General features: G+C 50.8%; 5 protein-coding genes across 10 annotated transcripts; 1 reads left to right on the top strand and 4 right to left on the bottom strand.

Annotated features, from left to right (window-relative positions):
* Nucleotides 1-22,461: 22,461 nt before the first annotated feature.
* On the bottom strand, nt 22,462-154,134 carry LOC146009803 (uncharacterized). Of its 3 annotated transcripts, none has more exons than XM_083150277.1 (7): nt 154,008-154,134; nt 144,888-145,044; nt 143,628-143,819; nt 142,050-142,128; nt 138,204-138,301; nt 40,600-41,254; nt 22,479-25,150 (listed from the first exon to the last, which is right to left on the bottom strand). In XM_083150277.1, the coding sequence occupies exons 1-7, from the start codon at nt 154,055-154,057 to the stop codon at nt 23,430-23,432; spliced, it is 2,952 nt and encodes a 983-aa protein (XP_083006403.1). In that variant the 5' UTR covers nt 154,058-154,134; the 3' UTR covers nt 22,479-23,429. The 3 variants fall into 3 exon arrangements, with proteins under 3 accessions (XP_083006405.1, XP_083006403.1, XP_083006404.1); XM_083150278.1 differs by lacking the exon at nt 154,008-154,134 and adding an exon at nt 145,638-146,697; XM_083150279.1 differs by lacking the exons at nt 138,204-138,301; nt 142,050-142,128; nt 143,628-143,819; nt 144,888-145,044; nt 154,008-154,134 and adding exons at nt 41,339-41,436; nt 56,090-56,168; nt 58,641-58,720 and having other exon boundaries at nt 22,462-25,150.
* On the bottom strand, nt 78,591-128,452 carry LOC146007345 (uncharacterized). The gene is made up of 9 exons (XM_083145693.1): nt 128,426-128,452; nt 128,203-128,369; nt 127,801-127,911; nt 122,532-122,614; nt 121,682-121,809; nt 94,364-94,442; nt 88,958-89,055; nt 87,245-88,859; nt 78,591-81,055 (listed from the first exon to the last, which is right to left on the bottom strand). Exons 1-9 carry the CDS (start codon nt 128,450-128,452, stop codon nt 79,734-79,736), a joined length of 3,630 nt encoding a protein of 1,209 aa, XP_083001819.1. The 3' UTR covers nt 78,591-79,733.
* LOC146009792 (uncharacterized) lies at nt 146,928-151,316 on the bottom strand. Its single transcript, XM_083150252.1, has 2 exons — nt 151,214-151,316; nt 146,928-148,687 (listed from the first exon to the last, which is right to left on the bottom strand). Exons 1-2 carry the CDS (start codon nt 151,314-151,316, stop codon nt 147,003-147,005), a joined length of 1,788 nt encoding a protein of 595 aa, XP_083006378.1. The 3' UTR covers nt 146,928-147,002.
* LOC146009841 (uncharacterized) lies at nt 153,502-169,601 on the bottom strand. Of its 3 annotated transcripts, none has more exons than XM_083150377.1 (5): nt 169,331-169,601; nt 167,358-167,503; nt 166,382-166,573; nt 165,460-165,550; nt 153,502-154,862 (listed from the first exon to the last, which is right to left on the bottom strand). In XM_083150377.1, the coding sequence occupies exons 2-5, from the start codon at nt 167,433-167,435 to the stop codon at nt 153,916-153,918; spliced, it is 1,308 nt and encodes a 435-aa protein (XP_083006503.1). In that variant the 5' UTR covers nt 167,436-167,503; nt 169,331-169,601; the 3' UTR covers nt 153,502-153,915. The 3 variants fall into 3 exon arrangements, with proteins under 3 accessions (XP_083006503.1, XP_083006501.1, XP_083006502.1); XM_083150375.1 differs by having other exon boundaries at nt 153,502-154,865; nt 169,331-169,598; XM_083150376.1 differs by lacking the exon at nt 169,331-169,601 and adding an exon at nt 167,855-167,930 and having other exon boundaries at nt 153,502-154,865.
* LOC146009822 (uncharacterized) lies at nt 169,416-190,575 on the top strand. 2 transcript variants are annotated; one of them, XM_083150333.1, is made up of 5 exons: nt 169,416-169,907; nt 171,640-171,718; nt 177,641-177,738; nt 177,845-178,433; nt 188,766-190,575. In XM_083150333.1, exons 2-5 carry the CDS (start codon nt 171,685-171,687, stop codon nt 190,064-190,066), a joined length of 2,022 nt encoding a protein of 673 aa, XP_083006459.1. In that variant the 5' UTR covers nt 169,416-169,907; nt 171,640-171,684; the 3' UTR covers nt 190,067-190,575. The 2 variants fall into 2 exon arrangements, with proteins under 2 accessions (XP_083006459.1, XP_083006457.1); XM_083150331.1 differs by having other exon boundaries at nt 169,416-170,276.
* Nucleotides 190,576-241,360: the final 50,785 nt, after the last annotated feature.

The raw sequence follows: 241,360 nt of genomic DNA, 5'->3' as shown, positions 1-241,360 counted from the left end.
TACTGTACAGGGGGAGTAGAATGTAGCATCCTACTATACAGGGGGAGCAGTATGTGGTGTCCTAATATACAGGGGGAGCGGCATTTTGTGTCTTATTATACATGGGGTGCAGCATGTGGCGTCCTACTATACAGGGGGAGTAACATTTGGTGTACTATTATATGGGGGGAGCAGCGTGTGGTGTCATACTATACAGGGGGAGAGGAATGTAGTGTCCTACTATACAGGAGGAGCACCATGTAGTGTCCTACTATACAGGAGGAGCACCATGTGGTGTCCTACTATACAGGGGGAGCAGCATGTAGTGTCCTATACAGGGGGAGCAGCCTGTGGTGTTCTACTATACAGGGGGAGCAGCATGTGTTGTCCTACTATACAGGGGGAGCATCCTGTGTTATCCTACTATACCGGGGGAGCAGCATGTAGTGTCCTACTATACAGGGGGAGCAGCATGTGTTGTCCTACTATACAGGGTGAGAAGCCTGTGGTGTCATACTATACAAGGGGAGCAGCATGTGGTGACCAATTATACAGAGGGAGCGTCATGTAGTGTCCTACTATACAGAGGGAGCGGCATGTAGCGTCCTACTGTACTGAGGGAGCAGCATATTGTGTCCTATTATACAGGGATAGCAGCATGTAGTGTCCTACTATAAAGGGGGAGCAGATTGTGGTGTCCAATTATACAGGGGGAGTGGTATGTGGTGTCCTACTATACAAAGGGAGCAGCATGTGGTGTCCTACTATACAAAGGGAGCAGCATGTAGTGTCCCACTGTACGGGGGTATCAGCATGTAGTGTCCTACTATACAGGGGAGAAGCATATAGTGTACTATTGCACCGGGGGAGCAGCATGTAATGTCCTAGTATACTGGGGGAGCAGCCTATGTTGTCTCCTACTATACAGCGGGAGGAGCCCGTGGTGTCCTGTTATTATTATTATACAGAGGGAGCAGTATGTGTTGTCAATTTATTATTATTATACAGGGGGAGCAGAATCTGGTGTCTGGTTATTATTATACAGGGGGAGCAGCCTGTAGTGTATGGTTCTTATTTTACAGGGTGAGTGGCCTGTGGTGTCCTGTTATTATTATACAGGGGGAGTGACCTCTGGTGTCCTATTATTATTATTATTATACAGGGGAGCAGCATGTGGTGTCCTGTTTTATTCTACCCTTTACCTGGCTAGCCTTTCCTCCTAGCCCAATGTAACCACCCCTAACCTGGCTAGCCTTTCCTCATAGCCCAATGTAACCATCCCTAACCTGGCTAGCCTTTCCTCATAGCCCAATGTAACCACACCTAACCTGGCTAGCCTTTCCTCATAGCCCAACGTAACCATTCCTAACCTGGCTAGCCTTTCCTCATAGCCCAATGTAACCATCCCTAACCTGGCTAGCCTTTCCTCATAGCCCAACGTAACCATCCACAACCTAGCTAGCCTTTCCTCATTGCCCAATGTAACCACACCTAACCTGGCTAGCCTTTCCTCATTGCCCAATGTAACCATCCCTAACCTGGCTATTCTTTCCTCATAGCCCAATGTAACCATCCCTAACCTGGCTAGCCTTTCCTCATAGCCCGATGTAACCATCCTTAACCTGGCTAGCCTTTCCTCATATCCCAATGTAACCATCCCTAACCTGGCTAGCCTATCCTCATAGCCCAATGTAACCACCCCTAACCTGGCTAGCCTTTCCTCATAGCCCAATGTAACCACCCCTAACCTGGCTAGCCTTACCTCAAATCCCAATGTAACCACCCCTAACCTGGCTAGCCTTTCCTCAAATCCCAATGTAACCACCCCTAACCTGGCTAGCCTTTCCTCAAATCCCAATGTAACCACACCTAACCTGGCTAGCTTTTCCTCAAATCCCAATGTAACCATGCCTAACCTGGCTAGCCTATCCTCATAGCCCAATGTAACCACACCAAACCTGGCTAGCCCAATGTAATCATACCTAACCTGGCTAGCCTTTCCTCATAGCCCAATGTAACCATCCCTAACCTGGCTAACCTTTCCTCAAATCCCAATGTAACCACCCCTAACCTGGCTAGCCTTTCCTCATAGCCCAATGTAACCACCCCTAACCTGGCTAGCCTTTCCTCATAGCCCAATGTAACCATCCCTAACCTGGCAAGCCTTTCCTCATAGCCCAATGTAACCATCTCTAACCTGGCAAGCCATTCCTCATATCCCAATGTAACCATCCCAAACCTGGCTAGCCTTTCCTCATAGCCCAATGTAACCACCCCTAACCTGGCTAACTTTCCTCATATCCCAATGTAACCACACCTAACCTGGCTAGCCTTTCCTCATAGCCCAATGTAACCATACCTAACCTGGCTAGCCTTTCCTCATAGCCCAATGTAACCATCCCTAACCTGGCTAGCCTTTTCTCATAGCCCAATGTAACCATCCATAACCTGGCTAGCCTATCCTCATAGACCAATGTAACCACCCCTAACCTGGCTAGCCTTTCCTCATGTCCCAATGTAACCACACCTAACCTGGATAGCCTTTCCTCATGGCCCAATGTGACCACACCTAACCTGGCTAGCCTTTCCTCATATCCCAATGTAACCACCCCTAACCTGGCTAGCCTTTCCTCATAGCCCCTATGTAACCATCCCTAACCTGGCTAGCCTTTCCTCATAGCCCAATGTAACCATCCCTAACCTGGCTAGCCTTTCCTCATAGCCCAATGTAACCATCCCTAACCTGGCTAGCCTTTCCTCATAGCCCAATGTAACCATCCCTAACCTGGCTAGCCTTTTCACATAGCCCAATGTAACCACCCCTAACCTGCCTAGCCTTTCCACATAGCCCAATGTAACCACCCCTAACCTGGCTAGCCTTTCCTCATAGCCCAATGTAACCATCCCTAACCTGGCTAGCCTTTCCTCATAGCCCAATGTAACCACCCCTAACCTGGCTAGCCTTTCCTATTAGCCCAGTGTAACCATACCTAACCTGGCTAGCCTATCCTCATAGCACAATGTAACCATCCCTAACCTGGCTAGCCTTTCCTCATATCCCAATGTTACCATCCCTAACCTGGCTAGCCTTTCCTCATAGCCCAATGTTACCATCCCTAACCTGGCTAGCCTTTCCTCATATCCCAATGTAACCATCCCTAACCTGGCTAGCCTTTCCTCATAGCCCAATGTTACCATCCCTAACCTGGCTAGCCTTTCCCCATAGCCCAATGTAACCACCCCTAACCTGGCTAGCCTTTCCTTATAGCCCAATGTTACCATCCCTAACCTGGCTAGCCATTCCTCATAACCCAATGTTACCATCCCTAACCTGGCTAGCCTTTCCTCATAGCCCAATGTTACCATCCCTAACCTGGCTAGCCTTTCCCCATAGCCCAATGTAACCACCCCTAACCTGGCTAGCCTTTCCTCATATCCCAATGTTACCATCCCTAACCTGGCTAGCCTTTCCTCATTGCCCAATGTTACCATCCCTAACCTGGCTAGCCTTTCCCCATAGCCCAATGTAACCACCCCTAACCTGGCTAGCCTTTCCTCATAGCCCAATGTTACCATCCCTAACCTGGCTAGCCTTTCCTCATAGCCCAATGTAACCATCCCTAACCTGGCTAGCCTTTCCTCATAGCCCAATGTAACCATCCCTAACCTGGCTAGCCTTTCCTCATAGCCCAATGTAACCATCCCTGACCTGGCTAGCCTTTCCTCATAGCCCAATGTAACCATACCTCACCTGTCTAGCCTTTCCTCATAGCCCAATGTAACCATACCTAACCTGGCTAGCCTTTCCTCATAGCCCAATGTAACCATCCCTAACCTGGCTAGCCTTTCCTCATAGCCCAATGTAACCATCCCTGACCTGGCTAGCCTTTCCTCATAGCCCAATGTAACCATACCTAACCTGTCTAGCTTTTCCTCATAGCCCAATGTAACCATACCTAACCTGGCTAGCCTTTCCTCATAGCCCAATGTAACCATCCCTAACCTGGCATCGCGATCATCATTTACGTCATTTAACTACGTAGTTTTTGTATTTTAGCCTTATGAATGAATCAGACATTGATTTATGGCGAGCGTGATGCATTACATACAAACCATTGTGATGTCCCTAAAGCTTCCATATTATGTATTTTTATAAATGTTGGAATATTACAGTCCCCATACTATTGTTGGATGCTGTTTGAATCACTGTCACAGACACAACCTTGCTGGGCCCATATAAATACCAAGGAATGCACAGATCCAGAGATATCTAATACTATGATAAATAAAGATTTAACGACGAACAGAGACAAAGGACCATGAACGAACTGGTTAGTGACCAGTCATGCCCATAGACTGACATCTATAGCCCACTTAAGAAGAAACCAATGAGAAGACACCTGGATTTCCTGACTGTAACCAAAAAACATCAAGATTGCTCCCCCAGCCCCCTGCCTTTAAAATAAGTTACACAAAGGCCACGAACACACGTGATCTACTCAGAACACATTGCCCGGGATCCTGGGGGAGCGCGTGCCGTCTTATCTCTGCGTCTGTGACGGTAATTGATAGTCTTATATGTGTTTTTGTTGCATTGTGATAGCTGTACCTGCGGTTGTTTGATTATATATATATATATATATATATATATATATATATATATATATATATATGGGGTAGAAATGTAGGTGGACCCTCGGCGCAAAAAAGGCTCTTTAAACTCCAGCGATGAAATAGGAATCAGCCGATTAATGAATAGTTCAAGCTGACCACACTATATCCATAAATCGGATGCAGCCTCCTCCAGGACTCCCAGGACTCACAGGAGAAACATGAAAAATCTGTTAAAATAAAGCACAGGAGGGGCGCTCCATAGTGTATCACACAAAGTTTTGGTACTTGTGTATTATCTGGGCGCCCGATTTATTCATTGTATTACATCGCATCGCATGCAATATAGTGGCATACAATTCATGCCATGCGATTTTTCATTGTAAAGACCCGATTTTTAATTATATAGTCACCCATGGGTGATTTCATACCCCCACTATCCAACTACGCACGGAGTTGATGTTATATAGTGTGGCGAGCGCAGTGAGCCACCGAGCCCGAAGCATGGCGAGCGGACGCAGAATACATGTAAAGTAATCCGCATCCCCTCGCTGCGCTCGCCACACTATATAAAATCAACTCCATGCGTAGTGGGATAGTGGGGGTATAAAATCACCCATGGGTGACTATACAATTAGAAATCGGGTCTTTACAATGAAATATCGCATCACATCGCATGCCTTAAGTAGTGGCATGAGATGAAAATATCGGGCACTCAGATAATACACAAGTACCAAAGTTTTTAATAAAAGGAAGTATAAAACACATCCAGGTGAGGCAAACAATGTACCCGTACCAAATATATATCTGCTGTGAGCTGGGTACCACAAGTTTCAAATTTAAATAGCCAGGCAACCTCCTACCGCTGGTCTGGGGCACTGCTGGAAACCACGATCTCCCGCTGAGACAGACAGCGTGTCGGGACAACCACGCAGGAACAGACGCAGTGGCGGAGCTGGACAAGGTGAGAGATGCCGTCACAAGCCCCCCCCCCACGAGGATGACTCGTGACTAGTGAGGAGGTCAGTATGGATGAGGATGTGACTAGTGAGGAGGTCAGTATGGATGAGGATGTGATTAGTGAGGAGATCAGTGTGGATGAGGATGTGACTAGTGAGGAGGTCAGTATGGATGAGGATGGTGACTAGTGAGGAGGTCAGTGTGGATGAGGATGTGACTAGTGAGGAGATCAGTGTGGATGAGGATGTGACTAGTGAGGAGGTCAGTATGGATGAGGATGGTGACTAGTGAGGAGGTCAGTGTGGATGAGGATGTGACTAGTGAGGAGGTCAGTATGGATGAGGATGTGACTAGTGAGGAGGTCAGTATGGATGAGGATGGTGACTAGTGAGGAGGTCAGTATGGATGAGGATGGTGACTAGTGAGGAGGTCAGTGTGGATGAGGATGTGACTAGTGAGGAGGTCAGTATGGATGAGGATGTGACTAGTGAGGAGGTCAGTATGGATGAGGATGGTGACTAGAGAGGAGGTCAGTATGGATGAGGATGTGACTAGTGAGGAGGTCATTATGGATGAGGATGGTGACTAGTGAGGAGGTCAGTGTGGATGAGGATGTGACTAGTGAGGAGGTCAGTGTGGATGAGGATGTGACTAGTGAGGAGGTCAGTATGGATGAGGATGGTGACTAGTGAGGAGGTCAGTGTGGATGAGGATGTGACTAGTGAGGAGGTCAGTGTGGATGAGGATGTGACTAGTGAGGAGGTCAGTATGGATGAGGATGGTGACTAGTGAGGAGGTCAGTGTGGATGAGGATGTGACTAGTGAGGAGGTCAGTATGGATGAGGATGGTGACTAGTGAGGAGGTCAGTGTGGATGATGATGTGACTAGTGAGGAGGTCAGTATGGATGAGGATGGTGACTAGTGAGGAGGTCAGTGTGGATGAGGATGTGACTAGTGAGGAGGTCAGTATGGATGAGGATGTGACTAGTGAGGAGGTCAGTATGGATGATGATGGTGACTAGTGAGGAGGTCAGTATGGATGAGGATGTTACTAGTGAGGAGGTCAGTGTGGATGAGGATGGTGACTAGTGAGGAGGTTAGTGTGGATGAGGATGGTGACTAGTGAGGAGGTCAGTATGGATGAGGATGTGACTAGTGAGGAGGTCAGTGTGGATGAGGATGATGACTAGCGAGGAGGTCAGTATGGATGAGGATGTGACTAGTGAGGAGGTCAGTGTGGATGGGGATGGTGACTAGTGAGGAGGTCAGTGTGGATGATGATGTGACTAGTGAGGAGGTCAGTATGGATGAGGATGGTGACTAGCGAGGAGGTCAGTATGGATGAGGATGTGACTAGTGAGGAGGTCAGTATGGATGAGGATGGTGACTAGTGAGGAGGTCAGTGTGGATGATGATGTGACTAGTGAGGAGGTCAGTATGGATGAGGATGGTGACTAGTGAGGAGGTCAGTGTGGATGAGGATGTGACTAGTGAGGAGGTCAGTATGGATGAGGATGTGACTAGTGAGGAGGTCAGTATGGATGATGATGGTGACTAGTGAGGAGGTCAGTATGGATGAGGATGTTACTAGTGAGGAGGTCAGTGTGGATGAGGATGGTGACTAGTGAGGAGGTTAGTGTGGATGAGGATGGTGACTAGTGAGGAGGTCAGTATGGATGAGGATGTGACTAGTGAGGAGGTCAGTGTGGATGAGGATGATGACTAGCGAGGAGGTCAGTATGGATGAGGATGTGACTAGTGAGGAGGTCAGTGTGGATGGGGATGGTGACTAGTGAGGAGGTCAGTGTGGATGAGGATGGTGACTAGTGAGGAGGTCAGTATGGATGAGGATGGTGTCTAGTGAGGAGGTCAGTATGGATGAGGATGTGACTAGTGAGGAGGTCAGTATGGATGAAGATGTGACTAGTGAGGAGGTCAGTATGGATGAGGATGTGACTAGTGAGGAGGTCAGTATGGATGAGGATGATGACTAGTGAGGAGGTCAGTGTGGATGAGGATGTGACTAGTGAGGAGGTCAGTATGGATGAGAATGATGACTAGTGAGGAGGTCAGTGTGGATGAGGATGTGACTAGTGAGGAGGTCAGTATGGATGAGGATGGTGACTAGTGAGGAGGTCAGTATGGATGGGAATGATGACTAGTGAGGAGGTCAGTATGGATGAGGATGATGACTAGTGAGGAGGTCAGTGTGGATGAGGATGTGACTAGTGAGGAGGTCAGTGTGGATGAGGATGTGACTAGTGAGGAGGTCAGTGTGGATGAGGATGTGACTAGTGAGGAGGTCAGTATGGATGAGAATGATGAATAGTGAGGAGGTCAGTGTGGATGAGGATGTGACTAGTGATGAGGTCAGTATGGATGAGGATAGTGACTAGTGAGGAGGTCAGTGTGGATGAGGATGATGACTAGTGAGGAGGTCAGTATGGATGAGGATAGTGACTAGTGAGGAGGTCAGTGTGGATGAGGATGTGACTAGTGAGGAGGTCAGTATGGATGAGGATGTGACTAGTGAGGAGGTCAGTGTGGATGAGGATGGTGACTAGTGAGGAGGTCAGTATGGATGAGAATGATGACTAGTGAGGAGGTCAGTGTGGATGAGGATGATGACCAGTGAGGAGGTCAGTATGGATGAGGATGGTGACTAGTGAGGAGGTCAGTGTGGATGAGGATGTGACTAGTGAGGAGGTCAGTATGGATGAGGATGTGACTAGTGAGGAGGTCAGTATGGATGAGGATGGTGACTAGTGAGGAGGTCAGTATGGATGAGAATGATGACTAGTGAGGAGGTCAGTGTGGATGAGGATGTGACTAGTGAGGAGGTCAGTATGGATGAGGATGGTGACTAGTGAGGAGGTCAGTATGGATGAGGATGTGACTAGTGAGGAGGTCAGTATGGATGAGGATGTGACTAGTGAGGAGGTCAGTATGGATGAGGATGTGACTAGTGAGGAGTTCAGTATGGATGAGGATGTGACTAGTGAGGAGGTCAGTATGGATGAGGATGTGACTAGTGAGGAGGTCAGTATGGATGAGGATGTGACTAGTGAGGAGGTCAGTATGGATGAGGATGTGACTAGTGAGGAGGTCAGTATGGATGAGGATGGTGACTAGTTAGGAGGTCAGTGTGGATGAGAATGATGACTAGTGAGGAGGTCAGTGTGGATGAGGATGGTGACTAGTGAGGAGGTCAGTATGGATGAGGATGTGACTAGTGAGGAGGTCAGTGTGGATGAGGATGTGACTAGTGAGGAGGTCAGTATGGATGAGAATGATGACTAGTGAGGAGGTCAGTGTGGATGAGGATGTGACTAGTGAGGAGGTCAGTGTGGATGAGGATGTGACTAGTGAGGAGGTCAGTATGGATGAGGATGGTGACTAGTGAGGAGGTCAGTATGGATGAGAATGATGACTAGTGAGGAGGTCAGTATGGATGAGGATGTGACTAGTGAGGAGGTCAGTATGGATGAGGATGGTGACTAGTGAGGAGGTCAGTGTGGATGAGGATGTGACTAGTGAGGAGGTCAGTGTGGATGAGGATGTGACTAGTGAGGAGGTCAGTGTGGATGAGGATGTGACTAGTGAGGAGGTCAGTGTGGATGAGGATGTGACTAGTGAGGAGGTCAGTGTGGATGAGGATGTGACTAGTGAGGAGGTCAGTGTGGATGAGGATGTCACTAGTGAGGAGGTCAGTATGGGTGAGGATGGTGACTAGTGAGGAGGTCAGTATGGATGGGAATGATGACTAGTGAGGAGGTCAGTATGGATGAGGATGATGACTAGTGAGGAGGTCAGTGTGGATGAGGATGTGACTAGTGAGGAGGTCAGTGTGGATGAGGATGTGACTAGTGAGGAGGTCAGTATGGATGAGGATGGTGACTAGTGAGGAGGTCAGTATGGATGAGGATGATGACTAGTGAGGAGGTCAGTATGGATGAGAATGATGACTAGTGAGGTGGTCAGTATGGATGAGGATGTGACTAGTGAGGAGGTCAGTATGGATGAGGATGGTGACTAGTTAGGAGGTCAGTGTGGATGAGAATGATGACTAGTGAGGAGGTCAGTATGGATAAGGATGTGACTAGTGAGGAGGTCAGTGTGGATGAGGATGTGACTAGTGAGGAGGTCAGTGTGGATGAGAATGATGACTAGTGAGGAGGTCAGTATGGATGAGGATGTGACTAGTGAGGAGGTCAGTGTGGATGAGGATGTGACTAGTGAGGAGGTCAGTGTGGATGAGGATGTGACTAGTGAGGAGGTCAGTATGGATGAGGATGTGACTAGTGAGGAGGTCAGTATGGATGAGGATGTGACTAGTGAGGAGGTCAGTGTGGATGAGGATGTGACTAGTGAGGAGGTCAGTGTGGATGAGGATGTGACTAGTGAGGAGGTCAGTGTGGATGAGAATGATGACTAGTGAGGAGGTCAGTATGGATGAGGATGTGACTAGTGAGGAGGTCAGTGTGGATGAGGATGTGACTAGTGAGGAGGTCAGTGTGGATGAGGATGTGACTAGTGAGGAGGTCAGTATGGATGAGGATGGTGACTAGTGAGGAGGTCAGTATGGATGAGGATGTGACTAGTGAGGTGGTCAGTGTGGATGAGGATGTGACTAGTGAGGAGGTCAGTATGGATGAGGATGATGACTAGTGAGGAGGTCAGTATGGATGAGGATGTGACTAGTGAGGAGGTCAGTATGGATGAGAATGATGACTAGTGAGGAGGTCAGTGTGGATGAGGATGTGACTAGTGAGGAGGTCAGTATGAATGAGGATGGTGACTAGTGAGGAGGTCAGTATGGATGAGGATGTGACTAGTGAGGAGGTCAGTATGGATGAGGATGTGACTAGTGAGGAGGTCAGTATGGATGAGGATGTGACTAGTGAGGAGGTCAGTATGGATGAGGATGGTGACTAGTGAGGAGGTCAGTATGGATGAGGATGTGACTAGTGAGGAGGTCAGTATGGATGAGGATGGTGACTAGTTAGGAGGTCAGTGTGGATGAGAATGATGACTAGTGAGGAGGTCAGTGTGGATGAGGATGTGACTAGTGAGGAGGTCAGTATGGATGAGGATGGTGACTAGTGAGGAGGTCAGTATGGATGAGAATGATGACTAGTGAGGAGGTCAGTATGGATGAGGATGTGACTAGTGAGGAGGTCAGTATGGATGAGGATGGTGACTAGTGAGGAGGTCAGTGTGGATGAGGATGTGACTAGTGAGGAGGTCAGTGTGGATGAGGATGTGACTAGTGAGGAGGTCAGTGTGGATGAGGATGTGACTAGTGAGGAGGTCCGTGTGGATGAGGATGTGACTAGTGAGGAGGTCAGTGTGGATGAGGATGTGACTAGTGAGGAGGTCAGTGTGGATGAGGATGTGACTAGTGAGGAGGTCAGTGTGGATGAGGATGGTGACTAGTGAGGAGGTCAGTATGGATGGGAATGATGACTAGTGAGGAGGTCAGTATGGATGAGGATGATGACTAGTGAGGAGGTCAGTGTGGATGAGGATGTGACTAGTGAGGAGGTCAGTGTGGATGAGGATGTGACTAGTGAGGAGGTCAGTATGGATGAGGATGGTGACTAGTGAGGAGGTCAGTATGGATGAGGATGGTGACTAGTGAGGAGGTCAGTATGGATGAGAATGATGACTAGTGAGGTGGTCAGTATGGATGAGGATGTGACTAGTGAGGAGGTCAGTATGGATGAGGATGGTGACTAGTTAGGAGGTCAGTGTGGATGAGAATGATGACTAGTGAGGAGGTCAGTATGGATGAGGATGTGACTAGTGAGGAGGTCAGTGTGGATGAGGATGTGACTAGTGAGGAGGTCAGTGTGGATGAGAATGATGACTAGTGAGGAGGTCAGTATGGATGAGGATGTGACTAGTGAGGAGGTCAGTGTGGATGAGGATGTGACTAGTGAGGAGGTCAGTGTGGATGAGGATGTGACTAGTGAGGAGGTCAGTATGGATGAGGATGTGACTAGTGAGGAGGTCAGTGTGGATGAGGAAGGTGACAAGTGAGGAGGTCAGTATGGATGAGGATGATGACTAGTGAGGAGGTCAGTATGGATGAGGATGTGACTAGTGAGGTGGTCAGTGTGGATGAGGATGTGACTAGTGAGGAGGTCAGTATGGATGAGGATGATGACTAGTGAGGAGGTCAGTATGGATGAGGATGTGACTAGTGAGGAGGTCAGTATGGATGAGAATGATGACTAGTGAGGAGGTCAGTGTGGATGAGAATGATGACTAGTGAGGAGGTCAGTATGGATGAGGATGTGACTAGTGAGGAGGTCAGTGTGGATGAGGTTGGTGACTAGTGAGGAGGTCAGTGTGGATGAGAATGATGACTAGTGAGGAGGTCAGTGTGGATGAGAATGATGACTAGTGAGGAGGTCAGTATGGATGAGGATGTGACTAGTGAGGAGGTCAGTATGGATGAGGATGTGACTAGTGAGGAGGTCAGTATGGATGAGGATGTGACTAGTGAGGAGGTCAGTGTGGATGAGGATGTGACTAGTGAGGAGGTCAGTATGGATGAGGATGATGACTAGTGAGGAGGTCAGTGTGGATGAGGATGTGACTAGTGAGGAGGTCAGTATGGATGAGGATGATGACTAGTGAGGAGGTCAGTGTGGATGAGGATGTGACTAGTGAGGAGGTCAGTGTGGATGAGGATGTGACTAGTGAGGAGGTCAGTATGGATGAGAATGATGACTAGTGAGGAGGTCAGTGTGGATGAGGATGTGACTAGTGAGGAGGTCAGTGTGGATGAGGATGTGACTAGTGAGGAGGTCAGTGTGGATGAGGATGTGACTAGTGAGGAGGTCAGTATGGATGAGGATGATGACTAGTGAGGAGGTCAGTGTGGATGAGGATGTGACTAGTGAGGAGGTCAGTATGGATGAGGAGGATGACTAGTGAGGAGGTCAGTGTGGATGAGGATGATGACTAGTGAGGAGGTCAGTGTGGATGAGGATGTGACTAGTGAGGAGGTCAGTATGGATGAGGATGATGACTAGTGAGGAGGTCAGTGTGGATGAGGATGGTGACTAGTGAGGAGGTCAGTATGGATGAGAATGATGACTAGTGAGGAGGTCAGTATGGATGAGGATGTGACTAGTGAGGAGGTCAGTATGGATGAAGATGTGACTAGTGAGGAGGTCAGTATGGATGAGGATGATGACTAGTGAGGAGGTCAGTATGGATGAGGATGATGACTAGTGAGGAGGTCGGTGTGGATGAGGATGTGACTAGTGAGGTGGTCAGTGTGGATGAGGATGGTGACTAGTGAGGAGGTCAGTGTGGATGAGGATGATGACTAGTGAGGAGGTCAGTGTGGATGAGGATGTGACTAGTGAGGAGGTCAGTATGGATGAGGATGGTGACTAGTGAGGAGGTTAGTATGGATGAGGATGTGACTAGTGAGGAGGTCAGTGTGGATGAGGATGATGACTAGTGAGGAGGTCAGTGTGGATGAGGATGTGACTAGTGAGGAGGTCAGTATGGATGAGGAGGATGACTAGTGAGGAGGTCAGTGTGGATGAGGATGTGACTAGTGAGGAGGTCAGTATGGATGAGGATGATGACTAGTGAGGAGGTCAGTGTGGATGAGGATGTGACTAGTGAGGAGGTCAGTGTGGATGAGGATGTGACTAGTGAGGAGGTCAGTATGGATGAGAATGATGACTAGTGAGGAGGTCAGTGTGGATGAGGATGTGACTAGTGAGGAGGTCAGTATGGATGAGGATGTGACTAGTGAGGAGGTCAGTGTGGATGAGGATGTGACTAGTGAGGAGGTCAGTGTGGATGAGGATGTGACTAGTGAGGAGGTCAGTATGGATGAGGATGATGACTAGTGAGGAGGTCAGTGTGGATGAGGATGTGACTAGTGAGGAGGTCAGTATGGATGAGGAGGATGACTAGTGAGGAGGTCAGTGTGGATGAGGATGATGACTAGTGAGGAGGTCAGTGTGGATGAGGATGTGACTAGTGAGGAGGTCAGTATGGATGAGGATGATGACTAGTGAGGAGGTCAGTGTGGATGAGGATGGTGACTAGTGAGGAGGTCAGTATGGATGAGAATGATGACTAGTGAGGAGGTCAGTATGGATGAGGATGTGACTAGAGAGGAGGTCAGTATGGATGAAGATGTGACTAGTGAGGAGGTCAGTATGGATGAGGATGATGACTAGTGAGGAGGTCAGTATGGATGAGGATGATGACTAGTGAGGAGGTCGGTGTGGATGAGGATGTGACTAGTGAGGTGGTCAGTGTGGATGAGGATGGTGACTAGTGAGGAGGTCAGTGTGGATGAGGATGATGACTAGTGAGGAGGTCAGTGTGGATGAGGATGTGACTAGTGAGGAGGTCAGTATGGATGAGAATGTGACTAGTGAGGTGGTCAGTGTGGATGAGGATGTGACTAGTGAGGAGGTCAGTGTGGATGAGGATGTGACTAGTGAGGAGGTCAGTATGGATGAGGATGATGACTAGTGAGGAGGTCAGTATGGATGAGAATGATGACTAGTGAGGAGGTCAGTATGGATGAGGATGATGACTAGTGAGGAGGTCAGTATGGATGAGAATGATGACTAGTGAGGAGGTCAGTATGGATGAGGATGTGACTAGTGAGGAGGTCAGTATGGATGAGGATGATGACTAGTGAGGAGGTCAGTGTGGATGAGGATGTGACTAGTGAGGAGGTCAGTATGGATGAGAATGTGACTAGTGAGGTGGTCAGTGTGGATGAGGATGTGACTAGTGAGGAGGTCAGTATGGATGAGAATGTGACTAGTGAGGTGGTCAGTGTGGATGAGGATGTGACTAGTGAGGAGGTCAGTGTGGATGAGGATGTGACTAGTGAGGTGGTCAGTATGGATGAGAATGATGACTAGTGAGGAGGTCAGTATGGATGAGGATGTGACTAGTGAGGAGGTCAGTGTGGATGAGGATGTGACTAGTGAGGTGGTCAGTATGGATGAGAATGATGACTAGTGAGGAGGTCAGTATGGATGAGGATGTGACTAGTGAGGAGGTCAGTGTGGATGAGGATGTGACTAGTGAGGTGGTCAGTATGGATGAGAATGATGACTAGTGAGGAGGTCAGTATGGATGAGGATGTGACTAGTGAGGAGGTCAGTATGGATGAGGATGGTGACTAGTGAGGAGGTCAGTATGGATGAGGATGTGACTAGTGAGGAGGTCAGTGTGGATGAGGATGTGACTAGTGAGGAGGTCAGTATGGATGAGGATGTGACTAGTGAGGAGGTCAGTGTGGATGAGGATGTGACTAGTGAGGTGGTCAGTATGGATGAGAATGATGACTAGTGAGGAGGTCAGTATGGATGAGGATGTGACTAGTGAGGAGGTCAGTATGGATGAGGATGGTGACTAGTGAGGAGGTCAGTATGGATGAGGATGTGACTAGTGAGGAGGTCAGTGTGGATGAGGATGTGACTAGTGAGGAGGTCAGTATGGATGAGGAGGATGACTAGTGAGGAGGTCAGTATGGATGAGGATGTGACTAGTGAGGAGGTCAGTATGGATGAGGAGGATGACTAGTGAGGAGGTCAGTATGGATGAGGATGTGACTAGTGAGGAGGTCAGTATGGATGAGGAGGATGACTAGTGAGGAGGTCAGTATGGTTGAGGATGTGACTAGTGAGGAGGTCAGTATGGATGAGGATGTGACTAGTGAGGAGGTCAGTGTGGATGAGGATGTGACTAGTGAGGAGGTCAGTATGGATGAGGATGATGACTTGCGAGGAGGTCAGTGTGGATAAGGATGTGACTAGCGAGGAGGTCAGTATGGATGAGAATGATGACTAGCGAGGAGGTCAGTGTGGATGAGGATGTGACTAGTGAGGAGGTCAGTATGGATGAGTAGGATGACTAGTGAGGAGGTCAGTGTGGATGAGGATGATGACTAGTGAGGAGGTCAGTGTGGATGAGGATGTGACTAGTGAGGAGGTCAGTATGGATGAGGAGGATGACTAGTGAGGAGGTCAGTGTGGATGAGAATGATGACTAGTGAGGAGGTCAGTGTGGATGAGGATGTGACTAGTGAGGAGGTCAGTATGGATGAGGAGGATGACTAGTGAGGAGGTCAGTGTGGATGAGGATGTGACTAGTGAGGAGGTCAGTATGGATGAGAATGATGACTAGTGAGGAGGTCAGTGTGGATGAGAATGATGACTAGTGAGGAGGTCAGTGTGGATGAGGATGTGACTAGTGAGGAGGTCAGTATGGATGAGAATGATGACTAGTGAGGAGGTCAGTGTGGATGAGAATGATGACTAGTGAGGAGGTCAGTGTGGATGAGGATGTGACTAGTGAGGAGGTCAGTATGGATGAGGAGGATGACTAGTGAGGAGGTCAGTGTGGATGAGGATGATGACTAGTGAGGAGGTCAGTGTGGATGAGGATGTGACTAGTGAGGAGGTCAGTATGGATGAGGAGGATGACTAGTGAGGAGGTCAGTATGGATGAGGATGATGACTTGCGAGGAGGTCAGTGTGGATGAGGATGTGACTAGTGAGGAGATCAGTATGGATGAGGAGGATGACTAGTGAGGAGGTCAGTGTGGATGAGGATGATGACTAGTGAGGAGGTCAGTGTGGATGAGGATGTGACTAGTGAGGAGGTCAGTATGGATGAGGAGGATGACTAGTGAGGAGGTCAGTGTGGATGAGAATGATGACTAGTGAGGAGGTCAGTGTGGATGAGGATGTGACTAGTGAGGAGGTCAGTATGGATGAGGAGGATGACTAGTGAGGAGGTCAGTGTGGATGAGGATGTGACTAGTGAGGAGGTCAGTATGGATGAGAATGATGACTAGTGAGGAGGTCAGTGTGGATGAGAATGATGACTAGTGAGGAGGTCAGTGTGGATGAGGATGTGACTAGTGAGGAGGTCAGTATGGATGAGAATGATGACTAGTGAGGAGGTCAGTGTGGATGAGAATGATGACTAGTGAGGAGGTCAGTGTGGATGAGGATGTGACTAGTGAGGAGGTCAGTATGGATGAGGAGGATGACTAGTGAGGAGGTCAGTGTGGATGAGGATGATGACTAGTGAGGAGGTCAGTGTGGATGAGGATGTGACTAGTGAGGAGGTCAGTATGGATGAGGATGTGACTAGTGAGGAGGTCAGTATGGATGAGGATGATGACTAGTGAGGAGGTCAGTGTGGATGAGAATGATGACTAGTGAGGAGGTCAGTGTGGATGAGGATGTGACTAGTGAGGAGGTCAGTGTGGATGAGGATGGTGACTAGTGAGGAGGTCAGTATGGATGAGAATGATGACTAGTGAGGAGGTCAGTATGAATGAGGATGATGACTAGTGAGGAGGTCAGTGTGGATGAGGATGGTGACTAGTGAGGAGGTCAGTGTGGATGAGGATGTGACTAGTGAGGAGGTCAGTATGGATGAGAATGATGACTAGTGAGGAGGTCAGTGTGGATGAGAATGATGACTAGTGAGGAGGTCAGTGTGGATGAGGATGTGACTAGTGAGGAGGTCAGTATGGATGAGGATGGTGACAAGTGAGGAGGTCAGTTTGGATGAGGATGTGACTAGTGAGGTGGTCAGTATGGATGAGGATGTGACTAGTGAGGAGGTCAGTATGGATGAGGATGATGACTAGTGAGGTGGTCAGTATGGATGAGGATGTGACTAGTGAGGAGGTCAGTATGGATGAGGATGTGACTATTGAGGAGGTCAGTGTGGATGAGGATGTGACTAGTGAGGAGGTCAGTATGGATGAGGATGTGACTAGTGAGGAGGTCAGTTTGGATGAGGATGTGACTAGTGAGGTGGTCAGTATGGATGAGGATGTGACTAGTGAGGAGGTCAGTATGGATGAGGATGATGACTAGTGAGGTGGTCAGTATGGATGAGGATGTGACTAGTGAGGAGGTCAGTGTGGATGAGGATGTGACTATTGAGGAGGTCAGTGTGGATGAGGATGTGACTAGTGAGGAGGTCAGTATGGATGAGGATGGTGACAAGTGAGGAGGTCAGTGTGGATGAGGATGATGACTAGTGAGGAGGTCAGTATGGATGAGGATGGTGACTAGTGAGGAGGTCAGTGTGGATGAGGATGTGACTAGTGAGGAGGTCAGTGTGGATGAGGATGTGACTAGTGAGGAGGTCAGTATGGATGAGGATGTGACTAGTGAGGAGGTCAGTTTGGATGAGGATGTGACTAGTGAGGTGGTCAGTATGGATGAGGATGTGACTAGTGAGGAGGTCAGTATGGATGAGGATGATGACTAGTGAGGTGGTCAGTATGGATGAGGATGTGACTAGTGAGGAGGTCAGTGTGGATGAGGATGTGACTATTGAGGAGGTCAGTGTGGATGAGGATGTGACTAGTGAGGAGGTCAGTATGGATGAGGATGGTGACAAGTGAGGAGGTCAGTGTGGATGAGGATGATGACTAGTGAGGAGGTCAGTGTGGATGAGGAGGTGACTAGTGAGGAGGTCAGTGTGGATGAGGATGGTGACTAGTGAGGAGGTCAGTGTGGATGAGGAGGTGACTAGTGAGGAGGTCAGTGTGGATGAGGATGGTGACTAGTGAGGAGGTCAGTATGGATGAGGATGTGACTAGTGATGAGGTCAGTGTGGATGAGGATGTGACTAGTGAGGTGGTCAGTATGGATGAGAATGATGACTAGTGAGGAGGTCAGTGTGGATGAGGATGTGACTAGTGAGGAGGTCAGTATGGATGAGGATGATGACTGCTATCTTAGGGGGAGAGCTCAGCTGCAAATTGTATTTGTAGTGCAGAGCTCCCTCCCTGCAGTCATTCATGTGACTTGTATGTCTGCAACCTTGAGGACTAGGATGTGTAATGGGCATTACGGAGTGGCATAATGGGTAATAGGCGTAATGGTGTGTGGTATAATGTGTAATGGGCATAAAGATGTGTGTGGTGTAATGAGCATTATGGTTTGCGGCATAATGGAGCCATTCCCCTATTGTCATGTAGCCACTGTTTTATATGACCACGCCCCATCGTGACTTAACCACACCCACTTTTGGCGCACCCCTTTGGAGCGCACTAATACTGCCTGGCACAAATCATTTCTACTTTCCCCACTGCGTACAGGATTTCCTTTAGAGGCCACAACTATGTTTTATTAGGCCATACACTCTTTTCTGGAAACCTGCCCCCTTTATTAATTGTGCTGCCCCCCTGTCATTTTTTCCTGGATCCGTCCCTGGCTCAGATAAAATCCTGATAAAAAGAAAAATGACACAAATCTCTGTTAAAGTGTATAATGGTTACCGAGACATAAGTGTGATTGTATTGTTACAAGTTGTAGTATTGTACGCTGTGGGTCTGAGCTTCTGCCACGTGGCATTGAGCTCGAGCACACAGACGCAGAAAGGTTTCAGACGCAACAGCGCCACCGACTTACACACTGTGTGCTTGACAAATTACCTGTGCAAGTAAACATGTGGGAGTGATTGAGCGGACATGTGACAGCGCCATTACACGTGAGATCGTGGTCACATATTCCCATTGTGTCACATCCGCACGTGTGGCTGCGTGGTTACACTACAGAATTACGTGTGTGACGCACGAGGGTCTACGTGGGCTGTAACTTCTGCTGTACACGTGGTGCTGTCGTGCGGACGTGTCGATAGGTGTGACGTGGGGTACGTACTGGTGCACATCTACGTGAGCACGTGCATCTGTGTGAACACATCATGTCTCATACGCACATGCGTGTTTGAGCACGTGCATCTCATGCATACATGCGCAGAAACCTCTCACACGCAGCGATTGTGACACATGTAACCCTAATACTCATGAACGATTAAGTCCATTTACCTCTATAGTGTCAATGTTGGAAGCTAGTATGTTTTAGTGCTGATTACTCATTGACAGTATATTTGAAATTAATACAATCACAATTTATAAAATGTTGTACCTGTTCAAGCAATTCAAACACATTGGTTTTCAATTATAAATGTAATTAAGGGAATTTATATTGGTATGGCGCTCAGTAACTAAACTACCATTCTTGGAAAGGTGTTCTGTTGATTGATTGCATTATGTGAGTGCCGGTCAAAGATTCGCCTCAGAGAGACATTGACCGAAGCTCAACTGAAAGGCATCGGTTTCAGCCAACCAGAGATTCGTGCAGAGGGGCACTGGTTGTGGAAGTCCACGCATGGTGGATGGGGTCCCAAAATCAAAGATTCGCCTCAGAGAGACATTGACCGAAGCTCAACTGAAAGGCATCGGTTTCAGCCAACCAGAGATTCGTGCAGAGAGGCAATGGTTGTGGAAGTCCACGCATGGTGGATGGGGTCCCAAAATCAAAGATTCGCCTCAGAGAGGCATTGATTCCTAGGGTGTATGATAATACGCCGGGTGAGTGACGATCTATAGCTGGAATATGTTGATCCACATAGTTCTTATCAGTCAGATTGCAGAGTACAGAGAGAAGTAGGGTGAGATTTAATAGGATGAGAGATTCAGAAAGGGAGAGATTTGGTAAGAAATCTCCAGTTTTTTTAAAGCGGCAATCATTTACACTTCATACTCAAACTGGTTTTGCAGTGTAAATGATTGCCCCTTTAAAAAAATGGAGATTTCTCACCAATTCTCTCACTTTCTGCTTCTCTCATCCTATTAAATCTCACCCTAAAGGTGCCCATACACGTTACAATTATTGTATACAATATTGTATACAATATCGCATCTCATCCGATCTCGGTTTTGCGATAACATCAGATGAGATGAGATCTAGTACAAAAAGTATGTGCTGCACATACTTTTTGTACTAGATCTCATCTCATCTGATGTCATCGCAAAACCGAGATCGGATGAGATGCGATATTGTATACAATATTGTATGCAATAATTGTAACGTGTATGGGCACCTTTAGTTTCTCTGCGCTGGGGCGATTTGGTCGGTACAACTGTTGAGCACCTCCGCTATTATATAGCTAATGATACGCCGCACAGAGGCATTGTTTGGCTAAGATTACGCTGGTGGGGCCCGGGAGTGTTAGACAGGTATGGAGGAAGAGTTTTTGGGGAGACATATTAGTCCTCACCAGTTCCACTGACAGGAGACAGCGACCTTGCTGCAGGGGGGCTGTGCTACTTAGAGACCATAAGTACCCAGAGACAACTGAATTTAAGACAAAATACAGCCATGGGAAACAAAAGGTCCCGAAAAGAGGCTGACGCAGTGTTGAAGAAGAAAAACAACGTGAACAGCTGCTTCCAAATTCAACGTTTTATAGTGGCAGAAACCACATTACAATAAAGTGACATTCAGCATTCACTTACACGTAATTTGTCATGAGCTCACTCAGTGATGCTGCCGCTGCCGCCACCGCACTCACATTATTTAACAATGACTTTATTTTGCACATTGCAGAACCCCACTTCACCCGTGCCATGAACCAATCAGAGACTTGTGCACGTAGACAGTTCTTCTTATCGGGTACCATCTGTAACATCTCACGCGAGTGGTGGGGTCCAAGTCAGCCAGTCCTTCAGTAACTGTGTGATGACTCAGCGAATGCAGTGTACAAGTTCTTTGTTATCAGCTTTCTAGTCACAAACAAGCATTTCTTTTATATTGCCCTAAGCATCAAAATGATATTAAACAGGGCAATATGCTGGAAATTACTTCATTTCCTTAACAGCAGTACGGGATCAGGTGGGCGACAAGCCCAAATGATCAGCTGGGTACATTATGGAGAGTAAGTACAGTATATACACAGTTGTGTATATCAATGAACGGGAGGTAGGATTTCCCAGTGTTGGTGGTTTTCATCCTGAAGTCCTACACACAGTAAGAGGAAATTTGCTAAATTTCATTAAACAAAAGGAGATTAAAACAGAACAACGGTTTACATTTGTGGCAAAGAGAAGGGAAACACATGTTGATTTGTAGTTGTACTCTAGGACTCTGGGGAGCACCGCCAACAAGGACATTGTTGAGGACATGATAGGTCCAAATATTACAAACTGATGTTGGTAATTGATGAATTACTTATAAAATATATAGTCGGTGCTAGTCCCCATTTACTACTTTTTTGATTTTGCATTTCTACAAGAGACGCGTTTAGGCGGGGTATTATAGTTCAAGCGGTCGCCCGCGTGGACGCACAGGGGTCCAATTGTTTGGGCATAGGGTTTTAAGTGCATGTGCAGCTGCTGTGTGCAAGAGCCGACAGAGGTCTGGGCGCAGGGGTGTGGGGCGTGGCCTGGGCAATCTGTATATGGGAATGCCCAGTGATTCATGGGCTTTCCCATGCACATTGTCCGGTGACGTGGGTGCAGACGGCGGGCAGCTAGAGATTTCAATAGGATTACCTCCAAATGTATGGAATGTTCCAGCCCCCTCTCGCTCCTCCCGTACTCGGCATGGTCTGACTTGGTTTAGTACCCAATTGCATTTATTGGATGTCTGGAGGTCGCGTTACCCCACAGACAGGGAATATACTTGCTTGTCTGCTGCCCATAACACTCTCTCCAGAACGGATTCCCTATTATTCTCAGAATCCCTATTTCCTAGGGTTACTGCCACAGACATAGAACCCATGAGTTTGTCAGACCATGCCCTGGTATGGGGTACACTCGCTTCCCAGCAAGATAGAGGCAGTGGAGGTTCGACATGCCTCTGATGATCCCCAACTCTTCTGTCTGTTATCAGAGGTTCAATAATCTCTTCTGAAGCCCAAACTATGAAGTCCTATACTGCCACATACCCCTCGGCTCAGCATCATCTCACTGATGCTTTCCAAATCCTCCCCTGCTCCTCAATATAAATTGTCGTACTCCCTTAACAAACAACATTTTTTTTAAATATATGTTTTTATTGAGATCAAAAGAAAATTGAAATATGGTACAAATGAATTGGCAAGTAGTATCCAAGTAGGTACAGAAATGTCAAATTGTAGCAATGCAGTGACAAGTAGAATAACAATCATCATTACAGACATAAATACGAGAAATACCAAACAACATTTAGAAGAGATTTTACAATTAATTGGGGATCGTTACACCTTACCCCAGATACCACAGGATTATATTACAGCAATTTGCACCTCAATAACTCCCATGGAAGTTCAATTAGCTATTAAATCGCTCAAAGCCCCAGGACCTGATGGGTTCTCAGGAGAGTTTTACGCAATTGTCTCCACCTCTATTACCCCCCCTCCCCTATATCGTAGTGGGAACTCTTGTGCTCCCCGACTCTTCCTCTACTATTACCTACACAACATAAAACCTATTTCTACTAGGAATATTACCGACTAGCTCTCCCCCCCCCTCCCTTACCTCTACCCCTGTGTAATGTCTGCTTGTCATTCATTATTTTGTACCTAGGTTTCCCCTGGTTATTTATGATCTGTTTTATATAGTTTTTTCTTCCCTTTATTGTATTGGGTGTGTGTTGGACAGGTTTTATTGATGTCCTCTATAATGGAAAGAATGTTTATGTCTGCAGTACTGTCCCAGTCTTACTGTCCCCCTCACCTATTCCATCGCTATGTGCTAGATGGTTTGGGGAATTTTTGTCACATGTCATATTTACTATACTAAAAATGTAATCAAATATATTTGAGCGTCACCAGAAATCACTTTCTAGAAATCATATATATGATATATATTTTTTGAAAGACAAATCTGTCCCTTGGCCAATACTAATTTATAAATATAAGCTGTGCACTGCAGGAGATCAAATACAGGTTGGACTTGATGGACTAATGTTTGTGTTCAACCTCAGCAACTATGTTACCTGTGTGACTTCCCAGAGCTCTAACAAGTTCTGAATTACATGTAAAACATTTCCCACAATGAGAAAATGGAAATATCCTCTCACCTGTGACTTATCTGATGTCTAACCAGATTTAATTTGTGTTTAAAACATTTCCCGCACTCAGAGCACAGAAATGGCCTCTCACTTGTGTGACTTTTGTGATGTCTACTCATTTGTGATTTCTGCGTAAAACATTTCCCACACTCAGAGCATAGAAATGGCCTCTCACCTGTGTGAATTCTCTGATGTCTAACAAGGTCTCGTTTGAATGTAAAACATTTGCCACACTCAGAGCATGGAAATGGCCTCTCACCTGCGTGAATTCTCTGATGTCTAACAAGCTCTGGTTTGTATGTAAAACATTTCCCACAATCCGAGCATGAAAATGGTTCCTCAACTGTGTGACTTCTTTGATGTTTAACAAGGTCTGATTTCCGTGTAAAACATTTCTCGCACTCAGAGCATGGAAATGGTTTTTCACCTGTGTGTATTCTCTGATGTATAACAAGTTCTGATGTGTGTCTAAAACATTTCTCACACTCAGAGCATGGAAATGGTTTCTCACCTGTATGAATTGTCTGATGCTTATCAAGATCGGATTTGCGTTTAAAACATTTCTCGCATTCAGAGCAGGGAAATGGTCTCTCACCTGTATGAATTCTCTGATGACTAACAAGTCCTGATTTGTGTGTAAATGATTTCTCGCATTCGGAGCATGGAAATGGCCTCTCACCTGTATGAATTCTCTGATGACTAAGAAGTTTTGATTTGTTTGTAAAACATTTTCCACACTCAGAGCACAGAATTCGACTCTCATCTGTGTGACTTCTCTGATGTGTAACAAGTTCTGATTTGTATGTAAAATATTGCTCACACTCAGAGCATGGAAATAGCCTCTCCCTTGTATGAATTCGCTGATGTCTAACAAATTCCGATTTGTGTGCAAAACATTTCCCACACTCAGAGCATGAAAATGGTTTCTCACCTGTGTGACTTATCTGATGTCTAACAAGGTCTGATTTCCGTGTAAAACATTTCCCGCACTCAGAGCATGGAAATGGTTTCTCACCTGTATGACGTCTCTGATGTATAACAAGTTCTGATTTGCAACTAAAACATTTTCCACATTCAGAGCATGGAAATGGCCTCGCACCTGTGTGACTTCTCTGATGTGAATAAAGATGTGATTTGCGTTTAAAACATTTCCCACAATCAGAGCAGTGAAATGGCCTAGCACCTGTGTGACTTCTCTGATGTATATAAAGATATGACTTGCATTTAAAAGATTTCCCACACTCAGAACATGGAAATGGCCTCTCACCTGTGTGATTTCTCTGATGTGTAACAAGATTTGATTTCTCTGTAAAACATTTCCCACACACAGAGCATTGATACGGTCTCGCACCTGTGTGACGTCTCTGATGTGTAACAAGATATGATTTCTGTGTAAAACATTTCCCGCATTCAGAGCATTGATACGGCCTCTCATCTATGTAATGTCTCTGATGTGTAACCACATGTAGGTTAGATATTACACATTTCCCACCCTCACAGCAGGGACACTGTGTATCACATGTATGAGCTGCAGGCTGTGTATTAGAAGAACGGGAGTCACAGTTAGAGGGATCAGATGGTATATCAGCGCTGTCAGGTACTGGGTGTATATATAGAGTAATGGGGATGTCTCCTGGAGAGTCCTGTGTGATGTCATCTTCTAGTTTAGTATCTGCAGCCAAGATGCGATCTCCCTCCAGGGCATCTCTGCTTGTGTCTCCCCCTGCTGGAGATAATATAACTATTATTATACAGTGTACACACATAACTCCGCACTACAGAGAGTATACAGCAATTCCCATCAGTCCCTGCTTGTGTCTCCCCCTGCTGGAGATAATATAACTATTATTAATATACAGTCGAAAGCCAAAAAAAGCTTGAAAAAGCCTTTTTGAATAGGCGAAACACGTGTCGAACTGGCAGAACTAGGGTAATGTCATAATGTAATACAGATAATATGATAATGCAGTAGATGTGTTTAGGGATACAGATGAGTTTACGGTTGATCCAGGCAGAAACCCCTGTAGAGAGACAGTGGAGCAATAGCACAAACACGGTGATAGCTGATGCTACATAAAACACTGACACTCCAATTGAGGAATTAACTCACTGTAAATTGGCAGTAATAAGAAAACACAGTTAACAAATTTTGTGAGGTGATTACCAAAATCTATAAAGTGTGGAAAAGTTAAGTTGAAGTGAAATTATGCTAAAATGTACAATTACAGATGTAATAAGCCCGTGATTTGAATAAAGGGTACTTGTTTCCTAGCACGGCCACAATCTTCTTGGTCGTGTGCCTTAACTTTAAGGCACACGATGCCCACGATGGACCCGATTTTCTTTCAAATCAGGTCCATTTTACCGGCAAATGGAAAATCGGGTCCATCGCGTCGGTCGTGTGCCTTTAATAAGGCACACGACGCGACCGACGCGATGGACCCGATTCTCCATAGGCTTCAATGTTAAAAATATTTTAACATTGAAGCCTATGGAGAAATCGCGTCCATCGGGTCCATCGCGTCGTGTGCCTTAACATGGCACACGACGCGACCGACGCGATGGACCCGATTTCTCCATAGGCTTCAATGTTAAAATATTTTTAACATTGAAATCGCGTCGGTCGTGTCGGTCTTGTGCCATTATAATGGCACAAGATAAGATGGACTTGATTAAGTCCATCTTCACATAGTAATCAATGGGAAAGGGGCCAATATGGGCCATTTCTCATTGTATATGGCCCCGTCATGCCCCCACATTGTAAACGCCACCCCACTATTGACGCCAACCCGAAGCGTGGCGAGCGCAGCGAGCCCGCGAGGGGCGGCGGTGCGCGTCCTCCGACCTTTTCATACCCCTACTATCCACGTCGGCGTGGAGTTGAGAATAGAATAGTGTGGCGAGCGCAGCGAGCCACCGAGCCCGAAGCGTGGCGAGCCCCGCGAGGGGACGTGGATACCTTCACAGGTATCCGCGTCCCCTCGCAGGCTTCACAGGTATCCGCGTCCACTCGCCACTTCTCAACTCCACGCCGACGTGGATAGTAGGGGTATGAAAAGGTCGGAGGACGCGCACCGCCACCGCTCGCCACGCTTCGGGTTAGCGTCAATCGTGGGGTGGCGTTACCAATGAGGGGCCATTTCAACCATCAGGGGTGCTGAAATTGGGGTCTGGGGGCTATTTTACATTGAATCCTATGTAAAATCGGGTCCCAGGGACCATTTTACATTGGATCCAATGTAAAAATCGGATCGCATCGGTCGCATCGCATGCGACCGACGCGATTTTTCCGACACGACCATCCCGATGCTAATTGGTGTGGCCGTGCTAGGAAACAAGTACCGAATAAAGATATCTTAGTCCTCACAATCACACATCCATTAAGCAATATATACATTGTTTCAAAGTTTCAGTTACATTAATTTGAGAGATACAATTGTAACAACATGTGATGAGATAAGCCTGGGCTCTGTGCCAAAAACAGAGACAATATCTAGAAGAGTAATATAGCAACAAATGTTTAAATAGATATACCAGTGCTTATCCCACATAAATACGTATACCCCTTTTACACCAAAAAACGAAGGATCGCACCTGGATTTTTGATCTCTGCTTCAAGCCGAGTGCGACATGGCGTTTGCTCAATTTACACCGCCAGCAGCCGGCGCTTGGAGATTATGTCATCTCCAAGCGCCGGGACATGTACCGCTGCGCTGGGGGCAAGCCCAGCACTAAGGTAATCTGCTGGGCTACCCCCAGCCCCCGTGCACCCCCCCCCAGCCCCTGTCCGGGAGGTGAATGGATGCCGGATGACCCGGCGTACCCATTTACACCGCCCTCCACCCAGGTCAGGACCTAGGTAGAAGTCCTGTGTAAAGGGACACAGCGTGTCCCATTTACACTGCCGCTGACCCAGGTCTGACCCGCCGAAGACCCAGATTTTTGCGGCGGTGTAAAAGGGGTATAAGTCACATCTACTGCGACAGAACAATATCTCTGCATTTTAATACTATTTGTACTTTTTTCTGTACTTCAGCACATTACGTGTAGTCTGTGTCATAATTGTATGTGATTTTAACCTTTCATTTCACAGTGTCTAAATATGTTTTTCTGTCCCCAAGTTTCATTAAATAAAAGACAAAAAAAAAGGGACATTATTATGTTAGTGAATAAAATAATAATTTTTGGTACTTGTGTAGTTTTACGGCGCCACCGCGCGCACAGTCTGTCTCAGAAACTTTGCAGCTTGCCAGACTCTGTTTAATTGTGCGCGTGCCGCTCTAGCTGTTCTCAGCGCAGCGTGTGGCTGCTTTACATATGTAATCTACGTTATCAGCATAGCGCTGGGCAGCAGCTGACAGGTCACTGTGGTACTTGTAGTTCCACAGTGAAAGACAGTCCTGCACACCGCTGACAACGGGGGCATGTAAACTGGACACCCCGGCACACTGCTAACGTACGGGGCTTCTAAACTAGACACCCCGGCACGCGCTATCGGGGACATCTAAATTTAGACGTTAAATCGTCTGAATCTAGACTCCCTGCAAACCGCTAAGAAAGGGTACATCTAAATTTAGTTGGGTCTAGGGGTACACCATTAAACCTGTTCACAATGACACTAGTCGACGCAACAGCTGTCGACCTTGTAAATTCCACTATCCACGCCAACCCGAACCGTGGCGAGCGCAGCGAGCCCCGCGAGGATAGTGGAATTTACAAGGTCGACAGCTGTTGCGTCGACTAGGGTCATTGTGAACAGGTTTAATGGTGTACCCCTTAGATGCCCCCTTCTTAGCGGCTTGCAGGGAGTCTGCATTCAGACGCTTTAGCGCCTAAATTTTAGCGTCTACATGGGGGACACCCCCTTTGATAGCGGTGTGCTGGGGTGTCCAGTTTACATGCCCCCGTTGTCAGCGGTGTGCAGGACTGCCTATTTCACTGTGGAACTACAAGTACCACAGTGACCTGTCAGTACCTGGGCAGCGCGCTGCTGCTGCCCAGCGCTATGCTGATAACGTAGCTTACATATGGAAAGCAGCCACGCGCTGTGCTGAGAACAGCTAGAGCGGCACGCGCACAGTTAAACACAGAATCTGGCAAGCTGCCAAGTTTCTGAGACAGACTGTGCGCGCGGTGGCGCCGTGAAACTACACAATACCTAATTTTTTTTGCTTAATAAAAGCTGTGCATCCAATCATACACCCCCTTCTTTCTCTTTTTCCACGCATATGTTTCCTTGTCTGTATCAACTGGTTATAGTCATATCCCCCCTTTCTATGAACTTTTGGACCATCTTGTCCACCTGTACCAAGAGGTCCCTACAAACTCTGAACATCCGTAACATCTGTGGGAATACGGTAAACCTTGAACAACGGACGGGACAGTAACATTTCTATCTATTGGCTTTATAAAGAGCGAAGTGTTCAGGTTCCCATCATCTAGAACAGGCATGTCCAACCTGCGGCCCTCATGTCCCATCATGCCGTGGCACAGTTTTACTATTAGGGAATGGTAACATGCTGGGTCCTGGATCCCCACAGTGAACATTGCTCTCACCAAGAAGTCAGTAAGTATCAGATTATTCGTTTTTTTTTGTTTCCACTTAATGAATTGTTAAGTGTAGGTCACTTGCAGATTTCAATGTATATGTTCTAGTAAATCTATATTGTAGAATAATATTTGGATTATAGGATTATTTTAAACAAACTTACTTTAGGATTTCCACGGACCATTCTGGGAACTTCAGATTTGGACCCTTTTCGTTTTCGATCAGTCACATTTCTGACAACTAAGTGTAGGTGTCAAACGTACTATTTGTATCTATTTCTATGTAAGATCTAAACATTATGGCTTCCACCTGGACATTAGTCCTTGATAGTGTCTCCACCGCCTCCATTCCTATTTCGTCACCAGCGTTATATCCCCCACTTTTCAAATTGCTTTTTTAATTACTCTATGAACATATAATTTACCACAGGCATATTACAATTTACAGTGTTCCCAATTTGTTATCGCCCCCGATGAAGTCATGATAATGACGGAACGCGTTGGGCCTTGTGCGCTTAAGTGCTGATCTTTAACATCGGAAAGAAATCACACTTTGTTGTTTTATTGAAATATTTGACATTGTTATTCAAATGGTGTGCCCATTGGGCAATTGTATTAAACTAGGTGATTCATCGCGCCCTACGGGCGCTCTTCACACCGTCGTAAGGGGCTGCGCCCCCTTCATTTGTGAACATTTGTATATGAGAAAGATGGTTAGAATTGTATGACAGATGCCTGTATTGCAACTTGAGTTATAGGTGAAATGTGTTACATAGAGAGCATATGATGTGGAAGGGGGTGTGTATTGTTTTGTTTAATTAAAAAGCGGTTACAGAGTAAGATGTACACTGATAGTGTGGAGGGTACAGTGACATTTGTGGGTGTGGGGGGGGGGGCTGTGTGTGCATGTTGTTTAGGTGTGTGTGTGTGCAATAGTATAGTAGGGTATTTCTGAGTCAGCGGCTCCCCACTGGCAGAGGTCACGACACAGGAAAACAGGAGGCTGGGTAGTGATAGGGGTGTGTGGGCATAAGGGGGACTAAAGAGGAGGGTGGGAGATACTGTGCAGCTTCTGCCAGTGGGTGAGGGTCCAGCGTGGCAGTACAGAGTACAGGATGGTGGCCCTTAGTCAGTGTCTCCTCCTACTGGGTGGGAGTTCGGGTGCATGAGAGCAGGAGGCTGGGCTATGAGGCATGATAGGGGCATGTGGGCAAAACAGCATCAGCGACTCCCCAGTGGTGGAAGTTACGGTTCAGGAGAGCAGGAAGCTGGGTAGTGATAGGGGTGTGTGAGTATACGGGGGACTAAAGAGGGGCTTAGGGGTGCCGTGAATTGCGGGAGGGGGAGCGGGGGGTGCCGTGAATCAAGGGAGGGAGGGGGCGCAGGTGTCGGCGAATCGCGGGAGAGGGCGGGGATCCGCAAAGCGTGGGAGGGGGTGTGAATTGCGCGAGGGGGGTTTGCGAATCGCGGGAGGGGGGGTGCGCGGGGGGGTCCGTGAATTGCGGGAGGGGGGGGCACGGGGCGCGATGAATCACCTAGTTGGTTATATATTCTTGTAGAAGGATGGTAGGATGTTGCTGTCATTCAGAATGCATTTACATAAACAGTAATAGTAGCAGTAAAAGGTCTGACTTAAAACACCTACAGTAAAACAGAACAGGTGTTATATATTATACAAAGAATTGATTGATGATGTGTAGGTTGACGTGCACATAGTTCATAGTTGTCACTGGAAAAAAATTGCTACAAGAAAAAATCAACACAGAAAGTTCAACACATGTAAATGTTGACATAAGTGTGGCACTTCATCGGTGTCCATGTCGACACATGAGAATGAATATGAAAACATTCAAAAAAAGAAAAATAAATCTTCAAAAACTCATGTCAACCTTTTTCATTGTCGAACATAGCCGTGCCAGTGTTTTGCATGTGCCATTTAATCCTGGGGTTGCCGTGAATCACGCGCGGGGGGGGGAGGTGAGGGGTGTCCGCGAATCACGGGAGGAGGGGTCGTGGGTGGGTGCCGCGAATCGTGGGATGGGGGGGCGCGGGGGGTTGCAGTGAATCACGGGAGGGTGGGTCGCGGGGGGTTGCCGCAATGACAGGAGGGGGGGTCAGGGGTGGATCGCGGTGGGGGGGTCGTGGGGGGCACGTGAACCGTGGGAGGGGGGCCCGGCGCGAATCGTGGGAGGGGGCGTCGCGGGGTGCCGCGAATTGCAGGAGGGGGGGGGTGTCACGGGGTGGGGCCGCGAATCGCGGGAGTCACTGGGGGTGCCGCGAATTGCAGGGCGTGTGCTGCAAATCACGGGAGGGGGGTTGCGGGGGGTGCCGCGAATCGCCACAAGAAAAAATCAACACAGAAAGGTCAACACATGTAAATGTTGACATAAGTGTGGCACTTCATTGGTGTCCATGTCGACACATGAGAATGAATATGAGAACATTGAAAAAGTGAAAAATAAATCTTGTCAACCTTTTTCATTGTCGACCATAGCCATGTCAGTGTTTTGCATGTGCCATTTAATCGTGGGGATGCCGTGAAGGGGGGGGGGGGAGGGAGGGAGGTGCATACCCAACATGACCCTCTCCAGGAGGGACACATTGCTCTGTTTCTGGACTTTCTTCTTAATTTATGGATTACCATCACCTGTGCTTAAACACCTTTCTTATCAATTACCCTGTTTAAAACAGGTGATGACAATCATATATTAAGATGGAAGTCCACAAACAGAGCATTCTGTCCCTCCTGGAGAGGGTCATGTTGGGAGGTATGGAGGTGTGGGGGGCTCACCTGGTGTGTCTGGTGAGTAGCTGTGTCTTTGCTGTGTAACATGGAGAGGCAGAGGGTGTCTGGCACTGTCTGTGGGCTCACTGGGCTGGTTCTCTGTCATGTGAGTCAGTCATGTGAGTCAGAGGCTCCACCCAGCGTTATAGCTCCAGACACTTTGAGTGACAGATGTAGCCAAATATATGAGATATATCACATTTATAAAATCTATCTATTCATTTATAGTGCCCTATGAACCTTTTCTTTCCATACCTAAACCCCCGGTCCCATCTAACAGGGGATCTCAGAGGTGCTGCTCTAAGGTTTTAGTGTGCGCAGATTCGGGTATCCGATATATACACTGCTAAAATAAATAAAGGGAACACTAACATAACACATCCTAGATCTGAATGAATGAAATATTCTTATTAAATACTTTGTTCTTTACATAGATGAATGTGCTGACAACAAAATGGAAATCAAATTTATTAACCCATGGAGGTCTGGGGTCACACTCAAAATTAAAGTGGAAATACACACTACAGGCTGATCCAACTTTGATGTAATGTCCTTAAAACAAGTCAGAATGAGGCTCAGCAGTGTGTGTGGCCTCCACGTGCCTGTATGACCTCCCTACAACACTCGGGCATGCTCCTGATGAGGTGGTGGATGGTCTCCTGAGGGATCTCCTCCCAGACCTGGACTAAAGCAACTCCTGGACAGTCTGTGGTGCAACGTGGCGTTGGTGGATGGAGCGAGACATGATGGCCCAGATGTGATCAGTTATATTCAGGTCTGGGGAACGGGCGGCCAGTCCATAGCATCAATGCCTTCGTCTTGCAGGAACTGCTGACACACTCCAGCCACATGAGGTCTGGCATTGTCTTGTATTAGGAGGAACCCAGGGCCAACCGCACCAGCATATGGTCTCACAAGGGGTCTGAGGATCTCATCTCGGTACCTAATGGCAGTCAGGTTACCTCTGGCGAGCACATGGAGGGTTGTGCGGCCCCCCAAAGAAATGCCACCCCACACCATTACGGACCCACTGCCAAACCGGTCATGCTGGAGGATGTTGCAGGCAGCAGAACGTTCTCCTTGGCGTCTCCAGACTCTGTCACGTCTGTCACATGTGCTCAGTGTGAACCTGCTTTCATGTGTGAAGAGCACAGGGCGCCAGTGGTGAATTTGCCAATCTTGGTGTTCTCTGGCAAATTCCAAACGTCCTGTACGGTGTTGGGCTGTAAGCACAACCCCCACCTGTGGACATTGGGCCATCATACCACCCTCATGGAGTCTGTTTCTGACCGTTTGAGTAGACACATGGTGGAGGTCATTTTGCAGGGCTCTGGCAGTGCTCCCCCTGTTCCTCCTTGCACAAAGGTGGAGGTAGTGGTCCTGCTGCTGGGCTGTTGCCCTCCTCCATATCTCCTGATGTACGGGCCTGTCTCCTGGTAGTGCCTCCATGCTCTGGACACTACACTGACAGACACAGCAAACCTTCTTGCCACAGCTCGCATTGATGTGCCATCCTGGATGAGCTGCACTACCTGAGCCACTTGTGTGGGTTGTAGACTCCGTCTCATGCTTCCACTAGAGTGACAGCACCGCCAGCTTTCCCAAGTGACCAAAACATCAGCCAGAAAGCATAGCAGCTGAGAAGTGGTCTGTGGTCACCACCTGCAGAACATCTCCTTTATTGGGGGGGTCTCGCTAATTACCTATAATTTCCACCTGTTGTCTATTCCATTTGCACAATAGCATGCAAAATTGATTGTCAATCAGTGTTGCTTCCTAAGTGGACAGTGTGATGTCGCAGAAGTGTGGTTGACCTGGAGTTACGTGGTGTTGTTTAAGTGTTCCCTTTATTTTTTTGAGCAGAGGAAGAGAGGCATTACCGGAATAAGAGACACGGATAGAGAATACCACCAGAGGAAGAGAGGCATTGCCGGAATTAGAGGCACAAATAGAGCATACCACCAGAGGAAGAGAGGCATTGCCGGAATAAGAGGCACAAATAGAGCATACCACCAGAGGAAGAGAGGCATTGCAGGAATAAGAGACACGGATAGAGCATACCACCAGAGGAAGAGAGGCATTGCCGGAATAAGAGGCACAAATAGAGCATACCACCAGAGGAAGAGAGGCATTGCCGGAATAAGAGGCACAAATAGAGCATACCACCAGAGGAAGAGAGGCATTGCAGGAATAAGAGACACGAATAGAGCATACCACCAGAGGAAGAGAGGCATTGCCGGAATAAGAGACACGGATAGAACCTGTCACCAGAGGAAGAGAGGCATTGCCAGAATAAGAGACACGTATAGAGCATACCACCAGAGGAAGAGAGGCATTGCCGGAATAAAACTACAGACATCTATTATCCCTTTCTAGAAATATTGTATATGTATACATTTACATTTATTAGAAGTCAATCATTATACACCAGAGTGCGGGGAGGAGACTGGTCAGATCTCTGGGCTGGTAACACAGTGACATGATGTGAGGGGGAGAGCAGGAGTATAATAGGGGCTGATGGCTCCTGATGTATGAGGTACACCAGAGAGTGCGGGGAGGAGACTGGTCAGATCTCTGGGCTGGTAACACACAGTGACATGATGTGAGGGGAGGAGTATAATAGGGGCTGATGGCTGCTGATGTATGAGATACACCAGAGAGTGCGGGTAGGAGACTGGTCAGATCTCTGGGCTGGTAACACACAGCGACATGATGTGAGGGGGAGAGCAGGAGTATAATAGGGGCTGATGGCTGCTGATGTATGAGATACACCAGAGAATGCGGGGAGGAGACCGGTCAGATCTCTGGGCTGGTAACACACAGTGACATGATGTGAGGGGGAGAGCAGGAGTATAATAGGGGCTGATGGCTCCTGATGTATGAGATACACCAGAGAGTGCGGGGAGGAGACTGGTCAGATCTCTGGGCTGGTAACACAGTGACACGATGTGAGGGGGAGAGCAGGAGTATAATAGGGGCTGATGGCTCCTGATGTATGAGATACACCAGAGAGTGCGGGGAGGAGACTGGTCAGATCTCTGGGCTGGTAACACACAGTGACATGATGTAAGGGGGAGAGCAGGAGTATAATAGGGGCTGATGGCTGCTGATGTGTGAGATACACCAGAGAGTGCGGGCAGGAGACTGGTCAGATCTCTGGGCTGGTAACACACAGTGACATGATGTGAGGGGGAGAGCAGGAGTATAATAGGGGCTGATGGCTCCTGATGTATGAGATACACCAGAGAGTGCGGGGAGGAGACTGGTCAGATCTCTGGGCTGGTAACACAGTGACACGATGTGAGGGGGAGAGCAGGAGTATTATAGGGGCTGATGGCTCCTGATGTATGAGATACACCAGAGAGTGCGGGGAGGAGACTGGTCAGATATCTGGGCTGGAAACACACAGTGACATGATGTGAGGGAGAGAGCAGGAGTATAATAGGGGCTGATGGCTCCTGATGTATGAGATACACCAGAGAGTGCGGGGAGGAAACTGGTCAGATCTCTGGGCTGGTAACACAGAGTGACATGATGTGAGGGGGAGAGCAGGAGTATAATAGGGGCTGATGGCTCCTGATGTATGAGATACACCAGAGAGAGCGAGGAGGAGACTGGTCAGATCTCTGGGCTGGTAACACACAGTGACATGATGTGAGGGGGAGAGCAGGAGTATAATAGGTGCTGATGGCTCCTGATGTATGAGATACACCAGGGAGTGCAGGGAGGAGACTGGTCAGATCTCTGGGCTGGTAACACACAGTGACATGATGTGAGGGGGAGAGCAGGAGTATAATAGGGGCTGATGGCTCCTGATGTATGAGATACACCAGAGAGTGCGGGGAGGAGACTGGTCAGAGCTCTGGGCAGGTAACACACAGTGACATGATGTGAGGGGGAGAGCAGGAGTATAATAGGGGCTGATGGCTCCTGATGTATGAGATACACCAGAGAGTGCGGGGAGGGGACTGGTCAGATCTCTGGGCTGGTAACACACTGTGACATGATGTGAGGGAAGAGCAGGAGTATAATAGGGGCTGATGGCACCTGATGTATGAGATACACCAGAGAGTGCGGGGAGGAGACTGGTCAGATCTCTGGGCTGGTAACACACAGTAACATGATGTGAGGGGGAGAGCAGGAGTATAATAGGGGCTGATGGCTCCTGATGTATGAGATACACCAGAGAGTGTGGGGAGGAGACTGGTCAGATCTCTGGGCTGGTAACACACAGTGACATGATGTGAGGGGGGAGAGCAGGAGTATAATAGGGGCTGATGGCTCCTGATGTATGAGATACACCAGAGAGTGCGGGGAGGAGACTGGTCAGATCTCTGGGCTGGTAACACACAGTGACATGATGTGAGGGGAGATCAGGAGTATAATAGGGGCTGATGGCTCCTGATGTAGGAGATATACCAGAGAGTGCGGGGAGGAGACTGGTCAGATCTCTGGGCTGGTAACACACAGTGACATGATGTGAGAGGGAAAGCAGGAGTATAATAGGGGCTGATGGTTCCTGATGTAGGAGATACACCAGAGAGTGCAGGGAGGAGACTGGTCAGATCTCTGGGCTGGTAACACACAGTGACATGATGTGAGGGGGAGAGCAGGAGTATAATAGGGGCTGATGGCTCCTGATGTATGAGATACACCAGAGAGTGCGGGGAGGAGACTGGTCAGATCTCTGGGCTGGTAACACACAGTGACATGATGTGAGGAGGGAGAGCAGGAGTATAATAGGGGCTGATGGCTCCTGATGTATGAGATACACCAGAGAGTGCGGGGAGGAGACTGGTCAGATCTCTGGGCTGGTAACACACAGTGACATGATGTGAAGGGGAGAGCAGGAGTATAATAGGGGCTGATGGCTGCTGATGTATGAGATACACCAGAGAGTGCAGGGAGGAGACTGGTCAGATCTCTGCGCTGGTAACACACAGTGACATGATGTGAGGGGGAGAGCAGGAGTATAATAGGGGCTGATGGCACCTGATGTATGAGATACACCAGAGAGTGCGGGGAGGAGACTGGTCAGATCTCTGGGCTGGTAACACACAGTGACATGATGTGAGGGGGAGAGCAGGAGTATAATAGGGGCTGATGGCTCCTGATGTATGAGATACACCAGAGAGTGCGGGGAGGAGACCGGTCAGATCTCTGGGCTGGTAACACAGTGACATGATGTGAGGGGGAGAGCAGGAGTATAATAGGGGCTGATGGCTCCTGATGTATGAGATACACCAGAGAGTGCGGGGAGGAGACTGGTCAGATCTCTGGGCTGGTAACACACAGTGAGACATGATGTGAGGGGGAGAGCAGGAGTATAATAGGGGCTGATGGCTCCTGATGTATGAGGTACACCAGAGAGTGCGGGGAGGAGACTGGTCAGATCTCTGGGCTGGTAACACACAGTGACATGATGTGAGGGGGAGAGCAGGAGTATAATAGGGGCTGATGGCTCCTGATGTATGAGATACACCAGAGAGTGCGGGGAGGAGACTGGTCAGATCTCTGGGCTGGTAACACACAGTGACATGATGTGAGGGGGAGAGCAGGAGTATACTAGTGGCTGATGGCTCCTGTTGTAGGAGATACACCAGAGAGTGTGGGAAAAAAACTGGTGAGATCTCTGGGCTGGTAACACACAGTGACATGATGTGAGGGGGAGAGCAGGAGTATAATAGGGGCTGATGGCTCCTGTTGTAGGAGATACACCAGAGAGTGTGGGAAGGAGACTGGTGAGATCTCTGGGCTGGTAACACACAGTGACATGATGTGAGGGGAGAGCAGGAGTATAATAGGGGCTGATGGCTCCTGATGTATAAGATACACCAGAGAGTGTGGGGAGGAGACTGGTCAGATTTCTGGGCTGGTAACACACAGTGACATGATGTGAGGGGGAGAGCAGGAGTATAATAGGGGCTGATGGCTCCTGATGTATGAGATACACCAGAGAGTGCGGGGAGGAGACTGGTCAGAGCTCTGGGCTGGTAACACACAGTGACATGATGTGAGGGGGAGAGCAGGAGTATAATAGGGGCTGATGGCTCCTGATGTATGAGATACACCAGAGAGTGTGGGGAGGAAACTGGTCAGATCTCTGGGCTGGTAACACACAGTGACATGATGTGAGGGGAGAGCAGGAGTATAATAGGGGCTGATGGCTCCTGATGTATGAGATACACCAGAGAGTGCGGGGAGGAGACTGGTCAGATCTCTGGGTTGGTAACACACAGTGACATGATGTGAGGGAGAGAGCAGGAGTATAATAGGGGCTGAAGGCTCCTGATGTATGAGATACACCAGAGAGTGCGGGGAGGAGACTGGTCAGATCTCTGGGCTGGTAACACACAGTGACATGATGTGAGGGAGAGAGCAGGAGTATAATAGGGGCTGATGGCTCCTGATGTATGAGATACACCAGAGAGTGCGGGGAGGAGACAGGTCAGATCTCTGGGCTGGTAACACACAGTGACATGATGTGAGGGAGAGAGCAGGAGTATAATAGGGGCTGATGGCTCCTGATGTATGAGATACACCAGAGAGTGCGGGGAGGAGACTGGTCAGATCTCTGGGCTGGTAACACACAGTGACATGATGTGAGGGGGAGAGCAGGAGTATAATAGGGGCTGATGGCTCCTGATGTATGAGATACACCAGAGAGTGTGGGGAGGAGACTGGTCAGATCTCTGGGCTGGTAACACACAGTGACATGATGTGAGGGAGAGAGCAGGAGTATAATAGGGGCTGATGGCTCCTGATGTATGAGATACACCAGAGAGTGCGGGGAGGAGACAGGTCACATCTCTAGGATGGTAACACACAGTGACATGATGTGAGGGGGAGAGCAGGAGTATAATAGGGGCTGATGGATCCTGATGTACGAGATACACCAGAGAGTGCGGGGAGGAGACTGGTCAGAGCTCTGGGCTGGTAACACACAGTGACATGATGTGAGGGGGAGAGCAGGAGTATAATAGGGGCTGATGGCTCCTGATGTATGAGATACACCAGAGAGTGTGGGGAGGAAACTGGTCAGATCTCTGGGCTGGTAACACACAGTGACATGATGTGAGGGGAGAGCAGGAGTATAATAGGGGCTGATGGCTCCTGATGTATGAGATACACCAGAGAGTGCGGGGAGGAGACTGGTCAGATCTCTGGGTTGGTAACACACAGTGACATGATGTGAGGGAGAGAGCAGGAGTATAATAGGGGCTGATGGCACCTGATGTATGAGATACACCAGAGAGTGCGGGGAGGAGACTGGTCAGATTTCTGGGCTGGTAACACACAGTGACATGATGTGAGGGGGAGAGCAGGAGTATAATAGGGGCTGACGGCTCCTGATGTATGAGATACACCAGAGAGTGCGGGGAGGAGACTGGTCAGATCTCTGGGCTGGTAACACACAGTAACATGATGTGAGGGGAGAGCAGGAGTATAATGGGGCTGATGGCTCCTGATGTATGAGATACACCAGAGAGTGCGGGGAGGAGACTGGTCAGATCTCTGGGCTGGTAACACACAGTGACATGATGTGAGGGGGAGAGCAGGAGTATAATAGGGGCTGACGGCTCCTGATGTATGAGATACACCAGAGAGTGCGGGGAGGAGACTGGTCAGATCTCTGGGCTGGTAACACACAGTGACATGATGTGAGGGGGAGAGCAGGAGTATAATAGGGGCTGATGGCTGCTGATGTATGAGATACACCAGAGAGTGCGGGGAGGAGACTGGTCAGATCTCTGGGCTGGTAACACACAGTGACATGATGTGAGAGGAGAGCAGGAGTATAATAGGGGCTGGTGGCTGCTGATGTATGAGGTACACCAGAGAGTGCGGGGAGGAGACTGGTCAGATCTCTGGGCTGGTAACACACAGTGACATGATGTGAGGGGGAGAGCAGGAGTATAATAGGGGCTGATGGCACCTGATGTATGAGATACACCAGAGAGTGCGGGGAGGAGACTGGTCAGATTTCTGGGCTGGTAACACACAGTGACATGATGTGAGGGGGAGAGCAGGAGTATAATGGGGCTGATGGCTCCTGATGTATGAGATACACCAGAGAGTGCGGGGAGGAGACTGGTCAGATCTCTGGGCTGGTAACACAGAGTGACATGATGTGAGGGGGAGGGCAGGAGTATAATAGGGGCTGATGGCTGCTGATGTATGAGATACACCAGAGAGTGCGGGGAGGAGACTGGTCAGATCTCTGGGCTGGTAACACACAGTGACATGATGTGAGGGGGAGAGCAGGAGTATAATAGGGGCTGATGTCTCCTGATGTATGAGATACACCAGAGAGTGCGGGGAGGAGACTGGTCAGATCTCTGGGCTGGTAACACACAGTAACATGATGTGAGGGGAGAGCAGGAGTATAATAGGGGCTGATGGCTCCTGATGTATGAGATACACCAGAGAGTGCGGGGAGGAGACTGGTCAGATCTCTGGGCTGGTAACACACAGTGACATGATGTGAGGGAGAGAGCAGGAGTATAATAGGGGCTGATGGCTCCTGATGTATGATATACACCAGAGAGTGCAGGGAGGAGACTGGTCAGATCTCTGGGCTGGTAACACACAGTGACATGATGTGAGGGGGAGGGCAGGAGTATAATAGGGGCTGATGGCTCCTGATGTATGAGATACACCAGAGAGTGTGGGGAGGAGACTGGTCAGATCTCTGGGCTGGTAGCATACAGTGACATGATGTGAGGGGGAGAACAGGAGTATAATAGGGGCTGATGGCTTTAATTAGTTTAACAGAGCAAGGTGTTGAATCAGACATTGCTTGGAGGATATGTGACACTTTTTAATAAACATTTATTACTCACCTGTTTTAAAATCTGTAGGTATTTCCTCCTCCTTAAACTGCTGATCACCCCTCACATACGTCCCTACTTCTCCCTCTGTATCTTCTACTTTAATAATTGTCAAATACGTGTCTTCTGCCTTCATATCATTCACATACGCGTCTTCTTCTCTCTTCATATCAGCCACATACATCTCTTCTTCTCCCTCTGTATCTTCTGCCTTCATATCAGTCACATACGTCTCTTCTTCTCCCTCTGTATCTTCTGCCTTCATATCAGTCACATACGTCTCTTCTTCTCCCTCTGTACCTTCTGCCTTTATATCAGTCACATACGTCTCTTCTCCTCCCTCTGTATCTTCTGCCTTCATATCAGTCACATACGTCTCTTCTTCTCCCTCTGTATCTTCTGCCTTCATATCAGTCACATACGTCTCTTCTTCTCCCTCTGTATCTTCTGCCTTCATATCAGTCACATACGTCTCTTCTACTCCCTCTGTACCTTCTGCCTTCATATCAGTCACATACGTCTCTTCTTCTCCCTCTGTACCTTCTGCCTTCATATCAGTCACATACGTCTCTTCTCCTCCCTCTGTATCATCTGTCTTCATATCAGTCACATACGTCTCTTCTTCTCCCTCTGTATCTTCTGCCTTCATATTAGAAAGGTGCTCACCCTAAATTACACAGTATAATATCAGTGTATCAGACACCCAGCTTCTGTACATATCACATAGTGACAGACCCTAAATCCCACCTACCTGATCCTCCTGTGGGGTCCTGTGATTCTCCTCTGTACAATCCTGGGAATACAGAGGACGGGGACATCTCTCTGGGGTACTCCTGTTACTGGGCCCATCTGTAGGAGACACACAGTGACTGAGGACATTGTATATATGTGATTATCCTGGGAATACAGAGGACGGGGTCATCTCTCTGGGGTATCTCTGTTACTGGGCCCATCTGTAGGACACACAGTGACTGAGGACATGGTATATATGTGATTATCCTGGGAATACAGAGGACGGGGACATCTCTCTGGGGTATTCCTGTTACTGGGCCCATCTGTAGGAGACACGCAGTGACTGAGGACATGGTATATATGTGATTATCCTGGGAATACAGAGGACGGGGACATCTCTCTGGGGTATTCCTGTTACTGGGCCCATCTGTAGGAGACACACAGTGACTGAGGACATGGTATATATGTGATTATCCTGGGAATACAGAGGACGGGGACATCTCTCTGGGGTATCTCTGTTACTGGGCCCATCTGTAGGAGACACGCAGTGACTGAGGACATGGTATATATGTGATTATCCTGGGAATACAGAGGACGGGGACATCTCTCTGGGGTATCTCTGTTACTGGGCCCATCTGTAGGAGACACGCAGTGACTGAGGACATGGTATATATGTGATTATCCTGGGAATACAGAGGACGGGGACATCTCTCTGGGGTATCTCTGTTACTGGGCCCATCTGTAGGAGACACACAGTGACTGAGGACATGGTATATATGTGATTATCCTGGGAATACAGAGGACGGGGACATCTCTCTGGGGTATTCCTGTTACTGGGCCCATCTGTAGGAGACACGCAGTGACTGAGGACATTGTATATATGTGATTATCCTGGGAATACAGAGGATGTGGACATCTCTCTGGGGTATTCCTGTTACTGGGCCCATCTGTAGGAGACACGCAGTGACTGAGGACATTGTATATATGTGATTATCCTGGGAATACAGAGGACGGGGTCATCTCTCTGGGGTATCTCTGTTACTGGGCCCATCTGTAGGACACACAGTGACTGAGGACATGGTATATATGTGATTTTCCTGGGAATACAGAGGACGGGGACATCTCTCTGGGGTATCTCTGTTACTGGGCCCATCTGTAGGAGACACGCAGTGACTGAGGACATGGTATATATGTGATTATCCTGGGAATACAGAGGACAGGGACATCTCTCTGGGGTATCTCTGTTACTGGGCCCATCTGTAGGAGACACGCAGTGACTGAGGACATTGTATATATGTGATTATCCTGGGAATACAGAGGACGGGGTCATCTCTCTGGGGTATCTCTGTTACTGGGCCCATCTGTAGGACACACAGTGACTGAGGACATGGTATATATGTGATTATCCTGGTAATACAGAGGACGGGGACATCTCTCTGGGGTATTCCTGTTACTGGTCCCATCTGTAGGAGACACACAGTGACTGAGGACATTGTATATATGTGATTATCCTGGGAATACAGAGGACGGGGACATCTCTCTGGGGTATTCCTGTTACTGGTCCCATCTGTAGGAGACACACAGTGACTGAGGACATTGTATATATGTGATTATCCTGGGAATACAGAGGACGGGGACATCTCTCTGGGGTATCTCTGTTACTGGGCCCATCTGTAGGAGACACGCAGTGACTGAGGACATTGTATATATGTGATTATCCTGGGAATACAGAGGACGGGGACATCTCTCTGGGGTATTCCTGTTACTAGGCCCATCTGTAGGAGACACGCAGTGACTGAGGACATGGTATATATGTTATTATCCTGGGAATACAGAGGACGGGGACATCTCTCTGGGGTATTCCTGTTACTGGGCCCATCTGTAGGAGACACACAGTGACTGAGGACATTGTATATATGTGATTATCCTGGGAATACAGAGGACGGGGACATCTCTCTGGGGTATTCCTGTTACTGGGCCCATCTGTAGGAGACACGCAGTGACTGAGGACATTGTATATATGTGATTATCCTGGGAATACAGAGGACGGGGACATCTCTCTGGGGTATTCCTGTTACTGGGCCCATCTGTAGGAGACACACAGTGACTGAGGACATGGTATATATGTGATTATCCTGGGAATACAGAGGACATCTCTATGGGGTATTCCTGTTACTGGGCCCATCTGTAGGAGACACGCAGTGACTGAGGACATGGTATATATGTGATTATCCTGGGAATACAGAGGACGGGGACATATCTCTGGGGTATTCCTGTTACTGGGCCCATCTGTAGGAGACACGCAGTGACCGAGGACATGGTATATATGTGATTATCCTGGGAATACAGAGGACGAGGACATCTCTCTGGGGTATTCCTGTTACTGGGCCCATCTGAAGGAGACACACAGTGACTGAGGACATGGTGTATATGTGATTATCCTGGGAATACAGAGGACGGGGACATCTCTCTGGGGTATTCCTGTTACTGGTCCCATCTGTAGGAGACACGCAGTGACTGAGGACATTGTATATATGTGATTATCCTGGGAATACAGAGGACGGGGACATCTCTCTGGGGTATTCCTGTTACTGGGCCCATCTGTAGGAGACACACAGTGACTGAGGACATGGTATATATGTGATTATCCTGGGAATACAGAGGACGGGGACATCTCTCTGGGGTATTCCTGTTACTGGGCCCATCTGTAGGAGACACGCAGTGACTGAGGACATTGTATATATGTGATTATCCTGGGAATACAGAGGACGGGGACATCTCTCTGGGGTATTCCTGTTACTGGGCCCATCTGTAGGAGACACGCAGTGACTGAGTACATAGTATATATGTGATTATCCTGGGAATACAGAGGACGGGGACATCTCTCTGGGGTATTCCTGTTACTGGGCCCATCTGTAGGAGACACACAGTGACTGAGGACATTGTATATATGTGATTATCCTGGGAATACAGAGGACGGGGACATCTCTCTGGGGTATTCCTGTTACTGGGCCCATCTGTAGGAGACACACAGTGACTGAGGACATGGTATATATGTGATTATCCTGGGAATACAGAGGACGGGGACATCACTCTTGGGTATTTCTGTTACTGGCCCATCTGCAGAAGACACGCAGTGACTGAGGACATGGTATATATGTGATTATCCTGGGAATACAGAGGACGGGGACATCTCTCTGGGGTATCTCTGTTACTGGGCCCATCTGTAGGAGACACACAGTGACTGAGTACATTGTATATATGTGATTATCCTGGGAATACAGAGGACGGGGACATCTCTCTGGGGTATTCCTGTTACTGGGCCCATCTGTAGGAGACACACAGTGACTGAGTACATGGTATATATGTGATTATCCTGGGAATACAGAGGACGGGGACATCTCTCTGGGGTATTCCTGTTACTGGTCCCATCTGTAGGAGAGACGCAGTGACTGAGGACATGGTATATATGTGATTATCCTGGGAATACAGAGGACGGGGACATCTCTCTGGGGTATTCCTGTTACTGGGCCCATCTGTAGGAGACACACAGTGACTGAGGACATGGTATATATGTGATTATCCTGGGAATACAGAGGACATCTCTATGGGGTATTCCTGTTACTGGGCCCATCTGTAGGAGACACGCAGTGACTGAGGACATGGTATATATGTGATTATCCTGGGAATACAGAGGACGGGGACATATCTCTGGGGTATTCCTGTTACTGGGCCCATCTGTAGGAGACACGCAGTGACTGAGGACATGGTATATATGTGATTATCCTGGGAATACAGAGGATGAGGACATCTCTCTGGGGTATTCCTGTTACTGGGCCCATCTGTAGGAGACACACAGTGACTGAGGACATGGTATATATGTGATTATCCTGGGAATACAGAGGACGGGGACATCTCTCTGGGGTATTCCTGTTACTGGTCCCATCTGTAGGAGACACACAGTGACTGAGGACATGGTATATATGTGATTAGCCTGGGAATACAGAGGACGGGGACATCTCTCTGGGGTATTTCTGTTACTGGGCCCATCTGTAGGAGACACGCAGTGACTGAGGACATTGTATATATGTGATTATCCTGGGAATACAGAGGACGGGGACATCTCTCTGGGGTATCCCTGTTACTGGGACCATCTGTAGGAGACACGCAGTGACTGAGGACATGGTATATATGTGATTATCCTGGGAATACAGAGGACGGGGACATCTCTCTGGGGTATCTCTGTTACTGGGCCCATCTGTAGGAGACACGCAGTGACTGAGGACATTGTATATATGTGATTATCCTGGGAATACAGAGGACGGGGACATCTCTCTGGGGTATTCCTGTTACTGGTCCCATCTGTAGGAGACACGCAGTGACTGAGGACATTGTATATATGTGATTATCCTGGGAATACAGAGGACGGGGACATCTCTCTGGGGTATTCCTGTTACTGGGCCCATCTGTAGGAGACACGCAGTGACTGAGTACATGGTATATATGTGATTATCCTGGGAATACAGAGGACGGGGACATCTCTCTGAGGTATTCCTGTTACTGGGCCCATCTCTAGGAGACACGCAGTGACTGAGGACATTGTATATATGTGATTATCCTGGGAATACAGAGGACGGGGACATCTCTCTGGGGTATTCCTGTTACTGGCCCCATCTGTAGGAGACACGCAGTGACTGAGGACATGTTATATATGTGATTATCCTGGGAATACAGAGGACGGGGACATCTCTCTGGGGTATCTCTGTTACTGGGCCCATCTGTAGGAGACGCACAGTGACTGAGGACATGGTATATATGTGATTATCCTGGGAATACAGAGGACGGGGACATCTCTCTGGGGTATTCCTGTTACTGGCCCATCTGTAGGAGACACACAGTGACTGAGGACATGGTATATATGTGATTATCCTGGGAATACAGAGGACGGGGACATCTCTCTGGGGTATTCCTGTTACTGGGCCCATCTGTAGGAGACACGCAGTGACTGAGGACATGGTATATATGTGATTATCCTGGGAATACAGAGGACGGGGACATCTCTCTGGGGTATTCCTGTTACTGGGCCCATCTGTAGGAGACACGCAGTGACTGAGGACATTGTATATATGTGATTATCCTGGGAATACAGAGGACGGGGACATCTCTCTGGGGTATTCCTGTTACTGGGCCCATCTGTAGGAGACACACAGTGACTGAGGACATGGTATATATGTGATTATCCTGGGAATACAGAGGATGGGGACATCTCTCTGGGGTATTCCGGTTACTGGCCCCATCTGTAGCAGACACACAGTGACTGAGGACATTGTATATATGTGATTATCCTGGGAATACAGAGGACGGGGACATCTCTCTGGGGTATTCCTGTTACTGGGCCCATCTGTAGGAGACACACAGTGACTGAGGACATGGTATATATGTGATTATCCTGGGAATACAGAGGATGGGGACATCTCTCTGGGGTATTCCGGTTACTGGCCCCATCTGTAGCAGACACACAGTGACTGAGGACATTGTATATATGTGATTATCCTGGGAATACAGGGGACAGGGACATCTCTCTGGGGTATTCCTGTTACTGGGCCCATCTGTAGGAGACACACAGTGACTGAGGACATGGTATATATGTGATTATCCTGGGAATACAGAGGACGGGGACATCTCTCTGGGGTATTCCTGTTACTGGGCCCATCTGTAGCAGACACACAGTGACTGAGGACATTGTATATATGTGATTATCCTGGGAATACAGAGGACGAGGACATCTCTCTGGGGTATTCCTGTTACTGGGCCCATCTGTAGGAGACACACAGTGACTGAGGACATGGTATATATGTGATTATCCTGGGAATACAGAGGACGGGGACATCTCTCTGGGGTATTCCTGTTACTGGTCCCATCTGTAGGAGACACGCAGTGACTGAGGACATGGTATATATGTGATCATCCTGGGAATACAGAGGACGGGGACATCTCTCTGGGGTATCCCTGTTACTGGGCCCATCTGTAGGAGACACACAGTGACTGAGGACATTGTATATATGTGATTATCCTGGGAATACAGAGGACGGGGACATCTCTCTGGGGTATTCCTGTTACTGGGCCCATCTGTAGGAGACACACAGTGACTGAGGACATAGTATATATGTGATTATCCTGGGAATACAGAGGACGGGGACATCTCTCTGGGGTATTCCTGTTACTGGGCCCATCTGTAGGAGACACACAGTGACTGAGGACATGGTATATATGTGATTATCCTGGGAATACAGAGGACGGGGACATCTCTCTGGGGTATTCCTGTTACTGGCCCCATCTGTAGGAGACACGCAGTGACTGAGTACATGGTATATATGTGATTATCCTGGGAATACAGAGGACAGGGACATCTCTTTGGGGTATTCCTGTTACTGGCCCATCTGTAGGAGACACGCAGTGACTGAGTACATGGTATATATGTGATTATCCTGGGAATACAGAGGACAGGGACATCTCTTTGGGGTATTCCTGTTACTGGCCCATCTGTAGGAGACACGCAGTGACTGAGGACATTGTATATATGTGATTATCCTGGGAATACAGAGTACGGGGACATCTCTCTGGGGTATCCCTGTTACTGGGCCCATCTGTAGGAGACACACAGTGACTGAGGACATTGTATATATGTGATTATCCTGGGAATACAGAGGACGGGGACATCTCTCTGGGGTATTCCTGTTACTGGGACCATCTGTAGGAGACACGCAGTGACTGAGGACATGGTATATATGTGATTATCCTGGGAATACAGAGGACGGGGACATCTCTCTGGGGTATTCCTGTTACTGGGCCCATCTGTAGGAGACACGCAGTGACTGAGGACATTGTATATATGTGATTATCCTGGGAATACAGAGGACGGGGACATCTCTCTGGGGTATTCCTGTTACTGGGCCCATCTGTAGGAGACACACAGGGACTGAGGATATGGTATATATGTGATTATCCTGGGAATACAGAGGTCAGGGACATCTCTCTGGGGTATTCCTGTTACTGGCCCCATCTGTAGGAGACACGCAGTGACTGAGGACATTGTATATATGTGATTATCCTGGGAATACAGAGGACGGGGACATCTCTCTGGGGTATTCCTGTTACTGGGCCCATCTGTAGGAGACACGCAGTGACTGAGTACATGGTATATATGTGATTATCCTGGGAATACAGAGGACGGGGACATCTCTGTGGGGTATTCCTGTTACTGGCCCATCTGTAGGAGACACGCAGTGACTGAGTACATGGTATATATGTGATTATCCTGGGAATACAGAGGACGGGGACATCTCTCTGGGGTATTCATGTTACTGGGTCCATCTGTAGGAGACACACAGTGACTGAGGACATGGTATATATGTGATTATCCTGGGAATACAGAGGACGGGGACATCTCTCTGGGGTATTCATGTTACTGGGTCCATCTGTAGGAGACACACAGTGACTGAGGACATGGTATATATGTGATTATCCTGGGAATACAGAGGACGGGGACATCTCTCTGGGGTATCTCTGTTACTGGGCCCATCTGTAGGAGACACGCAGTGACTGAGTACATGGTATATATGTGATTATCCTGGGAATACAGAGGACAGGGACATCTCTTTGGGGTATTCCTGTTACTGGCCCATCTGTAGGAGACACGCAGTGACTGAGTACATGGTATATATGTGATTATCCTGGGAATACAGAGGACAGGGACATCTCTTTGGGGTATTCCTGTTACTGGCCCATCTGTAGGAGACACGCAGTGACTGAGGACATTGTATATATGTGATTATCCTGGGAATACAGAGTACGGGGACATCTCTCTGGGGTATTCCTGTTACTGGGCCCATCTGTAGGAGACACGCAGTGACTGAGGACATGGTATATATGTGATTATCCTGGGAATACAGAGGACGGGGACATCTCTCTGGGGTATTCCTGTTACTGGGACCATCTGTAGGAGACACGCAGTGACTGAGGACATGGTATATATGTGATTATCCTGGGAATACAGAGGACGGGGACATCTCTCTGGGGTATTCCTGTTACTGGGCCCATCTGTAGGAGACACGCAGTGACTGAGGACATTGTATATATGTGATTATCCTGGGAATACAGAGGACGGGGACATCTCTCTGGGGTATTCCTGTTACTGGGCCCATCTGTAGGAGACACACAGGGACTGAGGATATGGTATATATGTGATTATCCTGGGAATACAGAGGTCAGGGACATCTCTCTGGGGTATTCCTGTTACTGGCCCCATCTGTAGGAGACACGCAGTGACTGAGGACATTGTATATATGTGATTATCCTGGGAATACAGAGGACGGGGACATCTCTCTGGGGTATTCCTGTTACTGGGCCCATCTGTAGGAGACACGCAGTGACTGAGTACATGGTATATATGTGATTATCCTGGGAATACAGAGGACGGGGACATCTCTGTGGGGTATTCCTGTTACTGGCCCATCTGTAGGAGACACGCAGTGACTGAGTACATGGTATATATGTGATTATCCTGGGAATACAGAGGACGGGGACATCTCTCTGGGGTATTCATGTTACTGGGTCCATCTGTAGGAGACACACAGTGACTGAGGACATGGTATATATGTGATTATCCTGGGAATACAGAGGACGGGGACATCTCTCTGGGGTATCTCTGTTACTGGGCCCATCTGTAGGAGACACACAGTGACTGAGGACATGGTATATATGTGATTATCCTGGGAATACAGAGGACGGGGACATCTCTCTGGGGTATTCCTGTTACTGGGCCCATCTGTAGGAGACACACAGTGACTGAGGACATTGTATATATGTGATTATCCTGGGAATACAGAGGACGGGGACATCTCTCTGGGGTATTCCTGTTACTGGGCCCATCTGTAGGAGACACGCAGTGACTGAGGACATGGTATATATGTGATTATCCTGGGAATACAGAGGACGGGGACATCTCTCTGGGGTATTCCTGTTACTGGGCCCATCTGTAGAAGACACGCAGTGACTGAGGACATTGTATATATGTGATTATCCTGGGAATACAGAGGACGGGGACATCTCTCTGGGGTATTCCTGTTACTGGCCCCATCTGTAGGAGACACGCAGTGACTGAGGACATGTTATATATGTGATTATCCTGGGAATACAGAGGACGGGGACATCTCTCTGGGGTATCTCTGTTACTGGGCCCATCTGTAGGAGACGCACAGTGACTGAGGACATGGTATATATGTGATTATCCTGGGAATACAGAGGACGGGGACATCTCTCTGGGGTATTCCTGTTACTGGCCCATCTGTAGGAGACACACAGTGACTGAGGACATGGTATATATGTGATTATCCTGGGAATACAGAGGACGGGGACATCTCTCTGGGGTATCTCTGTTACTGGGCCCATCTGTAGGAGACACACAGTGACTGAGGACATGGTATATATGTGATTATCCTGGGAATACAGAGGACGGGGACATCTCTCTGGGGTATTCCTGTTACTGGGCCCATCTGTAGGAGACACACAGTGACTGAGGACATTGTATATATGTGATTATCCTGGGAATACAGAGGACGGGGACATCTCTCTGGGGTATTCCTGTTACTGGGCCCATCTGTAGGAGACACGCAGTGACTGAGGACATGGTATATACTGTATGTGATTATCCTGGGAATACAGAGGACGGGGACATCTCTCTGGGGTATTCCTGTTACTGGGCCCATCTGTAGGAGACACGCAGTGACTGAGGACATGGTATATATGTGATTATCCTGGGAATACAGAGGACGGGGACATCTCTCTGGGGTATTCCTGTTACTGGGCCCATCTGTAGGAGACACACAGTGACTGAGGACATTGTATATATGTGATTATCCTGGGAATACAGAGGACGGGGACATCTCTCTGGGGTATTCCTGTTACTGGGCCCATCTGTAGGAGACACGCAGTGACTGAGGACATGGTATATATGTGATTATCCTGGGAATACAGAGGACGGGGACATCTCTCTGGGGTATTCCTGTTACTGGGCCCATCTGTAGGAGACACAAACTGACTGAGGACATGGTATATATGTGATTATCCTGGGAATACAGAGGACGGGGACATCTCTCTGGGGTATTCCTGTTACTGGGCCCATCTGTAGGAGACACACAGTGACTGAGTACATGGTATATATGTGATTATCCTGGGAATACAGAGGACGGGGACATCTCTCTGGGGTATTCCTGTTACTGGGCCCATCTGTAGGAGACACACAGTGACTGAGGACATTGTATATATATGTAATTATCCTGGGAATACAGAGGACGGGGACATCTCTCTGGGGTATCCCTGTTACTGGGCCCATCTGTAGGAGACACACAGTGACTGAGGACATGGTATATATGTGATTATCCTGGGAATACAGAGGACGGGGACATCTCTCTGGGGTATTCCTGTTACTGGGCCCATCTGTAGGAGACACTCAGTGACTGAGGACATTGTATATATGCGATTATCCTGGGAATACAGAGGACGGGGACATCTCTCTGGGGTATTCCTGTTACTGGGCCCATCTGTAGGAGACACGCAGTGACTGAGGACATTGTATATATGTGATTATCCTGGGAATAATGAGGACGGGGACATCTCTCTGGGGTATTCCTGTTACTGGGCCCATCTGTAGGAGACACACAGTGACTGAGTACATGGTATATATGTGATTATCCTGGGAATACAGAGGATGGGGACATCTCTCTGGGGTATCTCTGTTACTGGGCCCATCTGTAGGAGACAAGCAGTGACTGAGTATATTGTATATATGTGATTATCCTGGGAATACAGAGGACGGGGACATCTCTCTGGGGTATCTCTGTTACTGGCCCATCTGTAGGAGACACACGCAGTGACTGAGGACATTGTATATATGTGATTATCCTGGGAATACAGAGGACGGGGACATCTCTCTGGGGTATTCCTGTTACTGGGCCCATCTGTAGGAGACACACAGTGACTGAGGACATTGTATATATGTGATTATCCTGGGAATACAGAGGACGGGGACATCTCTCTGGGGTATTCCTGTTACTGGGCCCATCTGTAGGAGACACACAGTGACTGAGGACATTGTATATATGTGATTATCCTGGGAATACAGAGGACGGGGACATCTCTCTGGGGTATTCCTGTTACTGGGGCCCATCTGTAGGAGACACGCAGTGACTGAGGACATTGTATATATGTGATTATCCTGGGAATACAGAGGATGGGGACATTTCTCTGGGGTATTCCTGTTACTGGGCCCATCTGTAGGAGACACACAGTGACTGAGGACATTGTATATATGTGATTATCCTGGGAATACAGAGGACGGGGACATCTCTCTGGGGTATTCCTGTTACTGGCCCATCTGTAGGAGACACACAGTGACTGAGGACATTGTATATATGTGATTATCCTGGGAATACAGAGGACGGGGACATCTCTCTGGGGTATTCCTGTTACTGGGCCCATCTGTAGGAGACACGCAGTGACTGAGGACATTGTATATATGTGATTATCCTGGGAATACAGAGGACGGGGACATCTCTCTGGGGTATTCCTGTTACTGGGCCCATCTGTAGGAGACACGCAGTGACTGAGGACATTGTATATATGTGATTATCCTGGGAATACAGAGGACGGGGACATCTCTCTGGGGTATTCCTGTTACTGGGCCCATCTGTAGGAGACACGCAGTGACTGAGGACATTGTATATATGTGATTATCCTGGGAATACAGAGGACGGGGACATCTCTCTGGGGTATTCCTGTTACTGGGCCCATCTGTAGGAGACACACAGTGACTGAGTACATTGTATATATGTGATTATCCTGGGAATACAGAGGACGGGGACATCTCTCTGGGGTATTCCTGTTACTGGCCCATCTGTAGGAGACACGCAGTGACTGGGGACATGGTATATATGTGATTATCCTGGGAATACAGAGGACGGGGACATCTCTCTGGGGTATTCCTGTTACTGGCCCCATCTGTAGGAGACACACAGTGACTGAGGACATTGTATATATGTGATTATCCTGGGAATACAGAGGACGGGGACATCTCTCTGGGGTATTCCTGTTACTGGGCCCATCTGTAGGAGACACACAGTGACTGAGGACATTGTATATATGTGATTATCCTGGGAATACAGAGGACGGGGACATCTCTCTGGGGTATTCCTGTTACTGGGCCCATCTGTAGGAGACACGCAGTGACTGAGGACATTGTATATATGTGATTATCCTGGGAATACAGAGGACGGGGACATCTCTCTGGGGTATTCCTGTTACTGGCCCCATCTGTAGGAGACACACAGTGACTGAGGACATTGTATATATGTGATTATCCTGGGAATACAGAGGACGGGGACATCTCTCTGGGGTATTCCTGTTACTGGGCCCATCTGTAGGAGACACACAGTGACTGAGGACATGGTATATATGTGATTATCCTGGGAATACAGAGGACGGGGACATCTCTCTGGGGTATTCCTGTTACTGGGCCCATCTGTAGGAGACACACAGTGACTGAGGACATTGTATATATGTGATTATCCTGGGAATACAGAGGACGGGGACATCTCTCTGGGGTATTCCTGTTACTGGGCCCATCTGTAGGAGACACGCAGTGACTGAGGACATGTATATATGTGATTATCCTGGGAATACAGAGGACGGGGACATCTCTCTGGGGTATTCCTGTTACTGGGCCCATCTGTAGGAGACACGCAGTGACTGAGGACATAGTATATATGTGATTATCCTGGGAATACAGAGGACGGGGACATCTCTCTGGGGTATTCCTGTTACTGGGCCCATCTGTAGGAGACACGCAGTGACTGAGGACATTGTATATATGTGATTATCCTGGGAATACAGAGGACGGGGACATCTCTCTGGGGTATTCCTGTTACTGGGCCCATCTGTAGGAGACACACAGTGACTGAGGACATTGTATATATGTGATTATCCTGGGAATACAGAGGACGGGGACATCTCTCTGGGGTATTCCTGTTACTGGGCCCATCTGTAGGAGACACGCAGTGACTGAGGACATTGTATATATGTGATTATCCTGGGAATACAGAGGACGGGGACATCTCTCTGGGGTATTCCTGTTACTGGGCCCATCTGTAGGAGACACACAGTGACTGAGGACATGGTATATATGTGATTATCCTGGGAATACAGAGGACGTGGACATCTCTCTGGGGTATTCCTGTTACTGGGCCCATCTGTAGGAGACACGCAGTGACTGAGGACATTGTATATATGTGATTATCCTGGGAATACAGAGGACGGGGACATCTCTCTGGGGTATTCCTGTTACTGGCCCATCTGTAGGAGACACGCAGTGACTGAGGACATTGTATATATGTGATTATCCTGGGAATACAGAGGACGGGGACATCTCTCTGGGGTATTCCTGTTACTGGGCCGATCTGTAGAAGACACACAGTGACTGAGTACATTGTATATATGTGATTATCCTGGGAATACAGAGGACGGGGACATCTCTCTGGGGTATTCCTGTTACTGGGCCCATCTGTAGGAGACACGCAGTGACTGAGGACATTGTATATATGTGATTATCCTGGGAATACAGAGGACGGGGACATCTCTCTGGGGTATTCCTGTTACTGGCCCCATCTGTAGGAGACACACAGTGACTGAGGACATGGTATATATGTGATTATCCTGGGAATACAGAGGACGGGGACATCTCTCTGGGGTATCTCTGTTACTGGCCCCATCTGTAGGAGACACACAGTGACTGAGGACATTGTATATATGTGATTATCCTGGGAATACAGAGGACGGGGACATCTCTCTGGGGTATTCCTGTTACTGGGCCCATCTGTAGGAGACACACAGTGACTGAGGACATTGTATATATGTGATTATCCTGGGAATACAGAGGACGGGGACATCTCTCTGGGGTATTCCTGTTACTGGGCCCATCTGTAGGAGACACACAGTGACTGAGGACATTGTATATATGTGATTATCCTGGGAATACAGAGGACGGGGACATCTCTCTGGGGTATTCCTGTTACTGGGCCCATCTGTAGGAGACACGCAGTGACTGAGGACATGGTATATATGTGATTATCCTGGGAATACAGAGGACGGGGACATCTCTCTGGGGTATCTCTGTTACTGGCCCCATCTGTAGGAGACACACAGTGACTGAGGACATTGTATATATGTGATTATCCTGGGAATACAGAGGACGGGGACATCTCTCTGGGGTATTCCTGTTACTGGGCCCATCTGTAGGAGACACACAGTGACTGAGGACATTGTATATATGTGATTATCCTGGGAATACAGAGGACGGGGACATCTCTCTGGGGTATTCCTGTTACTGGGCCCATCTGTAGGAGACACACAGTGACTGAGTACATTGTATATATGTGATTATCCTGGGAATACAGAGGACGGGGACATCTCTCTGGGGTATTCCTGTTACTGGCCCCATCTGTAGGAGACACGCAGTGACTGAGGACATTGTATATATGTGATTATCCTGGGAATACAGAGGACGGGGACATCTCTCTGGGGTATTCCTGTTACTGGCCCCATCTGTAGGAGACACACAGTGACTGAGGACATTGTATATATGTGATTATCAGATGCTGGGTGTATATAGGGGACCCCCATACCAGCTCTCCCCTGTACAATAAATGTCTCCTCTTACCCAGTGATGTGAGGGGCCGGTGATTCTCCATCATCACGTCCTTGTACAGACCCCTGTGTTCCTCTATATACTCCCCGTCCTGCAGGGAGAGATAGACAGTGACACCCTGACACCTTATAGGCACCTGACACACACAATAATACAGTCATCACCCAGACATAATATAGAAGAATCTAACAGATTATCCGGACTCTCTCTTAATGATATATTATACAATGTGAATAAGAAGAGGTAATAACTACTACCACGGTGTATACAGACGGGATTGGTTTGAAATCCCAACCGCCGAAATCCCGACAAGGGGGAAGGGGGGAGGGGGGAGACATGGATCGCCTCCCCCCCCCCATTGTGGGCTCGCTGCGCTCGGCACACTAATTTATTCTCTGGGATTTCGGCAGTCGGGATTCCAACTGCATACCATACAGACCACAGGACAGAACGCTGGAGGTATACGGGGCACAGGCCAAGTGTAGTGTAGTAAAATAATAGAAATCTCCAAAACATTGCTAAATATTAGTTATAAAAGCAAAAGGCAGAAATAACACAGCACTATATGATGTCACCATATGTTGGAGCTCTGCACCTAATTCTACCACTTGGTAGTAACTAACCCCTCCCCGAATAACACAGCACTATATGATGTCACCATATGTGGGAGCTCTGCACCTAATTCTACCACTTGGTAGTGACTAAGCCCCTCCCTTAATAACACAGCACTATATGATGTCACCATATGTGGGAGATCTGCGCCTAATTCTACCACTTGGTAGTGACTAAGCCCCTCCCCTAATAACACAGCACTCTATGATGTCACCATATGTGGGAGCTCTGCACCTAATTCTACCACTTGGTAGTGACTAAGCCCCTCCCCTAATAACACAGCACTATATGATGTCACTATATGTGGGAGCACTGCACCTAATTCTACCACTTGGTAGTGACTAAGCCCCTCCCCTAATAACACAGCACTATATGATGTCACCATATGTGGGAGCTCCGCGCCTAATTCTACTACTTGGTAGTGACTAAACCCCTCCCCTAACCATGATGTCACCATACGTGCCCACACGAAGGTGTGAATCCCCTCGCCTAGTCCCTGGTGGGGGGCAGGACACACAGGCCTAACAACCACAAGCTACAAAGCCAGATGAAGGGAGCGATGTAATCAGCCCCTGGACAGGTAATAGGAGACCCCGTTACATTCATAATCACCTGTGTCCAGCATTGGAAGGGTTAATAATTCCTGAGGGGGGGGGGGATGCCCTGACATGTAAGTTGGGGCATTGAGAGGGGAGAGATGTGAATGAGAGTCAGCGCTGGGAGTTGTGGACTGGTGTGTCCTGCCCATCTGATGGTAACCTGAGGGGTAACATGGTGAGGATCTGATAACGTGACTAATACTGACGGCCTGTCTGTATATACTGTATATAGACTGTAATTACTGATGTTACCTGTATAACCTGTGTGTAATATAAAGGTAATACTTTTGTACCTTTGCTATTGTGTATTCCAGTGCGATCTTTGGAACTCGGAAAGTAACCAGGGGCTATGCAGGAGGCATAACTCTCCCCCTGTATAGTAGGACACCACAGGCTGCTCCTCCTGTATAATAGAACACCACACAATGCTCTCCCTGTATAGTAGGACACCAGAGGCTACTCCCCCTGTATAGTAGGACATCACAGGCTGCTCCTCCTGTATAGTAGGACACCGCAGGGCACACCCTATGTATAGTAGGACACCACATGCTGTTCTTTCTGTATAGGAGGACACTACATGCTGCTCACTTGTAAAGTAGTACACCGTAGGCCGCTGCCCCTGTACAGTAGGCCAACACAGGCCGCTCCCCATGTATAGTAAGACACCACAGGCCGCTCCCCCTGTATAGTAAGACACCACAGGCCGCTCCCCCTGTATGTATAGTAAGACACCACAGGCCGCTCCCCCTGTATAGTAAGACACCACAGGCCGCTCCCCCTGTATAGTAAGACACCACAGGCCGCTCCCCCTGTATAGTAAGACACCACAGGCCGCTCCCCCTGCATAGTAAGACACCACAGGCCGCTCCCCCTGCATCGTAAGACACCACAGGCCGCTCCCCCTGTATAGTAGGACACCACATGCCGCTCCCCCTGTATAGTAGGACACCACATGCCGCTCCCCCTGTATAGTAGGACACCACATGCCGCTCCCCCTGTATAGTAGGACACTACATGCCGCTCCCCTGTATAGTAGGACACTACATGCTGCTCCCCCTGTATAGTAGGACACTACATGCTGCCCCCCTGTATAGTAGGACACTACATGCGCTCCCCCTGTATAGTAGCACACTACATGCTGCTCCCCCTGTATAGTAGGACACTACAGGCTGCTCCCCCTGTATAGTAGGACACTACAGGCCGCTCCCCCTGTATAGTAGGACATTACATGCCGCTCCCCTGTACAGTAGGACACTACATGCTGCTCCCCCTGTATAGTAGGACACTATATGCTGCTCCCCCTGTATAGTAGGACACTACATGCGCTCCCCCTTTACAATTGGCGCCATTACCTGCTGTTGCCGGACAGATACTCGGTAGGTACAGCTGGGGAGCGGGACAAGAGAAGATTCAGTAGCCGTTCCCGAGCTAATTAAATCTCTAATCCCCCCGTTTTCCGGTCTGTGCGTTCCACGCTACTTCCGTCTTGTGCGGTCCACGACAATTCCCGGCTGTGCGTTCCACCATACTTCCGGGTGTGCGGTCCACCCTACATCCGATTTGTGCGTTCCACGCCACTTCCCGGCTGTGCGTTCCACCATGTTTCCGGGATATGCGGTCCACTTTAATTGTGGGCTGGACGTTTCAGCATACTTGTGTGTTTCAGGTGGAGCAGCATGTGGTGTTCTACTGTACAAGTTGAGCAGCCTGTTGTGTCCTACTATACAGATGGAGCGGCCTTTGGCGTCCTACTATACAGGGGGAGCAGCATGTGGTGTTATACTTTACAGGGGGAGTGGCATGTGGTTTCCTGTTATACATGGGGAGTGGCATGTAGTGTCCTACTATACGCGGGTGTAGCATGTTGCGTCCTACTGGACAGGGGGAGCAGCATGTGGTGTCCTATTATACAGGAGGAGGAGCATGTAGTGTCTTACTATACAAGGGAGCAGAATTTAGTGTCCTAATATACAGGGGGAGCAGCAAGTGTTGTCCTACTTTACAGGATTAGCGGCCTGTGGTGTCATACTATACAGGGGGAGTGGCATGTAGTGTCCTACCATACAAGGGGAGCAGCATGTCATGCCCTACGGTACAGGAGGAGCAGCATGTGGTGTCCTTTTATACAGGGTGCACGGCATGTAGTGTCCTACTATACAGGGGGAGCAACATGTAGTGTCCTAATATACAGGGGGAGCAGCCTGTGGTGTCATACGATACAGGGGGAGCAGCATGTAGCATCCTACCATACAGGGGTAGCAGTATGTGGTGTCCTATTATACAGAGGGAGCAGCATGTAATGTCCTACTTCAAAGGGGGAGCAGCATGTGTTGTCCTGCTATACAGGGGGAGCGGCCTGTGGTGTCCTGCTATACAGGAGGAGTGACCTGTGGTGTCCCACTGTACAGGGGGAGCTGCATGTAGTACCCTACAGTACAGGGGGAGCAGCATGTAGTGTCCTACTATATGCGGGTGCAGCATGTTGCGTCCTACTGTACAGGGGGAGCAGCATGTGGTGTCCTATTATACAGGAGGAGGAGCATGTAGTGTCTTACTATACAAGGGAGCAGAATTTAGTGTCCTACTGTACAGGGGGAGCAGCATGTGTTGTCCTACTTTACAGAGGGAGCGGCCTGTGGTGTCATATTATACAGGAGGAGCGGCATGTAGTGTCCTACTAAACAGGGGGAGCAGCATGTGGTATCTTACTATACAGGGGTAGCAGCATGTCATGCCATACTGTACAGGAGGAGCAGCATGTGGTGTTCTTTTATACAGGGTGCGCGGCATGTAGTGTCCAACTATACAGGGGGAGCAGCATGTAGTGTCCAACTATACAGGGGGAGCAGCATGTAGTGTCATACTATACAGGGGGAGCAGCATGTAGCATCCTACCATACAGGGGGAGCAGCATGTGGTGTCCTATTATACAGGGAGAGTGGTATGTGGTGTCCTAATATACAGAGGGAGCAGCATGTAATGTCCTACTTCAAAGGGGGAGCAGCATGTGTTGTCCTGCTATACAGGGGGAGCGGCCTGTGGTGTCCTGCTATACAGGGGGAGCGACCTGTGGTGTCCTACTGTACAGGGGGAGCTGCATGTAGTGTTCTACTGTATAGGGGTGCAGCATGTAGTACCCTACAGTACAGGGGGATCAGCATGTAGTGTCCTATTGTACAGGGGAATAGCATGTAGTGTACTATTGTACAGGGGGAGTAGCATGTAGTACCCTACAGTACAGGGGGAGTAGCATGTAGTGTCCTATATTGTACAGGGGAGCAGCATGTAGTGTACTACTGTACATGGGGAGCAGCATGTAGTGTCATAATATACCTGGGGAGCAGCCTATGTTGTATCCTACTATAGGATCCTAGAATAGGAACCCCCTTGGTGTGCACACAGGCCCGCTCACCCGCAATACCCAGGAGGCCCACCAAAATTAATACTGGTGGCAGCCTGTCAGCAGTGTTGAAGAAGGGGGACGTCTTCAGACAAACCCATGTACTAATTCCACTCTGACCACACGGTATACAAAGCTGGGCAGCAGCCGCCTGTCACCCAAGGGCCCCCAGAGCCATCTATCATTTCTCTGAGATCCCAAGCGGAGGTGCTCCCCCACAATCCCCATAAAGCCCACTACATGGTTAGTGGCAGCTGACCAGAGGATTCGGGGGACCTTCCCTGTTCTGACCAGATCTCACTACCTGTCTGTCAGGGGTATATAAAGTAGGTTTGGGAACACCTCACAGTACCCTTACAGGGATCTTCAGACCATTGTCTCTCCATCCCCTCAGTCCGGCTGAATATATACTATTGATCTGCTGCGTAATGGAATGTGATATGATAAATGCCTTTACCAGACATTGTGTGCTGTTAGTAGGAGAGCACCATAACCTGCAGGTAGAGAGGTATTATCTATACGCACCATTGTTTGTGGCTTCCATAGCTGTATCAGGACAGGGAATCTTGCATGTATACGTCCTCCGTGGCGGAAACAGGATCATATGTTACTAGAGAGATCCCTAAGAACACATATGACCTAATGTACTTTCCTACTATTAAGTGACCAATGTTGCAGAATCCAATGTAACAAGACTGAGAAACCTAGAACCCAAGAGATACATTACTCTGGTTGAATTGTCTTTTGGGAGGAACGCTGTGAAATCATTTGTCTGTCAACCTATCGGATTGATACTAGCCGACATAAACTCCTCCCACAGCAATTAATAGAGGATTGACGGCATTGTGCGATTTAGAAACGTATACTGCTTTCTCTTTTACGTCATATTCATGTATGTGTGTCCAAGTCTAGTTTTATGTTTGTCTAGTCACATTTTATAGTGTATCAATTAAAAGTTACATTTTAGCAAATTCATTCCAATCAGGGGAATCACGGGAACTCTACTCAGGGCCCCAATCTCTCCCCAAACCATTGTGTACTAGAATAGCAACCACTAGTTGTCATAGAACTACAGGTATTGCAGACACCAACTGTTACATAAGAGGGTACAATCTGCATAATCTGCCATCTAAAGGGACAAGTGTGATAGTGGGAACCTCGTCACATAACTACTCAACATAATTACCGAATTTATATACGTATAGATTACCACGCGGAATCTTTGTAAAAGAGTGCCCCAAAAAACAGAGTCTTTTCGTCTTCTTCTCTGCAACTATAGCCACTCTCTTGGCTGCACCTCCACGTCCTAATTTCACAGAGGGAACACGATCCCCCTCCATATATAACTGTTATTGTGGAACCATAACACTATTATATTTAATTGTTTCTTGCAATACATACCTGTGCACCGGTCGCCATCCCCCCTCCCCTTCCCTTTACAAGTGGAGTGACCTGTGGTGTCTGATTGTTATTATACATGGGGAGCAGCCTGTGGTGTCTGATTGTTATTATACAGGGGGAGCAGCCTGTGGTGTCCGGTTGTTATTATACAGGGGGAGCAGCCTGTGGTGTCCGGTTGTTATTATACAGGGAGAGCAGCCTGTGGTGTCCAGTTGTTATTATACAGGGGGCGTGACCGGTGGTGTCTGATTGTTATTATACAGGGGGAGCAGCCTGTGGTGTCTGATTGTTATTATACAGGGGGAGCAGCCTGTGGTGTCCGGTTGTTATTATACAGGGAGAGCAGCCTGTGGTGTCTGATTGTTATTATACAGGGGGAGCAGCCTGTGGTGTCCGGTTGTTATTATACAGGGAGAGCAGCCTGTGGTGTCTGATTGTTATTATACAGGGGGAGCAGCCTGTGGTGTCCGGTTGTTATTATACAGGGAGAGCAGCCTGTGGTGTCCAGTTGTTATTATACAGGGGGAGCAGCCAGTGGTGTTCTGTTATTATTATACAGGGGGAGCAGCCTGTGGTGTCCTGTTATTGTTATACAGGGGGAGCAGCCTGTGGTGTCCAGTTGTTATTATACAGGGGGGGTGACCTGTGGTGTCCGGTTGTTATTATACAGGGGGCGTGACCTGTGGTGTCTGATTGTTATTATACAGGGGGCGTGACCTGTGGTGTCTGATTGTTATTATACAGGGGGAGCAGCCTGTGGTGTCCGGTTGTTATTATACAGGGGGAGCAGCCTGTGGTGTCCTGTTATTATTATACAGGGGGAGCAGCCTGTGGTGTCCTGTTATTGTTATACAGGGGGAGCAGCCTGTGGTGTCCGGTTGTTATTATACACGGGGGGGGGGGGTGACCTGTGGTATCCGGTTGTTATTATACAGGGGAAGCAGCCTGTGGTGTCCGGTTGTTATTATACAGGGAGAGCAGCCTGTGGTGTCTGGTTGTTATTATACAGGGGGAGCAGCCTGTGGTGTCCGGTTGTTATTATACAGGGAGAGCAGCCTGTGGTGTACGGTTGTTATTATACAGGGAGAGCAGCCTGTGGTGTCCGGTTGTTATTATACAGGGGAGCAGCCTGTGGTGTCCTGCTATTATTATACAGGGGGAGCAGCCTGTGGTGTCCTGTTATTATTATACAGGGGGAGCAGCCTGTGGTGTCCGGTTGTTATTATACAGGGGGAGCAGCCTGTGGTGTCCGGTTGTTATTATACAGGGGAGCAGCCTGTGGTGTCCTGTTATTATTATACAGGGGGAGCAGCCTGTGGTGTCTGATTGTTATTATACAGGGGGAGCAGCCTGTGGTGTCTGGTTGTTATTATACAGGGGGAGCAGCCTGTGGTGTCCTGTTATTATTATACAGGGGGAGCAGCCTGTGGTGTCCTGTTATACAGGGGGAGCAGCCTGTGGTGTCTGATTGTTATTATACAGGGGGAGCAGCCTGTGGTGTCTGGTTGTTATTATACAGGGGGAGCAGCCTGTGGTGTCCTGTTATTATTATACAGGGGGAGCAGCCTGTGGTGTCTGATTGTTATTATATAGGGGAGCAGCCTGTGGTGTCTGGTTGTTATTATACAGGGGGAGCAGCCTGTGGTGTCTGGTTGTTATTATACAGGGGGAGCAGCCTGTGGTGTCTTGTTGTTATTATACAGGGGGAGCAGCCTGTGGTGTCCTGTTATACAGGGGGAGCAGCCTGTGGTGTCTGATTGTTATTATACAGGGGGAGCAGCCTGTGGTGTCTGGTTGTTATTATACAGGGGGAGCAGCCTGTGGTGTCCTGTTATTATTATACAGGGGGAGCAGCCTGTGGTGTCTGGTTGTTATTATACAGGGGGAGCAGCCTGTGGTGTCCTGTTGTTATTATACAGGGGGAGCAGCCTGTGGTGTCCGGTTGTTATTATACAGGGGGAGCAGCCTGTGGTGTCCGGTTGTTATTATACAGGGAGAGCAGCCTGTGGTGTCCGGTTGTTATTATACAGGGGGAGCAGCCTGTGGTGTCCTGTTGTTATTATACAGGGGGAGCAGCCTGTGGTGTCCTGTTATACAGGGAGAGCAGCCTGTGGTGTCTGATTGTTATTATACAGGGGGAGCAGCCTGTGGTGTCTGGTTGTTATTATACAGGTTGGAGCAGCCTGTGGTGTCCTGTTGTTATTATACAGGGGGAGCAGCCTGTGGTGTCCGGTTGTTATTATACAGGGAGAGCAGCCTGTGGTGTCCGGTTGTTATTATACAGGGGAGCAGCCTGTGGTGTCCGGTTGTTATTATACAGGGGGAGCAGCCTGTGGTGTCCGGTTGTTATTATACAGGGGAGCAGCCTGTGGTGTCCTGTTATTATTATACAGGGGGAGCAGCCTGTGGTGTCTGATTGTTATTATACAGGGGGAGCAGCCTGTGGTGTCTGGTTGTTATTATACAGGGGGAGCAGCCTGTGGTGTCCTGTTATTATTATACAGGGGGAGCAGCCTGTGGTGTCCTGTTATACAGGGGGAGCAGCCTGTGGTGTCCTGTTGTTATTATACAGGGGGAGCAGCCTGTGGTGTCCGGTTGTTATTATACAGGGGGAGCAGCCTGTGGTGTCCTGTTATTATTATACAGGGGGAGCAGCCTGTGGTGTCTGATTGTTATTATACAGGGGAGCAGCCTGTGGTGTCTGGTAGTTATTATACAGGGAGAGCAGCCTGTGGTGTCTGGTTGTTATTATACAGGGGGAGCAGCCTGTGGTGTCCTGTTGTTATTATACAGGGGGAGCAGCCTGTGGTGTCCTGTTATACAGGGGGAGCAGCCTGTGGTGTCTGATTGTTATTATACAGGGGGAGCAGCCTGTGGTGTCTGGTTGTTATTATACAGGGGGAGCAGCCTGTGGTGTCCTGTTATTATTATACAGGGGGAGCAGCCTGTGGTGTCTGGTTGTTATTATACAGGGGGAGCAGCCTGTGGTGTCCTGTTGTTATTATACAGGGGGAGCAGCCTGTGGTGTCCGGTTGTTATTATACAGGGGGAGCAGCCTGTGGTGTCCGGTTGTTATTATACAGGGAGAGCAGCCTGTGGTGTCCGGTTGTTATTATACAGGGGGAGCAGCCTGTGGTGTCCTGTTATTATTATACAGGGGGAGCAGCCTGTGGTGTCTGGTTGTTATTATACAGGGGGAGCAGCCTGTGGTGTCCTGTTGTTATTATACAGGGGGAGCAGCCTGTGGTGTCCGGTTGTTATTATACAGGGGGAGCAGCCTGTGGTGTCCGGTTGTTTTTATACAGGGAGAGCAGCCTGTGGTGTCCGGTTGTTATTATACAGGGGAGCAGCCTGTGGTGTCCGGTTGTTATTATACAGGGGGAGCAGCCTGTGGTGTCCGGTTGTTATTATACAGGGGGAGCAGCCTGTGGTGTCCGGTTGTTATTATACAGGGGGAGCAGCCTGTGGTGTCCTGTTATCATTATACAGGGGGAGCAGCCTGTGGTGTCCGGTTGTTATTATACAGGGGGAGCAGCCTGTGGTGTCCTGTTATCATTATACAGGGGGAGCAGCCTGTGGTGTCCGGTTGTTATTATACAGGGGGAGCAGCCTGTGGTATCCTGTTATTATTATTATACAGGGGAGCAGCCTGTGGTGTCCGGTTGTTATTATACAGGGGGAGCAGCCTGTGGTGTCCGGTTGTTATTATACAGGGGGTGACCTGTCACTTAGTAAAGGAGGCTGTGCAGGAAGGACCGCTGTCTAGTACCAGGCAGCGGCGGTCAGAGTGGCAGTGTCGGACGCGGGGGAATAATGGATGCAGCTGCAGCAGGTATGCATCCATTCCTGCCGGGGACTGGTCAACTCCGGGTGGTAGCCTAGCAACAGGCAGCCAATCACAAGGCTGCCTGTTGCTGCTCTGAGACGCCGAGCAGATAGGAAGTGATTCTGCTCCAAGGCTGAGCATGCGGGCGGGCGGCGGAGCGACAGCACCAGGACCAGGCAGCCAGACTCGAGGTAAGTACAATTAAGGGGGGGCTGGGGGCCGCATCGCTAAGCACACATTCTAAAAACGGGGGCTGCACCGGACAATCATTTTTCAATATGGGGGTGGGGGGACCTCTGAAAATATCAGGAGGCACGGAAAAATAGTCATATATTAATAAATAAGACCAATCCCTGTATAATACTGTGAATATATATATATATATATATATATATATATATATATATATATATATAGTTTTGTTATGGGGAAGGGGAGTTCATAGTTTTTATGGTATATTTTTATACTTCTTATACTTAAAATTTAAATTAAACAAAATAAAAATAAATACGGTGCATTTTTGGGTGTTTGTAAGGGGGGGGAGGTTCCGGGCCTGATGAGGGCAAACTTTCCTCCAGTGTTTTCTGATAACCTGCTGCATTCATCTTGCCATCAATTCTGACCAAGTTCCCAGTGACTTTGTAGCTCACACATGCCCAAAACATCAGGGACCCACCTCCGTGTATCACAGTAGGAATGGTGTACCTCATCATAGGCCTTGTAGACTCCTCTCCAAATGGTTGAGGCCAAAAAGTTCAATTTTGATCTCATCACTCCAAATGACTGTTCCAGAAGTTCTGAGGCTTGTCTCGTGCTGTTTGGAGTATTGTAAGTGGGATGTTTTGTGGCATTAATGGCTTTCTTCTGGATTATGCAGCACATTGTTCTTCAATTGCCTCCTTATTGTGCATCTTGGAACAACCGCACCACTTCTTTCAGAGTCCTGTATTCCAGCTGAAGTTATTTGTGGACTTCAGCTAGTATGTTGAATTTACTAAATTGACCCATTCTAAGAAATCAGGACCTTTTTGGGCCATCCAGTGATGTGTATGACCACCATAGCCATTGCCGATACATACCCCCGAAACCTCCTCCCCACTTCAGACTCCCAGAATAATATTAAGCCCAGTCAATGCAAGCTGAGGCACCCATATACTCCTATAAGATGCCAGAAGGTTCCACCCCATCACATTTAGGACGCCCTACTAGTCCTGACGCTGCCAATTTCTGCAATTTCTCCGGAGTGAATGTGTTCTGTGAAGTACGTTGAAGTGAACCTGCTGGGAACGAATAGAATTGGTTGTGTGTTTTGGTGCTGCCGAAGCTACGCTTCAATTATCATCATCTACATCCGCAATTTCCAAAGCCCCCTTTTTTGTGTGGGCAGAGTAGCCCTTCTTCCCTGGGCCGGTGCAAACCCTGTGAGCACCGCAGGCAACCTAAGCCGCACCAGGCGGTGTGAAGAGAGGAACCCAGGGAGAGGACAGAGGAGCTGCGCGCGGCTATACCTCCCTAGTGTGAGTCAGCCGCATCACATGCAGTGTCCCTGACAGTCTGCAGCAGCCTGAGCTACGCTGTCTCGGATTGATCGACCAGCAGGGGGGTTTTTCAGGTATTGAGGTAACTCCAGTGCTGCCTCCGCATCAGCCCGCCTCCGCCACCTCGTGCTGTTCCCTGCTGCCAGACCGGCTCTGCCCCGGCACGCAACCACCTCAGTGACCCCCCACTGTGCAACGTCCGCGGCGGGGGAGCGGCAAACTTTATCATAAAAAAAAGAAGTTAGAAACGTCGGCAATCGTGTGTGTGAGTGGGGGGGGGGGGGTGTGTCATTAGGAGGTGCCTGTGCACCCCCGCCACCCCCCGTGCGCACGCCTATGGCCACCATATAATACATTTTAGTTTGGGAGTGCTAGTCCACCCCTTTTCCTATCTCTCCATAGGGTGGCTATGTTTACTCTAGAACGTTATTATACCAAATGAATGAGGAAATAATGCTATTTAATTTGCTAAAGTGCTCATCATATATATATATATATATATATATATATACGGCAGACTCTCACCCAAAAACCTTGTTACAGCAATGGATAAGAAAAGAGGCGGCACTCCAACGGGTTTGAAATAAGGTGCTGATATATTAAGCAATGGTTACAGCATATTAATCAGTGCAAATGACAACGTTTCAAGACCTGTGCGGTCTTTTCTTCAGGTCAGGCATACTGTGCAAAGTGCAAACAAACAGTTTCTTACCTCTCTTGAGACACATACTATTTTTTTAACTGTGGAACTACAAGTGCCAGCGGGCCCTTTAATGCCCAGCAGGCTGGGACTTGTGGTTCTCCAAGTCCCAGCTTGCTGGGGAGGCTTGCTTGCACTTGTAGTGCCACAGTAAAAAACAATAGATTATTCTATTTTTTACACTTGAATCAGCCCAATGCCCACCGCCCAGGGGCATCGGGGACAGTACCAGGCTTCAGCCTGGTCAGGTAAGTCCTGGAAGGGGGGGACCCCTTCATTGGGGGGGTCCCCACTCCCCCAGGGCCCCTGGCCAGGCTGACCGGTCAGGGGGTTAATGTTTTGGCCGCGGGACCTTATATCATAAGTGTCCCCCGGCTGTGACATTACCCTGCTGGCTGGTTGTGCCTGGGACTGGTTCTTGAAATACGGGGGACCCCTAGTCATTTTGTCCCCCGTATTTTGGGAACCAGCCCCGGACCTGGAGCCTGGGGCTGGTTGTTAAAAATCGGGGAACCCCTATTTGTCGGGTTCCCTGATTTTTAATTACCGGCCCCGGCTCCTTCAGCCTGGTGCTGGTTACAGCTGTTGGGGGGACCCCACGCCGATTTTTTTATTTATTTATTTAATTTTTCTATTTTTTTTTACACTGAAGCCTGCACGGATCTGACTGATATGATGGATCTGACTGATCCGTGCAGGCTTAAAGCAAATACGACAGGGAAAGCAAGGTGTATTTAGGTGTATTTTCCTGTCGTATTTGCGTGGGTGTTTTACACCACTTAGCAGCCGTATTATCAATACGGCTGCTTAGTACATCAGGAACCACCATTCTTTTGAATGGTGATTTCTGTCGTATTCTATCGATGGTGTAGATATTCGTATTTGTAAATACAAATACGAATGTTCCATCTTTAGGAATACGAATTGTTGTATTTTTGGGATTGTAAATCCCGAAAATACAAATTCGTAAAAAAAAGGTGTATTTCTCCCTACGAATACACCTTTTTTCTACGAATCCATTTTGGTAAATGTCCCCCTCCATGTCAACAACCTAACCATAATTATCCAAATTCATTTGGTGTCCCCTTAGATTGAATAATACTTGAGATAGGCTAGAAAAGACATATGTACCATATGCTCACATACACACACATACCCCCCCCCCCACCCTGTATAACCTATACCCCTAGGCATCCCGGAACCCCCCCCCCCCCACCCTGTATAACCTATACCCCTAGGCATCCCGGAATCCCCCCCCACCCCACCCTGTATAACCTATACCCCTAGGCATCCCGGAATCCCCCCCCCCACCCTGTATAACCTATACCCCTAGGCATCCCGGAACCCCCCCCACCCCACCCTGTATAACCTATACCCCTAGGCATCCCGGAATCCCCCCCCCTTAGAGGCGATTAATTAATGGCCACTAAACATGTGACCAGCTCTCCCGTGCCTTATCTGAATATTTACTCATGTTGTTTACCCTTTAGGTCCCCTTCCCCCCTCCCCCCGTCCTCACCGCTCCCACCTATATATCTGAACCGTAGATCTCCAGTTTTACAGAAAAGCAGTAATGCGGAGACAAAGCATGTCACATTGCAGCGCTTCAGGTTTATGCTCAGAATTACATAGCGGGATATGCGCCATCCAGCCAGTAGCAACCTCTCCTGGAGAAATAAAGAATTTGGTAGCACCGTCCACCTGGATCCTCAGTTTAGAGGAACAGAGCATTGAATATTTCAGGTCGAGCTCTCTGAGCCGTGATTTTATTTCTCTACATTCTGCTCTGTCCTTCTGGAGGACACTCGGAAAGGCAGATATTGTTTTGCCCCAAGTCCACTTTGGCCCGTGCTAATTGTAGAATGCAGTCCCGATCTTTAAAGTGGAGGATCATGACAATCATGGTGCGCGGGGCCCCCCTGGAGGCAAGGGTCGAGCCGGGACCCGATGAGCCCTCTCCACAGTGAACTGGGCCGAGAATACCTCCTTTCCAAACGTTTGTATAAGCCAATCTTCTATCAAATTTTCTGGGGTATCACCCTCCACCCGTTCATCAAAGCCCACAAAACACGGAGTCTCCTCTCCATGTCGGACATTTTGTGACGCATCTCCGTCAATTGTCCAGATATTAACTTAACTTGAGATTGTAATGGGGCCAATACATCCTCAATCACAGACACCCGGTTTCCCACCCCTGTGACTCTTTCCCGGGTTTTCTTAATAGCATTATGTCTGACTGGACCTTATTAATTTGTTCCAATAGATGTGACTCACATTTATTAACAGCACCCAGCGCCTGTTGTAGTGTTCCTTCCACCGGTCGCGGGTCACTGGAACCCTTTAAGGGGGTTGTTTGCGGGGTAATAGAGTGTGAGCTGTGTCTGTGCCAGGCTTCCAGGCAGTGTCTCAGTTGCTTCCAGCTGTCTTTTCAGCCGTGCTGCTGTCTCGGTATTAACACCGGGGGGAGCCGGAAAGTATCAGCGGATGAAGCCGCAGTACTCCAGCGACAGACCCACAGTACAGCCGGGCTTCTGAGGGGGGCCAGCGAGACCCAGGCAGGCGCACACTGCTTCAGCGTACCCACCAGACAGCAAGACACAGGCAGACGCTCTGCGGCTTCAGCGTCCCTGCAACAGGACCGGGTACATTGTGCACGGGAGAGCCAGGACTTCCTCCCTTGCATGCTGCCATGGCCACACCCCCCTCCACTTCTTAATTACAGTAGGAACACTGCTAATTGACATTCTCAATTGCTTGGATATCTTTTTATATCCCTTCCCTGATTTATACAGTTTAATGACCTTTTCCCGCAGATCTTTTGACAATTCTTTTGCTTTCCCCATGACTGAGAATCCAGACTCATCAGTGCGGCACTGGATGAAAGATGCAAGGGTCTTTCAGGAGTCCAGAAACTCGCTGACCTTTTATACACACACACTGATTACAAGCAAACAGATCACAGGTGAGTGTGGTGACCTTTAGTAGCCATTCAAACCCGTTTGTGTCAACTTGTCTGCATGTTATGAGGCCAAATCTCCGGGGTATGTAAACTTTTGATCAGGGTCATTTGGGTAGTTTCTGCTGTCATTATGATATAAAAACAGTAAACACAGTTGTGTGACAATAAATAGCGTCACCCAACCACTAACCATGAGTGACAGAAAAGTATTCATATTCTCTGACACATGGCCAGAAGATCACACATTCTGCTGCTAGGGTGTGTAAACTTATGAGCACAACTGTATATACTCTATAGTGTTATAGGTACTTGTTTCCTAGCACGGCCACAACGATCATGATCGTGGGCATCGTAAGGGAAAATCGGGGGCATCGCGGCCATCGCATGCCCACGATTTCCCCATAGGGAACAATGTTAAATGCCTCAATTTAGCCGCGATGCCCCCGATTTCCCATACGAAACAATGGTAAATGGGCCAGAAACCCCCAAAAACACCCCTGAACAGTGAATTGTCCCCCCAAAAGTATTTTACGCCACCCCACGATCAACGCAAACCCGAAGCGTGGCGAGCGAAGCGAGCCCGCGAGGGGCGGCGGTACGCGTCCTCCGACCTTTTCATACCCCCACTATCCACGTCGGCGTGGAGTTGAGAATAGAATAGTGTGGCGAGCGCAGCGAGCCACCGAGCCCGAAGCGTGGCGAGCGCAGCGAGCCCCGCGAGGGGACGTGGATACCTGTGAAGCCCGCGAAGGGACGCGTTTACCTGTGAAGGTATCCGCGTCCCCTCGCGGGGCTCGCTGCGCTCGCCACGCTTCGGGCTTGGTGGCTCGCTGCGCTCGCCACACTATTCTATTCTCAACTCCACGCCGACGTGGATAGTGGGGGTATGAAAAGGTCGGAGGACGCGTACCGCCGACCCTCGCGGGCTCGCTGTGCTCGCCACGCTTCGTGTTTGCGTTGATCGTGGGGTGGCGTAAAATACTTTTGGGAGGACATTTCACTGTTCAGGGGTGTTTTGGGGGGTTTCTGGCCCATTTACCATTGTTCCCTATGATGATTTGGTTAAATTGAGGCATTTAACATTGTTTCCTATGGGAAATCGGGGGCATCGCGGGTACATTGAGCCATTTAACATTGTTTCCTATGGGGAAATCGTGGGCATCGCGTCTGCACCATTTAAGCCTTTTTTAGCCGCATACGACGCGACCGACACGATTTTGACTGTTTTCAATGCATTTCAATGGGAAAATCGGGGGCATCGCGTCGGTCGCGTCGTATACCACTAAAAATGACAGACGATGCCATGTGTGACAATAAATAGCGTCACCCAACCACTAACCATGAGTAACCATGAGGGGACGTGGATACCTGTGAAGCCCGCGAAGGGACGCGTTTACCTGTGAAGGTATCCGCGTCCCCTCGCGGGGCTCGCTGCGCTCGCCACACTATTCTATTCTCAACTCCACGCCGACGTGGATAGTGGGGGTATGAAAAGGTCGGAGGACGCGTACCGCCGACCCTCGCGGGCTCGCTGTGCTCGCCACGCTTCGTGTTTGCGTTGATCGTGGGGTGGCGTAAAATACTTTTGGGAGGACATTTCACTGGTCAGGGGTGTTTTGGGGGGTTTCTGGCCCATTTACCATTGTTCCCTATGATGATTTGGTTAAATTGAGGCATTTAACATTGTTTCCTATGGGAAATCGGGGGCATCGCGGGTACATTGAGCCATTTAACATTGTTTCCTATGGGGAAATCGTGGGCATCGCGTCTGAACCATTTAAGCCTTTTTTAGCCGCATACGACGCGACCGACACGATTTTGACTGTTTTCAATGCATTTCAATGGGAAAATCGGGGGCATCGCGTCGGTCGCGTCGTATACCACTAAAAATGACAGACGATGCCCGCGATTGTGGCCGTGCTAGGAAACAAGTACCGTGTTATATACTGTATTAGGGTATGTAAACTTATAAGCACAACTGTATATACTCTATAGTGTTATATACTGTATACACTGTATTAGGGTTAGGGTGTGTAACCATATGAGCACACCTGTATATACTCTATAGTGTTATATACTGTATTAGGGTTAGGGTGTGTAACCATATGAGCACACCTGTATATACTCTATAGTGTTATATACTGTATACACTGTATTAGGGTTAGGGTATGTAAACTTATGAGCACAACTGTATATACTCTATAGTGTTATATACTGTATACACTGTATTAGGGTTAGGGTATGTAAACTTATGAGCACACCTGTATATGTGTCTTCGAGTCTTTGGTTACTCTAGTTGCGTATCACTGTTGTTCTGTGATTGCGCCCAGGGAGTGGCGATTATTGGTTTGATTATCGGTTACATTTCAGGAATTTTGGGCTTTCTCGGTCAAAAAACCTTTTTAATAATTGTCATATTCTGCAAATAAGATTTGTTTGTTTTTTATATAACTTGTAATATCGCTACTGTTATTTCCACTCGCTATTTCATGGTTGTCTGGGACCTGCCAAGCTCTCCATATTGTATCTCTAGATATATGTGCTTTTATTTCCAGATTTATCATTTTATGTGTGTTACTGCATGGAGGACCCCACTTAAGGCAGCCCCCAATGTGTTTTGTTGCCATGGTTTTTAGGAAACAAACACTGCAGCCCTAATACCTGGGCTAATTCAGTTAGTTCTGTTGTTTCTTTCCCTTTCCCTTTGTGTCCTTTTTCTCCACGCTCCCTTCTCTTATTTCCCTCCCCTTTTTCGGAGTCATGTCTGATGCACATTCTACAGAATATCATGTTTACTGCCTCGCTATGGATAACACTGTTCAACACTGTAGAACATTTTTAAATTAAAAAAAAAATGACAATTAATTTAAACATATAAACCAGACTGTTTGAGTTGCCAAAAATATTTGGACTGCAAAAGGTTAAGTTCCCCTAATAAGAGACGGTTGGCCTTCGAGACCTTCCATAAGGAGAGAGCACTTCAGGAAACTGATTTTCCATCCAAAGTCCCCCCCCCCCCCCCCCCCATCCTGCATAATGCCCGCGTTACCCTACAAGTTATTTTGCAAATGGTCCATTTAAAAGACACGGATTGGCAATTCTCTTTCATATCTTGCTCCATTTTGAATTAGCGTCTCACATTTCTGATAAAGATGGCCGCTACTTCATTTTAGTTGGGAAGTTAAAAAATAGAGATATAACAATTGTGTATTTGTATGCTCCTAATTCCCGCCAAGTTATCTTTCTGTGAAAACTATTTGAAACTATCCATAAGGTCCAGAAAAGTCATCTAGTTGTTACAAGAGAGTTTAATATAGTCAAAGATCGTAAACTGAATAAAACATTATCACCCAAATTCTCTGCAATTTCACTACAGCACCTTCTAGCGGAACTTGATCTTCCTGATGTTTCTTAAATACAGTTATTATTGCTGCAGGTGGCGTTAGCTTGTTGCACAAGGTACTAGCCACGGCGTATGAGGCCTACCCTTTGCGCTACGCAGCAGGTGTTGGCCAGATACAGCAGCCATCTTGTTTCACTAGGACTTGCAGAAATTGGCTGAAGATGCAGAACAGTGATGGAAAAGCGATTTCTAGTACAGAATTATTTTGGTTTTATAGGTTTAAGAATGCAATGTTGAGAGTACAGAGGACAAGGACAGACTGCGAGTCTGCACATTGTCATCAACACAAGATAACAGGGGTACACATGCGTAGACCCCAAAGCCTTCAGGCCTAGGGGGGGTTACGATATTTCTGCCTAGCAACAGGACCTGGATGATGGGTGAATTGACAGCATCATTAATACAAGGCAGTCCCGCCCAATCAACTCTTGACAAATATGAATAAAGGAATAACTTATAAATATTAGGTAGAAAGAGGGGGTGGGCACGGCATTGAGGAAGCAGGGCAAGAGGACACGTGATTGGGGCTGGGGGTGCAGGTAATTATCATTAAGGTGTTGGCTGATTCTGTCCCGTCATCTGCACTTAAGTTAGTTTTTTTATTAAGGTATTAGTCAATTATGAAGGGTATATTATATTTGAACATGTCTGTGTCGGCAAGTCATAGTGCCTGGATATTGAGTTAGGACTGGCCCCCGGCCCCACCTCCCCCGTTATTACATAGTTACACAGTAGTGAAGGCCAAATAAAGATGTGCGTCCATCGAGTACAGCCTTGGTTACTGTATATGATCCATTTGCTGCATCCCTTATTATACCTTGATTCATTTAAAGACAGATTATGATTATTGCTTGTACCCCTGGATGTTTTTACCCAATAGATGTTTGTCCAACCGTATTTTTTATTTATTGTGTCTGCCGACACCCCCTCTCCATCTGCCGACACCCCTTCATCTGCCGACACCACTTCTCCATCTGCCGACACCACCTCTCCATCTGCCGACACCACTTCTCCATCTGCCGACACCATCTCTCCATCTGCCGACACCACATCTCCATCTGCCGACACCCCTTCTCCATCTGCCAACATCCCCTCTCCATCTGCCGACACCACTCCTCCATCTGCCGACACCACTCCTCCATCTGCCGACACCACTCCTCCATCTGCCGACACCACCTCTCCATCTGCCGACACCACTCCTCCATCTGCCGACACCATCTCTCCATCTGCCGAGACCACCTCTCCATCTGCCGACACCATCTCTCCATCTGCCGAGACCACCTCTCCATCTGCCGACACCACCTCTCCATCTGCCGACACCACTTCTCCATCTGCCGACACCATCTCTCCATCTGCCGAGACCACCTCTCCATCTGCCGACACCCCTTCTCCATCTGCCGACACCACTTCTCCATCTGCCTACACCACCTCTCCATCTGCCTACACCACCTCTCCATCTGCCGACACCACCTCTGCATCTGCCGACACCACCACTCCATCTGCCTACACCACTTCTCCATCTGCCGACACCACCTCTCCATCTGCCTACACCACTTCTCCATCTGCCGACACCACCTCTCCATCTGCCGACACCACCTCTCCATCTGCCGACACCACTTCTCCATCTGCCGACACCACTTCTCCATCTGCCGACACCACCTCTCCATCTGCCTACACCACCTCTCCATCTGCCGACACCACTTCTCCATCTGCCGACACCACTTCTCCATCTGCCGACACCACTTCTCCATCTGCCGACACCACCTCTCCATCTGCCAACATCGCCTCTCCCTACACCACCTCTCCATCTGCCGACACCACCTCTGCATCTGCCGACACCACCACTCCATCTGCCTACACCACTTCTCCATCTGCCGACACCACCTCTCCATCTGCCGACACCACCTCTCCATCTGCCTACACCACTTCTCCATCTGCCGACACCACCTCTCCATCTGCCGACACCACTTCTCCATCTGCCGACACCACCTCTCCATCTGCCGACACCACTTCTCCATCTGCCGACACCACCACTCCATCTGCCTACACCACCACTCCATCTGCCTACACCACTTCTCCATCTGCCGACACCACTTCTCCATCTGCCGACACCACTTCTCCATCTGCCTACACCACCTCTCCCTACACCACCTCTCCATCTGCCGACACCACCTCTCCATCTGCCGACACCACTTCTCCATCTGCCGACACCACCTCTCCATCTGCCGACACCACCTCTCCATCTGCCGACACCACTTCTCCATCTGCCTACACCACCTCTCCATCTGCCTACACCACCTCTCCATCTGCCGACACCACTTCTCCATCTGCCGACACCACTTCTCCATCTGCCGACACCACCTCTCCATCTGCCGACACCACTTCTCCATCTGCCGACACCACTTCTTCATCTGCCGACACCATCTCTCCATCTGCCTACACCACTTCTCCATCTGCCGACACCACCTCTCCATCTGCCGACACCATCTTTTCAGGGAGAGCGTTCCACAATTTGGCTGTCCTAACCATAAAAATAAAATCATAATTCTATGATGCCCTTTATACAGTGCGGGGCCCAGAATTGTACTCCGTACTCGAGGTGAGGTCTAACCAATGATTTGTACAGAGGTATAATTACTTTTGAGTCCCTAGTTTCCATTCCCCTCTTAATACATGCTAGTTTTGTTGGCCTTTTTTGTTGCTATATTATATTGAGCACTACACCCCAGTTTGTTGTCTATTTGGACTCCTAGATCCTTTTCGAGTACTGAATTACCCAATTCATCCCCGCATAGGTTATAACTAGCGCACTGGTTATGTCTCCCAAGGTGCATGACCTTGCATTTGTCCACAGTGAACCTCATCTTCCACTTTTTTGCCCACTCATCTAGTTTATTAAGATCGCTCTGAAGCGGAGACATCCTCGGGTGATCTAATAACTCTACAAAATCTAGGAAGCCGCGTCTACAGCATCGCCACTGTCTAGGTTGTTGACTTCCTCATAAAAGCCTGGTCCATTTGTTTGGCACGAGCGATTTTTCAGTAACCGTGTTGGCTAATACAGATTATACCATGGAGCTGTAAGTGTTTGTGGATCCCATCCCTTAATATTCCCTGGAATAGTTTACCCACTATTGATGTTAAGCTCACAGGCCTGTAGTTAGCTGGGTCGTCCCTTTCTCCTCTTTTGAATATTGGTACTACATCTGCTATTTGTTGGTTTTCATTTTGCTGATCTTTTTTATCTCATCTGTTGTAAATATTAAGTTCTAGCTGGCTCGTCCCATGTGTGGTACCTGTGGGTTCCTCTGTCTGCTCCTCCCTAGTAATCACTGATGAGAAAAATGTGTTTAATCGTCCTGCTATTTCCAATTAAAATAATTGTTTAAAATAACCATACACACAGGGGCAGTGACACAAACACATGGGGGGCAGTGACACATACACACAGGGGCAGTGACACAAACAGGGACAGTGACACACAAACACACACAGTGGCTGTGACACACACACACACGTGCACCAGGTCTGTGACACACACAGGCAGTGACACACAAATGCGGGCAGTGACACACAAACAAACACACAGGGGCTGTGACACACACATGGGGCAATGACACAGAAACACAGGGGCAGTGACATACAAACACACATAGGGCAGGGAAACACACACACACAGGGGCTGTGACACACATGGGCAGTGACACACAAGGGAACAGTGACATGCACACTGGGGCAGTGACACACAAACACACACATGGGCTGTGACACACAAACAGGGGCTGTGACACATACACACATAGGCCGTGACACACACATGGGGGCAGTGACACACACACACGGGGGCAGTGACACACACACGGTGCAGTGACACACAAATTGTATCTGCCTTGCAGAGAAGTGCGCCATTCATCTGAGGCCACACCCCCTGACATCGATAGAAGTGGTATAATAATTCAGATAAAGGGGTCCCCCTAATGTACGTGTGCAATCACTCCTGGTGCTGTAGTTCCTGTCTAATATGTACAGTTATAGCGCCACCTTCTGGGGAATTTATGGAATAAACAGTACTGCTCAGATTATGGATGCGATTCGGCAAAATAACAAGAAAACACAAAAACTCAAGAATATAAATCAAACAGAAGCTCAAATATTCATATAATGGAAACAAGAAATGAAGAGAAACACGGTGCTTAAATGAATGTGTTCTTTAGGGTAAAATACCTAGAAATGATAAAGTATGACCTGGGTATATTTGTGTGAACAATAACAACATGTGACTTCAATCATTTCCTTAAATCAGAAACATTCTTCTCACCTGTGTGTTTAGCAAGAACTGATTGATATGTTAACCTGTGTGACGTCTCTGATTTGTAACAAGATCTGTTCTAAGTGTAAAACATTTCCCACATTTAGAACATAAAAATGGGGTCTCACCTGTTTGAATTCTCTGATGTATAACAAGGTTTAATTTCCGTGTAGAACATTTCCCACACTCAGAGCAAGGAAACAGTTTCTCGCCTGTGTGTATTCCCTGATGTGTAACAAGATTTGATTTCCGTGTAGAAGATTTCCCACACTCAGTACATGGAAACGACCTCTTGATTGAGTGAATTATTTTATGTGTAACAAGATCTGATCTCAGTATAAAACATTTCCCACACTCAAGAGCATGGAAACGGGTTATCTCCTGTGTGTATTCTCTGATGTATAACAAGGTAAAATTTCTGAGTAAAACATTTCACACACTCAAAGCAAGGAAATGAGTTCTCACCTGTTTCACTTCTCTAATGTGTAAATAGATCTGCTTTATTAGCAAAACATTTCCTAGATTCAAAGCAAGGACATGGTTTCTCACCTGTGTGAGTTCTCTTATGTGTAACAAGACTTGATTTCCATGTAAAAGATTTCCCACACTGTGTGAGTTCTCTGATGTACTAAAATATTATATTTGAATGTAAAACATTTCCCGGTACTTATGTAATATCTGGGCTCCCGTTTTTCTTATGAGACCGCGTCCCCTCGCGGGGCTCGCTGCGCTCACCACGCTTCGGGCACGGTGGCTCGCTGCGCTCGCCACACTATATAAAATCAACTCCATGCGTAGTTGGATAGTGGGGGTATGAAAAAATGGGGTGCATTTAACATGGGAGCCCAGATAATACATAAGTACCAATTTCTGTATAAAACATTTCCCACACTCAGAACATGTAAATGGCTACTCAGCAGTGTGACCTATCTGATGTCTAATTAGAACTGATTTTTGTATAAAACATTTCCCACACTCAGAACATTGATATGGCCTCTCACCTGTGTGACGTCTCTGATGTACGACAAGATTAGATTTACATGTAAAACATTTCCCACACTCAGAGCATGGAAATGGTTTCTCACCTGTGTGATATCTCATATGTTTAAGAAGAACTGAATTCTGTTTAAAACATTTGTAACACTCAGAACATTGATATGGGCTTTCACCTGTGTGACTTCTCTGATGTCTAACAAGATCTGATTTCTGTGTAAAACATTTCCCACACTCAGAACATGGAAATAATTTCTCACCTGTGTGAACTCTCTGATGTCTAACAAGGTCTGATTTCTGTGAAAAACATTTCCGACACTCAGAACATGGAAAAAGTTTCTTACCTGTGTGACTTTTCTCATGTATAACAAGATTTGATTTCTGTATAAAACATTTCCCACACTCAGAACATGTAAATGGTTTCTCACCTGTGTGACTTTTCTCATGTATAACAAGACTTGATTTCCGTGTAAAACATTTCTCACACTCAGAACATGGAAATAGCTTCTCACCTGTGTGACTTTTCTCATGTATAACAAGATTTGATTTCCGTGTAAAACATTTCCCACATTCAGAACATGGAAATAGTTTCTCACCTGTGTGACTTTTCTCATGTATAACAAGACTTGATTTCCGTGTAAAACATTTCTCACACGCAGAGCATGGAAACGGCTTGTCACCTGTGTGACTTTTCTCATGTATAACAAGATTTGATTTCCGAGTAAAACATTTCCCACACTTAGAACAAGGAAATGGCTTCTCACCTGTGTGAATTTTCTCATGTGTACGAAGATTTGATTTCCGTGTAAAACATTGCCCACACACAGAACATGAAAATAGACTCTCACCTGTGTGATATTTCTGATGTGTAACGAGATCTGTTTTACATGTAAAACATTTCCCACACTCAGAACATGGATATGGCCTCTCCCCTGTGTGACATCTCTGATGTATAAATAACACTGACCTATGCACAAAACCTTTACCACAATCAAAACAGGTAAAGACTGAATCCCCTGTGTGAGCAGTACTATCTGTAGCAATACTAGAGTTATTGGGAGAACATTTCCCATGATTTGCGGGATCAGATGGTATATCAGCGCTGTCAGGTACAGGATGTATATGTACAGTAACGGGGATGTCTCCTGGAGAGTCCTGTGTGATGTCATCTTGTATATAACTATCTGGGGACAATATGAGATCTCCCTCCGAGGTCTTCCTGCCGGTGCCTCCATCTGCTGGAAATACATGTATGACAATAGGGTGTTGTTACCACCAGGAACACATTATACAATTAGTGAGATCAAGAGGTTCAGTTGTTGCATTTACATTCCCCAACTACAACTGATTACACGTGGATGTCATGTGACATCGCTACTGCTTTATATACAGAGGGGCAACAACTTATATGTCCTTGGTGTCCCAAATATGGTGCCCACAAGCTGATGGCGATTCAACCACGCTGCAAACATCCCTTCTATGAGAGCAGGAGTATAATAGGGGCTGATGGCTGCTGATGTATGAGATACACCAGAGAGTGCGGGGAGGAGACTGGTCAGATCTCTGGGCTGGTAACACACAGTGACATGATGTGAGGGGGGAGAGCAGGAGTATAATAGGGGCTGATGGCTCCTGATGTATGAGATACACCAGAGAGTGTGGGGAGGAGACTGGTCAGATCTCTGGGCTGGTAACACACAGTGACATGATGTGAGGGGGAGAGCAGGAGTATAATAGGGGCTGATGGCACCTGATGTATGAGATACACCAGAGAGTGCGGGGAGGAGACTGGTCAGATCTCTGGGCTGGTAACACACAGTGACATGATGTGAGGGGGGAGAGCAGGAGTATAATAGGGGCTGATGGCTCCTGATGTATGAGATACACCAGAGAGTGCGGGGAGGAGACCGGTCAGATCTCTGGGCTGGTAACACACAGTGACATGATGTGAGGGAGAGAGCAGGAGTATAATAGGGGCTGATGGCTCCTGATGTATGAGACACACCAGAGAGTGCGGGGAGGAGACTGGTCAGATCTCTGGGCTGGTAACACACAGTGACATGATGTGAGGGGGAGAGCAGGAGTATAATAGGGACTGATGGCTCCTGATGTATGAGATACACCAGAGAGTGCGGAGAGGAGACTGGTCAGATCTCTGGGCTGGTAACACACAGTGACATGATGTGAGGAGGAGAGCAGGAGTATAATAGGGGCTGATGGCTCCTGATGTATGAGATACACCAGAGAGTGCGGAGAGGAGACTGGTCAGATCTCTGGGCTGGTAACACACAGTGACATGATGTGAGGGGGAGAGCAGGAGTATAATAGGGGCTGATGGCTACTGATGTATGAGATACACCAGAGAGTGCGGGGAGGAGACTGGTCAGATATCTGGGCTGGTAACACACAGTGACATGATGTGAGGGGGAGAGCAGGAGTATAATAGGGGCTGATGGCTCCTGATGTATGAGATACACCAGAGAGTGCGGGGAGGAGACTGGTCAGATCTCTGGGCTGGTAACACACAGTGACATGATGTGAGGGGGAGAGCAGGAGTATAATAGGGGCTGATGGCTCCTGATGTATGAGATACACCAGAGAGTGCGGGGAGGAGACTGGTCAGATCTCTGGGCTGGTAACACACAGTGACATGATGTGAGGGGGTGAGCAGGAGTATAATAGGGGCTGATGGCTGCTGATGTATGAGATACACCAGAGAGTGCGGGGAGGAGACTGGTCAGATCTCTGGGCTGGTAACACAGTGACATGATGTGAGGGGAGAGCAGGAGTATAATAGGGGCTGATGGCTCCTGATGTATGAGATACACCAGAGAGTGCGGGGAGGAGACTGGTCAGATCTCTGGGCTGGTAACACACAGTGACATGATGTGAGGGGGAGAGCAGGAGTATAATAGGGGCTGATGGCTGCTGATGTATGAGATACACCAGAGAGTGCGGGGAGGAGACTGGTCAGATCTCTGGGCTGGTAACACACAGTGACATGATGTGAGGGGGAGAGCAGGAGTATAATAGGGGCTGATGGCAGCTGATGTATGAGATACACCAGGTAGTGTGGGGAGGAGACTGGTCAGATCTCTGGGCTGGTAACACACAGTGACATGATGTGAGGGGGAGAGCAGGAGTATAATAGGGGCTGATGGCTCCTGATGTATGAGATACACCAGAGAGTGCGGGAAGGAGACTGGTCAGATCTCTGGGCTGGTAACACACAGTGACATGATGTGAGGGGGAGAGCAGGAGTATAATAGGGGCTGATGGCTCCTGATGCATGAGATACACCAGAGAGTGCGGGGAGGAGACTGGTCAGATCTGTGGGCTGGTAACACACAGTGACATGATGTGATGGGGAGAGCAGGAGTATAATAGGGGCTGATGGCTTCTGATGTATGAGATACACCAGAGAGTGCGGGGAGGAGACTGGTCAGATCTCTGGGCTGGTAACACAGTGACATGATGTGAGGGGGAGAGCAGGAGTATAATAGGGGCTGATGGCTCCTGATGTATGAGATACACCAGAGAGTGCGGGGAGGAGACTGGTCAGATCTCTGGGCTGGTAACACACAGTGACATGATGTGAGGGGTAGCAGGAGTATAATAGGGGCTGATGGCACCTGATGTATGAGATACACCAGAGAGTGCGGGGAGGAGACTGGTCAGATCTCTGGGCTGGTAACACACAGTGACATGATGTGAGGGGGAGAGCTGGAGTATAATAGGGGCTGATGGCTCCTGATGTATGATATACACCAGAGAGTGCGGGGAGGAGACTGGTCAGATCTCTGGGCTGGTAACACACAGTGACATGATGTGAGGGGGAGAGCAGGAGTATAATAGGGGCTGATGGCTCCTGATGTATGAGATACACCAGAGAGTGCGGGGAGGAGACTGGTCAGATCTCTGGGCTGGTAACACACAGTGACATGATGTGAGGGGGAGAGCAGGAGTATAATAGGGACTGATGGCTCCTGATGTATGAGATACACCAGAGAGTGCGGAGAGGAGACTGGTCAGATCTCTGGGCTGGTAACACACAGTGACATGATGTGAGGAGGAGAGCAGGAGTATAATAGGGGCTGATGGCTCCTGATGTATGAGATACACCAGAGAGTGCGGAGAGGAGACTGGTCAGATCTCTGGGCTGGTAACACACAGTGACATGATGTGAGGGGGAGAGCAGGAGTATAATAGGGGCTGATGGCTACTGATGTATGAGATACACCAGAGAGTGCGGGGAGGAGACTGGTCAGATATCTGGGCTGGTAACACACAGTGACATGATGTGAGGGGGAGAGCAGGAGTATAATAGGGGCTGATGGCTCCTGATGTATGAGATACACCAGAGAGTGCGAGGAGGAGACTGGTCAGATCTCTGGGCTGGTAACACACAGTGACATGATGTGAGGGGGAGAGCAGGAGTATAATAGGGGCTGATGGCTCCTGATGTATGAGATACACCAGAGAGTGCGGGGAGGAGACTGGTCAGATCTCTGGGCTGGTAACACACAGTGACATGATGTGAGGGGGTGAGCAGGAGTATAATAGGGGCTGATGGCTGCTGATGTATGAGATACACCAGAGAGTGCGGGGAGGAGACTGGTCAGATCTCTGGGCTGGTAACACAGTGACATGATGTGAGGGGAGAGCAGGAGTATAATAGGGGCTGATGGCTCCTGATGTATGAGATACACCAGAGAGTGCGGGGAGGAGACTGGTCAGATCTCTGGGCTGGTAACACACAGTGACATGATGTGAGGGGGAGAGCAGGAGTATAATAGGGGCTGATGGCTGCTGATGTATGAGATACACCAGAGAGTGCGGGGAGGAGACTGGTCAGATCTCTGGGCTGGTAACACACAGTGACATGATGTGAGGGGGAGAGCAGGAGTATAATAGGGGCTGATGGCAGCTGATGTATGAGATACACCAGGTAGTGTGGGGAGGAGACTGGTCAGATCTCTGGGCTGGTAACACACAGTGACATGATGTGAGGGGGAGAGCAGGAGTATAATAGGGGCTGATGGCTCCTGATGTATGAGATACACCAGAGAGTGCGGGAAGGAGACTGGTCAGATCTCTGGGCTGGTAACACACAGTGACATGATGTGAGGGGGAGAGCAGGAGTATAATAGGGGCTGATGGCTCCTGATGCATGAGATACACCAGAGAGTGCGGGGAGGAGACTGGTCAGATCTGTGGGCTGGTAACACACAGTGACATGATGTGATGGGGAGAGCAGGAGTATAATAGGGGCTGATGGCTTCTGATGTATGAGATACACCAGAGAGTGCGGGGAGGAGACTGGTCAGATCTCTGGGCTGGTAACACAGTGACATGATGTGAGGGGGAGAGCAGGAGTATAATAGGGGCTGATGGCTCCTGATGTATGAGATACACCAGAGAGTGCGGGGAGGAGACTGGTCAGATCTCTGGGCTGGTAACACACAGTGACATGATGTGAGGGGTAGCAGGAGTATAATAGGGGCTGATGGCACCTGATGTATGAGATACACCAGAGAGTGCGGGGAGGAGACTGGTCAGATCTCTGGGCTGGTAACACACAGTGACATGATGTGAGGGGGAGAGCTGGAGTATAATAGGGGCTGATGGCTCCTGATGTATGATATACACCAGAGAGTGCGGGGAGGAGACTGGTCAGATCTCTGGGCTGGTAACACACAGTGACATGATGTGAGGGGGAGAGCAGGAGTATAATAGGGGCTGATGGCTCCTGATGTATGAGATACACCAGAGAGTGCGGGGAGGAGACTGGTCAGATCTCTGGGCTGGTAACACACAGTGACATGATGTGAGGGGAGAGCAGGAGTATAATAGGGGCTGATGGCTCCTGATGTATGTGATACACCAGAGAGTGCGGGGAGGAGACTGGTCAGATCTCTGGGCTGGTAACACACAGTGACATGATGTGAGGGGGAGAGCAGGAGTATAATAGGTGCTGATGGCTCCTGATGTATGACATACACCAGAGAGTGTGGGGAGGAGACTGGTCAGATCTCTGGGCTGGTAACACACAGTGACATGATGTGAGGGGGAGAGCAGGAGTATAATAGGGGCTGATGGCAGCTGATGTATGAGATACACCAGGTAGTGTGGGGAGGAGACTGGTCAGATCTCTGGGCTGGTAACACACAGTGACATGATGTGAGGGGGAGAGCAGGAGTATAATAGGGGCTGATGGCTCCTGATGTATGAGATACACCAGAGAGTGCGGGAAGGAGACTGGTCAGATCTCTGGGCTGGTAACACACAGTGACATGATGTGAGGGGGAGAGCAGGAGTATAATAGGGGCTGATGGCTCCTGATGCATGAGATACACCAGAGAGTGCGGGGAGGAGACTGGTCAGATCTGTGGGCTGGTAACACACAGTGACATGATGGGGAGAGCAGGAGTATAATAGGGGCTGATGGCTTCTGATGTATGAGATACACCAGAGAGTGCGGGGAGGAGACTGGTCAGATCTCTGGGCTGGTAACACAGTGACATGATGTGAGGGGGAGAGCAGGAGTATAATAGGGGCTGATGGCTCCTGATGTATGAGATACACCAGAGAGTGCGGGGAGGAGACTGGTCAGATCTCTGGGCTGGTAACACACAGTGACATGATGTGAGGGGTAGCAGGAGTATAATAGGGGCTGATGGCACCTGATGTATGAGATACACCAGAGAGTGCGGGGAGGAGACTGGTCAGATCTCTGGGCTGGTAACACACAGTGACATGATGTGAGGGGGAGAGCTGGAGTATAATAGGGGCTGATGGCTCCTGATGTATGATATACACCAGAGAGTGCGGGGAGGAGACTGGTCAGATCTCTGGGCTGGTAACACACAGTGACATGATGTGAGGGGGAGAGCAGGAGTATAATAGGGGCTGATGGCTCCTGATGTATGAGATACACCAGAGAGTGCGGGGAGGAGACTGGTCAGATCTCTGGGCTGGTAACACACAGTGACATGATGTGAGGGGAGAGCAGGAGTATAATAGGGGCTGATGGCTCCTGATGTATGTGATACACCAGAGAGTGCGGGGAGGAGACTGGTCAGATCTCTGGGCTGGTAACACACAGTGACATGATGTGAGGGGGAGAGCAGGAGTATAATAGGTGCTGATGGCTCCTGATGTATGACATACACCAGAGAGTGTGGGGAGGAGACTGGTCAGATCTCTGGGCTGGTAACACACAGTGACATGATGTGAGGTGAGAGCTGGAGTATAATAGGGGCTGATGGCTCCTGATGTATGAGATACACCAGAGAGTGCGGGTAGGAGACTGGTCAGAACCTTTTTTAATTAGTTTAACAGAGCAAGGTTTTAAATCAGACATTGCTTGTAGTGACTGAGAAAGGACACTATGTGACTCTCTTCTATAATAAACATGTATTACTCACCTGTGCTGATATCTGTAGGTATCTCCTGACCCTTACACTGCTGATCACCCCTCACATACGTCTCTTCTTCTCCCTCTGTATCTTCTGCCTTCATATCGGTCACATACGTCTCTTCTTCTCCCTCTGTATCTTCTGCCTTCATATCAGTCACATACGTCTCTTCTTCTCCCTCTGTATCTTCTGCCTTCATATCAGTCACATACGAGTCTTCTTCTCCCTCTGTATCTTCTGCCTTCATATCAGTCACATACGTCCCTTCTTCTCCCTCTGTATCTTCTGCCTTCATATCAGTCACATACGTCTCTTCTTCTCCCTCTGTATCTTCTGCCTTCATATCAGTCACATACGTCTCTTCTTCTCCCTCTGTATCTTCTGCCTTCATATCAGTCACATACGTCTCTTCTTCTCCCTCTGTACCTTCTGCCTTCATATCAGTCACATACGTCTCTTCTTCTCCCTCTGTATCTTCTGCCTTCATATCAGTCACATACGTCTCTTCTTCTCCCTCTGTACCTTCTGCCTTCATATCAGTCACATACGTCTCTTCTTCTCCCTCTGTATCTTCTGCCTTCATATCAGTCACATACGTCTCTTCTTCTCCCTCTGTATCTTCTGCCTTCATATCAGTCACATACGTCTCTTCTTCTCCCTCTGTATCTTCTGCCTTCATATCAGTCACATACGTCTCTTCTTCTCCCTCTGTACCTTCTGCCTTCATATCAGTCACATACGTCTCTTCTTCTCCCTCTGTATCTTCTGCCTTCATATAAGTCACATACGTCTCTTCTTCTCCATCTGTACCTTCTGCCTTCATATCAGTCACATACGTCTCTTCTTCTCCCTCTGTATCTTCTGCCTTCATATCGGTCACATACGTCTCTTCTTCTCCCTCTGTATCTTCTGCCTTCATATCAGTCACATACGTCTCTTCTTCTCCCTCTGTATCTTCTGCCTTCACATCAGTCACATATGTCTCTTCTTCTCCCTCTGTACCTTCTGCCTTCATATCAGTCACATATGTCTCTTCTTCTCCCTCTGTATCTTCTGCCTTCATATCAGTCACATACGTGTCTTCTTCTCCCTCTGTATCTTCTGCCTTCATATCAGTCACATACGTCTCTTCTCCTCCCTCTGTATCTTCTGCCTTCATATCAGTCACATACGTCTCTTCTCCTCCTTCTGTATCTTCTGCCTTCATATCAGTCACATACGTCTCTTCTTCTCCCTCTGTATCTTCTGCCTTCATATCAGTCACATACGTCTCTTCTCCTCCTTCTGTATCTTCTGCCTTCATATCAGTCACATACGTCTCTTCTTCTCCCTCTGTACCTTCTGCCTTCATATCAGTCACATACGTCTCTTCTTCTCCCTCTGTATCTTCTGCCTTCATATCAGTCACATACGTCTCTTCTTCTCCCTCTGTATCTTCTGCCTTCACATCAGTCACATACGTGTCTTCTTCTCCCTCTGTATCTTCTGCCTTCTTATCAGTCACATACGTCTCTTCTTCTCCCTCTGTATCTTCTGCCTTCATGTCAGTCACAAACGTCTCTTCTACTCCCTCTGTATCTTCTGCCTTTATGTCAGTTATCTTGATAACAGTCAGGGATTCACACTAAATTAAGACAATAGCATTACACAGTATAATATCAGTGTATAAGACCCACAGCTTCTGTACAGATCATATAGTGACAGACCCTAAATCCCACCTACCTGATCCTCCTGTGGGGTCCTGTGATTCTCCTCTGTACAATCCTGGGAATACAGAGGACGGGGACATCTCTCTGGGGTATCTCTGTTACTGGGCCCATCTGTAGGAGACACACAGTGACTGAGGACATGGTATATATGTGATTATCCTGGGAATACAGAGGACGGGGACATCTCTCTGGGGTATCTCTGTTACTGGGCTCATCTGTAGGAGACACACAGTGACTGAGTACATGGTATATATGTGATTATCCTGGGAATACAGAGGACGGGGACATCTCTCTGGGGTATTCCTGTTACTGGGCCCATCTGTAGGAGACACGCAGTGACTGAGGACATTGTATATATGTGATTATCCTTGGAATATAGAGGACGGGGACATCTCTCTGGGGTATTCCTGTTACTGGGCCCATCTGTAGGAGACACACAGTGACTGAGGACATGATATATATGTGATTATCCTGGGAATACAGAGGTCGGGGACATCTCTCTGGGGTATTCCTGTTACTGGGCCCATCTGTAGGAGGCACGCAGTGACTGAGGACATGGTATATATGTGATTATCCTGGGAATACAGAGGACGGGGACATCTCTCTGGGGTATTCCTGTTACTGGGCCCATCTGTAGGAGACACACAGTGACTGAGGACATTGTATATATGGGATTATCCTGGGAATACAGAGGACGGGGACATCTCTCTGGGGTATTCCTGTTACTGGGCCCATCTGTAGGAGACACACAGTGACTGAGGACATTGTATATATGGGATTATCCTGGGAATACAGAGGACGGGGACATCTCTCTGGGGTATTCCTGTTACTGGCCCATCTGTAGGAGACACGCAGTGACTGAGGACATGGTATATATGTGATTATCCTGGGAATACAGAGGACGGGGACATCTCTCTGGGGTATTCCTGTTACTGGGCCCATCTGTAGGAGACACGCAGTGACTGAGGACATGGTATATATGTGATTATCCTGGGAATACAGGGGACGGGGACATCTCTCTGGGGTATTCCTGTTACTGGGCCCATCTGTAGGAGACACACAGTGACTGAGGACATTGTATATATGTGATTATCCTGGGAATACAGAGGACGGGGACATCTCTCTGGGGTATCTCTGTTACTGGGCCCATCTGTAGGAGACACACAGTGACTGAGGACATGGTATATATGTGATTATCCTGGGAATACAGAGGACGGGGACATCTCTCTGGGGTATTCCTGTTACTGGGCCCATCTGTAGGAGACACACAGTGACTGAGTACATTGTATATATGTGATTATCCTGGGAATACAGAGGACGGGGACATCTCTCTGGGGTATTCCTGTTACTGGCCCCATCTATAGGAGACACACAGTGACTGAGGACATTGTATATATGTGATTATCCTGGGAATACAGAGGACGGGGACATCTCTCTGGGGTATTCCTGTTACTGGCCCCATCTGTATGAGACACACAGTGACTGAGTACATTGTATATATGTGATTATCCTGGGAATACAGAGGACGGGGACATCTCTCTGGGGTATTCCTGTTACTGGGCCCATCTATAGGAGACAAACAGTGACTGAGGACATTGTATATATGTGATTATCCTGGGAATACAGAGGACGGGGACATCTCTCTGGGGTATTCCTGTTACTGGCCCCATCTGTATGAGACACGCAGTGACTGAGGACATTGTATATATGTGATTATCCTGGGAATACAGAGGACGGGGACATCTCTCTGGGGTATTCCTGTTACTGGCCCATCTGTAGGAGACACGCAGTGACTGAGGACATTGTATATATGTGATTATCCTGGGAATACAGAGGACGGGGACATCTCTCTGGGGTATTCCTGTTACTGGCCCATCTGTAGGAGACACGCAGTGACTGAGGACATTGTATATATGTGATTATCCTGGGAATACAGAGGACGGGGACATCTCTCTGGGGTATTCCTGTTACTGGGCCCATCTGTAGGAGACACACAGTGACTGAGTACATAGTATATATGTGATTATCCTGGGAATACAGAGGACGGGGACATCTCTCTGGGGTATTCCTGTTACTAGGCCCATCTGTAGAAGACACACAGTGACTGAGGACATGGTATATATGTGATTATCCTGGGAATACAGAGGACGGGGACATCTCTCTGGGGTATTCCTGTTACTGGGCCCATCTGTAGGAGACACACAGTGACTGAGGACATTGTATATATGTGATTATCCTGGGAATACAGAGGACGGGGACATCTCTCTGGGGTATTCCTGTTACTGGGCCCATCTGTAGGAGACACGCAGTGACTGAGGACACGGTATATATGTGATTATCCTGGGAATACAGAGGACGGGGACATCTCTCTGGGGTATTCCTGTTACTGGGCCCATCTGTAGGAGACACACAGTGACTGAGGACATGGTATATATGTGATTATCCTGGAAATACAGAGGACGGGGACATCTCTCCGGGGTATTCCTGTTACTGGGCCCATCTGTAGGAGACACGCAGTGACTGAGTACATGGTATATATGTGATTATCCTGGGAATACAGAGGACGGGGACATCTCTCTGGGGTATTCCTGTTACTGGGCCCATCTGTAGGAGACACACAGTGACTGAGGACATTGTATATATGTGATTATCCTGGGAATACAGAGGACGGGGACATCTCTCTGGGGTTTTCCTGTTACTGGGCCCATCTGTAGGAGACACACAGTGACTGAGGACACGGTATATATGTGATTATCCTGGGAATACAGAGGACGGGGACATCTCTCTGGGGTATTCCTGTTACTGGCCCATCTGTAGGAGACACGCAGTGACTGAGGACATGGTATATATGTGATTATCCTGGGAATACAGAGGACGGGGACATCTCTCTGGGGTATTCCTGTTACTGGGCCCATCTGTAGGAGGCACGCAGTGACTGAGGACATGGTATATATGTGATTATCCTGGGAATACAGAGGACGGGGACATCTCTCTGGGGTATTCCTGTTACTGGGCCCATCTGTAGGAGACACACAGTGACTGAGGACATTGTATATATGGGATTATCCTGGGAATACAGAGGACGGGGACATCTCTCTGGGGTATTCCTGTTACTGGGCCCATCTGTAGGAGACACACAGTGACTGAGGACATTGTATATATGGGATTATCCTGGGAATACAGAGGACGGGGACATCTCTCTGGGGTATTCCTGTTACTGGCCCATCTGTAGGAGACACGCAGTGACTGAGGACATGGTATATATGTGATTATCCTGGGAATACAGAGGACGGGGACATCTCTCTGGGGTATTCCTGTTACTGGGCCCATCTGTAGGAGACACGCAGTGACTGAGGACATGGTATATATGTGATTATCCTGGGAATACAGGGGACGGGGACATCTCTCTGGGGTATTCCTGTTACTGGGCCCATCTGTAGGAGACACACAGTGACTGAGGACATTGTATATATGTGATTATCCTGGGAATACAGAGGACGGGGACATCTCTCTGGGGTATCTCTGTTACTGGGCCCATCTGTAGGAGACACACAGTGACTGAGGACATGGTATATATGTGATTATCCTGGGAATACAGAGGACGGGGACATCTCTCTGGGGTATTCCTGTTACTGGGCCCATCTGTAGGAGACACACAGTGACTGAGTACATTGTATATATGTGATTATCCTGGGAATACAGAGGACGGGGACATCTCTCTGGGGTATTCCTGTTACTGGCCCCATCTATAGGAGACACACAGTGACTGAGGACATTGTATATATGTGATTATCCTGGGAATACAGAGGACGGGGACATCTCTCTGGGGTATTCCTGTTACTGGCCCCATCTGTATGAGACACACAGTGACTGAGTACATTGTATATATGTGATTATCCTGGGAATACAGAGGACGGGGACATCTCTCTGGGGTATTCCTGTTACTGGGCCCATCTATAGGAGACAAACAGTGACTGAGGACATTGTATATATGTGATTATCCTGGGAATACAGAGGACGGGGACATCTCTCTGGGGTATTCCTGTTACTGGCCCCATCTGTATGAGACACGCAGTGACTGAGGACATTGTATATATGTGATTATCCTGGGAATACAGAGGACGGGGACATCTCTCTGGGGTATTCCTGTTACTGGCCCATCTGTAGGAGACACGCAGTGACTGAGGACATTGTATATATGTGATTATCCTGGGAATACAGAGGACGGGGACATCTCTCTGGGGTATTCCTGTTACTGGCCCATCTGTAGGAGACACGCAGTGACTGAGGACATTGTATATATGTGATTATCCTGGGAATACAGAGGACGGGGACATCTCTCTGGGGTATTCCTGTTACTGGGCCCATCTGTAGGAGACACACAGTGACTGAGTACATAGTATATATGTGATTATCCTGGGAATACAGAGGACGGGGACATCTCTCTGGGGTATTCCTGTTACTAGGCCCATCTGTAGAAGACACACAGTGACTGAGGACATGGTATATATGTGATTATCCTGGGAATACAGAGGACGGGGACATCTCTCTGGGGTATTCCTGTTACTGGGCCCATCTGTAGGAGACACACAGTGACTGAGGACATTGTATATATGTGATTATCCTGGGAATACAGAGGACGGGGACATCTCTCTGGGGTATTCCTGTTACTGGGCCCATCTGTAGGAGACACGCAGTGACTGAGGACACGGTATATATGTGATTATCCTGGGAATACAGAGGACGGGGACATCTCTCTGGGGTATTCCTGTTACTGGGCCCATCTGTAGGAGACACACAGTGACTGAGGACATGGTATATATGTGATTATCCTGGAAATACAGAGGACGGGGACATCTCTCCGGGGTATTCCTGTTACTGGGCCCATCTGTAGGAGACACGCAGTGACTGAGTACATGGTATATATGTGATTATCCTGGGAATACAGAGGACGGGGACATCTCTCTGGGGTATTCCTGTTACTGGGCCCATCTGTAGGAGACACACAGTGACTGAGGACATTGTATATATGTGATTATCCTGGGAATACAGAGGACGGGGACATCTCTCTGGGGTTTTCCTGTTACTGGGCCCATCTGTAGGAGACACACAGTGACTGAGGACACGGTATATATGTGATTATCCTGGGAATACAGAGGACGGGGACATCTCTCTGGGGTATTCCTGTTACTGGGCCCATCTGTAGGAGACACACAGTGACTGAGGACATGGTATATATGTGATTATCCTGGGAATACAGAGGACGGGGACATCTCTCTGGGGTATTCCTGTTACTGGGCCCATCTGTAGGAGACACACAGTGACTGAAGACATGGTATATATGTGATTATCAGATGCTGGGTGTATATAGGGGACCCCCATACCTGCTCTCCCCTGTACAATAAATGTCTCCTCTTACCCAGTGATGTGAGGGGCCGGTGATTCTCCATCATCACGTCCTTGTACAGACCCCTGTGTTCCTCTATATACTCCCCTTCCTGCATGGAGAGATAGACAGTGACATCCTATAGGCACCTGACACAGACAATGATACAGTCATCACCCAGACAGATCCCCCGGTGTTACTGTTTAACGTCCCATTCCCAGCAGTCACCTCTTCGGTCACATCCCCCGCGCCATCTGTACCACCGGGGTCCGCGCCACCTGTATTACAGTAACACCGGGGTCTGTACCACCTGTATTACAGTAACACCGGGGTCTGCACCACCTGTATTACAGTAACACCGGGGTCTGCACCACCTGTATGACAGTAACACCGGGGTCTGCACCACCTGTATTAGTTACACCACAGTCCGCACCACCTGTATTACAGTAACACCACAGTCCGCACCACCTGTATTACAGTAACACCGGGGTCTGCACCACCTGTATTACAGTAACACCGGGGTCCGCACCACCTGTCTTATAGTAACACCAGGGTCCTCGCAGCCTGTATTACAGTAACACCGGGGTCCGCACCACCTGTATTACAGTGACACCGGGTTCCGCACCACCTGTATTACAGTAACACTGGGGTCCGCGCCACCTGTATTACAGTAACACCGGGGTCCACACCACCTGTATTACAGTAACACCAGGGTCCGCACCACCTGTACTACAGTAACACCAGGGTCCGCACCACCTGTATTACAGTAACACCGGGGTCCGCACCACCTGTATTACAGTAACACCGGGGTCCGCACCACCTGTATTACAGTAACATCGGGGTCCGCACCACCTGTATTACAGTAACACCGGGGTCCGCACCACCTGTATTACAGTAACATCGGGGTCCGCACCACCTGTATTACAGTAACACCGGGGTCTGCACCACCTGTATTACAGTAACACCGGGGTCCGCACCACCTGTATTACAGTAACATCGGGGTCCGCACCACCTGTATTACAGTAACACCGAGGTCCGCACCACCTGTATTACAGTAACACCGGTGTCCGCACCACATGTATTACAGTAACACCGGGGTCCGCACCACCTGTATTACAGTAACACCGGGGTCCGCACCACCTGTATTACAGTAACATCGGGGTCCGCACCACCTGTATTACAGTAACACCGGGGTCCGCACCACCTGTATTACAGTAACACCGGGGTCCGCACCACCTGTATTACAGTAACATCGGGGTCCGCACCACCTGTATTACAGTAACACCGGGGTCCGCACCACCTGTATTACAGTAACACCGGTGTCCGCACCACATGTATTACAGTAACACCGGGGTCCGCACCACCTGTATTACAGTAACACCGAGGGCCTCACCACCTCTATTACAGTAACACCGGGGTTCGCACCACCTGTATTACAGTAACACCCGGGTCCGCACCACCTGTATAACAGTAACACCGGGGTCTGCTCCACCTGTATTACAGTAACACCAGGGTCTGTGCCACCTGTATTACAGTAACACCGGGGTCTGCTCCACCTGTATTACAGTAACACCAGGGTCTGTGCCACCTGTATTACAGTAACACCGGGGTCTGCTCCACCTGTATTACAGTAACACTGGGGTCCGCGCCACCTGTATTACAGTAACACCGGGGTCCACACCACCTGTATTACAGTAACACCAGGGTCCGCACCACCTGTACTACAGTAACACCAGGGTCCGCACCACCTGTATTACAGTAACACCGGGGTCCGCACCACCTGTATTACAGTAACACCGGGGTCCGCACCACCTGTATTACAGTAACATCGGGGTCCGCACCACCTGTATTACAGTAACACCGGGGTCCGCACCACCTGTATTACAGTAACATCGGGGTCCGCACCACCTGTATTACAGTAACACCGGGGTCTGCACCACCTGTATTACAGTAACACCGGGGTCCGCACCACCTGTATTACAGTAACATCGGGGTCCGCACCACCTGTATTACAGTAACACCGAGGTCCGCACCACCTGTATTACAGTAACACCGGTGTCCGCACCACATGTATTACAGTAACACCGGGGTCCGCACCACCTGTATTACAGTAACACCGGGGTCCGCACCACCTGTATTACAGTAACATCGGGGTCCGCACCACCTGTATTACAGTAACACCGGGGTCCGCACCACCTGTATTACAGTAACACCGGGGTCCGCACCACCTGTATTACAGTAACATCGGGGTCCGCACCACCTGTATTACAGTAACACCGGGGTCCGCACCACCTGTATTACAGTAACACCGGTGTCCGCACCACATGTATTACAGTAACACCGGGGTCCGCACCACCTGTATTACAGTAACACCGAGGGCCTCACCACCTCTATTACAGTAACACCGGGGTCCGCACCACCTGTATTACAGTAACACCCGGGTCCGCACCACCTGTATAACAGTAACACCGGGGTCTGCTCCACCTGTATTACAGTAACACCAGGGTCTGTGCCACCTGTATTACAGTAACACCGGGGTCTGCTCCACCTGTATTACAGTAACACCAGGGTCTGTGCCACCTGTATTACAGTAACACCGGGGTCTGCTCCACCTGTATTACAGTAACACCAGGGTCTGTGCCACCTGTATTACAGTAACACCGGGGTCTGCTCCACCTGTATTACAGTAACACCAGGGTCTGTGCCACCTGTATTACAGTAACACATGCTTGCCTACCTGACCCTCTCCAAGAGGGAGAAAATGCTCTGCTCCTGGACTTCCCTGTTAATGTCTGATTACCATCACCTGTGTTGAACAGGTTAATTGCTAAGAAAAGGTGTTTCACCGCAGGTAATGGTAATGATTCATTATGAGGGTCCTCGCAGCCTGTATTACAGTAACACCGGGGTCCGCACCACCTGTATTACAGTAACACCAGGGTCTGTGCCACCTGTATTACAGTAACACCGGGGTCTGCTCCACCTGTATTACAGTAACACCAGGGTCTGTGCCACCTGTATTACAGTAACACCGGGGTCTGCTCCACCTGTATTACAGTAACACCAGGGTCTGTGCCACCTGTATTACAGTAACACATGCTTGCCTACCTGACCCTCTCCAAGAGGGAGAAAATGCTCTGCTCCTGGACTTCCCTGTTAATGTCTGATTACCATCACCTGTGTTGAACAGGTTAATTGCTAAGAAAAGGTGTTTCACCGCAGGTAATGGTAATGATTCATTATGAGGGTCCTCGCAGCCTGTATTACAGTAACACCGGGGTCTGCTCCACCTGTATTACAGTAACACCAGGGTCTGTGCCACCTGTATTACAGTAACACCGGGGTCTGCTCCACCTGTATTACAGTAACACCAGGGTCTGTGCCACCTGTATTACAGTAACACCGGGGTCTGCTCCACCTGTATTACAGTAACACCAGGGTCTGTGCCACCTGTATTACAGTAACACCGGGGTCCGCGCCACCTGTATTACAGTAACACCGGGGTCCGCGGCACCTGTATTACAGTAACACTGGGGTCCGCACCACCTGTATTACAGTAACACCGAGGTCTGCGCCACCTGTATTACAGTAACACCGGGGTCTGCTCCACCTGTATTACAGTAACACCAGGGTCTGTGCCACCTGTATTACAGTAACACCGGGGTCTGCTCCACCTGTATTACAGTAACACCAGGGTCTGTGCCACCTGTATTACAGTAACACATGCTTGCCTACCTGACCCTCTCCAAGAGGGAGAAAATGCTCTGCTCCTGGACTTCCCTGTTAATGTCTGATTACCATCACCTGTGTTGAACAGGTTAATTGCTAAGAAAAGGTGTTTCACCGCAGGTAATGGTAATGATTCATTATGAGGGATGCCCAGGAGCAGAACAATGTGTCCCTCCTGGAGAGGGTCATGTTGGGAGGTATGTGATAAAGTAGCACCAGAGGCTGCTCCAGCTGCACTATAACAAGGCACCAGAGGCTGCTCCCCCTGTAGTACAACAGCCTGGCACCAGAGCTGCTCAGCCAGTATAGAATAATAATAATAATAATATCATTACCTGCTGCCAGACACAGCAATGGCCGCTCTCTGCTCCGGCTGCCAGACACAGCAATGGCCGCTCTATGCTCCTGCTGCCTTGTGGGAGTCTGAGTGATTATAAGTGGGCGGAGCTCACAACTGACGTCACTGCACCCTTCTGCTGCTGCTGTTGGAACGGGCTGCTGGAGGGGAGGAGCCTCTGCCAATCTTAGGCTACATCCGTCCTGTGCGTTCCAACTTACTTCCGGGCTGTGCGTTCCAAAAACAGGAAGCTAGTTTTCATCGGCTGCTGCAGCCGCAGGGTGCCCATCGGAAACTGGTAATGGCGTCTCTACAGGAGGAGCAGCCTTTAGTGTCCTATTATTATACATTGGGAGCAGCATGTGGTGTCCTGTTATTATTATACAGGGGAGCAGCCTGTGGTGTCCTGTTATTATTATACAGGGGGGCAGCCTGTAGTGTCCTGTTATTATTATACAGGAGGAGCAGCCTGAGGTTTCCAGTTATTATTATTATACAGGGGGAGCAGCCTGTGGTGTCCTGTTATTATTATACTGGGGAGCAGCCTGTGGTGTCCTGTTATTATTATACAGGAGGAGCAGCCTGTGGTGTCCTGTTATTATTATATAGGGGAGCAGCCTGTGGTGTCCTGTTATTATTATACAGGGGGAGCAGCCTGTGGTGTCCTGTTATTATTATACAGGGGGAGCATCCAGTGGTATCCTGTTATTATTATACAGGGGGAGCAGCCTGTGGTGTCCTGTTATTATTATACAGGAGGAGTAGCCTGTGGTGTCCTGTTATTATTATTATACAGGGGGAGCAGCCTGTGGTGTCCTGTTATTATTATACAGGGGGAGCAGCCTGTGGTGTCCTGTTATTATTATACAGGGGAAGCAGCCTGTGGTGTCCTGTTATTATTATACAGGGGGAGCATCCGGTGGTATCCTGTTATTATTATACAGGGGAGCAGCCTGTGGTGTCCTGTTATTATTATACAGGAGGAGTAGCCTGTGGTGTCCTGTTATTATTATACAGGGGGAGCAGCCTGTGGTGTCCTGTTGTTATTATTATTATTATTATTATTATACTGGGGAGCAGCCTGTGGTGTCCTGTTATTATTATACAGGGGGAGCAGCCTGTGGTGTCCTATTATTACTACTGTACAGGGGGAGCAGCCTAAGGTGTCCTACTATTACTACTATACTGGTGGAGCAGCCTGTGGTATCCTGCTCTTATTATACAGGAGGAGCAGCATGCGGTGTTCTGATATTATTATTATACAGGAGGAGCAGCATGCGGTGTTCTGATATTATTATTATTATACAGAAGGAGCAGCATGCGGTGTTCTGATATTATTATTATTATTATACAGGAGGAGCGGCATGTGGTGTCCTGCTATTATTATTATTATACAGGAGGAGCAGCATGTGGTGTCCTGCTATTATTATTATACAGGAGGAGCAGCCTGTGGTGTCCTATTACTATTATACAGGGGGGCAGCCTGTAGTGTCCTGTTATTATTATACAGGTAGAGCAGCCTGTGGTGTCCTATTACTATTAGTATACAGGGGGGCAGCCTGTAGTGTCCTGTTATTATTATACAGGCAGAGCAGCTTGTGGTGTCCTATTACTATTATACAGTGGGCAGCCTGTGGTGTCCTGTTATTATTATACAGGGGGAGCAGCCTGTGGTGTCCTGTTGTTGTTGTTATTATTATTATACAGGGGGAGCAGCCTGTGGTGTCCTATTACTATTATACAGGGGGGCAGCCTGTAGTGTCCTGTTATTATTATACCAGGGGAGCAGCCTGTGGTGTCCTGTTATTATTATTATTATTATTATTATTATTATTATTATACAGGGGGAGCAGCCTGTGCTGTCCTGCTATTATCATACCTTGGGGGCAGCCTGTGGTGTCCTGTTATTATTATACAGGGGGAGCAGCCTGTGGTGTCCTGCTATTATCATACATGGGGGCAGCCTGTGGTGTCCTTTGGTTCTTGTTATTATTAATATTATAGAGGGGGAGCAGCCTGTGGTGTACTGTTATTATTATACAGGGGGAGCAGACTGTGGTGTCCTGTTATTATTATACTGGGGAGCAACCTGTGGTGTCCTGTTATTATTATACAGGAGGAGCAGCCTATGGTGTCCTGTTATTATTATTATACAGGGGGAGCCGCCTGTGGTGTCCTGTTATTATTATACAGGGGGAGCAGCCCGAGGTGTCCTATTACTATTATACAGGGGGGCAGCCTGTAGTGTCTTGTTATTATTATACAGGGGGAGCAGCCTGTGGTGTCCTGTTATAATTATTATTATACAGGGGAGCATCCTGTGGTGTCCTGCTATTATCATACTCGGGGGCAGCCAGTGGTGTCCTGTTATTATTATACAGGGGGAGCAGCCTGTAGTGTCCTGTTATTATTATACACGGAGAGCAACTTGTGGTGTCCTGTTATTATTATTATTATAATACTGGGGAGCAGCCTGTGGTGTCCTGCTCTTATTTTACAGGGGGAGCAGCCTGTGGTGTCCAGTTATTATTATACAGGAGGAGCAGCCTATGGTGTCCTGTTATTATACAGGGGTAGCAGCCTGTGGTGTCCTATTACTATTATACAGGGGGGCAGCCTGTAGTGTCCTGTTATTATTATACAGGTAGAGCAGCCTGTGGTGTCCTATTACTATTTTTATATAGGGGGAGCAGCCTGTGGTGTCCTGTTATTATTATACAGGGGGGCAGCCTGTAGTGTCCTGTTATTATTATTATACCAGGGGAGCAGCCTGTGGTGTCCTGTTATTATTATTATTAAAATACAGGGGGAGCAGCCTGTGGTGTCCTGCTATTATCATACATGGGGGCAGCCTGTGGTGTCCTGTTATTATTATACAGGGGGAGCAGCCTGTGGTGTACTGCTATTATCATACATGGGGGCAGCCTGTGGTGTCCTTTGGTTCTTGTTATTATTAATATTATAGAGGGGGAGCAGCCTGTGGTGTACTGTTATTATTATACAGGGGGAGCAGCCTGTGGTGTCCTGTTATTATTATACTGGGGAGCAGCCTGTGGTGTCCTGTTATTATTATACAGGAGGAGCAGCCTATGGTGTCCTGTTATTATTATACAGGGGGAGCCGCCTGTGGTGTCCTGTTATTATTATACAGGGGGAGCCGCCTGTGGTGTCCTGTTATTATTATACTGGGGAGCAGTCTGTGGTGTCCTGTTATTATTATACAGGGGGAGCAGCCTGTGGTGTCCTGTTATTATTATACAGGAGGAGCAGCCTATGGTGTCCTGTTATTATTATACAGGGGGAGCAGCCTGCGGTGTCCTGTTATTATTATACAGGGGGATCCGCCTGTGGTGTCCTGTTATTATTATACAGGGGTAGCAGCCTGTGGTGTACTGTTATTATTATACAGGTAGAGCAGCCTGTGGTGTCCTATTACTATTAGTATACAGGGGAGCAGCCTGTGGTGTCCTGTTATTATTATACAGGGGAGCAGCCTGTTGTGTTCTGTTATTATTATACAGGTAGAGCAGCCTGTGTTGTCCTATTACTATTATACAGAGGGGCAGCCTGTAGTGTCCTGTTATTATTATACAGGTAGAGCAGCTTGTGGTGTCCTATTACTATTATACAGGGGGCAGCCTGTGGTGTCCTGTTATTATTATACAGGGGGAGCAGCCTGTGGTGTCCTGTTATTATTATACAGGGGGAGCAGCCCGAGGTGTCCTATTACTATTATACAGGGGGGCAGCCTGTAGTGTCCTGTTATTATTATACAGGGGGAGCAGCCTGTGGTGTCCTGTTATAATTATTATTATACAGGGGAGCATCCTGTGGTGTCCTGCTATTATCATACTCGGGGGCAGCCTGTGGTGTCCTGTTATTATTATACAGGGGGAGCAGCCTGTAGTGTCCTGTTATTATTATACACGGAGAGCAACTTGTGGTGTCCTGTTATTATTATTATAATACTGGGGAGCAGCCTGTGGTGTCCTGCTCTTATTATACAGGGGGAGCAGCCTGTGGTGTCCTGTTATTATTATACAGGAGGAGCAGCCTATGGTGTCCTGTTATTATACAGGGGTAGCAGCCTGTGGTGTCCTATTACTATTATACAGGGGGGCAGCCTGTAGTGTCCTGTTATTATTATACAGGTAGAGCAGCCTGTGGTGTCCTATTACTATTATTATACAGGGGGAGCAGCCTGTGGTGTCCTGTTATTATTATACAGGGGAGCAGCCTGTGGTGTCCTGTTATTATTATACAGGTAGAGCAGCCTGTGGTGTCCTATTACTATTATACAGGGGGGAAGCCTGGGTACTTATGTATTATCTGGGCTCCCATGTTAAATGCACCCCATTTTTTCATACCCCTACTATCCAATTACGCATGGAGTTGATTTTATATAGTGTGGCGAGCGAAGCGAGCCACCATTCCCGAAGCGTGGAGAGCGCAGCGAGCCCCGCGAGGGTACGCGGTGTCATAAGAGAAACGGGAGCCCAGATATTACATAAGTACCGAAGCCTGTAGTGTCATGTTATTATTATACAGGTAGAGCAGCTTGTGGTGTCCTGTTATTATTATACAGGGGGAGCAGCCAGTGGTATCTTGTTTTTATTATACAGGGGAGCAGCCTGTGGTGTCCTGTTATTATTCTGCAGGGGGGACAGCAGGCAGCCAATACCTCATGTATACATACATAATGTACACCTCCACCTCTTCTCCCGCGTTCTCTGCTCTCACCACTACTGCCTAACTCCTTCCGCGTTCTCCGCTCTCTCCACTATTGCCTAACTCCTTCCACGTTCTTCTCTATCTCCACAAATGCCTAACTCCTCCCTCGTTATCTGCTCTCTCCACTACTGCCTAACTCCTTCCACGTTCTTCTCTATCTTCACAACTGCCTAACTCCTCCTGCATTCTCTGCTCTTTGCAACTGCCTAACTCCTTCCGTGTTCTCTGCTCTCTCCACAACTGCCTTACTCCTCCCACATTTTCTGTTCTCTCCCTAACTCCTCCCACATTCTCTGCTCTCTCCATAACTGCCTCACTCCTTCCGCATTCTATGTTCTCTCCACAACTGCCTAACTCCTTCCGCATTTTCCTCTCTCTCCACAACTGCCTAACTCCTCCCGCGTTCTCTGCTCTCTCCACAACTGCCTAACTCCTCCCGCGTTCTCTGCTCTCTCCACAACTGCCTAACTCCTCCTGCGTTCTCTGCTCTCTCCACAACTGCCTAACTCCTCCCGCGTTCTCTGCTCTCTCCACTCCTGCCTAACTCCTCTTGCATTCTCTTCTCTCTCCACTCCTGCCTAACTCCTCCTGCGTTCTCTGCTCTCTCCACTCCTGCCTAACTCCTCCTGCGTTCTATGCTCTCTCCACTCCTGCCTAACTCCTCCTGCGTTCTCTGCTCTCTCCACAACTGCCTAACTCCTCCTGCGTTCTCTGCTCTCCCCACAACTGCCTAACTCCTCCCATGTTCTCTGCTCTCTCCACAACTGCCTAACTCCTTCCGCGTTCTCTGCTCTCTCCACAACTGCCTAACTCCTCCTGCATTCTCTGCTCTCTCCACAACTGCCTAACTCCTCCTGCGTTCTCTGCTCTCTCCACAACTGCCTAACTCCTCCCGCGTTCTCTGCTCTCTCCACAACTGCCTAACTCCTCCCGCGTTCTCTGCTCTCTCCACAACTGCCTAATTCCTTCCGTGTTCTCTGCTCTCTCCACTCCTGCCTAACTCCTCTTGCATTCTCTGCTCTCTCCACAAATGCCTAATGCCTCCTGCGTTCTCTGCTCTCTCCACAACTGCCTAACTCCTCCTGCGTTCTCTGCTCTCTCCACAACTGCCTAACTCCTCCTGCGTTCTCTGCTCTCTCCACTCCTGCCTAACTCCTCTTGCGTTCTCTGCTCTCTCCACAACTGCCTAACTCCTCCCGCGTTCTCTGCTCTCTCCACAACTGCCTAACTCCTTCCGTGTTCTCTGCTCTCTCCACTCCTGCCTAACTCCTCTTGCATTCTCTGCTCTCTCCACAACTGCCTAACTCCTTCCGTGTTCTCTGCTCTCTCCACTCCTGCCTAACTCCTCTTGCATTCTCTGCTCTCTCCACAAATGCCTAACGCCTCCTGCGTTCTCTGCTCTCTCCACAACTGCCTAACTCCTCCTGCGTTCTCTGCTCTCTCCACAACTGCCTAACTCCTCCTGCCTTCTCTGCTCTCTCCACAACTGCCTAACTCCTCCTGCGTTCTCTGCTCTCTCCACAACTGCCTAACTCCTCCTGCGTTCTCTGCTCTCTCCACAACTGCCTAACTCCTCCTGCGTTCTCTGCTCTCTCCACAACTGCCTAAATCCTCCTGCTTTCTCTGCTCTCTCCACAACTGCCTAACTCCTCCTGCGTTCTCTGCTCTCTCCACAACTGCCTAACTCCTCCTGCGTTCTCTGCTCTCTCCACAACTGCCTAACTCCTCCTGCGTTCTCTGCTCTCTCCACTCCTGCCTAACTCCTCCTGCGTTCTCTGCTCTCTCAACTCCTGCCTAACTCCTCCTGCGTTCTCTGCTCTCTCCACAACTGCCTAACTCCTCCTGCGTTCTCTGCTCTCTCCACAACTGCCTAACTCCTCCTGCGTTCTCTGCTCTCTCCACAACTGCCTAACTCCTCCTGCGTTCTCTGCTCTCTCCACAACTGCCTAACTCCTCCTGCGTTCTCTGCTCTCTCCACAACTGCCTAACTCCTCCTGCGTTCTCTGCTCTCTCCACAACTGCCTAACTCCTCCTGCGTTCTCTGCTCTCTCCACTCCTGCCTAACTCCTCCTGCGTTCTCTGCTCTCTCCACTCCTGCCTAACTCCTCCTGCATTCTCTGCTCTCTCCACTCCTGCCTAACTCCTCCTGCGTTCTCTGCTCTCTCCACAAATGCCTAACTCCTCCTGCGTTCTCTGCTCTCTCCACAAATGCCTAACTCCTCCTGCATTCTCTGCTCTCTCCACAACTGCCTAACTCCTCCTGCGTTCTCTGCTCTCTCCACAACTGCCTAACTCCTCCTGCGTTCTCTGCTCTCTCCACAACTATATAAAAAGTTTTATTAACTGTAATTCTAGTTATGTTATTTATGTTCTTGTTTGTGAATGTGGCTTGAAATATGTGGGAAGAACCACACGCCCTCTAAAACAAAGATTTTTGGAACATCGCAGAAATATCATAAATAAAGTTTATACACATAGTGTATCCAAACATCTCCTAGAGAAACACTCCAGTGACCCCAGTAAAATACGATTAATAGGTGTGGAACATATCCCAAAAACCATCAGGGGAGGAGATCGTTTTAAAACTCTCTGCAAAAGAGAAGTTTTTTTGGATGTACCAAATGAATTCTATCTTTCCGAGTGGCCTCAACGAGGCAGTGGAGCTCAATAGTGTGATTTAAAAAAACTTCAAAAAACTTTAAAAAATTATTTAAAAAACTATTTTTAAAAAACTATATATATTTTTATATGTATAACACTATGAATTCCCATATGCATATTATTCTTATTTAAATACCTCTTATTATTATTTATCATCAAGATTTATCTAGAATGTTAATCTCTAATGGTTATTTTTGTCTATATGTATTACCATCACGATCTTTTCTCATTATATGAGCTGTTAATGTTTAAAATATATATCATGGTGTTAGCAAACGAAAACATCATTTAAACCAAAGTTTTATAATGAATATAAGAAATTCTTCTATATGCAATCAACATATGTGGTTAATGTACATTGTGCATCATCACTTGTCAGGAAAAATGTTTTCTTAATATGGATCTGGTTTTTGGCCACAAGATGTCGCTCTTTCTGTTCCCTTTACCATCTACTATAATCCTTATTCCCGATAGTAATAGAGCTTTGCTATACGTGATATACGTGCGGTGCGGTGCGTCTAAATACACGCCCACACACGACTTCTACAGGAGCGTGATCTCCGATACCTGGATGTCCGGGTTGTATATTCCAAAAAGAGGCTTGAGACGCACGCTACCAATGAGACGGCATAGTTAGCGCATTGGCTAATGCATACGTGCGCTCCGTCCCACGTGCTTACCAGCCTCCATGCTGATAAGCTAACATCCGCTTTGTTTATATCACCATAGTTACAAGCGTGATGATCAAAACGGGGGATTGTCCCCTCTCCACCAATGACAGCACAATGCACTTCGACCTTCATAATAAATGTGAATATAAAATGTGTTTCATTAATCGTTTTCTATATGTTTAGATATTTTATTATTCCTCTTTGCCTCCTTGTTCATTCTGCCTCATTTCCCATACTTTTTGTGTATTTTCAACCATTATTATTGCTAAACCAGCACAGGTGCACTTCATCTGCCATTAAGAACAGGGTATAAAAACCCTTGCATATCACTCAGAACTATCCTTTGATAAAGCTACTTCTAGGTAGCGAAACGCGTCAGGAGTGATCCAACCAGCACACCACTCGCCACCAATTGCCTGCCTATCTTACTGGACCCAAACCAGCCGTTACCAGAACTTCAACTTCAATCTCCTATCCGCACAATTGTTAATCCGTGGGGAATTCGCCTCACCAAGTGATGGACTTCGCAGAATTGCTTTCCTGAAAAGGATTAAAATCCACATTTGGACGGACCGGCGGTAAATATACATCCTAAGGAGACATTATTTGATATCTCTGGCTAAATACTCTTACGGCATACTAGGAATGGATCCAGTCTAAGCAGCTACAATTTGCATATAAATGGTGTTTCTGCTGGTTTCTTATTGTTGATTTTATTGTGTACCCCCCTTTTTTTATATATAATTAAATTTTATAATTCAATTTCTAGCGCTACTATTGTATATTTTTTTCTGTCTTTCTCCCTAGGGACTCTCGATCCCTTGTTTAGTAGCTGCTTCACATTGCAACCCTTCCCAGCGCCCAATTGTGCTGTTCTACAGCCGCCCCCCTCTTTTTTCCACTCTTTGCGAGCTTTTTTTGGGCAGCAGGTATGGGTTGCTTTGTGAAATTTGAGGAAAGAATGAACAGGAGGCAACTCTATTTTTCGAAATGGGACACCCCCCTAGAAGGGGATCCCAGAAATGTTGATTGTAATCTTAAAGATGACTTTTATGAACTTGAAAATTTGTTAAAATTGGAAATGCGCCATTGGTTGGATAGTGTCAACCTTCAAAAATATGTCGACAAGAAAATGATCCCACGAGGTCTAAGGCTATTCAAGCCATCAATCTTTCAGGGTGACACCCGTTATCAGGAAGAGTGGGAGAAATTATTGGACACATGCTCCCTATCTCTTATGGAATTAGTGATTAAATTCAGAAAAGAAAAAACTAAAAAAGCTGAAATAGATATTGAGACCTTAAAAACCAAACTAGAACCCTCTGCTAATACCAGGGAATATAAAGAGAGAGATGATTTAGTAACAGAGAGAGTATCAAAATTTGAACAAACTCTGATAGAAACAAAATGTAAAAAATTCAAAAGAGATCTTGAAGACTATCAGACTGGAGCAGTGAGGACCTATAGATCTAATAACAGAAAGCCTCAGATCGACAGGCCGTCCCAGCCAGATAGATCGACTAATTACAGATACACCCCAAAAAATGAATATTATAAACCCCCCAGACGTACCAGTGAAAATGGACGTAAGGAGACTTTCAGATTTCGAAAGACATCCTACTCCAACCAAAGAAATAATGATACACAATACGAAAGAGGGTCAAAACACTATAATACTTCGGATCTAGGCGCAAGACCTAAAGATCCATCCACACTAAATAGAGACAAAGATACCCAAGATCATGAGGTTTTTTTAGACTCACAAACGAGAAGAAAACAGTACAGTCCCCTCTTAAAAAGAGACCGACAATTAGGAACCCCAAAAAGACGAAGAAATTCAAGTTACGAGGAAGAAGAGGAGGTAGACAGACACAATACAAAAGGTGGAAGACACTAAATAAGAACAAAAATGAGACTAAACAATCAACCATCTTTAACCTTTCCTCTAAACAATTATCCAAAACAGAGATCTCCCTTTTAAATCGTGGTCTAAAATTTGCACCATCAAAAAATCCTAATATCTTTGAGCTCTTTGTTGAGCTCAATAGGTATATAAGAACCCTTTGTCGCAAACGTTATTTTGCAAAGAAAAACCTAAATAGGATCAGTGACCATGAATCGACACCCATATTACTTGATTTTGAAGATAAACAAGCTCTAGAAGATCTTGCTGATCTTCTAGAAGAATCGTCCTCCCCCAAAAGGAAAAAACTCTTTGACCTAAAACAACCATTTAAACTACAATCTGAATTTTTTCCAATTAAAACCAAAGGAAGCAGCGTTGAGAGTTTTTACAGAACAACCCTCAGTGATTTCAAAAAATTGTGTGAAAAAACTGAGAATAACCCAGATAAAACATCTAATTTAAATAAATGGGAACTCAAAGCACTTAAAAAATTAACTAAAGATTCCTCCATAATAATCAAAGAAGCTGACAAGGGGGGAGGCCTTGTTATTCAAGACCGGACAGACTATATACTTGAGGCAAATCGCCAATTGGAAAATGTCAAATTTTACTCCAAATTAAATAAAGATCCAACTGCTCCCTTTCAAACTGAGTTATATAGTTTGCTTGAGGATGCCCTCACTGATGGGGTTATTTCCAAACAGGAATTCCGTTTTCTTTATAATGAGCACCCCCTGACCCCTATCTACTATCACTTACCCAAGATTCACAAGTCACTTTCCTCACCCCCAGGGCGTCCTATAATTTCGGGTATAGATTCACTTTCCTCCAATCTTTCATTTTATGTTGATTCCCACTTACAACCGAGGGTGTCTTCCCTCAGGTCTCACATCAAAGATTCTACCCATTTTTTACAACTAATTCAGAAAATTGATTGGAAAGACACATATGCCTTTCTTACATTAGATGTACAAAGTTTGTACACAAACATACCTCATCAATTAGGTGTACAGACAATTATCAATAAATTATCAGAAGATGGAGACCTGGGGGAAAGACACCAAAAGTTTCTCACTGATTGAATTTCATTTATCCTTCAGCACAATTATTTTCTATTTAATGACACCTTTTATTTACAGGTGATGGGGACGGCCATGGGGACTAGGTTCGCGCCGAGTTATGCTAACCTCTACATGGGGGAGGTTGAGGACTCCCTCATTTGGGGAGGACCCTTCGGTGCGAGCCTGGTCCTCTATGGCCGTTATATAGATGATTTATTTATTATTTGGGAAGGGGATCACGATTCAGCACTTTTGTTTGTAGATCACCTTAATAAAAATAATTATAATTTGAATTTTACCCACACTTATCACAAACACAGAATTGACTTTTTGGACCTAACCCTTGAGATTGAAGAAAATATGATTAAAACTAGCACATTCTTCAAAGAAGTCAGCACTAATCAATATCTTCACTTCCAGAGTTCCCACCACCCCACGTGGAAAAAGAATATTCCCAAAGGGCAATTTCTCCGTTTACGGAGGAATTGCTCAAAAGACACTACCTTCAAAAATCAAGCCAAAGTATTGACAGAAGCTTTTGATCATTATAAATACCCTAAACATATTATAAACAAAGCCCTTACAGAGGTGTCCACAATGGACCGAACCAACCTTTTAAAAAACAAACCTAAGAAGAATGATGAAGGCAATAGAGATATTGCTTTCATCTCTAAATATAATGATTCCTGTTTTGCCATTAAAAACATTATAAAAAAAAACCATAATATTTTAAAAGGTGATCGATGGTTACATGACATCCTACCAGAAGAACCAGTCTTCATCTTTAAGAAAAATACTTCTCTTAAAAATATATTGGCCCCGAGTTTCCTAAAGCCAATTAAATCTGCAAATGAACCAGCTTCGTCCTCTCATACATGGTTGGGACCTAAACCGAAAGGTTTTTTTCGATGTTGTCAATCTCGATGTCTTACCTGTCAATATGTTGACAGAAGAACTCATCAGATTGAAACTGAGAGCAACAAACCCTATGATATAAAAAGTTTTATTAACTGTAATTCTAGTTATGTTATTTATGTTCTTGTTTGTGAATGTGGCTTGAAATATGTGGGAAGAACCACACGCCCTCTAAAACAAAGATTTTTGGAACATCGCAGAAATATCATAAATAAAGTCTATACACATAGTGTATCCAAACATCTCCTAGAGAAACACTCCAGTGACCCCAGTAAAATACGATTAATAGGTGTGGAACATATCCCAAAAACCATCAGGGGAGGAGATCGTTTTAAAACTCTCTGCAAAAGAGAAGTTTTTTGGATGTACCAAATGAATTCTATCTTTCCGAGTGGCCTCAACGAGGCAGTGGAGCTCAATAGTGTGATTTAAAAAAACTTCAAAAAACTTTAAAAAATTATTTAAAAAACTATTTTTAAAAAACTATATATATTTTTATATGTATAACACTATGAATTCCCATATGCATATTATTCTTATTTAAATACCTCTTATTATTATTTATCATCAAGATTTATCTAGAATGTTAATCTCTAATGGTTATTTTTGTCTATATGTATTACCATCACGATCTTTTCTCATTATATGAGCTGTTAATGTTTAAAATATATATCATGGTGTTAGCAAACGAAAACATCATTTAAACCAAAGTTTTATAATGAATATAAGAAATTCTTCTATATGCAATCAACATATGTGGTTAATGTACATTGTGCATCATCACTTGTCAGGAAAAATGTTTTCTTAATATGGATCTGGTTTTTGGCCACAAGATGTCGCTCTTTCTGTTCCCTTTACCATCTACTATAATCCTTATTCCCGATAGTAATAGAGCTTTGCTATACGTGATATACGTGCGGTGCGGTGCGTCTAAATACACGCCCACACACGACGTCTACAGGAGCGTGATCTCCGATACCCGGATGTCCGGGTTGTATATTCCAAAAAGAGGCTTGAGACGCACGCTACCAATGAGACGGCATAGTTAGCGCATTGGCTAATGCATACGTGCGCTCCGTCCCACGTGCTTACCAGCCTCCATGCTGATAAGCTAACATCAGCTTTGTTTATATCACCATAGTTACAAGCGTGATGATCAAAACGGGGGATTGTCCCCTCTCCACCAATGACAGCACAATGCACTTCGACCTTCATAATAAATGTGAATATAAAATGTGTTTCATTAATCGTTTTCTATATGTTTAGATATTTTATTATTCCTCTTTGCCTCCTTGTTCATTCTGCCTCATTTCCCATACTTTTTGTGTATTTTCAACCATTATTATTGCTAAACCAGCACAGGTGCACTTCATCTGCCATTAAGAACAGGGTATAAAAACCCTTGCATATCACTCAGAACTATCCTTTGATAAAGCTACTTCTAGGTAGCGAAACGCGTCAGGAGTGATCCAACCAGCACACCACTCGCCACCAATTGCCTGCCTATCTTACTGGACCCAAACCAGCCGTTACCAGAACTTCAACTTCAATCTCCTATCCACACAATTGTTAATCCGTGGGGAATTCGCCTCACCAAGGCCCTTATTCTGATCGGTGCGGATATTCCCGCATTCTTACGGAGCGGTCCGCACGCCACGGTGTTTTGCCGCATGCGGCCATCGTCCGTAGAAACACCCACGTGTCCTCCGCATTCGGACGGACTCACTCTTTAAGAACAGGGCGTGTTTACGGACGACATACAAACCATGCGTGTGCGGCAGAAACACTCCGATTCTGCACGGTATTACAGAGTATTACAGAGTATGCTCGGAAATACCGCATCCGAACGGGAGCCAAGCGGTGCTACCGCCCGTAAGCGGAGTATTTACGCCAAACAACCCACTATGAAGTATCTTCTGCAATACATCACATGACCCACTTATTCAATTACCTATCCTCATAAAAAACAGCATATTTGGAATTGGAATCAATTAGATGCCAATATATCCTTACAAGCATGCCTAACACATGCATTGCACACATTAACCCTTACAGCAATTTAAGTGCAATGGTTTCAATTAAAGCACTGACAAGCGGCCTATTAGTGAGTAATGAGTAAAGGAGTAGATTCTATTGGGTTCAGGTGTTAATGGTTGTAGTCATTAGGCGTACGTTCGCCTACCGCATGAACGAGTGGTGTCCGCAAAGCAATAGTACACTTGTGGACACCGCACATTTCTGGCCTTTTTGATCGCGTGCATTCGGAGTGGTTTCCGAATGTACGCCCCCCAACATAAGTGTACTCCCCCGTGTCCGCCCATGTTTCCGCCCCGTTTTGCCCACTTTGAAACTACGCCCATGTGTCATTCCGCATGACGCCCATAATACGCCCCTATTTCCCGACTGATAGCGGTGAACAGTTTTGGACGGGATTTGGCCGAACTGGTACCGAGTCAAGGCGTGGCACATGCGCGTAGCGTTCTCCACGCATGCGCAGACGCCGTAAAGACGCGATCCGTAAGTATGCGGTAAAGTCCGCGTCAATCAGAATAAGGGCACAAGTGATGGACTTCGCAGAATTGCTTTCCTGAAAAGGATTAAAATCCACATTTGGACGGACCGGCGGTAAATATACATCCTAAGGAGACATTATTTGATATCTCTGGCTAAATACTCTTACGGCATACTAGGAATGGATCCAGTCTAAGCAGCTACAATTTGCATATAAATGGTGTTTCTGCTGGTTTCTTATTGTTGATTTTATTGTGTACCCCCCTTTTTTTATATATAATTAAATTTTATAATTCAATTTCTAGCGCTACTATTGTATATTTTTTTCTGTCTTTCTCCCTAGGGACTCTCGATCCCTTGTTTAGTAGCTGCTTCACATTGCAACCCTTCCCAGCGCCCAATTGTGCTGTTCTACAGCCGCCCCCCTCTTTTTTCCTCTCTCCACAACTGCCTAACTCCTCCTGCGTTCTCTGCTCTCTCCACAACTGCCTAACTCCTCCTGCGTTCTCTGCTCTCTCCACTCCTGCCTAACTCCTCCTGCGTTCTTTGCTCTCTCCACTCCTGCCTAACTCCTCCTGCGTTCTCTGCTCTCTCCACAACTGCCTAACTCCTCCTGCGTTCTCTGCTCTCTCCACAACTGCCTAACTCCTCCTGCGTTCTCTGCTCTCTCCACAACTGCCTAACTCCTCCTGCGTTCTCTGCTCTCTCCACAACTGCCTAACTCCTCCTGCGTTCTCTGCTCTCTCCACAACTGCCTAACTCCTCCTGCGTTCTCTGCTCTCTCCACAACTGCCTAACGCCTCCTGCATTCTCTACTTTCTCCACAACTGCCTAACTCCTCCTGCGTTCTCTGCTCTCTCCACAACTGCCTAACTCCTCCTGCGTTCTCTGCTCTCTCCACTCCTGCCTAACTCCTTCCGCGTTCATTGCACTCCTGCCTTACTCCTTCCGTGTTCTCTGCTCTCTCCACTCCTGCCTAACTCCTCTTGCATTCTCTGCTCTCTCCACAACTGCCTAACTCCTCCTGCGTTCTCTGCTCTCTCCACAACTGCCTAACTCCTCCTGCGTTCTCTGCTCTCTCCACTCCTGCCTAACTCCTTCCGCGTTCATTGCACTCCTGCCTTACTCCTTCCGTGTTCTCTGCTCTCTCCACTCCTGCCTAACTCCTCTTGCATTCTCTGCTCTCTCCACAACTGCCTAACTCCTTCCGCGTTCTCTGCTCTCTCCACAAATGCCTAACGCCTCCTGCGTTTTCTGCTCTCTCCACAACTTCCTAACTCCACCTGCGTTCTCCACAATATTTATACGTTTATGTTGTTTATAAATGTAGTTAATTTATAAGTATATGTCTTATTGGCCTGCTTTGCCATCAGACATACTGCTAGTTTCCCATGTAGAATCTCAGCTTGGTCCATGAGATACGATAGGCTTGCTGTCTCCCGGTCACTCTTAGTCTTATAAGACTTATTACTATAACACTGATAGAGCAGATCAACTCCTGTATTGTCTTCAGTAAATTATAGTAAGAAACATTCCAAAATATACAACATTTTAAGATAATTTATACTGAGTCATTTTGAAAAAAAATGGCTGCTCCTTTAAACACACTCCTGCCTATTGGGGCAAAGGGTAGGCCTTATACGCACCCTGTTGTCTGCAGTATGCAATACTCATATGTCCTAAAGGACACTTAGATAACATAAGCAAAAATGTATCAATCAGTAGTTGGAGGAATATGTCCAGTCCGTCCGGTCTCTGCTCCCGTTACATCACTAGTTCCTTATGTTCCCCATGATCAGCGCGGTCCGTCCGGTCTCTGCTCCCGTTACCTCACTAGTCCCCTCATGTTCCCCATGGCCGGCGCGGTCCGTCCGGTCTCTGCTCCCGTTACCTCACCAGTCCCCTTATGTTCCCCGTGCTCGGCGTGGTCCACCCAGTCTCTGCTCTCATTACCTCACTAGTTCCTAATGTTCCCCATGGTCAGTGTGGTCCGTCCGGTCTCTGCTCCCGTTACCTCACTAGTTCCTTATGTTCCCCATGATCAGCGCGGTCCTTCCGGTCTCTGCTCCCGTTACCTCACTAGTCCCCTTATGTTCCCCATCGTCAGTGCGGTCCGTCCGGTCTCTGCTCCCGTTACCTCACCAGTACCCTTATGTTCCTCATGGTCGGCGCGGCCCGTCCGGTCTCTGCTCCCATCACCTCACTAGTCCCCTCATGTTCCCCATGGTCAGTGTGGTCCATCCGGTCTCTGCTCCCATTACCTCACTAGTCCCCTTATGTTCCCCATGGTCAGTGCGGTCCCTGCTCCTGTTACCTCACTAGTCCCCTTATGTTCCCCATGGTTGGGGCGGTCCTCCGGTCTCTGCTCCCATTATCTCACTAGTCCCCTTATGTTCCTCATGGTCGGCGCGGCCCGTCCGGTCTCTGCTCCCATTAACTCACTAGTCCCCTCATGTTCCCCATGGTCAGTGTGGTCCATCCGGTCTCTGCTCCCATTACCTCACTAGTCCCCTTATGTTCCCCATGGTCAGTGCGGTCCGTCCGGTCTCTGCTCCCATCACCTCACCAGTCCCCTTATGTTCCCCATGGTCAGTGCGGTCCATCCAGTCTCTGCTCACATTACCTCACCAGTACCCTTATGTTCCCCATGGTCAGCGCGGCCCGTCCGGTCTCTGCTCCCATCACCTCACTAGTCCCATCATGTTCCCCATGGTCAGTGCGGTCCATCCAGTCTCTGCTCACATTACCTCACCAGTACCCTTATGTTCCCCATGGTCAGTGCGGTCCGTCCGGTCTCTGCTCACATTACCTCACCAGTACCCTTATGTTCCCCATGGTCAGTGCGGTCCGTCCGGTCTCTGCTCACATTACCTTACTAGTCCCCTTATGTTCCCCATGGTCAGTGCGGTCCATCCAGTCTCTGCTCACATTACCTCACCAGTACCCTTATGTTCCCCATGGTCAGTGCGGTCCGTCCGGTCTCTGCTCACATTACCTCACCAGTACCCTTATGTTCCCCATGGTCAGTGCGGTCCGTCCGGTCTCTGCTCACATTACCTTACTAGTCCCATCATGTTCCCCATGGTCAGTGCGGTCCATCCAGTCTCTGCTCACATTACCTCACCAGTACCCTTATGTTCCCCATGGTCAGTGCGGTCCGTCCGGTCTCTGCTCACATTACCTCACCAGTACCCTTATGTTCCCCATGGTCAGTGCGGTCCGTCCGGTCTCTGCTCCCGTTACCTTACTAGTCCCCTTATGTTCCCCATGGTCAGTGCGGTCCGTCCGGTCTCTGCTCCCGTTACCTCACCAGTCCCCTTATGTTCCCCATGGTTGGTGCGGTCCGTTCGGTCTCTGCTCCCGTCATCACTGCCTGGAGGCTTCCTTTTTGAGGATCTAATTGGAGTATAAGTAATGCTAAGAGGGGTGTCCTTTGAAGGGATGCGGTCATTCGTCAGACTGCATTTAGGTCTACAGTCATTAGGTCGACCCCACTAGGTCGACTGGCAGGAAGGTCGACCTGACTTAAGGTCGACATGGGCCAAGGTCGACATGACTAAAGGTCGAATTTGCATAAAGGTCGACATGAGGAAGGTCGACTGGTCATAAGGTCGACATGGGTTTTTCACTGTTTTTTGAGCCGACATGTGCCGACAGGCGGTATTTCATGCCCTACCATCCACTAGGGCGTGGTGGGAGAATAAAATAGTGTGCCGAGCGCAGCGAGGCACCGTGCCCGAAGCATTGCGAGCGAAGCGAGCGATGCGAGGGTCTGATTCTCATTGCCAACTGTGTCCATGTCGACTGTGTCGACATTCGGATAAAAAAAACAGTGAAAAACCCATGTCGACCTTATGGCCAGTCGACCTTCCTCAGGTCGACCTTTATGCAAATTCGACCTTAAGTCATGTCGACCTTGGCCCATGTCGACCTTAAGTCAGGTCGACCTTCCTGCCAGTCGACCTAGTGGGGTCGACCTAATGACTGTAGACCTAAATGCAGTCTGACGAATGATCCCATTCCCCTTTGAAGGACTCTGTATTCCCTGTGGGTCAGAATTTCTCTCGCCCAGGCATCTGAAGTCCTGCTGATCCATTCTTGCACAAAGTGAAGAAGTCGGCCTCCCACAATGGGGTCTCCCAGAAGGAGGTCCACCCCATCAGTCTGTGGACTTGTCAGATGTAGCTGTTGGCCCAGGACTGTTTAGGATTTGGCTTGGCCGCATTGGAGTGCTTTGTGACACTGTCGCTTTGCATTTGTTTGGGGTAGAAAGGACCGAATGGGTGTACTTGTAGCCATGGGACAGGAGCAGAGGGTAAACAGGCCGTCTGTGCTGCCGCTAGAGAGGCTACAATTGTATTTAGCTCTTCTCCAAAACGATCCTCAACCACCAAAGGCATATCTTACAATCTTCTGATGATTCTGCCAGCTATTCCTCCTGTATAACCTCAAGCTCTTGTCCATTCCTCTAGGTAGTTTAGAGGAATGGTCAAGAGCATGGCAACTACAGTTTAATGCCAAAAATGCTAATTCATGCACTTGGGTCTCAAAAATCCAAATCCAAATATAGTATAAATTGCACTATAATGGAAACTACTGAGGAAGTGAGGGATCTAGGTGTCACTATTTCAGGGGACTTAAAGGCAGGTAGGCAATGTAACAAAGCAATGAGGAAGGCAAGTCAGATGCTTGGTTGCATAGGGAGAGGTATCTGCAGTAGAAAGAAAGAAGTAATAGTGCCACTGTATAGGTTATTGGTACGACCTCACCTAGAGTATTGTGTTCAGTTCTGGAGGCCATATCTCCAGAAGGATATAAATACAGGTACACCACAGATTTTCCGGCAACCGCTTGTCCAGAACCTCTTTTAATCCGGACAATCCGTTATTCTGGTTGGTGCGTAAATTTCCGAATTCTTTCGGAGAGGTCCGCACGCCACGCCAGAAACGCCCACCGGTCCTCCGCATTCGGACGGACTCACACTTAAGAAGAGGGCGTGTTTACGGACGACATCCAAACCATGCGTGTGCGGTGGACACACACATATTCGCCACGGTCTTACCGCGTCAGAATGGACGGGAACGTATTTCTGCAAAACTCACCACTATTATCTGAACTCCGAAATCTGTTACATGACCCACTTATGCAATTAGGCAACCTCATTAAAAAGGTATTGTTTTTAATGGTCATCTATTATTTATCAAATTGATAATTAAACACTTTACTACCACTTTAGATTAACCCTTAAATCATGTAATTAATGAGTAATGAGTAAAGAAGTGGATTGTATTGTGTTCAGCTGACATTGGTTGAGGTGCGCCCGTACTGATTGGGCGTTCCGAATGCCTAGCGCATGACCGAGTGGTGTCCGCAAAGCAATACTTGCTTATGAACACCGCATATTTCCTGCCTTTTTGTTTGCGTGCATTCGGTGTGCTGTCCGAATGTACGCGTACCAGAATTAGTGCACTCCCTCGTGTACGCCAATGTTTACGCCCAGTTTAGCCCACTTTGAAACTACGCCCCTGTGTACTTCCGAATGACGCCCAGAATATGCCCATATTTCCAGAGTAAATGCGGTGCACATTTCTGTACGGTATTGGTGAGAACAAGTACGGAGACCTTGCGTGGCACATGCGCATAGCGTTGCCCACGCATGCGCAGACGGCTAAAAAACGCTATCCGAAAGAGTTCGGGAAAGTACGCACAGACCAGAATAAGGCCCTTAATCCGGACAAAGCAAAATTGTCCGGATTAAAAGAGGTTTATGAACTCTTTTAATCCGGAACACTTTCTGCGCATGGGCGTAACACGCAATAGGCGCAAGTGTCAGTGAGTACAGCTGCAGGTGACACAGGAAGCATCATGGTGTCTGAGGTCAAAGCAAGTACCACACATGGGCGGAACACACAGCATGAGCAAGTGCCACTGGGTACAGCTTCCAAGGATCCAGCAGGTGACACAGCAGGCAGCAGTGGGGCTGATATGGCGTCCAAGGTCCCAGCAATTACCGCACATGGGCAGAAGACACAGCATGAGCAAGTGCCACTGGGTACAGCTTCCAAGGATCCCGCAGGTGACACAGCAGGCAGCAGTGGGGCTGATATGGTGTCCAAGGTCCCAGCAAGTACCGCACATGGGCGGAAGACACAGCATGAGCAAGTGCCACTGGGTACAGCTTCCAAGGATCCCGCAGGTGACACAGCAGGCAGCAGTGGGGCTGATATGGCGTCCAAGGTCCCAGCATGTACCGCACATGGGCGGAACACACAGCATGAGCAAGTGCCACTGGGTACAGCTTCCAAGGATCCCGCAGGTGACACAGCAGGCAGCAGTGGGGCTGATATGGCGTCCAAGGTCCCAGCAAGTACCGCACATGGGCAGAACACACAGAATGAGCAAGTGCCACTGGGTACAGCTTCCAAGGATCCCGCAGGTGACACAGCAGGCAGCAGTGGGGCTGATATATGGCATTCAAGGTCCCAGCAAGTACCGCACATCGGCGGAACACACAGCATACAGGTGCCACTGGGTACAGCTTCCAAGGATCCCGCAGGTGACACAGCAGGCAGCAGTGGGGCTGATATGGTGTCCAAGGTCCCAGCAAGTACTGCACATGGGCGGAACACACAGCATGAGCAAGTGCCACTGGGTACAGCTTCCAAGGATCCCGCAGGTGACACAGCAGGCAGCAGTGGGGCTGATATGGCGTCCAAGGTCCCAGCAAGTACCGCACATGGGCGGATCACACAGCATGAGCAAGTGCCACTGGGTACAGCTTCCAAGGATCCCGCAGGTCACACAGCAGGCAGCAGTGGGGCTGATATGGCGTCCAAGGTCCCAGCAAGTACCGCACAACGGCAGAACACACAGCATGGGCAAGTGCCACTGGGTACAGCTTCCAAGGATCCCACAGGTGACACAGCAGGCAGCAGTGGGGCTGATATGGCGTCCAAGGTCCCAGCAAGTACCGCACATGGGCGGAACACACAGAATGAGCAAGTGCCACTGGGTACAGCTTCCAAGGATCCCACAGGTGACACAGCAGGCAGCAGTGGGGCTGATATGGTGTCCAAGGTCCCAGCAAGTACCGCACATCGGCGGAACACACAGCATGAGCAAGTGCCACTGGGTACAGCTTCCAAGGATCCCGCAGGTGACACAGCAGGCAGCAGTGGGGCTGATATGGCGTCCAAGGTCCCAGCAAGTACCGCACATGGGCGGAACACACAGAATGAGCAGTGCCACTGGGTACAGCTTCCAAGGATCCTGCAGGTGACACAGCAGGCAGCAGTGGGGCTGATATGGTGTCCAAGGTCCCAGCAAGTACCGCACATGGGCAGAACACACAGCATGAGCAAGTGCCACTGGGTACAGCTTCCAAGGATCCCGCAGGTGACACAGCAGGCAGCAGTGGGGCTGATATGGCGTCCAAGGTCCCAGCAAGTACCGCACATGGGCGGAAGACACAGCATGAGCAAGTGCCACTGGGTACAGCTTCCAAGGACCCCGCAGGTGACACAGCAGGCAGCAGTGGGGCTGATATGGCGTCCAAGGTCCCAGCAAGTACCGCACATGGGCGGAACACACAGCATGAGCAAGTGCCACTGGGTACAGCTTCCAAGGATCCCGCAGGTGACACAGCAGGCAGCAGTGGGGCTGATATGGCGTCCAAGGTCCCAGCAAGTACCGCACATGGGCGGAACACACAGCATGAGCAAGTGCCACTGGGTACAGCTTCTAAGGACACTGCAGGTGACGCTCCCACTGTTGGTCTATTAATAGCCCCTGTGAGCGTAAAAATAGACTTGAAGTTGTGTACACACGGAGCAATATGATCGCTACCAATATATTTCTCAGTGTCCCATTTTCAACAGCGACCAGAGATGGTCACTGATGAAAATGACACACTGCCGGGAGAAGAGGAAGTCACTGGTGGGAGGAGCATTCTCCTCTGACCAGCGACCATTAGGGCTATTTCACACTGTCCGGCTCCTGCCGGACGGCAAAATCCGGCACGGCTTAAAAGCCGTGCCGTCCCTGCAGTGTATAATGGACAGCTCTGTGTCCATTCACACGGGACGGTCACAGCACGGCTGCCGAGTAGCAGCCGGATCTTACCACTGCAGTGTCCGGCTGCCGTGCCGTGGCCGTCCTCACAGGTCAGTGTGTGCTGAGGGCGATGGAGGCCTTTCACACACACCGGTCATTTGGTGTCCGGTTCTAGCTCTCCACAGCCACCAAACTGACGTCACTTCGGTTTCTACCCTCAAATGTACACAGCACCGGCTCACGGAGCCGCTGCATGTGACAGAAACAACTGTCAGGCAAAGAGCCGGACAAAGTGTGTGACACTAGCCTTAGGGGGCTGAAAACGGGAGCGCACACCCAGGGATTTATCGCCGGTGAACAGCGACTATATTGCCAGTGATTTATGCCCGTGTGTACACAACTTAAGACCAGTCGTTCTATTTAATGATGAACCCGTAGCAACCAGTAAAATGGAAGGCTTTATCAGATGTGTAACATCTAAACCACAAGTGGTCATAGGTGGAAGGATCGGAACCTGTGCAGGGAGACATCAATGGATTTCTAGTCCATTGCCTTGACCACTCGGCCATGTCTACTACACTACGACTAGAGGAGGTGTTTCCCATAAATTACAATCCTCTGGTGGGAATGGATACCGGGAGACCAACCTATTGGAAACAGGAAACCTTTTCTCTGGAGTTGGCCAGTGTTCCTTCCGTATGTCCATCAAATAGTCTGAATGAGGAAATTCTGACATGATGACCTTCTGGTCTTGAACGTCGTCGTCTTTTTTCCTACAGGCTTATTATCATCGGACAATAGCACCTGTTTGATAGCGTCTATTAGTGTGGTAGTATCTACCTCAGAACCTGTTACAGAGAGATTCATCTCGCCCTTATCATCTGTGTCCCCCTCGGATGCCTCACCTGAATCAGACATGAGGGTAGACTGAGAGGAAGACGGGTGGTAAGCCACCTAGAGGCCTGTTTGGTAACAGGCAGCATTTATAGCATGGCTACTGAGTTTGTAATGTGGTGGATCACGTATCCACCCATGGCGGAGGTGCCTGCATAATATTTGGTGGTATCGGCTTAGGGGGCCCCATAGTGGGTGTGAGGCAATCCACCAATATACCCAGAAGCTGTGAGAAAGCTGCCCAGGGTGGCTCCTGTGAGCACCTTAGTTATGGGTACTCGGCTTCTATGGGAGAAGGTATGATATAAATGCGGTAAGACCCAGACATGTTTACAGGGGAGAACAGCCCGACATGCAGAAGATGGCCGCCAGCATCTCTGAGGGAGGGATGAGTGAGGCACCTTGTAGACGGGAAGCCTGCGGTGGACTGGTGCCCAATGCTGGGGGGAGCGGCTACAGGCTGGTGCCTCCTCCCTATGCCCTGTATAATACCCTGGCATGTGCTCAGCACCCTGGTGGTCTAGTGGAGTCCCGGCTTCGGAGGGCAATATCCATGCCAGCGCTGCAGGCATTCTCCCAGGAGGGAACGCTTAGCTGTCCCTGATGTGCTAGGCACCACCTCCACCATAAGTTCCCCTCTTGGCTGAGGCCATGGAGAAGTTTTGGCGCTGTGGGGGGGGGGGGGGGGGATTGGTGGGGTTATAGGGAAGAGGAGCCAAGCATCCAGGGATACCTAAAAGTTCTGCTGGCTGGTGGTGGCCAGTCCTCTGGTTCCGCCTACAACCACCAAGGTTGTCTCTGTGGAACCCATGAATCCTGAAGAAGAAATAAGAAGTAGAACCTGATGCAGTTTCCATATTGGGATGCCGGCAGTCGAAACACCAACACCGAAATCCCAAATAACAGCTAGTAGACCAGTGCCGGAATCCTAACATCGCTAGAGATGCCAACACCGGGATCCCAAATAACAGCTAGTAGCCCAGTGCCGGAATCCTAACATCGCTGGAGACACCAACACCGGGATCCCAAATAACAGCTAGTAGCCCAGTGCCGGAATCCTAACATCGCTGGAGACACCAACACCGGGATCCCAAATAACAGCTAGTAGCCCAGTGCCGGAATCCTAACATCGCTGGAGACACCAACACCGGGATCCCAAATAACAGCTAGTAGCCCAGTGCCGGAATCCTAACATCGCTGGAGACACCAACACCGGGATCCCAAATAACAGCTAGTAGCCCAGTGCCGGAATCCTAACATCGCTGGAGATGCCAACACCGGGATCCCAAATAACAGCTAGTAGACCAGTGCCGGAATCCTAACATCGCTGGAGACACCAACACCGAAATCCCAAATAACAGCTAGTAGCCCAGTGCCGGAATCCTAACATCGCTGGAGACACCAACACCGAAATCCCAAATAACAGCTAGTAGCCCAGTGCCGGAATCCTAACATCGCTGGAGATGCCAACACCGGGATCCCAAATAACAGCTAGTAGACCAGTGCCGGAATCCTAACATCGCTAGAGATGCCAACACCGGGATCCCAAATAACAGCTAGTAGCCCAGTGCCGGAATCCTAACATCGCTGGAGATGCCAACACCGGGATCCCAAATAACAGCTAGTAGACCAGTGCCGGAATCCTAACATCGCTGGAGATGCCAACACCGGGATCCCAAATAACAGCTAGTAGCCCAGTGCCGGAATCCTAACATCGCTGGAGATGCCAACACCGGGATCCCAAATAACAGCTAGTAGCCCAGTGCCGGAATCCTAACATCGCTAGAGACACCAACACCGGGATCCCAAATAACAGCTAGTAGACCAGTGCCGGAATCCTAACATCGCTGGAGATGCCAACACCGGGATCCCAATTACTGGCATCCCGAGCAGAAGTCAAGGTTAGGCTACAAGGTTTAGGATTAGGGGAGATGGGGTTTGGGGTTGGAGACTGAGGGCCTTGTTCAGATCTGAGCTCAGTACAAATTTGTTTGGAAAATGGGCAATACCATGTGCACTGCAGGGGGGCAGATGTAACATGTATAGAGAGAGTTAGATTTGGGTGAGTTATTTTGTTTCTGTGCAGGGTAAATACTGGCTGTATTATTTTTATACTGCCATTTAGATTTCAGTGTCAACACACCCCACCCAAATTTAACTCTATACATGTTACATCTGCCCCACCTGCAATGCACATGGTTTTGCCCATTTTCCAAACAAATTTGTACTGAGCTCAGATCTGAATAAGGCCCTGAGAGTGTTAGGTGGTGGAAAAGTTAATTACTGTCGGGATGTTCTCCTTACTGTTGCTAGCATTCCGTCCGCCTGTATGTATACATAGACGGAATTCATATATAATCACATGGGTGCTGTATTTTACTACATATCTAATAGACATATCTAATGTGACACATCAAGCACTCATTATGAACATCACACACCAAGACACTGCGCCCAACCCTTCACCTTACGTCACTGGATGTTAAACATTTCCTAATTTTGTCATATGCATTTTATGTCTCGGGCAACGTTCAGTGAACATCGGTAGGGCAGTTTGCCATCCAGGAATGCGCGCAGTGTGTGGAAAATTATTTCCAAAGTTTCGGGACAGGATGGAATGGTGGCCTTCTCTGGCATCTGTGACAACTGACAAGAGACCTGCCCCACCAAACAAAACGGTCTTGGGTGGAAATGTTCCAGCAAACGGGGTCTGTGGATAATCATAATGAACGTTCCAGCAAACCCTGCACCACCAACATAGTCACATAGTAGTTGAGGGTGAAAAAAAGACTTGCGTCCATCAAGTTCAACTTTAAAAAGACAATATTGCTCCCTGATATATTTGTACCTTAAGCTTGTCTCCCCTTAAAAGTCCCTTTTCCATCGTAAACATCCCTCATTTGGTCAGTCTGCCTTCGTATCTTAAGGACTCCAAGGGCGAAATGTAATAGAGGTCGATTTTTGGTAATGTTCAAAAATTGCATTTTTTGCTGCGAATTTGCATATGTAATGAGATGCGAATTCACGGCAAAAAAGTGCGATATGGTGCGATTTTTAGACTTGAAAATGTGCACATTTTCAGACATGCAATTTTGTGTAAAAAAAAACGGCGCGGGGTCCCCCCTCCTGAGCATAACCAGCCCCGGGCTCAAAGAGCCGGTCTTGGTTTCATAAAATCACAGGGACAAAGAAGTTGGGGTTCCACTGATTTTACAAAACCAGCACCAGGCTCAAGGGCTGCGGGGGACAAAAATGACAAGGGGACCCCCATATTTCAGGAACCAGCACTGGGCCCCACCAGCCAGCAGGGTAATGCCACAGCCGGGGGGAGACTTTTTATACAAGTCCCCCCCCCCCGGCCAAAGCATTCTTCCCCTGACAGGTCAACATGGACAGGGGTCCTGGGGACCCCCCAAAGAAGGGGTGGGGTCCCAGAACTTACCTGCCCATGTTGAAGCCCGGGGCTGTCCTCGATTCCCCTGGGCGGTGGGCATCGAGCTGATAATTGGTGAAAAAAATAGAATCCTTTTGTATATTGCTGTGGAACTATGAGTCCCAGCAAGCCTGCACCGCATGCAGGGACTTGGAGAACCACAAGTCGCAGCATGCGGGGCAATAAAGGGCCCGCTGGGACTTGTAGTTTCACAGTAGTACAAATAGTTAAATACACACACACACGTACAGTACAACTTTATTACACACGGAGCCCATTCATCCAATACTCACCTATGTTGCCACGGAGCATCTGTCCCCTTGTCCAGTAGTATCCATTTGGGGTACCTGTGGATAGAAAACATACTCACCAGCTGTCTTCAGGGCTTCTCCGGGACCCCAGCATTGCTGTAACCAAGCTCCGGTCTTCTATTAACTTCTGGGGCTCCGCCCCCCCGACCGGGACTTAGGTCCGCCCACCAGCCAATCATGGTCCGGGATTTCCCGATGCCAGACCATGATTGGCTGGTGGGCGGGCCTAAGTCCCGGTCGGGGGGCGGAGCCCCAGAAGTAAATAGAAGACCGGAGCGTGGTTACAGCACCGCAGGGGTCCCGGAGAAGCCCTGTAGGCGGCTGGTGAGGATGTTTTCTATCCACAGGTACCCTGCGTTATTTTATGAAACCAGGACCGGTTCTATGATCCTGGGGCTGGTTATGCTCAGGAGGAGGGACCCCACGCCGTTTATTTTTTTTTATTTAACCCTTTTTTTTGACAGAACCATGCACAAGTCACAATGATCTGTGCATGTTTCTGTCAAATTCACCAGCCAGAACCTGGTCTAATTTTTGGGCGATATTTGGTAACGTTTACCAAAAATCGCACCCTATTACATGTGCGAGTTAGATGCTTTCCAATGAGAAAACATCTGGATGCGAATTGAAGTGTGACTGAAAATCGGTACTTCAAAATGTGCGATTTTTTTTACCGCGAATCGCACCCTATTACATCTGCGATTTTGGCCATTTTTTACCAAAAATCGAACCCTATTACATTTCGCCCCAAGCCCTTTACTAGCTTTGATGCTCTTCTCTGGACTTGTTCCAGTCCCATAATGTTCTGTGGGGCCCAGAATTGCACTGTAAATTTCAGATGCGTCTAACCAGTGCCTTGTACAGTGGCACAATTCCATTCTCTTCTCTAGTTTCTGTGCCCCTTCTTATACAGGCTAGTATCCCAATGGCTTTAGTGGCCCCACCATGACGTTGAGCACTGCACTGCAGTTTGTTGTCAATTTGGACTCCTGGGTTCTTTTCCAAATCTGATTTGCCCATTTCTACTCCATTTACTGTGTAAGACGCACACTGGAGATGTATAACCTTACATTTATCTACATTTATCTCATTTTCCACTTAGTACTGGTATCCAACTTGAAAGTGCACCATTGACCATCCCGCTCTGTTCTCTATCATGCAGCGAACATCTTACCCAGTTAAAATTTTAACCCCTAGCCCTAAATCCTCCATGTTTTTATCCAGCTTTTTATGTGGCATAGTGCTGAACGCCTTTGGAAAGTCCAGAAAGACCACATCTGCAGCATTGGAAGGTTTCTGCGAACGTCCTCATAAAATCTTATTAGGTTGGTTTGGCCTGAACAATTCTTTACAAATCCATACTGATTATATTATTCATTTCTAGGTATTCTTGGATACCATCTCTTATAATTCCCTCAAATAATTTCCCTATGACCGACGTTAAGCTCACAGGTCTAAAAGTCGCTGGGTCATCTTTTTTACCTTTATTAAATATCGGTACTATTTCTGCAATTCTCCAGTCCTTAGGAACTGTACTAGTCGAATAAGATTTATCAACAATGTAGTGTAGAGGATTTGCGGTCTTCTAATTTAGTTCCATCAGATCCCTTGGGTGAATATCGTCTGGACCCGGTGACTTATTTGTTTTTATTTTGCCCAGGCTCTTGATGATCTCCTCCTACTTCGGTTCGCCTGGCTTAATCAACCTACATTCTCTTTCTTTAACAGTTTGTTATTGAAGTATTTAAAAAAAACTTTGTTTTACTTTCTAAGACTATTAGCTTCTCTGTTTCCCTTTTGGCATCTTTCCTTTCGGGATGCAGTGTAAATCCCGGCGGTCGGGATCCCGGCGTTCAGAATCCCGACGCTGGAATCCTGATCGCCGAAATCCCGACACTTTCTCCCTCCGGGGGTGTCCACTACACCCCCGGAGGGAGAATAAATTAGTGTGCCGAGCGTAGCGAGGCACCGGGCCCGCTGCGTGGCGAGCGCAGCGAGCCCGCAAGGGGGGGCGATCCACGTCCCCCCCCTTGTCGGGATTTCGGCGATCGGGATTCCAGCGTCGGGATTCTGAACGCCGGGATTCGACCGCCGGGATTTAATACTGAATCCTTTCTTTCCTATATTTCAATATTTTCTTATTCCCTATTGCCTCCACCAAGAGGAATAACAATGTTGAGCAACTGATGGACAGTTTTAGTTACCTTTTTATTTAAATAGCCAATCCCAGCAGCCAGACATAACCACCTGCCAATCACTTCTTCCTGATGTGGATTCTCTGATGTATAACAAGATTTGATTTCTGTGCAAAGTATTTGCCACAGTCAGAGCATGGAAATAACCTCTCTCCTGTGTGAGTATCCTGATGTCTAACAAGATTGCATTTCTGTTTAAAACGTTTCCCACACTCAGAGCATTGATACGGCCTCTCTCCTGTGTGACTTCTCTGGTGTTTAACAAGATCTGCTTTGTATGTAAAACATTTCCCACACTCCGTGCACAGAAACGGTTTCTCACCTGTATGGCCTCTCTGATGTGTAACAAGAGCTGAGTTCTGTGTAAAACATTTCCCACACTCCAAACATGGAAATGGCTTCTCTCCTGTGTGTGTTCTCTGATGCAGAGTAAGATTTGATTTCTGGATAAAGCATTTGCCACACTCAGCACATGGAAATGGTCTCTCGCCTGTGTGACGTCTCAGATGTAGAATAAGATTTGATTTTTGTGGAAAACACTTCCCACAATATGAGCATGGAAATGGTCTTTCACCTCTGTGACTTCTCTGGTGTTTTACAAGAAGCGACTGACGTATAAAACCTTTACCACACTGAGAACAGATAAAGACTGAATCCCCTGTGTGAGCAGTACTATCTGTAGCAATACTTGAGTTATTGGGAGAACATTTCCCATGATTAGCGGGATCAGATGATATAACAGCACTGTCAGGTACTGGGTGTATATATACAGTAACGGGGATGTCTCCTGGAGAGTCCTGTGTGATGTCATCTTGTATATTACTATCTGGGGACAATATGAGATCTCCCTCCGAGGTCTTCCTGCCGGTGCCTCCATCTGCTGGAAATACATGTATGACAATAGGGTGTTGTTACCACCAGGAACACATTATACAATTAGTGAGATCAAGAGGTTCAGTTGTTGCATTTACATTCCCCAACTACAACTGATTACATGTGGGTGTCATGTGACATCGCTACTGCTTTATATACAGAGGGGCAACAACTTATATGTCCTTGGTGTCCCAAATATGGTGCCCACAAGCTGATGGCGATCCAACCACGCTGCAAACATCCCTTCTATGAGAGCAGGAGTATAATAGGGGCTGATGGCTGCTGATGTATGAGATACACCAGAGAGTGCGGGGAGGAGACTGGTCAGATCTCTGGGCTGGTAACACACAGTGACATGATGTGAGGGGGAGAGCAGGAGTATAATAGGGGCTGATGGCCCCTGATGTATGAGATACACCAGAGAGTGCGGGGAGGAGACTGGTCAGATCTCTGGGCTGGTAACACACAGTGACATGATGTGAGGGGGAGAGCAGGAGTATAATAGGGGCTGATGGCTGCTGATGTATGAGATACACCAGAGAGTGCGGGGAGGAGACTGGTCAGATCTCTGGGCTGGTAACACAGTGACATGATGTGAGGGGGAGAGCAGGAGTATAATAGGGGCTGATGTCTCCTGATGTATGAGATACACCAGAGAGTGCGGGGAGGAGACTGGTCAGATCTCTGGGCTGGTAACACACAGTGACATGATGTGAGGGGGAGAGCAGGAGTATAATAGGAACTGATGGCTCCTGATGTATGAGATACACCAGAGAGTGCGGGGAGGAGACTGGTCAGATCTCTGGGCTGGTAACACACAGTGACATGATGTGAGGGGGAGAACAGGAGTATAATAGGGGCTGATGGCTCCTGATGTATGAGATACACCAGAGAGTGCGGGGAGGTGACTGGTCAGATCTCTGGCTGGTAACACACAGTGACATGATGTGAGGGGAGAGCAGGAGTATAATAGGGGCTGATGCCTCCTGATGTATCAGATACACCAGAGAGTGTGGGGAGGAGACTGGTCAGATCTCTGGGCTGGTAACACACAGTGACATGATGTGAGGGGGAGAACAGGAGTATAATAGGGGCTGATGGCTCCTGATGTATGAGATACACCAGAGAGTGCGGGAGGTGACTGGTCAGATCTCTGGCTGGTAACACACAGTGACATGATGTGAGGGGAGAGCAGGAGTATAATAGGGGCTGATGCCTCCTGATGTATCAGATACACCAAAGAGTGTGGGGAGGAGACTGGTCAGATCTCTGGGCTGGTAACACACAGTGACATGATGTGAGGGGGAGAGCAGGAGTATAATAGGGGCTGATGGCTCCTGATGTATGAGATACACCAGAGAGTGCGGGGAGGAGACTGGTCAGATCTCTGGGCTGGTAACACACAGTGACATGATGTGAAGGGTAGAGCAGGAGTATAATAGGGGCTGATGGCACCTGATGTATGAGATACACCAGAGAGTGCGGGGAGGAGACTGGTCAGATCTCTGGGCTGGTAACACACAGTGACATGATGTGAGGGGGAGAGCAGGAGTATAATAGGGGCTGATGGCTACTGATGTATGAGATACACCAGAGAGTGCGGGGAGGAGACTGGTCAGATCTCTGGGCTGGTAACACACAGTGACATGATGTGAGGGGGAGAGCAGGAGTATAATAGGGGCTGATGGCTCCTGATGTATGAGATACACCAGAGAGTGCGGGGAGGAGACTGGTCAGATCTCTGGGCTGGTAACACACAGTGACATGATGTGAGGGGAGAGCAGGAGTATAATAGGGGCTGATGGCACCTGATGTATGAGATACAGCAGAGAGTGTGGGGAGGAGACTGGTCAGATCTCTGGGCTGGTAACACACAGTGACATGATGTGAGGGGGAGAGCAGGAGTATAATAGGGGCTGATGGCTCCTGATGTATGAGATACACCAGAGAGTGCGGGGAGGAGACTGGTCAGATCTCTGGGCTGGTAACACACAGTGACATGATGTGAGGGGAGAGCAGGAGTATAATAGGGGCTGATGGTTCCTGATGTATGAGATACACCAGAGAGTGCGGGGAGGAGACTGGTCAGATCTCTGGGCTGGTAACACACAGTGACATGATGTGAAGGGTAGAGCAGGAGTATAATAGGGGCTGATGGCACCTGATGTATGAGATACACCAGAGAGTGCGGGGAGGAGACTGGTCAGATCTCTGGGCTGGTAACACACAGTGACATGATGTGAAGGGTAGAGCAGGAGTATAATAGGGGCTGATGGCACCTGATGTATGAGATACACCAAAGAGTGCGGGGAGGAGACTGGTCAGATCTCTGGGCTGGTAACACACAGTGACATGATGTGAGGGGTAGAGCAGGAGTATAATAGGGGCTGATGGCTCCTGATGTATGAGATACACCAGAGAGTGCAGGGAGGAGACTGGTCAGATCTCTGGGCTGGTAACACACAGTGACATGATGTGAGGGGAGAGCAGGAGTATAATAGGGGCTGATGGTTCCTGATGTATGAGACATACCAGAGAGTGTGGGGAGGAGACTGGTCAGATCTCTGGGCTGGTAACACATGATGTGAGGGGGAGAGCAGGAGTATAATAGGGGCTGATGGCACCTGATGTATGAGATACACCAGAGAGTGCGGGGAGGAGACTGGTCAGATCTCTGGGCTGGTAACACACAGTGACATGATGTGAGGGGAGAGCAGGAGTATAATAGGGGCTGATGGCACCTGATGTATGAGATACACCAGAGAGTGCGGGGAGGAGACTGGTCAGATCTCTGGGCTGGTAACACACAGTGACATGATGTGAAGGGTAGAGCAGGAGTATAATAGGGGCTGATGGCACCTGATGTATGAGATACACCAGAGAGTGCGGGGAGGAGATTGGTCAGATCTCTGGGCTGGTATCACACAGTGACATGATGTGAGGGGGAGAGCAGGAGTATAATAGGGGCTGATGGCTGCTGATGTATGAGATACACCAGAGAGTGCGGGGAGGAGACTGGTCAGATCTCTGGGCTGGTAACACACAGTGACATGATGTGAGGGGGAGAGCAGGAGTATAATAGGGGCTGATGGCTCCTGATGTATGAGATACACCAGAGAGTGCGGGGAGGAGACTGGTCAGATCTCTGGGCTGGTAACACACAGTGACATGATGTGAGGGGAGAGCAGGAGTATAATAGGGGCTGATGGCTCCTGATGTATGAGATACACCAGAGAGTGCGGGGAGGAGACTGGTCAGATCTCTGGGCTGGTAACACACAGTGACATGATGTGAGGGGAGAGCAGGAGTATAATAGGGGCTGATGGCTCCTGATGTATGAGATACACCAGAGAGTGAAGGGAGGAGACTGGTCAGATCTCTGGGCTGGTAACACACAGTGACATGATGTGAGGGGGAGAGCAGGAGTATAATAGGGGCTGATGGCTGCTGATGTATGAGATACACCAGAAAGTGCGGGGAGGAGACTGGTCAGATCTCTGGGCTGGTAACACACAGTGACATGATGTGAGGGGGAGAGCAGGAGTATAATAGGGGCTGATGGCACCTGATGTATGACATACACCAGAGAGTGCGGGGAGAAGACTGGTCAGATCTCTGGGCTGGTAACACACAGTGACATGATGTGAGGGGGAGAGCAGGAGTATAATAGGGGCTGATGGCTCCTGATGTATGAGATACACCAGAGAGTGAAGGGAGGAGACTGGTCAGATCTCTGGGCTGGTAACACACAGTGACATGATGTGAGGGGAAGAGCAGGAGTATAATAGGGGCTGATGGCTGCTGATGTAAGAGATACACCAGAGAGTGCGGGGAGGAGACTGGTCAGATCTCTGGGCTGGTAACACACAGTGACATGATGTGAGGGGGAGAGCAGGTGTATAATAGGGGCTGATGGCTCCTGATGTATGAGATACACCAGAGAGTGCAGGGAGGAGACTGGTCAGATCTCTGGGCTGGTAACACACAGTGACATGATGTGAGGGGGAGAGCAGGAGTATAATGGGGCTGATGGCTCCTGATGTATGAGATACACCAGAGAGTGTGGGGAGGAGACTGGTCAGATCTCTGGGCTGGTAACACACAGTGACATGATGTGAGGAGGAGAGCAGGAGTATAATAGGGGCTGATGGCTCCTGATGTATGAGATACACCAGAGAGTGCGGGGAGGAGACTGGTCAGATCTCTGGGCTGGTAACACACAGTGACATGATGTGAGGGGGAGAGCAGGAGTATAATAGGGGCTGATGGCTGCTGATGTATGAGATACACCAGAGAGTGCGGGGAGGAGACTGGTCAGATCTCTGGGCTGGTAACACACAGTGACATGATGTGAGGGGGAGAGCAGGAGTATAATAGGGGATGATGGCTCCTGATGTATGAGATACACCAGAGAGTGCGGGGAGGAGACTGGTCAGATCTCTGGGCTGGTAACACACACTGACATGATGTGAGGGGAGAGCAGGAGTATAATAGGGACTGATGGCTCCTGATGTATGAGATACACCAGAGAGTGCGGGGAGGAGACTGGTCAGATCTCTGGGCTGGTAACACACAGTGACATGATGTGAGGGGAGAGCAGGAGTATAATAGGGGCTGATGGCTCCTGATGTGTGAGATATACCAGAGAGTGCGGGGAGGAGACTGGTCAGATCTCTGGGCTGGTAACACACAGTTACATGATGTGAGAGGTAGAGCAGGAGTATAATAGGGGCTGATGGCTCCTGATGTATGAGATACACAAGAGAGTGCGGGAAGGAGACTGGTCAGATCTCTGGGCTGGTAACACACAGTGACATGATGTGAGGGGGAGAGCAGGAGTATAATAGGGGCAGATGGCTCCTGATGTATGAGATACACCAGAGAGTGCGGGGAGGAGACTGGTCAGATCTCTGGGCTGGTAACACACAGTGACATGATGTGAGGGGGAGAGCAGGAGTATAATAGGGGCTGATGACTCCTGATGTATGAGATACACCAGAGAGTGCGGGGAGGAGACTGGTTAGATCTCTGGGCTGGTAACACAGTGACATGATGTGAGGGGGGAGAGCAGGAGTATAATAGAGGCTGATGGCTCCTGATGTATGAGATACACCAGAGAGTGCGGGGAGGAGACTGGTCAGATCTCTGGGCTGGTAACACAGTGACATGATGTGAGGGTAGAGCAGGAGTATAATAGGGGCTGGTGGATCCTGATGTATGAGATACACCAGAGAGTGCGGGAGGAGACTGGTCAGATCTCTGGGCTGGTAACACACAGTGACATGATGTGAGGGGGAGAGCAGGAGTATAATAGGGGCTGATGGCTGCTGATGTATGAGATACACCAGAGAGTGCGGGGAGGAGACTGGTCAGATCTCTGGGCTGGTAACACACAGTGACATGATGTGAGGGAGAGAGCAGGAGTATAATAGGGGCTGATGGCTCCTGATGTATGAGATACACCAGAGAGTGCGAGGAGGAGACTGGTCAGATCTCTGGGCTGGAAACACACAGTGACATGATGTGAGGGGGAGAGCAGGAGTATAATAGGGGCTGATGGCTCCTGATGTATGAGATACAGCAGAGAGTGCAGAGAGGAGACTGGTCAGATCTCTGGGCTAGTAACACACAGTGACATGATGTGAGGAGGAGAGCAGGAGTATAATCGGGGCTGATGGCTCCTGATGCATGAGATACACAGAGAGAGTGTGGGGAGGAGACTTGTCAGATCTCTGGGCTGGTAACACACAGTGACATGATGTGAGGGGGAGAGCAGGAGTATAATAGGTGCTGATGGCTGCTGATGTATGAGATACACCAGAGAGTGCCGGGAGGAGACTGGTCAGATCTCTGGGCTGGTAACACACAGTGACATGATGTGAGGGGGAGAGCAGGAGTATAATAGGGGCTGATGACTCCTGATGTATGAGATACACCAGAGAGTGCGGGGAGGAGACTGGTTAGATCTCTGGGCTGGTAACACAGTGACATGATGTGAGGGGGAGGGCAGGAGTATAATAGGGGCTGATGGCTCCTGATGTATGAGATACACTAGAGAGTGCGAGGAGGAGACTTGTCAGATCTCTGGGCTGGTAACACACAGTGACATGATGTGAGGGGAGAGCAGGAGTATAATAGGGGCTGATGGCTGCTGATGTATGAGATACACCAGTGAGTGCGGGGAGGAGACTGGTCAGATCTCTGGCTGGTAACACAGTGACATGATGTGAGGGGGAGAGCAGGAGTATAATAGGGGCTGATGGCTCCTGATGTATGAGATACACCAGAGAGTGTGGGGAGGAGACTTGTCAGATCTCTGGGCTGGTAACACACAGTGACATGATGAGAGGGGGAGAGCAGGAGTATAATAGGTGCTGATGGCTGCTGATGTATGAGATACACCAGAGAGTGCCGGGAGGAGACTGGTCAGATCTCTGGGCTGGTAACACACAGTGACATGATGTGAGGGGGAGAGCAGGAGTATAATAGGGGCTGATGGCTCCTGATGTATGAGATACACCAGAGAGGGCGGGGAGGAGACTGGTCAGATCTCTGGGCTGGTAACACACAGTGACATGATGTGAGGGGGAGAGCAGGAGTATAATAGGGGCTGATGGCTCCTGATGTATGAGATACACCAGAGAGTGCGGGGAGGAGACTGGTCAGATCTCTGGGCTGGTAACACACAGTGACATGATGTGAGGGGGAGAGCAGGAGTATAATAGGGGCTGATGGCTCCTGATGTATGAGATACACCAGAGAGTGCGGGGAGGAGACTGGTCAGATCTCTGGGCTGGTAACACACAGTGACATGATGTGAGGGGGAGAGCAGGAGTATAATAGGGGCTGATGGCTCCTGATGTATGAGATACAGCAGAGAGTGCGGGGAGGAGACTGGTCAGATCTCTGGGCTGGTAACACACAGTGACATAATGTGAGGGGGAGAGCAGGAGTATAATAGGGGCTGATGTAACCTGATGTATGAGATACACCAGAGAGTGCGGGGAGGAGACTGGTCAGATCTCTGGGCTGGTAACACACAGTAACATGATGTGAGGGGGAGAGCAGGAGTATAATAGGGGCTGATGGCTCCTGATGTATGAGATACAGCAGAGAGTGCAGAGAGGAGACTGGTCAGATCTCTGGGCTGGTAACACACAGTGACAGGATGTGAGGGAGAGAGCAGGAGTATAATAGGGGCTGATGGCTCCTGATGTATGAGATACACCAGAGAGTGCGGGAGGAGACTGGTCAGATCTCTGGGCTGGTAACACACAGTGACATGATGTGAGGGGGAGAGCAGGAGTATAATAGGGGCTGATAGCTGCTGATGTAGGAGATACACCAGAGAGTGCGGGAGGAGACTGGTCAGATCTCTGGGCTGGTAACACACAGTGACATGATGTGAGGGGGAGAGCAGGAGTATAATAGGGGCTGATGGCTGCTGATGTATGAGATACACCAGAGAGTGCGGGGAGGAGACTGGTCAGATCTCTGGGCTGGTAACACACAGTGACATGATGTGAGGGGGAGAGCAGGAGTATAATAGGGGCTGATGGATCCTGATGTATGAGATACACCAGAGAGTGCGGGGAGGAGACTGGTCAGATCTCTGGGCTGGTAACACACAGTGACATGATGTGAGGGGGAGAGCAGGAGTATAATAGGGGCTGATGTATGAGATACACCAGAGAGTGCGGGGAGGAGACTGGTCAGATCTCTGGGCTGGTAACACACAGTGACATGATGTGAGGGGGAGAGCAGGAGTATAATAGGGGCTGATGGCTCCTGATGTATGAGATACACCAGAGAGTGCAGGGAGGAGACTGGTCAGGTCTCTGGGCTGGTAACACACAGTGACATCATGTGAGGGGGAGAGCAGGAGTATAATAGGGGCTGATGGATCCTGATGTATGAGATACACCAGAGAGTGTGGGGAGGAGACTGGTCAGATCTCTGGGCTGGTAACACACAGCGACATGATGTGAGGGGAGAGCAGGAGTATAATAGGGGCTGATGGCTGCTGATGTATGGGATACACCAGAGAGTGCGGGGAGGAGACCGGTCAGATCTCTGGGCTGGTAACACAGTGACATGATGTGAGGGGAGAGAGCAGGAGTATAATAGGGGCTGATGGCTGCTGATGTATGAGATACACCAGAGAGTGCGGGGAGGAGACTGGTCAGATCTCTGGGCTGGTAACACACAGTGACATGATGTGAGGGGGAGAGCAGGAGTATAATAGGGGCTGATGGCTCCTGATGTATGAGATACACCAGAGAGTGCGGGGAGGAGACCGGTCAGATCTCTGGGCTGGTAACACACAGTGACATGATGTGAGGGGGAGAGCAGGAGTATAATAGGGGCTGATGGCTCCTGATGTATGAGATACACCAGAGAGTGCGGGGAGGAGACCGGTCAGAGCTCTGGGCTGGTAACACACAGTGACAGGATGTGAGGGGGGAGAGCAGGAGTATAATAGGGGCTGATGGCCCCTGATGTATGAGATACACCAGAGAGTGCGGGGAGGAGACTGGTCAGATCTCTAGGCTGGTAACACACAGTGACATGATGTGAGGGGGAGAGCAGGAGTATAATAGGGGCTGATGGCTGCTGATGTATGAGATACACCAGAGAGTGCAGGGAGGAGACTGGTCAGATCTCTGGGCTGGTAACATACAGTGACATGATGTGAGGGGGAGAGCAGGAGTATAATAGGGGCTGATGTATGAGATACACCAGAGAGTGCGGGAGGAGACTGGTCAGATCTCTGGGCTGGTAACACACAGTGACATGATGTGAGGGGAAGAGCAGGAGTATAATAGGGGCTGATGGCTCCTGATGTATGAGATACACCAGAGAGTGCGGGGAGGAGACTGGTCAGATCTCTGGGCTGGTAACACACAGTGACATGATGTGAGGGGAAGAGCAGGAGTATAATAGGGGCTGATGGCTCCTGATGTATGAGATACACCAGAGAGTGCGGGGAGGAGACTGGTCAGATCTCTGGGCTGGTAACACAGTGACATGATGTGAGGGGAAGAGCAGGAGTATAATAGGGGCTGATGGCTCCTGATGTATGAGATACACCAGAGAGTGCGGGGAGGAGACTGGTCAGATCTCTGGGCTGGTAACACACAGTAACATGATGTGAGGGGGAGAGCAGGAGTATAATAGGGGCTGACGGCTCCTGATATATGAGATACACCAGAGAGTGCGGGGAGGAGACTGGTCAGATCTCTGGGCTGGTAACACACAGTGACATGATGTGAGGGGGAGAGTGGGAGTATAATAGGGGCCGATGGCTCCTGACACCCCCACTGAGCAGATATATTCCACTCATTTGTTTGTACTGAAGAATAAGTGTTTATTACTCACCTGTGCTGATATCTTTAGAGATTTCCTCTCCCTTACACTGCTGATCACCCCTCACATACATCTCTTCTTCTCCCTCTGTATCTTCTGCCTTCATATATGTCATATAAATCTCTTCTCGCTTTATATATTGAACCTTAACATAAGTGGTAAAATCAGATCATATAGTGACAGTCATTGTGGTGTATTGGTGAGACCCTAAATACAGTACCACCTACCTGATCCTCCTGTGGGGTCCTGTGATTCTCCTCTGTACAATCCTGGGAATACAGAGGACGGGGACATCTCTCTGGGGTATTCCTGTTACTGGGCCCATCTGTAGGAGACACACAGTGACTGAGCACATTGTATATATGTGATTATCCTGGGAATACAGAGGACGGGGACATCTCTCTGGGGTATTCCTGTTACTGGGCCCATCTGTAGGAGACACACAGTGACTGAGGACATTGTATATATGTGATTATCCTGGGAATACAGAGGACGGGGACATCTCTCTGGGGTATTCCTGTTACTGGGCCCATCTGTAGGAGACACGCAGTGACTGAGGACATTGTATATATGTGATTATCCTGGGAATACAGAGGACGGGGACATCTCTCTGGGGTATTCCTGTTACTGGGCCCATCTGTAGGAGACACAGTGACTGAGGACATGGTATATATGTGATTATCCTGGGAATACAGAGGACGGGGACATCTCTCTGGGGTATTCCTGTTACTGGCCCCATCTGTAGGAGACACGCAGTGACTGAGGACATGGTATATATGTGATTATCCTGGGAATACAGAGGACGGGGACATCTCTCTGGGGTATTCCTGTTACTGGGCCCATCTGTAGGAGACACACAGTGACTGAGGACATGGTATATATGTGATTATCCTGGGAATACAGAGGACGGGGACATCTCTCTGGGGTATTCCTGTTACTGGCCCCATCTGTAGGAGACACGCAGTGACTGAGGACATGGTATATATGTGATTATCCTGGGAATACAGAGGACGGGGACATCTCTCCGGGGTATCCCTGTTACTGGGCCCATCTGTAGGAGACACACAGTGACTGAGCACATTGTATATATGTGATTATCCTGGGAATACAGAGGACGGGGACATCTCTCTGGGGTATCTCTGTTACTGGCCCCATCTGTAGGAGACACACAGTGACTGAGCACATTGTATATATGTGATTATCCTGGGAATACAGAGGACGGGGACATCTCTCTGGGGTATTCCTGTTACTGGCCCCATCTGTAGGAGACACGCAGTGACTGAGGACATGGTATATATGTGATTATCCTGGGAATACAGAGGACGGGGACATCTCTCTGGGGTATTCCTGTTACTGGGCCCATCTGTAGGAGACACGCAGTGACTGAGGATATTGTATGTATGTGATTATCCTGGGAATACAGAGGACGGGGACATCTCTCTGGGGTATTCCTGTTACTGGGCCCATCTGTAGGAGACACGCAGTGACTGAGGACATGGGATATATGTGATTATCCTGGGAATACAGAGGACGAGGACATCTCTCTGGGGTATTCCTGTTACTGGGCCCATCTGTAGGAGACACGCAGTGACTGAGGACATTGTATATATGTGATTATCCTGGGAATACAGAGGACGGGGACATCTCTCTGGGGTATTCCTGTTACTGGCCCATCTGTAGGAGACACACATTGACTGAGGACATGGTATATATGTGATTATCCTGGGAATACAGAGGACGGGGACATCTCTCTGGGGTATTCCTGTTACTGGGCCCATCTGTAGGAGACACACAGTGACTGAGGATATTGTAGGTTTGTGATTATCCTGGGAATACAGAGGACGGGGACATCTCTCTGGGGTATCTCTGTTACTGGGCCCATCTGAAGGAGACACACAGTGACTGAGGACATGGTATATATGTGATTATCCTGGGAATACAGAGGATGGGGACATCTCTCTGAGGTATTCCTGTTACTGGCCCATCTGTAGGAGACACACAGTGACTGAGGACATTGTATATATGTGATTATCCTGGGAATACAGAGGACAGGGACATCTCTCTGGGGTATTCCTGTTACTGGGCCCATCTGTAGGAGACACACAGTGACTGAGGACATTGTATATATGTGATTATCCTGGGAATACAGAGGACGGGGACATCTCTCTGGGGTATTCCTGTTACTGGCCCATCTGTAGGAGACACACAGTGACTGAGGACATTGTATATATGTGATTATCCTGGGAATACAGAGGACAGGGACATCTCTCTGGGGTATTCCTGTTACTGGGCCCATCTGTAGGAGACACACAGTGACTGAGGACATTGTATATATGTGATTATCCTGGGAATACAGAGGACGGGGACATCTCTCTGGGGTATTCCTGTTACTGGGCCCATCTGTAGGAGACACACAGTGACTGAGGACATGGTATATATGTGATTATCCTGGGAATACAGAGGACGGGGACATCTCTCTGGGGTATCTCTGTTACTGGGCCCATCTGTAGGAGACACGCAGTGACTGAGGACATGGTATATATGTGATTATCCTGGGAATACAGAGGACAGGGACATCTCTCTGGGGTATTCCTGTTACTGGGCCCATCTGTAGGAGACACGCAGTGACTGAGGACATTGTATATATGTGATTATCCTGGGAATACAGAGGACGGGGACATCTCTCTGGGTTATTCCTGTTACTGGGCCCATCTGTAGGAGACACGCAGTGACTGAGGACATTGTATATATGTGATTATCCTGGGAATACAGAGGACGGGGACATCTCTCTGGGGTATTCCTGTTACTGGCCCCATCTGTAGGAGACACGCAGTGACTGAGTACATGGTATATATGTGATTATCCTGGGAATACAGAGGACGGGGACATCTCTCTGGGGTATCCCTGTTACTGGGCCCATCTGTAGGAGACACACAGTGACTGAGGACATTGTATATATGTGATTATCCTGGGAATACAGAGGACAGGGACATCTCTCTGGGGTATTCCTGTTACTGGGCCCATCTGTAGGAGACACGCAGTGACTGAGGACATGGTATATATGTGATTATCCTGGGAACACAGAGGACGGGGACATCTCTCTGGGGTATTCCTGTTACTGGAACATCTGTAGGAGACACGCAGTGACTGAGGACATGGTATATATGTGATTATCCTGGGAATACAGAGGACGGAGACATCTCTCTGGGGTATTCCTGTTACTGGCCCCATCTGTAGGAGACACACAGTGACTGAGGACATTGTATATATGTGATTATCCTGGGAATACAGAGGACGGGGACATCTCTCTGGGGTATTCTTGTTACTGGGCCCATCTGTAGGAGACACACAGTGACTGAGCACATGGTATATATGTGATTATCCTGGGAATACAGAGGACGGGGACATCTCTCTGGGGTATTCCTGTTACTGGCCCATCTGTAGGAGACACACAGTGACTGAGGACATGGTATATATGTGATTATCCTGGGAATACAGAGGACGGGGACATCTCTCTGGGGTATCTCTGTTACTGGGCCCATCTGTAAGAGACACGCAGTGACTGAGGACATTGTATATATGTGATTATCCTGGGAATACAGAGGACGGGGACATCTCTCTGGGGTATTCCTGTTACTGGCACCATCTGTAGGAGACACACAGTGACTGAGGACATGGTATATATGTGATTATCCTGGAAATACAGAGGACGGGGACATCTCTCTGGGGTATTCCTGTTACTGGGCCCATCTGTAGGAGACACACAGTGACTGAGGACATTGTATATATGTGATTATCCTAGGAATACAGAGGACGGGGACATCTCTCTGGGGTATTCCTGTTACTGGCCCCATCTGTAGGAGACACACAGTGACTGAGGACATTGTATATATGTGATTATCCTGGGAATACAGAGGACGGGGACATCTCTCTGGGGTATTCCTGTTACTGGGCCCATCTGTAGGAGACACACAGTGACTGAGGACATGGTATATATGTGATTATCAGATGCTGGGTGTATATAGGGGACCCCCATACCTGCTCTCCCCTGTACAATAAATGTATCCTCTTACCCAGTGATGTGAGGGGCCGGTGATTCTCCATCATCACGTCCTTGTACAGACCCCTGTGTTCCTCTATATACTCCCCCTCCTGCATGGAGAGATAGACAGTGACATCCTGACACCTTATAGGCACCTGACACACACAATGATACAGGAATCACCCAGACACATCCCCCGGTGTTACTGTATAACGTCCCATTCCCAGCAGACACCTCTCCGGTCACATCCCCCAGTGTTACTGTTTAACGTCCCATTCCCAGCGGTCACCTCTCCGGTCACATCCCCCGGTGTTACTGTATAACATCCCATTCCCAGCGGTCACCTCTCCGGTCACATCCCCCGGTGTTACTGTATAACGTCCCATTCCCAGCAGTCACCTCTCCGGTCACATCCCCCGATGTTACTGTATAACGTCCCATTCCCAGCAGTCACCTCTCCGGTCACATCCCCCGGTTTTACTGTATAACGTCCCATTCCCAGCAGTCACCTCTCCGGCCACATCCCCCTGAGTTACTGTATAAAGTCCCATTCCCAGCAGTCACCTCTCCGGTCATATCCCCCGGTGTTACTGTATAACGTCCCATTCCCAGCAGTCACCTCTCCGGTCACATCCCCCGATGTTACTGTATAACTCCCCATTCCCAGCAGTCACCTCTCCGGTCACATCCCCCGGTGTTACTGTATAACGTCCCATTCCCAGCAGTCACCTCTCCGGTCACATCCCCCAGTGTTACTGTATAACGTCCCATTCCCAGCGGTCACCTCTCCGGTCACATCTTCCGGTGTTACTGTATAACGTCCCATTCCCAGCAGTCACCTCTCCGGTCACATCCCCCGGTGTTACTGTATAACGTCCCATTCCCAGCAGTCACCTCCCCGGTCACATCCCCCAGTGTTACTGTATAATGTCCCATTCCCAGCTGTCACCTCTCCAGTCACATCCCCCGGTGTTACTGTATAACGTCCCATTCCCAGCAGTCACCTCTCCGGTCACATCCCCCGGTGTTACTTTATAACGTCCCATTCCCAGCAGTCACCTCTCTGGTCACATCCCCCGATGTTACTGTATAACGTCCCATTCCCAGCAGTCACCTCTCCGGTCACATCCCCCGGTTTTACTGTATAACGTCCCATTCCCAGCAGTCACCTCTCCGGCCACATCCCCCGGTATTACTGTATAATGTCCCATTCCCAGCAGTCACCTCTCCGGTCACATCCCCCGCTGTTACTGTATAACGTCCCATTCCCAGCAGTCACCTCTCTGGTCACATCACCCGGTGTTACTGTATAACGTCCCACTCCCAGCAGTCACCTCTCCGGTCACATCTCCCGGTGTTACTGTATAACGTCCCATTCCCAGCAGTCACCTCTCTGGCCACATCCCCCGATGTTACTGTATAACGCCCTATTCCCAGCAGTCACCTCTCCGGTCACATCCCCCGGTGTTACTGTATAACGTCCCATTCCCAGCAGTCACCTCTCCGGTCACATCCCCCGGTGTTACTGTATAAAGTCCCATTCCCAGCAGTCACCTCTCCGGTCACATCCCCCGGTGTTACTGTATAATGTCCCATTCCCAGCAGTCACCTCTCCAGTCAGCAGCTGAATGATCTTGTTGGTGAGTTCCAGGATCTTCTGGTCATTGTGCCTCTCATGGATCAGTGAGTGAGGTGGAGGCACCGTGATGGGGCTCTGGGTCCTGCTCAGTCCTCCTGACACACGGGGACGGCTGCTGGGTGTCTCACACTCACCGGATGTCTTCTTCACTACTGCGTAATCCTGTGTATTGGGGGAACGAGCAAATATCATCATATACACTCCCTTATTACTATAGATATAAGTGATGTCACCTCCCTGGTCACGTCCCTGTATTATTACTGTAGATATAAGTGATGTCACTGTCACCTCCCCGGTCACGTCCCTGTATTATTACTATAGATATAAGTGATGTCACTGTCACCTCCCCGGTCATGTCCCTGTATTATTACTATAGATATAAGTGATGTCACCATCACCTCCCTGTATTATTACTATAGATATAAGTGATGTCACTGTCACCTCCCCGGTCACGTCCCTGTATTATTACTATAGATATAAGTGATGTCACCGTCACCTCCCTGTATTATTACTATAGATATAAGTGATGTCACTGTCACCTCCCCGGTCACGTCCCTGTATTATTACTATAGATATAAGTGATGTCACTGTCACCTCCCCGGTCATGTCCCTGTATTATTACTATAGATATAAGTGATGTCACCGTCACCTCCCTGTATTATTACTATAGATATAAGTGATGTCACTGTCACCTCCCCGGTCACGTCCCTGTATTATTACTATAGATAAAAGTGATGTCACCGTCACCTCCCTGTATTATTACTATAGATATAAGTGATGTCACTGTCACCTCCCTGGTCACGTCCCTGTATTATTACTATAGATATAAGTGATGTCACTATCACCTCCCCGGTCACGTCCCTGTATTAATACTATAGATATAAATGATATCACTGTCACCTTCCCGGTCACGTCCCTGTATTATTACTATAGATATAAGTGATGTCACTGTCACCTCCCCGTTCACGTCCCTGTATTATTACTATAGATATAAGTGATGTCACTGTCACCTCCCCGTTCACGTCCCTGTATTATTACTATAGATATAAGTGATGTCACTGTCACCTCCCCGGTCACGTCCCTGTATTATTACTATAGATATAAGCGATGTCACTGTCACCTCCCCGGTCACGTCCCTGTATTATTACTATAGATATAAGTGATGTCACTGTCACCTCCCCGATCACGTCCCTGTATTATTACTATAGATATAAGTGATGTCACTGTCACCTCCCCAGTCAGCAGGTAGATGATCTCCAGGGTGAGGCTTATTATCCTCTCTGCCGTGTGACCTCGGTCCATGTCCATCCTCGGGGAATCAGTGAGTGATACAGGGCAGGTTACACACTCCTCTGTATAACAAGCTCTGTCTTCCCTGTACAGTAGCCTAAGAATAAACAGAATTAAAGGTATATAACAGCGTCACATTACTTCAACCTCCAACCACAGAGCCCTGGTCTGTGCGTCCCCTGACCCAATGACATTACATAATGCTCTATTTCTTAAGGTAAAAGGGTCTTGTTCCCCGGACCTGCTGCCAGAAAGAAACTAGCACATTGTGGTCTGTATTGCAGCACTGATGTGAAGACCACACTGTGCTAGAAGCACCACAGCAGAGAGTGACCCCCCAGGACCTGCCGACATCACCTCTCCAGGAGGACACAATGCTCTGTTCCTGGGCTTCTCTCTGTATGTAGGATTGCCAGCACCTGTGGTGACACCTTTCCTATCACTTACCCTGTGTGAAACAGGTGATGGCAATCATACACACAGAGAGAAGCCCAGGAACAGAGCATTGTGTCCTCCTGGAGGGGGATGTCGGCAGGTATGCTGCTGCCCTCTCCCAGTACCAGTCACCCCCCCTCTCCCAGTGACCCCGCCAGTACCAGGCCCCTCCCTCACCCAGTACCAGGCCCCTCCCTCTCCCATTACCAGGCCCCGCCCTCCCCCAGCACCAGGCAGATGAAGGACAGAACTTACTGGAGCAGAGGAGCCCGGTCACTGTCAGCAATCTCCAGGGGGAGGAGCGTAAGAGAGGTCAGAGGGCGCGTAGCTGGGAACGAGGCTTGGCATACAGGAAGTGACGGTCACGTGAGGGGAGAAATCATAGAGAGGCGGGGAAGGAGAAATGTAGGAAGTGCCGGTCACGTGGTGCAGTAACCATAGAGAGTGAGTCCGGTAAGCAGGAAATCTCGGTCACGGACTGAGAAACCATAGAGAGGAGGCCGGGGTACAGAAAGTGGGGAGCAGGGGGTGATGGGAGAGGAGGCCGGGGTACAGAAAGTGGGGAGCAGGGGGTGATGGGGCCGGGATACAGGGAGAGGAGGCCGGGATACAGGGAGAGGAGGCCGGGGTACAGAAAGTGGGGAGCAGGGGGTGATAAGAGAGGCCGGGATACAGGGAGGGGAGCAGGGGGATGATGGGAGAGGAGGCCGGGATACAGGGAGGGGAGCAGGGGGATGATGGGAAATGAGGCTAGGATACAGGGAGGGGAGCAGGGGGTGATGGGAGAGAACAGGATACAGGGAGGGGAGCAGGGGGTGATGGGAGAGAACAGGATACAGGGAGGGGAGCAGGGGGTGATGGGAGAGAACAGGATACAGGGAGGGGAGCAGGGGGTGATGGGAGAGGAGGCCGGGATACAGGGAGGGGAGCAGGGGGTGATGGGAGAGGAGGCCGGGATACAGGGAGGGGAGCGGGGGGTGATGGGAAATGAGGCTAGGATACAGGGAGGGGAGCAGGGGGTGATGGGAGAGAACAGGATACAGGGAGGGGAGCAGGGGGTGATGGGAGAGAACAGGATACAGGGAGGGGAGCAGGGGATGATGGGAGAGAACAGGATACAGGGAGGGGAGCAGGGGGTGATGGGAGAGGAGGCCGGGATACAGGGAGGGGAGCAGGGGGTGATGGGAGAGGAGGCCGGGATACAGGGAGGGGAGCAGGGGGTGATGGGAGAGAACAGGATACAGGGAGGGGAGCAGGGGATGATGGGAGAGAACAGGATACAGGGAGGGGAGCAGGGGGTGATGGGAGAGGAGGCCGGGATACAGGGAGGGGGATGGATCCGATATGATATCCCGGCGGTCGGGATCCCGGCGGTCGGAATCCCGACACTGGAATCCCGACCGCCGAAATCCCGACAAGGGGGGGACATGGATCGCCCCCCCTTGCGGGCTCGCTGCGCTCGCCACGCAGCGGGCCCGGTGCCTCGCTACGCTCGGCACGCTATTATATTCTCCCTCTATGGGTGTCGTGGACACCCACGGAGGGAGAAAGTTTCGGGATTTCGGCGGTCGGGATTCCAGTGTCGGGATTCCGACCGCCGGGATCCCGACCGCCGGGAAATTAACCGCATCCCGAGGGGAGCAGGGGGTGATGGGAGAGTAGGCCGGGATACAGGGAGGGGAGCAGGGGGTGATGGGAGAGGAGGCCGGGATACAGGGAGGGGAGCAGGGGGTGATGGGAGAGGCCGGGATACAGGGAGGGGAGCAGGGGGTGATGGGGAGAGAACAGGATACAGGGAGGGGAGCAGGGGGTGATGGGAGAGGAGAACGGGATACAGGGAGGGGAGCAGGGGGTGATGGGAGAGGAGGCCGGGATACAGGGAGGGGAGCAGGGGGTGATGGGAGAGGAGGCCGGGATACAGGGAGGGGAGCAGGGGGTGATGGGAGAGGCCGGGATACAGGGAGGGGAGCAGGGGGTGATGGAAGAGAACAGGATACAGGGAGGGGAGCAGGGGATGATGGGAGAGGAGAACGGGATACAGGGAGGGGAGCAGGGGGTGATGGGAGAGGAGAATGGGATACAGGGAGGGGAGCAGGGGGTGATGGGAGAGAACAGGATACAGGGAGGGGAGCAGGGGATGATGGGAGAGGAGAACGGGATACAGGGAGGGGAGCAGGGGGTGATGGGAGAGGAGGCCGGGATACAGGGAGGGGAGCAGGGGGTGATGGGAAATGAGGCTGGGATACAGGGAGGGCAGCAGGGGGTGATGGGAGAGGAGGCCGGGATACAGGCAGGGGGTGATGGGAGAGGAGGCCAGGATACAGAGAGGGGAGCAGGGGGTGATGGGAGAGGAGGCCGGGATACAGGGGGGTGAGCAGGGGGTGATGGGAGAGGAGGCCGGGATACAGGGAGGGGAGCAGGGGGGTGATGGGAGGGGAGCAGAGGGTGATGGGAGAGGAAGCTGGGATACAGGGAGGGGAGCAGGGGGTGATGGGAAATGAGGCTGGGATACAGGGAGGGGAGGCAGGGGGTGATGGGAAATGAGGCTGGGATACAGGAAGGGGAGGCAGGGGTACAGAACGTGGGGAGCAGGGGGTGATGGGAGAGGAGGCCGGGATACAGGGAGGGGAGCAGGGGGTGATGGGAGAGGAGGCCGGGATACAGGGAGGGGAGCAGGGGGTGATGGGAGAGGCCGGGATACAGGGAGGGGAGCAGGGGGTGATGGAAGAGAACAGGATACAGGGAGGGGAGCAGGGGATGATGGGAGAGGAGAACGGGATACAGGGAGGGGAGCAGGGGGTGATGGGAGAGGAGCAGGGCGTGATGGGAGACAGGGGGTGACGGGAGGGGAGCAGGGCGTGATGGGAGAGGATGGGATACAGGGAGTGATGGGAGAGGAGCAGAGCGTGATGGGAGAGGATGGGATACAAGGAGTGATGGGAGAGGAGCAGGGCGTGATGGGAGAGGATGGGATACAGGGAGGGGAGCAGGGGGTGATGGGAGAGGATGGGATACAGGGGGTGATGGGAGAGGATGCTGGGATACGGAGAGAGGAGCAGGGGGTGATGGGAGAGGAGCAGGGCATGATGGGAGAGGATGCTGGGATACGGAGAGAGGAGCAGGGGGTGATGGGAGAGGCCGGGATACAGGGGGTGATGGGAGAGGAGCAGGGCGTGATGGGAGACAGGGGGTGACGGGAGGGGAGCAGGGGGTGACGGGAGGGGAGCAGCGGGTGATGGGATACAGGGGGTGATGGGAGAGGAGGCCGGGATATTTTATAAGCAATATTAATGTAAATTGTGTTTCTCAGCCATCCTGGGGTTGAGTTATGTGGCGGTGGCCATTGTTGTGGTCCTACATGTCCACGTCTTACGCGCGGCCACCAGCACTGGTTTTGTGTCTTATGAAATACAGAGACTGGTAGGTTTATTTACATACATAACAGATGCAGAGAACCCAATCATAGGTTACATCAGCAAGTCGTGTGCGATAAGAGTCCGGAGGTCTCCTTCTGTGTCCTGACCAGTAGGGATAGACATTGCATCACAATGGTTTACTACCATCGATGTTTTACCACCCGATAGCAGCATTACGATGTGGTAAACATTTGATGGTGTTTCAGTGCTCCCGCCCCCAGCCATGGTGCAGATGCGTGAGGCGGTCAGTGACCATCGCATCGTTTGATTTGATGTCAGAAGCCCAGCCATTATTTGATGGTGGGCTTCCGATGTCCATCCCTACTGACCAGTCCGATTATTATCCCAACCCTGGGTCATACCGAGCGGCTGTCATATGTCACCAGTAACAGCTGTCACACCGCCCCAACCCCTATGTTATGTCACATAGTAGAAGCTGATTGCCGTACACACCTGTATAGATATTTATTCTTATATACAGCACTGAGTCACCTACCCGACCAAGAGGGTCCACCACGCTATACCAGAACCCATCACAGTGACGGATCAGTGTTTGCATGTAAATCCTTTACTTACACGTAAACTGACCCCAAGCATCCTTCCATACACCCAGGCCATGCTGAAGCACAGCAATATTAGGTGCGACTACCCTGTGCCTTCAGCATCCTTCCATACACCTGGGCCATGCTGAAGCACAGCAATATTAGGTGTGACTACCCTGTGCCTTCAGCATCCTTCCATACACCCAGGCCATGCTGAAGCACAGCAATATTAGGTGTGACTACCCTGTGCCTTCAGCATCCTTCCATACACCCAGGCCATGCTGAAGCACAGCAATATTAGGTGCGACTACCCTGTGCCTTCAGCATCCTTCCATACACCCAGGCCATGCTGAAGCACAGCAATATTAGGTGTGACTACCCTGTGCCTTCAGCATCCTTTCATACACCCAGGCCATGCTGAAGCACAGCAATATTAGGTGCGACTACCCTGTGCCTTCAGCATCCTTCCATACACCCAGGCCATGCTGAAGCACAGCAATATTAGGTGCGACTACCCTGTGCCTTCAGCATCCTTCCATACACCCGGGCCATGCTGAAGCACAGCAATATTAGGTGCGACTACCCTGTGCCTTCAGCATCCTTCCATACACCCAGGCCATGCTGAAGCACAGCAATATTAGGTGCGACTACCCTGTGCCTTCAGCATCCTTCCATACACCTGGGCCATGCTGAAGCACAGCAATATTAGGTGCGACTACCCTGTGCCTTCAGCATCCTTCCATACACCCAGGCCATGCTGAAGCACAGCAATATTAGGTGCGACTACCCTGTGCCTTCAGCATCCTTCCATACACCCAGGCCATGCTGAAGCACAGCAATATTAGGTGCGACTACCCTGTGCCTTCAGCATCCTTCCATACACCCAGGCCATGCTGAAGCACAGCAATATTAGGTGCGACTACCCTGTGCCTTCAGCATCCTTCCATACACCCAGGCCATGCTGAAGCACAGCAATAAGGTGCGACTACCCTGTGCGTTCAGCATCCTTCCATACACCCAGGCCATGCTGAAGCACAGCAATATTAGGTGCGACTACCCTGTGCCTTCAGCATCCTTCCATACACCCAGGCCATGCTGAAGCACAGCAATATTAGGTGTGACTACCCTGTGCCTTCAGCATCCTTCCATACACCCAGGCCATGCTGAAGCACAGCAATATTAGGTGCGACTACCCTGTGCCTTCAGCATCCTTCCATACACCCAGGCCATGCTGAAGCACAGCAATATTAGGTGCGACTACCCTCTGCCTTCAGCATCCTTCCATACACCCAGGCCATGCTGAAGCACAGCAATATTAGGTGCGACTACCCTGTGCCTTCAGCATCCTTCCATACACCCAGGCCATGCTGAAGCACAGCAATATTAGGTGCGACTACCCTGTGCCTTCAGCATTTTTCCATACACCCGGGCCATGCTGAAGCACAGCAATATTAGGTGCGACTACCCTGTGCCTTCAGCATCCTTCCATACACCCAGGCCATGCTGAAGCACAGCAATATTAGGTGCGACTACCCTGTGCCTTCAGCATCCTTCCATACACCCAGGCCATGCTGAAGCACAGCAATATTAGGTGCGACTACCCTGTGCCTTCAGCATCCTTCCATACACCCAGGCCATGTTGAAGCACAGCAATATTAGGTGCGACTACCCTGTGCCTTCAGCATCCTTCCATACACCCAGGCCATGCTGAAGCACAGCAATATTAGGTGCGACTACCCTGTGCCTTCAGCATCCTTCCATACACCCGGGCCATGCTGAAGCACAGCAATATTAGGTGCGACTGCCCTGTGCCTTCAGCATCCTTCCATACACCCAGGCCATGCTGAAGCACAGCAATATTAGGTGCGACTACCCTGTGCCTTCAGCATCCTTCCATACACCCAGGCCATGCTGAAGCACAGCAATAAGGTGTGACTACCCTGTGCCTTCAGCATCCTTCCATACACCCAGGCCATGCTGAAGCACAGCAATATTAGGTGCGACTACCCTGTGCCTTCAGCATCCTTCCATACACCCAGGCCATGCTGAAGCACAGCAATATTAGGTGCGACTACCCTGTGCCTTCAGCATCCTTCCATACACCCAGGCCATGCTGAAGCACAGCAATATTAGGTGCGACTACCCTGTGCCTTCAGCATCCTTCCATACACCCAGGCCATGCTGAAGCACAGCAATATTAGGTGCGACTACCCTGTGCCTTCAGCATCCTTCCATACACCCAGGCCATGCTGAAGCACAGCAATATTAGGTGCGACTACCCTGTGCCTTCAGCATCCTTCCATACACCCAGGCCATGCTGAAGCACAGCAATATTAGGTGCGACTACCCTGTGCCTTCAGCATCCTTTCATACACCCAGGCCATGCTGAAGCACAGCAATATTAGGTGCGACTACCCTGTGCCTTCAGCATCCTTCCATACACCCAGGCCATGCTGAAGCACAGCAATATTAGGTGTGACTACCCTGTGCCTTCAGCATCCTTCCATACACCCAGGCCATGCTGAAGCACAGCAATATTAGGTGCGACTACCCTGTGCCTTCAGCATCCTTCCATACACCCAGGCCATGCTGAAGCACAGCAATATTAGGTGCGACTACCCTGTGCCTTCAGCATCCTTCCATACACCCGGGCCATGCTGAAGCACAGCAATATTAGGTGCGACTACCCTGTGCCTTCAGCATCCTTCCATACACCCAGGCCATGCACAGCAATATTAGGTGCGACTACCCTGTGCCTTCAGCATCCTTTCATACACCCAGGCCATGCTGAAGCACAGCAATATTAGGTGCGACTACCCTGTGCCTTCAGCATCAGTTGTACAAACACACAGTCAGGGATATTGTAGGATTAAAGTCAGGTGTATGATTTCCCAATCATACCAAACAGAAACAGCCGTGTAGGATGCTTTAAAACTGGGTGAGGAACAGCCAAACTCTGCTGGTGGAAGACATTTCAATGTCACAGGTGATAAACCATGGCAAGCCTGAGCTCAGCAAGAACACAGAAGGTAGGCATACTGCATCAGCAAGGTCTCTCTCTGGTAAAGGTTTCACAGCAGACTGGAGTTTCAAGATAAAAAAACCCAAAGAAACGGGCGACATTGAGGACCGTAGATGCAGCAGTCAGCCAAGGAACCTTAGTGCATCAGATGTAGAACATCATTATGACTTCCCTTCGGAATTGGAAGATGTCCTGCAGTGCCATCAGCTTAGAACCGGCTGAAACCAGTGGGAACCAGGGACAACCATCCACTGTTTGGAGAAGTCTGGCCAGAAGTGGTCTTCGTGGAATAATTTTGGCCAAAAAGCCTTTGAAGTGGACACAAGGCCAAGTGACTCAGCTATGCTATCAGTTTTTTAATGTATTTTTTCACAATTTTTTACTTTTGACACACCCTTTATCACTGTTAGTTGCTTTCACATACCCTACATTCTATGACACTTCACAGCTATATTTTATTTATGTGATGCCCTGGGGTGGTTTTGCTGGACTGGTTTGGGGGTGCCCTGCACCCCAGGCATGAACCCCATAGTGCTAGGGACCTGCTCTAATGAGAAGACCTTAACATGGTGAGCAGGTAGATATATATTTGGCCAAATGTCGGCTAACATCCTCATAAATGAATATAAAAGGAATACATGTTAGCAGTAATGATTGCATAGTGCACCTGCAAACACTCTGTCCTGCATATAGCTACAGATCTCAGCAAGGTAGCACCTCTCATTACAGGGGGTGCAGTCTAGGGCCCCCCTCTTCCCAAATACTGATGTGATTACAGTTCTCCTCTCGTTTCCTGACCAATAGAATCTATAAGTGCGTCTGCTTTGGAAGCATCTTACGTTGCGGCATTTCCCCACACCGGCCTGACACTTCTGCACGGTACTATATATGTCTGGGATTAACCCTGTCCCTCACATCCAGCTTCTGTTCCCACTGCCTCACTGGTCACCTTACTTTTACCTGATTCAGTACTACTCACTAAGCAGTGGTACTTTAATCCAATTAAACGTGGAGGTGTGAGTTAACACCAACTGCACTAAACTCGCGCACTGATTTTTGAGTAAAACATTTCCACATATTATAGCTAAAATTCACTCAATAGCGCGAGTTTGTGCTGCTATGGAGTGTGGCCGACTCACTGATTAAATAAACTTGCACCTCATTGGCTTGACCCTTTTGATACCTCTAGGTAGAAGAGGGGAACAGTGCTGGGTTCTAGAATGAATGCTAGAAGTAACACATTTCCCTTCAGTCGCATTGTTTCTCCTTTATACCCTCCTTACGTACATCACCCACCAATATATTGTCCCCTTTATATTACAGGATCAGATCTAAAGTTTTGGTATTTGAACATTTCTTTTTCATCATTTTCCTTTGAGCAATTTCTACACTATCCAACTGACGTATATATTTTACTTACACTATATCATGATTTTTATAATTGGCATAATTATCTTTCTACATACACTTACTCTATGATATGCATCCCCTATATAAATTTTCTGATGCGTATACTGGTCCGATGTCAGTGTAAAGCATTTCCCTCACACAGCTCAGACACTTGTGTGACTTCTCTGATGTGTAACCAGATCGTTTTTCTGTGTAAAACGTCTCCCGCACACAGTACACGGAAATGGTTTCTCACCTGTGTGAGTTCTCTGATGCGTAACAAGATTTGATTTCTGTGCAAAACATTTCCCACAATCCGAGCACGGGAATGGTTTCTCGCCCGTGTGACTTCTCTCGTGTGTAACCAGGTCCGATTTCTGTGCGAAACGTTTCTCACACACAGAGCATGCAAATGGCTTTTCCCCTGTGTGACTTCTCTGATGTGTAACAAGATTTGATTTCTGTGTAAAACATTTCCCACAATGAGAACATGAAAAAGGTTTCTCGCCTGTGTGACTTCTCTCATGCGTAACCAGATCGGATTTCTGTGTAAAACGTTTCCCACACAACGAGCATGGAAATGGTTTCTCACCTGTGTGGGTTCTCTGATGTGTAACAAGATTTGATTTCTGTGTAAAACACTTCCCACAGTCAGAACAAGAAAATGGTTTTTCACCTGTGTGACCTCTCTCGTGTGTAACAAGATCCGATTTCTGTGTAAAACGTTTCCCACAGTAAGAGCATGGAAATGGTTTCTCACCTGTGTGGGTTCGCTGATGTGTAACAAGATTTGATTTCTGTGTAAAACATTTCCCACACAGAAAACATTCAAATGACTTGTCACCTTTGTGGGTTCTCTGATGTCTGACAAACGCTGACTGATTTAAGAAACTTCTTCCACAATCAGAACAAATGAAGACTGAATCCCCTGTGTGAGCGGCACTAGCTGTAGAATAATCCCCATGATTAGCAGGATCAGCTGATAGATCAGAACTGTGAAGTGCTTGATGTATATTTAGAGGAATGGGGATGTCTCCTGGATAATACTGAGTGATGTCATCTGGGGACAATATGAGATCTCCCTCCGAGGTCTTCCTGCCGGTGCCTCCATCTGCTGGAAATACATGTATGACAATAGGGTGTTGTTACCACCAGGAACACATTATACAATTAGTGAGATCAAGAGGTTCAGTTGTTGCATTTCCCAACTACAACTGATCACACTTATACATATATATAAAGTATACAGGACTATATCACTGCACAGATAAGACATTGGTGTAATATACACCCAGATCCATCTGATAGGTCACAGCCATCACACCTGTCCTAGGCCCTTATTCTGATTCGGTCGGTACGGCCCGCGTGCGGCCGTACCGCCGATGTTTGGACTCTGCACATGCGCAGAGGTCAATCTGCGCATGTGCAGCCCCCTTCGCCGCAGACGTATTTCGTCCGCCGCAAAGGGGGCGTATAGGGGCGTGAGAGGCTTCATGCCCTCATTTCCCTATGTGTACGCCCCGCGTTTCATGGGCGTTCCCATGCAAACGCGGGGCGTATGCATGGTAATGAGGGCATGACGCCCTCATTACCATGACATGGGGGCGGAAAGCTGACGTCGCCGGATGTCAGCTTTCAGCCCCCATACAAGCTACCACACGGACGATTGTCCGTGTGGTCTTAGCTTGCGGGAGCTGCCGCGGCGTGCGGGCCTGCCTTCGATGGTCGACGACCATCGAATGCAGGGGGCAGCTCCCACCATGGTGGAGGCGTAGCCTCCACCATTTTAATGCGGATCGCCAGCCGTCCGTGTACGGACGGCCGTGGCGATCCGTCTGGTGGGCGGCCCTTGGTTTGTGCGGTCGGAGCCCCGTGTGCGGCTCTGACCGCACCAACCAGAATAAGGGCCCTAGTGCTCTGATGAGCCCCAGATCCCCCTAGACCACCAGGGATATGTAAGTGCAGAAATACACTGTACATATACCGGCAGGCCCAGTGTAATGCTGCATATACAGATGTAGCCACGCCCATCGCTGCTGTTGGATCGCCATCCTAGGGTGCTTGTCGGATATATGAGAAACGTCCCGTTAAGGCGCACTATGGTGAAAGATGATGCAAAGCATGTAATTACACGGCTTCACCACTGGGCGGCGATTGCTCCACTAATGGAAGCTACAGTACAGCGCTGAGTAGCTGCGGATGTATACGGCACTACAGAATACAATGTACAGGTACAGTAAGATACTGTACGCCTGACAAGCAGCCCAGTGCACATTACATTAAATACAGGATTTTAATACAATTATATTGTGCACATCCTGACAAACCCGGAGTGTAGCCCCGATCGCCATTTACCGGGTTCCCGCATCAGGTGTGAATGAGATGACAGGCTTGTGGTACAGTGTCCACATTGGCCTAGCGGGTAAGGCTACAGCATGCTAAGCGTCGTGCCAGGAGCGACTCATTGTGTACAGGACATACAGTATTTATATTTCTTCTACGATCCCCATGGCAGCCATAACACTGGGATAACCCCGCCTCCTTCTAGTCCAGACAGGATGTGTTTTCCAGGGACCGCCCACTTCGGGTATAATACTCCCCTTCTCCCCCTCGTGTGTCTTTTTCTCCTATCTCCATGTCAGCTAGATAGGTGTGGTGTCTTTATATTTCCTATACGGGCTTACCTATATTATGGGGTGGCTCCCCGGGGGGGAAGTAGGGTACAGTGGAGTGCGGCCTGTTCAGATTCCTGCCACTAGTACCAGGGCAAAGGGAGTGGGGCCCGTTTGGAGTCCTGCAGCTCTGAATGGATTCTGCAAGTACAGGATGCTGCAATATGGGTGTCGTGGGGTTGGGCTCTGACACTTACCAGCATCAGACGCCTGTCCGCTCGTTTCCCTAACCTGCCCTGGAGTTCCATGGTCCGGCGGTGAGCTCCGGCATTTGGGACATTTAAAAACAACATTGTAAACGGACTGATAGCAGCAGATTCTCTATCAGATATCAGTCAGACAAAGCGAGAAGGCTCCATAGCAACCATGCTGCATTCTGACTGGGGATACGCACAGCTCCGGACTCACTGAAATGTACTATTGAAAGTCTGCCTGGACGTTAAACCGGCTGTTTAAAGTGATATTCATCAATGAGTGTCTACTTCTTCGTCCAACATTGACTTTGATTCCTGGTTGCTGCGGAGCCTTCTCTCTTTGTCTGACTGATATCTGATAGAGAATCTGCTGCTATCAGTCCGTTTACAATGTTGTTTCTAAATGAACTTCCACTGAGAATCCCAGCTTATTATTTATAGAACAGATTAGATCCAGATCACCCCTGAGGAAGTCCTAACGGCCGAAACGCGTAGGGTCGTATCTGTACAATTTCATTCTGGTGTCGGATCATCTTTTTTGGATCTATCATTCGATTTTATGTAAAGTTTTATTATTGAATTGAAATTCTATGTATTAATAACAGATTAACAGTGTGTAATTTCTGTGGTGGAGAAACTATATTGGGCGCACTCCTATTCTCATATATATATATATATATATATATATATATATATATATATATATATATATATATATATATATATATATTTGTATTTTAGTTTGCCTTCTTCACCTAAGAAAAAGCGTGCTAAGAAGAGGAATGTCTCAGCTACCTGTATGGCTTGTGTGATCGTAAAGGTTCCGCGGGATAATACTGTGCAGTCAGATACGCTTACCAAATCAATGGATTGGAGGAAGCGATCTTTTGTGTCTAAGGAGGAATTCCTAGAGATACAGGGGGCTAAGAGGTCTAGAGCCCCGGCTGGGTTTCTAGATGAAGGAGGATATTCTTCTGAAGAGGTGGAAGAGCTTGATGAGGGATCAAGCGAAGAGGCTGGTGAAGAAGGATTTAACCTTTTATCTATAAAGCTATGAAGTACAAGGAAGCGGAAGTCTCAGAAGAACCTGACGGATATTTTGAGGACCGGGCTAAGAAAGGGAGAGGTTTTCCTGTCCATAAAGTGATGAAAGATGTGATATCCCAGGAGTGGATCAATATGGCTAAAAAAACAAGAATTGAATAGATGTATCCTTTCAGAGATGAACAATTCCTGGGCTGGTGTGAAATTCCTAAGGTAGATGCGGAGCTAACGTCAAGGGCGACTATACCCCTTGTAGATGGGGCAGCGCTTAAGGACCCTATCGATAGGAAGCTTCAAAGTGCTCTAAAAAAGTAGCATATATCTTCAACGGTATCGTTAAAGTCAGGTGTGGCTGGCATCAGTGGCACGAGCACTAAGATGTTGCAAACCGATGTCGAAGATAAAACCTTTAAGCAATATCTGCTCAGAAATATTCAAATGATGCAGAAAGCCATCAAATATATATGGGAGGCCTCACTGGATACTGTCACATTCTCAGCCAGATCAATGGCTGCCGGAGTAACGGCGAGAAGGGCCTTGTGGCTAAAAGCCTGGAGTGCCGATTGACCACTTTACCGTTTGAGGGCTCCTTTCTATTCGGTCAAAAATTGGATGCTATGATCCAAAGAATCTCTGGAGGAAAATAGGGGAGGTTATCACAAGATAGGAGGAACCGATTTCCTGTACCCAATTCTTCCAAGGCCCAGTACAGAGAGGCCAAGACCTACAGACCAGGCCGGCATTATTACTGAAGAGGTAACACGGGTGTCTCACGCCAGTCATTTCGGCAGTCTAACAGAAGAGGCACAAGACAATGACTGTGCCGATCAGCTGGTTATTGGAGCTCGTCTTTCGTCCTTTGCAGAGATCTGGGAAACATCGGTAAAAGACACATGGGTAACCAGAATTATAAGAGGTTACAGAATAGAATTTCAGAAATACCCCAGGAGCAATTTTATAGAATCAAGAGTTCCGAAGACACAGGAAGAAAGACAAGCCATGTTGATAAAGATCCCACAGTTGATACAGTCAGGTGCGGGAGAACTGGTGCCTGCAATTCAATACAAAACAGGGTTTTATTCAAATCTCTTCCTGGTAAAAAAGAGTACCCGCACATACAGAACGACTCTCGACTTAAGATACTTAAATTTACTGATTAAAGCCAAGAAATTTCAAATGGAAACAATGTCATCGATTGTGACGGGAATGAAGAAGGCAGAGTTCCTCGCGTCCATCTAAAGGGTGCGTATTATCACATCCCTATAGGAGAAGAACAGGACATTTCGGAGTTTTTTCTGTTGGGGTTACACTACCAGTTCACGTGCCTGCCGTTTGGACTCATTACCTCTCCCAGGGTGTTTACAAAGGTGCTGGTTACCCTGATTGCTGGACTAAGAGAGAGGAAAGTGCAAATTGGCCATACATGGACAATTTATTAATAGCCGGAGATTTGCCAGAAGAGGTTCAAACAAGTATAAAGGTGACACGAGTTACCTTCAGGCCCATGGTTGGTTAATAAACTTAGAAAAGAGCCAGTTAATACCTACTCAGAAGATTCAATTCCTGGGAGTAATAATAAATACTCAAACATTTACGATTGCATTGTCGCCAGAGAGATGCCTAAATATTCAGGAAGAAACGTTCCCGTTAGACCTCGGCTTTACTAGGTATGATGGCATCAACCATTCCAATAATTCCTTGGGCGCAATGGCATATAAGGATGCTACAGTGGCGACTTCTACCTTTTATAAGAAAAGGATACGGCAACCAAGTATTGATACAGTTAGACTGGAAGACCAGAAGGTCTCTACAATGGTGCTCAAAAGGTCTTCATGCCAGGGTGACGAGACTGGTTCTGCCAAGATTCTTAATCCTTACAACGGATGCCAGCTTTTCCGGATGGAGAGCCCATGGCGGGGAAGTAACAGTGCAGGGAAGCTGGTCCTGGAAAGAAAGTCTGATGTCCTCCAATGTGAGAGAAATGGAGATAGTATATAGAGCAATGGTTTCCCTCAAAAGAGTGATATACAAGTGACATCTCAGAGTAATGTCAGACAATACTACAGTGGTTGCACATATAAACCACCAAGGTGGAACCAAATGTTGTTCCTGGTAACATAGAAAATGATGATATGGGCAGAGAAGAACCGGCAGTCAATATCGGCGGTTCATGTACCAGGAATACAGAACAGGATTGCAGATTACCTGAGTCGATAAGAGTTACTGCCAGGAGAGTGGGAACTGAATACAGACCTCTTCAGAGAGATTGTGAATACGTTTGGTGTCCCGGAGATAGATCTGAGAGCGAACCAGTGGATACGAAACGCGTTGACGTCAGCATTAACTTCATGTGGGGTCTCCTGTTTGTCCTACTCGACTCGGTCAGATTACGCTATCAACAGTGTCCCAAACTACAACGGAGCATTGGCCTGACTGTAACAGCAGCACGGACCAGCACAAACTGTCCGGCTTGCGGGCTGCTCTTCCGGACCTGTACAGTATACCTACAAATACCGGCCTCTTCCTACGGCGCATACAGCCGTTGGGCTGTGGAACTCACCGCCTATGAGGACCGGATTCCGCACATATAGGTGAGCTAATTGACCATACTAAACGCTCCCTATTTACACTCTGCAAGGGCCAAAAGACTCCCAATACTGCCTATCGCGGCATGAGACTCTGCCAACTAACTCTGCTTTGCGTGTCATCCTTACATGCTAAAAGATTGGCCTGTGTCACCGTATTGGCATATTAATTCTTGGCTTCCTAACCCTTTAAAGGTGTGGACTTTCCCAGCATTTACGGTACTGTCATAGGTATTGCTGCTAATTCTATGCTGCTATTTGTGCACTAATACAAATTTGGAGACCCCATACTTCTCAATATCTCTCTACATGGATAGAGTTTTATTTTAGATTAATTTTTAAGTGCTTATGTGTATTGTGTAATATATGTACTATAACCTTTTTTTTATGCTATAAAATTGATAAAATTCAAGCAGTGTGTCCGAATTTTATTTTTATTCCGCAGACTAACTCAGCAAATGATTCACCCAGCAGCGCGAAGCATCTCAACTTCTGTATCTATCTTCCCTCAGTGAGCTCACCTTGATGCATGCAGCAGCTGGTGGAAAAGTTATGTAAAGGATTTCCCCCCTCTTATTTCTCTCCAGAAAAGCGCCGGGACCTTTATTTTTTAGTGAATTGCATTTAATCTAGAATACAATAACCCCATTTATACCAAGAGGAAGGTGCCAGACTTTTACTTGCGGTATTATCATCAGCAAGCACTGGCAATAGATGCCTTTTCGATAAAATGGCAGTTCTCCCTGGGATATGTCTTCCCACCCTTTCCAATGATTGCCATAGTGATAAAAAAGATCAGGAAGGATCAAGTAGTAGTGCTGGAGGTTCTTCCTTCAGAAGCCATGGACGTTACCGACTAGATCTTCTTCACCAAGGGCCGGTCTGTGATCCAGACCTGGAGGCATCGTGCCTCAAGGTTTGGAAATTGAGCGGCAGATGTTAAGACGGCAAGGAGTCTCTGAACAGGTCGTTGATATGTTGTTAAAAGCAAGAAAGGAAGTGTCTTCACAAGCGTACTGCAGAGAATGGAGAAGATTTATGGCATGTACAGGTTGTATAAAAGATATTGAGTCGGAACCAACCACTGAAGTTCTTCAATTCTTGTATGAAGGGTTACCAGCAGCTACAAATAAAAGCCAAGGTTCAGCACTAAGTGTTTTGCTAGACAGGAGTTTAGCAGAAGACAAACTGATAAGAAGATTTTTCGGAGCAATTAAAAGAATACGTCCAACGTTAAGATCATTGGTAGCGCCCTGGGACTCGAATAAGGTTTTTTATAATGAACCAATAGAAGAGAGTTCATTGAATCATATTTCTTGGAAGGTTGTGTTTAGGGTGGCAGTTACTGCGGCTAGAAGAATCAGTGAACTTCAAGCACAATGGATGGAGGAACCATATTTGATTGTATTCCCAGATAGGGTGGTGCTCCGAATACATCCAAATTTCCTGCCAAAAGTTGTGTCATCTTTTCATTTGAACCAAGAGATTGTTCTTCCTAGTTTCTTCCCAGATCCACACAGTGACATGATGTGAGGGGGAGAGCAGGAGTATAATAGGGTCTGATGGCTGCTGATGTATGAGATACATTAGAGAGTGCGGGGAGGAGACTGGTCAGATCTCTGGGCTGGTAACACACAGTGACATGATGTGAGAGGGAGAGCAGGAGTATAATAGGGGCTGATACCTCCTGATGTATGATATACACCAGAGAGTGCGGGGAGGAGACTGGTCAGATCTCTGGGCTGGTAACACACAGTGACATGATGTGAGGGGGAGAGCAGGAGTATAATAGGGTCTGATGGCTCCTGATGTATGAGATACTCCAGAGAGTGCGGGGAGGGGACTGGTCAGATCTCTGGGCTGGTAACACACAGTGACATGATGTGAGAGGGAGAGCAGGAGTATAATAGGGGCTGATGGTTCCTGATGTATGAGATACACCAGAGAGTGCGGGGAGGAGACTGGTCAGATCTCTGGGCTGGTAACACACAGTGACATGATGTGAGGGGGAGAGCAGGAGTATAATAGGGTCTGATGGCTCCTGATGTATGAGATACTCCAGAGAGTGCGGGGAGGAGACTGGTCAGATCTCTGGGCTGGTAACACACAGTGACATGATGTGAGGGGGAGAGCAGGAGTATAATAGGGGCTGATGGCTCCTGATGTATGAGATACACCAGAGAGTGCGGGGAGGAGACCGGTCAGATCTCTGGGCTGGTAACACAGTGACATGAAGTGAGGGGGAGAGCAAGAGTATAATAGGGGCTGATGGCTCCTGATGTATGAGATACACCAGAGAGTGCGGGGAGTAGACTGGTCAGATCTCTGGGCTGGTAACACACAGTGACATGATGTGAGGGGAGAGCAGGAGTATAATAGGAGCTGATGGCTCCTGATGTATGAGATACACCAGAGAGTGCGGGGAGGAGACTGGTCAGATCTCTGGGCTGGTAACACACAGTGACATGATGTGAGGGGGAGAGCAGGAGTATAATAGGGGCTGATGGCTCCTGATGTATGAGATACACCAGAGAGTGCGGGGAGGAGACTGGTCAGATCTCTGGGCTGGTAACACACAGTGACATGATGTGAGGGGGAGAGCAGGAGTATAATAGGGGCTGATGGCTCCTGATGTATGAGATACACCAGAGAGTGCGGGGAGGAGACTGGTCAGATCTCTGGGCTGGTAACACACAGTGACATGATGTGAGGGGGAGAGCAGGAGTATAATAGGGGCTGATGGCACCTGATGTATGAGATACACCAGAGAGTGCGGGGAGGAGACTGGTCAGATCTCTGGGCTGGTAACACACAGTGACATGATGTGAGGGGAGAGCAGGAGTATAATAGGGGCTGATGGCACCTGATGTATGAGATACACCAGAGAGTGTGGGGAGGAGACTGGTCAGATCTCTGGGCTGGTAACACACAGTGACATGATGTGAGGGGAGAGCAGGAGTATAATAGGGGCTGATGGCTGCTGATGTATGAGATACACCAGAGAGTGCGGGGAGGAGACTGGTCAGATCTCTGGGCTGGTAACACAGTGACATGATGTGAGGGGAGAGCAGGGGTATAATAGGGGCTGATGGCTCCTGATGTATGAGATACTCCAGAGAGTGCAGGGAGGAGACTGGTCTGATGTCTGGGCTGGTAACACACAGTGACATGATGTGAGGGGAGAGCAGGAGTATAATAGGGGCTGATGGATCCTGATGTATGAGATACACCAGAGAGTGCGGGGAGGAGACTGGTCAGATCTCTGGGCAGGTAACACACAGTGACATGATGTGAGGGGAGAGCAGGAGTATAATAGGGGCTGATGGCTGCTGATGTATGAGATACACCAGAGAGTGCGGGGAGGAGACTGGTTAGATCTCTGGGCTGGTAACACACAGTGACATGATGTGAGGGGGAGAGCAGGAGTATAATAGGGGCTGATGGATCCTGATGTATGAGATACACCAGAGAGTGCAGGGAGGAGACTGGTCAGATCTCTGGGCTGGTTACACACAGTGACATGATGTGAGGGGAGAGCAGGAGTATAATAGGGGCTGATGGCTCCTGATGTATGAGATACACCAGAGAGTGCAGGGAGGAGACTGGTCAGATCTCTGGACTGGTAACACACAGTGACATGATGTGAGGGGGAGAGCAGGAGTATAATAGGGGCTGATGGCTCCAGATGTTTGAGATACACCAGAGAGTGCAGGGAGGAGACTGGTCAGATCTCTGGACTGGTAACACACAGTGACATGATGTGAGGGGGAGAGCAGGAGTATAATAGGGGCTGATGGCTCCTGATGTATGAGATACACCAGAGAGTGCGGGGAGGAGACTGGTCAGATCTCTGGGCTGGTAACACACAGTGACATGATGTGAGGGGGAGAGCAGGAGTATAATAGGGGCTGATGGCTGCTTATGTATGAGATACACCAGAGAGTGCGGGGAGGAGACTGGTCAGATCTCTGGGCTGGTAACACACAGTGACATGATGTGACGGGGAGAGCAGGAGTATAATAGGGGCTGATGGCTGCTGATGTATGAGATACACCAGAGAGTGCGGGGAGGAGACTGGTCAGATCTCTGGGCTGGTAACACACAGTGACATGATGTGACGTGGAGAGCAGGCGTATAATAGGGGCTGATGGCTGCTGATGTATGAGATACACCAGAGAGTGCGGGGAGGAGACTGGTCAGATCTCTGGGCTGGTAACACACAGTGACATGATGTGAGGGGGAGAGCAGGAGTATACTAGGGGCTGATGGCTCCTGATGTATGAGATACACCAGAGAGTGCGGGGAGGAGACTGGTCAGATCTCTGGGCTGGTAACACACAGTGACATGATGTGAGGGGGAGAGCAGGAGTATAATAGGGGCTGATGGCTCCTGATGTATGAGATACACCAGAGAGTGCGGGGAGGAGACTGGTCAGATCTCTGGGCTGGTAACACACAGTGACATGATGTGAGGGGGAGAGCAGGAGTATAATAGGGGCTGATGACTCCTGATGTATGAGATACACCAGAGAGTGCGGGGAGGAGACTGGTCAGATCTCTGGACTGGTAACACACAGTGACATGATGTGAGGGGGAGAGCAGGAGTATAATAGGGGCTGATGGCTCCTGATGTATGAGATACACCAGAGAGTGCGGGGAGGAGACTGGTCAGATCTCTGGGCTGGTAACACACAGTGACATGATGTGAGGGGGAGAGCAGGAGTATAATAGGGGCTAATAGGGGCTGATGGCTGCTGATGTATGAGATACACCAGAGAGTGCGGGGAGGAGACTGGTCAGATCTCTGGGCTGGTAACACACAGTGACATTATGTGAGGGGAGAGCAGGAGTATAATAGGGGCTGATGGCTCCTGATGTATGAGATACACCAGAGAGTGTGGGAAGGAGACTGGTCAGATCTCTGGGCTGGTAACACACAGTGACATGATGTGAGGGGGAGAGCAGGAGTATAATAGGGGTGATGGCTCCTGATGTATGAGATACACCAGAGCGTGTGGGGAGGAGACTGGTCAGATCTCTGGGCTGGTAACACACAGTGACATGATGTGAGGGGAGAGCAGGAGTATAATAGGGGCTGATGGCTCCTGATGTATGAGATACTCCAGAGAGTGCGGGGAGTGACTTCCCCACTGGACAGATACATTACAGTGATTGCTGTAGTGACTGTTCTGTATAAATAGTTGACTACTCACCTGGTCTGATATCTGTAGGGATTTCCTCCTCCTTACAATGCTGATTACCCGTAACATCTTCTATACAACTAATATTACTCAGATCTTCATCCTAATTAATTCAGTAAATAATTTTTTTGTAAATATATGACAAACAAAGCAGAAAAAACACCTCTCCGGTCACATCCCCTGGTGTTACTATATAAGGTCCCATTTCCAGCAGTCACCTCTTCGGTCACATCCCCCGGAGTTACTGTATAACGTCCCATTCCCAGCAGTCACCTCTCTGATCACATCCCCGGTGTTACTGTATAATGACCATCTCTCATCCTAACCTACTGTTTATGCTCACTTCTTTCCCTTCTGTGTCACCCCTGTCTGTCTAACCCTCCCCTTTTAGAATGTAAGCTCTCACGGGCAGGGCCGTCTCTCCTCATGTGCCTTTCTTAGAATATATAAACCACTGCCACCCTGATGATTGCTTCAGTGTCCTGTCCCCTGATGCAACTATCTATATTAACCATGTACTTGTCCTAAACTGTCTTGTAATGTAATTTGTTATGTGTTTTTGATTATAACTATGCTCTGTACAGCGCTGCGGAATCTGTGTGCGCTATATAAGAAACTGTTAATAAATAAATAAATAAATGTCCCATTCCCAACAGTCACCTCTCCGGTCACATCCCCCGGTGTTACTGTATAACGCCCCATTCCCAGCAGTCACCTCTCCGGTCACATCCTCCGGTGTTACTGTATAACGTCCCATTCCCAGCAGTCACCTCTCCGGTCACATCCCCCGGTGTTAGTATATAAGGTCCCATTTCCAGCAGTCACCTCTTCGGTCACATCCCCCGGTGTTACGGTATAACGCCCCATTCCCAGCAGTCACCTCTCCAGTCACATCCCCAGTGTTACTGTATAACGTCCCATTCCCAGCAGTCACCTCTCCAGTCAGCAGCTGAATGATCTTGTTGGTGAGTTCCAGGATCTTCTGGTCATTGTGCCTCTCATGTATCAGTGAGTGAGGTGGAGGCACCGTGATGGGGCTCTGGGTCCTGCTCAGTCCTCCTGACACACGGGGACGGCTGCTGGGTGTCTCACACGCACCGGATGTCTTCTTTACTATTGTGTAATCCTGTGTATTGGGGGAGATATCAAATATCATTATATACAATCCCAGATCCCCCTCACCTCCCCGGTCACGTCCCTGTATTATTACTATAGATATAAGTGATGTCACTGTCACCTCCCCGGTCACGTCCCTGTATAATTACTATAGATATAAGTGATGTCACTGTCACCTCCCCAGTCACATCCCTGTATTATTACTATAGATATAAGTGATGTCACCTCCCTGTATTATTACTATAGATATAAGTGATGTCACTGTCACCTCCCCGGTCACGTCCCTGTATTATTACTATAGATATAAGTGATGTCACTGTCACCTCCCCGGTCACGTCCTTGTATTATTACTATAGATATAAGTGATGTCACTGTCACATCCCCGGTCACGTCCCTGTATTATTACTATAGATATAAGTGATGTCACTGTCACCTCCCCGGTCACGTCCCTGTATTATTACTATAGATGTAAGTGATGTCACTGTCACCACCCTGTATTATTACTATAGATATAAGTGATGTCACTGTCACCTCCCCGGTCACGTCCCTGTATTATTACTATAGATATAAGTGATGTCACTGTCACCTCCCCGGTCACGTCCCTGTATTATTACTATAGATGTAAGTGATGTCACTGTCACCACCCTGTATTATTACTATAGATATAAGTGATGTCACTGTCACCTCCCCGGTCACGTCCCTGTATTATTACTATAGCTATAAGTGATGTCACTGTCACCTCCCCGGTCACGTCCCTGTATTATTACTATAGATATAAGTGATGTCACTGTCACCTCCCCGGTCAGCAGGTAGATGATCTCCAGGGTGAGACTTAGTATCCTCTCAGACATCTGACTCTGCTCCTTGTCCATCCTCAGGGAATCAGGGATAATACAGTATTCCCAGTATAAAAGGCTCTCGGTCCTCACTGCACTGTAGTCTGGGAATAAACAGAATTCTTATTTGCATCATCAAAAAAGCACACCCTCTCCCAGTACCAGTCACCTCCCACTCTCCCAATACCAGTTACACCCCCCCTGTACCAGTCACACCCCACTCTTCCAGTACCAGTCACCCCCCCCCCTCCGAGTACCAGGTCCCTCCCTGTCCCAGTACCAGTCACCTCTCCTCCTCTCCCAGTACTAGTCACCCTGTCCTGTTCTTCCCTTCCTCTACTTCATCTTCAGTCTCCTCGACAATTTCCACACCTACTTCTGAACTGATGCTGATTTTAGTTCTACCAGCTATACCCCTATTTATACTGTATTTTTCAACACACCCTGTACGTTACCTTGTCATTTGTTTGCTATGTACGGACACTTTGTGGCGCCTTATAAATAAACGTACTACTACTACTACCCCCCCCCCCTCTACCAGTACCAGTCACACCCCACTCTTCCAGTACCAGTCAACCCCCCCCCCCTCCCAGTTCGAGTCACCCCGCCCTCTCCCAGTACCAGTCACATACCCTCTCCCAGTACCAGTCACCCCCCCCCCTCTCCACGTACCAGGTCCCTCCCTGTCCCAGTCACCTCCCCCCTCTCCCAGTCACACACCCCTTCTCCCAGTACCAGTCACCCCCCCCTCTCCACGTACCAGGTCCCTCCCTGTCCCAGTCACTTCCCCCTTCTCCCAGTACCAGTCACACACCCCCTCTCCCAGTACCAGGTACCTCCCACTCTCCCAGTACCAGTCACCCCGCCTTCTCCCAGTACCAGTCACCCCCCCCTCTCCCAGTACCAGTCACCCCCCCCTCCCAGTACCAGTCACCTCCCACCCTCTCCCTGTACCTGTCACACACACACCCTGTCCCAGTACCAGTCACAGCCCCCTCTCCCATTACTATTCACCCCGCCCTCTCCCAGTACCAGTCACCTCCCACCCTCTACCTGTACCTGTCACACACACCCTGTCCCAGTCACCTCCCACCCTCTCCCAGTACCAGTCACCCCCCTCTCCCAGTACCAGTCACCTCCCACCCTCTCCCTGTACCAGTCACACACACCCTCTCCCAGTACCAGTCACCTTCCCTGTCCCATTACAAGTCACACCCTCTCCCAGTACCAGTCACCTCCCACCCTCTCCCTGTACCAGTCACACACACCCTCTCCCAGTACCAGTCACCTTCCCTGTCCCATTACAAGTCACACCCTCTCCCAGTACCAGTCACCTTCCACCCTCTCCCTGTACCAGTCACACACACCCTCTCCCAGTACCAGTCACCTTCCCTGTCCCATTACAAGTCACACCCCCCTCTCCCAATAGCAATCACCCATTCCTCTCCCAGTACCAGGCCACGCTCTCTCCCAATACCATTAACCCTTCCCAATACCATTCCCACCTCTCCCAGTATAAGGCCCCTCCCAGTACCTCCCATTACCAGACCTCTCCCAGTACCAGGCCCCTCACTCTCCCAGTACCAGGCCCCTCCCTCTCCCAGTACCAGGCCCCGCCTTCTCCCAGTATCAGGCCCCTGCCTCTCCGAGTACCAGTCACCTCCCCACCCCCTCTCCGTGTACCAGGTTCCTCCCTCCCCCAGTACCAGTTACCCTCCCCCAATACCAGTCACCCCCCCTCCCCGCTCTCCCGGTACAAGGCCCCGCCCACTCAGTCACACCCCATCCCCCAGTACCGGTCAGATCCCCCCTCCCAGTACCAGTCATCCTCTTAGTACCAGGCCCCTCCCTTTCCCATTACGAGTCCACGCCCTACACAGTACCAGGCCCCTCCCTCCCCCAGCACCAGGCAGATGAAGGACAGAACTTACCGGAGCAGAGGAGCCCGGTCACTGGCAGCAATCTCCAGGGGGAGGAGCGTAAGAGAGGTCAGAGGGCGCGCAGCTGGGAACGAGGTTTGGCATACAGGAAGTGACGGTCACGTGAGCGGTGTAACCATAGATAGGAGCCCAGATCGGAAAAATTAAAGTACCGGTCACGTGGTGCAGTAACCATAGAGAGGAGTCCGGCATACAGGAAGTTTTTGTCACGTGGTGCAGTAACCATAGAGAGGAGTCCGGCATACAGGAAGTTTTTGTGACGTGGGACAGTAACCATAGAGAGGAGTCCGGCATACAGGAAGTTTTTGTGACGTGGGACAGTAACCATAGAGAGGAGTCCGGCATACAGGAAGTTTTTGTCACGTGGTGCAGTAACCATAGAGAGGAGTCCGGCATACAGGAAGTTTTTGTGACGTGGGACAGTAACCATAGAGAGGAGGGCGCTGGACTGAGCCTACGACCCTGTTGCCCTGTGTGAGATCACTGCTGCTCCCCATCTATAGAGACAGACATAGGTACAGCTGTATATGGGGGAGGTCCAGAGGCAGAGCATTGTGGACCCAATAGGGTATGCGGACACATTTCTACCTATACACCCACTATAGGTATAACACTGAGGGAATGAGGACTATTGGAGGACTGGAGACTCTATGGTCAGGAAGATGGTAAATTCCATAGACTTTGGTGGAATACTCTGAATATTCAGGAGTAAAACTTCACTAATAGCCCCCTCCAACCCCGCACCCGCTGCCTGCACCCTGTTATATCCGTCCCCGCATCTCTATGTACGTACTGACCGCCAGTCCTCCACCTAAAGCCGCTTCCGGCACTGTGCGGTCCACCCGACTTCCGCACTGTGCGTTCCAAAAGCTCTCGCCCTTTCCGTGTCTGTCATCTTCCGCCCAATCATTCACAGTGTTGTGTCTGGAAAGAGAAGGTAATTATACAGGAGGAGCAGCTTGTGGTGCCTGATATTATACAGGGGGAGCAGCCTGCAGTGCCTGATATACAGGGGGAGCAGCCTGTGGTGCCTGATATACAGGGGGAGCAGCCTGCGGTGCCTGATATACAGGGGGAGCAGCCTGCGGTGCCTGATATACAGGGGGAGCAGCCTGTGGTGCCTGATATACAGGGGGAGCAGCCAGTGGTGCCTGATATTATCCAGGGGGAGCAGCCTGTAGTGCCTAATATTATACAGGGGGAGCAGCCAGTGGTGCCTTTATACAGGAGGAGCAGCCTGCAGTGCCTGATATTGTACAGGGTGGCAGCCTGCGGTGCCTGATATACAGGGGGAGCAGCCTGTAGTGCCTGATATTATACAGGGGGAGCAGCCTGTAGTGCCTGATATTATACAGGGGGAGCAGCCAGTGGTGCCTGATATTATACAGGGGTAGCAGCCTGTAGTGCCTGATATTATACAGGGGGAGCAGCCAGTGGTGCCTTTATACAGGGGGAGCAGCCTGCAGTGCCTGATATTGTACAGGGGGCAGCCTGCGGTGCCTGATATACAGGGGGAGCAGCCTGTGGTGCCTGATATTATACAGGAGGAGCAGCCTGCGGTGCCTGATATTATACAGGGGGAGCAGCCTGTGGTGCCTGATATTATACAGGAGGAGCAGCCTGCGGTGCCTGATATTATACAGGGGGAGCAGCCTGCGGTGCCTGATATTATACAGGGGGAGCAGCCTGCGGTGCCTGATATTATACAGGGGGAGCAGCCTGCGGTGCCTGATATTATACAGGGAGAGCAGCCAGCGGTGCCTGATATTATACAGGGAGAGCAGCCAGCGGTGCCTGATATTATACAGGGAGAGCAGCCAGCGGTGCCTGATATTATACAGGGAGAGCAGCCAGTGGTGCCTGATATTATACAGGGGGAGCAGCCTGTGGTGCCTGATATTGTACAGGGGGAGCGGCCTGCGGTGCCTTATATTATACAGGGGGAGCGGCCTGCAGTGCCTTATATTATACAGGGGGAGCGGCCTGCAGTGCCTTATATTATACAGGGGGAGCGGCCTGCGGTGCCTTATATTATACAGGGGGAGCGGCCTGTGGTGCCTGATATTATACAAGGGGAGCGGCCTGTGGTGCCTGATATTATACAGGAGGAGCAGCCTGAGGTGTCTCATATTATACAAGAGGAGCGGCCTGCGGTGCCTCATATTATACAGGGGGAGCAGCCTGTGGTGCCTGATATACAGAGGAAACATCTTGTGGCAGACTGTGATACGTGGCACTTGTAAATCTGTATAACGCACAGTGTTCCAAGTTGTGTAATCTGGTACTATCTGTCCATGCAGGAGGGGGAGTATATAGAGGAACACAGGGGTCTGTACAAGGACGTGATGATGGAGAATCACCGGCCCCTCACATCACTGGGTAAGAGGAGACATTTATTGTACAGGGGAGAGCAGGTATGGGGGTCCCCTATATACTCCCAGCATCTGATAATCACATATATACAATGTACTCAGTTACTGTGTGTCTCCTACAGATGGGCCCAGTAACAGGAATACCCCAGAGAGATGTCCCCGTCCTCTGTATTCCCAGGATAATCACATATATACAATGTCCTCAGTCACTGCGTGTCTCCTACAGATGGGCCCAGTAACAGGAATACCCCAGAGAGATGTCCCCGTCCTCTGTATTCCCAGGATAATCACATATATATACCATGTCCTCAGTCACTGTGTGTCTCCTACAGATGGGCCCAGTAACAGGAATACCCCAGAGAGATGTCCCCGTCCTCTGTATTCCCGGGATAATCACATATATACCGTGTCCTCAGTCACTGCGTGTCTCCTACAGATGGGCCAGTAACAGGAATACCCCATAGAGATGTCCCCGTCCTCTGTATTCCCAGGATAATCACATATATACCATGTCCTCAGTCACTGCGTGTCTCCTACAGATGGGCCCAGTAACAGGAATACCAGATGTCCCCGTCCTCTGTATTCCCAGGATAATCACATATATACCATGTCCTCATTCACTGTGTGTCTCCTACAGATGGGCCCAGTAACAGGAATACCCCAGAGAGATGTCCCCGTCCTCTGTATTCCCAGGATAATCACATATATACAATGTCCTCAGTCACTGTGTGTCTCCTACAGATATGGCCAGTAACAGGAATACCCCAGAGAGATGTCCCCGTCCTCTGTATTCCCAGGATAATCACATATATACCATGTCCTCAGTCACTGTGTGTCTCCTACAGATGGGCCCAGTAACAGGAATACCCCAGAGAGATGTCCCCGTCCTCTGTATTCCCAGGATAATCACATATATACAATGTCCTCAGTCACTGTGTGTCTCCTACAGATGGGCCCAGTAACAGGAATACCCCAGAGAGATGTCCCCGTCCTCTGTATTCCCAGGATAATCACATATATACAATGTACTCAGTCACTGTGTGTCTCCTACAGATGGGCCCAGTAACAGGAATACCCCAGAGAGATGTCCCCGTCCTCTGTATTCCCAGGATAATCACATATATACCATGTCCTCAGTCACTGCGTGTCTCCTACAGATGGGCCCAGTAACAGGAATACCCCAGAGAGATGTCCCCGTCCTCTGTATTCCCAGGATAATCACATATATACAATGTCCTCAGTCACTGCGTGTCTCCTACAGATGGGCCCAGTAACAGGAATACCCCAGAGAGATGTCCCCGTCCTCTGTATTCCCAGGATAATCACATATATACAATGTCCTCAGTCACTGTGTGTCTCCTACAGATGGGCCAGTAACAGGAATACCCCAGAGAGATGTCCCCGTCCTCTGTATTCCCAGGATAATCACATATATACAATGTCCTCAGTCACTGCGTGTCTCCTACAGATGGGCCCAGTAACAGGAATACCCCAGAGAGATGTCCCCGTCCTCTGTATTCCCAGGATAATCACATATATACCATGTCCTCAGTCACTGCGTGTCTCCTACAGATGGGCCCAGTAACAGGAATACCCCAGAGAGATGTCCCCGTCCTCTGTATTCCCAGGATAATCACATATATACAATGTCCTCAGTCACTGCGTGTCTCCCACAGATGGAGCCAGTAACAGGAATACCCCAGAGAGATGTCCCCGTCCTCTGTATTCCCAGGATAATCACATATATACCATGTCCTCAGTCACTGCGTGTCTCCTACAGATGGGCCCAGTAACAGGAATACCCCAGAGAGATGTCCCCGTCCTCTGTATTCCCAGGATAATCACATATATACAATGTCCTCAGTCACTGTGTGTCTCCTACAGATGGGCCAGTAACAGGAATACCCCAGAGAGATGTCCCCGTCCTCTGTATTCCCAGGATAATCACATATATACAGTGTCCTCAGTCACTGTGTGTCTCCTACAGATGGGCCCAGTAACAGGAATACACCAGAGAGATGTCCTCGTCCTCTGTATTCCCAGGATAATCACATATATACCGTGTCCTCAGTCACTGTGTGTCTCCTACAGATGGGCCCAGTAACAGGAATACCCCAGAGAGATGTCCCCGTCCCCTGTATTCCCAGGATAATCACATATATACCATGTCCTCAGTCACTGTGTGTCTCCTACAGATGGACCCAGTAACAGAGATACCCCAGAGAGATGTCCCCGTCATCTGTATTCCCAGGATAATCACATATATACAATGTCCTCAGTCACTGTGTGTCTCCTACAGATGGGCCCAGTAACAGAGATACCCCAGAGAGATGTCCCCGTCCTCTGTATTCCCAGGATAATCACATATATACCATGTCCTCAGTCACTGTGTGTCTCCTACAGATGGGCCCAGTAACAGGAATACCCCAGAGAGATGTCCCCGTCCTCTGTATTCCCAGGATAATCACATATATACCATGTACTCAGTCACTGCGTGTCTCCTACAGATGGGCCCAGTAACAGGAATACCCCAGAGAGATGTCCCCGTCCTCTGTATTCCCAGGATAATCACATATATACAATGTACTCAGTCACTGCGTGTGTCCTACAGATGGGCCCAGTAACAGGAATACCCCAGAGAGATATCCCCGTCCTCTGTATTCCCAGGATAATCACATATATACAATGTCCTCAGTCACTGCGTGTCTCCTACAGATGGGCCCAGTAACAGGAATACCCCAGAGAGATGTCCCCGTCCTCTGTATTCCCAGGATAATCACATATATACCATGTCCTCAGTCACTGCGTGTCTCCTACAGATGGGCCCAGTAACAGGAATACCCCAGAGAGATGTCCCCGTCCTCTGTATTCCCAGGATAATCACATATATACAATGTCCTCAGTCACTGCGTGTCTCCTACAGATGGGGCCAGTAACAGGAATACCCCAGAGAGATGTCCCCGTCCTCTGTATTCCCAGGATAATCACATATATACCATGTCCTCAGTCACTGTGTGTCTCCTACAGATGGGCCCAGTAACAGGAATACCCCAGAGAGATGTCCCCGTCCTCTGTATTCCCAGGATAATCACATATATACAATGTCCTCAGTCACTGTGTGTCTCCTACAGATGGGCCCAGTAACAGGAATACCCCAGAGAGATGTCCCCGTCCTCTGTATTCCCAGGATAATCACATATATACAATGTCCTCAGTCACTGTGTGTCTCCTACAGATGGGCCAGTAACAGGAATACCCCAGAGAGATGTCCCCGTCCTCTGTATTCCCAGGATAATCACATATATACAATGTCCTCAGTCACTGCGTGTCTCCTACAGATGGGCCCAGTAACAGGAATACCCCAGAGAGATGTCCCCGTCCTCTGTATTCCCAGGATAATCACATATATACCATGTCCTCAGTCACTGTGTGTCTCCTACAGATGGGCCCAGTAACAGGAATACCCCAGAGAGATGTCCCCGTCCTCTGTATTCCCAGGATAATCACATATATACAATGTCCTCAGTCACTGCGTGTCTCCCACAGATGGGGCCAGTAACAGGAATACCCCAGAGAGATGTCCCCGTCCTCTGTATTCCCAGGATAATCACATATATACCATGTCCTCAGTCACTGTGTGTCTCCTACAGATGGGCCCAGTAACAGGAATACCCCAGAGAGATGTCCCCGTCCTCTGTATTCCCAGGATAATCACATATATACAATGTCCTCAGTCACTGTGTGTCTCCTACAGATGGGCCAGTAACAGGAATACCCCAGAGAGATGTCCCCGTCCTCTGTATTCCCAGGATAATCACATATATACAATGTCCTCAGTCACTGTGTGTCTCCTACAGATGGGCCCAGTAACAGGAATACCCCAGAGAGATGTCCCCGTCCTCTGTATTCCCAGGATAATCACATATATACAATGTCCTCAGTCACTGTGTGTCTCCTACAGATGGGCCAGTAACAGGAATACCCCAGAGAGATGTCCCCGTCCTCTGTATTCCCAGGATAATCACATATATACAATGTCCTCAGTCACTGCGTGTCTCCTACAGATGGGCCAGTAACAGGAATACCCCAGAGAGATGTCCCCGTCCTCTGTATTCCCAGGATAATCACATATATACAATGTCCTCAGTCACTGCGTGTCTCCTACAGATGGGCCCAGTAACAGGAATACCCCAGAGAGATGTCCCCGTCCTCTGTATTCCCAGGATAATCACATATATACCATGTCGTCAGTCACTGCGTATCTCCTACAGATGGGGCCAGTAACAGGAATACCCCAGAGAGGTGTCCCCGTCCTCTGTATTCCCAGGATAATCACATATATACAATGTACTCAGTCACTGTGTGTCTCCTACAGATGGGCACAGTAACAGAGATACCCCAGAGAGATGTCCCCGTCCTCTGTATTCCCAGGATAATCACATATATACCATGTCCTCAGTCACTGCGTGTCTCCTACAGATGGCCCAGTAACAGGAATACCCCAGAGAGATGTCCCCGTCCTCTGTATTCCCAGGATAATCACATATATACCATGTCCTCAGTCACTGTGTGTCTCCTACAGATGGGCCCAGTAACAGGAATACCCCAGAGAGATGTCCCCGTCCTCTGTATTCCCAGGATAATCACATATATACAATGTCCTCAGTCACTGCGTGTCTCCCACAGATGGGGCCAGTAACAGGAATACCCCAGAGAGATGTCCCCGTCCTCTGTATTCCCAGGATAATCACATATATACCATGTCCTCAGTCACTGTGTGTCTCCTACAGATGGGCCCAGTAACAGGAATACCCCAGAGAGATGTCCCCGTCCTCTGTATTCCCAGGATAATCACATATATACAATGTCCTCAGTCACTGTGTGTCTCCTACAGATGGGCCAGTAACAGGAATACCCCAGAGAGATGTCCCCGTCCTCTGTATTCCCAGGATAATCACATATATACAGTGTCCTCAGTCACTGTGTGTCTCCTACAGATGGGCCCAGTAACAGGAATACACCAGAGAGATGTCCTCGTCCTCTGTATTCCCAGGATAATCACATATATACCATGTCCTCAGTCACTGTGTGTCTCCTACAGATGGGCCCAGTAACAGGAATACCCCAGAGAGATGTCCCCGTCCCCTGTATTCCCAGGATAATCACATATATACCATGTCCTCAGTCACTGTGTGTCTCCTACAGATGGACCCAGTAACAGAGATACCCCAGAGAGATGTCCCCGTCATCTGTATTCCCAGGATAATCTCATATATACAATGTCCTCAGTCACTGCGTGTCTCCTACAGATGGGCCCAGTAACAGGAATACCCCAGAGAGATGTCCCCGTCCTCTGTATTCCCAGGATAATCACATATATACAATGTCCTCAGTCACTGTGTGTCTCCTACAGATGGGCCCAGTAACAGGAATACCCCAGAGAGATGTCCCCGTCCTCTGTATTCCCAGGATAGTCACATATATACCATGTCCTCAGTCACTGTGTGTCTCCTACAGATGGGCCAGTAACAGAGATACCCCAGAGATGTCCCCGTCCTCTGTATTCCCAGGATAATCACATATATACCATGTCCTCAGTCACTGTGTGTCTCCTACAGCTGGGGCCAGTAACAGGAATACCCCAGAGAGATGTCCCCGTCCTCTGTATTCCCAGGATAATCACATATATACAATGTCCTCAGTCACTGCGTGTCTCCTACAGATGGGCCCAGTAACAGGAATACCCCAGAGAGATGTCCCCGTCCTCTGTATTCCCAGGATAATCACATATATACCATGTACTCAGTCACTGCGTGTCTCCTACAGATGGGCCAGTAACAGGAATACCCCAGAGAGATGTCCCCGTCCTCTGTATTCCCAGGATAATCACATATATACCATGTCCTCAGTCACTGCGTGTCTCCTACAGATGGGCCCAGTAACAGAGATACCCCAGAGAGATGTCCCCATCCTCTGTATTCCCAGGATTGGACAGAGGAGAATCACAGGACCCCACAGGTGGATCAGGTAGGTGGGATTTAGGGTCTTGCCAACATATCAAAGTGACTGTCACTATATGATCTGTACAGGAGCTGTGTGTCTTATACTGTGTAATGTTATTGTCTTAAATTAGGGTGAATCCCTGACTGTTATCAAGATAGAAGATGCAGAGGGAGAAGAAGAGACGTATGTGACTTATATCAAGGCAGAAGATACAGAGGGAGAAGAAGAGACGTATGTGACTGATATGAAGGCAGAAGATACAGAGGGAGAAGAAGAGACGTATGTGACTGATATGAAGGCAGAAGATGCAGAGGGAGAAGAAGAGACGTATGTGACTGATATGAAGGCAGAAGATACAGAGGGAGAAGAAGAGACGTATGTGACTGATATGAAGGCAGAAGGTACAGAGGGAGAAGAGACGTATGTGACTGATATGAAGGCAGAAGATGCAGAGGGAGAAGAAGAGACGTATGTGACTGATATGAAGGCAGAAGATACAGAGGGAGAAGAAGAGACGTATGTGACTGAGATGAAGACAGAAGATACAGAGGGAGGAGAAGAGACGTATGTGACTGAGATAAAGGCAGAAGGTACAGAGGGAGAAGAAGATACATATGTGACTGATATGAAGGCAGAAGATGCAGAGGGAGAAGAAGAGACATATGTAAGGGTTGATCAGCGGTGTAAGGAGGAAGAAGTCCATACAGATATCAGCACAGGTGAGTAATAATATTCTCCTTGCTCAGTCACTACAGCAATCTCTTATCCTACACCCTCAGTACGGTACCAGTGGTGGTGTCAGGAGCCATCAGCCCCTATTATACTCCTGCTGTCCCCTCACATCATGTCACTGTGTGTTACCAGCCCAGAGATCTGACCAGTCTCCTCCCCGCACTCTCTGGTGTATCTCGTACATCAGGAGCCATCAGCCCCTATTATACTCCTGCTCTCCCCCTCACATCATGTCACTGTGTGTTACCAGCCTAGAGATCTGACCAGTCTCCTCCCCGCACTCTCTGGTGTATCTCATACATCAGGAGCCATCAGCCCCTATTATACTCCTGCACTCCCCCTCACATCATGTCACTGTGTGTTACCAGCCCAGAGATCTGACCAGTCTCCTCCCCGCACTCTCTGGTGTATCTCATACATCAGGAGCCATCAGCCCCTATTATATTCCTGCTCTCCCCCTCACATCATGTCACTGTGTGTTACCAGCCCAGAGATCTGACCAGTCTCCTCCCCGCACTCTCTGGTGTATCTCATACATCAGGAGCCATCAGCCCCTATTATACTCCTGCTCTCTCCTCACATCATGTCACTGTGTGTTACCAGCCCAGAGATCTGACCAGTCTCCTCCCTGCACTCTCTGGTGTATCTCATTCATCAGCAGCCATCAGCCCCTATTATACTCCTGCTCTCCCCCTCACATCATGTCACTGTGTGTTACCAGCCCAGAGATCTGACCAATCTCCTCCCTGCACTCTCTGGTGTATCTTATACATCAGGAGCCATCAGCCCCTATTATACTCCTGCTCTCCCCCTCACATCATGTCACTGTGTGTTACCAGCCCAGAGATCTGACCAGTCTCCTCCCTGCACTTTCTGGTGTATCTCATACATCAGGTGCCATCAGCCCCTATTATACTCCTGCTCTCCCCCTCACATCATGTCACTGTGTGTTACCAGCCCAGAGATCTGACCAGTCTCCTCCCTGCACTCTCTGGTGTATCTCATACATCAGGAGCCATCAGCCCCTATTATACTCCTGCACTCCCCCTCACATCATGTCACTGTGTGTTACCAGCCCAGAGATCTGACCAGTCTCCTCCCCGCACTCTCTGGTGTATCTCACACATCAGGAGCCATCAGCCCCTATTATTCTCCTGCTCTCCCCCTCACATCATGTCACTTTGTGTTACCAGCCCAGAGATCTGATCAGTCTCCTCCCCGCACTCTCTGGTGTATCTCATACATCAGGAACCATCAGCCCCTATTATACTCCTGCTCTCCCCCTCACATCATGTCACTGTGTGTTACCAGCCCAGAGATCTGACCAGTCTCCTCCCTGCACTCTCTGGTGTATCTCATACATCAGGAGCCATCAGCCCCTATTATACTCCTGCACTCCCCCTCACATCATGTCACTGTGTGTTACCAGCCCAGAGATCTGACCAGTCTCCTCCCCGCACTCTCTGGTGTATCTCATACATCAGGAGCCATCAGCCCCTATTATATTCCTGCTCTCCCCCTCACATCATGTCACTGTGTGTTACCAGCCCAGACATCTGACCAGTCTCCTCCCCGCACTCTCTGGTGTATCTCATACATCAGGAGCCATCAGCCCCTATTATACTCCTGCTCTCCCTCTCACATCATGTCACTGTGTGTTACCAGCCCAGAGATCTGACCAGTCTCCTTCCCGCACTCTCTGGTGTATCTCATACATCAGGAGCCATCAGCCCCTATTATACTACTGGTCTCCCCTCACATCCTGTCACTGTGTGTTACCAGCCCAGAGACCTGACCAGTCTCCTCCCTGCACTCTCTGGTGTATCTCATACATCAGGAGCCATCAGCCCCTATTATACTCCTGCTCTCTCCTCACATCATGTCACTGTGTGTTACCAGCCCAGAGATCTGACCAGTCTCCTCCCTGCACTCTCTGGTGTATCTCATACATCAGGAGCCATCAGCCCCTATTATACTCCTGCTCTCCCCCTCACATCATGTCACTGTGTGTTACCAGCCCAGAGATCTGACCAGTCTCCTCCCCGCACTCTCTGGTGTATCTCATATATCAGGAGCCATCAGCCCCTATTATACTCCTGCTCTCCCCCTCACATCATGTCACTGTGTGTTACCAGCCCAGAGATCTGACCAGTCTCCTCCCCGCACTCTCTGGTATATCTCATACATCAGGAGCCATCAGCCCCTATTATACTCCTGCTCTCCCCCTCACATCATGTCACTGTGTGTTACCAGCCCAGAGATCTGACCAGTCTCCTCCCCGCACTCTCTGGTGTATATCATACATCAGGATCCATCAGCCCCTATTATACTTCTGCTCTCCCCCTAACATCATGTCACTGTGTGTTACCAGCCCAGAGATCTGACCAGTATCCTCCCCGCACTCTGTGGTGTATCTCATACATCAGGAGCCATCAGCCCCTATTATACTCCTGCTCTCCCCCTCACATCATGTCACTGTGTGTTACCAGCCCAGAGATCTGTCCAGTCTCCTCCCCGCACTCTCTGGTGTATCTCATACATCAGGAGCCATCAGCCCCTATTATACTCCTGCTCTCCCCTCACATCATGTCACTGTGTGTTACCAGCCCAGAGATCTGACCAGTCTCCTGCCCGCACTCTCTGGTGTATCTCATACATCAGGAGCCATCAGCCCCTATTATACTCCTGCTCTCCCCTCACATCATGTCACTGTGTGTTACCAGCCCAGAGATCTGACCAGTCTCCTCCCCGCACACTCTGGTGTATATCATACATCAGGAGCCATCAGCCCCTATTATACTGCTGCTCTTCCCTCACATCATGTCACTGTGTGTTACCAGAGATCTGACCAGTCTCCTCCCCGCACTCTCTGGTGTATCTCATACATCAGCAGCCATCAGCCCCTATTATACTCCTGCTCTCCCCCTCACATCATGTCACTGTGTGTTACCAGCCCAGAGATCTGACCAGTCTCCTCCCCGCACTCTCTGGTGTATCTCATACATCAGGAGCCATCAGCCCCTATTATACTCCTGCTCTCCCCCTCACATCATGTCACTGTGTGTTACCAGCCCAGAGATCTGACCAGTCTCCTCCCCGCACTCTCTGGTGTATCTCATATATCAGAAGCCATCAGCCCCTATTATACTCCTGCTCTCCCCCTCACATCATGTCACTGTGTGTTACCAGCCCAGAGATCTGACCAGTCTCCTCCCCGCACTCTCTGGTGTATCTCATACATCAGGAGCCATCAGCCCCTATTATACTCCTGCTCTCCCCTCACATCATGTCACTGTGTGTTACCAGCCCAGAGATCTGACCAGTCTCCTCCCCGCACTCTCTGGTGTATCTCATACATCAGCAGCCATCAGCCCCTATTATACTCCTGCTCTCCACTCACATCATGTCACTGTTACCAGCCCAGAGATCTGACCAGTCTCCTCCCCCCCACTCTCTGGTGTATCTCATACATCAGCAGCCATCAGCCCCTATTATACTCCTGCTCTCCCCCTCACATCATGTCACTGTGTGTTACCAGCCCAGAGATCTGACCAGTTTCCTCCCCGCACTCTCTGGTGTATCTCATACATCAGGAGCCATCAGCCCCTATTATACTCCTGCCCTCCCCCTCACATCATGTCACTGTGTGTTACCAGCCCAGAGATCTGACCAGTCTCCTCCCTGCACTCTCTGGTGTATCTCATACATCAGCAGACATCAGCCCCTATTATACTCCAGCTCTCCCCCTTACATCATGTCACTGTGTGTTACCAGCCCAGAGATCTGACCAGTCTCCTCCCTGCACTCTCTGGTGTATCTCATACATCAGCAGACATCAGCCCCTATTATACTCCAGCTCTCCCCCTCACATCATGTCACTGTGTGTTACCAGCCCAGAGATCTGACCAGTCTCCTCCCTGCACTCTCTGGTGTATCTCATACATCAGACGCCATCAGCCCCTATTATACTCCTGCCCTCCCCCTCACATCATGTCACTGTGTGTTACCAGCCCAGAGATCTGACCAGTCTCCTCCCCGCATTCTCTGGTGTATCTCATACATCAGGAGCCATCAGCCCCTATTATACTCCTGCTCTCCCCCTCACATCATGTCACTGTGTGTTACCAGCCCAGAGATCTGACCAGTCTCCTCCCCGCACTCTCTGGTGTATCTCATACATCAGGAGCCATCAGCCCCTATTATACTCCTGCTCTCCCCCTCACATCATGTCACTGTGTGTTACCAGCCCAGAGATCTGACCAGTCTCCTCCCCGCACTCTCTGGTGTATCTCATACATCAGGAGCCATCAGCCCCTATTATACTCCTGCTTTTCCCCTCACATCATGTCACTGTGTGTTACCAGCCCAGAGATCTGACCAGTCTCCTCCCTGCACTCTGTGGTGTATCTCATACATCAGGAGCCATCAGCCCCTATTATACTCCTGCTCTTCCCCTCACATCATGTCACTGTGTGTTACCAGCCCAGAGATCTGACCAGTCTCCTCCCCACACTCTCTGGTGTATCTCATACATCAGGAGCCATCAGCCCCTATTATACTCCTGCTCTCCCCTCACATCATGTCACTGTGTGTTACCAGCCCAGAGATCTGACCAGTCTCCTCCCTGCACCCTCTGGTGTATCTCATACATCAGGTGCCATCAGCCCCTATTATACTCCTGCTCTCCCCCTCACATCATGTCACTGTGTGTTACCAGCCCAGAGATCTGACCACTCTCCTCCCCGCACTCTCTGGTGTATCTCATACATCAGGAGCCATCAGCCCCTATTATACTCCTGCTCTCCCCTCACATCATGTCACTGTGTGTTACCAGCCCAGAGATCTGACCAGTCTCCTCCCCGCACTCTCTGGTGTATCTCATACATCAGCAGCCACCAGCCCCTATTATACTCCTGCTCTCCCCCTCACATCATGTCACTGTGTGTTACCAGCCCAGAGATCTGACCAGTCTCCTCCCCGCATGTATCTCATACATCAGGTGCCATCAGCCCCTATTATACTCCTGCTCTCCCCCTCACATCATGTCACTGTGTGTTACCAGCCCAGAGATCTGACCAGTCTCCTCCCTGTACTCTCTGGTGTATCTCATACATCAGGTGCCATCAGCCCCTATTATACTCCTGCTCTCCCCCTCACATCAAGTCACTGTGTGGTACCAGCCCAGAGATCTGACCAGTCTCCTCCCCGCATGTATCTCATACATCAGGTGCCATCAGCCCCTATTATACTCCTGCTCTCCCCCTCACATCATGTCACTGTGTGTTACCAGCCCAGAGATCTGACCAGTCTCCTCCCCGCACTCTCTGGTGTATCTCATACATCAGGAGCCATCAGCCCCTATTATACTCCTGCTCTCCCCCTCACATCAGGTCACTGTGTGTTACCAGCCTAGAGATCTGACCAGTCTCCTCCCCGCACTCTCTGGTGTATCTCATACATCAGCAGCCATCAGCCCCTATTATACTCCTTCTCTCCCCCCTCACATCATGTCACTGTGTGTTACCAGCCCAGAGATCTGACCAGTCTCCTCCCCGCACTCTCTGGTGTATCTCATACATCAGCAGCCATCAGCCCCTATTATACTCCTGCTCTCCCCCTCACATCATGTCACTGTGTTACCAGCCCAGAGATCTGACCAGTCTCCTCCCCGCACTCTCTGGTGTATCTCATACATCAGGAGCCATCAGCACCTATTATACTCCTGCTCTCCCCTCACATCATGTCACTGTGTTACCAGCCCAGAGATCTGACCAGTCTACTCCCCACACTCTCTGGTGTATCTCATACATCAGGAGCCATCAGCACCTATTATACTCCTGCTCTCCCCTCACATCATGTCACTGTGTGTTACCAGCCCAGAGATCTGACCAGTCTCCTCCCCGCACTCTCTGGTGTATCTCATACATCAGCAGCCATCAGCCCCTATTATACTCCTTCTCTCCCCCCTCACATCATGTCACTGTGTGTTACCAGCCCAGAGATCTGACCAGTCTCCTCCCCGCACTCTGTGGTGTATCTCATACATCAGGAGCCATCAGCCCCTATTATACTCCTGCTCTCCCCCTCACATCATGTCACTGTGTGTTACCAGCCCAGAGATCTGACCAGTCTCCCCCCGCACTCTCTGGTGTATCTCATACATCAGGAGCCATCAGCCCCTATTATACTCCTGCTCTCCCCCTCACATCATGTCACTGTGTGTTACCAGCCCAGAGATCTGACCAGTCTCCTCCCCGCACTCTCTGGTGTAACTCATACATCAGGTGCCATCAGCCCCTATTATACTACTGCTCTCCCCTCACATCATGTCACTGTGTGTTACCAGCCCAGAGATCTGACCAGTCTCCTCCCCGCACTCTCTGGTGTAACTCATACATCAGGATCCATCAGTCCCTATTATACTCCTGCTCTCCCCCTCACATCATGTCACTGTGTGTTACCAGCCCAGAGATCTGACCAGTCTCTTCCCCGCACTCTCTGGTGTATCTCATACATCAGCAGCCATCCGTCCCTATTATACTCCTGCTCTCCCCCTCACATCATGTCACTGTGTGTTACCAGCCCAGAGATCTGACCAGTCTCCTCCCCGCACTCTCTGGTGTATCTCATACATCAGCAGCCATCAGCCCCTATTATACTCCTGCTCTCCCCTCACATCATGTCACTGTGTGTTACCAGCCCAGAGATCTGACCAGTCTCCTCCCCGCACTCTCTGGTGTATCTCATACATCAGCAGCCACCAGCCCCTATTATACTCCTGCTCTCCCCCTCACATCATGTCACTGTGTGTTACCAGCCCAGAGATCTGACCAGTCTCCTCCCCGCACTCTCTGGTGTATCTCATACATCAGGAGCCATCAGCCCCTATTATACTCCTTCTCTCCCCCCTCACATCATGTCACTGTGTGTTACCAGCCCAGAGATCTGACCAGTCTCCTCCCCGCACTCTCTGGTGTATCACATACATCAGGAGCCATCAGCCCCTATTATACTCCTGCTCTCCCCTCACATCATGTCACTGTGTGTTACCAGCCCAGAGATCTGACCAGTCTCCTCCCCGCACTCTCTGGTGTATCTCATACATCAGGAGCCATCAGCCCCTATTATACTCCTGCTCTCCCCCTCACATCATGTCACTGTGTGTTACCAGCCCAGAGATCTGACCAGTCTCCTCCCGCACTCTCTGGTGTATCTCATACATCAGGAGCCATCAGCCCATATTATACTCCTGCTCTCCCCCTGACATCATGTCACTGTGTTACCAGCCCAGAGATCTGACCAGTCTCCTCCCCGCACTCTCTGGTGTATCTCATACATCAGCAGCCATCAGCCCCTATTATACTCCTGCTCTCCCCCTCACATCATATCGCTGTGTGTTACCAGCCCAGAAATCTGACCAGTCTCCTCCCCGCACTCTCTGGTGTATCTCATACATCAGGAGCCATCAGCCCCTATTATACTCCTGCTCTCCCCTCACACCATGTCACTGTGTGTTACCAGCCCAGAAATCTGACCAGTCTCCTCCCCGCACTCTCTGGTGTATCTCATACATCAGGAGCCATCAGCCCCTATTATACTCCTGCTCTCCCCCTCACATCATGTCACTGTGTGTTACCAGCCCAGAGATCTGACCAGTCTCCTCCCCGCACTCTCTGGTGTATCTCATACATCAGGATCCATCAGCCCCTATTATACTCCTGCTCTCCCCCTGACATCATGTCACTGTGTTACCAGCCCAGAGATCTGACCAGTCTCCTCCCCGCACTCTCTGGTGTATCTCATACATCAGCAGCCATCAGCCCCTATTATACTCCTGCTCTCCCCCTCACATCATATCGCTGTGTGTTACCAGCCCAGAAATCTGACCAGTCTCCTCCCCGCACTCTCTGGTGTATCTCATACATCAGGAGCCATCAGCCCCTATTATACTCCTGCTCTCCCCTCACACCATGTCACTGTGTGTTACCAGCCCAGAAATCTGACCAGTCTCCTCCCCGCACTCTCTGGTGTATCTCATACATCAGGAGCCATCAGCCCCTATTATACTCCTGCTCTCCCCCTCACATCATGTCACTGTGTGTTACCAGCCCAGAGATCTGACCAGTCTCCTCCCCGCACTCTCTGGTGTATCTCATACATCAGGAGCCATCAGCCCCTATTATACTCCTGCTCTCCCCTCACATCATGTCACTGTGTGTTACCAGCCCAGAGATCTGACCAGTCTCCTCCCCGCACTCTCTGGTGTATCTCATACATCAGCAGCCATCAGCCCCTATTATACTCCTGCTCTCCCCCTCACATCATGTCACTGTGTGTTACCAGCCCAGAGATCTGACCAGTCTCCTCCCCGCACTCTCTGGTGTATCTCATACATCAGGAGCCATTAGCCCCTATTATACTCCTGCTCTCCCCCTCACATCATGTCACTGTGTATTACCAGCTCAGAGATCTGACCAGTCTCCTCCCCGCACTCTCTGGTGTATCTCATACATCAGGAGCCACCAGCCCCCTATTATACTCCTGCTCTCCCCCTCACATCATGTCACTGTGTGTTACCAGCCCAGAGATCTGACCAGTCTCCTCCCCACACTCTCTGGTATATCTCATACATCAGCAGCCATCAGCCCCTATTATACTCCTGCTCTCCCCCTGACATCATGTCACTGTGTTACCAGCCCAGAGATCTGACCAGTCTCCTCCCCGCACTCTCTGGTGTATCTCATACATCAGCAGCCATCAGCCCCTATTATACTCCTGCTCTCCCCCTCACATCATATCGCTGTGTGTTACCAGCCCAGAAATCTGACCAGTCTCCTCCCCGCACTCTCTGGTGTATCTCATACATCAGGAGCCATCAGCCCCTATTATACTCCTGCTCTCCCCTCACACCATGTCACTGTGTGTTACCAGCCCAGAAATCTGACCAGTCTCCTCCCCGCACTCTCTGGTGTATCTCATACATCAGGAGCCATCAGCCCCTATTATACTCCTGCTCTCCCCCTCACATCATGTCACTGTGTGTTACCAGCCCAGAGATCTGACCAGTCTCCTCCCCGCACTCTCTGGTGTGTCTCATACATCAGGAGCCATCAGCCCCTATTATACTCCTGCTCTACCCCTCACATCATGTCACTGTGTGTTACCAGCCCAGAGATCTGACCAGTCTCCTCCCCGCACTCTCTGGTGTATCTCATACATCAGGAGCCATCAGCCCCTATTATACTCCTGGTTTCTCCCCCACAGGTGGAGCTCCTGTCCGCCAGCCTGCACCAGCTCAGGACATCTGGTGATCATGCAGGCTGGCCGATAGGCGCTCAATCTGTATAGAACAGCTGGTGAGGACTTTGCTGAATTCGGAATGGACTGTTAGTATAAACCTGCTGCTGTTTCCTGGGTATCTGAATCTCCTTGAATAAAGTTCATCTTGTTTTCGTTGTAACCCGCTCCGCTGTGTGATCACTGAACCCTCGGATACCAGGTCACCCAGTATCCTCATAGTCTGATTGGATAGCTTCCGTGCATGGCCTGGTCCAGGTAAGCGACCAGGGGGGTCATCTGAAGTCGGTAAGAAGGCGGGTCATCAGCAGGGGTGCTGGAGGTCTCACCGGCAGTCGTGATTCCGACGTCAGAATCCCGACTGCTAAAAGCCAGACACCCGGGCAGCGGCTATTCTCCCTCGTGGGCGTCCACGACCCGCATAGAGGGAGAATAAAATAGGTGGTGAGCGCAGAGAGCCTGCATGGGGCTTCATTGCAATTCTGGTGCTGGTAGAAGCTTGAGCAGTAAAGTCTGGTTCCAAGGCTGGTGATGGCAGCATTATGCCCACCCATTGCATAGCAGGCAGTTACTGATGGTAAGCAGGATCCTCTATTGGCCAGGTCCCAGGAGACCCAAACTGTGATAACCTTTTTCAGGAATCCCGATACAGGACCTTTGGATATGATGCCTTTTCATTCACAAATCAGTATCACAAAGTGAACATCCATCCACACTACTCACCCGCACTGTGATAGCTTGGGCACTGATACATAACTATATTAGTGTGGGAAATGTTTTACAGAAAAATAATAACGTTAAACATGTGAGGGGTCTCCTGCTATATTGCCCTACACTCATGGGGGAATGTTCTCAGTTCCTAGCCTGGGCTTTCTCAGAGACCTTTAGGACAGGTGTGATGGCTGTAACTTGGATGGGTACAAGCTTCTAGTTGAAATTGAAATGAAACAACTGAACCTCTTGATCTCATTAACTTGGTCCTCATGGTAATAACGTTACATTGTCATACATTTCATTTCCAGCAGATGGAGGGTCCGGCAGAAAGACCTCGGAGGGAGATCTCATTTTGTCACCAGATTTTAAAACAGAAGAGGACATCACGCAGAAATTTCCAGGAGACATCCCCATTACCCTAACTATACATCCTGTACCTGACAGCGCTGATATACCATCTGATCCTACTAATCATGGGAAATGTTCTACACATAGTTCTGGGGTTACTGGGGATTCAGTCTTTATTTGTTCTGATTGTGGTAAAAGTTTTGTATGTCAGTCAGTGTTTGTCAGACATCAGAGAAGTCACACAGGTGAGAGGCCATATCCATGCTCTGAGTGTGGAAAATATTTTAAACAGAAATCAGATTTGGTTAGACATGAGAGAAGTCACACAGGTGAGAAACCATTTCCATGTTCTGAGTGTGGGAAATGTTTTAAACAGAAATCAGATCTTGTTAGACATCAGAGAAGTCACACAGGAGTGAAACCTTTTTTATGCTCTGAGTGTGGAAAATATTTTAAACAGAAATCAGATCTGCTTAGACATCAGAGAAGTCACACGGGCGAGAAGCCATTTCCATGTTCTGAGTGTGGGAAATGTTTTACACACAAATCTAATCTTGTTATACATGAAAGAAGTCACACAGGTGAAAGGCCATTTTCATGCTCTGAGTGTGGCAAGTGTTTTACACAGAAATCATATCTTGTTGCACATCAAAGAACTCACACAGGTGAGAAACCATTCCCATGCTCTGAGTGTGGGAAATGTTTTACACAGAAATCAGATCTTGTTTCACACGAGAGAAGTCACAGAGGTGAAAAACCTTTTTTATGTTCTGATTGTGGCAAGTGTTTTACACACAAATCAAATTTTCTTGTTCATCAGAGAATTCATTCAGGGGAGAAGCCATTTCCATGCTCTGAGTGTGGGAAATGTTTTACATACAAATCAGATCTTGTTATACATGAGAGAAGGCACACAGGTACAAAACCATATCAATGTTCTGAGTGTGGGGAACGTTTTACAGAGAAATCACATCTCATTATACATGAGAGAAAACACACAGGGGAGAAGCCATTTTCATGTTCTGTATGTGGGAAATGTTTTATACAAAAATCCCATCTCGTTGTACATCAGAAACGTCATACAGGTGACATGCCTTTTCCATGCTCTGAGTGTGGGAAATGTTTCATACAAAAATCAGTTCTGGTTACACATCAGAGAAGTCACACAGGTGAAAAACCATTTCCATGTTCCGAGTGTGGGAAATGTTTTACACAGAAATCAGATCTTGTCAGACATCAGAGAATTCACACAAGTGTGTAGCCATTTCCATGTGTTGAGGGTGTGATTTGGATTTGTATGCAAATGCAATGAGTTGCCTACAAGTCTGCAGAATCATATGCAAACTTCCTGGACCCGGCTGTCTGGATCCAATGGCCAATGTTTGATTTGTGCAGACTGACCATCATGAGTTGTGATCGTGATCTGATGCTGAATCCTCAGACATGGGGAGGAGGCATCTTATCTCCTTCAGACGCCTCCTCTTGCATTTGTATAGTATTGGACAGCTGTTTCCCTGCATCTGTGCAATTTTTAGGGATCCAAATAAGATCCTGAGTGCTCAAAATACTGAATAATAAAATCAGATTTGGTTACACATCAGAAAGTCCACATAAGAAGATCTGATTAGCATGTGAAGGTGCCTGGGTGTTACATGACCTATGTGTCTTCCCACTGAATACCGTAGGGCTTCTCATGGTGGACTTCTATTACAGAGTTAGTGTATATAAAAGTATATAACATTCTCCTATCAAGCATGGGAAGCGCCTGCTTTATTTTGCATAGGATCTCCTGAGAACATTGGGCCATGGTCTCCACCAGACCTCTGATGAGTTCTGTAGGACCAGGAACCTAGATTAGCAGCAGGTCCCTCATGTCCTGTGAGTTGTGGACTCGTTTCTCCAGCACGTCCCACAGATGGTCAGACGATTATCTGTGGGATGTGGAGGCCAAGTCACCACCTTGATCTCTTGGCCATGTTCCTCAAACCATCCCTGAACAATGTTTGCAGTATGGCCGGGCGCAGTATCGTACCACCATCAGGAACACTGTTGCGATGAAGGGTTGTCCGTGTTCTGCTGCAATGTATAGGTAGGTATCTAAGTAACATCCTCATGAATGGTTGGATCCAAGGTTTCCCAGCAGAACATTGACAGAGCATCTAGTTGCCCCCACCAGTAAAATGTAAGAGGTTCTCAAGCACGGTCCTCAAGGCACCCCAACGGCCCATTGCTCATCACAGATGATTAAATTGATTGAAGCGCTAATTAAGTCTAACTGGGCATGACATCAGAGGAGCGTGTACTTGTTGTGTATGACATCATCACTGTTGTTTATTTCTGTATGACCCAGATGCAGTGATGTCATCCTATAACGATATGTGTCTCTGATACCCTTATAACTGCGATCAGTTGCTGATTAGGTTTATTATACTGAATTATTAATGTTGTATTTATTATTAATAAACTGACGGTAAAGGATCTTTGAGTCAGTAAATGTTTGTCATTGGTGCTCAGCTGTCCTTGTATATCTGGTGGGTCCCTAATACAAACTAGATGTACGAATCCTGACCAGCACCACACCAAGATGGCAGCACACTATCCTTACCCTGACCAGGGCTGGCCTCAACGTAGTGCTCTGTAGGGTGTGAGGTCATCCTGCTGGAGGCCAAGTGGAATGGGCCACAGTACAAAGTAGGATAGCCGGCTACTGAGGTCTCCAATATGGATACCAGCACACTCCAGGAGCAGGGACGGAGAAACTGGATCCGGCACAGACCTCTGGACCCCCGAGCAGTTACAGTTCTCTCCGTAATGTACCATTCTGCATGCAGGTACAGCAGCAGGTGCACACAGAGTATTGAGAAAGGAGATTTACCTGCGCTTTCAGGAAGGAGATGATTCAATTAAAAATAATTAGAATATAAATTAAAAAATAAAGTGAACATGATTATAATACGCTAAAAATAGCAGTTCAATTGGAGCATAATAAGTGTTTAGTGTAAATTACACTTTAAATGAATAAGGGTAAATTTACTTAAATGAAAAGCACCCCACATATCCTTCATTGTGGTGGGTCCTGTTGGACTTTGATGGGCAAGATGAAAAGTTTGTAATGCTGGACAGTCTGAACACTCATGTCCCGGGATTATTGCCACGACTGCGTGTGGTAGCGTTATAGTCCCTTTGGGGTGGAGATGGTTGGTTCTAGTGATAACGGATTCCCGATCACGTGACCCTTGTATTTCATACCATCTACATCTACAAATGGATCCCATAAAGAACTCGTTTGTGCTGGTTATCAGGACTCTTTCTGATTACCTAGAGCTCACTCTGCTCTTTCTCTGAGTCCGGCGTCGGTGTTTTCTCCCCCTGCCCCGTTTACCGGAAGTCCGTTCCATTATTCGCCCCGGGATAGTCCGAGCGCTACTTCCTTTAGGCAGCCGGATATTTACATGTTCCCCTGGCAACCGTACACGGGGGGGGGGGGGGGGGGGGATATTTACAGTCTTCACATTTAGTGATTCCTCTGATAATAAAGGAACATCATCATCTATGAGTAGAACAGAACCCATGGTACATTTCTCAGGACCTTCGTGGCCATATCTAGGACTACTGCTTCGGACTTTGGATCTATCAGTATAGACCTGAAAATACTGGTATTTCTATAATACATGTAATAACTGTTTAGACTGGTAAAATGTATATCTTTATTCTTAGTCAGTGAATATACATAATATATAGAATTAATTGACCCATAAATAAGGGACTATTATAGGAGGAATCATAGTAAATATATCTATATACATATAACTATGCATATTGATAATCTATTCATAGAACAGTAGTTTATCCTAATGCTTATGGTCGGATTAAAAAACCTTCCAGTCCCTCAGTTTATCTGATGTATCCATAATACAGTTAATTCAATTGTTTCATTTAGACCTTTTGGATGTAAGCTGTCAATTTTGAACATCCAAAAGATCTGAACACAAAGCTTACGGCATCCATCTCCCCCCAGGTGTATGTTCTATGCCTGTTACTTTTAAACAACTGGGATCACGGTTATGCCGCTGGAAATAATGTTTAGAGACACTATGGGTGACATTCTATGGGTTGAGATTTCTGTTTTGTGGCGTTAATTAGTAAACAAAATGGCGACATCGCATTTTTCCGTCAAATCGCCTATTTAATAGGATGACTGAAATCGCATATTATGTGCGTTAAAGCATGCGGACCAAAAGTGCGAGATAAAATCGCATTTATATCGCATCCAGATGTTTTCGTACAGAAAAGTATACAAATCGCTTATTTAATGCAATGCGTTTTTTCGCAAATCGCACTTTTAAGGTGACTAATATTCGTACTTATTTCAGACCAGGTTCTGTTTGGCGATTTGGCCCAGAACTCACTTTGGTCAAGTGCACACATGGTTAATTTCACCACAGGTGCCCTCATTTTCACTCACAAACACCCCTACATAAACCCCAACATCATTAAGGACACCTGTGAGGGTTTGAGACATGGAGATTTTGCAGAGTGGTTTGGAGTTGCTGATTTGTGATGTGGCCCATTTGGAGGAGCTGCGCAGGAGGGAGGAAGCTGCGCGCCAGATCCAGGTAGCCCCCCGACTACTGCGTACCCCACGTATGTATCGTGCTCGGCTGTACCTGGACTCCCTCTCGGATCAACAGGTTGTGGTGATGTTTAGGCTGAACCGCATTAACCTGTTGGACTTATATGAGCAGGTGAGAGATGATTTGGACCCTTTTGGGGGTGGCAACTATGCAGTGTCTGGGCTGCACAAATTAATGTGTGCCCTCTACTATTTGGTCACAGGCTCCACTCTGTCTGTGACCTCATGGGCCTTGGGGGTATCACAGGCCACTTTCTCTAAGCATTTTACTCAAGTGTTACTTGCTTTAAAGAAGTTGTGGTGGACATACATCAGATTCCCCAGTTCTGAGTTGGAGTGGCAGGACCACAAGTTGGCTTTCTATAGACTCTCAGCATTCCCTCACATGCTGGGAGCTATAGACTGCACACACATTGGGATTAGGGCACCGCACGTGCGGGGCCACGTCTACGTCAATAGGCGTGGGCGGCACTCCCTGAACGTACAGGTGGTATGTGATGGTCATCTCAAAATCCTGAGTGTTGTTGCAGGCTTTCCTGGGAACTGCCACGACGCCTATATTCTGAGACACTCAGCCCTCTGGAACCGATTTACCGACCACCAAATGCCAGAGGGCTGGCTACTAGGTAAGTACCTTTTTACATATTACCCTGTCTGTCCTTATTTGTACCTGCTCTAATGTGTGTGTTTCCTGTTTCACAAGCATATTGTTCTTCTACCAGTGTCTCCTGTTTGCAAAAAAGACATACCTTACCATATAAGGCAATCACTTCCTATCTGTGTTTTAGGTGACTCAGGATATGGGTGTGTTTCCTGGCTCATGACACCTTTGCGCTCCCCAGAGGGCCCTGCACATCACCGGTATAATGAAGCCCATATTGCAACCCGCAATGTGGTGGAGCGCACATTTGGCGTTTTGAAGAGTAGATTCCGGTGTTTGGACCGGTCATCGGGTACGCTGCTTTACCACCCTGCAAAAGTAGTGATGATCATCCAGGCCTGCTGCATGCTGCACAACATAGCCCTGTCCCAACCTGCCTATGTGGAGGAGGAACATGCAGCAGTCGTGCAGGAAGCCCAACCTACCACACCTCGGGTAGTGAGGGGTACGCAGAGGGGAAATCTGGTGCGCACACACATCATCAGCCGTTACTTATCTGGTAAGCACATGCGCCCTGTATTCCAAAATGTACCTGTGCTGTAAGTGTACTCATAAACAAATTATTTACCAATACCATCTGTTTCCACCCACATTTAGCCTAATACACAGAGCCCAACGGATGCAGCTGGTGGTGCTGACCTATCCCTTGCTGGTATCAAGCTTGTAAGTACATTTGTAACATGTATGAATGAAGTTTGCTCTAAAACATGGCTCACCTGGTGTTGTGTAACTACACATGCCAGCATGCCCTGACACACTATAACCATTATAGTCCGAACCATGAGTGTCAGAGCTTGCTGGAATATGTTGTTCCACAACCTTTGACGGGCCAGGAGTTACCCAACACTACTTTACAGCAATCCCATTGTCATATACCATTACACTATGTCATAATTCACACAACAATTGGTTGATAAATAATACACTGACACAATGGTTTGCGGTTAGACATTTTTACTGCAGTATACTATGTCAGAAGCAATCTGCATTTTTGTCAGTAAAACATTAAAACTGTCGGGGGAAGTAACAAGATGTATTGCATATTACCAAACTATCAAAAATATGAGCTATCTTCTCCCAGCATCAGGCAACCCTACACCACTTCTAGAACCTGCACCCAGCCCACCACGGGTCCTAATACTCCGACGGGGTGGGGAAGTGGGGGAGCCACTTATTGGGGTGCTAGATACACTGCTGAGAGTTGATGCTGCTGCACCTACGACATTGCCTTCCAGCTGCTGTAGTTGGGCCTGCATAGCTATTAAGGCATTGGTCTGCGCTGTGCATGATTGGCTAAGTGCAGCTATACTTTGCGCAAGGCTGCCGGCTATTCTGTTCCCTTACAGCAGAAGTTAGATCTGCAAAACGGGTGTCAATGCTATTAGCAATGCGCACATGAGTGCCTACACCTACCCGTACACTACGTGCAATTTTTCATAATTGAAGAAACGTGTCACGCATGTACCCCTGGATGTTACCTATTTGCAGGCTTTGGGAGGCCATAAATTCAATTTATTTCTCCTTGAAATTGACCAAGGAGTTAGCTACTTGGGAAGCAGAAGCTGCTGTATGGGGTGTGTTTGTGGGTGGGGGTGGGTTGGGAGACACCCCACTTGGGGGAAGATCACTCTGTGATGAGGTCTGTATTTCCTCCTCTGCCGCAAAGGTCTCCACGGGTTCAAGAATGATGTCCATTTCGTCCAACACCATCATCGAAGAATCAGTTTGGTCTGTCCCTAGTTGTATAGTACCTGTGGATACAGATGAAGAGGTAAGTACTGATGCATATATAGGCCAGACTCTCTTTTGTACTGTTTTAGAAAGGGCTTGAGATGCTGGACGCACATACCTAGGGGTGTTATGTACTTACACATGTACCCCGATACAGCATGTAACATTGACATTAATAATAAGTGAGATGGCTCGGTCAGATTACATTCATTTCCGTTGCAATGTAGCAGCAGGAGATGAATGTAGTGTGACATATTGTGGATGTGATATGGGTGTGTGTACTGTATGTGTAATGGCGTGTTTTTTGTTCATTTACCTGCTTCCACAGATTCTGCTCCAACGGGCCTTCTTGTCTTGGATGCGTGAGCACTTCGGGATGGACAATCTGTGAAAGGAAAGATGGGCAGCCATTATGGACCTTGCAATTGATAAGCATTTACGGCAAACATGCATTGAAATGACTATAATGGACAATACTTCCTTTAGTTAAGGACTACATTATTTAGTCCCCATATTATTTGACATCTGTTTTTTACCAGATTATTTTGTTAGAGTATTATTAAACTATTGTAGACATTACAACTGTTGGATAATCTGTGGTATGTAGGCATGGCAGCTAAACCACCAGTACACCTCTGTGTTTTTGGCCACATACATGTTAGGCTGCTAGAAAGAATGTTACAGTGTTGATCAATATCAGCAGTTGTGGAACTACAAGGCCCAGCATTATGAGCAATTTGAAAGTAGGAGCAGGCAATTTCTTGTGCATGACCTTGCTGGGCTATGTAGTTCCACAGCAGCACTTTACTTAGCATAACAATTCAAGTGAACATTACAGTTAGAAAACATTGGCATGTATGTTTAAGATTGCATGTGGTCACACTTACCAGCTCTGGATGGCGTGGGCGGCCTATCGGTATCCGTCACATGCATGCCAGGCAGGACCTCAGGTGGTATGATTCGCTTCAACTTGACCTCATAGGACGTGTAGCAGACAGTGGTGGGGCTTCCTCCGCCAGTCTTGGTGGCCTCCTCCAACTCCATGGCCATTTTACTTTTCAGCTGCCTTTTGATGTCATTGAATCTCTTCTTGACATTTCTGACCAGGCGCTTGTGCTGACTGACAGCGTTCACCGCCTGGGTGATGTCCTTCCACATAGCCCTTTTGCGCTGTGCAGTGGTCTTGTGGTGAGATTTGCCAAGCAAACGGTCAAACACTGGCAGGATAGCCCGGACAAGCACAGCATTTTCCTCTTAGGAAAATCTGACCTTTCGGCCACTTTTTGTGCGGCCAGCTTCTACCTCCTCCTCCTCATTTTCTACTCCAGCCATGTACCCCTCCTCCTCCATGCCAGTGTCTTCCTCCTCCACACCTCCATCTTCCTCCACCTCTGACATGTGGCCCTCCTGCAGCTGCTGTGGGGTATGGTCAAGGTCTTGGCTATAGGATGGGGATGCCAGCGGATCCTCCTCCTGCTGGGGCTGGATGCCCAGGGCCTGGTCTGGGGCTGGCCTTGCTGTGGCCATGCTGCCTGCCACACTGCTGGCTCTCCCACTTGGCTGGCTGCTGCCACTGCTCCCTCTGCCACTCCTCACTCTGCCACCAACACCTCTTCCTCTGCTCACACTGCCACTGCTCCTCTCCATGCTCCTTACTTCCTATCAAAGAGTGAAATGGCGCCAGTGCCACTTTATATAGGGGGTGTGATGCATAATGGAGGGGACAGAGGTGGGCCAATAGGTTGGGGGGTTCTTAGTCATGCGGAGACAGTTTTGTAAATCGCACTCCGGATGGTCCAAAACTCGCACATGACCGGCGTACAAAATCGCACTTTTTTGTGACTTAAATTCGCACCACTTCGCCGCAAATCGCACCACTTCGCACTTTTCAGCCTCCAAAGTGCATCCCATTAAATATGCGAAATATTACAAAAAAATGCGATTTGAAAAAGGGCGAATAGCGGCGATGTGGTGCGATATAAAAACATGCGCATTTATCTCAATCCATAGAATGTCACCCTTTGTAACATAAATGTGTTTGCGATATTTTGGCGATGTTCCGTGAACCTTGTGTGGAAGTCTAGGTACACACACGCCATTTTGTGATAGTATGGCCGCCATTTTGGTTCGCAGAGTTGCGCAAATAAAGTTTCCATACCCGAGTATGTGTGACAATGTGGACCAGAAGAGTAGACATACTATCGCATATAAATTCATAATAACACACTTACACGAAATGAAATATAGTTAAAAGGTTTAGAACGCCACACATAGCTTAGTTAGCCCTGCACACACCTGTCTATATCGTGTTTAGTACCGTTCCGTTCAGCTCATTATGCGAAGTATTCCGGTCATTGCGAATATTTCGCAATGTACACTGTCCGATAGTTATGGACATATTCCATATCCCAGAGACAGTTTCTGTTGTAAGTAGTTAAACAAAGGAAACCAGATAAAACCGGTTCTTATCCTTGCTGACGCCGAAACCACTGAACAAAGGACTCTTAAAGTTCACTCCCCTGCACCTGGTCAGACCAGGTACAGCGTCTAACCTCCAATCACAGTGGACCGGACATATGATCTCTGACCAATGAGAATGGCCTTTGACCTCCCCTTTCTGACCCTATAAGATAGGCGACCCGGAGCAGGCTCGGTCACTTCGGCACAACTAACTTCCCTGGACCTTCCTACCGGACTATCGCTCATTCCTGAACGATAGTGAGCTCTGACCGGACGGCGCTTCGCATACTAGAGTGAGACGGGTAACGGTTGCATTTCACGGTATTTATCCTTGTAGTATTGTTGGCTGGTTGTGTCTTGTATTATTGTATTCTTTCCCCTTAGCAGAGTTTGTTAGCATTCATTGTTAGTATATTGTATCACTTGTTATACCTGTTTATTTCTTATTACTGTAATCCCCTTTTGTCCATTAGGGACTTTAATACAACCTTTTATGGAGTTCTAACCTCCTTACTTCTATTCAGTGGTCGTGTCTGGTTATTCGCATAATAGCGATAAGGTACATTGCGGACTCTGTCCTTTAAAGTATATTCGCAGAATTAGAGACAAAGTCCTGCGAAGGGATCTCTTATCAAGGTATTGGTTCTTAAGTGTATAACATACAATTAAAAGGTACGCTACGTTGCGCTACGTTTTGTTCGCACGTAGCTAGGTATAAAGGGTAAGCAGGTTACGGACACATTACGTAACCTGCGCTTTTCACATATTGTATCTCTGGTAATAATCAAATCAGCATTAACACTTGATTGTAACTTGATTATGGTTCTCCCTACATAGTGTACATGTTAGCAGATATATACTATGTCATCGCTATTGCAGTTAATAAAACTGTTCAGGTTGATAATCGAATCTATACCTGGTACTATTTCTGGTTTTTGTACATTTGTTTTTGTCAACCATGTATTATTATCTTTATCTATATATTCAGAGGGAATTGGTTTTAAACAAAATGGGGGCTAGAATATTTTTGAATGATTTCTCTTGTACATAAACTGCGGTTTATCAGGGATAATTGCACCCAAAATAGGGTCCTGTTTCAGAATTGGATCATTTTTTAGAACGGTATTTTTTCTTTTTTGGTGTTGGTTGTGAAAAGTTGAGATGATTGCCAAATCTCGGTTACTCATTAATGTGGGATCTTTTCTATTCTTGTCTTGTTTTCTAAGTAGTTTGTCTCGATTTGTTCATTTCACCTCTTCTATGGCTTTCTTTGTTAGGTGTATGGGGTAGCCTCTCTCATTGAAAGTTTCTACCACATTCTGAGCTTGTAGATGGAATGTCTCCATATCGCTGCAATTTCTGTGCAGCCTCAATAGTTGGCTTTTTGGGGTATATCTCTTCCAAGCTGGGAGATGCCCACTTTTACAGTGTAAATAAGCATTTGTGCCTACTTCTTTAATGAAATTAGCTGTAACTATTTCGTTATTAAAAATTCTATATCCAGGAAGTTCATTTTAGTGCGGTGATCGGATGACGTGAAATGCAAATTAAATTAATTAGTGTTAAGTGACGTGACAAATCCTGGGGCTGATATTTCATCCCCATCCCAAACAAAAAAACAAATCGTCTATATAACGGCCATAGAGGACCAGGCTCACCCGAGCCGCCTCCCCACACATGTTGGTCCTCAAAGAATATTGGCATGCTGCAAATTATTTTAATCAGCGTAAGGTGCTTGTGCGTCATGTCCGCTTTGTGTATAAGATGCATTTTAATGGAAAAATGTCTCACACATGTATTACGAGGAAAGGCGACTTGTTGGTCACGGAGGACAAATGTACAGTACATACAGTACTTTTTCCACATTGTGTTGTGTTATGTTAAAGCCTTATTCCAAAATGGAATAAATTCATTTTTTCCCTCAAAATTCTACAGACAATACCCCATAATGACAGCGTGAAAAAAAGATTTTGGTAGATTTTTTTTTTTGCCTATTGATTAAAAATAAAAAACTAACAAATCACATGTACATTCACGGCCTTTGATCAATACTTCATTGATGCACCTTTGACAGCAATTACAACCTCATGTCTCCTATAGATTGTAAGCTTGCAGCAGGGCCTTCTAACCCCCAAGTCTGTCTGTTACCCAGTTTGTTTTATCACTGACTACTATTGTAAAGCGCAATGGAATCTGCTGCGCTATATAAAAAACTGTAAATAAATAAATAATGTGTGTGTGAATATGAAGCCACAAGCTTGGCACACATCTCTTTGGGCAGTTTCCCCCATTTCTCTTTGCAGCACCTCACAAGCTCCATCAGTTTGGATGGGAAGTGTTGGTGCACAGTCATTGTCAGATCTCTCCAGAGATTTTCAATCAGATTCACGTCTGGGAAACTCATGGACATCCTGAAGCCACTCCTGTGATATCTCGGCTCTGTGCTTAGGGTCATTCTCCTGTTGAAAGATGAACGATCGCCCCCAGTCTGAGGTCGGGAGCGGCTCCGGGGCAGGCTCTCATCCAGGATGTCTCTGTACATTGCCGCATCCATCTTCCCTCTATCCTGACCCGTCTCCCCGGTCTGAGGTCGGGAGCGCTCCGGGGCAGGCTCTCATCCGGGATGTCTCTGTACAATACCGCATCCATCTTCCCTCTATCCTGACCCGTCTCCCCGGTGTGAGGTAGGGATCGCTCCGGGGCAGGCTCTCATCCAGGATGTCTCTACATTGCCGCATCCGTCTTCCCTCTATCCTGACACGTCTCCCCAGTCTGAGGTCGGGAGCGCTCCGGGGCAGGCTCTCATCCAGGATGTCTCTGTACATTGCCGCATCCATCTTCCCTCTATCCTGACCCGTCTCCCCGGTCTGAGGTCGGGAGCGCTCCGGGGCAGGCTCTCATCCAGGATGTCTCTGTACATTGCCACTTCCATCTTCCCTCTATCCTGACCCCTCTCCCCAGTCTGAGGCCGGGAGCGCTCCGGGGCAGGCTCTCATCCAGGATGTCTCTGTACATTGCCGCATCCATCTTCCCTCTATCCTGACCCGTCTCCCCGGTGTGAGGTAGGGATCGCTCCGGGGCAGGCTCTCATCCAGGATGTCTCTACATTGCCGCATCCGTCTTCCCTCTATCCTGATACGTCTCCCCAGTCTGAGGTCGGGAGCGCTCCGGGGCAGGCTCTCATCCAGGATGTCTCTGTACATTGCCGCATCCATCTTCCCACTATCCTGACCCGTCTCCCCGGTCTGAGGCCGGGAGCGCTCCGGGGCAGGCTCTCATCCAGGATGTCTCTGTACATTGCCGCATCCATCTTCCCTCTATCCTGACCCGTCTCCCCGGTGTGAGGTCGGGAGCACTCCGGGGCAGGCTCTCATCCAGGATGTCTCTGTACATTGCCGCATCCATCTTCCCTCTATCCTGACCCGTCTCCCCGGTCTGAGGTCGGGAGCACTCCGGGGCAGGCTCTCATCCAGGATGTCTCTGTACATTGCCGCATCCATCTTCCCTCTATCCTGACCCGTCTCCCCGGTCTGAGGTCGGGAGCGCTCCGGGGCAGGCTCTCATCCAGGATGTCTCTTACATTGCCACATCCATCTTCCCTTTATCCTGACCCGTCTCCCCGGTCTGAGGTCGGGAGCGCTCCGGGGCAGGCTCTCATCCAGGATGTCTCTGTACATTGCCGCATCCATCTTCCCTCTATCCTGACCCGTCTCCCCGGTCTGAGGTCGGGAGCACTCCGGGGCAGGCTCTCATCCGGGATGTTTCTGTACATTGCCGCATCCATCTTCCCTCTATCCTGACACGTCTCCCCAGTCTGAGGTCGGGAGCGCTCCGGGGCAGGCTCTCATCCAGGATGTCTCTGTACATTGCCGCATCCATCTTCCCTCTATCCTGACCCGTCTCCCCGGTCTGAGGTCGGGAGCGCTCCGGGGCAGGCTCTCATCCAGGATGTCTCTGTACATTGCCGCATCCATCTTCCCTCTATCCTGACCCGTCTCCCCGGTCTGAGGTCGGGAGCGCTCCGGGGCAGGCTCTCATACAGGATGTCTCTGTACATTGCCGCATCCATCTTCCCTCTATCCTGACCAGTCTCCCCGGTCTGAGGTCGGGAGCGCTCCGGGGCAGGCTCTCATCCAGGATGTCTCTGTACATTGCCGCATCCATCTTCCCTCTATCCTGACCCGTCTCCCCGGTCTGAGGTCGGGAGCGCTCCGGGGCAGGCTCTCATCCAGGATGTCTCTGTACATTGCCGCATCCATCTTCCCTTTATCCTGACCCGTCTCCCCGGTCTGAGGTCGGGAGCGCTCCGGGGCAGGCTCTCATCCAGGATGTCTCTGTACATTGCCGCATCCATCTTCCCTTTATCCTGACCCGTCTCCCCGGTCTGAGGTCGGGAGCGCTCCGGGGCAGGCTCTCGTCCAGGATGTCTCTGTACATTGCCGCATCCATCTTCCCTATATCCTGACCCGTCTCCCCGGTGTGAGGTCGGGAGCGCTCTGGGGCAGACCCTCATCCAGGATGTCTCTGTACATTGCCGCATCCATCTTCCCTCTATCCTGACCCGTCTCCCCGGTCTGAGGTCGGGAGCGCTCCGGGGCAGGCTCTCATCCAGGATGTCTCTGTACATTGCCGCATCCATCTTCCCTCTATCCTGACCCGTCTCCCCGGTGTGAGGTCGGGATCGCTCCGGGGCAGGCTCTCATCCAGGATGTCTCTGTACATTGCCGCATCCATCTTCCCTCTATCCTGACCCGTCTCCCCGGTCTGAGGTCGGGAGCGCTCCGGGGCAGGCTCTCATCCAGGATGTCTCTGTACATTGCCGCATCCATCTTCCCTCTATCCTGACCCGTCTCCCCAGTCTGAGGTCGGGAGCGCTCCGGGGCAGGCTCTCATCCAGGATGTCTCTGTACATTGCCGCATCCATCTTCCCTCTATCCTGACCCGTCTCCCCGGTCTGAGGTCGGGAGTGCTCCGGGGCAGGCTCTCATCCACGATGTCTCTGTACATTGCCGCATCCATCTTCCCTCTATCCTGACCCGTCTCCCCGGTCTGAGGTCAGGAGAGGCTCCGGGGCAGGTTCTCATCCAGGATGTCTCTGTACATTGCCGCATCCATCTTCCCTCTATCCTGACCCGTCTCCCCAGTCTGAGGTCGGGAGCGCTCCGGGGCAGGCTCTCATCCAGGATGTCTCTGTACATTGCCGCATCCATCTTCCCTCTATCCTGACCCGTCTCCCCGGTCTGAGGTCGGGAGCGCTCCGGGGCAGGCTCTTATCCAGGATGTCTCTGTACATTGCCGCATCCATCTTCCCTCTATCCTGACCCGTCTCCCCGGTCTGAGGTCGGGAGCGCTCCGGGGCAGCCCCTCATCCAGGATGTCTCTGTACATTGCCGCATCCATCTTCCCTTTATCCTGACCCGTCTCCCCGGTGTGAGGTCGGGAGCGCTCCGGGGAAGGCTCTCATCCAGGATGTCTCTGTACATTGCCGCATCCATCTTCCCTCTATCCTGACCCGTCTCCCCGGTGTGAGGTCGGGAGCGCTCCGGGGCAGGCTCTCATCCAGGATGTCTCTGTACATTGCCGCATCCATCTTCCCTCTATCCTGACCCGTCTCCCCGGTCTGAGGCCGGGAGCGCTCCGGGGCAGGCTCTCATCCAGGATGTCTCTGTACATTGCCGCATCCATCTTCCCTCTATCCTGACCCGTCTCCCCGGTGTGAGGTCGGGAGCGCTCCGGGGCAGGCTCTCATCCAGGATGTCTCTGTACATTGCCGCATCCATCTTCCCTCTATCCTGACCCGTCTCCCCGGTCTGAGGTCGGGAGCGCTCCGGGGCAGGCTCTCATCCAGGATGTCTCTGTACATTGCCGCATCCATCTTCCCTCTATCCTGACCCGTCTCCCCGGTCTGAGGTCGGGAGCGCTCCGGGGCAGGCTCTCATCCAGGGTGTCTCTGTACATTGCCGCATCCATCTTCCCTCTATCCTGACCCGTCTCCCCGGTCTGAGGTCGGGAGCGCTCCGGGGCAGCCCCTCATCCAGGATGTCTCTGTACATTGCCGCATCCATCTTCCCTTTATCCTGACCCGTCTCCCCGGTGTGAGGTCGGGAGCGCTCCGGGGCAGGCTCTCATCCAGGATGTCTCTGTACATTGCCGCATCCATCTTCCCTCTATCCTGACCCGTCTCCCCGGTCTGAGGTCGGGAGCGCTCCGGGGCAGGCTCTCATCCAGGATGTCTCTGTACATTGCCGCATCCATCTTCCCTCTATCCTGACCCGTCTCCCCGGTGTGAGGTCGGGAGCGCTCCGGGGCAGGCTCTCATCCAGGATGTCGCTGTACATTGCCGCATCCATCTTCCCTCTATCCTGACCCGTCTCCCCGGTCTGAGGTCGGGAGCGCTCCGGGGCAGGCTCTCATCCAGGATGTCTCTGTACATTGCCGCATCCATCTTCCCTCTATCCTGACCCGTCTCCCCGGTCTGAGGTCGGGAGCGCTCCGGGGCAGGTTCTCATCCAAGATGTCTCTGTACATTGCCGCATCCATCTTCCCTCTATCCTGACCCGTCTCCCCGGTCTGAGGTCGGGAGCGCTCCGGGGCAGGCTCTCATCCGGGATGTCTCTGTACATTGCCGCATCCATCTTCCCTCTATCCTGACCCGTCTCCCCGGTCTGAGGTCGGGAGCGCTCCGGGGCAGGCTCTCATCCAGGATGTCTCTGTACATTGCCGCATCCATCTTCCCTCTATCCTGACCCTTCTCCCCGGTCTGAGGTCGGGAGCGCTCCGGGGCAGGCTCTCATTCAGGATGTCTCTGTACATTGCCGCATCCATCTTCCCTTTATCCTGACCCGTCTCCCCGGTGTGAGGTCGGGAGCGCTCCGGGGCAGGTTCTCATACAGGAGGTCTCTGTACATTGCCGCATCCATCTTCCCTCTATCCTGACCCGTCTCCCCGGTCTGAGGTCGGGAGCGCTCCGGGGCAGGCTCTCATCCAGGATGTCTCTGTACATTGCCGCATCCATCTTCCCTCTATCCTGACCCGTCTCCCCGGTCTGAGGTCGGGAGCGCTCCGGGGCAGGCTCTCATCCAGGATGTCTCTGTACATTGCCGCATCCATCTTCCCTCTATCCTGACCCGTCTCCCCGGTGTGAGGTCGGGAGCGCTCCGGGGCAGGCTCTCGTCCAGGATGTCTCTGTACATTGCCGCATCCATCTTCCCTCTATCCTGACCCGTCTCCCCGGTCTGAGGTCGGGAGCGCTCCGGGGCAGGCTCTCATCCAGGATGTCTCTGTACATTGCCGCATCCATCTTCCCTCTATCCTGACCCCTCTCCCCAGTCTGAGGTCGGGAGCGCTCCGGGGCAGGCTCTCATACAGGATGTCTCTGTACATTGCCGCATCCATCTTCCCTCTATCCTGACCTGTCTCCCCGGTCTGAGGTCGGGAGCGCTCCGGGGCAGCCCCTCATCCAGGATGTCTCTGTACATTGCCGCATCCATCTTCCCTTTATCCTGACCCGTCTCCCCGGTGTGAGGTCGGGAGCGCTCCGGGGCAGGTTCTCATACAGGAGGTCTCTGTACATTGCCGCATCCATCTTCCCTCTATCCTGACCCGTCTCACCGGTGTGAGGTCGGGAGCGCTCCGGGGCAGGCTCTCATCCAGGGTGTCTCTGTACATTGCCGCATCCATCTTCCCTCTATCCTGACCCGTCTCCCCGGTCTGAGGTCGGGAGCGCTCTGGGGCAGGCTCTCAACCAGGATGTCTCTGTACATTGCCGCATCCATCTTCCCTCTATCCTGACCCGTCTCCCCGGTCTGAGGTCAGGAGCGGCTCCGGGGCAGCCCCTCATCCAGGATGTCTCTGTACATTGCCGCATCCATCTTCCCTCTATCCTGACCCGTCTCCCCGGTGTGAGGTCGGGAGCGCTCCGGGGCAGGCTCTCATCCAGGATGTCTCTGTACATTGCCGCATCCATCTTCCCTCTATCCTGACCCGTCTCCCCAGTCTGAGGTCGGGAGCGCTCCGGGGCAGGTTCTCATCCAGGGTGTCTCTGTACATTGCCGCATCCATCTTCCCTCTATCCTGACCCGTCTCCCCGGTCTGAGGTCGGGAGCACTCCGGGGCAGGCTCTCATCCAGGATGTCTCTGTACATGGCCGCATCCATCTTCCCTCTATCCTGACCCGTCTCCCCGGTGTGAGGTCGGGAGCGCTCCGGGGCAGGCTCTCATCCAGGATGTCTCTGTACATTGCCGCATCCATCTTCCCTCTATCCTGACCCGTCTCCCCGGTCTGAGGTCGGGAGCACTCCGGGGCAGGCTCTCATCCAGGATGTCTCTGTACATGGCCGCATCCATCTTCCCTCTATCCTGACCCGTCTCCCCGGTCTGAGGTCGGGAGCGCTCCGGGGCAGGCTCTCATCCAGGATGTCTCTGTACATTGCCGCATCCATCTTCCCTCTATCCTGACCCGTCTCCCCGGTCTGAGGTCGGGAGCGCTCCGGGGCAGGCTCTCATCCAGGATGTCTCTGTACATTGCCGCATCCATCTTCCCTCTATCCTGACCCGTCTCCCCGGTCTGAGGTCGGGAGCGCTCCGGGGCAGGCTCTCATCCAGGAGGTCTCTGTACATTGCTGCATCCATCTTCCCTCTATCCTGACCCGTCTCCCCGGTCTGAGGTCGGAAGCGCTCCGGGGCAGGCTCTCATCCAGGATGTCTCTGTACATTGCCGCATCCATCTTCCCTCTATCCTGACCTGTCTCCCCGGTCTGAGGTCGGGAGCGCTCCGGGGCAGCCCCTCATCCAGGATGTCTCTGTACATTGCCGCATCCATCTTCCCTCTATCCTGACCCGTCTCCCCGGTCTGAGGTCGGGAGCGCTCCGGGGCAGGCTCTCATCCAGGATGTCTCTGTACATTGCCGCATCCATCTTCCCTCTATCCTGACCCGTCTCCCCGGTCTGAGGTCGGGAGCGCTCCGGGGCAGGCTCTCATCCAGGAGGTCTCTGTACATTGCTGCATCCATCTTCCCTCTATCCTGACCCGTCTCCCCGGTCTGAGGTCGGGAGCGCTCCGGGGCAGGCTCTCATCCAGGATTTCTCTGTACATTGCCGCATCCATCTTCCCTCTATCCTGACCCGTCTCCCCGGTCTGAGGTCGGGAGCGCTCCGGGGCAGGTTCTCATCCAGGATGTCTCTGTACATTGCCGCATCCATCTTCCCTCTATCCTGACCCGTCTCCCCGGTCTGAGGTCGGGAGCACTCCGGGGCAGGCTCTCATCCAGGATGTCTCTGTACATTGCCGCATCCATCTTCCCTCTATCCTGACCCGTCTCCCCGGTCTGAGGTCGGGAGCGCTCCGGGGCAGGCTCTCATCCAGGATGTCTCTGTACATTGCCGCATCCATCTTCCCTCTTTCCTGACCCGTCTCCCCGGTGTGAGGTCGGGAGCGCTCCGGGGCAGGCTCTCATCCAGGATGTCTCTGTACATTGCCGCATCCATCTTCCCTCTATCCTGACCCGTCTCCCCGGTCTGAGGTCGGGAGCGCTCCGGGGCAGGCTCTCATACAGGATGTCTCTGTACATTGCCGCATCCATCTTCTCTCTATCCTGACCCGTCTCCCCGGTCTGAGGTCGGGAGCGCTCCGGGGCAGGCTCTTATCCAGGATGTCTCTGTACATTGCCGCATCCATCTTCCCTCTATCCTGACCCGTCTCCCCGGTGTGAGGTCGGGAGCGCTCCGGGGCAGCCCCTCATCCAGGATGTCTCTGTACATTGCCGCATCCATCTTCCCTCTATCCTGACCCGTCTCCCCGGTGTGAGGCCGGGAGCGCTCCGGGGCAGGCTCTCATCCAGGATGTCTCTGTACATTGCCGCATCCATCTTCCCTCTATCCTGACCCGTCTCCCCAGTCTGAGGTCGGGAGCGCTCCGTGGCAGGCTCTCATCCAGGATGTCTCTGTACATTGCCACATCCATCTTCCCTCTATCCTGACCCGTCTCCCCAGTCTGAGGTCGGGAGCGCTCCGTGGCAGGCTCTCATCCAGGATGTCTCTGTACATTGCCGCATCCATCTTCCCTCTATCCTGACCCGTCTCCCCGGTCTGAGGTCGGGAGCGCTCCGGGGCAGGCTCTCATCCAGGATGTCTCTGTACATTGCCGCATCCATCTTCCCTCTATCCTGACCCGTCTCCACGGTCTGAGGTCGGGAGCGCTCCGGGGCAGGCTCTCATCCAGGATGTCTCTGTACATTGCCGCATCCATCTTCCCTCTATCCTGACCCGTCTCCCCGGTGTGAGGTCGGGAGCGCTCCGGGGCAGGCTCTCATCCAGGATGTCTCTGTACATTGCCGCATCCATCTTCCCTCTATCCTGACCCGTCTCCCCAGTCTGAGGTCGGGAGCGCTCCGTGGCAGGTTCTCATCCAGGAGGTCTCTGTACATTGCTGCATCCATCTTCCCTCTATCCTGACCCGTCTCCCCGGTCTGAGGTCGGGAGCGGCTCCGGGGCAGGCTCTCATCCAGGGTGTCTCTGTACATTGCCGCATCCATCTTCCCTCTATCCTGACCCGTCTCCCCGGTGTGAGGTCGGGAGCGCTCCGGGGCAGGCTCTCATCCAGGATGTCTCTGTACATTGCCGCATCCATCTTCCCTCTATCCTGACCCGTCTTCCCGGTCTGAGGTCGGGAGCGCTCCAGGGCAGGCTGAATCCAGGATGTCTCTGTACATTGCCGCATCCATCTTCCCTCTATCCTGACCCGTCTCCTCGGTCTGAGGTCGGGAGCGCTCCGGGGCAGGCTCTCATCCAGGAGGTCTCTGTACATTGCCGCATCCATCTTCCCTCTATCCTGACCCGTCTCCCCGGTGTGAGGTCGGGAGCGCTCCGGGGCAGGCTCTCATCCAGGAGGTCTCTGTACATTGCCGCATCTATCTTCCCTCTATCCTGACCCGTCTCCCCGGTGTGAGGTCGGGAGCGCTCCGGGGCAGCCCCTCATCCAGGATGTCTCTGTACATTGCCGCATCCATCTTCCCTCTATCCTGACCCGTCTCCCCGGTCTGAGGTCGGGAGCGCTCCGGGGCAGGTTCTCATCCAGGATGTCTCTGTACATTGCCGCATCCATCTTCCCTCTATCCTGACCCGTCTCCCCGGTCTGAGGTCAGGAGCGGCTCCGGGGCAGGCTCTCATCCAGGATGTCTCTGTACATTGCCGCATCCATCTTCCCTCTATCCTGACCCGTCTCCCCGGTCTGAGGTCGGGATCGCTCCGGGGGCAGGCTCTCATCCAGGAGGTCTCTGTACATTGCCGCATCCATCTTCCCTCTATCCTGACCCGTCTCCCCGGTGTGAGGTCGGGAGCGCTCCGGGGCAGTCCCTCATCCAGGATGTCTCTGTACATTGCCGCATCCATCTTCCCTCTATCCTGACCCGTCTCCCCGGTGTGAGGTCGGGAGCGCTCCGGGGCAGGCTCTCATCCGGGATGTCTCTGTACATTGCCGCATCCATCTTCCCTCTATCCTGACCCGTCTCCCCAGTCTGAGGTCGGGATCGCTCCGGGGCAGGCTCTCATCCAGGATGTCTCTGTACATTGCCGCATCCATCTTCCCTCTATCCTGACCCGTCTCCCCGGTGTGAGGTCGGGAGCGCTCCGGGGCAGGCTCTCATCCAGGAGGTCTCTGTACATTGCCGCATCCATCTTCCCTCTATCCTGACCCGTCTCCCCGGTCTGAGGTCGGGAGCGCTCCGGGGCAGCCCCTCATCCAGGATGTCTCTGTACATTGCCGCATCCATCTTCCCTCTATCCTGACCCGTCTCCCCGGTCTGAGGTCGGGAGCGCTCCGGGGCAGGTTCTCATCCAGGATGTCTCTGTACATTGCCGCATCCATCTTCCCTCTATCCTGACCCGTCTCCCCGGTCTGAGGTCAGGAGCGGCTCCGGGGCAGGCTCTCATCCAGGATGTCTCTGTACATTGCCGCATCCATCTTCCCTCTATCCTGACCCGTCTCCCCGGTCTGAGGTCGGGATCGCTCCGGGGGCAGGCTCTCATCCAGGATGTCTCTGTACATTGCCGCATCCATCTTCCCTCTATCCTGACCCGTCTCCCCGGTCTGAGGTCGGGAGCACTCCGGGGAAGGCTCTCATCCAGGAGGTCTCTGTACATTGCCGCATCCATCTTCCCTCTATCCTGACCCGTCTCCCCGGTGTGAGGTCGGGAGCGCTCCGGGGCAGGCTCTCATCCAGGAGGTCTCTGTACATTGCCTCATCCATCTTCCCTCTATCCTGACCCGTCTCCCCGATGTGAGGTCGGGAGCGCTCCGGGGCAGGCTCTCATCCAGGATGTCTCTGTACATTGCCGCATCCATCTTCCCTCTATCCTGACCCGTCTCCCCGGTCTGAGGTCGGGAGCGCTCCGGGGCAGGTTCTCATCCAGGATGTCTCTGTACATTGCCGCATCCATCTTCCCTCTATCCTGACCCGTCTCCCCGGTCTGAGGTCGGCAGCGCTCCGGGGCAGGTTCTCATCCAGGATGTCTCTGTACATTGCCGCATCCATCTTCCCTCTATCCTGACCCGTCTCCCCGGTCTGAGGTCGGGAGCGCTCCGGGGCAGGTTCTCATCCAGGATGTCTCTGTACATTGCCGCATCCATCTTCCCTCTATCCTGACCCGTCTCCCCGGTGTGAGGTCGGAAGCGCTCCGGGGCAGGCTCTCATCCAGGATGTCTCTGTACATTGCCACATCCATCTTCCCTCTATCCTGACCCGTCTCCCCGGTCTGAGGTCGGCAGCGCTCCGGGGCAGGTTCTCATCCAGGATGTCTCTGTACATTGCCGCATCCATCTTCCCTCTATCCTGACCCGTCTCCCCGGTCTGAGGTCGGGAGCGCTCCGGGGCAGGCTCTCATCCAGGATGTCTCTGTACATTGCCGCATCCATCTTCCCTCTATCCTGACCCGTCTCCCCGGTCTGAGGTCGGGAGCGCTCCGGGGCAGGCTCTCATCCAGGATGTCTCTGTACATTGCCGCATCCATCTTCCCTCTATCCTGACCCGTCTCCCCGGTCTGAGGTCGGGAGCGCTCCGGGGCAGGTTCTCATCCAGGATGTCTCTGTACATTGCCGCATCCATCTTCCCTCTATCCTGACCCGTCTCCCCGGTCTGAGGTCGGAAGCGCTCCGGGGCAGGCTCTCATCCAGGATGTCTCTGTACATTGCCGCATCCATCTTCCCTCTATCCTGACCCGTCTCCCCGGTGTGAGGCCGGGAGCACTCCGGGGCAGGCTCTCATCCAGGATGTCTCTGTACATTGCCGCATCCATCTTCCCTCTATCCTGACCCGTCTCCCCAGTCTGAGGTAGGGAGCGCTCTGGGGCAGGCTCTCATCCAGGATGTCTCTGTACATTGCCGCATCCATCTTCCCTCTATCCTGACCCGTCTCCCCGGTCTGAGGTCGGGAGCGCTCCGGGGCAGGCTCTCATCCAGGATGTCTCTGTACATTGCCGCATCCATCTTCCCTCTATCCTGACCCGTCTCCCCAGTCTGAGGTCGGGAGCGCTCCGGGGCAGGCTCTCATCCAGGATGTCTCTGTACATTGCCGCATCCATCTTCCCTCTATCCTGACCCGTCTCCCCGGTGTGAGGTCGGGAGCGCTCCGGGGCAGGTTCTCATCCGGGATGTTTCTGTACATTACGGCATCCATCTTCTCTCTATCCTGACCCGTCTCCCCGGTCTGAGGTCGGGAGCGCTCCGGGGCAGGCTCTCATCCAGGATGTCTCTGTACATTGCCGCATCCATCTTCCCTCTATCCTGACCCGTCTCCCCGGTGTGAGGTAGGGAGCGCTCTGGGGCAGGCTCTCATCCAGGATGTCTCTGTACATTGCCGCATCCATCTTCCCTCTATCCTGACCCGTCTCCCCGGTCTGAGGTCGGGAGCGCTCCGGGGCAGGCTCTCATCCAGGATGTCTCTGTACATTGCCGCATCCATCTTCCCTCTATCCTGACCCGTCTCCCCGGTGTGAGGTCGGGAGCGCTCCGGGGCAGGCTCTCATCCAGGATGTCTCTGTACATTGCCGCATCCATCTTCCCTCTATCCTGACCCGTCTCCCCGGTCTGAGGTCGGGAGCGCTCCGGGGCAGGCTCTCATCCAGGATGTCTCTGTACATTGCCGCATCCATCTTCCCTCTATCCTGACCCGTCTCCCCGGTCTGAGGTCGGGAGCGCTCCGGGGCAGGCTCTCATCCAGGATGTCTCTGTACATTGCCGCATCCATCTTCCCTCTATCCTGACCCGTCTCCCCGGTGTGAGGTCGGGAGCGCTCCAGGGCAGGCTCTCATCCAGGGTGTCTCTGTACATTGCCGCATCCATCTTCCCTCTATCCTGACCCGTCTCCCCGGTCTGAGGTCGGGAGCGCTCCGGGGCAGGCTCTCATCCAGGATGTCTCTGTACATTGCCGCATCCATCTTCCCTCTATCCTGACCCGTCTCCCCGGTCTGAGGTCGGGAGCACTCCGGGGCAGGCTCTCATCCAGGATGTCTCTGTACATTGCCGCATCCATCTTCCCTCTATCCTGACCCGTCTCCCCGGTGTGAGGTCGGGAGCGCTCCGGGGCAGGCTCTCATCCAGGATGTCTCTGTACATTGCCGCATCCATCTTCTCTCTATCCTGACCCGTCTCCCCGGTGTGAGGTCGGGAGCGCTCCGGGGCAGCCCCTCATCCAGGATGTCTCTGTACATTGCCGCATCCATCTTCCCTCTATCCTGACCCGTCTCCCCGGTCTGAGGTCGGGAGCGCTCCGGGGCAGGCTCTCGTCCAGGATGTCTCTGTACATTGCCGCATCCATCTTCCCTTTATCCTGACCCGTCTCCCCGGTCTGAGGTCGGGAGCGCTCCGGGGCAGGCTCTCGTCCAGGATGTCTCTGTACATTGCCGCATCCATCTTCCCTTTATCCTGACCCGTCTCCCCGGTCTGAGGTCGGGAGCGCTCCGGGGCAGGCTCTCATCCAGGATGTCTCTGTACATTGCCGCATCCATCTTCCCTCTATCCTGACCCGTCTCCCCGGTCTGAGGTCGGGAGCGCTCCGGGGCAGGCTCTCATCCAGGATGTCTCTGTACATTGCCGCATCCATCTTCCCTCTATCCTGACCCGTCTCCCCAGTCTGAGGTCGGGAGCGCTCCGGGGCAGGCTCTCATCCAGGATGTCTCTGTACATTGCCGCATCCATCTTCCCTCTATCCTGACCCGTCTCCCCGGTCTGAGGTCGGGAGCGCTCCGGGGCAGGCTCTCATCCAGGATGTCTCTGTACATTGCCGCATCCATCTTCCCTCTATCCTGACCCGTCTCCCCGGTCTAAGGTCAGGAGCGCTCCGGGGCAGGTTCTCATCCAGGATGTCTCTGTACATTGCCGCATCCATCTTCCCTCTATCCTGACCCGTCTCCCCAGTCTGAGGTCGGGAGCGCTCCGGGGCAGGCTCTCATCCAGGATGTCTCTGTACATTGCCGCATCCATCTTCCCTCTATCCTGACCCGTCTCCCCGGTGTGAGGTCGGGAGCGCTCCGGGGCAGGCTCTCATCCAGGATGTCTCTGTACATTGCCGCATCCATCTTCCCTCTATCCTGACCCGTCTCCCCGGTCTGAGGTCGGGAGCGCTCCGGGGCAGGCTCTCATACAGGATGTCTCTGTACATTGCCGCATCCATCTTCCCTCTATCCTGACCCGTCTCCCCGGTCTGAGGTCAGGAGCGGCTCCGGGGCAGGTTCTCATCCAGGATGTCTCTGTACATTGCCGCATCCATCTTCCCTCTATCCTGACCCGTCTCCCCGGTCTGAGGTCGGGAGCACTCCGGGGAAGGCTCTCATCCAGGATGTCTCTGTACATTGCCGCATCCATCTTCCCTCTATCCTGACCCGTCTCCCCGGTCTGAGGTCGGGAGCGCTCCGGGGCAGGTTCTCATCCAGGATGTCTTTGTACATTGCTGCATCCATCTTCCCTCTATCCTGACCCGTCTCCCCGGTGTGAGGTCGGGAGCGCTCCGGGGCAGGCTCTCATCCAGGATGTCTCTGTACATTGCCGCATCCATCTTCCCTTTATCCTGACCCGTCTCCCCGGTCTGAGGTCGGGAGCGCTCCGGGGCAGGCTCTCATCCAGGATGTCTCTGTACATTGCCGCATCCATCTTCCCTCTATCCTGACCCGTCTCCCCGGTCTGAGGTCGGGAGCGCTCCGGGGCAGGCTCTCATACAGGATGTCTCTGTACATTGCCGCATCCATCTTCCCTCTATCCTGACCCGTCTCCCCGGTGTGAGGTCGGGAGCGCTCCGGGGCAGGCTCTCATCCAGGATGTCTCTGTACATTGCCGCATCCATCTTCCCTCTATCCTGACACGTCTCCCCAGTCTGAGGTCGGGAGCGCTCCGGGGCAGGCTCTCATCCAGGAGGTCTCTGTACATTGCCGCATCCATCTTCCCTCTATCCTGACCCGTCTCCCCGGTCTGAGGCCGGGAGCACTCCGGGGCAGGCTCTCATCCAGGATGTCTCTGTACATTGCCGCATCCATCTTCCCTCTATCCTGACCCGTCTCCCCGGTCTGAGGTCGGGAGCGCTCCGGGGCAGGCTCTCATCCAGGATGTCTCTGTACATTGCCGCATCCATCTTCCCTCTATCCTGACCCGTCTCCCCGGTCTGAGGCCGGGAGCGCTCCGGGGCAGGCTCTCATACAGGATGTCTCTGTACATTGCCGCATCCATCTTCCCTCTATCCTGACCCGTCTCCCCAGTCTGAGGTCGGGAGCGCTCCGGGGCAGGTTCTCATCCAGGATGTCTCTGTACATTGCCGCATCCATCTTCCCTCTATCCTGACCAGTCTCCCCAGTCTGAGGTCGGGAGCGGCTCCGGGGCAGGCTCTCATACAGGATGTCTCTGTACATTGCCGCATCCATCTTCCCTCTATCCTGACCCGTCTCCCCGGTGTGAGGTCGGGAGCGCTCCGGGGCAGGCTCTCATCCAGGATGTCTCTGTACATTGCCGCATCCATCTTCCCTCTATCCTGACCCGTCTCCCCGGTCTGAGGTCGGGAGCGCTCCGGGGCAGGCTCTCATCCAGGATGTCTCTGTACATTGCCGCATCCATCTTCCCTCTATCCTGACCCGTCTCCCCGGTCTGAGGCCGGGAGCGCTCCGGGGCAGGCTCTCATACAGGATGTCTCTGTACATTGCCGCATCCATCTTCCCTCTATCCTGACCCGTCTCCCCGGTCTGAGGTCGGGAGCGCTCCGGGGCAGGCTCTCATCCAGGATGTCTCTGTACATTGCCGCATCCATCTTCCCTCTATCCTGACCCGTCTCCCCGGTCTGAGGTCGGGAGCGCTCCGGGGCAGGCTCTCATCCAGGATGTCTCTGTACATTGCCGCATCCATCTTCCCTCTATCCTGACCCGTCTCCCCGGTCTGAGGTCGGGAGCGCTCCGGGGCAGTCCCTCATCCAGGATGTCTCTGTACATTGCCGCATCCATCTTCCCTCTATCCTGACCCGTCTCCCCGGTCTGAGGTCAGGAGAGGCTCCGGGGCAGGTTCTCATCCAGGATGTCTCTGTACATTGCCGCATCCATCTTCCCTTTATCCTGACCCGTCTCCCCGGTGTGAGGTCGGGAGCGCTCCGGGGAAGGCTCTCATCCAGGATGTTTCTGTACATTGCCGCATCCATCTTCCCTTTATCCTGACCCGTCTCCCCGGTGTGAGGTCGGGAGCGCTCCGGGGAAGGCTCTCATCCAGGATGTCTCTGTACATTGCCGCATCCATCTTCCCTCTATCCTGACCAGTCTCCCCGGTCTGAGGTCGGGAGCGCTCCGGGGCAGGCTCTCATCCAGGATGTCTCTGTACATTGCCGCATCCATCTTACCTCTATCCTGACCCGTCTCCCCGGTCTGAGGTCGGGAGCGCTCCGGGGCAGGCCCTCATCCAGGATGTCTCTGTACATTGCCGCATCCATCTTCCCTCTATCCTGACCCGTCTCCCCGGTGTGAGGTCGGGAGCGCTCCGGGGCAGGCTCTCATCCAGGATGTCTCTGTACATTGCCGCATCCATCTTCCCTCTATCCTGACCCGTCTCCCCGGTCTGAGGCCGGGAGCGCTCCGGGGAAGGCTCTCATCCAGGATGTCTCTGTACATTGCCGCATCCATCTTCCCTCTATCCTGACCCGTCTCCCCGGTCTGAGGTCGGGAGCGCTCCGGGGCAGGCTCTCATCCAGGATGTCTCTGTACATTGCCGCATCCATCTTCCCTCTATCCTGACCCGTCTCCCCGGTCTGAGGTCGGGAGCGCTCCGGGGCAGGCTCTTATCCAGTATGTCTCTGTACATTGCCGCATCCATCTTCTCTCTATCCTGACCCGTCTCCCCGGTCTGAGGTCGGGAGCGCTCCGGGGCAGGCTCTCATCCAGGATGTTTCTGTACATTGCCGCATCCATCTTCCCTTTATCCTGACCCGTCTCCCCGGTGTGAGGTCGGGAGCGCTCTGGGGCAGGCTCTCATCCAGGATGTCTCTGTACATTGCCGCATCCATCTTCCCTCTATCCTGACCCGTCTCCCCGGTCTGAGGTCGGGAGCGCTCCGGGGCAGCCCCTCATCCAGGATGTCTCTGTACATTGCCGCATCCATCTTCCCTCTATCCTGACCAGTCTCCCCGGTCTGAGGTCGGGAGCGCTCCGGGGCAGGCTCTCATCCAGGATGTCTCTGTACATTGCCGCATCCATCTTCCCTCTATCCTGACCCGTCTCCCCGGTCTGAGGTCGGGAGCGCTCCGGGGCAGGCCCTCATCCAGGATGTCTCTGTACATTGCCGCATCCATCTTCCCTCTATCCTGACCCGTCTCCCCGGTCTGAGGCCGGGAGCGCTCCGGGGAAGGCTCTCATCCAGGATGTCTCTGTACATTGCCGCATCCATCTTCCCTCTATCCTGACCCGTCTCCCCGGTCTGAGGTCGGGAGCGCTCCGGGGCAGGCTCTCATCCAGGATGTCTCTGTACATTGCCGCATCCATCTTCCCTCTATCCTGACCCGTCTCCCCAGTCTGAGGTCGGGAGCGCTCCGGGGCAGGCTCTCATACAGGATGTCTCTGTACATTGCCGCATCCATCTTCCCTCTATCCTGACCCGTCTCCCCAGTCTGAGGTCGGGAGCGCTCCGGGGCAGGCTCTCATACAGGATGTCTCTGTACATTGCCGCATCCATCTTCCCTCTATCCTGACCCGTCTCCCCAGTCTGAGGTCGGGAGCGCTCCGGGGCAGGCTCTCATCCAGGATGTCTCTATACATTGCCGCATCCATCTTCCCTCTATCCTGACCCGTCTCCCCGGTCTGAGGTCGGGAGCGCTCCGGGGCAGGCTCTCATCCAGGATGTCTCTGTACATTGCCGCATCCATCTTCCCTCTATCCTGACCCGTCTCCCCGGTCTGAGGTCAGGAGCGGCTCCGGGGCAGGCTCTGGATGTCTCTGTACATTGCCGCATCCATCTTCCCTCTATCCTGACCCGTCTCCCCGGTGTGAGGTCGGGAGCGCTCCGGGGCAGGCTCTCATCCAGGATGTCTCTGTACATTGCCGCATCCATCTTCCCTCTATCCTGACCCGTCTCCCCGGTCTGAGGTCGGGAGCGCTCCGGGGCAGGCTCTCATCCAGGATGTCTCTTTACATTGCCGCATCCAACTTCCCTCTATCCTGACCCGTCTCCCCGGTCTGAGGTCGGGAGCGCTCCGGGGCAGGCTCTCATCCAGGATGTCTCTGTACATTGCCGCATCCATCTTCCCTCTATCCTGACCCGTCTCCCCGGTCTGAGGTCGGGAGCGCTCCGGGGCAGGCTCTCATCCAGGATGTCTCTGTACATTGCCGCATCCATCTTCCCTCTATCCTGACCCGTCTCCCCGGTCTGAGGTCGGGAGCGCTCCGGGGCAGTCCCTCATCCAGGATGTCTCTGTACATTGCCGCATCCATCTTCCCTCTATCCTGACCCGTCTCCCCAGTCTGAGGCCGGGAGCACTCCGGGGCAGGCTCTCATCCAGGATGTCTCTGTACATTGCCGCATCCATCTTCCCTCTATCCTGACCCGTCTCCCCGGTCTGAGGTCGGGAGCACTCCGGGGCAGGCTCTCATCCAGGATGTCTCTGTACATTGCCGCATCCATCTTCCCTCTATCCTGACCCGTCTCCCCGGTCTGAGGTCGGGAGCGCTCCGGGGCAGGTTCTCATCCAGGATGTCTCTGTACATTGCCGCATCCATCTTCCCTCTATCCTGACCCGTCTCCCCGGTCTGAGGTCGGGAGCGCTCCGGGGCAGGCTCTCGTCCAGGATGTCTCTGTACATTGCCGCATCCATCTTCCCTCTATCCTGACCCGTCTCCCCGGTCTGAGGTCGGGAGCGCTCCGGGGCAGGCTCTCATCCAGGATGTCTCTGTACATTGCCGCATCCATCTTCCCTCTATCCTGACCCGTCTCCCCGGTCTGAGGTCGGGAGCGCTCCGGGGCAGCCCCTCATACAGGATGTCTCTGTACATTGCCGCATCCATCTTCCCTCTATCCTGACCCGTCTCCCCGGTGTGAGGTCGGGAGCGCTCCGGGGCAGGTTCTCATCCAGGATGTCTCTGTACATTGCCGCATCCATCTTCCCTCTATCCTGACCCGTCTCCCCGGTCTGAGGTCGGGAGCGCTCCGGGGCAGGCTCTCATCCAGGATGTCTCTGTACATTGCCGCATCCATCTTCCCTCTATCCTGACCCGTCTCCCCGGTGTGAGGTCGGGAGCGCTCCGGGGCAGGCTCTCATCCAGGATGTCTCTGTACATTGCCGCATCCATCTTCCCTCTATCCTGACCCGTCTCCCCGGTCTGAGGTCGGGAGCGCTCCGGGGCAGCCCCTCATACAGGATGTCTCTGTACATTGCCGCATCCATCTTCCCTCTATCCTGACCCGTCTCCCCGGTGTGAGGTCGGGAGCGCTCCGGGGCAGGTTCTCATCCAGGATGTCTCTGTACATTGCCGCATCCATCTTCCCTCTATCCTGACCCGTCTCCCCGGTCTGAGGTCGGGAGCGCTCCGGGGCAGGCTCTCATCCAGGATGTCTCTGTACATTGCCGCATCCATCTTCCCTCTATCCTGACCCGTCTCCCCGGTGTGAGGTCGGGAGCGCTCCGGGGCAGGCTCTCATCCAGGATGTCTCTGTACATTGCCGCATCCATCTTCCCTCTATCCTGACCCGTCTCCCCAGTCTGAGGTCGGGAGCGCTCCGGGGCAGGCTCTCATCCAGGATGTCTCTGTACATTGCCGCATCCATCTTCCCTCTATCCTGACCCGTCTCCCCGGTCTGAGGTCGGGAGTGCTCCGGGGCAGGCTCTCATCCAGGATGTCTCTGTACATTGCCGCATCCATCTTCCCTCTATCCTGACCCGTCTCCCCGGTGTGAGGTCGGGAGCGCTCCGGGGCAGGCTCTCATCCAGGATGTCTCTGTACATTGCCGCATCCATCTTCCCTCTATCCTGACCCGTCTCCCCGGTGTGAGGTCGGGAGCGCTCCGGGGCAGGCTCTCATCCAGGATGTCTCTGTACATTGCCGCATCCATCTTCCCTCTATCCTGACCCGTCTCCCCGGTGTGAGGTCGGGATCGCTCCAGGGCAGGCTCTCATCCAGGATGTCTCTGTACATTGCCGCATCCATCTTCCCTCTATCCTGACCCGTCTCCCCGGTGTGAGGTCGGGATCGCTCCAGGGCAGGCTCTCATCCAGGATGTCTCTGTACATTGCCGCATCCATCTTCCCTCTATCCTGACCCGTCTCCCCGGTCTGAGGTCGGGAGCGCTCCGGGGCAGCCCCTCATCCAGGATGTCTCTGTACATTGCCGCATCCATCTTCTCTCTATCCTGACCCGTCTTCCCGGTCTGAGGTCGGGAGCGCTCCGGGGCAGGCTCTCATCCAGGAGGTCTCTGTACATTGCCGCATCCATCTTCCCTCTATCCTGACCTGTCTCCCCGGTCTGAGGTCGGGAGCGCTCCGGGGCAGCCCCTCATCCAGGATGTCTCTGTACATTGCCGCATCCATCTTCCCTCTATCCTGACTCATCTCCCCGGTCTGAGGCCGGGAGCGCTCCGGGGCAGGCTCTCATCCAGGATGTCTCTGTACATTGCCGCATCCATCTTCCCTCTATCCTGACCCGTCTCCCCGGTCTGAGGTCGGGAGCGCTCCGGGGCAGGCTCTCATCCAGGATGTCTCTGTACATTGCCGCATCCATCTTCCCTCTATCCTGACCCGTCTCCCCGGTCTGAGGTCGGGAGCGCTCCGGGGCAGGCTCTCATCCAGGATGTCTCTGTACATTGCCGCATCCATCTTCCCTCTATCCTGACCCGTCTCCCCGGTCTGAGGTCGGGAGCGCTCCGGGGCAGGCTCTCATACAGGATGTCTCTGTACATTGCCGCATCCATCTTCCCTCTATCCTGACCCGTCTCCCCGGTCTGAGGTCGGGAGCGCTCCGGGGCAGGCTCTCATCCAGGATGTCTCTGTACATTGCCGCATCCATCTTCCCTCTATCCTGACCCGTCTCCCCGGTCTGAGGTCGGGAGCGCTCCGGGGCAGGCTCTCATCCAGGATGTCTCTGTACATTGCCGCATCCATCTTCCCTCTATCCTGACCCGTCTCCCCGGTGTGAGGTCGGGAGCGCTCCGGGGCAGGCTCTTATCCAGGGTGTCTCTGTACATTGCCGCATCCATCTTCCCTCTATCCTGACCCGTCTCCCCGGTCTGAGGTCGGCAGCGCTCCGGGGCAGGCTCTCATCCAGGATGTCTCTGTACATTGCCGCATCCATCTTCCCTCTATCCTGACCCGTCTCCCCGGTGTGAGGTCGGGATCGCTCCGGGGCAGGCTCTCATCCAGGATGTCTCTGTACATTGCCGCATCCATCTTCCCTCTATCCTGACCCGTCTCCCCAGTCTGAGGTCGGGATCGCTCCGGGGCAGGTTCTCATCCAGGATGTCTCTGTACATTGCCGCATCCATCTTCCCTCTATTCTGACCCGTCTCCCCGGTCTGAGGTCGGGAGCACTCCGGGGCAGGCTCTCATCCAGGATGTCTCTGTACACTGCCGCATCCATCTTCCCTCTATCCTGACCCGTCTCCCCGGTGTGAGGTCGGGAGCGCTCCGGGGCAGGTTCTCATCCAGGAAGTCTCTGTACATTGCCGCATCCATCTTCCCTCTATCCTGACCCGTCTCCCCGGTCTGAGGTCGGGAGCGCTCCGGGGCAGGCTCTCATCCAGGATGTCTCTGTACATTGCCGCATCCATCTTCCCTCTATCCTGACCCGTCTCCCCGGTCTGAGGTCGGGAGCGCTCCGGGACAGGCTCTCATACAGGATGTCTCTGTACATTGCCGCATCCATCTTCCCTCTATCCTGACCCGTCTCCCCGGTGTGAGGTCGGGAGCGCTCCGGGGCAGGCTCTCATCCGGGATGTTTCTGTACATTGCCGCATCCATCTTCCCTCTATCCTGACCCGTCTCCCCGGTCTGAGGTCGGGAGCGCTCCGGGGCAGGCTCTCATCCAGGATGTCTCTGTACATTGCCGCATCCATCTTCCCTCTATCCTGACCCGTCTCCCCGGTCTGAGGTCGGGAGCGCTCCGGGGCAGGCTCTCATCCAGGATGTCTCTGTACATTGCCGCATCCATCTTCCCTCTATCCTGACCCGTCTCCCCGGTCTGAGGTCGGGAGCGCTCCGGGGCAGGCTCTCATCCAGGATGTCTCTGTACATTGCCGCATCCATCTTCCCTCTATCCTGACCCGTCTCCCCGGTGTGAGGTAGGGATCGCTCCGGGGCAGGCTCTCATCCAGGATGTCTCTGTACATTGCCGCATCCATCTTCCCTCTATCCTGACCCGTCTCCCCGGTCTGAGGTCGGGAGCGCTCCAGGGCAGGCTCTCATCCAGGATGTCTCTGTACATTGCCGTATCCATCTTCCCTCTATCCTGACCCGTCTCCCCGGTCTGAGGTCGGGAGCGCTCCGGGGCAGGCTCTTATCCAGGATGTCTCTGTACATTGCCGCATCCATCTTCCCTCTATCCTGACCCATCTCCCCGGTGTGAGGTCGGGAGCGCTCCGGGGCAGGCTCTCATACAGGATGTCTCTGTACATTGCCGCATCCATCTTCCCTCTATCCTGACCCGTCTCCCCGGTGTGAGGTCGGGAGCACTCCGGGGCAGGCTCTCATACAGGATGTCTCTGTACATTGCCGCATCCATCTTCCCTCTATCCTGACCCGTCTCCCCGGTCTGAGGTCGGGAGCGCTCCGGGGCAGGCTCTCATCCAGGATGTCTCTGTACATTGCCGCATCCATCTTCCCTCTATCCTGACCCATCTCCCCGGTGTGAGGTCGGGAGCACTCCGGGGCAGGCTCTCATACAGGATGTCTCTGTACATTGCCGCATCCATCTTCCCTCTATCCTGACCCGTCTCCCCGGTCTGAGGTCGGGAGCGCTCCGGGGCAGGCTCTCATCCAGGATGTCTCTGTACATTGCCGCATCCATCTTCCCTCTATCCTGACCCGTCTCCCCGGTCTGAGGTCGGGAGTGCTCCGGGGCAGGCTCTCATCCAGGATGTCTCTGTACATTGCCGCATCCATCTTCCCTCTATCCTGACCCGTCTCCCCGGTCTGAGGTCGGGAGCGCTCTGGGGCAGGCTCTCATCCAGGATGTCTCTGTACATTGCCGCATCCATCTTCCCTCTATCCTGACCCGTCTCCCCGGTGTGAGGTAGGGATCGCTCCGGGGCAGGCTCTCATCCAGGATGTCTCTGTACATTGCCGAATCCATCTTCCCTCTATCCTGACCCGTCTCCCCGGTGTGAGGTCGGGAGCGCTCCGGGGCAGGTTCTCATCCAGGATGTCTCTGTACAATACCGCATCCATCTTCCCTCTATCCTGACCCGTCTCCCCGGTCTGAGGTCGGGAGCGCTCCGGGGCAGGCCCTCATCCAGGATGTCTCTGTACATTGCCGCATCCATCTTCCCTTTATCCTGACCCGTCTCCCCGGTGTGAGGTCGGGAGCGCTCCGGGGCAGGCTCTCATCCAGGATGTCTCTGTACATTGCCGCATCCATCTTCTCTCTATCCTGACCCGTCTCCCTGGTCTGAGGTCGGGAGCGCTCCGGGGCAGGCTCTCATCCAGGAGGTATCTGTACATTGCCGCATCCATCTTCCCTCTATCCTGACCCGTCTCCCTGGTCTGAGGTCGGGAGCGCTCCGGGGCAGGCTCTCATCCAGGATGTCTCTGTACATTGCCGCATCCATCTTCCCTCTATCCTGACCCGTCTCCCCGGTCTGAGGTCAGGAGAGGCTCCGGGGCAGGCTCTCATCCAGGATGTCTCTGTACATTGCCGCATCCATCTTCCCTCTATCCTGACCCGTCTCCCCGGTGTGAGGTCGGGAGCGCTCCGGGGCAGGCTCTTATCCAGGGTGTCTCTGTACATTGCCGCATCCATCTTCCCTCTATCCTGACCCGTCTCCCCAGTCTGAGGTCGGGAGCGCTCCGGGGCAGGCTCTCATCCAGGATGTCTCTGTACATTGCCGCATCCATCTTCTCTCTATCCTGACCCGTCTCCCCGGTCTGAGGTCGGGAGCGCTCCGGGGCAGGCTCTCATCCAGGATGTCTCTGTACATTGCCGCATCCATCTTCCCTCTATCCTGACCCGTCTCCCCGGTCTGAGGTCGGCAGCGCTCCGGGGCAGGCTCTCATCCAGGATGTCTCTGTACATTGCCGCATCCATCTTCTCTCTATCCTGACCCGTCTCCCCGGTCTGAGGTCGGGAGCGCTCCGGGGCAGGCTCTCATCCAAGATGTCTCTGTACATTGCCGCATCCATCTTCCCTCTATCCTGACCCGTCTCCCCGGTCTGAGGTCGGGAGCGCTCCGGGGCAGCCCCTCATCCAGGATGTCTCTGTACATTGCCGCATCCATCTTCCCTTTATCCTGACCCGTCTCCCCGGTCTGAGGTCGGGATCGCTCCGGGGCAGGCTCTCATCCAGGATGTCTATGTACATTGCCGCATCCATCTTCCCTCTATCCTGACCCGTCTCCCCGGTCTGAGGTCGGGATCGCTCCGGGGCAGGCTCTCATCCGGGATGTCTCTGTACATTGCCGCATCCATCTTCCCTCTATCCTGACCCGTCTCCCCAGTCTGAGGCCGGGAGCGCTCCGGGGCAGGCTCTCATCCAGGATGTCTCTGTACATTGCCGCATCCATCTTCCCTCTATCCTGACCCGTCTCCCCGGTGTGAGGCCGGGAGCGGCTCCGGGGCAGGTTCTCATCCAGGATGTCTCTGTACATGGCCGCATCCATCTTCCCTCTATCCTGACCAGTCTCCCCGGTCTGAGGTCGGGAGCGCTCCGGGGCAGGCTCTCATCCAGGATGTCTCTGTACATTGCCGCATCCATCTTCCCTCTATCCTGACCCGTCTCCCCGGTCTGAGGTCGGGAGCGCTCCGGGGCAGGCTCTCATCCAGGATGTCTCTGTACATTGCCGCATCCATCTTCCCTCTATCCTGACCCGTCTCCCCAGTCTGAGGTCGGGAGCGCTCCGGGGCAGGCTCTCATCCAGGATGTCTCTGTACATTGCCACATCCATCTTCCCTCTATCCTGACCCGTCTCCCCGGTCTGAGGTCGGGAGCGCTCCGGGGCAGGCTCTCATACAGGATGTCTCTGTACATTGCCGCATCCATCTTCCCTCTATCCTGACCCGTCTCCCCGGTCTGAGGTCGGGAGCGCTCCGGGGCAGGCTCTCATCCAGGGTGTCTCTGTACATTGCCGCATCCATCTTCCCTCTATCCTGACCCGTCTCCCCGGTCTGAGGTCGGGAGCACTCCGGGGCAGGCTCTCATCCAGGATGTCTCTGTACATTGCCGCATCCATCTTCCCTCTATCCTGACCAGTCTCCCCGGTCTGAGGTCGGGAGCGCTCCGGGGCAGGCTCTCATCCAGGATGTCTCTGTACATTGCCGCATCCATCTTCCCTCTATCCTGACCCGTCTCCCCGGTCTGAGGTCGGGAGCGCTCCGGGGCAGGCTCTTATCAAAGGTGTCTCTGTACATTGACGCATCCATCTTCCCTCTATCCTGACCCGTCTCCCCGGTCTGAGGTCGGGAGCGCTCCGGGGCAGGCTCTCATCCAGGATGTCTCTGTACATTGCCGCATCCATCTTCCCTCTATCCTGACCCGTCTCCCCGGTCTGAGGTCGGGAGCGCTCCGGGGCAGGCTCTCATCCAGGATGTCTCTGTACATTGCCGCATCCATCTTCCCTCTATCCTGACCCGTCTCCCCGGTCTGAGGTCGGGAGCGCTCCGGGGCAGGCTCTCATCCAGGATGTCTCTGTACATTGCCGCATCCATCTTCCCTCTATCCTGACCCGTCTCCCCAGTCTGAGGTCGGGAGCGCTCCGGGGCAGGCTCTCATCCAGGATGTCTCTGTACATTGCCGCATCCATCTTCCCTCTATCCTGACCCGTCTCCCCGGTCTGAGGTCGGGAGCGCTCCGGGGCAGGCTCTCATCCAGGATGTCTCTGTACATTGCCGCATCCATCTTCCCTCTATCCTGACCCGTCTCCCCGGTGTGAGGTCGGGAGCGCTCCGGGGCAGGCTCTCATCCGGGATGTTTCTGTACATTGCCGCATCCATCTTCCCTCTATCCTGACCCGTCTCCCCGGTGTGAGGTCGGGAGCGCTCCGGGGCAGGCTCTCATCCAGGATGTCTCTGTACATTGCCGCATCCATCTTCCCTCTATCCTGACCCGTCTCCCCGGTCTGAGGTCGGGAGCGCTCCGGGGCAGGCTCTCATCCAGGATGTCTCTGTACATTGCCGCATCCATCTTCCCTCTATCCTGACCCGTCTCCCCGGTGTGAGGTCGGGAGCGCTCCGGGGCAGGTTCTCATCCAGGATGTCTCTGTACATTGCCGCATCCATCTTCCCTCTATCCTGATCCGTCTCCCCGGTGTGAGGTCGGGAGCCCTCCGGGGAAGGCTCTCATCCAGGATGTCTCTGTACATTGCCGCATCCATCTTCCCTCTATCCTGACCCGTCTCCCCGGTCTGAGGTCAGGAGCGCTCCGGGGCAGGCTCTCATCCAGGATGTCTCTGTACATTGCCGCATCCATCTTCCCTCTATCCTGACCCGTCTCCCCGGTCTGAGGTCGGGAGCGCTCCGGGGCAGGTTCTCATCCAGGATGTCTCTGTACATTGCCGCATCCATCTTCCCTCTATCCTGACCCGTCTCCCCGGTCTGAGGTCGGGAGCACTCCGGGGCAGGCTCTCATCCAGGATGTCTCTGTACATTGCCGCATCCATCTTCCCTCTATCCTGACCCGTCTCCCCGGTGTGAGGTCGGGAGCGCTCCGGGGCAGGCTCTCATCCAGGATGTCTCTGTACATTGCCGCATCCATCTTCCCTCTATCCTGACCCGTCTCCCCGGTCTGAGGTCGGGAGCACTCCGGGGCAGGCTCTCATCCAGGATGTCTCTGTACATTGCCGCATCCATCTTCCCTCTATCCTGACCCGTCTCCCCAGTCTGAGGTCGGGAGCGCTCCGGGGCAGGCTCTCATCCAGGATGTCTCTGTACATTGCCGCATCCATCTTCCCTCTATCCTGACCCGTCTCCCCGGTCTGAGGTCGGGAGCGCTCCGGGGCAGGCTCTCATCCAGGATGTCTCTGTACATTGCCGCATCCATCTTCCCTCTATCCTGACCCGTCTCCCCGGTCTGAGGTCGAGAGCGCTCCGGGGCAGGCTCTCATCCAGGATGTCTCTGTACATTGCCGCATCCATCTTCCCTCTATCCTGACCCGTCTCCCCGGTCTGAGGTCGGGAGCGCTCCGGGGCAGGCTCTCATCCAGGATGTCTCTGTACATTGCCGCATCCATCTTCCCTCTATCCTGACCCGTCTCCCCGGTGTGAGGTCGGGAGCGCTCCGGGGCAGGCTCTCATCCAGGATGTCTCTGTACATTGCCGCATCCATCTTCCCTCTATCCTGACCCGTCTCCCCGGTCTGAGGTCGGGAGCGCTCCGGGGCAGGTTCTCATCCAGGATGTCTCTGTACATTGCCGCATCCATCTTCCCTCTATCCTGACCCGTCTCCCCGGTCTGAGGTCGGGAGCGCTCCGGGGCAGGCTCTCATCCAGGATGTCTCTGTACATTGCCGCATCCATCTTCCCTCTATCCTGACCCGTCTCCCCGGTGTGAGGCCGGGAGCGCTCCGGGGCAGGCTCTCATCCAGGATGTCTCTGTACATTGCCGCATCCATCTTCCCTCTATCCTGACCCGTCTCCCCGGTCTGAGGTCGGGAGCGCTCCGGGGCAGGCTCTCATCCAGGATGTCTCTGTACATTGCCGCATCCATCTTCCCTCTATCCTGACCCGTCTCCCCGGTGTGAGGTCGGGAGCGCTCCGGGGCAGGCTCTCATCCAGGATGTCTCTGTACATTGCCGCATCCATCTTCCCTCTATCCTGACCCGTCTCCCCGGTCTGAGGTCGGGAGCACTCCGGGGCAGGCTCTCATCCAGGATGTCTCTGTACATTGCCGCATCCATCTTCCCTCTATCCTGACCCGTCTCCCCGGTCTGAGGTCGGGAGCGCTCCGGGGCAGGCTCTCATCCAGGGTGTCTCTGTACATTGCCGCATCCATCTTCCCTTTATCCTGACCCGTCTCCCCGGTCTGAGGTCGGGATCGCTCCGGGGCAGGCTCTCATCCAGGATGTCTATGTACATTGCCGCATCCATCTTCCCTCTATCCTGACCCGTCTCCCCGGTCTGAGGTCGGGAGCGCTCCGGGGCAGGCTCTCATCCAGGATGTCTCTGTACATTGCCGCATCCATCTTCCCTCTATCCTGACCCGTCTCCCCGGTGTGAGGTCGGGAGCGCTCCGGGGCAGGCCCTCATCCAGGATGTCTCTGTACATTGCCGCATCCATCTTCCCTCTATCCTGACCCGTCTCCCCGGTGTGAGGTCGGGAGCGCTCCGGGGAAGGCTCTCATCCAGGATGTCTCTGTACATTGCCGCATCCATCTTCCCTCTATCCTGACCCGTCTCCCCGGTGTGAGGTCGGGAGCGCTCCGGGGAAGGCTCTCATCCAGGATGTCTCTGTACATTGCCGCATCCATCTTCCCTCTATCCTGACCCGTCTCCCCGGTCTGAGGTCGGAAGCGCTCCGGGGCAGGCTCTCATCCAGGATGTCTCTGTACATTGCCGCATCCATCTTCCCTCTATCCTGACCCGTCTCCCCGGTCTGAGGTAGGGAGCGCTCTGGGGCAGGCCCTCATCCAGGATGTCTCTGTACATTGCCGCATCCATCTTCCCTCTATCCTGACCCGTCTCCCCGGTGTGAGGTCGGGAGCGCTCCGGGGAAGGCTCTCATCCAGGATGTCTCTGTACATTGCCGCATCCATCTTCCCTCTATCCTGACCCGTCTCCCCGGTGTCAGGTCGGGAGCGCTCCGGGGAAGGCTCTCATCCAGGATGTCTCTGTACATTGCCGCATCCATCTTCCCTCTATCCTGACCCGTCTCCCCGGTCTGAGGTCGGAAGCGCTCCGGGGCAGGCTCTCATCCAGGATGTCTCTGTACATTGCCGCATCCATCTTCCCTCTATCCTGACCCGTCTCCCCAGTCTGAGGTAGGGAGCGCTCTGGGGCAGGCTCTCATCCAGGATGTCTTCGTACATTGCCGCATCCATCTTCCCTCTATCCTGACCCGTCTCCCCGGTCTGAGGTCGGGAGCGCTCCGGGGCAGGCTCTCATCCAGGATGTCTCTGTACATTGCCGCATCCATCTTCCCTCTATCCTGACCCGTCTCCCCGGTCTGAGGTCGGGAGCGCTCCGGGGCAGGCTCTCATCCAGGATGTCTCTGTACATTGCCGCATCCATCTTCCCTCTATCCTGACCCGTCTCCCCGGTGTGAGGTCGGGAGCGCTCCGGGGCAGGCTCTCATCCAGGATGTCTCTGTACATTGCTGCATCCATCTTCCCTCTATCCTGACCCGTCTCCCCGGTCTGAGGTCGGGAGCGCTCCGGGGCAGGCTCTCATCCAGGATGTCTCTGTACATTGCCGCATCCATCTTCCCTCTATCCTGACCCGTCTCCCCGGTGTGAGGTCGGGAGCGCTCCGGGGCAGGCTCTCATCCAGGATGTCTCTGTACATTGCCGCATCCATCTTCCCTTTATCCTGACCCGTCTCCCCGGTGTGAGGTCGGGAGCGCTCCGGGGCAGGCTCTCATCCAGGATGTCTCTGTACATTGCCGCATCCATCTTCCCTCTATCCTGACCCGTCTCCCCGGTGTGAGGTCGGGAGCGCTCCGGGGCAGGCTCTCATCCAGGATGTCTCTGTACATTGCCGCATCCATCTTCCCTCTATCCTGACCCGTCTCCCCGGTGTGAGGTCGGGAGCGCTCCGGGGAAGGCTCTCATCCAGGATGTCTCTGTACATTGCCGCATCCATCTTCCCTCTATCCTGACCCGTCTCCCCGGTCTGAGGTCGGGAGCGGCTCCGGGGCAGGCTCTCATCCAGGATGTCTCTGTACATTGCCGCATCCATCTTCCCTCTATCCTGACCCGTCTCCCCGGTGTGAGGTCGGGAGCGCTCCGGGGCAGCCCCTCATACAGGATGTCTCTGTACATTGCCGCATCCATCTTCCCTCTATCCTGACCCGTCTCCCCGGTGTGAGGTCGGGAGCGCTCCGGGGCAGGCTCTCATCCAGGATGTCTCTGTACATTGCCGCATCCATCTTCCCTCTATCCTGACCCGTCTCCCCGGTCTGAGGTCGGGAGCGCTCCGGGGCAGTCTCTAATCCAGGATGTCTCTGTACATTGCCGCATCCATCTTCCCTTTATCCTGACCCGTCTCCCCGGTCTGAGGTCGGGAGCGCTCCGGGGCAGGCTCTCATCCAGGATGTCTCTGTACATTGCCGCATCCATCTTCCCTTTATCCTGACCCGTCTCCCCGGTCTGAGGTCGGGAGCGCTCCGGGGCAGGCTCTCATCCAGGATGTCTCTGTACATTGCCGCATCCATCTTCCCTCTATCCTGACCCGTCTCCCCGGTGTGAGGTCGGGAGCGCTCCGGGGCAGCCCCTCATCCAGGATGTCTCTGTACATTGCCGCATCCATCTTCCCTCTATCCTGACCCGTCTCCCCGGTCTGAGGTCGGGAGCGCTCTGGGGCAGGCTCTCATCCAGGATGTCTCTGTACATTGCCGCATCCATCTTCCCTCTATCCTGACCGGTCTCCCCGGTCTGAGGTCGGGAGCGCTCCGGGGCAGGTTCTCATCCAGGATGTCTCTGTACATTGCCGCATCCATCTTCCCTCTATCCTGACCCGTCTCCCCGGTCTGAGGTCGGGAGCGCTCCGGGGCAGGCTCTCATCCAGGATGTCTCTGTACATTGCCGCATCCATCTTCCCTCTATCCTGACCCGTCTCCCCGGTCTGAGGTCGGGAGCGCTCCGGGGCAGGCTCTCATCCAGGATGTCTCTGTACATTGCCGCATCCATCTTCCCTCTATCCTGACCCGTCTCCCCGGTCTGAGGTCGGGAGCGCTCCGGGGCAGGCTCTCATCCAGGATGTCTCTTTACATTGCCGCATCCATCTTCCCTCTATCCTGACCCGTCTCCCCGGTGTGAGGTCGGGAGCGCTCCGGGGCAGGCTCTCATCCAGGATGTCTCTTTACATTGCCGCATCCATCTTCCCTCTATCCTGACCCGTCTCCCCGGTCTGAGGTCGGGAGCGCTCCGGGGCAGCCCCTCATCCAGGATGTCTCTGTACATTGCCGCATCCATCTTCCCTCTATCCTGACCCGTCTCCCCGGTGTGAGGTCGGGAGCGCTCCGGGGCAGGCTCTCATCCAGGATGTCTCTGTACATTGCCGCATCCATCTTCCCTCTATCCTGACCCGTCTCCCCGGTCGGGAGCGCTCCGGGGCAGGCTCTCATCCAGGATGTCTCTGTACATTGCCGCATCCATTTTCCCTCTATCCTGACCCGTCTCCCCGGTGTGAGGTCGGGAGCGCTCCGGGGAAGGCTCTCATCCAGGATGTCTCTGTACATTGCCGCATCCATCTTCCCTCTATCCTGACCCGTCTCCCCGGTCTGAGGTCGGGAGCGGCTCCGGGGCAGGCTCTCATCCAGGATGTCTCTGTACATTGCCGCATCCATCTTCCCTCTATCCTGACCCGTCTCCCCGGTGTGAGGTCGGGAGCGCTCCGGGGCAGCCCCTCATACAGGATGTCTCTGTACATTGCCGCATCCATCTTCCCTCTATCCTGACCCGTCTCCCCGGTCTGAGGTCGGGAGCGCTCCGGGGCAGGCTCTCATCCAGGATGTCTCTGTACATTGCCGCATCCATCTTCCCTTTATCCTGACCCGTCTCCCCGGTCTGAGGCCGGGAGCGCTCCGGGGCAGGCTCTCATCCAGGATGTCTCTGTACATTGCCGCATCCATCTTCCCTCTATCCTGACCCGTCTCCCCGGTCTGAGGTCGGGAGCGCTCTGGGGCAGGTTCTCATCCAGGATGTCTCTGTACATTGCCGCATCCATCTTCCCTCTATCCTGACCCGTCTCCCCGGTCTGAGGTCGGGAGCGCTCCGGGGCAGGCTCTCATCCAGGATGTCTCTGTACATTGCCGCATCCATCTTCCCTCTATCCTGACCCGTCTCCCCGGTCTGAGGCCGGGAGCGCTCCGGGGCAGGCTCTCATCCAGGATGTCTCTGTACATTGCCGCATCCATTCTCCCTCTATCCTGACCCGTCTCCCCGGTCTGAGGTCGGGAGCGCTCCGGGGCAGGCTCTCATCCAGGATGTCTCTGTACATTGCCGCATCCATCTTCTCTCTATCCTGACCCGTCTCCCCGGTCTGAGGTCGGGAGCGCTCCGGGGCAGGCTCTTATCCAGGATGTCTCTGTACATTGCCGCATCCATCTTCCCTCTATCCTGACCCGTCTCCCCGGTCTGAGGTCGGGAGCGCTCCGGGGCAGGCTCTCATCCAGGATGTCTCTGTACATTGCCGCATCCATCTTCCCTCTATCCTGACCCGTCTCCCCGGTCTGAGGTCGGGAGCGCTCCGGGGCAGGCTCTCATCCAGGATGTCTCTGTACATTGCCGCATCCATCTTCCCTCTATCCTGACCCGTCTCCCCGGTGTGAGGTCGGGAGCGCTCCGGGGCAGGCTCTCATCCAGGATGTCTCTTTACATTGCCGCATCCATCTTCCCTCTATCCTGACCCGTCTCCCCGGTCTGAGGTCGGGAGCGCTCCGGGGCAGGCTCTCATCCAGGATGTCTCTGTACATTGCCGCATCCATCTTCCCTCTATCCTGACCCGTCTCCCCGGTGTGAGGCCGGGAGCGCTCCGGGGCAGGCTCTCATCCAGGATGTCTCTGTACATTGCCGCATCCATCTTCCCTCTATCCTGACCCGTCTCCCCAGTCTGAGGTCGGGAGCGCTCCGGGGCAGGTTCTCATCCAGGATGTCTCTGTACATTGCCGCATCCATCTTCCCTCTATCCTGACCCGTCTCCCCAGTCTGAGGCCGGGAGCGCTCCGGGGCAGGCTCTCATCCAGGATGTCTCTGTACAATACCGCATCCATCTTCCCTCTATCCTGACCCGTCTCCCCGGTCTGAGGTCGGGAGCGCTCCGGGGCAGGCTCTCATCCAGGATGTCTCTGTACATTGCCGCATCCATCTTCCCTCTATCCTGACCCGTCTCCCCGGTCTGAGGTCGGGAGCGCTCCGGGGCAGGCTCTCATCCAGGATGTCTCTGTACATTGCCGCATCCATCTTCCCTCTATCCTGACCCGTCTCCCCGGTCTGAGGCCGGGAGCGCTCCGGGGCAGACCCTCATCCAGGATGTCTCTGTACATTGCCGCATCCATCTTCCCTCTATCCTGACCCCTCTCCCCAGTCTGAGGCCGGGAGCGCTCCGGGGCAGGCTCTCATCCAGGATGTCTCTGTACATTGCCGCATCCATCTTCCCTCTATCCTGACCCGTCTCCCCGGTCTGAGGTCGGGAGCGCTCCGGGGCAGGCTCTCATCCAGGATGTCTCTGTACATTGCCGCATCGATCTTCCCTCTATCCTGACCCGTCTCCCCGGTGTGAGGTCGGGAGCGCTCCGGGGAAGGCTCTCATACAGGATGTCTCTGTACATTGCCGCATCCATCTTCCCTCTATCCTGACCCGTCTCCCCGGTCTGAGGTCGGGAGCGCTCCGGGGCAGGCTCTCATCCAGGATGTCTCTGTACATTGCCGCATCCATTCTCCCTCTATCCTGACCCGTCTCCCCGGTCTGAGGTCGGGAGCGCTCCGGGGCAGGCTCTCATCCAGGATGTCTCTGTACATTGCCGCATCCATCTTCCCTCTATCCTGACCCGTCTCCCCGGTCTGAGGTCGGGAGCGCTCCGGGGCAGGCTCTTATCCAGGATGTCTCTGTACATTGCCGCATCCATCTTCCCTCTATCCTGACCCGTCTCCCCGGTCTGAGGTCGGGAGCGCTCCGGGGCAGGCTCTCATCCAGGATGTCTCTGTACATTGCCGCATCCATCTTCCCTCTATCCTGACCCGTCTCCCCAGTCTGAGGTCGGGAGTGCTCCGGGGCAGGCTCTCATCCAGGATGTCTCTGTACATTGCCGCATCCATCTTCCCTCTATCCTGACCCGTCTCCCCAGTCTGAGGTCGGGAGCGCTCCGGGGCAGGCTCTCATCCAGGATGTCTCTGTACATTGCCGCATCCATCTTCCCTCTATCCTGACCCGTCTCCCCGGTCTGAGGTCGGGAGCGCTCCGGGGCAGGTTCTCATCCAGGATGTCTCTGTACATTGCCGCATCCATCTTCCCTCTATCCTGACCCGTCTCCCCGGTGTGAGGTCGGGAGCGCTCCGGGGCAGGCTCTCATCCAGGATGTCTCTGTACATTGCCGCATCCATCTTCCCTCTATCCTGACCCGTCTCCCCGGTGTGAGGTCGGGAGCGCTCCGGGGCAGCCCCTCATCCAGGATGTCTCTGTACATTGCCGCATCCATCTTCCCTCTATCCTGACCCGTCTCCCCGGTCTGAGGTCGGGAGCGCTCCGGGGCAGGCTCTCATCCAGGATGTCTCTGTACATTGCCACATCCATCTTCTCTCTATCCTGACCCGTCTCCCCGGTGTGAGGTCGGGAGCGCTCCGGGGCAGGCTCTCATCCAGGATGTCTCTGTACATTGCCGCATCCATCTTCCCTCTATCCTGACCCGTCTCCCCGGTCTGAGGTCGGGAGCGCTCCGGGGCAGGTTCTCATCCAGGATGTCTCTGTACATTGCCGCATCCATCTTCCCTCTATCCTGACCCGTCTCTCCGGTCTGAGGTCGGGAGCACTCCGGGGCAGGCTCTCATCCAGGATGTCTCTGTACATTGCCGCATCCATCTTCCCTCTATCCTGACCCGTCTCCCCGGTCTGAGGTCAGGAGAGGCTCCGGGGCAGGCTCTCATCCAGGATGTCTCTATACATTGCCGCATCCATCTTCCCTCTATCCTGACCCGTCTCCCCGGTGTGAGGTCGGGAGCGCTCCGGGGCAGGCTCTCATCCAGGATGTCTCTGTACATTGCCGCATCCATCTTCCCTCTATCCTGACCCGTCTCCCCGGTGTGAGGTCGGGAGCGCTCCGGGGCAGCCCCTCATCCAGGATGTCTCTGTACATTGCCGCATCCATCTTCCCTCTATCCTGACCCGTCTCCCCGGTCTGAGGTCAGGAGAGGCTCCGGGGCAGGTTCTCATCCAGGATGTCTCTGTACATTGCCGCATCCATCTTCCCTATATTCTGACCTGTCTCCCCGGTCTGAGGTCGGGAGCGCTCCAGGGCAGGCTCTCATCCAGGATGTCTCTGTACATTGCCGCATCCATCTTCCCTTTATCCTGACCCGTCTCCCCGGTGTGAGGTCGGGAGCGCTCCGGGGCAGGCTCTCATCCAGGATGTCTCTGTACATTGCCGCATCCATCTTCCCTCTATCCTGACCCGTCTCCCCGGTGTGAGGTCGGGAGCGCTCCGGGGCAGGCTCTCATCCAGGATGTCTCTGTACATTGCCGCATCCATCTTCCCTCTATCCTGACCCGTCTCCCCGGTGTGAGGTCGGGAGCGCTCCGGGGCAGGCTCTCATCCAGGATGTCTCTGTACATTGCCGCATCCATCTTCCCTCTATCCTGACCCGTCTCCCCGGTCTGAGGTCGGGAGCGCTCCGGGGCAGGCTCTCATCCAGGAAGTCTCTGTACATTGCTGCATCCATCTTCCCTCTATCCTGACCCGTCTCCCCGGTCTGAGGTCGGGAGCGCTCCGGGGCAGGCTCTCATCCAGGATGTCTCTGTACATTGCCGCATCCATCTTCCCTCTATCCTGACCCGTCTCCCCGGTGTGAGGTCGGGAGCGCTCCAGGGCAGGCTCTCATCCAGGAAGTCTCTGTACATTGCCGCATCCATCTTCCCTCTATCCTGACCCGTCTCCCCGGTCTGAGGTCGGGAGCGCTCCGGGGCAGGCTCTCATCCAGGATGTCTCTGTACATTGCCGCATCCATCTTCCCTCTATCCTGACCCGTCTCCCCGGTCTGAGGTCGGGAGCGCTCCGGGGCAGGCTCTCATCCAGGAAGTCTCTGTACATTGCCGCATCCATCTTCCCTCTATCCTGACCCGTCTCCCCGGTCTGAGGTCGGGAGCGCTCCGGGGCAGGCTCTCATACAGGATGTCTCTGTACATTGCTGCATCCATCTTCCCTCTATCCTGACCCGTCTCCCCGGTCTGAGGTCGGGAGCGCTCCGGGGCAGGCTCTCATCCAGGAAGTCTCTGTACATTGCCGCATCCATCTTCCCTCTATCCTGACCCGTCTCCCCGGTCTGAGGTCGGGAGCGCTCCGGGGCAGGCTCTCATCCAGGATGTCTCTGTACATTGCCGCATCCATCTTCCCTCTATCCTGACCCGTCTCCCCAGTCTGAGGTCGGGAGCGCTCCGGGGCAGGCTCTCATCCAGGATGTCTCTGTACATTGCCGCATCCATCTTCCCTCTATCCTGACCCATCTCCCCGGTCTGAGGTCGGGAGCGCTCCGGGGCAGTCCCTCATCCAGGATGTCTCTGTACATTGCCGCATCCATCTTCCCTCTATCCTGACCCGTCTCCCCGGTCTGAGGTCAGGAGAGGCTCCGGGGCAGGTTCTCATCCAGGATGTCTCTGTACATTGCCGCATCCATCTTCCCTTTATCCTGACCCGTCTCCCCGGTGTGAGGTCGGGAGCGCTCCGGGGAAGGCTCTCATCCAGGATGTCTCTGTACATTGCCGCATCCATCTTCCCTCTATCCTGACCCGTCTCCCCAGTCTGAGGCCGGGAGCGCTCCGGGGCAGGCTCTCATCCAGGATGTCTCTGTACAATACCGCATCCATCTTCCCTCTATCCTGACCCGTCTCCCCGGTCTGAGGTCGGGAGCACTCCGGGGCAGGCTCTCATCCAGGATGTCTCTGTACATTGCCGCATCCATCTTCCCTCTATCCTGACCCATCTCCCCGGTCTGAGGTCGGGAGCGCTCCGGGGCAGGCTCTCATCCAGGATGTCTCTGCACATTGCCGCATCCATCTTCCCTCTATCCTGACCCGTCTCCCCGGTCTGAGGTCGGGAGCGCTCCGGGGCAGGCTCTCATCCAGGATGTCTCTGTACATTGCCGCATCCATCTTCCCTCTATCCTGATACGTCTCCCCAGTCTGAGGCCGGGAGCGCTCCGGGGCAGGCTCTCATCCAGGATGTCTCTGTACATTGCCGCATCCATCTTCCCTCTATCCTGACCCGTCTCCCCGGTGTGAGGTCGGGAGCGCTCCGGGGCAGGCTCTCATCCAGGATGTCTCTGTACATTGCCGCATCCATCTTCCCTCTATCCTGACCCGTCTCCCCGGTGTGAGGTCGGGAGCGCTCCGGAGCAGGCTCTCATCCAGGGTGTCTCTGTACATTGCCGCATCCATCTTCCCTTTATCCTGACCCGTCTCCCCGGTCTGAGGTCGGGATCGCTCCGGGGCAGGCTCTCATCCAGGATGTCTATGTACATTGCCGCATCCATCTTCCCTCTATCCTGACCCGTCTCCCCAGTCTGAGGTCGGGAGCGCTCCGGGGCAGGCTCTCATCCAGGATGTCTCTGTACATTGCCGCATCCATCTTCCCTCTATCCTGACCCGTCTCCCCGGTCTGAGGTCAGGAGCGCTCCGGGGCAGGCTCTCATCCAGGATGTCTCTGTACATTGCCGCATCCATCTTCCCTCTATCCTGACCCGTCTCCCCAGTCTGAGGTCGGGAGCGCTCCGGGGCAGGCTCTCATCCAGGATGTCTCTGTACATTGCCGCATCCATCTTCCCTCTATCCTGACCCGTCTCCCCGGTCTGAGGTCGGGAGCGCTCCGGGGCAGCCCCTCATCCAGGATGTCTCTGTACATTGCCGCATCCATCTTCCCTCTATCCTGACCCGTCTTCCCGGTGTGAGGTCGGGAGCGCTCCGGGGCAGGCTCTCATCCAGGATGTCTCTGTACATTGCCGCATCCATCTTCCCTCTATCCTGACCCGTCTCCCCGGTGTGAGGCCGGGAGCGCTCCGGGGCAGGCTCTCATCCAGGATGTCTCTGTACATTGCCGCATCCATCTTCCCTCTATCCTGACCCGTCTCCCCGGTCTGAGGTCAGGAGCGCTCCGGGGCAGCCCCTCATCCAGGATGTCTCTGTACATTGCCGCATCCATCTTCCCTCTATCCTGACCCGTCTCCCCGGTGTGAGGTCGGGAGCGCTCCGGGGCAGGCTCTCATCCAGGAGGTCTCTGTACATTGCCGCATCCATCTTCCCTCTATCCTGACCCGTCTCCCCAGTCTGAGGCCGGGAGCACTCCGGGGAAGGCTCTCATCCAGGATGTCTCTGTACATTGCCGCATCCATCTTCCCTTTATCCTGACCCGTCTCCCCGGTCTGAGGTCGGGAGCGCTCCGGGGCAGCCCCTCATCCAGGAGGTCTCTGTACATTGCCGCATCCATCTTCCCTCTATCCTGACCCGTCTCCCCGGTGTGAGGTCGGGAGCGCTCCAGGGCAGGCTCTCATCCAGGGTGTCTCTGTACATTGCCGCATCCATCTTCCCTCTATCCTGACCCGTCTCCCCGGTGTGAGGTCGGGAGCGCTCCGGGGCAGGCTCTCATCCAGGAAGTCTCTGTACATTGCCGCATCCATCTTCCCTTTATCCTGACCCGTCTCCCCGGTGTGAGGTCGGGAGCGCTCCGGGGCAGGCTCTCATCCAGGATGTTTCTGTACATTGCCGCATCCATCTTCTCTCTATCCTGACCCGTCTCCCCGGTCTGAGGTCGGGAGCGCTCCGGGGCAGGCTCTCATACAGGATGTCTCTGTACATTGCCGCATCCATCTTCCCTTTATCCTGACCCGTCTCCCCGGTCTGAGGTCGGGAGCGCTCCGGTGCAGGCTCTCATCCGGGAGGTCTCTGTACATTGCCGCATCCATCTTCCCTCTATCCTGACCCGTCTCCCCGGTCTGAGGTCGGGAGCGCTCCGGGGCAGGCTCTCATCCAGGATGTCTCTGTACATTGCCGCATCCATTCTCCCTCTATCCTGACCCGTCTCCCCGGTCTGAGGTCGGGAGCGCTCCGGGGCAGGCTCTCATCCAGGATGTCTCTGTACATTGCCGCATCCATCTTCCCTCTATCCTGACCCGTCTCCCCGGTCTGAGGTCGGGAGCGCTCCGGGGCAGGCTCTTATCCAGGATGTCTCTGTACATTGCCGCATCCATCTTCCCTCTATCCTGACCCGTCTCCCCGGTCTGAGGTCGGGAGCGCTCCGGGGCAGGCTCTCATCCAGGATGTCTCTGTACATTGCCGCATCCATCTTCCCTCTATCCTGACCCGTCTCCCCAGTCTGAGGTCGGGAGTGCTCCGGGGCAGGCTCTCATCCAGGATGTCTCTGTACATTGCCGCATCCATCTTCCCTCTATCCTGACCCGTCTCCCCAGTCTGAGGTCGGGAGCGCTCCGGGGCAGGCTCTCATCCAGGATGTCTCTGTACATTGCCGCATCCATCTTCCCTCTATCCTGACCCGTCTCCCCGGTCTGAGGTCGGGAGCGCTCCGGGGCAGGTTCTCATCCAGGATGTCTCTGTACATTGCCGCATCCATCTTCCCTCTATCCTGACCCGTCTCCCCGGTGTGAGGTCGGGAGCGCTCCGGGGCAGGCTCTCATCCAGGATGTCTCTGTACATTGCCGCATCCATCTTCCCTCTATCCTGACCCGTCTCCCCGGTGTGAGGTCGGGAGCGCTCCGGGGCAGCCCCTCATCCAGGATGTCTCTGTACATTGCCGCATCCATCTTCCCTCTATCCTGACCCGTCTCCCCGGTCTGAGGTCGGGAGCGCTCCGGGGCAGGCTCTCATCCAGGATGTCTCTGTACATTGCCACATCCATCTTCTCTCTATCCTGACCCGTCTCCCCGGTGTGAGGTCGGGAGCGCTCCGGGGCAGGCTCTCATCCAGGATGTCTCTGTACATTGCCGCATCCATCTTCCCTCTATCCTGACCCGTCTCCCCGGTCTGAGGTCGGGAGCGCTCCGGGGCAGGTTCTCATCCAGGATGTCTCTGTACATTGCCGCATCCATCTTCCCTCTATCCTGACCCGTCTCTCCGGTCTGAGGTCGGGAGCACTCCGGGGCAGGCTCTCATCCAGGATGTCTCTGTACATTGCCGCATCCATCTTCCCTCTATCCTGACCCGTCTCCCCGGTCTGAGGTCAGGAGAGGCTCCGGGGCAGGCTCTCATCCAGGATGTCTCTATACATTGCCGCATCCATCTTCCCTCTATCCTGACCCGTCTCCCCGGTGTGAGGTCGGGAGCGCTCCGGGGCAGGCTCTCATCCAGGATGTCTCTGTACATTGCCGCATCCATCTTCCCTCTATCCTGACCCGTCTCCCCGGTGTGAGGTCGGGAGCGCTCCGGGGCAGCCCCTCATCCAGGATGTCTCTGTACATTGCCGCATCCATCTTCCCTCTATCCTGACCCGTCTCCCCGGTCTGAGGTCAGGAGAGGCTCCGGGGCAGGTTCTCATCCAGGATGTCTCTGTACATTGCCGCATCCATCTTCCCTATATTCTGACCTGTCTCCCCGGTCTGAGGTCGGGAGCGCTCCAGGGCAGGCTCTCATCCAGGATGTCTCTGTACATTGCCGCATCCATCTTCCCTTTATCCTGACCCGTCTCCCCGGTGTGAGGTCGGGAGCGCTCCGGGGCAGGCTCTCATCCAGGATGTCTCTGTACATTGCCGCATCCATCTTCCCTCTATCCTGACCCGTCTCCCCGGTGTGAGGTCGGGAGCGCTCCGGGGCAGGCTCTCATCCAGGATGTCTCTGTACATTGCCGCATCCATCTTCCCTCTATCCTGACCCGTCTCCCCGGTGTGAGGTCGGGAGCGCTCCGGGGCAGGCTCTCATCCAGGATGTCTCTGTACATTGCCGCATCCATCTTCCCTCTATCCTGACCCGTCTCCCCGGTCTGAGGTCGGGAGCGCTCCGGGGCAGGCTCTCATCCAGGAAGTCTCTGTACATTGCTGCATCCATCTTCCCTCTATCCTGACCCGTCTCCCCGGTCTGAGGTCGGGAGCGCTCCGGGGCAGGCTCTCATCCAGGATGTCTCTGTACATTGCCGCATCCATCTTCCCTCTATCCTGACCCGTCTCCCCGGTGTGAGGTCGGGAGCGCTCCAGGGCAGGCTCTCATCCAGGAAGTCTCTGTACATTGCCGCATCCATCTTCCCTCTATCCTGACCCGTCTCCCCGGTCTGAGGTCGGGAGCGCTCCGGGGCAGGCTCTCATCCAGGATGTCTCTGTACATTGCCGCATCCATCTTCCCTCTATCCTGACCCGTCTCCCCGGTCTGAGGTCGGGAGCGCTCCGGGGCAGGCTCTCATCCAGGAAGTCTCTGTACATTGCCGCATCCATCTTCCCTCTATCCTGACCCGTCTCCCCGGTCTGAGGTCGGGAGCGCTCCGGGGCAGGCTCTCATACAGGATGTCTCTGTACATTGCTGCATCCATCTTCCCTCTATCCTGACCCGTCTCCCCGGTCTGAGGTCGGGAGCG

This window comes from Crinia signifera, chromosome 6 (assembly GCF_055691185.1).
Source record: "Crinia signifera chromosome 6, ASM5569118v1, whole genome shotgun sequence".
NCBI lineage: Eukaryota > Metazoa > Chordata > Amphibia > Anura > Myobatrachidae > Crinia > Crinia signifera.
Note: the sequence above shows the minus strand (reverse complement) of the source record. Positions and strands in the feature narration are given on the sequence as shown.

What these genes read in the sequence shown, in the direction of transcription:
- LOC146009803 (XM_083150277.1), bottom strand. Translation starts at nt 154,057, where the DNA reads ATGTTTTGCACAGAAATCAAATCTTGTTACGCATCAGAGAACTCACAC. An exon ending in GCATCAGAGAACTCACACAG is followed by an intron (nt 145,045 to 154,007) that starts GTGAGAAACCAT and finishes GTTTATTCTTAG; the next exon opens with GCTACTGTACAGGGAAGACA. An exon ending in CCGGCCCCTCACATCACTGG is followed by an intron (nt 138,302 to 142,049) that starts GTAAGAGGATAC and finishes TGTCTCCTACAG; the next exon opens with ATGGGCCCAGTAACAGGAAT.
- LOC146009792 (XM_083150252.1), bottom strand. Translation starts at nt 151,316, where the DNA reads ATGGCCTGGGTGTATGGAAGGATGCTGAAGGCACAGGGTAGTCACACC. An exon ending in AAGGATGCTGAAGGCACAGG is followed by an intron (nt 148,688 to 151,213) that starts GTAGTCGCACCT and finishes AGGATGGCTGAG; the next exon opens with AAACACAATTTACATTAATA.
- LOC146009841 (XM_083150375.1), bottom strand. Translation starts at nt 167,435, where the DNA reads ATGGACAAGGAGCAGAGTCAGATGTCTGAGAGGATACTAAGTCTCACC. An exon ending in TTCAGCTGCTGACTGGAGAG is followed by an intron (nt 165,551 to 166,381) that starts GTGACTGCTGGG and finishes TGAATTAATTAG; the next exon opens with GATGAAGATCTGAGTAATAT. An exon ending in CCCTACAGATATCAGACCAG is followed by an intron (nt 154,866 to 165,459) that starts GTGAGTAGTCAA and finishes ATGTATTTCCAG; the next exon opens with CAGATGGAGGCACCGGCAGG.
- LOC146007345 (XM_083145693.1), bottom strand. Translation starts at nt 128,452, where the DNA reads ATGGGAAATGTTCTCCCAATAACTCAA. An exon ending in AGAATCCACATCAGGAAGAA is followed by an intron (nt 122,615 to 127,800) that starts GTGATTGGCAGG and finishes TTTCTTCTTCAG; the next exon opens with GATTCATGGGTTCCACAGAG. An exon ending in GGACCCCACAGGAGGATCAG is followed by an intron (nt 88,860 to 88,957) that starts GTAGGTGGGATT and finishes GTCTTAATTTAG; the next exon opens with TGTGAATCCCTGACTGTTAT.
- LOC146009822 (XM_083150333.1), top strand. Translation starts at nt 171,685, where the DNA reads ATGATGGAGAATCACCGGCCCCTCACATCACTGG. An exon ending in CCGGCCCCTCACATCACTGG is followed by an intron (nt 171,719 to 177,640) that starts GTAAGAGGAGAC and finishes TGTCTCCTACAG; the next exon opens with ATGGGCCCAGTAACAGAGAT. An exon ending in GGACCCCACAGGTGGATCAG is followed by an intron (nt 177,739 to 177,844) that starts GTAGGTGGGATT and finishes GTCTTAAATTAG; the next exon opens with GGTGAATCCCTGACTGTTAT.